We start from the raw sequence: 258,674 nt of genomic DNA, 5'->3' as shown, positions 1-258,674 counted from the left end.
GGTGCGGGGCAGGAGGGGATGTCCTGTGGGGAGCAGCCCAGGCCGAGGCCTTGGGGAAAGGGTTCAGGCATTTGGGGAACCCCCGGAGGCCAAGGCTCCGGGGCCAAGCACGGAGAAAGGAGCAGGGCTGCGGTGGGCAGGGCCGCCAAGGCCTCGGTCTGGGCAAGGACTGCCTTTGGCCCTAGGCTGGACACCACCGGGGCCCAGCGGGGGAGGCCGCCCAGGGAGCCCCGCTGCACCGCCCACCCGGCTGGAGGCCGCTGGATCGCTGGATCGCACGCGGGCGTCTCCTTTGGGATCAGACTTTCCCGCTCATCCTCACCCCTGTTGCTGTTTGGGGTGGGTCAGGAGGAGTGTGGGGGTGCAGTTGGGGTCGATGGGGGCGGGGCCACTTGGCCTGGGCCCCGGGGTGCACTGCCCCTGCGGCTCCCGCACCGGGTCCGCCCCGCTGGGTGCCCCCACCCACAGAGCCTCGCAGGGTGCCCCCCACTTCCCAGGGGAAGGGAGCCCCGGAGGCACCGCCGGCCGCAGGCCCGCCCAGCTCACCCTCGAGGGCGCCCCAGGTCAGCGCCTCCCCCGGGCCCCGGGACCCCCGCGCCGAGCAGATGGGGCGCCCTGGGTCGCCGGCGCGCTGGCCGGGAGGGGCGGGGCGGGGCGGGGGCGGGGGTCGCCCGGGCCCGGAGCCGCTGACCCCGCTGACCCCGCCCTGCCCGGGGCTCCCGCGGCGCGGGGGCGGCGCTGGGGGGGGGGGGGGGTGGGTGCGGCGCACCTTGCTCCCCGCGCCCCCGCCCCCGCGCGCCCGCCCGCCCCTCCCCGCCCCTCCCCGCCGTCCCGGCCCCTTCCGTCCGCGCCCGCCGCTGTCCTCCGCCGGCCCGCGAGGGAGGACGATGGGTCAGCGCGGGAGCAGCCGATGAGGGCGGCGGCCAGCGCCTGAGTCGGCCGGGCCGGGCCCGCGCCCCCCGCGCCCCCCGCGCCCCGCGCCCCCCCCGCCCCGCTCCATGGACGCGCCGCGCGCCTCGGCGGCCAAGCCCCCGCTCGGGTAAGTGGCGGGGACCCGGGGCGCTGCGCGGGGGCGCGGGGGGGGAGCCGGGGGGAGCCGGGGAGCGCGGGGGAGAGCAGGGGAGGGCCGGGGGGAGCAGGGGGGAGCCGGGGAGCGCTGGGGGAACCTGAGGGGCTCTGGGGGCCGCAGGGAGCTGGGGGGAGCCGAGGGGAGCCGGAGGGAGCAGGGGGGAGCAGGGGGGAGCCAGAGGGAGCAGAGGGGAGCAGGGGGGAGCAGGGGGAGCCGGAGGGAGCAGGGGGGCGCAGGGGGAGCAGGGGAGAGCCAGGGGGAGCAGGGGGGCGCAGGGGAAGCAGGGGGGCGCAGGGGAGCACGGGGGAGCAGGGGGAGCACGGGAGAGCCGGGGTGGGGGCGCAGGCGGAGCAGGGGGGAGCAGGGGGAGCCGGGGCTCCCCTCGCCGGCCGCCCGAGGGGCTGTGCACCTGGCGCGCCGGCCGGTCGCCCGGGTAACTGTGGGGCACTTTGCGCGCGGGGCCTCGTGCGCGCGCCCTTTATGGGGTCCCCGCGGGCGGGGCCTCCTCGGCCACCTGCGGGGGTCGCCCCGGGGCCTGGCTCGGCCACCTGGGTGGGGGCTCGGCGGTCATCGCTCTCCGGGCCCCGCAGTGCCGGCCCCGCACTTCCCCGCGGGCGCGAGCAGATCCCGGGACCTCACAGACGCCGGGGACCCGCGGTCTGGGGGGCTCCCTGTGCGGGGCGCCGTCCCCCCCTCCCCCGGGCATCCGCGCCCCCGTCCCGGCCTGCTTGCCCTGGACCCGACCCCGGGTGCAGACCCGGCTCCCCAGCCCAGGTCGGGCGTGCATTGGGCCACGGGTCCTGCGGGAGCGCGAGCAGCGCCGGGGTCTGCTTCCTGCACCTGGCGGCGGGGATCACCTGCCAGGTTCCCCTTTAACTCTCGGACCACCTTCCCCAGGAGAAGGGAAGCTCAGGCTCTTTCGACAGGACCCCAGGCAGCCGGGGAGTCCCGGGACAGTAGCGGGGCCCTGTGGCCGCGGACCAGCGCCCAGGCCTGCAGCAAGTGCTATGAGTCTTGCAAATGGAATGAGTAGTCGGGTGGGACCTGCACCTGCTTATCGAGTGGGGCCCACTTTCCGCTGTGGCAACTGGTCTCAAAGGAGGCAGCTTTGTGCACAACTAATCTCTTTGCACTTCTGTCCCACTGACTCACTCTGCCCTGGTGCCTGTAGGCCGCTCTGTTGCGGGGCCCGGGTCTGCATAAGATTTTCAAACTCACTCTTTAAAAAAAAAACAAAATCCTCTCTTTAATGCCAGGAAAAAGTGAGCCAGGTTAGCAAATCAAATAATCCTGAAACTGAGGAATGTTAAAACGAATTTTTTTTTTCTATGCACTTAGTAGTGGTTATGTAATTCCCAAACACATTTCCCAAAAAAGAAAATAAATGCGGGAAATCCCTCTTCATGGTAGTGGGCATCCCAGAATGAGCAGGACTCAGAATTGTGTTTCAGTCTGTCGCCTTGGGAGCCTGTTGAATAAGCCTACTTAAGAAGAGAGGGACTCCTTAACTCGCTGTCCCCTCCTTTGAAGGAAACATGAAGGGGAGGGCACTGAAGAGGCCAGAGAAACTGGGTTCAGAGATTATTTGTAAAGTCCTTGAGACGGAGCCTGGTGGTGGAGCTGAAACGGTGACTCCTGGGCCTGGGCCGGTGACTCCTGGGCCGGCTCTCCAGGCCCTGGCGCTCTAGCAGCGAGGGGCGAACGCTCAGCCCCGTGCTCCCCACGGCTTCTCTGGGCTCGGGTTGGACTTCCCATCTGAGTCTTCCCCGGGAGAAACCAAGGGAAGGGCTGTGGGTGTTACAAGGACACACGCAGTTGTTGCCACCCATACATTCAGTCTCTTCCCTCCAGTCTGCTTGCTTGCACCCCTTTGTTCAGGGAATGTACACACGTTGCTTTCAGCTTCTATTATTCCCAGTCGTTTTGTCATCTGTCATTTGTTTTCATACCCCCAGCGAGGAGATGTCAAGAAAACGGCAATGTGCCTACGTTTTCTAGATAGGAATTGCACGATTATTAAAACTATTCTGTGTTACATTTGAAGGAAAACTCTTAAAACTATTCTGTGTGTTAAAATTGGAGGAAAGAAACGGTCTTGAGCTTTTTGAATATTTTCTGTAATTCAGGGCCATTGCTTGCCTTCCAGAGAGGACAGACACAGACGTGAGATTTGTGGCTTTGGTGCCTTACCGGTGTTGATCCTTCTCCGGTCTGCTCTTCTGTTGCTTCAGAACAAGGCAGTGCTTTCCATGTGTCCTGGGGAAATTTGTTTTCTGTTGGTGCAAGGGATGGCTATCGAATCAAATTGGGAGCAAGCTATCGTCCAGTGTTGCAGAGACACGGGCTGGCCAGGGAGCAGAGAAGTAAGATTTCATGGTATAAAGCAAAGTCTGTAGAAGCCCTTCTTGAGAATTGCTGAACCGACAACTGTTAGTGGGCGAAGATGGTATATCCCCCTAAATCATGCATAGGTAGTTATTAGTTCTCTGCATTGGGTACACAAGCATACATTTCTCCTGGGATTGGCGTCGTTATGTTTTTGATAGCAATTTCATTAAAACGAGGGCTTTTGACCAACCTGTCTGGGAAAAGTATTCTTTTAAGGAAAAGAGGCAGAGACTGACAGGTCAACTCAATGTGACTTCTAAGGAATCTTAGAGCTCAGCTACAGTGTAATAATTGACAGATTATTCTGGAATGCAAGGGAAGACACAGTTCCTTTGGGTGGAGTTTTTAACTGTGCTTAAGTCCATGTAAGATAAACTTCCAGTTGATCTGTTTACTTTTAGTTTCTCTGTTGGAGCGTTTTTGAGATCCATGCCCCTGGTGGGTGGGAATGGAACACAGGGTTAAATTTCCCCCTGGGGACCTTCTTATGAATGAGACAGAGTGTTTGGATTTGGCAGGAGACTGGTTAATTTTTTTTTTTTTCTGCAGAGGAAACACATAGTTCCATAGAATAGAATGGTCTCCAGTGACACAAAATGTCAAAACCGCTGGGGCATTTGCTCAGTGGCTGCATTCAAGCACTGTCCTTATTTAAAATCAGCGAAATTAGCTCAAGTTCATGAGAATCTGAGCTTCATGAAGGCATAGCCGATGGTCATTTCTCTGCATCTATTTGTATGGCTTTAATGGAGTTACTAGAACAAGAAATGATTTTTTTTTTAATTAATAGAAGTGGATAACTTGAGCCTCTCCTGTCCTGTCACCACCCAACAAAATGTTACAGGAGCTGCTGTCTTGATAGTGATCATGGGCCGTCACAATGACATCTTCCATTTTAACTCTGACAAGCGTACAAATGTTAACGAAATATTAAGGCGTGTACACCATAAAAAGAAAGGAGTTTAGGTTTCTAGCTTTTTTTTTTTTTTAAGGTTTCTAGGCTTTGGGCTGACATGTTTACATTCTTTAAAATGGTAGCATGTGTATTTGTTACATCGAACTTTTCCCATTTAAAAGTTGTTACCTAAAAAAAAAAAAAAAAAAAAAAAAGTTGTTACCTCTGAGCTATCCTTTTGGGTGGCAAGAAGTTCAAGACTGTGTAAAAGTTAGGTGTGGTTTGAGCGTCGGCCTAGGAATCTTATTCTTTTGTGCTTAGTAATTTTTCTGAATAAGTTCGAGGAGTTGGACATGCCCCGGTGACAATATCAAATGACCCTAGGGCACTTTTAATGTTTCTGGCTGTCTAAGGACGAAGAAGCGAAGTTACGGTTTAAATTTGGCACACAGATATCTGTGCAATGTCGCCCCTCTCCTGCCTCCTGGACCTGCAGCCCGCTGCCCCTCCTCTGCTCCCCCTGTGGCCTTTCCCTGGCCAGCCAGAGCCGGTCAGCGCTGGAAAGGCACCGCCAGAGTGACAGCCCCGCACACGTGCAGGCCTGCGTTCCAGTGGCTGGGACCTGAAAAGTGAAGTCCTAACTTCACCCAACGGTGCTCCCGTAATTATTAAGGCAATGGTGATTGCAGGCTACGTGTACAGCCCCTAATAAGTTTGGCTTTCTAGGACTCTCGTGCTTTGTTATTAATCATTGAACTCAATTTTGTAATTGGTCGGAAGTTTTAAGCGGTGAGAAGCATTTGATCCCAAAGTCGCCTATGGATGGAGGTCGTGCAGATTTCAAATCTAGAAACACGTGGTTGTGATTCAGGCTTGAACTGAAGGGAAAACGTGTAGCTGAGAGTCAGTGTATTTATGATGTGACATTTCCTTACAGCCTTTTGATTTCTCTCCATCCACATTTAAATAGGGCTTCTTTAAAAAAAAACACACACACACACACATTTTATTTATTTATTCATGAGAGACACAGAGGGAGAGGCAGAGACACAGGCAGAGGGAGAAGCAGGCTCCCTGCGGGACTCGATCCCAAGACCCCGGGATCACAACCTGAGCCAAAGGCAGGCGCTCAACCCCTGAGCCACCCAGGCGTCCCTAATTACAGGTTCTGTGGCTTTTGTGTGTTGGTTTACTTTACCCAGTGTGTGTCGTTTTTGTTTTTTTTTTTTTTCCACATGCTTTGTACTTTCACAACAGATTTTCCCTATCTCTTCATCTTTGTACTTTTTTCTCTACTTGACATTTTTTAAATTATCAAATTACATCATTGACATACTGATGACGCCTTTTTACTGTTTTACGATGATGATGTCTTTTTACTGTTTTACGATTTTCATTTATTGAAGCAAATTCTTAAAGGTAGCCCCCCCCCCCCCCACTCCCATTTCATACCTTCGCTTTTTCATCTTACAGCGTCAGGAGAGTGTTTCTTGTTCGGGGCCACTTGCTGGCTTCCAGCGCTCGAGTTGGTGGCCGTGTCGATTCCTGTCACCTGCCGTTAGTGTTTCCACACGGCTCTATTTTGCACCTGTCTCTTCCGGTGCTAGTATTACACTTTTCTCCCAAGTATACTTTATTTGGTTTCATTTGCTTTATACAGACCCGATGGTGGCATTTGTTTTCAAGACCTGACGGTATTTATCTGAGACTGGATTTTGCCGTGTACTCTGGTGGGACAAAGTGACACTGGATCTCCAACAGCATCTGTGCTTCCCGCTGCCTGCGTACGGAGGTCCCCGTGCTTCCCGGCAGCCCCTCTGGGGACCGCTCACCTCCCCAGCTGGGAGATACTTCGCGGCCTCTGGGGTTTTTCACAGGCTTCCATCTGGTTTCCCTAATTAGGTGGTGAGCTGTTGCTTGCCAAGACCATACTTTCTACAGATCAAGTCCAATTAGGATGAATTCCACAGCCAAAAATATTTCTATTAAAAAAAAAAAGAAAAGGGGAAAAAAAGAAAAAGCTTTTCAAGTGACCATTAAAATGTATTTCATTTAGGTGCAGACCGCAAATGCTTCTGCACGGACACTTCTGTAAATTCATTCACCACCTCCACTAAAGCAAGCAATGCCTTTTTGGGAGACGTGGATTGGTTTAGGTCATCATTGAAGTCCTTGTCCCTTTGAAAAAAAAAAAAAAAAAGGACGCAAATCCCCCAAAATGAGCCTGATAGGTCAGGAGTCCTGGTTCATGGATCCCTCCCCACTGCACCCCGCCCTCCTCACTCTGTGGCCCAGGATCCCAGCGAGGGAACCATTGTCTTGAGGACACTGTCTTTCGGGACAACGAGCTGTCCTTGCTCCTGAGGACACACGTGGACATGCCTGTGCCCTCCGCGGCCAGGTGGCCCTAATTCGTGATGCCCCTGCCTGGTCAGGAGCCCTGTTGGACTTTCTCCTACTGAGCGACAGGCAGGCTTGCCGGGGAGGATGCTGGCCTGGGAACAGGGAGCCTCGGGCCCTGGGATCGCCCCGCAAGGTTGAGTGCACCCCCCTTAGGTCCCAGGGTGGCTCCTGTGTGCTCCCCGGCCCGGCGCTCATGAGCTGCACCCCGATGCTCCGCGTCTGGGCCGCAGCCCAGTGTTTGACATGAAACACTGACTTTTCCACTTTCTTTGATTTTTGTTAATTTGATGGGACTCCCAGGTGGCTCAGCGGTTTGGCACCTGCTTTGGGTCCAGGGCATGATCCCGGAGACCCGGGATCCAGTCCCACGTCGGGCTCCCTGCATGGAGGCTGCTTCTCCCTCTGCCTGTGTCTCTGTCTCTCTCTCTGTCTCTCATGAATAAATACATAAAATCTTTAAAAGACAAATTTGAATGTAAAGCGCCAAGTGTGTCCAGCGGGGGCCCTGCCTCCCCTCCCGTCTGCCAGTGGAAGGTGCTGGATAAGACGATCCCAAGACTCACGTGAGCTCAAGAGTCATATGATTCGAAGTGTTCCCAGAAGTTCTAAATCCCTTCTTGAAAAAAAAAGATAAACTTTTTTCTTAAGCTGCCACTTAATCTTGTTTTTGCCAGACTATATGACAGCAGGCGGATCAGTTGTCCCTGAAATATTCCAGGCCAATAGGCCGCCGACCCGGCTTGCCAGCTGTGCAGACCTGCCCTTTGCACACCCGGGAGGTGTTGGGTGTCTTATTTGGAGGAGCGTAAAGCAGTGGACGCCCGTCGCTGGTGGCTGGGAGACCGATGGCTTTCCCTCGCCCTGAGGTCAAAGTTCACCTTGGGGTTTCGGGGCTGGTGTCCGTCCGGAGGCCCGTGTCCTCCCAGGATTAATTTGCCGAAATGCTAACCTCCCAGGGGTGGTGCTGGGGAGCGGGGCTCGGGCCGTGGTGGGGAGCCCTCACGACCGGGCCGGCGAGAACCCCGCGAGATGTGCGCAGCCCAGAGGAGCGCGGCCCGGACCACGGGCTTCCAGCCTCCGGGATGCAGAGCAGCAAACATCTGTAGTTTACAGGTCACACGGTCTTGGGGCACCTGCGGGGGCTCAGCGGGTGAGCATCTGCCCTCGGCTCAGGGCGTGACCCCGGGGTCCTGGGATCGAGTCCCACGTTGGGCTCCCTGCAAGGAGCCTGCTTCTCCCTCTGCCTGGGTCTCTGACTCTCTGTCTGCGTCTCTCATGAATAAATGAATAAATAAATGCATAATCTTTAAAAAAGAAAAAAAGCCACCCAGTCTGGCGTCCTGTGGCAGCAGCCTGGACAGCCTGAGAGGAGGGGCCAAGTCATCATGGACCCACTTCTTTGCATCTAGTTGCTCTGCCCCGGCCGGGGCACGGCCTGCCTCTGCTACAGCCCGGCTCCGGGAGGGACGTGGAAGGAGGCCCTGCCCTGTGCTTTCAGGGTCCGACCTGAGTGTTACACACTCCCCTTCCCCCTCTCCACCGGCCCCGTCTGGTGGTGGTGGTGGTGGTGGTTGTAGTAAACTCTCCATAAGGTAGCGCTGACCGTTTGTAGCGTTCAAGGGCATTTAGTCAGTTCACATTGCTGTCCAGCCCTCCGTCCCCAGAACTCTGTCTTCCCAAACTGAAACTCTGTATTGTTGAACCCTGACCGCCCATCCCCTGTCCCCCACCCCCCAGCCTCCCGCTGCCACCTTCTACTTTCTGTGGCCCAGAGTGTGACTCCTCTAGGGACCTCGTATGGGGGGGTCACAGTGTCCTTTGGGGGCTGGCTTGTCTCACCCAGTGTCCTCACCGTTCATCATGTCACGGTGTGTGTCAGGACGGCCTTGCTTTCTAAGGCTGAGCGATACCCCAGAATGTGTGTCTCCCACACGTTTATCGCTTCAGATACTAGTAGACACCTTGGCTTCTGCCTTTTGGCCGCTGTGACCGGTGCTGCTGAGAACCTGGGCACCCAGGGGGCAGTCCCTGCTTTGGCTGCTTCTGTGTGCACAGCCGGAGGCGGGATTGAGGGACCGAATGGCAGCACTCTGTTTCATTTTTGGAGAGTCATCATGCGGTCACCTGCAGCGGCCGCACATCCCCACCAGCAGTGCATGAGGGTTCTAGGTTGTCCACTTCCTGGCTGTTGGCCCAGTGTCAGTCACCTGGTCATTTAAAGTCTTGGAGGAAGAGGGAACAGGAGCCAGGGAGCTTCCGGTCCTGTCTGCACCTCCCTGCACAGGCTGGGAGGAGCTCGGGCATAGGTGGGCAGACAGGGTGGGTGGCCAGGCCTGTCCTCTTTCCTCCAGGATCCTGGGAGGCCCCAGGCCTTCTCAGACGGGTGCCCCTGGCAGTTCCTTGGCCTGTGCTGGGAAACATGTCCTTCGTTTGCTCTGAGCATAAGGCACAGAAAATGGTGCAGGGCTCCGTACTGTGGCCGTGGGTCTCCTTGATGCAGGCCCGATGGGCAGCCATGTCCCTGCACGTGCTGCCCTGAGCACAGAGACGGTGGCAGCGCCTGCCCTGACCTCATCCAAGCACTCGGATGCGCAGGGCCAGGTGTCGACTGGGGCTTTTTGTCTGCAGTGCCGCAGGCCACCACATTTCTGCTTTCTCTGAGGTCTTGGTTCTTGCCATGCCCTCTTTTGCAGAGTGGCTGCCAGCCTATAAGGGTAGGAGGGTTTCGGAGCATGGGCCACCTCGCAGCCCTCGGGGTGACCCGGGCGGGAAAATCAGGGCTCCCCGCCTCCCTGCTGGCCCAGGAACTGGGGGGGTTGGAAAGAGCTTGTCTGAAGTCCAGCATTTGCCTCAGGGTCTGTGCCGTGTGGTCTTAGGGGTCAGAGGATGGAAGAGGAGAAAAAGCAGCTGTACCGGCTGTACAATCATGTGGAAAGAGCTTGATTGGTTTACACTTAAGTAGCAGATGGAGGTCCAGAGACTCACTGGGGAAACAGGCTGTGCACGGGTCAGTGTGTACACATGTGTGTATCTGTGTGTGTATTCACGTGAGTGTGGGGGTGTGTGCACTTGTGTATGTAATGCTGTGTGTGCATGTGTGTGTGCATGTGTGTGTGCCTGTGTGTGTGCATGTAATCGTGTGTGAGCATGCACTTGTGTGTGTAATCCTGTATGTGTCGGTATGTGTGTGTGCCTGTGTGTGTGCATGTAATCGTGTGTGGGTGTGTGCACTTGTGTATGTAATCCTGTGTGTGCTTGTGTGTGTGCATGTAATGTGTGAGTATGTGTGTGCACTTGTGTATGCTATCCTGCGTGTGCATGTGGGTATGTGTGCATGCATGTGTGTGTGCATGCAGTCATGTGTGAGTGTGTACTTGTGTATGTAATCCTGTGTGTGCGTGCGGGTATGTGTGTGTGCCTGTGTGTGTGCATGTAATTGTGTGTGTGTGCACTTGTGTGTGTAGTCCTGTGTGTGCATGTGTATGTGCATGTAACTGTGAGTGTGCACTTGTGTATGTAATCCTGTGTGTGTGTGGTGGATATGTGTGTGTGCATGTGTGTGTGTGCATGTAATCATGTGTGTGCACTTGTGTATGTAATCCTGTGCGTGCATGTGTGTGTGTGCATGTAATCGTGTGTGTGGGTGTGTGTGCTTGTATATGTAATGATGTGTGTGGTTGGTATGTGTGTGTGCATGTGTGTGTATTCATGTGTGATTGTGGGCGTGTGCACTTGTGCATGTACTCTGTGGGTGTGGGCACGTGTGTGCGTGCATTCATGTAGGTATGCGTGCGTGTGTATGTGCACGTGCGTGTGTGTGTGTGTGTGTGTGGAGGCCAGCGTCAAGTTTAAACTCACTTGCAGCACTTGGCCGAGGAGCAGATTCCCAAATCCGATCCTGGCAGGTTTTTCAAGCCTCATGTTTTGAGCGTCGAGTGTAAAAATAGCTCGGGTGGGAGTGATAATGCAGCAGGAGTGCACGCTTTTGTTCACGTGGCTACCTTCTGGACTCCAGTATGGCCTTGCTGTCTGGAGCCCCGTTGCTTATGAGCACGATCCACCAGTGTTCAGACCAACCGTCAGGTTGGAAGGAGACCGTCCTGGGGCCGGCAGCGAGGCCTCGCCCCGGGGGATCGGGGTGGCCCAGGGCCCCCGACTTCCCGCCGCGATCGCGGACACTCGGCTCGGGGGCGGACTGGAATCTTTCTCTCCCTCTGCGCACAAGGCACTTCTTGCACCAGACAGGTGGACGGCGTCCTCGGGGCGCCCGCGAGGAAGGAGCCGCGTGGCCCCGGCCCGTCCAGCCCCGTCGTCTTTCGAAGGCTCGGGAGGCCGGGAGGTCGGCCTTTCCCTGTCCGGTCCCCGTGGCCACGTCTCAGGCGGCCGCGGCTGTCACGAGGCCCCCCAGTTGAAGGACGTGTCCTCCGTGAGGTCAGCGCACCCCATTTCCAACGGTCACAGGGTCGCGAAAGCAAGTCTGGAAACTGGACTGATGTAAGTTGAGGAAGACTTCAGCTGGCACAGCCCTTCCTTAGTCATCAGTATTGTTTCTAACTTGCCGGAGTGTTTCGCGTTTCTGGAACGCGGAATTGGGTTACACGTTTCTCTAAAAGGAAGAAACGAAGACGCGCCACACAGCCACTTGCCTTATTTCAGCGCGTCGTCAGCTGTGACGGAGGTGGCACTTCCTGGCCGGCCGGAGGGTCCTCGCCTGTCGGGCCCTGGAGGTTGGACCCCCCCAACTCCGGGCTCTCCAGAGTCGGCAGCGATAGTTCACGGGTGCGGCTGTCACGTGGGCTCGTGCCCACCTGGCTTCTTCCCCGTGCAGGCGGCTCATGGCGTCACCCATTTGGCTGTCACAGTTGAATGCAGCTCTGGATGCATCACCCCTAGGAGTCTTGGATGGGATTTTGGGGTTTTGGCCGAGCTGCGTGGGGTGTGGTGGGTGAGGGCCCCGCCCAGCGGCGGCGTGTTTGTGAATCATTGTGTTACGCGGGTGCGGGCGCTTGTTCCTCCGCGGTTGGGTGGTCTACCTTGATCCCGGCTTTAGGAATTCACCGAAGCTTCAGGGCCTTCCCTTTTGTCCTGGAGGTTGACTCAGCTCACTGCGTGTTTTGCTCATAACCTAACGAAGCGTGGGGTTCTGCTTGGCCTCCTTCAGAGTCGGGGCTGCGCAGGCCCAACGCGCACCTTCGCTGGCTGTTTGCTCGTGGGCCGCGTTCACCAGGCCTCGGTCTGGGCTGTAGGCCTCACCGTGAGCAGGGCGCTCTTTCAGCATCGTGGGTCCTCGGGTCCTGTGGGTGAGTGGGCTCCTTGCACGGGGGCGTCTGAGGGGTGATCCCCCAGCAGGGACGGGACTGCAGGAAGGAGAGACCCCTGGGTGGCCCTTTGGGGGGGATCTTGGAGGGGACGTGATGGCCACCATCACCAGGTGGAGTGTATGAAATGCCTACCTGGGACCCAGCTGGGGGCTAACGGAGCGTCTAGAAGGCCCCACGTCCACACGTTCTTCGCTCGCCCAAGGCCTTCGCGAGCCCAACATCCCTCCATCTATTTTCTTCTTATATTTTTGAAACTTAAAATCTGAGTCTCTCTCACAAAAAGAATGGATCCCTCCTGATGACGCCTTACTTAACCCGTGCACAGCCCCCCCCCCCCCGGCCCCCCGTGACTTACCTCTGACTCAGAAATGGAGCCGCTGTCTCCGCGGGCCTGTGGGAAGCCTTACTCACGAGTCCGGGCGGCTGGGTGGGAACTCCACAGTGAAATTACATGTTTGAAATGTTTTCCTTCTGTTTACCTCTCGTGCTGTGTGTTTAAAATTATACAGGATTCTTATGTCGGGGTCGGGGTTTAACTATCAGGGTTCCTGGGAAGCGGCAACTGACCCGTCTTTAAATGGGACTGGCTTCGGGATTACACCCACGGGCGTGGGGATGGTGGCGCACGCTTCACTTCTGGAACATTTCCACTGTAACAGGGCAGCCTTTTGATGATGCTAAATATTCATGGACATTATTTTATCTGCTTTTATTTTATCTGCGTTTATTTTATCCATGCAGAAGTGTCATGTCAGTGGGGAAAAAAGCCACCAAGTTTCACTTGTGCTCCTCGGTCTGTTGTCAAAGTGAAGTAGAGGCCACCACGTGCTCCGCGTGAGGGTCCAGCATCACGGGGCTGGGGGGTCACACACGAGGACAGTTTACAGCTTCCTGGTCACTCTACGGTGAGGATGTTGGTGTAAAGAATGGCGGGTGGGGCCCTTGGGTGGCTCAGTCCATGGAGCCTCCTGATTCTTGGTTTCTGCTCAGGTTGTGATCTTAGGGTCATGAGATCGAGCCCCATGTTGGGCTCTGTGCTTAGCAGGGAATCAGCTTGAGATTCTCTCTTTTTGCCCCTCCACCAGGCACATGCGTGATCTCTCTCAAATATGTAAGTAAATTAAAAAAAAAAAAAAAGGAATGGCAGTGGAAGAGGAGGCCTTCAGGCCACCGTATGCCACGTGCAGCTCTGACCTCTGCATCCCTCGATCCCCTCCCGACTGGGGTGAAGGTGCGTGCAACAACCTGCAACTGGATTTTTTGGTCTCTGACTGTTGGACCAGCGAGGGGTTTTTGGAGAGGACTTCGTTCTGAGCCCAGGCTGTGTCCAACGTCGCTGCACGATGCCCGTCACCCCCTGCAGAGGGTACAAAGTGAGCGTCGCAGTTCTGCGCTGGACAGAGTGTGTCACGCGTGCTCCACCAGCCGCCCTGCGGGCGAGACTCAGCACAATCCCATCTTAGCATGATTTCCTTACAGCGTATGTTTGGGTATTAGATACAGAGCCCAGCAGGTCTGTGGATGCACTGGGGAGGCACCAGGGGAGGAGCGCTGGGCCAAACAGGGCCCTCAGAGGACACGTACATGTTGCCTGGCCAAGTCAGGTCGGCGACAGCCTCAAATCTGATGAGTTTGTGTTTGTCGTATGAAGGACCGTGGAGCTCCATCAGTCCTCCACCCCCAAGCACGTTAACTCGGTCGATACACGTGGGCGCTCGGTATTTGTTGCTTTGACAAACCGCCTCTTAAAATGACTCCTCTCTCGCTAAAGGAAAGCGATGATGATGGAGAGGCTGGGCCTGCTTCTGTTTCTGCTGCTCCTTCAGCCCAGGAGGCTCTGCGTCCCACCCACCACCTCCCACCCGCTACCGCACGTGTGCATCCTGACCTTGTTGCTGGATTGGGATGATGGGCTTTCCAGAAAGTCCATGTCAGACCTACATCCAGATTTTATAAAAGGGCAGGAAATGTTTCTACACCTTTGCTCCATGCAGGGGAACGTAGACGCACAGACCCAAAATTGTGGTCTGACCTATCAACTTTGTAACGACGCTTAGGAAATCTTTACTTGATGATGTAGCTTGGATTTTCTGATTTCCAGAGTTCAGGGCCCTCTTGCAGTGATGTCAACAGGAGCTCAGTTCAGGGAATGCAGCTGTGCCAGAGAGCATTGCCATGGAGGCAGCGTCGCTTTGGGAAGACCGAGCCCGTGCACAGGCTCATGCCACAAAATGCGTCACCACGACTGCCTGGTGGAGGTGGCGAGGATGTCTCGACGCCCTCCAGCAGCCGTGCTTTGTGCCCTGTATCGTGTAAAATGGTGGTACTCGTTCATTACCGGAGTGATGGCGAACGCAGGGCAAGTTCCCACGTAGTGAAAGCACTATTATCACCAGAATTGTGACTCTTCAGAAAATGAAATAGATGGTCTTCTCCTTTTACCGCAGCAGTGGAGTATCTCAGAGTGGAATTTCCTCTCCACGTGAGCTTCTAAGAAGCGATGGCACCCTTGCTCTGTTTATAGGGCCCCTCCTTGTAGGTTATGCCGGAGTGAGGCCAGATCTTCACCCTCGTTAGCCAGGCAGATGGTCCACGATTATGTTATAGGCACCCGCTAGCATGGGGAGGATTCATAGTGGGACCAGGAGAAGCCGAGACATAGAAGACCACTTAAAACCAACCAAAAGGGAAATCTTCCAGGTCCTGACGGTAGAGCAGGGGACGTCTCTGAAGGGAGATGAGGAAAAGCTTGTCAGGTTTTGAGCTGGGGTTGACACTTGGATACAATGTCTAGATAGGGACACGGAGACTGACATCTACAGGAGGGGACCACTGCAAGCAGAAGAAGTGTGAGGACGGAGGGAAGCCTCAGGCCCCTTCCCACCAGTGTGGGACCCACCAACAGGTCGACAGACCTCCAGCTGGCTGACAGGGGAGATTGAGGGACGGCACATGTTTAGATGTCCGATATGATGCCAAGAGTGAAGCACCGGCCTGGGAGCCTGGACTTTATCCCGAAAAACTAGGGGATCAGTTTTTAGCAGAAGAGTGCCATCCTCCTGGACAGAGTGTATTCATAGACAGCTAGACTGAAGCTAGAATGTGAGAGACCCAGAGAAGGGGGACAGGCCGGGGACCAGCAGGGACAGCCAGCATTAGTGGCCCAAGCCCTGTCCTTGCCTCCACCAGTGTGAGTGGAAAGGAAGGGACAGTGTTAGGGATGCTGTCTCTGCAGCCGTGGGAGCCACAGGTGACAGAGTGGTGAGGCTCTAAACTTGGGTAACTGGGGGAGGTCTGTGACCTGTAGGGATAGGATGGTGCAGGCTGGGTGGAAGGGAAGGGGGAAACGTGGAAGACGGTCATTCACTTACTCATACTAAATGTGAGGTGGGTGAGGAGATAATCAAGCAGGACTCCTATCCTCTAGGTGCTTAAATCCGGTGGAGGAGAGATGGACATAGCATGTTTGACACACCAGGCCAAGGAAGCTCAGGGGGGAAGCCCCCTGTCAGGGCCTTCTGGAGAGAGCCGTGGACAGCTCTGTGAGGATGTGGGTAGCGTGGGTCCCATCTCCTGCTCCGTTCCCGCACAGCAACCACAGCCCATGTCATTGAGTGCTCACCAAGCACTATTTAAAGTGCTTGTATGTGTCACCTGGTGTAATCCTTACAACAGTCTAGGAAGTGTGTGCCACTGTTTCTTCCATTTGTAAATGAGGAACATGGTACACGGAGAGGTTAATTGGTGAGACCAGGGTCAGCGAGGTGACATGGTTAACCCAGCACAGCTCTTAACCCCTCCATGTACTCTTCACATTTTTGTAGAGAGGTCACCAAGTATAGTCTGTGGACCTGTCCACAGTGAGCTAAGTACGTGGCTGAGATAGCTGACCAGAAGCTCTTAAAGCAAGCGGACGTGGCTGTGACATCCAGGTGCCCAGTCTGAGATGTAATGTGGCTGAACAGAGTATAGACAGCTCTGGTGTTGTAGAACTGGGGTGGGAGGGCCTGAAGATAGTTCTAGGTTGAAGTCTGAGACATGGGGAGGGTTTTCTAGGAGACATGAGCAGTGGGAGCAAAGTCAGGTCCTTGGGGAAGTGCAGATTTTGTTGGAGAACAGTAGGCATTCGTGGAGTATGGGGTAGAGCTCAAGGTAGGGCCCAGCTCCTAGTTTATTCTTCACTTTACTTCCAGCACTTCTGATGTGAAGTCCATTGATTTAGGAGGCAGTGGGCCTCAGCCGGATTCCTGCGTCAGGTATTGGCAGCAGGATGTAGGGTGCAGGGATTCAGGCCCGGGCCTGCCAAGTACACATTGTCTCACTCACCATGGGACACGTCCAGCACCAACCCTCAGGGTATCCTCACCAAGAATAACAACCTTCTGCACTTTAATAACCATGATTTGAGTCCGAAATCAAAGGCAAGCATTAACACTTGTAATAATAAAGTAAGAAAAAAAAGCAAAGAATTGGGTTTTGGGGGTCAAGGATCTGGAGTCTGTGTCTGCAGTGGGCCTGGGGGCCAGTGCTACTCAAAGTATAGTCTGTGGACCTGTCCACAGTGAGCTAAGTACGTGGCTGAGATAGCTGACCAGAAGCTCTTAAAGCAAGCGGACGTGGCTGTGACATCCAGGTGCCCAGTCTGAGATGTAATGTGGCTGAACAGAGTATAGACAGCTCTGGTGTTGTAGAACTGGGGTGGGAGGGCCTGTGCGTTGTGTCATTTATTCCCCTCAGTAGATCTGTATGTAGGTACCGTGATTGTCACCATTTGGGGATGAGGACACTGAATCCCAGAGAGGTAACCAACTTGCTCAGGTTACAGACCCCATACCTGTAGCCAGAAAGCAATGCCATGGCCCTTCTCATGTCCCTTTTCAATTGCTGGTATGTTCTGTCGTTTTCTGAGCAGGACTACCAGCCTCTTGCTTCTCTAGCGCCGTCATAGCACCATCGGTAGAGCCCAGGCACATGGCCTGAGGTGTTCAGTCCCCACTGGAACCTAGGCCCATGTGCTTGGGATTATTAATCTTGTAGCCAGTGTGAAACTTGTGACTCGAGGAAGAAAGAGACAGGCAGGAGAAGATACGCGAAATCTGAATTTCTGTCGTCTCCGCTGATTTCCTTCATTTCCGTTCCGCGGCACCGTTGGAGCTGGGGATTTGCAAAAGGTCTTTGGAATGTAGTAGTTTCTTGACAGGCAGCTCTGTAGCTCCCAGTCACTCAGGTAGTGGCGTATGGCTTCAGGGACACTTGCCAGCAGCTCACTGAGTGCCTCATGGTCTTCTCAGTGCCCAGTGCCCTGAGAGGAGTAGAGGCACATGTGTATATGGACCTTGGAGGTTGTCTGCTCATTTCGGGGGGGGGGGGGGGAAGTGCTGAAGGCTCCTCTCTGGCCTCAGAGCAGGACAGGAAGGCTCTAGATGCCCACCAGCAATACCTTCCTGCTCGGCTTTCCTGGCCTCGAAAGCTGCGGCTCAGGGAGCATCATTTGGGTGGTGCTGCTCCCTTTATCCTACAAGCTTGCATTGTCAGGCAGCCTGGGAGAGGCAGCAGGGGTGGTGGCTGGAGAGCCTTTGGCAGAGGAGGGGTGGGGAGGGAAGAGCCGCGACAAAGGAGTTACTGCCACAGGAGCGCCATCCTGGACAGGTGGGTTTGTCCCCAGAGCCTGGTGTCTTCTATACTCAGCTCAAAAGAGGCTGCTCCAGGCTTGTCTGTGTTTTTTTTTTTTTTTTTTTTTTTTTTTTAAGATTTTATTTATTCATAAGAGACACACAGAGAGAGAGGCAGAGACACAGGCAGAGGGAGAAGCAGGCTCCCTGCAGGGAGCCCGACATGGGACTCGATCCTGGGACCCCGGGGTCACGCCCTGAGCCACAGGCGAGACTCAACCTCTGAGCCCCCCGGGTGCCCCTTGGCTGTGGCTTTGAATGGTAGAGAGTCACAGCTGCTGCGCGGCTGCTCCATCCTGCTTGGCACAGGCAGTCCCTGTGACGCCTGGTGAGTTAGGCCGACGTTGCGGTGCATGAAGGGATGGGGTCTACTTAGCGGTGACTTAACCGGTGCCCCGGCGGGCAGCTTTCAGGGCACCAGCATCTGCATTTCATGAGCCTGCAGGGCAGGCAGTGCTTTCTCCGCTCTTCGGATGGAGGACGGGCCCGTGAACCCCTGAAGGCTGATGCAGAGGCCTCCGCCGTGCACAGCACCCCCCGCCGGCGCAGAGCCCGAGCGCTCAGGGGTGTCGGCCTGTGCTTGCGGGAGGGCAGCGCGGCCTGATCCCAAAGCTGACCCGGGTGAAGACCGTGGCCAGAGCAGTCGTCTATCGCTGAAAACAGGTGACCCCAAACTTAGCAGCTTGGAGCAGGGCTGGCTCTTCTGGGCGCCTGTGACACAGGCCGTGCCCTGAGGTGGCAGCCGGCCGTCCACAGTGCCTAGAAGCTGGCTCTTTCCATTTTTGCTCATTTTTGGCAGGACACCCCAGTTCTTTGCTCCACGGACCTCCTCTTCACGTGGCAGCCAGCTTCCTGTCGAGCCAGGACTTCGAGAAGGAATTCGAGGAAGCCGCAGTGCCTTTATGCCCGAGCCTTCGGAACCACACGCTGTCGCCTAGCGTCCCACTGCCTTCCTTAGAGCACGCCACCAAGTCGAGCCCGCTGTCGCGGGGGGCGGCGAGGCTCCTGCTTTCTGAGGGAACCAGTGTGAAACACGTGTGCCCGTATTTTGAAACTACCCACGGGGCACTCCGGGCTTGATTGCCTTTTGCCAAAGCAACTTGGTTAAACTGCTCGTGACGGCTGTTAAAAGCCCACACTCTCGGGGATCCCTGGGTGGCTCAGTGGTTTGGCCCCTGCCTTTGGCCCAGGGCGCGATCCTGAAGTTCTGGGATCGAGTCCCACATCGGGCTCCCGGTGCATGGAGCCTGCTCCTCCCTCCTCCTGTGTCTCTGCCTCTCTCTCTCTCTGTCTATCATGAATAAATAAATAAATAAATCTTAAAAAAAAAAAAGCCCACACTCTTGAGGGGCTCTGGAAGGGCTCCCATAACCACACCCCCCGCAGGCAGCCCTGCGACAAGGCCTGCTGAGGGCTGGCTTTTGCACAGAGCTGGACTGCACGTGGCAGTCTTTCTTTCTCCTTCTATGCACTGTTCTTATATAAAGGTCCTCAAAATGCTAAAAACTGAGCGTCGTCAAAAAGGAGAAAACACAACAGGCTCAGTTCCTGGAAGGTGGCCACATGTCTGAGTTTGTGACAGCCCCAGCCACTGGCCCTGGCTGACTTGGTAGGACCTCGGGGTCCTTGCTCACCCCCCAACCACCCCACTTGGACCCCGTGTGTTCTGATCACTCAGCCGGGTACAGAGTCAGCCTCAGCAGGCGGGGGGCTCAGTGCAGTCCCCGTGACTGTAAGCCAGGGCTCTGTGTCCGACTGCTTTGAAAATGCTGTCGGAATTTTGGTAGGGATCTCACGGAATCTTTGGGTAGTATGGACATTTTTTTTTTTTTAAAGTTCTATTTATTGGGCAGCCTGGGTGGCTCAGCGGTTTAGCACTTGCCTTAGGCTTAGGGCGTGATTCTGGAGGCTCGGGATCGAGTTCCGCGTCGGTCTCCCTGCATGGAGCCTGCTTCTCCCTCTGCCTGTGTCTCTGCCTCTCTCTCTCTCTTAGTGTCTCTCATGAATAAATAAATAAAATCTTAAAAGATTTTATTTATTTATTTGAGAGAGAGAAGGACCACATGAGAGAGAGTGAGAGACCGCACAAGCGGGGTGGGGGGCAGAGGGAGAAGCAGAGTCCCCACGGAGCAGGGAGCCCGACGCAGGACTCGATCCCAGCACCCTGAGACCATGACCTGAGCCGAAGGCAGACGCCTCACTGACCGAGCCACCCAGCGCCCTGTATGGACGTGTTATCAGTGTTAATTCTTCTAGTCGTCGAACACGGGATATCTTTCCATTTATTTGTGGCTTCTCCTGGGGCGGGGGGAGCTTTTGAATGAAGGCAGGCCTCGAGTTCTCCCTTGAGAGGTTCTAATTCTGCCGTCGTGGACGGGATCCAGTGGTGAGTGGTGCAGGAACTCCCGGGTGACTCAGGTGTCCCCTCCTGACGGACGATGATCCATTCACTTGCTCATCCACTCACCGAGTGCCTTACGTGAATTTGAATAAAAATACTGTCCCAGCTCTCACGAAGGCCAGGCAGGGAGCTCTGTTTAGTCTGAAAACTGTTTACGTAGCACACAATTGTTCCGTGTTACAAAAATTTCCTCTTCGGAGGCCCTTCTGTGTATGTTTTACACACTTCACGTGGTTTAGCCAGGTTGCTTTGGAAAAAAGACGGCCAGGCCCAGACTCAGCACCTAGCTCTGAGTAACCACCAACATCGAAGCGGTTGTAGAGCCTTCACAAGCCTCCACCGCGAAACAGACGCCGCTCTGTGAAAACGCTTGCGGGGACATTTATGTAACAGTTTCCCCGCAGGATTATTTGTCTGAAAATAAATTGTTGATCCAGAAAAAGACACGGAAGGTTTGATGTCGTGTAAAATAATGCATTGGTAAAACACGCACACAAAAACTAAAGGAAAGCCAAAATTAATTTCTAATTTGGGGATGTCCTCATTTTTTTTTTTTTTTTTTTTGGCCGTCATCATTTAATCAAACGCCTTCCAGTGTCTTTGGATACACTTCGAATTAGGATCGTACGTGTGACAGTCTGTATGTAAAATCCTTGTCACATTTCTCTCCACGTTACGGGTGTTTAAAAGCGACATGATCCATTTTTACTGATGTAGCGTTTGTGTAGAATGTATGCATGTGCTAGGCTGTGATTCTTTTTTAATTTATTTTATTTATTTTAATAATAAATTTATTTTTTATTGGTGTTCAATTTACAACATACAGAATAACACCCAGTGCTCATCCTGTCAAGTGCCCCCCTCAGTGCCCACCACCACTCACCCCCACCCCTCGCCCTCCTCCCCTTCCACCACCCCTAGTTGGTTTCCCAGAGTTAGGAGTCTTTATGTTCTGTCTCCCTTTCTGTTATTTCCCACACATTTCTTCTCCCTTCCCTTCTATGCCCTTTCACTATTATTTATATTCCCCAAATGAATGAGAACATATAATGTTTGTCCTTCTCCGATTGACTTACTTCACTCAGCATAATACCCTCCAGTTCCATCCACGTTGAAGCAAATGGTGGGTATTTGTCGTTTCTAATGGCTGAGGAATATTCCATTGTATACATAAACCATACATCTTCTTTATCCATTCATCTTTCGTTGGACACCGAGGCTCCTTCCACAGTTTGGCTATTGTGGACGTTGCTGCTAGAAACATCGGGGTGCAGGTGTCCCGGCGTTTCATTGCATCTGTATCTTTGGGGTAAATCCCCAGCAGTGCAATGGCTGGGTCATAGGGCAGGTCTATTTTTAACTCTTTGAGGAACCTCCACCAGTTTTCCAGAGTGGCTGCACCAGGTCACATTCCCACCAACAGTGTAAGAGGGTTCCCTTTTCTCCGCATCCTCTCCAACATTTGTGGTTTCCTGCCTTGTTAATTTGCCCCATTCTGACTGGTGTGAGGTGGTATCTCATTGTGGTTTGGATTTGTATTTCTCTGATGGCAAGTGATGCAGAGCATTTTCTCATATGCATGTTGGCCATGTCTATGTCTTCCTCTGTGAGATTTCTCTTCATGTCTTTTGCCCATTTCATGATTGGATTGTTTGTTTCTTTGGTGTTGAGTTTGATAAGTTCTTTATAGATCTTGGAAACTTGCCCTTTATCTGATACGTCATTTGCAAATATCTTCTCCCATTCTGTAGGTTGTCTTTGAGTTTTGTTGACTGTATCCTTTGCTGTGCAAAAGCTTCTTATCTGGATGAAGTCCCAATAGTTCATTTTTGCTTTTGTTTCTTTTGCCTTCGTGGATGTATCTTGCAAGAAGTTACTGTGGCCGAATTCAAAAAGGGCGTTGCTTGTGTTCTCCTTTAGGATTTTGATGGAATCTTGTCTCACAAGATTCCTTCTTTTTTTTAAAATAAGGATTAGTCAAAATTCATCCACATGCTGCGGTCTTGGGTGCAGGTCATTTGTCCCTGAGCTTACAGACCCACGGTATGGAAACGGACGGATCTCGGAGCGTGAACTGTGACACGTGCAGCAGGAGAGACGTGCAGGAAGTGGCCCCCCAACGCCCAGAAAAGAGGGTGCGGTTGGCCCTCCTGCAGGGTGGGGCTGCGGTAGGTCAGGTTTATTTTTATGAACGGCCTTCCCGTCCAGCCGCCGGCCGCAGGGCCTCATTTACGCTCCGGACAGACGCCGCCGAGCTGTAAATACCGCACCAAGATTAGCTCACGTAAATAGGTCGAGGCTTGTGCCACTTTTTTTTTTTTCCCCTCCTAATGCTCAAAAAGGAGAGTCAAGAGGTGTGGAGAAGTGCAGCCACCTGAGAGATTGTCAGGACTGGACACTTCTCAGGCCAGTGAAAGTCGAGACCAGGTTGTCCTGTGGATCCTCCAGCTTCGGTGGTGGTTTTTGGACACGTCGTCCGTCCAGACCTGCAGAAAGTGAACGGCACTGACGGTTAAGAGGAGTGTGATCGGATGCCCCGGAGAGTGTGTTGCATCCCGTCTTGTCACCGGGGCGTCCCGTTAGCTGGGCCGGGTGCCTGGAGGTTCCTGTCCGCCCAGGTCCTGATGACGTGCAAGGCCACGCGCTCACAGGACCCTGTCTTTGCATTTAATTAAATCATTAAAAGTCACCAAGAGCAGTTTTGATCACTTTGAGCGCTGATACAGGTGAAAAGTCTACATAAATCGAGCACAGGCAGCGTTCAAGGGCAACGCTAGATCTACTAGGGTCACAAAATTATGTGGATGTTCCTAGTGAGATGGTGACCAGTGAGATCGAGGAAAGGATGTTAAACTCTTATGTAGACAAAATTAGGACCAACGCAGCCTGCGACCGATGAAGCTCTTTGGCAAGTCCCTATAGTTGAGTACAGTGTCTGCGTGGAGGAAACCGTAGGGGATCCAGTGCCCTTCATGCGGGACAGAGTATCTAGTCTTTTATTTTTTTTAATATTTTATTTATTTATTTGAGTGAGAGCGGGTGTGCGAGCGAGAGGCAGGAGGAGGGAGAGAACCTCAGGCTGACTCCATGCTGAGCACAGAGCCCGATGGGGGGCTCGACCCCACAAGCACAAGATCGGGACCTGAGCCGCAATCAAGAGTCAGGTGCACAACCGACGGAGCCCCGCCAGGTGCCCCTGGGGTAACTAGTCTTGTAGCAACAGGTCTGCTGGTTCTCAGTCCCGAAGGGCCTCACTCATACAGCTGTTCTTTGCATTTTGGAGATTCCTTTGCCAGGAACTTATTCTTTTCCTCTGTGCAACGAGGAGGCTGCACTACATCTTGTCCCGACCGAGTCGGGTGTTTCTGTGCGAGCGACAGGCAGTTCACATCCTTGATGAAGCCATCGCCGCCGGCAAGCTGCAGGCCTTCCTGTCCCTGCCGAGGGTTTCCTTGTGCCTCTTTGCACCTCCGTCTTCCTGAACCAGCCCCCGGGCCGCCGGCCATGGGCTCCGTGTCACATAGCCTGTGTGTGCATCTCACAGAATCCTCCACGAGTGCCGCGCTCCAGCGCACCGCCTCCTTGGTCTAGCCTCCTCGCCCAGCGCCGTGACTCCCTGCTCATGCCCCGTGTTCCACGGGGTCGTTTCCAGTAAAGACCGAGGCGTGGAACGGCCAGGTCACTCTGCACTTGTCACTGGCCTGCCGTGTGTAGGGTTACTAGGCATTACGCGTGAATTTGTTGACCGGGTGATCAGATACGTGCCGGGACTTACCTCTGCGCTTCAGTAATTGAACTCGGGCAAGGGTGGGGCGTGGGGCCGGGGCTGCGGGGCACCTGCACGTGTGAGTGGGTGGGTGGTGCCTGGGCCTGGAGCACGGGGCCAGCTCCTCTAGAGCCCGGCCAGCACGGGAAAGGAGTGGGCCTCCAGCAAGCCCCAGGGTCCCCAGAGGGTGGCTGGACTTCTCCAGCTTCTGACTCAGCAAATAAATAAGTAAGTAAGTAAGTAAATAAATAAATAAGTAAATGAACAAATAAATGAATAAATGAATAAATAAATAAATAGCATCTGACTCAACTAAATGAATGAATGAATGAATGAATAAATAAAATTCAAATAAATTAAATATTTTCATCAGTAACTTTTAACTAGTATCTCTTAGGGATGGGGCGCCTGGGTGGCTCAGTGGGTGAAGCATCTGCCTTCAGCTCAGGTCGTGATCTCAGGGTCCTGGGATCGAGTCCTGCATCAGGCTCCCCATCCAGCAGGGGGTCTGCGTCTCCCTCTCTTTCTCTCCTCCCCCCTCTTGTGCTGTGCTCTTGCTCTCTCTCTCTCTCTCAAATCAATAAATAAAATCTTTTTTTTTTTTAAAAAGCAAACTAAAAAAAAAAAAGCAAACTAGAATCTCCCTAAAAAATAAAAAGAGATAATTTTGGAATAGGTCACTTTTGAAGAGACTTATTTAAATTTGGTAATAAACCACCGTTGATTTAAAGATTTGACTAACTCCCTCCAGCTGACGACTTTAAATGACAAAAATAGAATATTGTTCCTTGTAGAACATAGGCTGGAACACTTCAAACACTTGTGAAGTGGCGATCGTAGCGTGGGACCTGCCACGTGGCCGCTGTCAAGCAGAACATGTTCTTACGTCTCTCTGGCGTGGTTACTTTATGGGCAAAGTCCCCACGGGTTGCTTGGTTTGCAAATGCTCGCATCCACCAGCTCCCTTCCCTGGCTGCTGTGCTGTTGCCGCGGCCTCTCCTCCCCAGGAACCGAACACTGACCCCTTAGCAGTGCTGGCTTCCCCACACATACGGGGACTCCTGGGATTGGCTTCAAGGTCACCTCTCTTTTTTCTTTTTTAAAGATTTTATTTATTTATTCATGAGAGACCCACAGAGAGAAGCAGGGACACAGGCAGAGGGAGAAGCAGGCTCCATGCGGGAACCCCCATGCGGAACTCGATCCCAGGACCCTGGGGTCACGCCCTGAGCCAAAGGCAGATGCTCAACCGCGGAGCCACCCAGGCGCCCCTCGAGGTCACCTTTCAGGGTTGTCAGAATGATTCCCAAGCCAAAACCACTGGTGAGGACAACCAGTTAGACGAGGCATCTGATCTAAGTTTTCCTTCTGGCCAATGTCCCGCTGGTTCCTGTCACCTCGTTTCCTTCCTAAGTCTTGCTGTCACCCCAAGTCCCTGCATAGGTGTCAGCGTCTCGGCCTCGCTCATGTCTGTCTCGGGATCCTCAGCCTGTCATCGAGGGCTATGCTCAAGGGACACTGTGCCCTCCAGGTGGGGAGAGGGGCTGGCTCACCCCCAGGCAGTGCTGGGTGGTAGGGACCCCATCCCCAGGGCCCGGGGCAGGACCCCATAGGGGGGGACCCCAGGCCTGGGACAGAAGGTCAGGTGCTCCTGCAGACAGAGGAGTGTGCGCGAGGCCCGGCGGGGCTGTGGTTTGAGCAGCCTGACCTGCCCGCAGCGTGGGGTGGGAGGAGGCCGAGGTCCCCAGGGTGCTGGGGGCAGCAGCGGGGTGCCCAGGCCCGGGCAGTCGTGTCTGGGCCTCCTGCCGTTTTCTCCATCATCCTGCCAGACTCAGAAGCCAAGGTCATAAGACGGAGCCCCCAGCTGATGGGTTCCACGCTGCGCTTCGGTGCTGCCCTGGGCGTGGGCTGAGAGAGAGCCGGACCGGGCGGCGTGAGAGTCGGGCCAGAGAAGGTTCGTCGCTGAGTGTATCCCCGTGGGACACAGCCTCTCGCGTGCGCCGCAGTGCACCGTTTCCCTGGCTGAGTAGCAGCCCGGCGTGTGCACACGTGCAGTTGGTTATCCATCCACTGCCTGAGTGCAGCCGGATCGTTCCAGTGTTGATGCTTTGTGGGCTGATCTGCAGGAAATATTCCCTTACAGGTGTTTGTGCAGACTTACATTTTCGTTTTTCTGGGGTGAATACCCAGGAGTGGGGTTGCTTGGGTCATGCGGTGCACGGCTATAACCCTGCCCGGCCGCTTCCCAGAGTGGCTGCACCGTTTTCCATTCCCACCAGCAACGTCAGAGAGTTCCTAGTCCTTCGTACGCTCATCGGCACTTGGCGTGTTCAAGGGTTTTCCTTTCAGCCATTCTTACGGGTCTGAGAGATAGCGCCCCGTGGATTTTTTTTTTTAAGATTTTATTTATTTATTCACAAGAGACACAGAGAGAGGCAGAGACCCAGGCAGAGGGAGAAGCAGGCTCCATGCAGGGAGCCCGACGTGGGACTCGATCCCGGGACTCCAGGGCTGAAGGCTCAACCGCTGAGCCACCCGGGCTGCCTACGCCCCATGGTTTTTATTTGTATTTGCCTAATGGCTAAAAATGTTGAGCATTTTTCATATGTCCATCTGCCATCAGTGTATCTTCTTCAGAGAAAATCTCTTCAAGTCTTTTGCATATTTTTAATCAGATTATTTGTTTTCTTATGTTGTATTTTGGAGGTTCTTTATGTAATGTGGATACGACTCCTTGGTCATATATGGAATTTGCATATATGGGATTTTCTCCCAGTCTGTGCATTGTCTTTTTGTTTTTTTTTTTTTTTAACCGTTTTCTAAAAAGATTAGAATCCCATCCCCCCCGACCCCCCGCTTCGTGCCCTGGACATGCTTTGGGTGCCATGTCTGAGAACCCTTGCCTAACCAAGCCCCGGCCAGGAAGATTTTCTCCTGTGGTCTCACTTTTCCATTTACTTATGTAATTCATTTTGAGTTCATTTTTGTTCAAAGTGTGGGATTACATTAAAGTTCTTCTGTTCCTCCTCCTTCTTGTCTTCTGGCATCCAGTTGTTCCAACACCATTGTTGAAAATGCTGTCATTTGTGTGTCAAATTGTCTTTACACCTTCATCAAAAACCAGTTGATCATATTTATGTGGATCTATTTCTTGATTCTCTGGGTTTTTTTTAAACTGATCTGTTCCTTTACCACCATTTTGTGTTGTAGCTTTAGAGTTTTAGAGTAGCTGGATTCCTCCAAATTTCTTCTTTTTTACTGATATTGTTTTGGCTAGTCTCATTGTTTGCCTTCTCTTACAAGTTTTGGAATCAGTTTGTATCTTTTTTTTTTTTTTTAAGATTTTACTTATTTATTCATGACAGAGAGAGAGAGAGAGAGAGAGAGAGAGAGAGGCGCGGAGACACAGGCAGAGGGAGAAGCAGGCTCCATGCAGGGAGTCCAATGTGGGATTCGATCTCGGGGACCCAGGGTCACGACCTGAGCCGAAGCGAGGCATCCAACCACTGAGCCACCCAGGCGTCCCTCAGTGTGTATCTTTAGAAAAAAGTCATGCTGGAAATTCGGATTAAAGTTTTGTTGAATCTATAAATCAACTTGAGTCTTCCAGTCCATGAGCAGAATATATCTTTTCCTTTTTCTCAGTCTTCTTAAATTTCTTTTATTTAGTGTTTTGTCATTTATAGCATATAGATTCTCTTCATATTAGCTATATTTATAATTAAATATTTTACCCTTATAGAGCCATCATATATGGTATCTTGAAGTTTCGGTTTCCAGTTCATCATTGTACAGAAATATTATTGATTTGTGTGTTGACCATATCTCCTCTGAACTTGCAAAATTCATTCATTAATTCTATGAGGTTTTTATTTTGTTTTCTTGCAGATTATCTGGGACTATCTATCTATCTGTCTAGAAGATATGTATGGCTTTATTCCATTATTCTCAATATTTTATTTCTTTTTCTCTCTTTAATTGCGTCATGTAGGCTTCCAGTTTAAGGTTGAATAGGAAGAATGGAGGTTTCTTCTTTTAAAAAAGGATTTACTTATTATCTGGGAGAATGCACATGCATGGGGGGGAGGGACAGAAAGGGGGGAGAGGGAGTATCTCAAGCAGACTCTCTGTTGAGTGCAGAGTCCAACACAGGCTTCATCTCAGAGCCCTGAGGTCATGACTTGAGCCGAAATCAAGAGTCAGATGCTTAAGACTGAGCCACCCAGGTGCCCTTGGTGGTGAGGAATGAGGGTGTCTACATTCTTCCCTTGCTCATGATCTTAGGGAGAAAGCATTCAGCTTTTGGTCATTAGTATGAAATTAACCGGAGGTATTTTTTTTCTTTTTAAACTGGAGGTATTTTGTAGAGGAAACTCCCTTCTATTCTAGTTTGCTGAGAATTGTTGGTATTAAATTAGGCCAAATGCTTTTCTTTGTTTCAGTTGATGTGTTCATGTGTACACGGCCAATATGGTGAGTTTTATTTATTCATCTATTTATTTAAGAAGCAAACTGGCCTATTTCATATACTATAGTGATGGAAAAGACATCCTGTTTATCAGATTTTTATTTGTAAGGACAGATTTTGACTTAAATGTCCTATAACGTGTCCATCTTTTAAAAAATAAATTAATTTTTCAAATTGGAGCCTTGTTGACACACAATGTTATATTAGTTTCAAGTGCACAACATAGTGATTCAACACTCTGTACATTATGCTGTGCTCACCACTCACGTCTATCATCTGCCACCATACTCTGCTATTGCAGTGTCATTAATTGTGATCCCTGTGCTGTGTCTTTTATTCCCATGACTTACTCATTCCATAACTGGAAGTACATTTACTGATTTTTGAATATTGTACCAGCTTTGCATTCCTAAGATAAAACCCACTTGTCTGTGGTTTGTTCTTCTTCGATATCGTTGGATTCTATTTGCTAATTTTGGGGGGATTTTTGCATCTGTGTTCATGAGGGATAGTGGTATATAGTTTTCTTTTCTTCTGATATATTTGTCTGGTTTTGGCATCAGGATAATTTTGGCCTCATACAATGGTTTGGGAAGGGTTCCCTCCTCTTCCATTTTCTGGGAAAGATTATGTAGAATTGGTATAGTTTATTTTTCTTAAATGTTTTGTAGAATTTTCCAATGAAACCATATGGACCTGAAGATTCCTTTTTCATACAGTTCTTAATTACAAACTCAAATTTTTAAGGAAGTATACTTGGGTTCTTTATTTCATCTTCAGTGAATTTTGATAGTTTGTGATTTTGGGGGGGGGATAGGTAAGTAAGTTGTTGAATTTTGTGCACAGATTGGTGCAGAGCATTTCCTTATTATCCTAAACTCTGTAGTTTCTGTATCAATCTCTTCTTTTCCATTCTTCATGTCACTAATTGGTGTGTTCTCTCTTTTCTGTTATAAGTTTATCAGCTTTATCGATCTTTACAAAGAACCAAATTTTGTCTCTATTGTTTTTTGTTTTCTCTGCTCTCACCTTTATTACTGCCTGCCTTCTCATGGTTTAAGTTTTATTCTTTTTTCAAAATTGATTATGTGTAACTTAGATTATCGATTCAAGACATTTCTTTGCTAATATAAGCATTTGATGCTTCTAAGCACTTTATTATCATCTCACCAATGACCAATCTTGATTTTTTAAATTTATATATACAGTCAATGATTTCAAAGTATGTTATTTAATTTCCAAGTACTTATAAATTCTACGGTTTTCTCTGTTACTGATTTGTAGTCTAATTTCAGTGTGGTTAGAGAACATACTTTGTATGCCTTCAATTATTTTTACAGTTGGCAAGATTTGTTTTATGACCCAGGAGATATTCTATCTTGGTGAATGTTCTACATAACGCTAAAAAGCTATACCTAACCTACTGAACATCATAGCTTAGCCCAGCCTATGTTACGTGTGCTCAGAATGCTTACATTAGCCTGCTGTTAGGCAAAACCATCTAGCACAAAACCTATGCTGTAATAAGATATTGAAAATCTCATGTAGTTTATTGAATGCTATATTGAAAGTAAAAAACAGAATGGTCATATGGGTACAGAATAGTTGCAAGTGTACCGGTTATCTTCATGCCTTCATGCACAGTTCCCTGGCACTGGCTAGCATCAGGAGGGAGTATCATGCCACATATCACTAGCCCAGGAAAAAAGATCAAAATTCAAACCTCGAAATACAGTTTCTACTGCATGTGTATTCCTTTCACATCATCATAAAGTGGAAAAAATTCAACCACTGTAAATCGAACCATTGTAAGTCAGGCACTGTCTGTATTGGAATAATTTGTTTTTTAGCTGAAGTGTTTAGACCATTTACATTAAATCATTACATCAAAGCATTATATTTTATTAAATCATTAATATGAATGAAAAATATTGATTTATGGTTTTTATGATACTTGTGGCTTTAGGTCAATCATTTAATTATTTTTTTCTTTCTTTCTTGCCTATTTTACATTCCTGTCTCCCCTTTCTTGTCTTATTTTGAGTTATTTGATAATTTTTAATACTCATTTTAATTTTTCCCTTACAGTTTTTAGCATACTCTTTATTTTTATGGTTTTCCTAGGGATTAAAATCTTTAATTTTAATGCACACTTTTCATAGTCTCCTTAGAATCAACACTTGTCTCATTTCATGCGGGTTATAACTTACTGTCATATAGGTATCCTCCATGATTCTGTGTTACCTCTGTATATTAAAGAACTCAAAATGAAAACAGTGTATTATGTTTATTATTTCTCTTGTTTCTGTGTTCTAGGTCTCCCTCTCACATCATTTTCATTCTATCTGAAGAACTTACTTCGGCAATTTTATTAGACCAGATCCACTGGTAGGCAGTGAATTCCCTGTGCTTTAGATTGTCTTTATTTTACCTTCATACAAGAAAGATATATTTGATGGGTATAGAAATCTGGGCTTATGTTTCTTTTCCTTCCACTTCATTCTATTTATTAGTTTTTGTAGTCATTCAAATCATTTACATATAAGAAATGTAGATTTCCCTGGTTGCTCAAGATTTGTACCTTGTCCTTCCTTAGTTTTGAGTAGTTTCATAATGATATAGGAGTATGGGTTTCCTATATGGGATTTATCCTATATGAGATTTATTGAACTTCTCAAATCTGTAGGCTTACAAGTTTCACCAATTTAAGGAGTTTTCTACCATTATTTCTTGAAATGTTTGGGTTCCCCCCCCCCCGATACACATTATTTTTCTCTTCCTTCTAGGACTCTGTTGACATGCATTGTAGATCTTTTTGTATTGTCCCATAGGTTCCTTAGTCTGTGTTCATTTTTTATATGTACTCAAAATGGATGATTTTGCTATTGAGTCCATCCAATGAAGCTTTGTTTTATTTCAGTTACTGTATTTTCATATCTAAAATTGCCTTTTGGTTCTTGTTTATATCTTCTGTTTCTTTGCTGAAATGTCCCATGTTTCTATTTATTTCAAGTGAGTTAGCTCTTACTTCTTGGAGTACTTTTATAACAATTGTTTTAAAGTTTTTATCAGGCAACCAGAGTATATGGTCATCTTGTGGCTTCTGAGTTCTTTTTCCATGCAAGTTGAGATTTTCCTGGTTCTTCATATGATGAGTAAATTTGGATTTTCCTAAGTGTTTTGAATTTTATGTCATAATATCTTGGCTTTTATTTAAATCTTACAATGATATCGACACTGTCTTTTTGTTGTATCAGGCAGTTGACTCATTTGGGTGTGGGCTTATGTTTCCACTAAGCCTTATGTGATGGTTGTTTTGATGTTGGTTCTGTGTACAGAGCCTTCACAGTGCATTCACATCTTCACATGTTCCTGTTACTGGTGGCCGATCTGGGACCTGAGTGGTGATCTGTCTCATGGAGCAGTTTTCAAAGCCTCTGGCATGGTGGTAGGATCAGGTCCACATATGTGCAGTTCAAAGATGCCACCAGGAGTCTGTAAATGACTTTCTGGAGTGTCCTGAGCTTTCCTTCTCTAATATCTCTTCAGTATGGTCTGTGGCTCTAGGCCTTCCCTTTTGGTCTTTTGCCAGAAAACTGGCTTCTATTTAGCCTGCCTTTGGTTGCACTTCTATGAATACCTACTTCTGGAGAAGGGCAGCAAAAGAGAATGGGAAAAACAGTGGGGTTTACTCTGCTCTCATGGGACCTTAGCCCCTCTAGGGAGAGAGGATCCCACCTCAGAATTTCAGGCTCCACTGGGCACCCGCCACTGATACTGTTGCTGCCAGCACTTCTGCTACCACATTCTTAGGGCCTGGGCTCATAAGAAGAGAAGCAAGAATACATGAGAATCCCCCATTCTCTCTAAGCATCAAGGTACCCCTTTTTCCCTTGCACCCTGGCACAGAGGGTTTCTCCTGCAGTGCACTCTGCCCATGTCTGCCTTCAGTAGGGCTCAGGCTGCATTGAGTCCAGGACTGGAAAACAAAACAAAACAAAAAAAACAGCCACTTAGCACAAGTTTGGAGGTTTGGGAATCTTCTCTTCATCCCCAATGCACCTGTCAGAGTTTACTTTTCAGAGTCCTCTAGCAGCTATGCCATGCATCTGGCCAGTTTTTATAGCTGCAGTGAGTAAGAGACAGATAATTTTGTGTTTATCCCATTGGAACCACGTCATTTTTTTTTTTTTTAATTCGTGTGCTGGGTACATCCAGACAATGGATTATATTTAGCATTAAAAGGAAATGAGCTATCAAAACATGAAAAGACATAGAAGAACCCTAAATGCATATTACCCAATGAAAGAAGGCCATCTGTAAAGGCCACATACTGTATGATTCCAACTATATGACATTCTAGAAAAGGCAGAACTACGGATGTGGTAAAAAGGTCACTGGTTGCCCCAGGTTAGGGTGGAGGGCCAAGATGAGCAGGTGGGGCCATAAAGGATCAGTACACCGGGTGTGTGCGACTCTCTAATGGTGGACACATGTCATTATACACTTGTCCAAACCCGCAGAATGAACAACACCATGAGGGTTCAATCTTGTCATATTGTCCTGGGTGGCAATGATGTTACTGTAGGTTCATTATTTTTTATTATTTTTTTATTGTTTATTTTTTTAAAGATTTATTTATTTATTTATTCATGAGAGATACAGAGAGGGAGGCAGAGAAACAGGCAGAGGGAGAAGCAGACTCCAGGATCACGACTTGAGCCACCCAGGTGCCTGGGTTCATCAGTTTTAACACACACTACCTTATTGTGGGGTGTTCCTAGCTGAGGAGGCCATACCTGTGTGAGGGCAGGAAGTATATGGGAACTCTCAGTACCTTCTGAATTTTGCTATGAGATCTTGCTGTGAAATTTGGCTGTGAAACTGCTCAAAAAAAAATTTTTTTTTTAAATTTTTATTTATTTATGATAGTTACAGAGAGAGAGAGGGGCAGAGACACAGGCAGAGGGAGAAGCAGGCTCCATGCACCGGGAGCCCGATGTGGGATTCGATCCTGGGTCTCCAGGATCGCGCCCTGGGCCAAAGGCAGGCGCCAAACCGCTGCGCCACCCAGGGATCCCCCCAAAAAAAATTTTTTTAAAATGTATGTGCCAAAGGATCTCATTTTTCAAAACTTATATTTATTTATTTATTTATTTATTTATTTATTTATTTATTTACTTATTTGAGAGAGAGAGCCCAGCCAGGGGGAGAAGCAGAGAGAAAGGGAGAAGCAGGCTCCCTGCCGAGCCCAGAGCCTGATGAACAACTGAATCCCGGGACCCTGAGATCTTGACCTGAGCTGAAATCAAGAGTTGGATGCGTGACCTGCTGAACAACCCAGGCACCCCAAAGGGTCTCATATTAAAATAATTGTGCGGCTTGATAAATATAGTTGAAAGTTATAGGTACTTTATTTAAAAACAGGAAATAAAATGATCAAAAGCAGTTGTAACACACTTTCAGAAGCAGATGGAGTAAATGTGACCCGTTTCATTTTCTTTTTTGTAGTTAGGACGTGACTTCAGTTAGCTCGTTCTATACGTTTTCATTTTCTGGGCTATTCCCGTTATCGGAATGGCTGGCTTTCGGAAGATACTTGTCAAGACATAACTTCACTATTGAACTTAGAATTTAAAACGTGTACAGTGCCTTTCACAGAAACGTGTCATGTGGCCTGTCAATAAATCATTGAGTTTTTTTAAACGCTAAGCCCTGTGCTATTAGCTTGTAGGTGCTGGGCTGGTACACAGGGCAGGCCCTGCTGGTAACTTGAGAGGGGCGACAGCTGTGCCCCTCCTCATGAGGCCACAAGTGTCTGGGAGAGGAGTGTCCCCGCAGGCCGCTGTCGCCTGGGCGCAGGCTCTGGTCAGAAGGAAGCGGATGGAGGGTCAGCACGCTCGCGTGTGCGGCGGCTTGGCTGTTTGTCCTTGCCAGCGCTCCCCGGGTTGGACTCCTCTAGAAAAACACCTTGCGTGTTGAGGGGTTGTCTCCCCCCGCCCCCCCAGTTCCATAGATGATGCTGGTCATTTTATTATGGTTTCATTTTGGTATTTTTGTCATTTCTGCCTTTGGAAGAAGAGCACGTGGACGAGGCCTCCGCGGTTCACTGGCTTTGGCCTACGGAGTCAGACTTGCCTAAATATAGCGCCCTTGTCTCCTGGGGCGGCGGTGGGGGGGGGACGCAGGTGGCCTTAAAAGGGGCAGCTCTTCCTGCGTGCGCCTGCCCCGGGCCTGGTTCGCCTTCGGTTAATCCCCGGATCGAATTCACCCTGTTTGCTGTGCGTGCGCGTGGGAGTTTCTGTGACTGTGGAGCTTCTGAATTTGTTTACCATTCGATGCGGGTGCTTAAAGGTCGTAGCACTCGGGCCGCCCGGGGCTCGGCGGTGGAGCATCTGCCGTCGGTCAGGCCGTGACCCCGGGGTCCCGGGATCGAGCCCCGCATCGGGTCCCCGCAGGGAGCCTGCTTCTCCCTCAGCCTGTGTCCCTCTGTGTGTGTGTCTGTGTGTGTCATGAATAAATAAATAAAATCTTTAAAATAAGATAAAATAAAAGTTGTAGTATTTGTGGCGTTGGCCCTCAGCACAGAGATAACGCCTGTCCTCAGGCGTCGTCAGGGCCGCACTACCTACTCTGTGTCCGTGTGTCCCGTCCCACGTGGGCACGGAGAGCCGGGTAGGTGGCACGGAGCTCATCTGCTCTGCAACGTTGACAGGGGCGTCCCCTCTCCCCTCCTGGGCTCCTCAGAGGCGGCTTTGAAACCTGACGGGGGTTCCGAATGCCTTCGGGGAGCCGGGGTTCGGGGAGGTGATCTGTCCCCCCACCTGTGACTGTTCACTGATCGCTCTTTTGGGTCGGCCTGTGTTCCCGGGGGGTCGGGGACGGGCTTCCCGGAGCAACCCCGGCAGGGCAGGAAGAGCCGTGGAGAACAAGTGTCCATCCTTGCGTCTGGCCACCGGCCCATCCATCCATCCATCGTCCCGTCTGTCCGCGCCTGTTACTGGTTGCTGCTTACTTACCCGTGGGTCACCGAGCTCATTAGGGCCACAGAATCTGGATTTTATTTATTTATTTATTTATTTATTTATTTATTTATTTATTATTTTTTTATTTTTTTGAAAATACAAACTATTTTTTATTTTTTTAATAATAAATTTATTTTTTATTGGTGTTCAATTTGCCAACATACAGAATAACACCCAGTGCTCATCCTGTCAAGTGCCCCCCTCAGTGCCCATCACTGGATATTTTTTAAGGTAGGGATAACTTACCCACAGAAAGAGAAAAGGCCCTATTATTTTAAGTAAATAATAATAATAATAATAATATAATAATAGCAATAATAATTGTTTTTTTAAATCGAGAGAGAAAACAATTTTCTAAAAGCACTTTTCATTTATTAGACTTCTAAAAATAAAAAATGTAACCATGACTTTTATTTGGAAAAAAAAGTAACCAATAAAACCCAATTACCAATAAAATGGTTTCAAATAAAGTTTCTGAAATTCTTCTTAAATGTTTGTATCTTATACATGCTAAATACAGGGATTCCCAGGCCCGCTCCCCGGTTACTAACATGTACATTTGCTCTGTTCTCTGTCTCTGCCTCCTTAAGTCCGTGTGTGCAGCTTCACACCCACACACACCCACACACACGCGCACACACGCGCGCACACGCAAAGGCTCCTGCCTCCAAGCACGACTCATTCCCCGTCCACACCCGGGCTTCCCAGCAGGTGACCCTGCCTCCCTCCCCCCCCCCCCCACCCGGACTCCCAGGGTCCTCCATGTCCTGGCCTGTCACGTGGATCTCCTGCCTGTCACCAACCCCTTCACCCCATCATCCCCGTTGGCTAAGGCTGCACTTTTTCTAGAGAAGAAAAGCAAGGAGAGAAGAGTGTGCCTTTTAAAGAAGCAACGAAAGTTAGACCCATCAATGAAAGTTCAAGGCAGTTCTAGAAGTTTCCTTGGGACTCTGGAGTTTTAGTAGATTGAAAAGTTTACATTGACAATTTTATTTCCATAATTTGTAAAGATCAACAGCTTTATTTAGGTAGAATTCATACCAATGCTAGTTATCCATTTATTTCTTGAATTTCTTGTTAAGATTTTATTTATTTATTAGAGAGAGAAAGGGTCATGAGCAGGGGGAGAGGCAGCGGGAGAGGGAGGGAGAAGCAGACGCCCCCCTGAGCAGGGAGCCTGTTGTGGGGCTGAATCCCAGGACCCTGAGATCATGAGCTGAGCCGAAGGCAGACACTTCCCCGACTGAGCCTTCCAGGCGCCCCTCCTTGAATTGTTAAGATACAAGAAGCCTCTGAACAATTTCAGGCTAGAGATGTGCCATTATAATCAGCTTAGTTCCTGGCTCCCTTCCCTCCCCAGGTCCTTAGGAGGTGGGGGGGTGGTTACCAGTGTCAGTCTCCAGGGGAGTCCATGTGGAGGGTGCCAGGGAAGGGGCCTCGTGTGCGCCTCCAGGAGGGGTGGGCTGGGGGAGCCCCATCCTTGGAGCCCTGGGGAGGAGTCGGGCAGTTCACGGACAGAGCCTCACAGGTGCACACCTGGCAGGCTGGGGCTGCCCCCTACGTGTGCTAGGATCCCGGAGCATCCACGGACGTCCTGGCCTCAAAGGCGGCCTCAGCCCCTGGGACATCCACGACTGTCCCTGCTGCAGAGAAGGTCTCGGACCCTGGAGCATCCACGGCCGTCCTGGTTGCAGAGAAGGCCTCGGGTCCCGGGCATCCGTAGCCCCATGGATCCTGTCCTGGCTCGGCTTGTGGTCCAGCCCTGGCTGCTGCCCCTGCAGAGATCGCTGATGGCACCTCCCAGGAGCCAGGACTGGAGGGGCCCGGGTTGTGTCTGCCTCAGGCTTCAGCATGTGGGAGAAGTCGTGGGCCCTGCACGGGGTCGAGGCCGTGGTGCTGCCCCAGCCACGCAGCCTCCTCGTGCTCTCTGCTCCACTGTATGACTCCTCCCTGGCCACTTACTCTCTCCTTAAGAGTCTCCGATGACTCCTCCCCACTGGGAGGCCCAGACTACCTGGGGCTGGGGACCCCTCCCCGTGGCCGATTAGCACCAGGGTCCAGCTGCCTCTTTGTTCCAGCTTCCCAGAAGGTTCCTGCAAGAACAGGACCTGAGGGACAAACGCAGGACGCCACCTGCGGCCACTGCATGAGTCACCGCACGGGGCTGCCACTGACCTGTGACCCCTTCCCCCAGAGGGCAGCCACCCCGCCCTTGCCGGGAAGGAGCCCGGATTGCAGGCTCCCCAGCAGCCGCGGCAGGACCAACGGGCACTGCTTCCCCGTCCTGCCCGCAGAGGCTCCAGCCTCCTGTGTCGCTGGCTTGGGAGCAGTGGAGGGACATGGCCTCACAGGCTGGAAGCGGCCCGACGATGCGTGTTGTCCCCACAGCCCAGAGCCTGCGGCCCCTTGGTGACTGGCTTCCCGAGAATTCCTGTTTCCTCGTGACCAGAAGGAGGTGTGTGTCGTGGGTGCCCGAGTGCACATCTTCACCTGCGAGTTGCTGATGTTGCTGGATGTTAGTTTGTTCCAACCGCAGGCCCCAGCGTTTACAGCGGCAGCCCTTGTTTGGAGAAACCAGAGGGCGTCCCCCAGGAGCAAGAGGGGGTGCTACGGGCTTCCTCATCACAACAGGGCAACCCCGGCCTAGCCAGACTGATGCGAGGAAGCAGAGGAGAGACCGGGGAGGAGGGGGCTGCAAGTGTAGTCGCTCTTCAAAGACACGTGTCGGGAAAACGGAGACAGTTGCTTTGTATTTTCCACTGTGGGGAGCAGCTGGAATTTCTGACCTTCTGGAAGCTTCTTTGTTCTGGCCCGGTGGAGATGCCAGAGATCAGAGCTGCCCAGCGGATGCATGGCCTCGCCCTCCCCGGGCCCCAGGTCCTCCCGCCTCTGTGTGTTTTGCTCGTCGTCCAAGAGACTCCAGCAGTGGCAGGTGGTGGAGGCCACGGCATCTGCTAAGCCTCCACCTGCCGCCTGCTTTGGGGTGGCGGGGACCCCTGTTTCTGTTTTCCTCTGGGCATTTCCTGAAGCCTTTTCTCCAGCAGCCTCATCCCCTGCTTCTGGGTCCCCACGGACAGCCTCTGGCAAGTGGGGCGGCCACGGGCAGGACGGCGGCCGGAGCTCCAGCGTGGCCCAGTCCTGTGGACGCGGCTCCATGATGCAGGTCGGGAAGCGGGGTTCCCTGACACCCTGCAACAGCTCCTCCTTGTAAGGCTCCTCCTGAGCCTGGCCACGGAGCTTCCCTGGAGATTCCAGGGCACTTGTGCTTCGAGGTTTGGGCACAGATCCTGCTGGTGCATCTCCTATGTCACACCAGGCGGCTCCTGCAGCTGGGGGCGTCTCAGGCCTTGGGGCACACAGCTGTCCCCCTGCTCCCTCTGCTCCCTGTCCCTTGCCAGCTGGCCCTGGGCCTCCCTGTCACTCGCACCCCGACCCCCCCCATGCTTCCCGACTCTCCCGTCCTGGATCCTCACTGCCCTGTTGTTTGGGACCCTGGAGGCCTGGGCCGGAGAGGGCATAAGAACGCGGCCAGATCATTTTTACGTTAACATGATAATATCCGTATTTCCCACTTTGGCCAAAACCGCCGTATAGAAAATGCAGACCTGCACATGGACGCAGACTGTTTGCACCAAAGAATTCATTCTAATCAAAGATCTCAGAAGTCCCTTCAACACCTGCCCTTAGAGTGGCGGCAGTGACCATGGACCAGAAGGGGTGCATCGAGGTTCTTGCAGGGGTGTGGTCAGCGGGCTGTGGCCGGCTCGCCGACGACAACGTGGGGACAAGAGGAGTCATTGAAGCGGAGTGATGCTCTGTGCACAGCGGACAGCGAGGACGGCGGGGACGGCGCAGGGGGTGGCGTGCTTTTGGGGAGGGGGATGCAGGGACAAGCTGGCGTGAGTTGGAGGCCCCGGTGTGTGTGTGGTGAGTGTGGCAGCTGTGGACACACGGTGACGAGGTGACAAGGGGCTTCAGCCAGAGAGGAGGAGGGATGCCCCGGCCTGAGCCACAGGGAAGGAGGCAGGATCCGAGGCCGGGGGTGCAGGTGGGAGTCGAGAACACGGGTGACGGGGGGCCCACTGCTACAGGTGGAGCTCAAGAGACAGCTGGGCGGGTCCTTCAGTGGCCTTTGAGATACAAATACCTAAAATAAGTTTTACGAGGCGTCGGAATTCTAAATTCTCTAATTCTAGCAGCGTTTTAAGTATTTTTGGAATCGTGTGTGATCATTGAAGTATTTAGGAAAGTTAACCGTTTCCAGATCAGTAAAGTCAGTGTGGCTGGCTGGTGAAAACCACAGTTCGTTTTTAGAATCTTGACTTCAGAGGTCAGATGGGCCCCGTCCCTATAAATATGCTGGGAATGGGGCGGCCCGGGGCGCGTGGGAGGGGAGACCTGCCCATGGGGAGTCGTTCCCTTCCCCACCGCAGAAGCACATGTGGGAAGGTAAGTCAGCCTCGGCACCTGCTCTCACCTGCTCCTGCGGTAGTTTTTCCAGAAACCTCACTGCAAGTGTGGGTGTCTTTGCTTTTTTTTTTTTTTTTGGTCCCTGGGGAATGGTAAATAGAGGCGCCTGCTATATTGCCCCGACTGTGTTAGTGACAAGCTACAACGCCCAATAAAAATCCGCAGTGTGTACAGCTCTGTGTTTTGAGGTTGCTCTGCAGTCGAGGCGAGTCACCTTTCTGTCCTAGAAATAGGATGGAGGACATTTGTGGGGCTGTTGCTGCGTGTCCCAGGGACGGGTGCTCAGATGAGGACACGCGGAGGCTCAGGGCCGTGGGCCACCTGCTTGCTCCCGCCGGCTGTCGGGTCAGATGAGTGCGGTCCCGGAATGCAGGCTTTGGTGGGAAGGCTTCAGAAAAGCGCCCCGTGAGCGTGGGTGCCCTCGTGGGTGCCCCCGGCGGCCCTGCGCTTGGGCCTGCGCTCGTGTGCATGGCGAGGTGTCTGAGACCCTGGTGTCGAGGGCCTGGAGTGCAGCTCTGCTCAGTCTCCTTCCGGACTGTGTTTATTCTCAGTCAAATGGATTTTTCTTTTGAACGTTCCAAATGGAAATGAATCCCTTTTATCTTGCACAGGAGGGGGGGGGGGAGTGGAGTATTCAATAGCAAAACTGTCTATAGGCCTTGTCATTTTTATTTATTTTTATTTTTTTAATTAAAAAAATTTTTTTAAGATTTTATTTATTTATTCATGAGAGACACATAGAGAAGGGCAGAGACACAGGCAGAGGGAGACGCAGGCTCCGTGCGGGGAGCCTGATGTGGAACTCGATCCCGGGACCCAGGGGTCACGCCCTGAGCTGAAGGGAGGTGCTCAACCGCTGAGCCACCCGAGCGGCCCAGTCTTGTCATTGTAAATGTCGGTGTATTCCAGCTTCTCTGGAGTCCGAAGAGCAGACGATGGAGGAGGCTGCCTCAGAGGCGGGCTGAGCCCCGTCACCTGTGCCGTGGGGACACGGGTCCTATGCAGGCAGCGGGGAGTGTGGGGGAAGCAGGCCTAGGATGACAAACCATTCGTCTGACCCGAGCGGGATCAAGGATGGGTCATGGGATTAAATACAGTGGGCTAAAGGGCTGAGTGTTTTTACCAAATGCATTTATACCTTTTGCAGTCCTTGGATACCCACATACCCAGAAACCATCACCTGTGGCTTCCAGCTTTGGGTTCCCTAAAGTCAGCTTAAGAATTTCAAAACAATTTCTGTAAAGATCCGAGTGCGGACCCTTCCTGGTGCCGAGAACTTCGTTTTTCCCTCCTGTTCAGTGGCCTCTCTGGTGCCTCAGTAATAAGCGTCCATTCCTTCGTGCATCTATTATTTTTAACCTCCCACTTTGGGTTCCTTAAAGGTCTAACTGAGGGTCCCCGAAAACCGTCATACTGTTCCACTTTCCGCTCGTTACATCCCGTAACGTTCTATTTAAGTAACGTGATGACAGTCACGGACTGCGGGCGTAGACAGCTTGGGAAGCACACAGTGGCCTGTTGGGGAGGGATCCCCAGGGGCCCGGCGTACCGGCCGGCAGCCCCCCGGCAGCAGCGACCAGCCTGGGGAGTTTCCAGAAAGGATCAGCCAGAGGGAACGAGATGCTGAGGGTGACCGTGCAGGTGCCAGAGGATCTGTGCCCCCAGCCAGGCCCCAGCGCATACTGCCCGTTGTGAGTCCGCCCGCTTGGGGGTCAAGGGCCGGATTGGGGCTATTTCCAGCTCCGCCAGCCACTGGCTTCTGTGGGGAGCCCTCGGCTCTGCGGTCGTGGCAGGGAAGCAGCCTCAAACCATATGTTAAACGGATGCACAAGGCTGGGTTCCAGTAAAGCCTATTTATGGACCTTGAAATTCGAATTTCATGTAACTCCACGTGTCAGGAAATATCATTTCTCTACTGCGTACCCCGCCCCCCCCCAAATCGTTTCCTAGCGGGCTGGCCGTACACAAACCCAGCAGACGGGCGTTGGCTGACGTCTGCGATAGACCGTCCTTGCCTTCGATGCCACGCAGTTGAACCAGAGAAGTCGAGAGACAATCCACTGTTCACGCCTCCTGAGCTTACACTCACTCCTGGGCATCCTAATTTTAGTCTATCCCTTTTAAGTCCCGGGGCTAAATTTTCCAGAAAGTAGGCTGAGATCAATTGAATAGATTGGACCTATGATCGAGGGCTGTTTGTCTCCGTGGCACTCGCTTGCCCCTTGTCGGCTCACGCCCCGGTGGTTCTCAGAGGTGCCGAGCGTCACCCAGGATGCTTCTCAAACACTCAGGAATCAGAATCTCCCAGAGAACTGTCAGACGCGCTCTGGGTGGCTCTTTTCTATGTCAAAGCTCATGAAGTAGCGCCCTGACCCGCGCGTGCACCTGTCTGATGGGTCATCCATCCCGGGGCCTCCGTGCAGGCCACAGAGGACAAGCAGGATTGGGGTGGCCGCTGAGGAGGCCCATCCACATTCGTCTGCTAAGGAGCCTCACCCTGGAGAATCCGTAGAGAAAGAGGTTAAACTTGACCCCCCAAATCAGTACGCCCTCCGTACCGCATCCTGACACATGCTTGCGGGTTTCTGGAGTCCGACGTTGCTCGGTGTACATGTGCGTGCATGTCTTCAAGCTGCACAGTAAATGTGTCTGAGGCCCGTCGTGACTATGAGCACGTTGCCATCGAGTCACCGTGGAGGAGACGCCCTGTGGGTCTGTCCGGGCGGTCTCCACCTGTCCGTTTTGTTTTTGTTTTTGTTTTTGTTTTTGTTTTTGTTTTTTCTGTGTGGGAAGTGCTTAGGAACCTGAGGGTTTGAGCATTGTCAGTGCTTGATAGATACAGGTTTTTGTAATGGTGTAGATGGATATAATGATAAATTTATGGTTGTGTAATGTTAGCATAAGGTAATAGTCTCCTGTGTTAGGATTCTTGTGTGTATAAGGTATTGGGGGAGGCAGAAATCAACTCACAACAAAACCCTTTCTTCTCAGTAACTGCACAATCATTTGCTTCATTCCCAGCATAACATCACTGCCCTATGTCCACCACTGTGCCTGGGGCAGTGGGAGAAAAGCAGAAAATGCAAAGAAGGACAGACCCCAGATTCCACCCCCAACATCCATACTGTAGGCAGCTGGGGGGATGCTGCAGTTCAGCCAGGAAAATGATCAAAGCATTGGTTAGAGGACCTAGTAGGTAAAGCTCCTCTAGATGAGAAATTAGGAAGAACGTTCCACTGGGCGGGGTTTGTTAAGTCATTGTGAAAAGGCGTGGAATCTCTTTTTTGGAAGAGCATTCTTAGGACCAATCTTGCTCTGTAGGAGTGGTCTTTAAAAGGAGTTCTTGGCCCACTCTTGAAGGAGCCCTCGGTTCTGTGAAGGTCATTATCTCAACTAATTTGGTGAGCTGGAACCTCTAGCTTCCCAGGATGGCTTCTCCTAGAAGCAGGTGACCAGCTCTTGGCCAGGAGCACCCTTTTGGTGGGAGAGAAGACGGAACCTGTGTTCCAGGGGAGGAGGCAGCAGAACAGTGAGCTAACAAGGACTCCACTCTGACAGAGAGCCGGAATGTAGGCCCCTTCCCCAGAGATACTGTCGTCCTGAGCTCCAGCCTCCCTGAATCCCCGTCGGTGCGTTGACTTGTCCTGCGCGCGTCTGTGTTGGAGTGACCTCGGCTGAGCAGAGCAGTGTTCTCTGCAGGGAGTCACGGTCCGCGAGCCGGAGGCTCTCCTCCGCCGCCAGAATGCACCCTGCGTCCCCCCCGCCCCCCCGCCCCCCGAGCCTCGGGAGAACAGTGCCTGGCACACAGTAGGCACATAACGTGCGCATGAATGAGCGTATTGAGGAAGTTCAGGCGTCTAACCAAGAATCGGCGTCTTGGGAGGAAACCTTGTTTTGAGGTCTTTCTGGAAGGGAACTAGTGCTATTCACCGCATCCCAGCGGGCTCTGGGGTTGGGGCATCGGGGCGGCACAAAGGAGCCTTTCTGGGGCGCGTGGTTTCTCCCACCCTCTTCCTAAAGGGCCGCAGGCGCCCCGACGGGTGTCCGGGTTACGCTTGGCCAAGAGTGCTTCTGAGGCAGCAGGGTGCCTGCCACCTACACCCACTTCGGGGGCGAATAATAGGCCCGAGGTGGAAATGCACCTGTTGGTTCCCCTCCTTTTCCCTAATTCGCTGACCTGATGGCGGGGTGGGAAGCCGCGCCCACAGCACCTCTAAGGGAGCACGACCGTCCTCGGGGAGCACGACAATCAGTGGCCTTCGGACTTTCTTTGGTCCCGATCCTGCCCCATCTCCGGTCAGGGTGGCCAAGCGCACCTTGCTTCCCGACCAAAGCTTCTGCGACGGGGAGGAGCGCGATGGACCGGGAACATCTCGGTTTCGGGTTGAAACGTGAAACAAACGGTCCAGAACAAGAGCGCACAATACTCATTCCCTCCCCGGCTCCGCTGTCACCCGTCCTCGGAGGTTAGTCTGAGGAGCCAGGAGGACAATTGCATTCGCTTTGGTTTGAGCTAAGTGTTGGGTGGCCCCCTGGAGGGAACCGGGAAAGGGGAGAGCGGGGGAGCTCCCGGGAAGGGTGGGAGGCGCCCCCCAGCCTGAGGCCCCAAATTCACCAGCGGGCGTGCAGCTTCCGCAGGTTCTTTGTATTTTAAAGTTTTTATATATTTATTCACAAGAGACACAGAGAGAGACACAGAGACCCAGGCAGAGGGAGAAGCGGGCTCCCTGCGGGGGACCCAACGCGGGACTCGAATCCGGGACCCCGGGGTCACGCCTGAGTCCCCCTGGCGCCCCGCTGCCCCAGTCGAGCTCTGCGTGTGCTCTGCTCTCTGACGGCTCAGATGGGAGCCCCACGTGGCGGCTGCGGCTCGTCCCTTGGGTCACGTCCGACTACGGCCTGGCCACCCCTGGCCTCTGCCCAGCACCACCCCCCTCCTCTCTCCTCCCCTGAGAGCCCCGAAGTGCGACATGACTTAGGACCCACTTGCTGTGTGGATAAACCCACTTGAAAAGAGAGGATCAGCAGCAGCTGTGTGGGATGGGCCTGGAGTGTCGCGGCCACAGCTGCCGCCCCGGCCCGCGCCCGCCTGCCCCGGCTCCCCTCCCCCCGCCTCACCCTCGCTTCCCTGGGGTCGCACAGGCCCCAGAAGCCTCAGCGCTGACACTCAGGCTCTGTTTTCCGGGGCACCTGACTAGGCGCCATGTGTGTCATTCTTCATCTGCGAAAAGGGAGGAATTAGACACCTGCCTGTGGCGCTGCGGCGAGCGGGTTATTTAAGCGCCGTAACCCGTTGCATGGGGAACGCTCCAGAGCTTGGGGTATTAGTATGTGTCATCATCACGTGAAAGGGGGTGGCAAAGACCATCTTCGAGCAGGAGGGGGACCCCACACCTGTTCTGCTCCCGCGCAGAGCGATGAGGGTGCCCCCCCCCCACTGCAGCGTGCGCTTGCGGCCGTTTCCCTTGGACCCATTAGTGGGGTTGGGGCTGCTTTCTTCCACAGGCTCCGTGACACTTGTTCTGAGTAGAGTCCCCGTTGCGTGTTATTTGCCCTTTTGGAGGGAGGAGAGGAGAGCTTCCTTCTGGAGGATGGACAGGAATCACACCCCGGACGGCACGTGTGCCCGGAACGGCGACCGCATGTGGGCACCTGCCCGCCCCGGGGAGGGAGGGCGAGAGAGCTCACCCGGCCGGCGGCCTTCTACCCCAGCAAGTTTTAGCTGCCAGTTTCCCAGACGACTGGTCTCCAGAGGGGAGGCGAGCGTCCCAGTCTGCTTGCCTCCCACCCGCCGGGATCAGGGGAGAAAGTGATTGTTTTTGTCTTGCGTCCGTTGCAGAGTTTTTGTTTTTTTTTTTTTTTTTTTTTTTTTCCGTTGCAGAGTTTTACTTCTGGGTAACTTCCGTAACGTTCAGGTTGCCCTAGTCGTGTGTACGCAGTTGTAAATAAATACGCATCCAGAAGTGCAGGTAGGAGTCTTAAGGTGTTTCCGGGAGACGGTCGCGTGGCAGGGATGGTTCCACCGTGGGCCCCGCTCGCCAGCACCAGTGGCTGCCCTGGGTCGATGTGCCCCGGTGTTGCTTTGTCCCCCCGTCGTCCATGCACATCAGAGCAGCCTGGGCGGGTGCCTGCGCGGATGTGCCCGCAGGAGAGCTTCCGGGCAGTGATTTCCGTCCCAGCGGCTCTGGAAAATGTCCAGGGATTGGCATTGCAACGATGGAGAGAGAACAGTGGCCTCACATTTTATTTGCCGAAAAATCAAATTTAAGTGATGAGACCCATTTCCGTGCTGCGGGTTCTCTGTCGCGCGTGCGTCCTGTGCGTGGCCCCTGCGCTCGTGCAGAGGGAGAGCTGCGGCAGGTGGACAGAAGGACAGGTTTGAAAAGCCAGACAGGGGTCTTGGGAACCAGTCTGAGTTTATCACACGCCCTTCTGGGACTCCAGCCGCTGTGCAGTTGTCGCATGCTTTTTGTCTGTGATCTCGTTATGTTAGCTCCAAAATAAATCACAGGTTAAAAGTGAGCAGCACGGGCGTCTGGGCGCTGAGATGTGAGCTAAGGAGGAGGAGATGTGAGCCAGGAGGGGGCTCCCTGGGCGGATTTGCAGGAGATACTCCTCCGGGACCTGCTGAATGAAATTTTTTTTTATATACATTTATTTTTTATTGGTGTTCAATTTGCCAACATACAGAATAACACCCAGTGCTCATCCCGTCAAGTGCCCCCCTCAGTGCCCGTCTCTTGGGTTAATCTCTTCTTTCGTGTCTTTCGTTTTTCGTGGGAATGGGGCGTCCCCCGCCCCACACGTCCTCGTGTCATCATCCCATGTTATTTGTGGCGAAGGACTTGCAAGGAGCAGCTTCTCAGTTTCTCACGAAAAATCACGGCCTGTAGGTCTTTAAAGCAAAAGCAATGAACACAAACTACAAGAAGAAACAAAAGACCCATTTTCCACTGCATTTGGTTTCCATCCAGAAAAGGAAAATCATATATCGCTTTGTAATTCAGTCGCCTGTTAGGAAGTCCCGTCTCTCGAAATTAAGCCGCGGCAACAGGGCAAAGTCAAGATTGTGTTCGTGGCTAAGGGATATTAAATGTCGAGCCAGCGGATTCCCCAGGGCGTGTGGGGCGGGGGGATCCGCGCACATCATCCAGGTGGGACCCCGGAACGTGCACGGCCCAGGCGCCCAGCACGTCGGACTCCGTCCGCGATGTAAGCCCCGAGGTGTGTTCTCACACGGGGTACGCATCCCCCCGACAGCTGCTGCCTTGGGAGGTGGTGCCGGAGGGACAAGTTTCTCACCTGGGAAAACACCTGCGGGTCCCTATGCACCGCTGACCCACGTGACTTGCAACCTCTGGTGGGAAGTGCAAGGAGCCGGGCGTCGGGGGCCACAGGCTGGGGCAGAGGGAGGCTGCGGACTCCCCCCCATCCCTGGGGCTCCCAAGCCGGGTCTCTTCCAAGCCCCACCCTGCAGGGGGGTGGCTATGAAGGGGGCCTGAGTGCTTTCTGCCCACGCACCATCTCCCTCCCATCTGTCTGAGCTCCCGCCTTTGGGTCTTTGTCCTGAGATGAGTTTTGCTCCCTGGGCCGGAAAGCAAACTGCCTCCTGTCCGCACTCTCGGAGCACAGGGCTTGGTGCCTGGGCTGTACCTGTGCAGCCTGTGCCCGGTGATCAATCCCCCCACCCCGAGCCCCCAGCTGCCAGCCGTGTCTGCCGCCCGCCCTGGGCCCTGGGGGTTCCTCCTGCCGCGCTCTGGGGTTGGCCGCAGGGGGAGCAGGCCCTGCCCTGGGACCCTGTGCACCCGCTCCTTGGGGCTCCTGTTTGCAGAGCTGCTTGACCCTTGAGCCCTTTGCCCTTGACTTCAGAGGCAGAGTGCAAACACCCTGTGGAGCTGCAACAGGGGGCACGGGACTGTCCCCGGCCTGAGGACACAGGGGTAAGAGCCTCCAGAGTGCTTTGGGGACAGCCTGCGCCTGGATTCTGGAGCGGGGCCCTCCTGGTGGGCCGGGCAGCACGGGCCCCCGCCCTGCCTTCCCAGGAGGCCTTCACACCGGGAACACCGGCATCCTGGAACCCAAGGGAGGTGGACATGCCATCGTCATCCTTAAAAACATGGCATTTACCTATGGAAGACTTAATGTGAAATTCGTTTTGTGCATGAGTGCACATAGGTGGGTGCACACACACACACACGGTGCCCCATCTACTTACTCACCTGTGTGTCTGAGGGACGTTATAAGGGGCCCTCCGCACACCCACCGCCTCCCAGCCCACTGCAGAGCTTTGGATGAACCTACAGTTAACAGCATTTGGTTCCTCTTGCTTCAAGCTTTTGGAATGGCTTATTATTATTATTATTATTATTATTTAGCAGCAACTAAAACGGCTACCTTTGCACAGAGCAGCCTCACTCCTTCGTGTAGCTGGGCTGGCTCCCCCAGGGACTGCATCGTACTCAGCCCTCAGGACGCAGCGTCATCCTGTAGCCGCTGGACCATAGGCCTCTGCAGCCCTGGCCCGGGCCGCGGGCCTCTCCGTCCCTGTGGTTGGAGCCGGTGGTTCCGAGGATCTGGGGCGACGTCGTCCGGACCCGGAGCGCACCCCAGGGCAGGCAGGCGTGCCCCGACCTGGAAGGGGGTCCAGAAGTGCTGCCGTCACCTGGCCCTTCATCTCAGAGATGGACGGGATGGACGGGAGCTCGGGTGCCCCACGGGCGCTCCCTCGCGTCACCTGCCGTCACTTCTCCCTTATTTCAAATGAGGACAATGCTCCTGGCATCGAGCTGCTTTGTTCAGGGAATCATTACGAAATGCGCGGTTGCCAGGGTGGCAGGATTGTGTCACAGGCAACAATCGGGCCCGGCAGAGCCGGTCGGGCAGGTTCTCTCCCTCTGCAGCCTGCAAGTCCTTGAACCCGCAGGCCAGGCCACCGGAACCAACCGGAACCAACCGGAACCCGCCCCTTGGCCTGGGCGGCCACAGCTAGGCTCCCTTCAGCCTCCGAAGGCCCGGCGTCTGACCTGCAACACCAGCCACAGACTCGCCCTCCTCCATCCCTGCACCCCCAAGTAGTGGGGTCCCTTCAGGCTGGCCAGCTGGGCCAGTGTCGTGGGCTCAGGGCGCCACCGCCTGCGCGGATCTGCAGCAGGCAGGCATCCAAGCCGAGATCTTGGGGGGACCTCAAGATCTGCTCTGTCCCCCTTTCAACGTGTAGCCAGGCAGTAAACCGACTTCGTGGCCCGGCAGCTGGTCACAGCCACGGGTCGTGAGGCCCGGGTGGGGACGGGGTGCGGGCAGGGAAGCAGGTGCATCATGCGGAGCTCCCACGTGCCCTCCCTCACCGCCCCCCCCACGGCTCCACCCTCCGCAGCTTCTGGAGGCTGTGTAGACGCTGCCTGTGGTCTCTGTCCTCCCGGGGCAGCCCTGGTCCGCTCCGTCCGTCTCCGGGAACGCGGCTGCCAGGCTCAGGCTTCAGGCCTTTCTCCTCCCCTCCTCCCGCTGCTGCCAAAGGCCATCCTTGAAGTGCCTCCTGCGGGAGAAGCCACTTCACTGGGCCTTCTGGCTCCGGGATGGGGCGCCTGCAGGTCTCCCGGGGCAGGGCCACGTCCTTTGTCCTCTTCCCTGAGCACCTCTGTGCTGCTCTGAGTCCCTGGCCTTGGCTCGCGGGCAGGATGCGTGCCCCGCCGCCTGTGGCTGTGTTAGCACAACTATGCCTGAACCTACTTTGATCGCTCACTCTGTTTTGCCTGTTTGCTTTCCGTCTTCCGGGTGAGGTGAGTAGGACAGTAGGTGCACCTGCCGGGGATGGAGGCCCAGCCATGCTGTGTCCTGGCACAGGCACGGAGCCTGGCCCAGCCCTTTGCTCACTTGCCCTGGACACACTGCTCAGGCCCAGGAGTCCTTTCCCACAGCACCCCGCTGCCTGACATCCCCTCGGCCCTGATTCCCCGGCTCCGTCCTCCGCCACGAGACGACCGCCCCTTCCTGGCCTCCTGGGACCAGGGCCTGTTCATTCATCCCCTGCCCAGAAGCTTATTGTGGATGTAGGATTGCCCAGCGTCTTGTACCCAGGGACACAGCTGTTAGCATCCATGTGGCATATCCTAGAGACAGACGGGAACATGATTCCAGGAGTGGTAGGTGGTAGACAGAGTGTAAAGGGCTGGTGTTCTGGGTGAACTGTCCAGGGAGCTTCTTGGAGGAGGTTTCGTTCTGCACAGAGCTCTCGGAGGAGAGGAGTGGCCATGGCAGGGCATGGGCCAGTGTGTGCAAATGTCCTGGGGCAGGGCCGAGCTCTGGACTGCGAAGGCAGCCCGTGTGGCTGAAGTAGCCAGGTTGGGGAGAGCGGCAGGAGGGGCGGTCGGAGAGCAGCCCGGAAATGGGTGCTGATCTTTTCTAAAGTTTATGAGATGCTCTCAGAAAGCTCCGAGCCAAGGCAGGATGTGCTCTGAACCCGCTCCCCTCACCCCTGCAGGGGAGGCATGGTGAACGGCCAACGCTACCTTGTTCCTGCCCTTCCTGCAGCCCTCCATGGGTTTCCTGTCCCCGTGGGGATGAGGCCCGGCCCCTGCTCCCCGCCACTGCTGTCAGCGTCCAGCCGTCACCTCCCTGCAAAGTCCGTTCTTCACACGCCCCTGGCTTTCTGTGTCTTCGCCTCTTGGCGGCGTCCTCACACGATCCCTGCACGAAGCCCAGGCTCCTGGACGTTCCCTGCCCACCACCCTCTCCTGAGGCGACTGACCTCATTAATATCCCCACCCGGAGCCCTGATGCGTTTCCTGGAGGTCTCCGCGACGTCACCAGCGTGTGGTCTGCTGGGTGCTTGTGTCTGTCTTTTTTTTTTTTTTTTTTTTAATTTTTATTTATTTATGATAGTCACACACAGAGAGAGAGAGGGGCAGAGACACAGGCAGAGGAAGAAGCAGGCTCCACGCACCGGGAGCCTGATGTGGGATTCGATCCCGGGTCTCCAGGATCGCGCCCTGGGCCAAAGGCAGGCGCTAAACCGCTGCGCCACCCAGGGATCCCTTGTGTCTGTCTTCCCACCAGCCATGGACTCGCCCCAGGAGGGGGCGCGTGGGGGTGTCCAGCCTCCATCCCAAGGACGGACCCACAGGTGATAAGCAGCAAATGCCTTTAGCACAAATGAGGGGGTACAAAGCATGCAGTCTTCCTCCCATTAAGTGCTCAGTGCAAACAGGTGGTCCACAGTTCTGTAAATCAGGCATAGAGGAGCCGTTTCATGATTTGCCTTAGATGTTTATTTATTTACTTTTTAAAAAATATTTCACTTATTTATTCATGAGAGACACACAGAGAGAGGCAGAGACCCAGGCAGAGGGAGAAGCAGGCTCCATGCGGGGAGGCCGACGTAGGACTCGATCCCGGGACCCCCGGGGTCACGCCCTGGGCCGAAGGCGGCGCTAAACCCCTGAGCCCCCCAGGGAACCCCCAAGAATCGTACACTTAAAAATCACCTGCTCTCTCAATTTGCTTAGGACAGTAAACTGAAGCTTCCTTCATTAAGAGCAGTGACAAGTATTATTTCCAGTTATAACAACATACATTAGAAAAACAGCTATCTAATTTCCAGGAAAAGTAATTTCAAAATCAGAAAATTCGTATGTTAAATCACAGGTCAATAAATAATGTGTTTCTTTTGTTACAAGGAATTGCAGCGTCCTGGAAGCTGGGTGGCTCAGTGGTCGAGTGTCCCTCTTCGGCCCAGGGCGTGACCCCGGGGTCCCGGGATCGAGTCCCGTGTCAGGCTCCCTGCAGGGAGCCTGCTTCTCCGCCTATCTGGGTCTCTGCCACTCTCTGCGTCTCTCATGAATAAATAAATAAAGTCTTTAAAAAAATAAAGTTTGATTTGTTAAGCAAAAATATTCCTCATTGATTATTGATACCTGATTAAAGATCGTTTCTTATAGGAGGACAGAGGAGGGAGATTTAATCGAATCTGAGTGAATTTTTAGTACTTTCGTTAGTGTCTGTTTTTTTTCAGACCAAACAATTTTGTTGATCATTCAAATGGCCCCAGCTTCTTTGCTTTCATATTTCGTGTGACTGATGGCAAATACTAACCACCCTTTTGTTATTTTATTATTATTATTATTTTACTAACCGCCCTTTTAGAGAACAGTTGTGACTGTCTGATCTGTACGTTTTATAGACTTTTAGTCATCCTGGAACAAATTCACATGTTCTCCAGCAGAAGCATCTTCGACTGAAACAAGCCTATAAGCTTCCCTTGCTTATACAGAGTCAGCGTGTGTATACCTATGGCTTGGACGTGTTCTGGATCCACCAAATTAATTCCCTATTTTGCAAAATGCTGGAGGTGCTTCGTGCAGCAGGGCTGTGTCATGCGTCCGCTTCCTCTGGACATGCGTGCTTTGGGGGCGCCTGGGTAGCTCGGTTGGCTGGTGGAGCATCTGACCCTAGAGTTGGGCTCAGGTCTCAGGGTTGTGGGGTCAAGCCCCACCTTGGCCAACGTGCTGGACACTCCCTCTTCAGATCTTGTCCGAATTCTCTGCCACATACCGAGCGACCACCTGACCTCAGTAGAGGACGCGTGAGCTGCGCTATGATTTTCCACGTAAAGATCCCACACCTGTGACAAGCAAGACTTTTTTCATTGTAAACAGTAACGCAGGGAAACAGGATTCCGGACAGGAAATCCTTTTCAGTTCAACAACACAGAAAGGGAATAAAACTTCTCGTGACAACCCCGTCATCGCGCTGCCAGCTGGCGACCTCTGTCGAGCCTCAGAGGCTCTGTGAGCCTTCGGGTCCTCGCTGGCACGCGGGGGCGATGGTCCTGGCCGTCGCGGGACCGCCGGGGTGGCGTGGGGCGGAGAACCCACTCGAAACCACCTGCACGCGGCAGGACAGGACAGGGAGGGTCGGAGTGGCGGGGCCGCGCGCGTGTGATCCCAAGCAATGCTGTTGCGCGTGGCCGGAGGCTCCAGCCTTTTCCAAGGGGGCCCAACCTCCAAGGAAAACCGCGGAGCCCCAGCGGTGTGGCCACCGCCTTGCCGTCATGTTCTACAACCGTGCTGGCTGCCGGGCATCGTGTGCGCCCCGAGGCCCCCACCGGGCTTTCTGGGAGCACAAGGCTTGCGTGTGGGTGGCACTGCGAGGCAGCCTCCAGCGGTCCCCAGAGGAGTGTGCGGGGGCTCCCGCGGGGCTTCTCGGCCACACCTGTTGTGCTGGGCCTGGGCTCCCGCGAGGAGACGGAGACCGAGAGTGCTCACCTGCCGTCCGTCCTGTAAAGGGCCGGGGCCGTACTCAGTGGGAGGCCCTGGAGTGGGTGCCTTGGAGGGCGCTGCCCGGGGACACGCCGCCTTTGTGCGTGGGGCCGCCTGCACCGACGGCTGCCACCGCAGCGCCACCCGACAGCCGAGGCCCCGGCTGAGCCCACGGCTTCCCATTGCACGCGTCTGCTGCTTGAACCGCGGGCATGGCAGAGCAAGGGGTAAAATAGCCGCCGGACCTTGGGTGGAGGGGTGGCCACAGGCCCCCGGGCCCCCGGCCGTCTCCATACGGCTCCGTCTTCGCAGGGTGGGCTTCCCACATGGTGCAGGAGCTCGGAGGGCAGAGCCGGGGCTGGCCTGGAGCCAGGGCTGGGACCTTGGCTGACTGGGGTAGCCTGCTGGGGCGGACGCGTTCCTGAGTCGCTAATGGGGTCATCCGGCCTCCCTTCGTGGGTGATTATCAGAATTTCACCAGATTACATAGGCTGAGGGCCTGGCCCACAGCAGGCCAGGATTCACTGTGTGGCCCCTTCCAGCCCGCCCTGAGACCTGCGCACCCTGGGACCTGCACACCCTGGGACCTGTGCACCCCGGGACCTGTGCACCCCGGGACCTGCGCACCCCGGGACCTGTGCACCCCGAGGCCTGTGCACCCCAGGACCTGTGCACCCCGAGACCTGTGCACCCCGGGACCTGCACACCCCGAGGCCTGTGCACCCCGAGGCCTGTGCACCCCAGGACCTGTGCACCCCAGGACCTATGCACCCTGGGTCCTGCGCACCTCTCATGCCTGCCAGAGGACGGCGGTCTTGCCAGGGGCATCCCTGGTCAGGCCACAGCATGTTCCTAGAACATGCTCAGGCTTCTTGATTGAGCCCTCATCTGCCCAGACGTCCGGCCCTGAGACTCCAGCCTCGCAGAAGTGAAGATCTGCACGGGGGTCAACGCGCCCTGAGGTTGGAAGGCCACTAGCTCACCCACAAACAGGCGAGGCCCTGGGCGACGCGAGTTGTTCTTATTTCTTCAGCGTGGTTATCCGTTAACCAAGACAATAAAGAGGAGACGCGGGAAAGGGCCAGGGCGGCTGTTGGACTCTCTCCCCAGAGAGCGAGGTGCACTAGTCCACGTGAATCATTGGAATGTGCACCGTGCCCTCAGCAGGATCTCAGGCCCCTGTACGGACTTTCTGCAGGCGGTCCTCACAACCAAGGTACCAGGTGGCGGGGAGCATCCCTCTTCTCATTACGTACTGCACTTTAAACACGTCTTTTCAGGGGCTCCTGTGGGGGGGGCTCAGTTGCTTAAGCATCTAACACTTGAGTTCACTCAGGTCGTGGTCTCAGGGTCATGAGATCGAGCCCCACCAGGGCTCCATGCTGGGCGTGGGGTCTGCTTGGGCTTCTCCTCTCACCCTCTCCCTCTGCCCCTTCCCCCCCGCCAAAAAAAAAAACCCAAAATGAAACATAACCCTTACTTTAAGGCACAGGAGTCGGCCTCTTGTAAACAGCAGGATCAGAGATAGGACGCGGTGTTCAGACTGATTCTGGCATTACGGGGAGGCTGCACTTTAGTTTCTTAGGAGCCATTTTAGGAAAATGCATGTTTGGCCAACAGCTCGGACTATTCACAGAATACTTCTTAAAAAGTGCTAAGTTGGGGGGAGGGATAAAGATTGAAGTCAGTTATAGGAAATAACCTTTTAAATATACTTAGAGCGGGACGCCTGGGTGGCTCGGGTTGAGCATCTGCCCTCGGCTCAGGGCGTGACCCCGGGGTCCTGGGATCGAGTCCCCCGTTGGGCTCCCTGCATGGAGCCTGCTTCTCCCTCTGCCTCTGTCTCTGCCTCTCTCTCTGTCTCTCATGAATAAATAAATAAAATATTAAAAAAAAAACCCTTAGAGCTTTTAAATATTGCTCAAAGACGGAGATAATCATCCACATTTGCTGGCCCTGTGCTAAGTTCCGAGGATGATCATGAGGAGGAGGAAGAGGAAAACAGACTGAGTGCAGCCAGCCGGGGGTCGGTGTTCTCCTGCAGAGCCCCCATCTCCAGGCCATGGTGGTCACGACAGGGTCAGGGAGCGTGGAGATCACACCACACTGGCTGGCAGGCTCATGAGAACTTTCCAGAGAACTCTAGGTGGTCAACTCTAGTTGCAGAGTCGAATCCAGAAGAGCATTGGAGAAAAGAAGAGAGGAATTTTCCCCCCTGATGACCTCAAAGAAGATGGGATGAGGAGGACGGAGAGAACAACAGGTGTTCCAGGACCACACACGGGTCTCATTAGCGTCTTGTTTGAAGCTTGGACTATGAGTTTGTTTTGATTTGGCTTAGGTCAAGCCGGACTAGATGGAATAGATATTTTTTTTGTTTGAGTTTCCGTTTATTATGACTCAATAGCATATTTTCCCTTATTTACAGGTTCCCATTTAGTTCTCAATTTAACACAGATAATGCTCAGTTTTGTAATGGAAGGACCACAGATTAATCACCAAAAGTCGTATGCCTCCCATCCTGTCCTTTTGTACAGAAAATGTTAGTCACGGTCTTGCATTATCTCCTAAAATCACTTTGCATCAGCCGAACACGTGAGAGGGAAGCATCGTCAGCAGCTGACACACAGCGATTGCCGGGCCCGTTGTCGAAGGACAAAGCTCACATGGACGCGGTTGAGGAAAACTCCCTTTTGTGCAGGACAGAAGGGGAAATGAGAATTCACCTACATTTGCCTTCTTTTGCAAAAACATAACATCGAGAACAGGAAGGGCAGAGGTGTGTAAGGATGATGTGGCCGACGTAGAAATAGGACTGAGGTTTTTGGAGCGCGCCTTGTTCTGTGGCTTCGATTTTGAACCACAGCTTGTCTACCACGTTCAGAAAATCAACTGGCATCACAAAACCAGAGGGAGATGGAAATGTCGGCCACAAGCAGACGAGCGCGTGAACCTAACTGTATAAAGTTGGTGACACAGCCACACCCAGAAGAAAGACTTTTTTCCTGGCTAATTTGGAACAGAGTTGTCGTGACGATCGACCTTTAGGAACATATTTCAAGCACAAAGTAAATGGCAAAGAACATTCAAGGGTGGCCTGGTTCCATTATGGTTGATCGTGGGGTTGGCGTGGTAATCCCGAAATGATGTTGCCGAGGTTTCCGGGGAACACAAAAGAGAAAACTGCCCCCCCCCGACATTATTGGGCACTGAGTCATCGTGACTGGGAGAAGGGGGTCGCAAGTAGTATGAATTCTCTCTCTCGTCTACATACTTGCAAACAACAAGGCCATGGAGAAACCTTCGTGCTTTGCTGATAGGAACGTAACATGTCACAGCCACTTTGAGAAATGGCCTGGCCGTTCTTCAAAGCTACAGTCTTCGAGGGAGCATAGTACAGGCATCGGGATCGACTTAGAACAAGGGGCAGGATTCAGAGTCCAGAAATAAACCCTCATGTTTATGTTCAGTTGACTTTCTACAAGGGTGCCAAGTGTGTTCAACAAGAAGAGAATCCTCTTTTCAGCCGACAGTGCCGGAACGACTGGATGTTGACTTGCAGAGGGAGGAAGAGGAATCCCTTGCTTACACCACATGTAAGAACGAATTCTAAGTGATTCAAAACTACGTAAGCGGGATCCCTGGATGGCGCAGAGGTTTAGCGCCTGCCTTTGGCCCAGGGCGTGATTCTGGAGACCCGGGATCAAATCCCATGTCGGGCTCCCGGTACATGGAGCCTGCTTCACCTTCTGCCTATGTCTCTGCCTCTCTCTCTCTCTCTCTCTGTGTGTGTGACTATCATAAATAAATAAAAATTAAAAAAAAAAAAAAACTACGTAAGCCAAAACTATGAAGGTCTTAGAGGAAAGCAGAGGCGTGATCTGTGTGGCTGTAGGTTAGGCAAAGCCTTTGTAGAAATCACACCGAAAGTACGAATGACAAAAGCAGGCGGGTACATTGGATTTCACAGAAGTGAGAGACTTCTGTTCTTTAAAGAGCATCCTCAAAAAAGTGAAAGGATGACCCACAGAATAAAGGAAAATATGTCCAAATTGTATCTTTGGTAAAGACTTGTGTCCGGAATAGATGGAGAACTCCTAACCACTCAACAATCAAAAAGACAAATAAAATGGCCGCTGAAACGGCCGTTGAAAAATGGCTGAAGAATTTCTGCAGGTGTTTCTCAATGAAGGGATACCCAGGCCGACAGGCCCGAAACGATGCTCAGGACCATTAGCCATGAGGGACTTGCAAATCAAAGCATGATCGCTTCACATCCGCCAAACACGTGGTTTTTGACGCACCTCCACACTGTTGCCCCCCGTGGCTGCACCAGTTTGCTTTCCCAGCAATAGTGCGCGCAGGCTCCTTTCTCTCCACGCCCTCGCCAACACTTGTTATTTCTTGTGTTTTCTTGATAAAAGCCATTCTGGCAGGTGTGAAGCAGTATCACACTATGGTCTTGTTTCTGTATTTCCCTGAAGATCCGTGATGCTGAGGATCTTTTCATGTGTCTGTTGGCCATCTGTAGATCTTATTTGGAAAAACGTGTATTCATGTCTTCTGCCCAATTTTTAATCACATTGTTTGGGGTTTGTTTGTTTGTTTTTTTTTTTTTTGGTGTTACATTGTATAAATTCTTTCCATATCTTGATATTAATCTCTTATCAGATATATCATTTGCAAATATCTAATACAGATAAAGGCAGGTTGCCTTATTTATTTTATTTTTTAAAAAGATTTTGTTAATTTATACATGAGAGACACAGAGAGAGAGAGACAGAGGCAGAGACACAGGCGGAGGGAGAAGCAGGCTCCATGCAGGGAGCCCAATGCGGGACTCGAGCCCAGGACCCTGGGGTCACGCCCTGAGCCAAGGGCAGATGCTCAATCCCTGAGCCACTCAGGGATCCCTCCTTTTTTATTTTGTTGATGGTTTTCGTTGGCTGTGCCAAAGCTTTTTATTTTCGTATAGTCCCAATCATTGATTTTTACTTTTGTTTTCTTTGCCTACTGAAACATTTCTAGAAAAATGTTGGGCACCTGTGTGGCTCAGTGGGTTCAGCATCTGCCTTGGGCTCAGGTCATGATCCCAGTGTTCTGGGATCCAGCCCCGCTCCAGGCTCCCTGCTCAGGGGGGCGTCTGCTTTTCCATCTCCCTCTGCCCCCTCGCCCCTACTCATGCCCTCTCTCACTATCTCTCTCTCTCTCTCAAATAAATAAAATCTTTAAAAATAAAAAAAGATAAAGAAAATAAAGAAAAATGTTGCTTAGACTGATATCCAAGGGCTTACTGCCCGAGTTCTCTTCTAGGATTTTTATGGTTTCAGGCCTCACATGTAGGTCTTCCATCCATTTTGAATTTAATTTTGTGTATGGTGTAAGAAAGTGGTCCAGTTTCATTCTTTTGTATGGAGCTGCGTGGTCAGTTGTTTTAAAAAGTTTAGTAGGGAATCATAAATATGATACGTACCTGGACGGGTTGTTTTCATTCTGAGATGTGCCAGTGCTGTGTCTCCTTCTTGACGGCAGGGAGAGCTGCTGGACTCGTTTGTCATGGTGCCGGGGACGGCGGTGGTGGCCGGGGGGCTGTGATGCAGCCTGCCTGCACCCACCAAGCTGTGCCTCCAGGGCTGTGTCTGCATGGAGGCCCCCCCACCTTTCCTCAATATACATTTAGGCGCATCTGGCCTAGGCCTACAGGTCCAGCTTGTAACATTTGAAAGCATCTTTATGAACCATCTCATTAATGCATGAACTAGAAATGTCAGTCTCAGTTTCCCTAAAGTGCAAGATAATATGGAAGTGCTTGCACACACGCCCACGTGGCAGTCCTTCCTCATTTTTGACAGTTTCTCCTACTCTGTCTGTAAGATTTCCTTATCCACAACTAATTTGAGACAGCTTTTTTTTTTTTTAAGATTTATTTATTCATTTGAGGGAGAGAATGAGCTGGAGGGTCAGAGGGAGAGAGAATCTCAAGCAGATTCTGTGCGGAGCACAGAGCCTGATGTGGGTGGGGCTCGGTACCAAGAGCCTGAGACCATGACCCAAGCCGAAACCAAGACTCGGATGTTCTCCACTGTCTGCACCACCCAGCCACCCTGAGATCCCTTTAAAAAAAAAAAAAAAAAAAGGTAAATTAAAAAAAAAAAAAAGTTTTTTTTAAAGTAATTCATTCATTCATTTATTTATTTATTTAGAGATTGCAGGTTGAGGGAGGGGCAGAGGAAGAGGGAGAAAATTCAGACTCCGCACCAAACTTGGAGCCTGAAATGGGGCTCGATCTCAAGACCCTGAGATCATGACCGGAGTCAAAATCAAGAGTCAGAGCTTAACCAACTGAGCCACCAAGGTGTCCCCCCTGGAAGAAATTTTTTTCCGTAAGCTCTATGCCCACCGTGGGGATTGAACTCGGGCCCCCCAAGAATAGGAGTCGCATGCTCTACTAGCCGAACCAGCCAGGCACCCCTTGAGACCACTTTTTAAATAAAGATAATAGTCTTTATCAGATTGGTCCACAGTCTTTTACAAAGTTTTCATGAAAACATTAGTTTTTTTCATTTCCACTTTATGGAATATTTGACTAAATTATGTGATTGTAGTAACCCAGACACAACTGGCAGTGATAAATGTGTAGGCAAAACCTGCTTTGCTTGGGTCACTGTAAAAGCCACTGGGGGGAGGGGGGAATTCTCACGCGTGTCCCCATCCCTGCCACCTGCACACTCATCTAGCATGGGGCGGACGCTTGCCCTTGTCAGGCCACGGGTCATGGAGGTTGGTGAAGGGGGCGCTCTGCACTGCATTTGTTTCGTGCTTTGCTTTTTTATTTTATTTGGACTTTACTGTTTGGGATACAACTGGCATGTGATCCTGCATTCGTTTTTGGTGCACGACGTAATGACTTGAAATCTGTATTTATTGCTGAATGATTGCTCCCGTAAGTGAACATCCATCGCTCCACGCGATGACAGCTTGTGTGGTGAGAACTTTTAAGATCTAGTCTCTTAGCAGCTGTGATGCATTTTCTGTGCAGCTGGCAGCGGTGCCAGGAAGCCGTTGCTAACATTCTGATGAGTGGGGGCACCCGGGGGGCCCAGGGATTGAGCGTCTTCCTTTGGCCCAGGGCGTGACCCCGGGGTCCCAGGATCGAGTTCCGCATCGGGCTCCCTGCAGGGAGCCTGCTTCTCCCTCTGCCTGTGTCTCTGCCTCTTTCTCTCTCTGAGTATCTCATGAATAAATAAATAAATAAAATCTTTTAAAAAATAAATGAATAAAGTAAAAAGAGGGACGTGGAAATCTTTTAGGATATAACTCATATGATCTGTCACTGAAGGATCAATGAAAAATTCACTGGAGGATCCCTCGATCCACCCTCGGTTAAAACCTGATTCCTTGAGTGAAAAGTGGTTACATGGTCAGGTTTCCTGGCTTCTGTTCGCCCTGTGGCTGGTGGAGGAGGGATGACGGCGAGCGTTTGTGCCAGGGGGCTAGTTGTAGATTCTTGTCTGTTTGTTGCTTTCGATTCATGCCTTTCCGTAGCAAAGATGCTGCTTTTGGAGACACCGCTAAAACCCTGCTTTCAGGGTCACAGACCCTCCCATGTTCCCGTGGAGGTGTTTCCATGCAGGAGTCCCCGGAGGGACCTGTCCTTCCCTCCGCTCCGCCTCACCTGTCAGAAGCAGCCTGGCATCGTGAGTCTTTATCTGGATCTGCTTCAAGCCAGTCCCAAGGGGATAAGATATATTGGTTCAAAAGCTCCACCATTTAGATGTATTGGATAGGCATAAAAGCATAGTTGTATAAATAAATACTATATATTTCAGACAAGGACGCATTCAGAGTGAGTTTATTCCAGCATATCTTGCAGATCTTAGACCATTGGGGAGATTCCTGAAATCAGCCGGAAAAGTGAGTTATTTCCAAAGGTCGTAAAATCCCTATTAATTAAACTTTACTTTGAGATACTTCTGTAGGATTTGAAATGCGTTGAATAATTTTCTCCTGGAGATCTAGCCTCACCCCTTGGCAGCAATTTCGTGTCGAGGGCCATTATTCTTTGTGGGGCTTAAAAATACTTTTCTAGTTCTTCTAACTGTAAGCTCCTGTTTAGATATAGAGATGGGGGTAAGTGAAGGATAGATGGATACACACTCAAGTGAAGATATTTTGTGTCACCAGAAAATAATCTTTAAAGAACCACCTGTTCCCAATTTGTGAAACAGAACAATCGATCACATGTGTATTAAGTGTGCTTTCAAGGTACACATTTTTAGATTCCTGCCCTCCCATCTTGTGCGATGCATCCAGCAGAATGTGGGGGTGAATGAAAAGAACAGATGGTTGTCCCACAGGGTTTTGTGAGAGTCTGTGCCGACCAGGTCTTCTCCAGGCCCTGCTGGTGTCCGTGGAGGAACTGCAAAGCCCGTGGGTCACGGGCCCGCTGCTTTTATTTATTTAGTTAAGTATTTAATCTTTTTATTTTTAAAGATTTTATTTATTTATTCATGAGAGAGAGAGGCAGAGGGAGAAGCAGGCTCCCTGCAGGGAGCCCGACACAGGACTCGATCCTGGGTCTCCAGGATCACGCCCCGGGCTGAAGGCAAGTGCTAAACTGTTGAGCTACCCAGAGATCCCCCCCTGCCCGCTGCTTTTAGCATTCTTTATTCATGTGGGTGCCTATTCGGTTGTGTTTCCCCCATAAGATTAGGGGTCTTATTTTATTATACACATACACACACACACACACACACACACACACATATATGCATGGAATGCACTTATCCATGTTATAAACCCAGAGGGTAGAGCCTTATTGCTTTATATGTGTGTTTTGACAAACGTAACCATGTCATAAACGGAGGCTGTGCAGTAAAGCCTCTTCATTCTTTAGGTTAAATTCTTGTCTGTTTGTTTGCCTTAAGGTTATAGCGCTGTGTGCAAAGCCTTCAAAAACAACAGAAAAAACCCTCAAACACAAAAACCCTCTTGGTCTTATGTCAGTAGTAATTCAAAGGACCAGTCTGCCTTGCAGCAATTTCAGCCAACTCCATTACAGCCAGAACCGCCCTAGCCGGTTATTTGCCAGAGTGACTCAGAGCTTTAATAATCCACCACGAATGAGTCAAGGGGAAAGACACCCACGGCCTCAGAAATGCCCTAGTTTTGTTAGGAGACGGAATAGCCAGCCTCGTCCTCTATGGCCTACGTCGTGGACGTGCCTTGAGGCTGCCTGCCCCGGCCTGTCCAGCCATCCACCTGTGTGCACTTTTCTCCAAAAAAAAAAAAAAAAAAAAAAAAAAAAAAAAAAATATATATATATATATATATATATATATATATATATATATATATAGAAAAAGCCACCATTTCTTCCAACCAACCAACCAACCAACCAACCAACCAACCAGGTTTTGTTTCTCAAAGTTTAGAATCAAAAAAAAAAAAATTTAATTCCTATTTCCTTTTCGCTCCAGAGCTGTGCCTGGGGAGGTATAGTCTTATCTGTCATTTCTACTTTGCTAGAAAGATCCTGAAGGCGATCCCATGCGGAAGGCTGGTCTTGATAGTTGAGAGGGAGGAGAGAACATGATCCCGCCGGGTAAGAGGAAGAGACGGCGTCGCCGACGAGGCCGGGGCTCGGAAAGAGGCGGACGTCCCAGCTCCCCGGGGCCCCCGCGCAGTGTGGGGTGGGGTTGGAGGCTCGCCCCCGTGGCGGCCCGATGTCTGGGGTGCGGGCCCGTGACAGCGTGGCAGGCAGGAAGCAAAAGGGAGGGGATGCCCCCGCCTGACGAGTGGAGGGCGCGTGCGCTGCAGAACTCAGGAGGTGCTCGAAGGCACCAGCCGGCCGCAAGGCACCGCAAAGGCGCGATGCTGCCCGGGGTGTGGCCCCCGCCGAGGCGCCGGGGGAGCTGTGCTGGGCACAGGCTCGGGCCGCGCCGGGTTGATGAGCGCACTTGGATGGGCTGCCCCACGCGAGGCGAGGCGAGTCCTCGTCTCCCTTCTAGCGTCCGGCCTCCGTCTTGCTAGCTGCCACTTGTGCAGAGGCAGACGGCCACCAGCAAAACGTCCTGCGTGTCTGCCGGGTCCGCTTAGGCGTGAAGAGCAAAAGACTCTCCCCTGGGAGTGACTGGCCAGGAACTTGTCGCGCCAGCTAAGTCTCCAGGCGGCTTTCGTTTAGTGTCTGATTTCTGCAAATGTGTTGCCTTCAGCAGGTCCCCTGGTGGTCCCCACTGTGAGCGCCCCAGACAGGAACCGACCGTGCAGTAGAAGCCCGGGTTCTCAGGAGAGCAGCCCAGTGAGGTCCAGCGGGTTCTGTTTGTCGAGGGGGCGGGGTAGCATGTGGGTAGGGACCCTCCCCCGGGCTGGACCAGGGCAGCCAGCCCACCCTGACCCTGAGCAGGGGGCGGTGAAGGTGGGCTCCCCGGATCTCCGCCCCCTGCCGCGCTCTGGGGACATCTGAGCTGTCGCTCCTCCTCCCCCTGAGGCCGTCGTGGCGCTTTGCTGGCCTTGGGACTTGTGGCTCTCAGCTCTTGGCTTGTCCTGCTGCCCCTTCCACGCTTCACTCCCCGGTTGTGACCGTCCAGGGCTGGGGTCGGGTCGTCTCTGAGCGTCTGGTTTGGGGGCGTCCTGGTCCTCCGCTCTGGCTGGCGTCTGCATGCTCCTACCCTCCCTGTGGCCGCGGGGATGGGGCCCTGTCCCAGCGTCCTGTCCTCATGTGTCTGCCCCAGATGTTTGGACCTTCAGAGAGCTTCTCATTTTTGTCACACTCAGAGCCACCTTTTAATTCACAGCAGCCGAGAGGGGGAGGCCACATGAGTGTCCCCCAGACAAGTAAACTGTAAAATGTAAAATGCATGCAAGTAAAATGTGACATCTCCATGCAGGAGGAGGTTGCTTAGCTTGGAAAGGAGGGAAATTCTGACACATGCTCACATCACGGGTGAGCCTCGAGGACGTTGTGCTGAGTGACATACGCTGGTCACAAAAAGACAGATACGGAGTGATTCCAGGCGCCCGAGGTCCCTACTGCAGTCAGATTCCTAGAGACCCAAAGTGGGATGGAGGGTGCGGGGGCGGGGGGAGCGGGGGGGCTTAACCGTGCAGGTGACTACAGTTTAGCAACGGCAACAACAAAGAACCGTTAACAAAGCTCGACTGTCCCATCCTTGTTAAGTAATAGTGATCGTCGGCGTCAGTGGACGGCTCGCTCTGTGCCACGTGCTGTGGGCAGCGGCCCATTAGCATCTTGGCGTTGCAAGTGCTCCCACGAGCCTGTGCGGTTGGGACTCAGAACCCCACAGAACATCACGGGACCGCCTCGCTCGGCGCCCCCTACGCACTCGCGCCACCTCCTCTCCACGTGGCTGGAACCTCGCACTCTGCTCGACAGACCCACGGGCAGGACCCATGGATGCCTCCTCGGAAGTGAAGTCCCTCCTTCCCGCCGGCTCTTCACCTGCCCCAGGAGCAGGATCCGCAGGAGGAGGATCAGTGTCCTCCGTGGGATGCCTGCCGTCCTTTAGGACAAATGGGGGGCGGGGGCGGCGGCATGAGGGACATCCCTTTTGCCTTGAAATGGAGGAAAAGACCGTGTATGAAGGATGCACGAGCGTGTTTGCAGGAAATAAGTCTTTGTGAGGCTACGCACGGAGCAGAGGGGGGGACGTGGTTCTCTGTTTCCACATACCTGGCTCGTCCCGGTGGGTGGGAGGATTAGATGAGGTGCTGAGAAGGGAGTGCCCTGAGCGGCACCTGCACGGAGGGAATGCGAGGGGAGCTGGGTCCCAGCCCGGCCCTGCCCTCCAGGGTCACGGGCACGAAGAACTCCGGGGTGAAAATCTGGGTGATCCTCCGCCGGCTTCCCGGGGGGCTTCGGGGGGGCACAGCCGAATTGGCCTCGTAGCATTTCACAGTGTAGAGACATGTAAATAAGCCGCCTGCATAAAATAAGCCCTTTTGTCCCAAACCTCGGAAGAAGCCTGCAAGACGAGCTGTATGTAGGTAATGGAGACCGAGATGGGGTCGAGGACCTCGTGGAAGAGACGCCCCGAGACCTGACGGGCTTTTCCCTGGTGAGACTTTCCTAGTGAGCCCCGGACGCCGGTGATTGCGGCGATGCAACAGGCGGTGTGGCCGTGCTCTGACCCTTGCCCCGTCCTGCCCTCCCAGGGCAGCAGCTGAGCCACCGCAGGAGCTTTGGGGCGTGACCCAGGGGGGCAGGTGGCAGGGCAGGCCTGGCCAGCGGGTCCGGGGCAGCCAGAGGCGCTGGCCGGGAGGGGACTGCTTTGCCACCTGGGGCCTGCAGACAAGGAGCGACGTTTCTATTGGGCGTGGGGACGCCGCAGGGCTGGCCGGGGCCGCCGGGCTCCTGAGCGCCAGCACCGACACCCCCCCGGCCGGCGCCGAGGAAGGTGCTCTCCGGATAGCGCGCTCCTCCGGCTCCAGGCAGGAAATCTCGAGGCTTAACTTGCTTTTCTGCAAGAATAGAGGAAGGGAAGGAAGTTTGTTTATTTTTCTTCATTTTGAATGGACGGAGTGACGAAAAGAAGTGGGGAACATCTTCCAAATGCTGCTCCGGAGCACTTTTAGTCCTCTCCGCGTCAAGGCCAGTGACACAGAAGGGCCACGTGGTCTCCTTCATCGAGGTCTGATTTTGCGTCTGCACCGACCTTTGCCGCGTTGAAAATCGAGTCTTTAGAAGATGTGTTCCTTGGACTAAGGTAATCCCCTTGCAAAACTGTCAGGTGCCCCCCAGGCGGGCTTCGTCTCTTCCCTGACTTCGTTTTCCATAACCGCACAGCGTCGGTAATCACAGTTCAAAGTACCAACATTCGAGAAGTGCTTTATGGTTTTCGCCGGGGGCTCTTTATAGTTCACGTCACTTAACCACGTGCTCTCCTTCGCCGTATATCTGGTCACATCTACTGGACCGTTGGCTTGTTGATGGGACCATCGATGATGCGACGATGTATGTCACAGAGTCCCGGGAAGGTCGTACATTCTTTAAAAGATTTGATTGATTGATGATTGATTGAGAGCGTGTGTGCATGTGGGGGCAGGCACAGGGGGGAGACCCGTGGGACCTGAAGACTGGGGACCTGAAGCTGACCCCGCACTGAGGACCCCGAGACCACGACCCGAGCTGACCTCAGGACTCGGAGGCTTAACCAGCTGAGCCACCCAGCAAATTTCTAATACGTGTTGATGGAATGTGTGAAGTTGCATTTGAAATTTTATATTCTCTGTCTGTCTTTCCCTCTGTGGATGGCATCCGTTCCCTGGGCTTGAGCCCAGGTTTTCATCAGCACTAGCTGCCAGCAGCTCCTGGTGGCTCCAGAGTCTGTCTGGGGACAAAAGCATACACTGCCCGGGAGGGGATGAGATCAGCACAGGGACAAAGCATTCGGGACCCCCAAATTGGAATCGCCCTGGCGAGGTTGCAGGAATTACTTCTAAGTTTGGCAGGGGTGGGGGCTGGGGCACAGGGCTTAAGAAAGGCTATGAGATGGTTTGTAGGTGGAGCTGAGGTCTCCACTGGGCTTGCAGGGCACCTGCAGGCAGAGGAACGTGGTCCCTGAGAGCCCGGAGGTGTGGACGCTGGTCACGGTGAGGACAGAGGAGGACGGGCGGGAAGGGAGGCAGGGAGGCCCGTGGAAGCCGGTGGGGGCAGTTGGGGCCTGGAGGTGGAAGCTGGCTCTGGGGGCAGGGGTTCTGGTGGAGCCAGGGCAGTGAGTGACTGGCTGCTCTTTCGGGAAGCTTCCCCTTCCGGAGGGAGGAGTGTGGACAGAGAGGACAGGGCGGCCCCAGCCAGTGAGCCGGGGTAGGGCGAGGCCACACATGGGAAGCTGGGGAGGAAGGAGGCAAAGCCTCAGGGAGATGGAGCCTTGCCTCTTGGGTGGGGTTTGCGTGGCCCCTCCTGGCCTTCCCGGGGGGCATAGCGAGGGCTGACAGGCCCTGCTGGGCGGGAAGGCAGCCGCTGAGGGCTGCAGGGGTGGGGTCCTCGGGGGATGGAGCGCGAGTGGGCCGTCATCTGTGCCTGGCTCTGCAGCCGCGGGGAGGCCGTGGGACCGAGAGGTGCCGGTGGTGCCTCAGAGCAGGGTCCCCAGCACCAGGCCTGGGAGAAGCACCCACAAGGTTTTGCGGTCGCCAGGTTCAGGACGTGGGACACGGGAGTGGCTGTGTCAGTGGCTGTCACGGGGCCAAGTCCAGAAACCAGGAAGCGTTGGAAAGAACCAGAGTTACTGTGTCCATGGATGGTGCGAGGTGTGGAGGGCGGAGGGTGAGCGCGAACGGAGCCTCGGCCGTGGGCGCTGGGCGAAGCGGGCGTGTGGTCCGGGCCGCAGCTTCTCGGGTGTCAGCGGGGCTTGGCTTTCTGTTTCCTCCAGCGCCAGGGTCCTGTTTGAGGGGTGGGCATCCCGGACAGGCCCTCTTCCCAGGGCAGCCCCCACAGCGGGCGCAGCGCGGCCAGAGGTGCAGGGATGTAGCTCGCGGAGCACCTTGCGGGGCCGGGTGCACCGGGACCCCGTGGCCACCCCCTGAGAAAAGCGTTGCCCCAGTCGCCGCTGCCTCCCCTGGTCTGCTCTTTGTTGATTGAGAAGAGTTCCCGGCCAGTTTGGAAGAGCCCAGAGCGGTCCTGTGTGCCCTCCGCCCAGTTTTCCCAATGATCCCGTCGGGCGTGGAGTGTTTTCTTGCACTTGGCATGGAGCACGGTGTCTGTGTGCCGAACGTTGTTTGAAGAATACCCCAAACCTGACTTTTTAAAAATTCATTTAAATTTTATCTAATTAACATAGAGTGTATTATTAGTTTCAGGGGTAGAGGTCAGTGATCCATCAGTCGTATGTAATGTAACACCCAGGGCACATCACATCGCGTGCCCTCCTTAATGCCCGTCACTGGTGACCCCATCCTCCCACTCCCTCCTCTCCAGCGACCCTACTTGTTTCCTAGACTTTAGAGTCTCTTATGGTTTATCTCCCTCTCTGACTTCCTCCCATTCCTTTTATCCCTCTCTTCCCCTGTGATCCTCCGTGCTGCGTCTTATAGTCCTCATACGAGGGAGACCGTGTGATAATTGTCTTTCTCTGAGTGACTTATTTCAGTCAGCATCATACCCTCCAGTTCTGTCCATGTCCAGGTAAATGGTAAGATTTCATCCTTTTTGTTGGCTGAGGAATATTCCCGCCCTGACTTTGATGGTGTGTGCACACACCCAAGCTCTCTGTCCTGAATTCGAAGCCCAGGACTCTGTACCGTCGGCAGGAGGGAACAGGCAACCGAGATGGGACCCCGTGCCAAAGGGGACAAGCCCTGTGACGGCCTCAGCTCACGTCTGTGCGAGTCCGCAGCCCCATCAGGTGCCGGGCAGGTGAACAGGTGGGGGCGCAGGTGTGGGGTCACCGGGGCACAAGCCCGTGGTTGGAAAAGGGAGGGTCTCCTCTCCCTTACCCAGGGGCAGGCTTGGCCTTGGGCTGCTCTGCGGGACAAGGTGATGCCCGCAGAAACCAGCATTTCTTTTGGGAATCGAAGCAAAACTGTGCCCTAAACCATCTGGTGTGCTTTTCTTCAACGCTGGCAGATCCCAAGCACACAACCAGGTGTCTCTGGTCCCCTCTGGGGGGAGTCCACTGGCCACGGTCAGCTTCCCGGTGGGGTGAGGGTTGCTCTGCACCCCGCCTGGCAGCTCTGGAAGATTCTGTTCAGCGGCCCCCCTCGGGTGGTGGTTTTACTCCTGCACTTCCTGAGCAGAAGAATGCACGGGCGCTCCCACCCACACTCACGCGCACGTGCACACACACAGGCTCCCAGGGTGCGGGGAAAGCCTGGAAGCGCAGCCGTCCACACTGGGTATTTCTGCAGAAGTGGATGGAGCCCACTGAGCCCGGGGCCCTGCATGATGGTCTCTGCCGCGTCCTCCTGCCGGTCGTGGACGTCGTACGACGAGCCCCCGATTTAGCTTTCCAGCTCATCCCCGAGGACAGCTGACGTTCGTGGCCAGCGGCTTGCAGGCTTCGCCCGTGTCATGCTCACGACCCCAGGAGAGAGGCGGCGCCACTGTCACCCGGTGTGAGCGCTGGAGCCCCACGCGGGCAGCCCGGGAGCCCGAGCAGAGCCGTGAGCCCCAGGCCTGTGCCTGTCCCTCTGCCCCCACCAGCGTCCGTCCGACGGGGGGACGGGCCATTTCATGCTCAGGGCACAGCGTCTAGACAGACCCCGCCCCGCCGGGCCCGCTTCTGGGTCTTTATGTCGCTTGTGGCCGTCTTGCCCGCCTGTCCTCAGTAGGACGAGGGGAACCACCTGCCCGCCCGTGCGGCACACCCCAGGTCTGGCCCCGGTGCCCCCTGCGGGCCTTCACCCCGGCACCCGTGTGCTCTGGCCGCTTCCAGCAGCGCCTCCTGCGGGCAGGGCCTCCCTGACCCCCCGGACTTGGGCACCCGGAGGCGTTCGTGTCAGCGTCAGACAAGGCCTGCTGGACTGGAGGCGCCTGGGAAAGCCCTGGGATGGGGAGTCCGGGAGCGAGTTAGGGGCGCGGCCCCCTCCCTGGCTCGGGCCTGAGCGCAGGCGGCAAAGGTGTCAGCTCCATGTGCGTGTGGCATGGAGGGCAACCACCAGCACTTACAGGACACACCAGCTCAGGTCCTGCAAAGGTTTCTAGCTGTGTTCAGGTCCCAAATGCACTTTCTGTTTGTTTGTGGATCTTAGAACCTTAAGGTAATTAAGCGACAAGAGTAGGTGACCCTGACACAGGCACCGAGTGGTTTGACCGGTGAGGCATTGGAGGCGAAGAGCGTCAGCGGCCGGCCCAGTTTCCTACAGCTGCCCAGTGTAGAAAGCTCTGGAACTTTCTGGCATCTTCTTTACACTATTCAATGCGGAAACGAATCCAGCCAGGACAGCCTGTTGCATCCCACGTGAGGGAGTTAGTCCCTGAAGAACCGCGGGACGTTATAGGGTGGAACGCGGAGCGTGAGGCTTCTTAGTGCTGTTATCTTCCTAGAAACGTGTGGCACGAGGAAATATTTATACCTGGCAGCGTGACTGCCCGAGTCCTGGGCCGGAGCTTGCTCTGCTTTCCATACTTTTTAGTTCGTCTGTTAGGCGTGCAGACTTCCCTTTCCTAAAACTTCTCTTAATTGCGTATTTATTTTTACGTGGTATTATCATCGTTTTTGAAGATAGGACATTAGTTTATTTCTCTGCGCCTGGAGGGGGAGCCAGGTACTTATGATGCAAATAAGAAGCTGGGCAGCCCGGGTGGCTCAGCGGGTTTAGTGCCGCCTTCAGCCCAGGGCATGATCCTGGAGACACGGGATCGAGTCCCGCGTCGGGCTCCCTGCATGGAGCCTGCTTCTCCCTCTGCCGGTGTCTCTGCCTCTCTCTGTCTCTCTTTGTGTCTCTCGTGAATAAATAAATAAAATCTTAAAAAAAAAAAAAAAAAAGAAAAGAAAAGAAGTAATGGAAATGCCCCTGAGAGCGTGAGCTGCGTGTTTCTTGGTGGCTTGTGCTGTAATCGCAGGGGCTCCCGCGGGCCCAGGCGTTCGCACTCAGGTCCCAATGAGCTCAGACACGAGATCGCCCTGGGTCACACGCAGAAAACCTTACCGGTGGAATTATTTTTTGAACTTTGCGTGCAATGTACTCGCTTTTGTTATTGAACGGATGTGTTGAGAATTCACCGAAACTGTTGAAGCACCACATTCGCGACCGGGGTTTGGTTATCTCTTGATTATTCCTGAAAGATGAGAGGCTCAGTGTAGTTCCTGGAGGACAGGAGGACATTCGCTTGCTCATTCGTGTGCTCGTTTGCTGTGCAGCCTGGACACCAGGTGGACATTTATGGGGCACTTTTCTGGGGCAAGGGCACACTCAGCCCCCGTTCTCTGGAATGTGCTGGAAGGGGTGGGCAGCAAGCCCCCTTCACGTGAGCCAACAGTCAGGATCCTCTGGGGTGAGGCAGCAAGTCTCTGAAGAAGTGATAGTTTTATTACAAATTTTACTCCTATAACGGATGTTAGGGCTTCCCTCATAATGTGAATCGCATGAAGCCAGCCCATGATCACGGCTGCCCCCATTAACTCACGACCCCATGGACGCTCTGCAGTGGCCTCGATGGCAGGTGCAGGATTGGGTGAACATTGATGGATGTTTCAACAAGGAAGACAAAAGTATGGCTGGGGAAGTTGGAGCTTCCAGTTCTCTCGGAGGCGTAAGACCTCCTTGCGGAGCACAACACAGTGTATGAACCTCCCATCTCCTGGGTTTTTTATGCCGTTCACGATGTGGTGCCCACAGACACGACCCCCCTGCTAAGGCCAGTATATCATCCTGAAGGTGGTCTCCGTCACTCCTTGAGTCTGGACCAGGGGGATTGGCCAGCGGGCCAGCAGAGCAGATCCGGTTTGGGGACAGCGTGTCATCTAAGGATGACTTTCAATTTTCTTTGCTTTATTAAAAAAAAAACAAAAGAGCAATATTTCATAACATACGAAAAGTATATGAAAGTGCAAGTCCAGAGTCCATATCTGGGATTTTTATTGGAGCACAAGTGCACTCATTGGCGCGCCGTTCCCGGGCTAAGACGGCGAGCTCAGCTGTTGCAACAGAGACCGAATGGCCCACAAGGTGTAGGATGGTTACTGTCGCTGTTTATGGAAGATGTTTGCTGAGCCCTGATCCAGACAATCAACAAAGCGACGAAGTGAAAACAGGGTGGCCATTTCCCAGCTCCGGGCACGAGGTCGGAAGGCAGGGCTGGGAGGACTTCGTGCCAGTCCCTCGTGTAGGGTTGCTTCCCCCACAGACGCCGTAGCTGGAAGTTACCGCGAGGGCATAGACAACAGTGAAACAGTTAGGAAGTGGTCGGTGCTGAGTACGTGTTGCCTTCATTTCCAAGGCGGTTTATTTTTATTTTTTAAAGAGTTTATTAATTTATTTAAAGCATGAGTAGGGGGGAGGGACAGAGGGAGAGAGAGAGAGAACCTCCTGCAGACTCTGGGCTGAGTGTGAAACCCCACGCAGGGCTCAGTCTCGTGTCTCATGAGCGCATGACCTGAGCCCCAGCAGAGAGTCGGATGCTTAGCCGACTGAGCCACCCAGGTGTCCCCTCCAATGTAGTTTATTTAATCATAACATAACACGACTCTAATAATCTGCGTGTCACTAACATTCCTCAAGACATGAACGGTGGGGGGGGCAGGTCCAGGGCGTGCCTGGGTGGGGGTGCCCCCGGGGGGGAGGGGCGGCCAGGACGGGGCGAGGCGTCCTCTCCCTGGGGGACCGTTCCTGAAAGGAGGATTTCCCGAGCCGGGTGGTTAGGGAGGAGGCAAAGGGGCCAGGGAATGACAGGTGTCACCACAGCCTCACCGCAGAGGGAAGGGCAGGTTTCAGGACGCGGGTGAGCATCAGCAGCACAGAATCAGGGTGCTGGCCTGGTGCATGCTGGCTAGGGTGGGGGGGGCTGATGGTCGTTGGAGACACCCCCGAGCCGACGGGTTGTGTTGCAAATGCACACACAAAAAAAAAGATCGTGGCTGGTGCATACTCGACAGCAGCACGATTGTTCGTGTTTGTAAGGGGCTGTGGTGTGCGTGTAGCTGGGAGGGGGAGGGTGCACCTTGCAGCCCGGCCCAGTGACCGTCTTGGTGACAAGGGCCGTGCTTGCTAGCGTCCCACCGGCTGGCCATGCCCACGTGGCAGCCTCCAGGATCCACTCTGCTCCGCTTTTGTGAAAATTACAAGAAAAGGAGAATTTTTTTTTCTTCCCCCAAGGAGAAGAAAAGCTTCCAGAAGGCTGAGCTGGGGGCCTCTGCTTCGGTCAGAGCTGGCAGGTGAAGCATCACCTGGCATAGGTCGCCACTGGCCTGCCCCGGGGCTACCTTGAACCGCAGCAAAGGGGCTTTTACGGGGAAGATGACAAACCCGCGCACCTCTTGTGAGAGGGGCTTTCCTTGGCACTTGCGTTTGATCCAGCAGCGACAGGTGACCAAGCTGAACTCCGAGGGCCTCCGCACACTCCAAGCCGGCCGCTCATGACCGCATAGACGTCCCTGCTGGGGAAGCCTGCCCGCCGAGCTGGGCAGGGGGACGGGGCCCGGGGCCCTCCCTGTCACTGTCCCCGGTCAACTCGGTCATTCAGCTTGGGTGGCACGTCCTGCTCCGGCTGCATTCCCTGTGCTACCCGCGGGGACGGCCGTGTCCTCCCACACCGGAGGTGTCAACAAAGCCGCCTATGACATCAGCCCCCCTTCCTGGGCTGGGTCTCCAGGCCTCAGCTGACCAGTTGTCTTTGCAACAGAAGATGAACCTCGAAGCTGGGAGGACTTGCATCCTTCTTGGGGACCGGTGGCTCATTACCTGAAACGCCACGTAACTATCACCCTGTAATCCCCGAGTAACGCTCTATCCTAACACACCCTCCGTTCTCAGGACCAACATGCTGTGGTTCCTGACGTAGAGGCAGCTTCTGGAACAGCCCCCTCGAAAGGGCTCTTCTCCTGGAGAAAATAGGACAACACTGTATTTTTGAGTAATGCCACGTTTAAGATTTCAAAAGCCAGCGACCACCCTGTGCAGATGCGTGGCATGATTTCATATGAGAGCCTCTCCTGTTTCCAGGGGTTCGGAGACTCTAGGGCACGTGGTTTGCATGCACAGAGATGAGCAAAGCCCAACATGCCTTCAGCTGCTGGTCTTAGGGGAATTTATTTTTCAACATCCTCAGGCGAATTTATTTTTCGAAAATTATCAGGCTTGCAGGCTTTCAGCGGTTCTCGTGTCACTGTGGAAGGCCACGGGGAATGCCGTCGGTGGGTGGCTTGCCCTGACGACGACGGAGGGCGGTGCACCGCTTGGCTTAAAATGTGTGTTCCTTAGCCACAGGTTAGACCTAAGCTGAGGATCACGTCTTAACTTTCAAGGGCCGTGATAGGGCTGCAAGTCACTTTGCTGAGGCCCACGTGGAGGCCAGCCGGGCGGCCGGGGTCGGATGGGGCTTCCGGAGCCCGGGAAGGGGCGTGCTGAGGGGCATTCTGCACCATCCCTTGTGCTGTTTGATTTGAAAGAAGCAACCGGCCCGGCCGGAGTTGGTGGGAACTGCAGGGGGTTCGTCCGGGCCCGAGCCGCCCCGCTGCAGGCCCGGCTCAGGCGCTGGGCGAACAGCCTGCACAGACCAGGCCCCGAGACTGCAGCTCTGTCCTGGGGGTTCAGACTTCAAGAGGGAGCCCCCTCAGAGGGCGCTGGCTGCCCCTGGGATGGGAGCCGGGTGGGCGGGGAGCTTACAGAGCAAGCTGCTGGCCTCCCTGTGAACGCTGCTTGTTTCCCGGTGCGTCCACCTGCCCGGTCCTCACCTGGGAGTAGCACTCCCCTTTCGTTTTACAGGTACGGGCAGCCTTTTGTTTTGTTTTAAGATTTACTTATTTATTTGAGAGAGCAAGCGCGTGTGCGTGAGGGGCAGGGGGAGAGGGAGAGAATCCCTGGGCTGCAGACCTGGCTGTGTCGTCGTCTGCGCGGCTCCTGGGACCTCAGCTGGGCTGGGACTTGAGCTGTCCCACGACTCACTCCCCCCGATACTCGGTCACTCGTGAGCAGGAACGGCTTCCTTACTTTGAGGTCTTGCGCCCACCTGCTCCTCATCTGTCCGGGGGGTAATTCCCACCAGGTCAGAGTGAAAGGACTGGCGCTGGCCCCTCTGACTCTGTGAGGGTCGGCTTGCTCCTGCAAGGTGGGGGCTCTGACTGCGGGGGAGGGAGGTTCCTGCGGGTGGGGGTGGTGGGGGCTGGTGGGGCTAGGTGGGGGCTGGGTAGGGCCTGGTGGGACTGGGTGGGGGCCGGTGGGGCCAGGTGGGGGCTGGTGAATCCCAGTGGGGCTGGGTGGGGGCTGGTGGGTCCCGGTGGGGCCCAGTGGGGCCCGGTGAGGCCAGGTGGGTCCAGGTGGGGCCTGGTGGGGCCAGGTGGGGCCAGGTGGGGCCTGGTGGAGCCTGGTGGGTCCAGGTGGGGCCTAGTGGGGGCTGGTGGGGACAGGTGGGTCCAGGTGGGGGCTGGTGAATCCCGGTGAAGCCCAGTGGGGGCTGGTGGCCAGGATGAACTCAGAGCAGGGCCGGGGGCAGAGGCTTGCTGGGTGGAAAGGCCCACCTGCCCCTTCACCTTTTCTGCATTGAGGCTGCACCCTTCGGGCCACCTGTGTTGCTCCACATCTGCGTGTGACCTGCTTTGCTGCTCTTGAGTTCTTTCTCTTAAAGCGGGACGGACTGCAGGACCCATCCCAACCAGGCTCCACCCCTGGGGGCCAGCCATGCGGGTGCAGATGTCCTGGGCAAGCCTCCACCCACCACGAACAACCAGATAAAAGAGCTGTGGCAGGTGCCAGCCAAAGACAGGGCCCAAACTAGGTGCCCTTGCAGCAGGAAGAGAGTGGCCGGCAACTGGACCTGGGCCCGGACATGAGGGAAGACGGCTCTCCTCTCCCTCCCTGCCCCCCTTCTCCCTTGCACAGGGTTAGAGACCTAAGGCCTCCTGTCCTGGGAACCGCGGTGTGGATGGAGTAGTGACACCCAGTGTGGCCTTGGTTGCCCAGAGCCTTGTTTTCCCCTGTTCCTGCAGCCACCGTTCCTTGTTTACGCTCTCGATATCCTGGCGTTGGGGAAGTGGGCCTGGCTTGGCTCCTAGCTCCGCACCCTGGGTGGATGGCAGTAGGTCTGCAGGACGCGCTCCAGCAGGGCCGTGGAAGCACCCAGCTCAGATTTCGCCAGTCCAGGGATCCGCTGTGGGGCCCAGGCCCTATTTTGGGACACGGTTCCGAGGTTACGAGTGTCATATTTTCAGAGGAGAACTCAAGGCCCCCAGCGCCCCGCTCTCCGGCCTAGGAAATGTCCGTATGGACACGGACTGACACTTGGCCTCTGTTTCTGCGAGTGTTCTCATGCCTCCTTTCCCTTCTGCTATTTTTGCTGAAGGTATCTTTGGTCGCAGGTTAATGTCAACCTAAATAAAGTGCCATTTCCATGTATTTTAGGCAGTCCACGTCCTGTTTATTAATGGACAGAAGTAAGGCTCCAGGTGATGACGCTGGAGGCGGTGGACACACGGTTTGGCTGTTTTCACAGCGGGTCTGCAGGCCCAGAAGCCAGACCCGCCCGGGCAGACCTCGGGCGGCGGGGCATCGCCGGAGGGGCCGCGGCTGTGGCCTCAGGGGAAGGGCCTGGGGTCCGTTTCCCTGAGAAATGCCCCGAGCTCTGTTCTCTTCCAATCAGTCACGGGCTCTGCTGAGAGCCAGCTAGTCGGGTTTCACTGCTTTTCAGTTATTCAGAAAAGTAAATAGAAACAGGACCGGCTTATCAGCAGGCAGCGGGTGTGTTTCAGACTGTGTGGCATCCTTTCGAAATTCCTGTCCTGCCACCTTTATCTTAGAATTCCCATTTGGTTTCGTTCTTTTTTTTTTTTCCACACTTTGCTTGAAGGAACTTAATCTAGTCGTGGTCCTTCCCTCCCCACCCCCCAGCCCCCGAAGGAAAGAAACGACAACGAAAAACTCTCGTGTGCATCTTGTTGAGAACGAATCCATATCCCCGCGATTTCCTTAGGTCCCGGGTTTGATGTTCCCCAAAACACAAGAACAGATTTCTCTATTTTTTAATATTATATCAGATTTAGATGCACAACTACCTGTTGACCTGTTTCATAATTGCTACTGATTTAATAATAAAGTAATAAAGAATTGTTTTATTATGCTAATAATATTATATTATACTAATAATATACTAATAACTATAATAAAACTTATTTAATACAAGTATTTGTGGCATAAACCTGGATTGTTAATGCAGGAGCTTAGTAAGCTACTGCAATTAGATACAGAAAATGTGATTGGTAATGAACCAAGTACAGAAGAAAATAATATTATAACTTTTGTGCTTTGTTTTGGTGTCTTCCATATCCTGCTGCATCTTATTATGTCAAAATGAAAATTTCAGTGATAGCTGTCCAAATACTTTAGAACTAAAATTCTAAATCAAAAAAAAAAAAGAACTAAAATTCTCATCAGAAAATCCTTATTTTTATTGTTGTTAATATGCAAGTGATAAACTGATATTTGAAACAATAACAACAAAAATACAAAAACATCTCCCAGCTATGATCTTTCCTGTCCCTTGACAGTTCTGCTAGTGAATCCGGAGGAAAACTGTAGGATTTGCCACTGGCCTTGTGAGCTAAGAGTGGGCGCCCAGAGGCCAGCGTGGCTCCTTGGAGGGTGATGTGAAACAAAGGGTTTTCTATCACTGCAGATAGTTGGGTGTGTCTTATACCCCAAAATGTGCTTAGACCAGAAAAAGAAAACCTCACTTTAATTAATGTGTGCAGACTTTCATTCCGGCATATTTCATTCCAGAATTTCATTACCGTCTGTATCTATTTCGTCCAATGCCTCTTGTACGATAGAGGTATTTGTCATTTCCACAGTGGTAGGTTGAAATATATTCCTGGTGATTTCCATAATTATGTACCCTGGCCATTTCTGTAATTATGTATCCTGGTCATTTCTATAATGATCGATCTATCCTTGGAACATCTTTTTTTTTTTTCTTTTTTCTTTTTTTTTTTTTTTTTTTTTTATCCTTGGAACATCTTAATTGGTGAACTCACACACGAGTGCCCCAGTGGCTCCCTGGGATATGGTTACTAAGGGGGCCACATGGCCCAGGAAGAAATTCGTCAGGGTTGAGGAGAACATTCTACAAATCCCCGGTTGTTCTTTCCTTCGGGAATATGAATGGACCCTGTGTCCAGGTCCCAGTTTAGGGGTGCTCTGGGGGCGCCGGTCTTCTGCGTGGCTCGGTGTTCCTGCCTCTCGCTGTGGGGCTCCTACGCCAGCTCTCCCAGAACCACAGCCAGGTAGGGCCTGGGGAATCCCAAAGCCTGCCCTCCCTCGTGGTTTCCAGAGAAGGAGAAAAGGGAGGATGTAGGTTCTTCCCTACGCATCTCTCTTCTTCTCTCTTCCAGGCCATTTCCGTTTCTGAACCTTCTGGAGTGGCGGTGGGTTGGGGAAGCACAACGACTGTCGGGTCTCTGCTAGTTATGTCATCTGGGAGTCGAGGTCGGGCCCCACAGACCTCGGTCTTGCCTCCCATCAGACTGGTCCTGTTTCTCAGGTGTCGAGCAACAAGTGCAGTTTCACTGGCATGTGCAGCTGAAGCCCCCCGGCCGCCCCCGTTCCCACCCAGGCTCCACGCTTGGCCTCACCACTGCACCTGCGGGGGAGGCTGCTGTATCCACTCCACTCTTGGGTTCCTCCTTGGGGCGCCGGGGGGCCGTTTTCGTGGCCTGGGTGGGGCTGCTCACAGAGGAGAAGGAGCCAGCAATGTCCTTTGTGGGTGCTTTCTGTCCTTCCCTCTGGTGCAGCGGACGCCCCCACGCTGTGTCCTCTGGTGGGGTTCCTGGCTCATGGCACCCACAGCTCAGCGTGGTCCGGGCCCTGGCCCCGGTGCCAGCCCCCGCAGGCATCCCTCTCATTCGGATTTCCTCGAAGGGCTCTTGTGTCTGCTGAGTCCTGCAGTGTCCACTGGCCCGGGAACTCGACACTTCTGGGTTTTGACCAGAGGGGCTGTAGGGTGCCCACCGCTAACGCTCTCTGTCACCCACTAACGCGGGCAGTCCCAGCCAGCCTCCCTCCCAAACCACGTAGGCAACAAACACGTTGGTTTCCGCTCCTGAGCTTCCCACACCCCCAGGGAACCACGTCACGGTGCTTCCCCCACAGCCCCGGTCCCGTAGGTCTGCACCTCCGCCTCTGCCAGCCTCCAGCCCAGCCCCCCTGTGTGCGGTTCTCCGGGAGCCCCCTGGCTGGGTTGGGAGAGGACAGAGAAGCAGCAGGTGAGGGATAGGGCACCATGGTGTCCCACTAACCTGACACACTAGCCATGGAGACCTTAGTGTTCTTGTTAGTGTGCCAGGGAGGGGATGGGCAGCCGGCAGGGTTTCCCCCAGGCAAAGACTTGCAGGGGGCACTTCTGGCCTCTAGGGCACGGGATTCTCAGCTTTGTGGCTTCACAGATACGTGAGAATGGGAAGGTCCCATTTCACGCTGTGTCACACGGCTGCTAGCTGAAGGCTCAGATGCCAGGTGCTGTCCGTGGACCTGAGAAGAGGGAGATCACTTAACCTTGACATGGTCCTGTGGACAAGGCTCGGGTATTATCCCCGTTGCACGGAGGAGGAAGTGGAGGCTGCTGGCCTGGAGGTCGTGTCGGGTCTTTGCTGCTTGGCGGCGGTGGCTGAGATGTGATGAAGGGTTCACGGCAGAGGATTGACAGCTGGAGATGGTCTGGAGGGGAGGCAGGCCCTTCTGTGTGCACAGCGCCGAGGTCCTGGTCACCACAGCTGGGTAAGGGGGAGCATGGGGGAAACAGCCCTGGGGTAAGGCATCCCAGGCAGGGAGGTTTGGGATTCACACAGCAGGCAGTGGGAGCATCGAGGTGCTTGCCCGGGGAGCATGGTTGGATGGAGTTGTCCTTGTGGGAGAGTCATCCTAGGCCATGGAGATGGGCCTGGGGGCATGGTGGGGGCAGGGGGAGACTCTAAGAGGCTATTAGTCCAGCAGAGGGAAGACCACAGCCTCAACACGGGTGGAGCAGAGGCAGTGGGAAGAGGATAGAGGGAGGAGCCTGGCGGAGCTGGAACCAACGTGGCACAGATCCTGGAGGAGGGGAAGGGAGCGTAAAGGGAGGAGGGGAGGTAGGGGGAGATGAAGGCCCGGTGGAGGCCTTGGGGCACAGTGGAACCGCCGACTGAGAGGAGGCAGCAAGCAGCTTTGCACAGAGGAGCTCTTGGTTGGGCTCCTGATGGCCCACAGCCCTGCGGATTTACAGAATCTCTGGGGTTGTGGGAGGGAGGTGGTGGCCAGGTGTGGCTGTGGCCTCCGTGCGGTGACAGTGGCGTCTAACCAGCTGGGCGGGGGCGCAAAACGCTCCCTGGCTCCTCCAGGGGCCTGCGCTGGACCGGCCCTGCCTCCCAGCCCGAGAGGGAGGTTGACCAGACATCTGGGGGAAGCGGGTGACTCGGGTGACACAGAGCAGACCTAAGGGGGCAGAGTGTCGTCCTGGCCGCCAGATCCCCTCATCTTCAAGCTCGATTGAAGATGCTTTCACTGGGACCCCAAGCCCTTGGCTCCGCTGGGAACCGGAGCACGTCGGGCTCCTCGGCGTGTCTGCCTACACGCCTTATCCGTTTGGCAGCATCATCCGTGGTCCTGGGACAGTCGTATTTGGTGGAAACTGAATATGGGTTTCGAGCTTGAGAAAAACCACACCAGTGCAGGTCTGGCTGCAAGAAAACAATGAGCTGCTTGTCGCATAGCCGCTTCGGAGGGCAGGAAAGAAAAATAAACACTCTTCAGGAAAAGAAGCTGCTGAATCGTGCCTGTGGACGGCGAGAGCCGCTTCCTCCAAATTCAACAGACGCCGGGTTGCACGAGGTGGGCGGCGAAGTGAAAGGCCCGACTGGGCTCCCGAAGAATAATTAGGCTCGTCTCCCCCGAGGGAGCTCCCGCGTGGCCCACGTGGGTCCCGTCTGAGAAGCGAGAAGGCGGCGGGTGAGCTTTTCTCAGGAAGAAGCGGGTGGCGGCCAGGCATCCTGGTGAGGGAGGAGGAAGCTCGCTCCTCTTCCCCGTAGCTCCTCCTTTTTAACGATTTCATCTTCCAAGGTTAAAAGGCCCGTGACTTTGAACAAGCAGACGAGGGTGTCTCGTGAGGTTGTTCCCCGGGTGGGCAACGGCGGGAGCGGCTCGGCGAGCACAGTGCCCGGCGCGGCCTTGCTTGGGAAGGAGCCTGCATCGGGTGGCACCTTTATGAATAAGTCACTAGGCTGCGTCGGCTCCGAGGCCTGGCGCTGCTCCGCCTCCGGCCCGGGAAGCTCCGTCATCGCCGGCCTAGAGGGCCCTCCTCTCTGCTCGTGGGGGACAACGCAGGCGACTCCAGGCGGGGGCCGGGCCCGCTCGGGATGTGTGCCCACATGGCCAGGTGGCTCGGCAGCCAGTAAGTCTTCCCTGCCCCGTGTCATTCTGTTTGAGGTGCACGTTCCCGCCACGGGAAAGGAGCACTGTCCGTTCGACGTGGAGCGAGGGCTCCTTTCCCTGTAACGTCCGACGGCGCCGTGACTCTGGCTTTGTGGGATGGCCCGGGATCCGCGCGGCCCGAGCTGTCGTGGGGGTCGGGAGCTGGGGGACGCGGTGGGCGCGGCTCACCCGTGGCCCCGATGGGCGCCCCGATGCCAGCGTGCCCACGTACGCGGGCCCGAGGGTAGAGCTTGGTGAGGGGCACCATACCTTTGGTCATTACGGCTCTGAGAATCCTGCCACGAGAGCTAATCTCTTCGTGTTGGGTTACGGAAGCTCGCCAAGCCCGGTCCGAGCGGTGAGATGGTGTCGGGAGCAGGATTTCTCAGTCGGCCTTGAATGTGGACTTGAATGCATTTGCTGCATCAGTGAGCCTTTGGGGCGCACGCAGTCTACCCACTTGGAGGCTGGAGGCTGGCTTTTTAGTTATGTTTTATTTGTCGCCGACAGTAAGCCTGCTAATAGCGATAAAAATATTCGCGACCGAACCGTAGGTCCTTGAGCGGTGTGCGCCCAGCAGCACAACCCGAGAAACACCGAAACCTTGTGTAAACGCATCAGCCAGACGTGAAAAGTGCTGTCTGGTCAGCTCTGGGGGAAACTGAGACTGGCAAGGGATGGTAACCTGCCCACGCGAGCTCGTTTGCTGGAGCTCACGCAGCCAGTCAGCGCCTTTGCTGGATGTGACCTTAGGTCTCCCCGAGTGCGGAGGGTGTCGCGGGGGCTGTCGGCTGCCTCCCGGCCGCATGACGTGTTCTGGGGCGCGCTCCGAGACGGGGTGTCTGCGCTGCCCCCAAAAGGCAGCATTTTCCTGGGGCGGTCGTGGCACTTGGTTTGCCGGCCGGCGAGGCGTTACTGTCCTCACCTGCAGGCTGCAGCTTCGAGGTGGCCTCCTAGTTTGAGGGTTTCCTGAGTATCTAGCTTTCGGCATCTCTTGGCAAATGTTCCCCTGCGTTAGGTTTAGTTTTTAACGGCGGAGCTGGTAGGGGAAGCATCTGGGGCGGGGGGACTTCCCTTATGTCTCCTGCATTAGACGGAGTTGTCGTCTTAGAGTGAATGTGGCCCCAATCCTGGGAGGAGCCCAGCCCTGACACACAGTGCCACGGAGGGCCCAGCCCAGGGTCCCCGAGCGCCCCAGGTGTGCGAGGAGCTCATGTGCACACACAAGGGCATCCTGCCTGGAGAGAGGATGGATAGCCCTCATCAGATCCTCGACGGAGTCCCCGACCCTGCAGGCACCGAGAACACCGAGGACTGACCCGGGGGCTGCCCCAGCTCCTGACATCAGCCTTGGACAGGTCCCCACCTTTCCCCTTGACGCTGCCTCTTCCTCTGTTCCCCGAGGGCGCTGAACATGGTCCCTGTGATTCGTGGGATCCCTAAGGAACCTGGAGCCCTGAATGAAATTCTTGGGGGCTCTGACTCTACCTAGAAGCAAGGCTTGTTCAGACCCCACATCACAGCAGACAGCCTGTGTCTGTGGCTGCACCGGAAGCTTGACCTCCTGGCCTACCCCCTTCCATGGCTGCTGCCCCCCAGGGCGCCAGTGCTCCGGCACAGGGCACGGGGCCTGCACAGCGCAATACCAACCTGCCAGGTACCCCTGGGCTTTGGCTTTTGGGACGTAACTGAGGGGCCAGGGGCGCATCATGGCCTGAGCAGCGTCAGACTCAGCGGGCGTTGCAGTCTCTCCAGCGGTGGGGCCATGAGGAAGGTACTCACCTGGTGGCAGCCTCAGTCAGCCCATACAGGAAATGGGGGGCACATACCTGGTATGTGAGGAGCGAGCACACACGGTGCTTGACTGCTTCCTAAGTGTTCAGGAGCTGGGAGTTCAAAACTGGATGAATATTGTCCTTAGAGCCATGAGAGCTGGTTCCCAGCCGTTGGGTGCTTGGGGGCTCCCTAGCCAGACACGGGTGCCTTCAGCAGTGCTTGCTGTCCTCTGGGTGTCTGGACAGGGAGTAGGGACACCTCATCTTGGTTTATGGCAAACGTGGCCAGGGGCATGGCAGCTGAATCCCAGCGGAGAGAACTCGCTCGCTCAGCGAGGAGCAGCCGGGTGACCCTGTGAACGCAGATCCCGAGAGGCGCTGGCAAAGGAGCCAGCAACCCTGCTGGGGGGCCCTGTTAGGAATTAGGGGATGGCCTTGTGAGGAGTGCATGTGTCAGGTTGAGTCGTGGAGGGCGGAAAGCAGTCGAGGAGAGGGAGGAGCATGCCCAGCAGGGCCGCGGCATGTGCAAAGCCTCAACAGAGGCGAACTCGCTTATTCCAAGGATGGAGGAGGCCGTGCCGTGGGGATGTGGCAGGTGGCAGTACTGAGGCTGGCGGGGAGCCAAGGGGGCAGGCTCAGGCCTTCGAGGCGGCACCAAGGCATGTACTCTATTACAGGTACAAAGCAAAGTGCAGAAAGGACTTGTAGAATGAACACGAACGCAGAACCTCATAGCAGGAAGTGAGGGTGAGAGGTGGGCCTGTGGACCTCAGGGGGGGATGAGGGCATTAGGTCTAACAGGCAGTGTCCCACTCCTGCTGGGGATTCCATACAAGCCAGTGCAGAGCCCTCTGGAATAGCTCCGAGTCCCCGTTGAGAGGCGAGTCTGCCTGGCAGCACCCACCCTCCCTGACCCTTGCTGCTGCCTGGGTGGAACGGAAGGCGCAGCGCCCACTCTGCGCTCTGGCTACGTTACTGAGAAGGGTTGCGAAGACCACTTCCCCACCCTGTTGCCTCCACGAGGGCTCTCCCCCTCCCCCCGCCCTGTTTCTAACAACCAAATTAGTCCATTTCTAGCATCAGCGGTTGGGATCGGATGTCTTTGCTCCCCTTTGTTCTGGAGTTTGATTGTCCCCAGAAGGATAAATGGAAGGACCTGGCCAGTGCCAGCAGAAGGCCCTTCGTTCGCCTGGACTCCGCGTACCAAGCACTTGATATGCTTAAACTTTCATTAAATTTCCTTAGAAAATTGTAGATGTATCTTGCAAAAGGGAAACTCTACCCATTAGATAAAACACATTCACAAAAGAAAACTGGTTAATTTCTTCGGTTGTGCCAACCCTATTGAAGACTCTTACAGAGCATGACCCTGAAGTATAGGGTGACCTGCAGGCCCCATTCTGAAATCCAAATCTCAGGGCGTGGTTTCCCAGTGGATAGGGTGATAGGAGTCACAGGGGAGGGGACTGGCACACGGGGGCCTGGTGGACACTGTATGATGTGGTCGGCCACACAGGCCATGCTAGTGCCCCTCTACATAGGACGGGAGGGGAGAAGGAGAATCCTGAAGAGAGCTGAGCATCCGTCACTCACAAAAGATTCTAGAATGTTCTTGGAATCTCAGCTGTCACTGTGACCATGACCCAAGGACCAGGAGATCCTCTTCTTTTTTGAAGGTATAAATCTCTTCTTGAAGATAGACATGACCTGCCCTGAGGTCCGGTGGGTGGCCAGGAGTAGGGAGGAGGGTCTAGCAGGGCAGATACCACACACCCCTTCCTAGAAGGTGCTAGGTCGGGAAGGGCCTTCTCTCCAGTTTTGAGACTAAGTGTGGCCTGGTCACTCCTGGCCATTGGTGGAGTGCTGGCCCCCCTGCCCCCTCCTATTCAGCCCTTCTACTTAGAAATAATCTAAAATAGCCTGGATGAGCAGCGGCAAACACCCAGTGAACCCTGGGACTCCCATCTGACTGCCTGTCTCAGAGTTGATAGTGTAGGGACCCATTTTATTTTTAAATATTTTATTGTGTTTTATTTTTTTTACCGAAGTATAGTTGACATATGACATTATATTAGTTTCATCATACAACATAGTGATTAGACAGTTGTGTACGTTGCTCGGTGCTCACCACAATGAGTGGTCGCCATCTGTCACCTGACCATGTTGTAAAGTCCTGCTGACTGTAGACACTGTGCTCTACTTGCTGTCCCTCTGACTTCTTTTCTTTTTTTTTTTTTTTTAAGATTTTATTTATTCATGAGAGAGAGAGAGAGAAAGGCAGAGACACAGGCAGAGGGAGAAGCAGGCTCCATGCAGGGAGCCCAATCTGGGACTCGATCCCAGGACTCCAGGATCAGGCCCTGGGCGGAAGGCAGTGCTAAACCGCTGAGCAACCCGGGCTGCCCCTTAACTTATTTCCTAACTGGAAGTTTGTAGCTCTTACTGCACTTTACCTATTTTGCCCATCCCCCACCGTCCCCCACTCTGACATCCACCAGTTTGTTCTCTCCGTGTGTGAGTCTCCTGTTTCTCTTTGCTTATTTCTTTTGTTTGTTTAGATGCACATATAAGTGAAATCATCAGATATTTGTCTTTGTGTGACTTATTTCACTTAGCTTTATACCCTCTAGATCCATCCATGTTGTTGCAACTGGCAAGATCTTATTCTTTTCTTATGACTCAGTAATATTCTATTGTCTGTGTATATATAGATATTGATAGATGTATATGTGTGTGGGTGTATACATATATATATATGTATATATATTTATATATATATATGTATATAGGTACCTATATATAGGTGTGTGTGTGTACCTTCGTATATATGTATACCTTCTTTATCCATTCATCTATTAGCAGATAATTGGATTGTTTCCATAGCTTGGCTGTTGTAAATAATGCTGCAGTAAACATAGGGGTGCAGAAAGTTTTCCGAATTAGTATTTTCATTTCCTTTGGGTAAACACCAGCAATGGAATTACTAGATAGCACTATGGCACTTTTTATTTTTTAAAGTTGGAGGGCATATTTATCTTAGAAAGGAGAATGACTCCGTATAAAAAATACCGCTTAGCAGTAGGTGGAAAGACTCACAGAAAAATCATTCCCCATCCCCTGACCCTTGATACTCAATGCTGCATCTCCCACTGAGGCAAGGCTGTGCCTCTGTCCCATGGCCGAAATCAAACAACAACAAAAAACAAAATAAACCCAACACCAAACAATAAAAAAAAACTTCCATGAGAGGAAGACACAGCCCTGCATAACTCCCATCTGCGTAGTTTTAGGAGTCCCAGGGCTCTGCGGCATTGTTCAGAATCCTCCTTCTCCTTCACGGGTCTGAAGGTTGTGCTGAAGGGGAAGAGCCCCAACATCACGGGAAGGCACTGGCATGGGAGGGCTCGGCCCAGGGGCTGAAGCACTCATAGTGCGCGTGCTAGAGTGGCCTCGCAGACACCTTAGTGCAAGAGGCCAAGTGCGTGTAGCGTAGCCGCTTGTAATCCACTTAAACCAGAACGCTCCATACACGTTAGGCAACTTGACCTAGACCTATCTGCCTCCTAGGGCCTACTAGATGTCTCTAAAACTATTTCTATTCTTAATTTTTTGATGAACCTCCATACTGTTTTCCACAGTTTGCATCTCCCCCAACAGTGCATGAAGGTTTCTTTTTTTCCACGTCCTTGCCAACACCTGCTATTTCTTTTCTTCTTGATTTAGCCATCCTGACAGGTGTGAGGTGGTATCTCATTGGGGTTTTGAATCACATTTCCCTGATGAAGAGTGATGCTGAGCGTCTTCCCATGTGTCTGTTGGCCAACTGGATGTCTTCTTTGGAATAATACGTTTTCAGGTCCTCTGCCCAATTTTTAATGGATTGTTTGTGGGGTTTTTTGGCATTGAGTTATATAATTTCTGTATATGTTTTGAACATGAACCCCCTATTGGATGTATCATCTGCAGATATCTTCTCCCATCCCGTAGGTTGTCTTTTTTTTTTTTTTTTGGTGGTTTCCTTTGCTGTGGAAAACCTTTTTATTGTGATGAAGTCCCAATAGTTTATTTTTGCTTTTGTTTCCCTTGCCTGAGGAGATAGATGCAGAATAATATTCCTAGGGCCTAAGTCCAAAGGATTACTGCCTGGGTTTTCTTTTAGCAGTTTTATGGTTTCAGGTCTCACATTTAGGTCTTTAATCCATTTTGAGTTTATTTGTGTGTATGGTATAAGAATTGGTCTCGCGATTCCCCCAAAACAATGATCCCGACTCCTTTTGTTAAATTAAATGTATTACAGTTTTCTTAAGTACCTACAGGCATAAAGCTAGGTATGTAGGCTCTTTTAAATGAAAGTAGATTATAAAATTACCCAAGATAAAGCACAAAAGTCACAGTAATGAAAGTGTTAGTTGTTAATGTGAGGCTGTTGTCGCTAATACTTATTATGAACTTGAGGTCTCTGCATCATTATGTTGGATTATCATAGTGATCCTACAAGATCGTTCCAATTTTCCAGATATGGAAACTGAGGCACAGGCCTCTGTCAGTTGCTGAGAGCACACAGCTAGTAAGCAGCAGAGCCAGGCTTTGATCTGAGGCTGCCTGCCCAGTAGCCAAGTGGCTCTCACTCTGAATCACAACCCTCCACTCCCTTTACATGACAATGACACTTGACTGAGATCACCAGCATTCAATCTGACAGGTAAAAAGTTACGTCTATGTAGGTCAGTTTCTTACTGTGCACATTAATCTTTTGATTTTAAGATGATAATCATCATGGGACGCCTGGGTGGCTCCATGGTTGAGCATCTCCCTTCTGCTCAGAGCGTGACCCCGGGGTCCTGGGATCTAGTCCCACATCGGGCTCCCCGCAGGAAGCCTGCCTCTCCCTCTGCCTGTCTCTGCCCCTCTCTGTGTCTCTCATGAATAATAATAAAAAAAAATCTCTAAGACAATGATCACCATTTACATCAATGCCATCTGAATTATGTTTTTTTTTTTTTTTTAGGATTTATTTATTTGAAAAAGCATGAGCAGGAGAGGCAGAGGGAGATGGAGAGGGAGACTCTGAGCCCAACGTGGGGCCTGAGCTCACTACCCTGAGATCGCGACCTAAACTAAAATCAAGAGTCAGACGCTCAACCAACTGAGCCACCCAGACACGCCTATGGTTGCTTTTCAGTGTAGATAACAAGATCCCCCCCTCCCCCCCAAAAAAAACAAGATCCCGTTAATTTGACGGGTCTGTTTGGTAATGCATGCAAACACAACACTCAAAAGTAGTTAAATCAAATACTCCTCATTACCTATGTAACACTGTATGGCTGGTTAAAAGGCAGGACCTTCTCGTCACATTTTTGGGCAACAGAGAACAAGCATGTTCAGTTGTGAAGCAGCACAAGACTTTGGGTTTGAACTACGGGGGAGCCCTTGACCCTGGCAGTGCAGGGGGCATCCATCATTCAGTCTCTGCTGCCAACCCGGTCCCAACCCCACCCAACACTGGTACTGAACAAGTGTGGCTGTGAGTACAATGCAGATGATGAGTGTGGGAAGCTACTAATTAAATACACACACACACGTATATGTATATATGTATATGTATCTAGATCTGATTGCACCATTTAAAAAAATCTTTTACCCTTTAGGTTGTCAACAGATCCATTTGTAGATCTTTAGAGATTAATAAACCCCGATTCAAAGAAAAACGTGTTTTAGAGATGAGGTCTTTTCTGCACAAAAGTTTTCCTTAAGAATTTTATAATTATTTTGGAACATTGTTCTAAAGACATAAGCGGGTGCACCCAAGCGCATTGTAACCTGATGAAGTTTCCACACCCCCGAGGGGCACCTTTTTGCTGCAGATGGACTTCACATTGGACCGAGTCTGTTTTAGATTTCTCCTTGGGTCGGATACCCTCTTCGGGCCTAAGAGAGTTTGTAAAGACGGGGCCCCGAGCCTCCACTGCTGGCCGGGTCCTGCGCCATTCGTCTTGTATCTGTTACCTGCCTCGGTCTACACGGAAACTCAAGCTCTCAAGCCTGTGACCCGTTCTGGCCTTGTGGGCACAGAGCCCGGGGTGTTTGCAGGCCCATCACCATGCCCGCACCTTGTGAGTCCCTGGTGCCTTCGGTGGGGAAAGCCGCGCTGATGCAGCTAGCGCTTCCTGGCCTGCTGTGTGCACGGGTGGGCGGCTCCGAAACCATCTCCCTCAGTCACGAAGTTCAGTAGTTCCTGCTAGAACGCAGGGCAGAAGCGCCCTGGAGGCTCTTGACGGGTCCTCGAGTCCTCATCCTCGCGGGGTACCCACGGAGTCCCAGCCCAGTGCGGAGGGGGCTCCGGGGCCCTGCGCTCTTAGGACAGCACCTATCGCGTCTCCTCCGCCCCTGGACCCGCTCCACTCGGAAGCCCCATACCCCGCCAGCGTGGGCGACCTGGAAGTACGGGGTCCCCCCAGACCCCCAGAGGCTGGGGTACGGGGTGTGGGGGCAGCTGCCCAAGTGCCTGTCTCCCGGGGCCTGCCCAGGGCCTCCATCGGGAGGCCTGGCACCATCAGTGGGCTCCGTTCCCAGCAGCTTCCGTACCAGCCCGCCGCGCCTCCTCCCGTGCAGCACACGCTCCTCTGGAAGGTGCTGGTGCCCGGCCCGCGCGGGGAGCGCTCTGCTGAGTCTTTGGAACCCCCACCCTCTCTGCTGCACTGTGACCGGCTGTGGGGTCTCCGTTGGATTTGGTGCTCCGCCGCCTTGAGTTGCCCTGGCTTGTGGACGTGCCTCCCAGAGCTGTTCGGGTGCATGTGTGCGCGTGTGCGTGTGCCTCAGGAGCCAACGCCGTGTGGTTTGGTGTGGTTCCTTGGGAATGAAAAGGCCCTCCACGACCCAGTCCACGCTCAGCCCCCTCCCTCCATGACCCAGTCCACACTTATCAGCACCCCCTTCCATGACCCAGTCCACGCTCAGCCCCCCCACCTCCTTCCATGACCCAGTCCATGCTCATCCCCCCTCCATGACCCAGTCCATGCTCATCAGCACCATGACCCAGTCCATGCTCAGCCTCCCTACCTCCATGACCCAGTCCTCACTCATCAGCAGCCCCCTTCCATGACCCAGTCCACGCTCAGCCCCCCTACCTCCCTCCATGACCCAGTCCATGCTCAACCCCCCCCATGACCCAGTTCACGCTCAGCCCCCTCCATGACCCAGTCCATGCTCAGCCCCGCTCCCTCCTCGACCCAGTCCTCCCTCATCAGCACCCCCCTCCACAATCCAGTCCATGCTCAGCGCCCCCCCACCCGTTGCCCTTGCTGGGAACAGCCTCGTGCACCCCCCATCCTGACCACCTCGCGCTGACTTCATATCGCGGCTCGCAGGCTGCTTCCTGCACCCGCCCAGAACCCGGAGACCTTCCTAACCCTGAGCACAGCCTGTCTGGTGCAGTCGCCCGGTAATACCCACGTGCCCTCAGAGCCCGGAGCTTGTGGAGGGCCACTTAGAATAGTCGTCATCGCCTCGGAGAGGCTGGGGACATGATGGGCCAACTGTGTTTGTTTGGCAGATGGTTATCTTCGCAGACACACTTGGTTCCTGCCCATGGTTGCGGTCAGTAAGGGCGCAGAATATGGTCCCATGGCGTCGGGATTACATCCCTCCCAGCCAGGCCTGCTCCCAGGAGCCGCCTGCCCAGACCGGGGAGGTCGGGGGGCAAGAGGCCCGGGAGGCTGGGACCCTCCTGGGGCTCCCTGCATGCCTCCAGGCCGCTCCTCGGTGGGGCGGGGGGTGGGGGGGCTCGTCCACCTGCTGGCTGGAGAGACCAGGGTGACGCTGGCAGTGACGTGACCCCAAGCACGGGCGGCTCGTGTCTGACTTCCAGAATCTTCGAGGAGGAAAGCAGACTCCTTAATTTGGGAGACTCGAGGGCACAGAGCAGCAGCTCCCTTCTGCCCCAGGGGGAAAGCAGACCCACGTCGGGCGGGCGTGCCGGGCCGCTGAGCCGGTGGCCAGTGGCTCCAGCGGCTGCAGGTCTTGGGCACTGAGAAGGTGCCGGAGGCTCAGAAAAAGACCCGTAAGGCGGAGAGCCCTTTGGACTTCGCTCTGGGGAGGAAGAGTAGCGAGAGGTGGGGGTTGTCCTTCTCGCTGTGCAGGCCCCGCGTGCCCGGGGCTCCCCCAGGCTGGCGGGGCGCCCCACAGTTAGGCTTTCGTCCAGCTGCCTGGACTCTGGCCCTGGACTCTGCACTCTCGGGCCCAGGAGGCGCCAGCCGAGCAGGCCGCAGCCTCCCGAGGGCCCCCCCGGGAATCGCGGCCCCCGCTGCAGGTGGACGGCCCCGGCCCTGCCCATGGACACGAAACCCACGATGGTTTTAAGCTAAAGCCATGTGGAGCGCTCTGACTGATGACCTTGGAAAAGCCGGAGATGTTTCTGTAGATATTACTTTGTTTTCTAGCTTCTGTGGGGGCGCACCCAGTCCCACACCCGGAGGGAGCAGGGGTGGGGTGGGGGTGGGGTGCTTGCTGGCTGACTCAGTCTCGCAGGCACGTGGGACCGGCCCGGCCTCTCCTGACGGCGAGGGAGAGGCAGGCAGGGCGCCTGTGTCGGTGTGCCAGCTGGTCACCTGCCCAGGGCGCGCCCGGGAGGGGCCCTGCCCTTTCCACTGCCCAGGTGCTCCCCAGGCCCGGGGAGGCCCGACTGCACGGCACCTGCTGGGACCTTCCGGAAGGGAGCCGCCTGCTTGGCAGGGCAGTGGCTTCTGAGCGCGGAGCGAGGCAGAGCGGGTTTACGGGAACAGCCGCAGTGCGCCCCACGGAGACGAAGCCGGCGGCGCTGTGACCGCGTGGTGTGGAGACAGTGCTCAGCCTCGGAGGAGCTTGGGCTGTCTGTCCACCTGGGCGGCTTCTGCTTTCCACCTGGCACACGGTTACGTCCTCGAAAAGACAAGCCCGACCCCAGGTATTGTGGGTGCTCCTTGGATGGAGGAGGACTTCAGAGGCAGGCAGGGGAGACCCCATCGCCGTGCCCCCAGGCACAGCCAAGCCTAACCCAACACCAGCCCAGCCTGTGGCCCGGCTCCCGAAGGCGTCCTTCCCGGGGCGGGGGGGTACGCGGGGACAGCCTCACCCACCCTCTTCGCTCTAAGGGGGCCTCAGCCTCCCTCCACCCTGGGCAGGCTCTGCATCGCCTTCTTGTCCCCCAGGGTGCTCAGCAAAAAGAACTCCTTCTGTGCCAGGGAGCTGGGGGTGGGGGCTGAGGGGTCCCTGGGAGGGAGCCCTGTGAGGGGCTTAGAGGCCGGACGTGATAAACTCACCAGGATGAGCATCTCATTTTATTAGGATGAAATTTTGTGATTCAGTTGTAACCAAAGACAAGTAACGTGAAATTAAGTGTGCTAACCGTTGGCCAGCGTGTGGTCTGCATGGGGCCTTGGTCACACTATCAGGAGGCCAGTGTCCCAAACTCTCCATCTGGCACCACCGAAACTCTGTGAAACCCGCGACTCAAAACCTGTCAGTGCCCCCAGCTCCCCGCCCCCTGGCATCTCCCGGAGTCCGACTCTGTAGGAACCTCAAGTAATAGGAATCACAGCCTACTTGCTTGTCTGTCTCTGGCTTGTCCCCTTAGGATACGGTCTTCCAAGGTCATCTGTGTTGTAGCGAGCTTCAGAATGTGTCTCCTTTGGGGCTGGAGAATATTCCAGAATATGTACTTACCACATTTTGCTTTTCCATCCAGGGACGGGTGCTTGGGTCACTCCCACCTTTGGGCTGTTGTGAATAAGGCTGCTGTGGACAGAGGGGGGTACCTTTTCAGGTCTCTCAGTCCTTTGGGGTATGGACAGAGACATGTTATGGTGCTTTGCCTTATTGCACCAAACAGATGCATTTTTTTTTTTATGTAAATGTTAGGTTTACAAGAAACTGCATTTTTTTTTTAATGTAAATGTTAGGTTTACAAGAAAGTCTCTTGGCACCATTTTCCCAGCACTTTGGGTCTCTGTATCACATCTTGGTAATTCTCACAATATTTTAAAATTTTCCAGTATTATTGTATTTGTCCGGGTGCTCTGTGATCCACGATCTTTCATGTTGCTATTGTAATTATTTTGGGGCATCGCGAACCATGTCCATGAAAGACAGTGGACTTCGTTGAACTATTTTGTGAGTTCTGAGTGCCCTGCAGACCACGGTTCCCTCTCTCTTTCTCTCTCTCCCCCCCCTTGGGTGTCCCCATTCCCTGAGACAAAACAGGGCTGAAATGAGGCCACTTAATAACCCCACAATGCCCCGTGCGTTTGCAAGTGAAGGGAAGAGCCGCAGGTCTCTCAATTTTAATCAAAACCTACAAATGACCGAGCTCAGTGTGGAGGGCACGTTGAAAGCCAAGACAGGCTGAAAGCAAGATCTCCTGTGACGACCAAGCTGCGAACACAAAGGAGCAGCTCTCGAAGGAAATTCAAAGTGTTATTCCAGTGAACACACAAATGATAAGAACGGCCAACAGCCTTTATTGCTGATACGGAGGAAGTCTTCAAGGTCTGGAAAGAGGATCAAAGCGGCCACAACATTCCCTGAAGCCAAAGCCCGATCCCGAGCGAGGCCCCGACTCTTCAATTCTCTGAAGGCTGAGAGGTGGGGAAGCCGCCCGAGAAGAGTCTGAAGCTCGCAGAGGTTGATCTGTGAAGTGTAAGGGACGAAGCGGAGTCCGTAGCAGAGAAGGGTAAAGTGGAGCAGCAGGGGCTGATGGAGAAGCCGCAGCAAGTCATCCGGAGGGTCTGGCTCGGAGAATTCATGAAGGTTTCCAGTGTGGACGAACAGCCTTGTGTGGGGCCCTGATGCCATCCAGGACCTCCTAGCGGGGGAGAGGTCGGCGCCTGGCTTCCAAGGACAGCTGGCTCTCTCGCGAGGGGCTATTGCAGCTGGTAACATGAGGCCGAAGCCGATGCTCACCTGCCATCCTGAAAATCGTAAGGTTCTGAAAATTTGTGCAAAGTCTATGCTGCATGATAAGGTTCTGAAGATTTGTGCAAAGTCCACTCTGCCTGTTTTCCGTAAATAAAACAACAAGGCCTGATACATCAGTTTATGACATGTTTTTTTTTTTTTTAAGATTTTATTTATTTATTCATAGAGACAGAGAGAGAGAGGCAGAGACACAGGCAGAGGGAGAAGCAGGCACCATACAGAGAGCCTGATGTGGGACTCGATCTCGGGACTCTCGGATCACGCCCTGGGCTGCAAGCGGCGCTAAACCGCTGCGCCACCAGGGCTGCCCAGTTTATGACATGTTTTATGAGATATTTTAACCCCACTACTGAGACCCCCTGCAGAAAAAAAAGATTTCTTTCAAAATAGGACTGCTCGCCGGCAGCGTACCTGCCAAGGGCTCTGGTGGAGATGGACAATGAGATCAATGTCGTTTTCATGCCTGTGACACAACATCCATTCCACATCCCATGGATCGAGTTGTCGTCTTGACTTTCAAGTCTTCCTATTATTATTATTTTTAATAATAAATTTATTTTTTATTGGTGTTCAATTTACCAACATACAGAATAACACCCAGTGCTCATCTCGTCAAGTGCCCCCCTCAGTGCCCGTCACCCAGTCACCCCCACCCCCTGCCCACCTCCCCTTCCACCACCCCTAGTTCGTTTCCCAGAGTTAGCAGTCTTTACGTTCTGTCTCCCTTTCTGATATTTCCCACACATTTCTTCTCCCTTCCCTTATATTCCCTTTCACTATTATTTATATTCCCCAAATGAATGAGAACATATAATGTTTGTCCTTCTCCGACTGGCTTACTTCACTCAGCATCATACCCTCCAGTTCCATCCACGTTGAAGCAAATGGGTATTTGTCATTTCTAATGGCTGAGGAATATCCCACTGTATACATACAAGTCTTATTATTTAAGAAATACATTTCCTAAAGCTCTAGCTGCCCTAGACGACGATTCCCCTGATGCATCTGGGCAAAGTCCATTGCAAACGCTCTGGAAAGGATTCGCCGCTCTAGATACCATTGGGGACTCTCGTGATTCACGGGAAGGTGTCAAACTGTCCACGCGAGCAGGAGTTGGGAGGAAGCTGATGCCAGCCATCATGGATGACTTTGAGGGGTTCAAGACTGTCCCGGAGGACGGAACCGGAGGTGTCACAGAAATAGCAAGACGAGCACAACTAGCAGTCGAGCCTAAAGGTGGGATTGGTTTGCTGCATCTCCGGATCAAACTTTGATGGATGGAGGTTGCTTCTTACGGATGAGCGGAGGCGGTGGTCTCATGAGATGGAAACTACTCCTGGTGAGACTCTGTGAAGATTGTTGAAGTGACAGCAGAGGATTCAGAACATTACAGAAACATCGCCGATAAAGCGGTGGTGATGGAGTTGGGGAGCATTCGTTCCAACTTTGAAAGGAGTTCTGTGGGCGAAATGCTATCAGACAGCATCACCTGCTACGGAGAGAACATTCACGAAAGGAAGAGCCAATCCACGTAGCAAAGCTCATTGTTGTCTTAGTGTAAGAAATGGCCGTGGCCGCGCTGTCCTCAGCCACCAGCACCCTGAGCCAGCAGCGAGGTGGACCCTCCACCGGTGAAAACATTATGACTGTCTGAGACCTCAGATGACGCCTTTTTTAGCAGTAAAATATTTTTTTAAGATTTTATTTTATTTATTGAGAGAAAGAGACAGCAGCACCCATGAGCAGGAGAGAGGCAGAGGACAAGAGAGAGTCCCAGGCGGGCTGCACACTGAATGTCGAGCCTGATGGGGAGATCAATCTCGTGACCCTAAAACTGTGACCTGAGCTGAAATCAAGCCAGATGCTTAACCGACGGAGCCACCAAGGGGCCCTGCAGTAAAGTATTTCATTTTTTAATTTTTAAATTTTTTTTTAGTAAAGTATTTTTAAATTAAGGTTTGCACATTGTACTTTTAGGCGTGATGCTCTTGCATACTTAACACCACAGTTCGGTGTAAATGTGATTTTCATATGCACTGGGAAACCAAAAAAACCCCTCATTTGACTGGTTTTACTGTGACAGCGGCTGTGCTGCGGCGTTCTGGAAACAAACCTGTACTCTGACCAAGGTGTTCCTGGACTCAAAAGAGGAATTTTGGTCTCTCTAGTTTTAATTTTTTTTTTTTTTTGTAGGGGGAGCCTCCATACCAGTTCCCATAGTGGCTGCCCTACTTTGCATTCCCACCAGCAGAACCCAAGGGTCCCAACTTCTCCACATCTTTGCCAACATTTCCGATTTTTTTTTCTTGCGTAGCGACTGCCCTAATGCTAATCATAATGTAATAGTGGTAGTTTGGGGCTCATCATCTGTGAGTTAGTGTACTAGAATAGTGTCCTACGGCCCAGCCCCTGATGCCACCAGTGGAGCTGAGACCCAGAAAGAAGAGACCCACGCACAGAGGCTGAGGTCCTGCTGGCTTGCCTGGGACGTGGAGGGTGAGGTCCGAGGCTAAGAGCAGGCCGGGCTCAGGCCAAGTGGTGAGCACCATGCATCCGCTCAGCCCTCACCCCCTCCCCGCTGCAGACGTGCGCCCCCCAGGTGCAGGGGATCCCACTGGAGGGCATGTTGGCGGCTGGGGCTGCAGCCGTGCAGGCTCCAGGTGGGGACCTCGGTAGCTTTCGGGGAGTAGTTATCCTCAGTCCGTGCAGGTGCTCCCTCCCTTGCCTGCACTTGGCTCCGCTTGGTCACAGCCCTCCCAGAGCCAGGCCACCGAAAGCCACCTGGTCATCGCCTCCCAGAGCACGTCCTCTGTTTCCAGCCTTGCACTGGAGTCAGAGGCTAAGGACCCCAAACATTGCGGGGCCCTCCTCCTCCTCTCGGGGACCCACCAGGCTTCCTGCCACACACCCTCCCCACAGGCTGCCTCCCCTCTCATCCGGGCCGTTCATCCCCAGAACTGTGCTCAGCGGTCCGGCCGCCTCCAGCAGGGCTCCCCCCACCCCCGACCCTGGGTCCCACAGATCATCCGGGATCCCCAACTGGCTCTGGATCATGTAGCTCCTCGGCCCCGCTTCCCAATCAGACCCTATCTCCTACAGGAGCCGGGCCTCTCTTTCGAACAAAACAGACACGAAAACCACCTTCTGGTTCCTTCCCACTTTCTCAGTGACCTTGATGCAGATAATCCACAAATATTTGTGGGACGCTGTTATTCGGAACCACCTGAGCACGGTGCACCGAGGATCCAGCGAGACCCGGGAGGTGCAGAGCATCCGCGGCGCTCGGTGCACCGAGCAGATTCGGCCCACGAGGCCATCCTTTGCTTCATCTCTTCCCCAGCGCTTCCTGCCTCCCTTCTTGTCTTTCCCTCATGTCTCCAAATTCCGGCCTGTTGAAGGCACGCTGCACGGATGCCTTCAGGATCATTCCTGCCTCGAGAGCTGCTAAGTCGGCTCTGTCCCTGCAGGCTCGGCCCTGTGTGCCTTGCACCTTGGCCGGCACCACCATCAGGGGGGTCTGTAAATGCCTATAGATGTGCCGGGAGGTGTCTAAATATTGAGGGCTTAAACAGTCCTGATAAAGCATCTGCTGTCGGGGCGCCGGGTGCTCAGTCGGCGAAGCCTTCAGCTCAGGTCATGGTCTCAGGGTCCTGGGATCGAGTCCCGCGTCGGGCTCCCCGCTCAGTGGGGACTCTGCTTCTCCCCCTGCCTCATGCATGCTCTCTCTCTCTCTCTCTCTCTCAAATAAATAAATCTTTTAAAAATTCAAGCATCTGCTGTCTTCCAGAGATGTTACATGCAATCCAAGAAACGAGGCACCAGGATTGGCGTGTGGGGAAGGCAGGTCGACAGCGGGGGGCGGGTGGTGTGTCCAGTGTCTCGGCCAGCGGGGAGCAGCTTTCTTCCCCTGGGGCCTGTGCGCTCAGGGTCACGCACACGGCCTCTGACCTGGGGCCTCGACTCCATCTACACCTCGGGCACCGTGCTGGGTGTGGGCAAAGTGGCTCGTGTGCGCGCCTCAAAATATGCAGATATTGTTCCATGAAAAATGAAAATGCGAAGTCACAGATTCATCGATGTCTACATTTACAATCTGTCCGTTGCTTCCAGCAAATGATACAGAACTTGCGACTAAGACCACGTGCTGTCGTGATGGTAAGGGGGCTCCATCCTGGGGAAGCGGCGCGATCCATTATCCTCCCCAGCCCTCGGGTGACACGGAGCCCCCTGGTCCGTGTTGGGACTTGGGCATGTGGTAGGCTTCCCGCAGGCTTCCTCAGGGCAGCGGGGGGACCACCGGCCCCAGCCGTGTGTCCTTAGGCCGGGGCACCCAGAGGTTTCTGGGAAGATGTGGTTTGGAGCTGAGCAGAGCCTTCAAGGCAGGTGTGCCGGGGCAGAGGCAAGGGGGTGTGCTGTGGCTTTTCCAGGAGCTGGGATCATAAGACCCACTGCCAGGCGAGTGGGAAAGAGCGAGGGGGGCCAGAATTGAGGGCCAGGGAGGAGCCCCGGCTTTCGGGCTCCGCCGGGGAGCCTGGATGCAGCTGCAGCCCCAGGGGGGCGGGTGTGCGATGGCATCGGGTCTCGGAGTCCAAGTGGAAGCACACACCCGGCGTGTGCTCTGAAGCAGTTCAGGGCCTCTCTGGATCCTTTTGCTCTTCCCCAGTGTTTTCAACGTGGGCTGACTTCAGTGTGTACGTAACACGCTCAAACTTGCACGTGCACACATCCCACCGTGCTGGACGGGAAGCGTCCCCGGATCCCTGCGGCCTGCGGGGCTGCAGGTCTTGCACGGGGCTGGGGTCAGCGTGCAGCACGCGGGGTCAGCTCTGAGAAGACGCACAGCCCCCGGGGCGGGCGCTCGGCCTCTGGGTGTGGGATCCGGGAGTCCCAGGAGGCCGGAGGGCCCATGGGCAGGGGCCGGCGGCTAGGAGGACCTTGCATGCGTGCAGGCAACAGCAGCTGGGGACGTCCGTGGGGGAGAAGCTGGGGGACCTAGGGGTCTCTTCTGTCTCTCTCTGCCACTATTCCCATCGCGGCGCCAGCCGAGACACTAAAAAACGCATCAGGAGCTGCTTCCTTTTTGACTCAGAAGGAGTTCGGGAAGGCTTTATTAGTGCCGGAGAGCAACAGAGCGCTCCCTGGGCAGATGGACTTGTTTCCCCAGGATGGAAATTTTTTGTTTTGTTTTCCGCCATGAAAGCACTTTTGGGAGGAAACATGAATAGCAGGTGGCTTTGCTCAGAGCCCAAGCACCCAGCCCTAGGCCCGAGGCGCACTAATGAAGGACTCTGTGACCGGCCTTTGCGCCTCTCGACTTTCCTGTCTGTAAAATGGGGGGACATCTGCTCTTCCTAACGGGCTGCAGAGGGCAGCGCCCGAGACCGTCCGGGTTGATGCTAGCTCCCCGCGCGCCTCACCCGTGAAGGGGGGACAAGGCTGGTACCTCCCCGGAGCGTCATCGGGAGGGCGGATGAACCGATGAGACCCGGCCCTTCCACACGCTCAGTATGTGACGGCTACTTCACTTTTGTCATTCCTGTAAGTTGAAAGGAAGAAAGTATGTCAAGTGATAAAAAAAATTATGACCCAGATGTAAGGTTTTTACCAAGAAGGAAAGGGAATTAGTTTATGTCTCCCTGTCACCATAGAGGAGGAGACCGGAAGGTCACCCTGAATCCTGGCCTTAACCAGTGACATGAATGGCAGTGGCCTGTGCTCGGCTCTGAATCCCCTTTGCTGTCCCCCGTCCCCCCCCCCCCCCCCCCCCCCCCCGCCAAGTTTAAGCAACCTCTTTCGATTTACAAGTAATGTATATATAAGTGATTTTATAGAAAAAGTAGGAAATGCAGAAGAGTGAAAATATCAAAAAGTCATACACATAACCCGGAGATATTTTAGTGCGTCTTTCTAGGCTGTTGATGACCTATCGCTATAATGCATAGTTCTCTTAAAAATGAAATTTTGTAAAAAACTCTGTTTTCCTAAGGGAAAAAAAAAAAAACCTGTAGCCACTATTTGGGCAGATTACAAGCCGTTAGAGCGTATTTTCCGAGCACCAGTATAACATTGTCTTTAAAGCACCGTATTTTATTGAAATTGTCTCTTGTTGACCTGTGGCTCGATTACTTTGTTTGCCGTTGGAAATGATGTGGGACGGAGCGCCTTTGAGCCTCCCACGGGCCCTCTTGGGGGATTATTTCTTAGGACCACTTTCTAGGTGTGGAATTTCCACGCCTGATACGTTGGGCCCAAGCGTCCCCAAGAAGATCGTGCTGCGGGAGCATTTAAGCTCCTTAGCGCTTTGTGGATGAGCAGGAGAAGGCAGGGCGAGGCGGGCGGAGCGGCCCCCGGGACCAGGCACGTCTGCTTCCCATCCTCGTCCGACACCGAAGACCATGGGCCTTCAGGGAAGCCACCAATCTCTGGGACACGCTATTTTCTCAGCCGCCAGATATTTTGAGGGTTGAATGAGGTGACCTTCCTAAGGTTATTATTAGCATCAGCCCCGGTGCTGGGCGAATGCTGGCTCCTAGAAAATACCTGGGGAAACGTAAAGTGAGGCCCTCAGGTGCACATAATGTCTCTGCGTGCATCTCTACACACACGTAGACGTAGATGGCCCCGTGTATGGAACCAGCTACACGTATCAAGGAGGTCGTCCGCCTTCCTGAATAATCTAGCAGAGACGAGAATCCCTCAAAATGTTCATGTTGATCGCAGCGGGTGACTCGGTGTCACGTGTGCACACGTTGGCAGAGTGGACGGAGAGGCCCAAGCGTAGTGAGGAATAAGGTGACGACACGCTCACCCGTGTCCCTCGCGCCCTGGTCTGTGGGCGGGTGTTGGTTGGGTGGACTCCTGGGCTAATTGAGGACGTCCTCAGGCCATCCTAACGTGTCCCGGCGTCACGGGGCGGCGTTCCGGGCCCTCGGCTGGGCACGTCACGGATCCGGAGCGGGGCCAGGGGTGGAAGCCAGAGTGAGGCCGCCCACGGGTGGAGGCCCCTTTGTTAGTATCGAAGGATCCCGATATAACGATTTTAAAAAGGTCACATCCCTCGGGAGGCTTTTCCGAGGAGGGAGAAATACTCGTAAGGATGCTCTGGCGTGAGGGAAGGTCCCGCGAAGCCGCCGATGCTCACGGCGATTGTGTTCAGGGCACGCTCGCACGCCGTCGCCTCATGCGCTCCTTCTATGCTGTTTAAGGAGGAAGATGAAGGCTCGGGCTCCCCCGCCTCCTGGAAGGCCCGCGACGCCCAACGCGCACAGCGGACCGAAGCCGCGCCGGGACGCTTCCCCCGGGCCCCCGCCGCACCTGCTGCATATGAAGGAGAACCTGCGGAACAGCGCGGTGGCCGTCACCGTGGTTCTGCCCAGCGGCCTGGAGAAGAAGAGCGTGGTCAATGGCAGGTAAGGGTCGGTGCGCCTCGGGGCCGGGTCCCCGCCATCCAGGCCCGGGGCCGAGGAGACCTGGGACGCGGACCCTGCTGGGTTGCACTCGCTCCCATATCCGGTGGGACGTGGGGCCCGGGGTACAGATCTGGGCCTAGATGACAAGCCGAAGTGGCTCACCTGAAATGCCCTAGCATATATGCTAAGTGCCCCTCTGCATCCCTGGGCAGCACGGGCTGCCCGGCTCCGTCCTGGCGCAGGGGGTGCTCGGAGGAGGGCATCACAGGCCCGTGGGCATCTCCACGCAGGTGGCCAGCCCCCAGAGCCTGTGCCAGCACCCTGGGTGTCGAAGTTAGACAGTGGGGCAGCCTCCCGAGTTGACCCCTCCAGTGCCCACTGACAGGCTGGCCCGTAGAGGTGGAAATACAACCAGCGGTCGATTTTCCAAATGCATGTTTACACTGATGACCAAACCCCGACCCAACCAGCTTCCAGCCCCGAAATGTCCACCCGAGTCCTTTCTTAGATCTGACCTGCCTGGGAATGTGCCTGCGGTCAAGGTCACGGGCCCCTTCTTCTCGCACGCCAGCCACTGCAGGCACACCTGAAACATCGGCAAAGCCTCCTGCAATCATAGTATTAAGAATTTTATTACCAAAAGAATTCCTGATTTTTTTTTCTCCAAATGCATCATGTTGTTTGATCGATTTGGGGCTACGACCCTTGTTCCTGATAGCTCAGTGTATAAGAGCATGTTTTCACAAAGTCACAGGGAGCAAAGGATTAAATCTCAGTGTTCGTACAGTTTTTACGATAAGAGTATGATGGAGCGATCAACCGTGGCGTAAAGACATATTTGTCTAATTCTGAGGCAGGAGGGAATAGGCGTCGCGTTTCTCAGAAAATGAGAACAGAGAATGATCGGACATATCTTAATCTTAAAAAGCAGTTTGCTCAAATATTTTTTTTTAAAAATGGATAATGGTGGAGATCACATCACCATGGGTGTTTTTATTCTGGTGGATGTGCCGACAGAGCGATGGAAAACTTTATAAAATATCAGTATTTGGGGCAGCTCGAGTGGCCCAGTGGTTTAGTGTTGCCTTCGGCCCAGGGTGTGATCCCGGAGACCCGGGTTCGAGTCCTGTGTCGGGTTCCCTCCTGGGAGCCTGCTTCTCCCTCTGCCTGTGTCTGTGCCTCTCTCTCTCTCTCTCTCTCTCTCTCTCTCTCTGTGCTTCTCATGAAAAAAATAAAATATTTTAAAAATAAATAAATAAATAAATAAATAAATAAGAGAGAAAGAAAGAAGAAAGAGAAAGAAATAATAAAAAATAAATAAAATATCAGTATTTGGGTTCTTGATGAAATCTCACACTCTTCAGCTGTTTATGCTTTAGAATGAAAATCCTGGGTGGCATCTTAATGTGCAAATCGGTGCATACCTCTTAAAAATTATTCCACGGGATATTTGAACAGTGACCGGAGGAAGCTTGCTGCAGGCCTCCCCACTGAGCAGGGAGCCCGATGCAGGGCTCAGTCCCAGTACCCCGAGATCATGACCTGAGCTGAAGGCAGATGCCTAACCGACTGAGCCACCTGGGTGCCCCCAACCCAATTTTAAGTTACACTAAAAAAAATACTACTTTATCGAGGTATGATTAACATATAGAAACTCCACGTTTACTGCGTCCTCCTCGATGAGTCTGTCGATAGGCGAACACCCATGAGACCCCTGCCACTCTCAGCCTAGTTACATATTTCTTAGGAAATTGGCCTTGTGGGTCCTTGTCTCCAATACTCTCATCCGTGAGTCCCATTCTGCACACGCACGCAGAGAGATGGAACGCCTGCCTGACAAGCACGAATATTATTTTGAGGACCATTTTCAAACTTCAGTTCATTCTTCAATTTTATCTTCAAAAAAATTTTTTCTTTCCCCTTGCAGAGTAGAAACTACCATTTTGTAGCACGGCGGTGGCGCCGTGAGAACACGTGCAGCCTTAAAGGTTGAGTGTTAAAGTACCTCCCTCTTTTCCAGCAGTAGGTTGCAATCCCTTCTCTCAGGCTTCCTGCAGGATTAAGGGAGTTGGAGCAGCAGCCTGTGGGCTTCCTTAACTGGGTCCTTGGCATCATGACTGGCGCTGATTCAGCAGCTGCTCGCTTGGGGACGTGGTTTTAGGTGTCATCCTCTTTAATAATACCACAGTGGGTCGAGGTCCAGTTCCTGGCCCCTGCTTAAAATAGATCTACTAACTTAATCAATGTGCTTTTCCTCTTCTGCTCTGTTAGAGAGCATGCCTACCTTCCTGTGGGACCAGCAAGCACTTCCTAACGTATAATTGGCCCCTTCACCGGGCTTTTTCCTGACACGAAAGATTCTCCTAGAGAAATCATTAGTGATTGCAGTCTGGGGGTTGCATTCTGCATGTGACTGATTTGTTTTTTTCTTTTTTTAAAGCTTCCTTTGGATTTAGAAATTTAGATAAAAGTCCCAGTCTGTTCTTGTAGAGATTATGACATGAGAATCTGTGTTCTGGGCCATTCTTTTTTTTTTTTTTTTTTTAAGATTCATTTATCTTAGCCACAGAGAGAGAGAGCAGGGGGGGAGGGACAGAGGGAGAGAATCTCAAGCAGACTCCACGCTGAGCCCAACTCAGAGCTCGATCTCACAACCCTGGGATCATGACCTGAACCGAAATCAAGAGTCAGGCACTCAACCAACTGAGCCACCCAGGCACTCCCATGTTCCAGGCCATTCTAAGGGAAACGCTCCGGGGTATATTTAGGGATGGCGTTCCCCGCACTGCATATGGATGGCGGAAGGAGGCCACCAGCTCCATCACTTTTATTGGGGCACAGTTAAAAAAAGAAGATCCTTTGGAAGCCCAGGTGGCTCAGTGGTTGAGCATCCGCCTTTGGCTCGGGGCGTGATCCTGGAGTACCAGGATCAAGTCCCACATTGGGCTTCCTGCAGGGAGCCTGCTTCTCCCTCTGCCTATGTCTCTGCCTCTCTCTCTGTGCCTCTCATCAATGAATAAATAAAATCTTAAAAAGAGAGAGAGAGAGAGAGAAGATTCTTGAGGGATGTTTGGGTGGCTCAGCAGTTAAACATCTGCCTTTGGCTCAAGGTGTGATCCTGGAGTCCTGGGCTTGAGTCCTGCATCAGGCTTCCTGCATGGAGCCTGCTTCTCCCTCTGCTTGTGTTTCTGCTTCTCTCTGTGTGTGTCTCATGAAAAAATAAATAAAATCTTTTTTTTTTTTTAAAGAAGATTCTTGAGAAGACAATGCCCGTAGGCAAAAGAGTACACTGACGTAGGTACGCTTCATAACCTGCGTCAGCCTCTAGAGAGTTGGAGCTGCATTGATGTAAACAGCAGCCAGGTCCACGTTGGTACACGTGCCCAAGGGGCCGGGGCAGGAAAAGGCAAACATCTCCTTTGCAGAATCCAGGAAATCTCCCTCTGTGTTCATCCCTGTGATTCTTCCTCTAGAAGCCGTCAGACCCTCTTCACCGTGGATGTGCTTAGAGCTGTGCAAGAGTTTTTAGGTCTTGGAGCTTATCAAACAGCCCAGGCTCACAACATGGGTATTGGGTCTGCGTGTTCCTTCTGGATGGAGCACATCTGCTCCAGGACAGAGAGGAGGGAGGCTGGGAGCACCCGTCAGCTCTGGGTGTCCTGCATCCACCCTGCCCCTCGAGGCATTGGTAGGGCCTCTTGCTCCTGATGCCCAGAGCTGAAGGGGGAGCTTGCTCTTCTCTGGTGCCCAGTGAGTTAAGGAGGTTCTGGGGAGACGGCCGGGTGAAGACAGTTCTTGAAATAACTGGCTAACAGGTTGCTTTGGTTTAGTTTGATTTACATTTTTTTTTGAAGAATATCTTTTTTTTAGAAGACTTCAGGTTTTTTTAGAGCAGTCTTAGTTTCCTAGCAAAAGTAAGAGGAAAGTACAGAAATTTCCCACATACCTCCTGCCCCCGGATCAACATCCCCCAGGAGAGTGGGGTGCTCTTTGTGATCAGTAAACCTACACGGACATGTCCTCATCCAGACTCCATCGTCAGCATGAGACTCCACGCCCAGTATAGTATGAGCTGTGGGTTTGCACGCGTATCCACTGCACTGTACCTTATGGAGTGCTTTCACCGCCCTGAAATCTGCCCAGAAAAAATTCCTGGGACACGAAGCCTGCGGGGGTCACAGTGGCCAGACGTGAATGGTTAGACCATCTTTCCAATCAGCCGGGAGACCATGTTTGATCTTCCAGGCCCTGGTGCACTGTTCCTAGGGACCACCTCTCTGAAATGCTTCTGCCCTATGAAGGCTGCATTTTCCTGCTTGTTTGTGTGAGACCCAAGAGCAGCTGAACGATGACAGTGTCAGAATCGTTGATCCTCAGACACCAGGTTCTACCTGATTTTCTTCCCGAGCATCTTTGCTGGGGGGAGGAGGTAAGGTGGTGATGGGGCTGACCGGAGGTCATGAACTGCGCACTACTCCCATGACAAGGTGTATTCGTTGCTAAACCCGCTATTTAATGGCGCACAGTGAGTGCCGTTACTGGTCGGGTTTTGGTGTGATCCCAGTCATAGAGCGGGGAACTCTCACTTTGTGGGATCCTGATATATTAAAAGAGAGAGAGAAAGAGAGAAAGAAAATAATCATTTATTCATTGAGCGAAATGCATACGGAATACCTGACATTTCTGAAGAAACGGGGAGGAAGACATCCCAGTGAGCAGAAGGAAATAAAACTCATTTGCAAGATTTGCACCAATTTGTGCAAGAAATGGGGAATTCAGTACTGCTGGAACCTGGACTGAGGAGGGGAGATGCAGGAGCCTGGACGGGGTAGCGGCTGTGTGCTCATGAGTCTCCTGTGGGCCGTCGTGAGCCCCCGAGTCTCCATCAAACAAGAGTATGCAGGCCAGTGGGCACACAAGGCTCCATCCTAGCAGCAGGCAAGTCATAAGGAAACCTACGCATCAGAACATTGACTTTCCTCACGTGTAGGGCACACTGGCCTCCTCAAAACAGCGTCCAGGGGCACCGGGGTGGCTCAGTCGGTTAAGTGTCTGACTCAGGTCGTGATCCCAGGGTCATGAGATGGAGCCCCAAGAGAGTGCATTGATTCACAGGCCAAGACGGAAGCACACAGTGAAGGCCCACTTGTGGAAGACCTGGGCTCAGACTCCAAAGATACGGGTCAAAGAGTGTGAGGCCAGACTGAGAGAGAGAGCACAGGCCACCAAGGTGAGAACCTAACCAGCAGGCTCCTCGTGTTGAATCCACCTGTCCACACTCGTCCAGGGAACAGCTCGTGGAATCACATGTGACCACAAAAACCGTCAGGCTCCCAGCCTCTGCACGTGTCACTCTAGGTCAAGACACTCTGACTGGCATATTGAAAGGCTGAATTCCTTAGAGACGGCACGTCTCTCCAGTTGGCAACCCCCCCGCTCTCCCTGGTGCCACACACGGAGGCCTCTTGCAGACTGTGGGGGCTGTGTGGCCCCAAGAGGCATTTGGGGTCTGTGAGGGGGAGCCATCGTCCTGATGACTTGGCTTCTGACTTGCACGAGGTGAAGGCATCCCTCCCTGGCCGCGTTGCTGCTCTTGCGGCCCTCGGGGCTTCTTGCTGGGCCCAGGACCCTGGCTTCCCCAAGACCAGACTCTCGTCAGGGACCCTAGTCTCCAGCCTGGAGGCCAGCCTCTGACCCATGGACTTCTCTGGCTGTGGCTTCTTCTGCCTCCTGGCCTCCCTGTCGTCCTGCTGGATGTGCTGTCCGTGTGTTCCTTGGTACCTGACCTCATCCATGGGGACGGGTCTCCCATGGGCCCGCTTACATCTTGCCGTATCCTGCCTCTCCGATGCCACACAAAGCTGCTAGGCCGCGCGTTCTCGGCTTTGGCCTTACTCACGGCTCAGGGCCACCTGCTGTCCTTGGTTCCACGTAAGAAACTAAGCTGCATTCGACCAGTTTAGTCGAACTAAGTGCACGTTAAATGTGTTCGTTTAAACATCGTGTCCAGAGGTAGCTGCCTGAAAAAAAAAAAAAAAAAAAGATTTATTTATTCCAGAGAGAGGGAAAGAGAGGGTGAGGGAGGAGCAAGCAGACGGAGAAGCAGACTCTGCACTGAGCAGGGAGCCCAATGCGGGGCTGGATCCCACGATCCCAGGTCATGACCTGAGCCAAAACCGAGAGTCAGATGCTTGTTGTTTTTTTTTTTAAGATTTTTTATTTATTTATTCATGAGAGACCCAGAGAGAATGAGAGGCAGAGACCCAGGCAGAGGGAGAAGCAGGCTCCATGCAGGGAGCCCGATGCGGGACTCGGTCCTGGGTCTCCAGGATCACTCCCCAGGCTGAAGGTGGTGCTAAACCACTGAGCCACCCAGGCGCCCCCAGAAGTAGCTATCTCGATGTAACTTGTAAACTCAGCATTGAGGGGACCTTCTATCCAATTGGGGCATTTGTCCTAAATGCTCATTTCATGAGTTACTAGGAGTAAAGTAGTTTTCAAAGTGTGGGCCCCGACCAACCGTGGCTGCATCCCTGGGAACTTGGTAGAAATGCAGACCCGCAGACCAGTCCTAGAGGCTCAGAAACCCTGAGGGGAGGCCCAGCTCTCTTACCTTTAACCTGCCCGGACTTGCGGATTATGAGTTAAACTTCGGTGTCCCCTGAGGCCCCGTGGGTGTGCTTTGGGTTCTTAGCACTGATGATCTAGTTGACTTTATTAAAAAAAAAAAAAAAAATTATTTGAGAGAGAGCATGAGTTGTGGGGAGGGGAGAGGGAGAAGCAGGCTCCCCGCTGGGCAGGGAGCCCAACACGGGACTCGACCCCAGGACCCCAAGCTCATGACTGAGCTGAAGGCAGGTGCCTCACCGGCCGAGTCCCCTAGGCGCCCCTGCAGCCCCTGTTCTCAATACACCGGATTCTTCTTTCGGCATTCTGCGGGCGGCCGGTTGCCTTATTTTCCTTCTCCGGCAGACTGGGGAAAGCTGACTAAGCGGCGTCTCAAGGACGCTAGCTCCTGAGAGTCTTGGGCCACCGTGGTGCTTGCTGAGAGCCGAGCGCAGTCCAGCCACATGCAGGGATGCTCTGCTCCAGCCACAGAAGGCACCTCCACGCAGGAACCCAACGTAGAAAAGACGTGAACAAATGGACTCTTGCGTTTTGCAAAGCACATCACACGTACCACACGCCCGGCCCCGGGCTCGCGGCCTTACAAGCGTTCATTCATCTAAGTCTCTAACAGGTGCCCGCCTTCCGCACGCCTTCACCGGTGGGGAAACTGAGGCTCAGGGAGGCAGGTCTGAGAATGGGTGAGAGGCAGTGCCAGGACTCCTGCCCAGGCAGCTCTCTGCCGCGGAAGGATGCGCAACCTCCCGGAGCGGGCGTGGGGTGGGCAAAGCTGCCGGCCGGCGCGGGGCACCTGCGTGCGGGGCAGCGGCCGGGTGTGGAGGGCCAGGCTCCAGAGGCGTCGAGAATGCGTGTGAGTACGCAGGCCGCCTCTTCCAGGCTCAGGAAAGTTCTATCCTGTGGCAGCGGCATAGGGCCCAGCTGAGGCCCCGCGGGGGCGAGTGACACCGGTCAGGGAAGCCCAGGGCTGCAGACCCGCAACGGAAGGCCACGGGGACCGGGCAGAGCATCCCCGCCCGTCGGCAGGGGGGCGGTCGCTGCCGTTGTGCTCTGGCTCCCCCCGCCCCCGCCCCATCTTTCTGGGTAAATTTTTGCAGGGGCATCAAAGCAGCTTTGGAGGGATTGCATACTCTTGGGAGTTGGGCGCCTTAAATGCCAGCAGGGGCGGGTTAACCGGTGGGGTGGGAAATGGCAGAGAGGCCCCCCACTCCCGCCTGCACCTCATTTTATGCGGACATGATCCTAAGAAGCGTGTGGCCGAGAAGTGGTAAATCAGGTAGCGTCTGGACTGGGCCTGGGAAGGGTCACGCACACTGGAGGCCCTGCGGGCAGTGGCGCGAGGTGAGCTCAAGCAGTGGGTCGGGTCCCGCTGGGGCTGGTGCGCATCCCGCTTCCTAAGCGCAGCCCGCGTCTGGGCCTATCGGGGCGCCGCGTCCCCCCGGGAGTCACAGAGACGGAGCCCCGAGGAAGGAGGACGACGCGGCTCTCGGAACCTGAGCTCCCCTCCGATGCCCTGCGGGAGCCCCTCATCCTGTCCCGCGTTCTTGCCGCTGGAAGGACAGTCCGTGGCCCCGGCCCGGGTGCTTGGCAACGGCCTCGGCGATCCTCGCACGGGCACGCACGGTGGCCAGGCTTCAGGATCGTGCTCGGACAGTGTTTTATTTTGTTTCTGTTTTTTTGGTTTTTTTTTTAATTTTTTTTGCCTTTACCTCCCCCAACTTTATTTATTTATTTTTTAAGATGTTATTTATTTATTCACGAGAGACACAGAGAGAGGCAGAGACACAGGCAGAGGGAGAAGCAGGCTCCATGCAGGGAGCCTGACGTGGGACTCGATCCCGGGCCCCCGGGATCACACCCTGAGCCGAAGGCAGGTGCTCGACCTCTGAGCCCCCCAGACGTCCCGCCCCCGAATTTAGTAGTTAAGTGTGAGAAGACAACCCTCCCGCACACAGAATCTTCTGCTTGGGAACTCTTGCTTCATCCGCCTGCCCCCTGCCCCCCAAATGTTTTGTTGAGAAGCTGCTTCCCCAGGGTGACCCGGGTGACCCAGCGGTTGAGCACCTGCCTTCAGCCCGGGGCGTGATCCTGGAGACTCGGGGTCGAGTCCCACATCGGGCTCCCCGCATGGGAGGAGCGGGACAGGAAAGGAGCCCCCAACAGACTGAGGTCCGAGCCTGCCCCTTTCCCTGGAGACCCCACGTCCCAGACCTGGTGGCTGGGACGCCGTGTGAGCCCGGTTAGAAGCCTGTTTCCTGTACCGAGGCCTCTCCGCGCAGCCGCATCATGTTGCGGAGCATTTTGGCTGCATTGCATTAAGCCAGTTGTCGGAGTAAAGATGGTCTTAGCGCCGGAGCCCAAGGAATCAGTGTCAGGATGAGGAGCCAGCGTGGCTGGAGCACTTACGAGGCTGTGCTCGGCCTCGGCCCCACCAAGTACCCCCTCGGAGTCCAGGGACCCAGAGGAGGGCGCAGCAACCTTGTGCCAATCCGAGCAGGACTGATTAATCTTCTGTTGAGGCAGTTGGACAAGGAGTAGGGCACCTGGGGGAGCTGCTCTGGCCGGGGCCTTGCCCGGGGTTCTCCTGCCCGGAGCCGGGGCCCCCAGCAGCTCACGGCCCTCAGGGTGGGCGGCGGGTGCCTGGGCCGCCATCTGTGTGTCGCAGCCCCTGGTCTGCACACCCGGGCCCCCAGGTGCCTGCAAAAGCGTGATTGTGGCCTGAATTAATTGCCATGTCACTTCCTGATTAAGAACTAGATCCCGGGAAAGACCTGTGCCTTCTTCACAGGCGGCGTGATGCTCCACTGCCGGGGAGATTTAGGGGCAGGGGGACCAGCTTTAGGTATGAAAACCGTCTGCCAGGTGGATGTAAATGTGGCAAAGGAAATTCTTTGGGGTAATCTGGATTGTTACTCCCCTCCCTTCGTGAGTGATTCCCTGTGATGGGGACATTATGACCATCTTTGACATTCAAACAAGGTCATTTTCTTAGGGATTTTTTTTTTTTGTCTTTAAAAAGACATGATTCTTTTTAGCTATCATCTGCAGCTTAAAATTTTCAGTTTTGGGGCACTCCGTTGGTTGAGTAACCGACTTGTGGTTTCAGCTCAGGTCATGACTTCGGAGTCAGGAGACCCAGCCCCCCCCTCCGCCCCCGCGTTGGGCTCCGCACTTAGCGCCGAGTCTCCTTAGGACTCTCTCTCCCTCTCCTCCTCCCCCTAAAATAAGTCAATACAATCTTTTTTTAAATGTTCATTTTTTAAGGCACATTATACTTCTGGATCACAGAATATTCAGTGGTTAGCAGTATTGCTCTTGCTAATTAGCCTCTAGGATTCGAGTCCACGCATCCATGGACTTAACTGCAAATAGAACCCTCTTACAGCTGCTCTTTGGGTTGTGGTTTACCAGCGTTGGAGATGTGAGGATGGCGCTGCCCAGTCGGGCACCAGAATTCACGAGCTGTGGTTGCCCGTCCTATGCATGACCGATCTGCTCTCACCTACTGGTGTGTGGGTTTGACCCTTACTCAGCTGGACGGGAGGCAGGGTGCAAACTTGCCTAATCGGTGTGCTGTGTTCCCCTTTTCCAGCCATGCCATGATGGACCTACTGGTTGAACTTTGCCTTCAGAACCACCTGAATCCATCCCACCACGCCCTCGAGATCCGTTCTTCGGAAACCCAACAGCCTCTGAGTTTTAAGCCAAATACTTTAGTTGGGACCCTGAACGTTCACACTGTATTCCTCAAAGAGAAAGTTCCTGAAGAGAAGGTGAAGCCCGGCCCACCTAAGGCCCCTGAGGTCAGTGAGGCAGCGGAGGCAGGGGGAAGGGGTCCCCTCTGTTACCTGAGGGCCCATGACTTGAATAATACTCATCATGGTAACTGAGCTCCTTTGTTTATTATAGAAGAAGGATCAGTCTAGAGCAGAGCTAGCCGCTGGAACGCCCTGCGCAAGTGGAAATGGGCTATAATTCTGTACTTTCCACAGTGGTCACTCCTGGACACATGTGGCTGCTAAGCAGGTGCAAGGCAGCTCGTGTGATTGAGAAACGGAGCCTTTCGTTGTATTTAATCTTTGATCAATTTAAATTTAACCACAAGGGAATCCCTGGGTGGCTCAGCGGTTTAGCGCCTGCCTTCAGCCCGGGGCGTGACCCTGGAGTCCTGGGATCGAGTCCCACGTCAGGCTCCCTACATAGAGTCTGCTTCTCTCTCTGCCTGTGTCTCTGCCTCTCACTCTCTGTGTCTTTCATGAATAAATAAATAAAATCTTAAATAAATAAATAAATAAATAAATAAATAAATAAATAAATAAATTTAACCACAAGTACCCAGCCGCTGCCTTGTTGAGCTAGTCATAAAGATTCTCCTTTTCCATCCTGGAGGCCTTCCTGGCCCAGGAAGCCGAGGGGAAAAAAATGGGGGGAGATTTGAACTTCTTCCGAAAGAGATGGGAAAACCAGAAGCTTTCGCTTTTGGAGACACAGAGGTCAGAAATGTTTACTCCTGCACTTGGAGAGTATCTTACACGCAGATTTATTTCAGGCTTTCGCTTATTGATCACGGGGAAGTCCGGCTGCTTACGGCACTTCTTCATAAAGCTTTGCTTTGGGTCTTTTAGCTCCATTTAAAAGGTATTCGATTCTTGGAAATAGGTGCTAAATTTTTCTGCTTCTAAAAAATGGAGATTTGGCCAACAGTCCATCTTTTATAAATATTAGGTTTGGGGGCTTGGTAAATTGTAATTGGTGGGATCCGTACCCTGGAAAGGGACATGGACCCACCTAAGTCAGGTTTTATCCAACTCAACACTTACTGTGGCCACTTTCCAGCATTTTCAGACAATGTCACATCAGTAAAGGCCAACGACAAGCTGACTGCGTGAAACTTTGGTATATTTAATTCTTTTTTGATGGCCAGTTTATCAGTAGATGTTTAGAATCAGCTTTAGTCACGCTGATTTTTTTCTTCTGATTATGATGTCTGTCTTTATTAGACGTATATGTCCGTTGTGTATCAGTTATCCTTTTCTGGTTTAAATATGTGTGCAGAATCTATAAAAATATATGTTTGCACAGACACATATACACATTATATATATTTACATAGATATTAATATATTTACATGGGTCTTTTGGCTACTTAAATAAAAATGTGATATCTTGGTTTTTCTTAGGCTTTTATTTTTTTTAAAGATTTTATCTATTTATTCATGAGACACACAGAGAGAGGCAGAGACACAGGCAGAGGGAGAAGCAGGCTCCATGCGGGGAGCCCGATGCAGGACTTGATCCCAGGACCCCAGGGTCACGCCCTGAGCTGAAGGCGGATGCTCAATCCCTGAGCCACCCAGGGGCCCCAAGGGCTTTTCTTTAAATTGAATTGTTCATGACACTTTGAAACGATTTTCCTTTACAAAATACATGTAAGCGCCTCGTGTTTGGGTGTGTTTGGGATCCTTGAAAGACAGCGTAGGTGTTAGATCATAAATCCAGATCCCTCACAGTGCTCGTTCCCTAGTGAGAGATCCTAAGGTGAGTTTATCACTGCAGGTATTCCCTGTTCGCTTTTCAGCCCGTCGCTTCCCCCGTGAACCCCCCCCCCCCCCCCCCGCCTAGCTGGGGACAAAGGGCTGGGGCTGCTTGCCTTAGTCAGCCCCAGCACACAGGCAGAGGGTGGAAGCCGCGTGACAACACACACTTAACGGAGCTCCTTCGTCCGGGGTGTTCTTCCAGAAATCTGTGCGCTTGGTAGTGAATTACCTACGAACGCAAAAGGCCGTTGTGCGTGTGAGCCCCGAGGTGCCGCTCCAGAACATTCTCCCAGTCATCTGTGCAAAGTGCGAAGTCAGCCCGGAGCACGTGGTCCTCCTCAGGGACAACATTGCTGGGGAGGAGCTGGAGCTTTCCAAGTCTCTCAATGAGCTGGGGATAAAGGAACTCTACGCCTGGGACAATAAACGAGGTGAGGCCACCTGACGTCTCTAACACCTGCCAGGTAAGGGCATGTGTGGGAAGCACACGCCCACCGCCCCTGAGCACCCCAGGTGCCAGGTGGAGACCTGCACCTGAATGTTCAGGCGACCCCAATTTTCTCCAAAGCACAGCTGAAGTCACAGAAAATAAATTGGGTCTGTTCCTGTTCCCCTCAATTATAACTATGCCCCTTCCCACCGCCCTCATCCTGAGCATGGCCTGAGCATGGCCTGAGCATGACCCCATCTCCTGTGAGCTCCCTCGAGGTAAATAAAAAGTAGTTCTCTAACAGAACCACTCAGAAGGCGCACGTGAACCATCTCCTCTTGCATTTTATTCCATTACCAGTAAATGCCCCCAAGTCTCAAACATCGCTCATCATCAAAACCGGTGGCAAAGGGGGCACCTGGGTCACTTGGTCAGTGAAGCAACTGAGTTCTCTCTCTGTCTCAAATAAATAAAACCTTTTTTTTTTTTTAAGATTTTATGTATTTATTCATGAGAGAGGCAGAGTCACAGGCAGAGGGAGAAGCAGGCTCCACGCAGGGAGCCCGATGTGGGACTCGATCCCGGGACCCCAGGGTCACACCCTGAGCCAAAGGCAGACGCTCAACTGCTGAGCCACCCAGGTGCCCCAATAAGATCTTTATTTAAAACAAAACAAAACAAAAACCCCATGGCAAAACACACTTTGCAGTTTTTCTAAAACTGCTCGAAATTCGAGTTCGTGATGTGGTGAGTCCCTGAACCCAGCCCGCGATGCCACCTGGAGCTTCCTCACCATCACTGCCAGAGACATCTCACTCTTTGAGTTTGGTACTTGACCCGAGGGCCCAGAACCACCGGGCAGGGGTCGGTGTTGGCACAGAGGCGGATGCGCGTGTGAGCAGAGTTCCCTGATTAACACCCAGGGCGGACTGTATGCCAGCAGCTGTGAAGCCAAAATAAATAAATGAGTGAGTGAATGAAAAAAAAAAAAAAGACTGTTCCTTGACCTTAGCATTATTAAAATGAACTTCATAAAAGGGTCTTATGTTCATGAGGTTCATTCGGTATCTTTAGCCTTTTATTTATTCCAAAAATACTGAGTAAATTGGGTTGTGGAAATATATCCCATTCTTTCATGTTTTCCTACAGTTTGTTTCAGATTCTTCCAAGAAAATCTGTTTTCCTGATTACCGGTTTTATTGCAAAATCAATGATCATAATGGAACCTCTTCTCCTCCCTCAAATCTTCTAGATGCTTTGGACCCCAGGTCTCATTTGACATTCCAGAAAGGGTTTTATCTCAATCACGTAGAAAATGCATAGACCATCTATTCCTTAAAAAAAAAAAAAAAAAAAAAAATAGTGCTCTGACATTTGAGAGCAGGGCGTCTTGTGCTTTCTGCAGCATCTTTTTAAAACCCAGACGAGATTATTCCCAGCATCTGCTACACGGGCCTGGATATACTGGGTACGTCTATCTGGTTATATCAGCCCTATTTAAATTTGGTTTCTGTGCCTCTTTGGAAACACAGCTTTCATTTGGCAAGATAAAAAAAGAAAAGAAAAACTGTCCCACACAAGTATGCGGAGAAGTCTTACACAAACAGCTATTTCTGTTCTAGGTCGATAATCAGCTACATCTTGGAAGGTAGATGTAGAACCTATTATTACCTGGAGAGAGACCTAGAAAACTGGCCGCCCCGTGAAGGAGGGGATCCCAGCAAGCTCACACTGGTCCAGGACACGGAGCGAGGTGTTCAAGGGCGGGCACCTCTGTAGGCCTACGGCTCCCGCTTCCTGTCCCCATGCAGAGTCGGATTTGGAAGTCCTTCACTTGGGGGCATAGCTGTACCCAAGCCCTGAGTGCCCTTCTTCACTGCCTTGGGCGTCTTCTGAGGGCCCCTCCCCTCTGGGACCCCAGCATCTTCCCTGGAAAATAAAGGAGCAGCAGCCAGCTTGGTGGGTGAGCTGCTCCAGCCCGTGGCCAGCCCCCTTTTCCTCGGGATCATACTGTGCCATGTGCCGTGCTGGCTGCAAAGTATTTGATCATCATCCCTGCCAAAGGCCTTTAGCCAAATGCCTGTATCCCTACCGGCAGTCCAGCATTTGAGAAGAAAGGAGAACATTCCAGAAGATGCCTGTAGGGAGCCCTCTCCTTGGGTCCCCTCCCCAGCCAGCAGCTGCTCCGGTGGACAGGGGCCATGGGGGCCATGGCCGGGGGAGGCATGTTGCTAGGCAGGGGCTGGCCTCCTCTGGAATTCCTGGCCGTGGCAGCTTGAAATGACACAAGTCTCTGCTGCCACCTGCTTCCTCCGGAGGGCTTAGCAGCCTGGCAGCTGGCAGCTGGAGATCCCGGGCCTGCTTGGCTCCTGGCCTGTCCTGCAGGGACACAGACAACCGCCTTCCTTGCAAGGCTCCTGGGGGGGCCGCGGCCATGGCCAGGTGCTGCTGCAGGTGGGGAGCTGGGTCTCACTGTCTCGTTACCTGCTTCTTCCAGTTCTTCTGACCAAAACTCAGTCGGAGCCTTCCCTGAGCTGTCAAGGTACAGTGAGCCGGGTCCCACCCGGCCGGGCTTTGCATGGCTCTGACTAGGACAGTGCATGGAAGTGCCACTGGTGTGCCTTGCACCACGTCGGGGGCGTCTTATTGGCTGACATGAGGCTTTGGCTTGGTTTCTCGGCTCCCGGGTTGCCTGAGAGGAGAATGTCCCTTGCGTGCGGATTTGCAGTGTGGTTCCAATTGCTGGGAAATGAAGGAGGGTGTTGTAGAAAAGGAGCCCTTTGGGAGCACAGGACTTCAGGGCGGGGCCAAAGGGGCACATGCAGAGTACACGCGGTCTTCCTTTCTACCTGTGCTCACCTGTGCTCACCTGCCCTCGAGGTCCATTCCGTGTGCTGCAGAATCGGGGGCCGCACCGATTGTGAAACGTAATCTTCTCTGTCACAGACGAGTATGCCCATGATCAGTCCCGCTTTTGTATTTACTCCGACAGTATACCCTTTACATACATACATATGTGTGGTTACGTGTACACGTGCACATATGTGTGATATATACACTTACACATATATTGGAATTTATGGGAACTTTTTGGACTAAACACACACACAGCCTCCAAAAAGTTCATTAAAATCCCAGTGAGTATTTGTCTTTCACATAAAAAAGTTTCAAGAAACAGAACTGGGCACCGGCCTGGAACAGGAGACTGTGCATGTTGCATCTGACCGAGGTCCTCGTTGCTTACGGACCCCGTCATACCATCTGCTGCCAACAGAACGGCTGTCTTTTTTTTAATATATATATATATATAAGATTTTATTTATTTATTCTTGAGAGAGAGAGGCAGAGACACAGGCAGAGGGAGAAGCAGGCTCCATGAAGGGAGCCCGACGTGGGACTCAATCTCGAGTCTCCAGGATCGCGCCCTGGGCCAAAGGCAGGCGCCAAACCTCTGAGCCACCGGGGCTGCCCCAGAACGGCTGTCTTTTAAGAAGCACCATGAGTGGCATTTGTTAGGAGCAGAAAAGTCATATATATGAAGCCTTCTTCAGTTTGGATCGGTTTGATGTGGGGCAAGGAGCGGACGGAGAACAGCAGAGTCTGCCAAAGACCCCAATGTACCCGGGCTCAGGCTGGTCCCAGAGCTCAGCAGCTTGCCGTGGGGAGGAAGCCCACGTTGCACACTTGGAAAATGCAGGCCCGAGTCTGCTCCAGTGCTTCCTTGCTTGTGACCACGCTCGGGCCCCTGACCGGCTCTGACCTTCCACTGGCTCATCTGGAAAAGTGCACAGTTCGGATTAGCTGGTCTCCGGGGCCCCTGCCCCCCGTCCTGTGCCCCCTGTACTGTGCAGTTCTTTATTATTCTCCGAGTCACATTCGTCCTCAACACAGTGTGTGCATTTTCAGGGACGGAGCACGTCTGCCCCTAAACTCAGATGACTGTTGAACTTTCAGTAAATCAGGGTCAACTGAAAGAAAACAGGCTTCGTACTCAGGTGGTCATGTGTTTGGAGCCGTGGATTCTGGGCCTAGGCGTACGTCCGCCCCGCCTGGCTGTGTGTCCGTGGCCAGTGACTGCTCTGATGCATGGCAAGCACCTTGCTTGACGGCGACACTGAGGAACACTGGGTGCTCTTGCTCTGCCCTCAGGCCGGGCCTCCTGCAGCGTCTCCGAGTCCTCACGGGCGGCACCTGTCACTACAGAACCGCCAGTCCCTCGCCCCTCCGTGCAACACCTTCTGCTTGAGGCCCCTGCTGCCTCCAGAGAGCCGCAGCCTGCGGCCACACAGGGGGGTACCTCTCAGGCCCCGCAGGGTGGCTCTGGGGCCAGGCCTGCCCTTGGGCCTCCAGCCCCCTGGGCTTGGCGACCATCCTCTGTTGCTGTTCAGGGAGAGAAAGAGGCTCGATTCTGGGACAGTTTTCTGATCAGTCTGTCGTTTCTGTGGTTCATGTAACCGCCTGTGCGCCAGTGCCCCACCCTCTTGTCCACCTGGGGTGCTGTGATGACAGGCGTCTTACTACATCCATGTCACCCGTCCCTCCGTCCTGGAAACGTGACCGGTTATAAATACACACACTCGTGTATGCCGCCGTTCACCACATGCAACTTTACCCTGTGGCATAGTTTATATTAATCTTCGTGGCTTTGAGCCTCGCGTGCAGGATTTCAGCGTGATTGGCCTTGAAATCCGTGTGCACATGTGTGCGTGCAGGGATGCATGCTTCGTGATTGGAGCCTCCCCGCTCCCTGGCCTGGATGCCGCGTGATGTGGAGGGCGCCCTGGTCTGCGGGAGCCGCCTGCACGTAACCCGGAGCCCAGGCCCCCTGCTGAGAGCTGAGCCTTTGCCACTGACACGATGACTTGCGTGAATGGAGCTGTTTGGCTTTTACCTTGTTGGGGACACAGTAGCCATAGCAATGCCTTGACTGCTAACACGCTAACGTGTGTGTTCTCTAACTGGAGCCTGAAATCCTAGGCCAACAGATACGGAAGGTCACTGGTGGGCACATTGTCCGGGTTGGAAGTTGCGTGGTACAGTCCCAGTCCGGCTCCTTCCTCCTTCCACCGGTAGATTGGCGACCTGGCCCTGCAGCAGCTGGCGGTGGGCTGGGGAAGCTCGATGCTTGGACAATTCCCCTGTCGCCGTCCCTGTGTGCCCTGGAAGAGGAGAACCGGGGGCTGGAGTGGCCGTGGCGTGTCAGCAGGCCCGTGGTGTGCAGGACGGTGGGCACTTACCTGATTCAGCCCCACCGCCTGACGAGCGGGGGCTTCGGTGGCTCCAGCTGGGGCACCAGGGGGCTCCTTCCAGCTGGGAACGTCTCATGAGGATGAAACAGCAAGAGAGAGAGAGAAGAGTGATGCTCTGGAGCTCAAGAATCCCAGAACAAAAAAAAATTTAAATAAATAAAATAAAATAAAATAAAATAAAATAAAATAAAATAAAAGAATCCCAGAACAATCGATGAAGGAAGAATGGGCCCCCTTGAGAACGTGACCGAGGAGAACATTGCGGTTGAGCCCGAGGAAGGCGGATCTGGAAACGTGAATGTCGAGGGTCACGCGTGATTATTTCGACACCACCCGGGGGAACCCTCGCTGCCGTTCCATGTTCCGGAGATGAGTGGGGTTCCCCGAGCCGGAAAGCTGTGGGTTTATTTTATTTAGTCCGTGTTTCCGCCTCGCTCCTAATTCCTAAAGCAGATGTTTTACACAGACATCCGGGTCCCCAGGGCCACGTGTGGCTCCCGGGCACTGGGAATGTGGCCGGTCCAAGCCCAGTTGTGCTGCGTGACCTGCACCCTGCGTTTGGAAGACTCGGTTCCCAAACGAATTTAAAACATCTTGTCAATAATTTTCCCATGGGTTGTATGATGCGATGATCATATTTTAGGTCTGTTGGATTACGTGGAACACATGACGAAGGCTGCACCTGCAAGGAGTGTGAAGCCACATGTCTGGCTCACTTTCTTTTTCTGGGGGGTGGTACTGCCCCAGGACTTTGTGGTGTGACTGTTTTTTCATCACATACAGGGTTCCATCCCACCCAGAGAACGATGCCACCCAAATCCCTGGGCATCCTAAGAACTTGTAGTGATTTCACCAATGAGACCGGAGGCTTCGAGGTGGCTTGAAACGCTCCGAAAAAAAAAAAAAGAAAAGCTTGGTGTTTTCACTGCCTTATAAAAACTACAAGTTTAAGAGCAGAGCAATTTGTTGAGATTTTTAAGGAGCTCTTTAACCTCGTTTCAGATGCTGATAATAGACCTTTTTTTTTTTTTCCTTCCCCAGAAACCTTTAGAAAATCGTCACTTGGCAATGATGAGACAGATAAAGAAAAGAAAAAGTTTCTGGGATTCTTCAAAGTTAATAAGAGGAGCAGCAGTAAGGTAATGGATGAAACACACGTATGATTCTGCACGATGTCCACACAGATCCCTGGGGTGTTTTGGAATCTTCTAAATATTCTGGGGGGACATGAATTCCTTCGGGCAAAAAGCGCTTGTCCACGTGCACTAAGGAGGCCGACACGCCTCCTCGCTGGATCCCTAGGGCAGGGTGGCAGGGGTGTATTTGCCGGCGGGACCGAAGCCACGAGCTTCTCTGCCTGCGCGGGGCCCCTGGCGTGAAGCTGCGGCTTGGAACCCCGCGGTTTGGTGGACGAGTGGACGAGCGTGCGCGGGGCAGCTGTGAGTGCAGAGCACAGTCCATGTTCCTACCAGTGAAACACCCTCGGAGCTTGTCTGGCACCCGAAGCCCCGCGGAGGAGCTCTTGGGCCTCTCGGGGGAGAAGAGCGCACTTGTTGAACGGGTCCCCTGCTAGTAACGTTTAGGCGGCCTTTGGGGTCTCCAGTAGTTTGGAATGTGCTGTGTGATGAGTTGATTTTATTGATCGATCATCTTGGTCTTCGTTCAATAGGTCTTTTTTTTTAAGATTTTATTTATTTATTCATGAGAGACACAGAGAGAGAGAGAGGCAGAGACACAGGCGGAGGGAGAAGCAGGACTCGATCCCGGGACCCCAGGATCAGGCCCTGGGCTGAAGGCAGGTGCTAAACCGCTGAGCCACCAGGGATCCCCGAGACCAAGGGTTTTTACGGTCCCTTCTGACATCCCCAAACCATAAACGCCTTCCCACTACCAAGAAAAGAAATTGCTCCTGCACCGACTATATTTGGCCACAGGTATATTTTGCTAGTGTCGGGTATTTTCCCCTTCACTTGCAAAACGACTAAGCCTTCCCGGCCTGCGGAAGCTCCGATGCCGGCAGCTCGGTTTGGCGGGCCCACCTGTGCGCAGGTGAGAGCGGGAGGGAGCGCGGCCTGGCCTGGCCACGGCAGGGGGCACCTGAGCGCCTGTGCACCGGCCGCACCTCTCATCTCCCGGCCTCTCCGAGGCTGATGGGAGGACTCAGGCCCCTTTGCTGGGGAGGATGGGGAGTGCAAGGCAGTACAGCTCTTAGGGTCGGGGCTTAGATCCGGGGGTCAGACTGGAGCCCCGGGGTTTGCCCCCAGCCAAGGCTCATGGTGCGCCCCAGCCCTGGAAGCCAAGGTCCTGGCTTTCTCCACACGGCCTGATGCTGGGATTTTGGTTTGTGAATCTCCTTTTACTGTGATAGGTTATATCATCGCCTTTCCACGGGTCCTTTGAAAGTCTGCTCATCATGTTTCTCTTAAGATCCTTGGCATTGGGGATCCCTGGGCGGCTCAGCAGTTTAGCACCTGCCTTTGACCCGGGGCGTGATCCTGGAGTCTCGGGATCGAGTCCCACATCGGGCTCCCTGCATGGAGCCTGCTTCTCCCTCTGCCTGTGTCTCTGCCTCTCTCTCTCTCTCTCTCTCTGTGTGTGTGTGTGTGTGTGTGTCTCATGAATACATAAAATCTTAAAAAAAAAAAAATCCTTGGCATTTTCTTCTCCCCATCCTGGCTTCCCACCCCGTACTCTCCTCTCTCTCCTCTAGGTCCCCCTCTCTCTCCTCCCTCTTCCTCCTCCTCTCCCCTCCCTCCCTTCAAAGACAGATTCACTCTTTTGCATTTGAATCTCCCTTCACTCTATACATGTTGGGTTTCCTGGTTCCTGAGATTCGGGAGGTCCAGTTTGCAAGGACAGGTTCCCCGCTGTCTGCCTTGACCCCGAAGGTCCCAGTTGGTGGTGAAACCTACCATTTCCTCACCCCAAGATCACAAGAGTCCTCTTGTGTCTTCCTCTTTCTGGGACACAAAACTGCCAGCAAAGCCAGTTTATTAAAAAAAAAAAAATCAAGAAATATTTTTGTTTTAAGCAAAATAAGATTGCCTGTGGTGTGGGAGACTAGAGACTCTCTCCCTCCCCGAGGGTCCGTGAAGAGAGGCCACAGGTCCAACCACGGGAGGACCCTGGAAATGAATAGGCCACAGGCTGCAGGGACTCCCGTCTGGCTGCCCCAGCTCCCTCTCAGCCAGCGGGGCTGATTTTTCCTCCCTAATGCGTGTCCTCTCGTCCTCCCGCTTATTTTACGTTGCCTTAGACTTCTTTTCTTTGGGCAGATCCTCACCAGATTATTTGGCGTTTGGGGCACTGACTTCTTTATTCCCTGTTTCTTTTCCCTCCGTGGTGTGAAATGCCATGCTAAGTGCAGCTTCAGTTAGTCTTCTGGAAGCCTAGCCAGGGGCACTGCCCACCTCATTTTGCAGGTGAAGGAAGGAGGGCTGCACACCCCTGAGCTGCCGCGTCTTTTCCAGAACCCTGACTCTTCCTTGCGTGGTCACACCGTCCATGCCTGACTCGTCCAGGACGCCACTTTTCTTCATTAATACGGAGAGGGTTTGCAGGAAATCATCATTTCAATGGTTTCTAGAATGTCGTGAGGCCAGATAGTCTACAAATGTCTCAAGAGGACAAAACACTAATGGGGAAATAGCAAGGCAATCCAGCTAACGTGGGTCTTTATAACATCTCCTTAAAGCAAAAAAAATGTATTCATCTGTGTGTGTGTGTGTGTGTGTGTGTGTGTGTGTATAAAATCTCAACATAAGATACACTTAAGGAATATCATTTTGGCTGAGGTAGATGTCTTTCCTTCTTTTAAAACTTCCTATTTTACTGTTTTTAAAACATGATAATTCTGTACGATTTTAAGATTATTTATTCTGAAAAAGTGCCTAAGAATCACCCTAGGATGTAGCCTAACAATGGGATTCTTGGGTCATCTCCCCAAAGATGCTCATTTTGGTGGGGGGAGTCAGGTTGGCACCCCGGAGCCAGCGTACCTTTCTGTTGCACTGGTGGCCAGCTCGCTTGAATGATGAAGTGAGATGCCATTATCACTTATCGTCTGTGGACGGACAGCAAGACACTTGGTGAATTATTTCTGTACGTGCTCAGTCGATGAGCAGTGAGATGGTAAACTGAATGTAAAACTCAGAAGTCTCCCCACACCGGTTAGTTAGTTGGTTTTCCGAGCAAATTCCTTCCGCCCAGATCCACAAAAGTACTGTTTTTCATATCGCATGTTCTCTAAGCTTAAAGATGGACTTTTCTAGGCAAAAAAGACAAGAGACGGACATGCCCGTGGAGCATGGGTTCCCGGACTGGTTTTCAGTGAGCCCTTGGGTCACGGGCTTCTGGGTTCCTGCACCGAGGGCCGTGGCCGTGGCCTCCCACATCCAGGCCAGGGTCCGCGGTGACTCTTTGTCTGGACCGACCTCGCCGCGGAGCTGACGTGTGTGTCTGTGTTGCAGGCCGAGCGGACCGCGCAGGCCGGGGTGGACAGCGATGAGGACGCCTCGCAGTCCGCTTTGGGAAGGGGCTCGAACGTGAGTACTAACCCTGCAGGTGCTTCTTGCTAACCGGTGGGCTTCTCACTGCTTCACGGGCCTTCTAGAAAACGGGAGTGTAGATGCGTGTAGCTGTTTGGTTTTTGTATGTTCAGTCCAGACCGAGGCACGAGGCTGCGGAGGGCTGCCCGTTAACGCGCCCATGCTAGTTTGGAAGATGTGGGGTGTTCGATTTCCTGCTTATCTGTACCGTCTACGCGGTCAGGAGGTCCTTGGTTAGATGAACTGAATTTATGCCCTCTGGAATCGCCTCCCCACCTTCAGGAGCAGCTGATGGTTTGGGGGCCACACGGACCTCTTTTCCATCATGAATCTACCAGTTCCTGAACTCCCTAACTATACTTCGAAGGATCTTCCTTTCTCCTTTCCCTTCCCTTCCCTTCCCTTCCCTTCTCCTTCCTTCCTTCCTTCCTTCCTTCCTTCCTTCCTTCCTTCCTTCCTTCCTTCCTTCCTCCCCTTCCCTTTTCTTTCTACAGAGCATGGGTGTTTGAGCAGCAGGGGACGGGCAGAGGGAAAGGGAGAGAGAATCTTAAGCAGTCTCCATGCTTCGTACGGAGCCTGACACAGGCTCGATCCCACGACCCTGAGATCATGACCTGAGCTGAAATCAGGAGTCGGATGCTTAACAGACTGAGCCACCCAGGGACCCCATAAGGATTTTTTAAAACTACCTGTGTCCCATATTTCCAAGCTGGCATGTAAAACCTCTCTTCACAATTTTAAATATTTGAAGGAAAATAGTTCATAGCATCTTAAAAATATTGACATTTAAAGTGTAGCTAAAAAGTTTGAATATCATAACTTAAAAATTATATGGGTAGACTCTTCTGTAGCCATAAGAAATTTTGCATTATTATTCTTTTTCTTGATTTCACATTCCTACCAGTCATCAGGCACTGTTTTATTCTATTTAATATATATTTTATACTTAAAAGTCTTTTATAAATGTTTGATGTAAAATGTGATCTAAGATAAAAATGTCTATTTAAATTAGATTTTTAAAATTTCATGTGATCCTAAAGCTGTAAAGTAGGAAAACATTCTAGTAGATTAAGTTCTTATTACAGCTGCAAATACATAAAAATGGTATAAATATATGATGACCGCTGATACATACTTGTTGAGCATGAAAAATTAATTTTTGAAAAAGATACCACCTTTTAATAGGATGAAGGGTTTTTTTTTCATTTATTTCATAGATCCATTAATGACTATAATTTATGGATGAAACTAGATAAGCTTCCACATTAATTTTGTGACTCTTTTAATTTATACTAAGCTTGGAGAACATCTTATGTGAACAAGTTCATGAGGATGGGAAAGTTCTGTTACCTTTCAGGTCCCTGCATCCCTTCTGGTTACTCACAGAGTCCTGTACCATGAAAATGACTTGAATGCCCTTCTCTCTGTATCTGATTAGGTTCTCTTTCAAATCTATCAGTAGCGAAGATTTGAAAGCCATTTGTCTTGTAAGGGATTTGCCACTCATTCACACTGAAGTTACTTCTGGAAAGTTTAAGAAATAACTTAACCAACATTTAACAACAAATAACAGTTGTACTCTTGACTTAGAGACACTTTCTTTTTTAAAAGATTAATTTACTTATTTTAGAGAGAGAGAAAGAGAGCATGCCAGCAGGGGGAAGGGCAGAGGGAGAGAGAGACTCTCAAGCAGCCTCTCCGCTGAACCCAGAGCCTGGCATGGGGCTCAGCCCCAGGACATTGAGATCATGACCTGAGCAAAAATCCAGAGTCAAATGCTCAACCAACTGAGCCACCCAGGTGCCCTTTTTAAAAAAATAAAATAAAATCAAATAATAGTAATGTTTAAAACATCTTTCTTAAAGAAACAAGTACAATAGAAATGGATGTAGAAATCAAATATACGTGAAAGAATTTTTTAGCTTATGAAGCATTCTATATATATCCATAAATAAATATTACAATTTGATATAATTACTGAATTGTTTTCTAGTTAACATTTTAAAAAGTAAAAATGACTGATTGGACATCCTACTCTTGTTTTTATCCTTGTTATGTTTCTCAGTAGTCTCAACTTAGAATTCACAGCAACTAATTTTACTGGCATGCTGATGGGGGCTAAGGAATGGCAAAGCTGACCAGTTTTTTTTTTTTTTCTTCTGTTGAGATGTAATTGACATATGTAGCATGATATTATTTATAGGCGCCCAACATACTGATCTGATATAGGTGTATGTTGTAAAATGACCAGAATGTTCAGTTTAATGTCCTCACTCCCCAGGCACTTTCTAAGCCTAATATATTATCCGTAGGTTCGAGGAAGTTGAAATATTGTCAGCATTCACTCACATTGGCCAATATAGTGTTTTTTAATGAAATTAAAAACAAATCTTATCTCAAACTTTATTTTTTAATCTTTATTTACACATTTGACCAAATTTTATACAGATTTCTAAGTTTTTTTTTTTTTTTATTGGAGTTCAATTTGCCAACATATAGCATAACACCCAGTGCTCATCCCATCAGGTGCCCCCCTCAGGGCCCATCACCCAGTCCCCCCATTCCCCGCCCACCTCCCTTTCTACCACCCCTTGTTTGTTTCCAGAGTTAGGAGTCTCTCATGTTCTGTCTCCCTTTCTGATATTTCCCACTCATTTTTTCTCCTTTCCCCTTTATTCCCTTTCACTATTTTTTATATTTATCTCAAACTTTAAATCTCTTTTTCTTAAGGTCTTAGGATTATAGATTTAGCTAATTCAGTTTATGGAGAATGTCTGCCCTATAAACTCAATAGCAAAACAAGCCTTTTTTTTTTTTTAACAAGCCTTTTTTTAAAAGATTTTATTTATTCATTCATGAAAGACACAGAGAGAGAGGCAGAGACCCAGGCAGAGGGAGAAGCAGGCTCCATGCAGAGAATCCAATGTGGGACTCAATCCTGGGACCCCAGGATCATGCTCTGAGCTGAAGGCAGACGCTCAACCTCTGAGCCACTCAGGTGTCCCTCAAAATAAGCCATTATTGCCCAACTATAAAGCCAAATCAAATTTAATTTTGGTTAAAAAAGTCAAGTTATACTTTTAAATTTAAGTAAGTGTATTATTATGTGTCTGCATGACGGTTCTCTCACTTCTGAATCTAACAGGAGCTGTGTTGAGATGCTCCGATTCCTTACGCATCATTTTAAAAACATATGAGTTTAGGGGCACCTGGGTGGCTTAGTCAATGAAGCGTCTGACACTTGGTTCTTGCTCAGGTCATGATTTCAGGGTTGTAAGATCGAGCCCCATGTTGGGCTCCAGGCTCAGCGCGGAGTCTGCTTGAGGTTCTCTCTCCCCTGCCTTCTCCCCCACACATTCACTCTGCCTCTCTCAAATAAGTAAATAAAATCTTTTAAAAAATGAATTTAATGCCCCAAATTTAATGCTACATTTCCCTTTTAATGGCCACATTTTAATGCTCTGTGAAAAATCACCTCTCAACTGTCAAGACAACCAAATCTTATTGGTTCCCAATCTGAAGGATTTCACATGTGGTAGGAGCTAAGGTCGTACCTGACCCGGGTACAGCAGCTCATCCACAGAAATGTTTATAGTTCTTACCTCTTTTCAAATGACCCTGAGTAAAATTATTTAATGATTTTTTTTAAAAAAATCTCTTCTTTACTTGTATAATCTTAATCAAGTCTTTATGTGCCATGACCACATCCACTATGCCGTTTGCTTTGCTATAAAACAGACTGAAATCAACTGAGAATGATTTGAAATGTCCATTGACTCATTAGTCTGCAGTTGTAGTTTCAATTTGGGCCACAAATTATGGGAAAAATGCCTTTTCCTATTTCGTGTACTCTAGAGGCTACATGTGTGTTTGAGTGGGGAATCTATTTAATACACTAAAGGGCTTGGCTGCTCAGACCTCATTGTTTACTACAATGTGCCAGGTATTAATAACTTTTTCTACAGCAACGAATGGCAGCCTAAAATTTGTAGTGGGCATTGCTAATTGTGTGAATATTTTTGTCTCAATGCTGCATAAGAAAACATACCCATGACATAGGTAAATAGATATAGCCTAGGCAAAAACTTTATGGAAATATCCAGAGCATTTATAAGGAAAATTATGAAATACCACAAAGACACACAAAAGTAGAATTGTACATGTGGAAGACATGCCATGTTCTTAGATGTGAAGAGTCAACATTATTATGTGGACCGGGTTTTGCTGTAGAACTAAATACATTAGGTATAAAGTTTACTTGGAAAAACAAACAAGCAATAACTAGCCAGGAAAACTCTGAAAGACAAGGAGGATGGATAAACCTAAGTGGTTTTAAAATAGCTCCTAAAGCCTCTGTAATTCAGCCTCTGTTGTACTGACCACAAATAGCTCAATGGAACCGAATAGAAATCCCAGAGCCAGCTGAAGACTAAAACTGATATACAATGTAGGCTACACGTCAAATCGGTGGAAGGAAATAAACGTATTTATACAGGAATCGGAGATCATTGACTAGCCCTACAGAGAAAGATAAAATCATATACAATCATAAATACTAGGATAAAAAAATGAACAGAAATATGAATGTAAAAAATCAAAATCATGCAAGTACCAGCAGAAAACAGGAGTGAATTCATCCATAAATTGAGCATACGGCATACTTTGCAAAATTACTGGTGAATTTGACTTTGAGGGAAAAAAAAAATTCTTGAATGACAAAACAGAGATGGAGGGAGAGAATACGATAAGCAAAGTAAAAATCCAAGTGACAAATGTGGGAGGGGGGCTTTTGGAAATAGAAAAGCAATGACAACCATCAATAAGTGAGATCATAGGGCATTTGTCTTTCTCTGACTTTACCTTACTTAGTGCCATACCCTCTGGGGTCCATCCACATGGATGTGGATGTGGAAATCTTGCAAGATTTCCTTCTTTTTGATGACTAATATTCCATGTGTACGTATAGCACAGCTTTTCTATCCATTCAGTTATACGCCGAATCTAAAAAAGAAACAGAATCAAATAAAAGACCAACAGAAACAGACTCATAAATACAGAGAACAAAGTGGTGGTTGTCAGAGGGGAGGGGGCGGGGGGGATGGGTGAGGTAGGTGGAGGCGATTAAGACATACAGGCTTCTGGTCACAACGATGAAAAGTACAGCATTGTGGTAACAGTGAATACGACGCTACGCTTGTCGTGGTGAGCACTGAATAATATATAGAGTTGTCGACTCACAGCGTCGTAGACCTGACACTAATACAATATCGTGCATCTACTTTAATTAGAAAAAGGAAAGAAAAAAAGAAAGATGACATCCTGACCAATATAAAAATAGAAAGTTCACAGAAAAAGAAATGTAAGTGGTGCATAAATAAATGAAAAAGTACTCCAACTCGCTCATAATGAGACAGAGAAGTTAAACCCCCAGTGAGCTTCCACTTGTCGCTCATTCTGTGGTCTGTCTGCCTCTGTACCACGGAAGCTGTCAAAGGAGGAAGAGCACGATATACTGATATGGAGTGATTTCCAGGGTGAAATTTTTTTCATTTTTTAAATGAATGGTGATTTTTACTGGAAACCAAAGCTAATAGATGAAGCTGCCCTTGCAGCGGGTAGATTAATTACTGGCCTCCGGAGAAGAGTTGACTGGGCTTGAAGCCATAGGGCAGGACAGCACTTAATAAAATAATGGTGGCAGATGGAGACAGTGGCCAGCGCGTGCCAGCCTGTGCCAGGCCGGTGCTTCCTTCTGTGATCACATTCCGTCCTCCTCCACCTGCTGGCCTCCCGAGGCCAAATGGTTGACCAGATCGGGACACTTGCTTATGTTTGCTGAAGTATTTTACGTTCAGTTTTTTTTTTTTTTTAGAAGATTCTGTTTATTTATTAGAGACAGAGACAGAGCACGTGAGCAAGCGTGAGTAGAGGGCAGAGGCAGAGGAAGAAGCAGACACCCTGCTGAGCGGGGAGCCCGATGTGGGGCTCGACCCCAGGACCCCAAGATTATGACCTGAACCAAAGACACACGCTTCACTGACTGAGCCCCCCAGGTGCCCCTCATGTTCATATTTTTTATGTCCCTTATATCTTACTTATGTGTGATATTGTGCTCGCGCTCTCAAGCGCGTTGTGTTGGTGACGGAACTTTTCTCATGAGCCCTCTGCTCTTGTTTTGATGAATTTCCCCCAAGCCAGTGATGTGTAGCTGCGCACCCTGGCCTTGGGGTGTGAGAGCAAGACTTGCAGTCCCACACAGCAGAGGGGACCCTTCTGGCCCCACGTTTCCCGTCTGTATAGTGGGTACAACAGGACCTTACCCTGCAGAACCTGCAGTTACAGAGCTCACCTAACACGCTGGGAAGCGTTCCGAAATGTGAGTAAACTTGTTCAGAGCTTTGTTAGAAAGTCTGCAGATACTACTATTGCTTATTCTTTCCTTGAGAAAATAGGAGTGGTTCCCCATAAGAGTCTGAAGAGAATAGATGTGCATTAAAAAAAATATACCTTTTAAAAAAAAGATTTGTTTCTTTGAGAGAGCACGTGCACAAAGAGGGAGAGGCAGAGAATCTCCAGCAGCTCCGTGCTCAGCATGGTGCCCAGGGCAGGGTTTGACCCTATGACCCTGAGATCATGACCTGAGCTGAAATCAAGAGCTGGCCGCGCCACCCACTGAGCCCCCCAGGTGCCCCTAAAAGAAAATATCCTAATGGGGATGGCCAAGGATTTCAGATCTTCCCTGGAAAGGTAGTTAATTTGAGGTAAACGATAGTTTAGTCAAAGAATCATCTTCGTTTTCTTAATTGCAGCGTCCTTGAATCAGTAAATATAATCCAAATTTATATTGGATAAATATAACGTCAAGTGGTTTTCCTGGGATTTTGCATTTTTCTGGGAAACCCTCCCTTCCGTATCTAGGGAGCACACCCAGTCCCCTCATGTGTCACCTTTGGACCCGAGACACCACGAGGGGACGTTGTCCGCCACCACCGATGTGATTTATGGTGAAGGGACATGGCTCCCGGGGCTCTGTCTCCATCCCCTGTCCTGTCCCTAAGTCACGCAGCAGCGATGGGTCACGCTCATTGATGGAAGGAGGTTCCTGAGTTGATTTGTAGTTCCCTGCACAAAAACACCACATCGGTCCCGTAAAGTGAACAGTGCTCTGCGGAAGGAGAAAAGTGAGCCCAGTGCTCATCCTGGTTGTGTTTCCAGCTGTGGGCTGCTGGGCGAGTCATCAAACGAACAGTGGTAACTGACCTTTCATGAGCCCCTTGCCTTTGTTGAGAGAAAAGAAAGAAAGAAAGAAGAAAGAAAGAAAGAAAGAAAGAAAGAAAGAAAGAAAGAAAGAAAGAAAGAAAGAAAGAGGGCAGCCCCAGTGGCGCAGTGGTTTGGCGCCGCCTGCAGCCCAGGGCGTGATCCTGGAGACCCTGGATCGAGTCCCACATCAGGCTCTCTGCATGATGCCTGCTTCTTCCTCTGCCTGTGTCTCTGCCTCTCCTTCTCTCTGTCTCTATGAATAAATAAATAAAAATCTTTAAAAAAAAAAAAAGAAAGAAAGAAAGAAAGGAAGGAAGGAAGGAAGGAAGGAAGGAAGGAAAAGAAGGAAGGAAAGAAAGGAAGAGAAAAAAGAAAAAAACACCTGCCAGATTCCATAAATTTGACCAAGGTAGAGTCTATCCAGGTGAGCCACCTCAGATGCCATCGCACTGTGGGTGGTTACCAAGGAGTTAGAAAGTCTTTTAGTGGCTGATTTTTAAAAATCACTATCTCGATTTAAAAAAGCAAAACCAAATAAAAAACAAAGCTACAGCTACCTTGGGCCCTTTTCCCGCTTACTCCGTTACAAGGCAGGCAGGGAAATCCCATGTCCTGGTAGCGCTGGCTTCTCAGGGACGAAGTGGCTTCCACCTCAAAGCCCTGTGCAGTTTGGGGGGGTCCCCACGGAGCTGCCCCGCCCGACGGGTGCACTGCAGCAGCCAGGCCTGCCCTGGGAGCCCAGACATTCATGGGGACGCCCACCAGCACACCAGCTCTTTAGGACGTCACAAAAAACTAAGCTAAAAGCAAATTGCCTAATTTCAGCTGCCCTGAGTCCGGGTTCTCAGGGATGCGTCCTTGCAGGGCCCCCCCCCCCCCCGCCGCCCCCCTCCCCCCGTCCCATCCCTCTGGGGCAGGAAGACGGAGCGGACTCCGGGGAGGCTGTGCTGAGTCCCTGCCGCCACGAGGGGTCAGCGTCTCCCCGCGGGCTGGGCCTGCAGAAGCTCCCCTTCCCTGTGTTTGCAACGTCCCGGAGGAAGCTGTGTCCCGAGGAGGCCGAGGCACGCGTTTGTGACGTGGAGCCCCTGTGGGGTGGACGCCAGTGTGAGGAGCGGCCTGCGTGGCTGCGAGCCTCCCTACAGCCCTTTGTGTTCGGGATTAGGGGACACCCGGCATGGGGCGAGTTGTAGAAGTGGGATGGGGACTCCCCGCTCGGCTCCTTGGGACTTGGGGGGTTTCCTTGAGCCTTTCTTCCTTCTTTTTCTTCTTTCTTTAGTCTTTGCTTTCGCTTGTCGTTCTTTTTTCGTCTTCTCTTCGTCTTCTTCTTCGTTCTTCTTTTCCTTCGCTCCTTCGTCTTTCCTTCTTCTTCCTTCCTTCTTCTTTCTTCTTCTTCTTCTTTCTTTCTTTCTTTTCTTTCTTCTTAGATTTTATTTATTTGCAAGAGAGAGCGAGCATGCGTGGGTGTGCAGAGTGTGAGCGTGCTGGGGGGTCAGAGGGTGGGCGAGGGGGAGAGTGTTAAGCAGGTGCCACAGCCAGTGTGGAGCCCGACACAGGACCCTGAGGTCAGGACCTGAGCCGAAATCCAGCGTGGGGCCCTCCGCCGCCTGAGCCCCGGCCCCGAGCATGTGATTCTCAGAGGGGAAAGGGCACAGCTGAAGGTGACAGGCGGCGCCTGATGCCAGCCCTCGGTTCTCAGACTGAAAAGAAGAAACACAAGTTCCTCACCTTTCAGCTGCAGGTGTATTGCTTGTAGGGTGAGCGCTGGAAGATGTCCCCGTGTGCCTTCTGTGCCCAAGGAACATGGGGCTGCCCCCTGGCTCCTGTCTGCATCGTCCCCCGCGCTCCCTGCCCCCTGACGGCCCGGCGGCCTGCAGCGGGTGGCTCGCACATTGCTCCTGAAGCCCGGCCAGGCCAGTGCAGGTGCAGGGAAGGCGGCTCCCGGCCCTTGGCATCCGTCCCCTCCTGGCAGGTGGCAGCTCCGTGCTCAGGGGGCCGGGCCTGCGCCCTCCGTGACCCCGAGCCGTCCACAGGGACCCTGCACTCTGGGGCCACCAGGTCCCTGGTCACGGAGGAACAGACGCCACCTTCTGTTAAATGAGCTTCATTCCTGGGCCGCCCTTGGCCTCCGAGCTGCACGCCTTTCTCTTCCAGCTTGTTCGGGGCCTCGCTGGGCCTGTGGGCGGGGGCGGAGCCACCACGTGCCAGTCCCCCCCTCCTGCCACTGTCGGGGACCTGCCCCCCCCAGGCCCGCGCCTAGGACGTCTCTGCAGGGCCACCTTCTTGATTTTTCCATCATAACTTCCCCCACCTCTATCTGGGTTCCTTCCTTTTCTTCCCGGGAAGCTGTCCCTGCTGGCCTGGACTCACAGTGAGCAGGGCTACTGCCTGGCGCTGCCTTCCCCTGCCCTCCTCCGCCCTCCTCCGCCCTCCCTGCTCCCCAACCACTGGCCTCCCCCCTCCCCGTCCCTCCCCCTGTCCTCCCCTTTCTTCCCCCTCCCCCTCCCATGCAGTCCCCTCCCCATCCCTGGCCCCCCCAACCCCCTCCCTCCCCTCCCCTCCCCTCCTTGGGCTTGGGCTCTGATCCTTCAACAGGAAGCACACTGCGAGGGGCTCTCCTTTGGGAAATTTTTCAGCGTGGTCCCGATCTGTAGAGAGTCACAGCGTAGAGTCAGGTGCCGTCCGCCCACAGCTAACCACTGTTCACAGGGAGCCACGCTTGCTTCCTACCGTCCTGTGAACTGCTAAGAAGCACAACAAACACAGATGAAGCTGCCTCCGTAAGCGCCTGACATAGCCCGCGCCCTCCTTCCTTCCTTCCCGGAGGGTCGTCACCCCTCTGAGGGTTTTGTGTTTTAATGAAGGTAGCGAGTGGGTGTCTGTCCAGACACCACACATGGTAGTTTTACATTATTTAGCGCTCGACGGAATGATTTTTTTAAAGTCTGCATCTTGATTCACAGAATTAGCATAGTTTATGTTGAGAAAAAGTAGGGAAGGGGAGGGAGGAGAAAGGGGAGGAGGGAGGGAGGGAGGGAGGAGGGGGAGGGAGGAGGTCAAGAAGGCACAAGGAAGAGGAGAGGCCTCCCTGAACTAACCTCAAGGCGCCATCCTCTCCGCCCGCCCCAGGCCCCAGCCCCTTGCTGGGCAGATGGTGGTGGAGGCGCTGCCCTGGGAGATGGGACCACAGGACCACAGGACCCTGGGGGACAGAGGACAGCCAGCCCCGCCTTCCGGAAAGACCCAGGAGAGGGCCGAGGGCCCCCTGCCTGGCCTGCTCACACCCCCGGGGCAAGGACGTCCTTGCGGGGCCTGCGGCTTGGAGCCTTGTGAGCTAGCAGGGGCCAGGGCAGCTGAGGACCGAGACTCCCCCAGCCCGGGCCCAGGGGTGGAGTCCAAGAGCTGAGGGCCGCTGCTGTGGAACAGGTCACGGGACAGGCCTGACCCCCGGGGCCCAGGGCGGGTGTTCGCAGCCGTGACCGTGGAGGGGGCCTGCAGCGGGCCCGGGGTCCTGCCAGACACCCTTGAGGCCCAGCCAGGGAGCCAGGCTCTGACTTGGGGGGCGCTGGCGCCTGGGCTTAGGGGTTGGGGTGTGTTTCAGCATCTCCTCTAACGCCTCTTGCATCTTCGTGACCTGGTTGTAGTGTCTATGGATTAAAAATCATGACTGTTTAAGCTCGGGGGTGGTTTGTCACGTGATCGTGTGACGCGTGAGCAGAAGTGGCTCCTCTAAACCCAGCCGTTGAAAGCACCGAGCAGGTGGCAGAAGCACCGGCCGCGGGTGGGCCGTGGGTGAGCGAGCGGGAGGCCACCCCAGGCACACGCGCCCCGAGCGCCCCAGGACCCGCCGCGAGCCAAGTGCACGCCCGGCCCTTGGGTCTCTCTCTGCTCCTGAGGAAAGAAGCCCGGGCCCCGAGTCAGCTGGGACATTGCCCCACTAATTCATGGGGTATGATTGCTTGTCACTTTGGTGTAGGGCCTTCGGCGACCTCTCGACTGAGACATTTAGGGACGGCTGCACATGGCAGGTCACCTGCCACCGACCCCGACGGCCTGCCCTTTCCATCCTCACGTCGTCTCAACTGGTCATGGAAGGGACACTTGGAACTCTTGGGGCTTAAATCTCTTTTTTAGAAACTGGCATATTTACCCCGGCTTCTTTCCCGTCAGTAATCCCCCGACCCCGAGGAGGGCGGGGAGGACTCCAGAGGCGACAGGACTTCCTCCGCCGGGCACCTGGTTTCCAGCCTGCGGTGCCCAGAACAGAGGGGACCGTGGGCGTCCCGGGCACGGGAGCTCGGCCCCATTGCGGGCCTGTGCAGACGAAGACCTTCCCGACCAGAGGTGGCAAAAGCCTGGGCGGGAGGGCAGCCGACAAGCGACATCTGTAGAGATCTTGGTGGCCCGTCGCACAGGCCACAGACCTGGGACGTAAATGATGCATTTGGGTTGAAGACCGTTGCGATCAGAGTCCATGGTGGTCCACGTGGGGAGGCCCGGGGGGTCTTGTGGGCCGTGAGTCAGCAGCCCCACAGGGGTGGTGTTCCCGTGTGTGCACTGCAGGCCACATCCTTCCCAGACCTTGGGCTCTGCGGACGGATCGTCAGATGGGCGCTGGGAGGAGCCACTCCGCAGACCCAAGCCCGGCGCCAGGGCCTCTGGGCCCTGAGGCAGCAACACTCTTTCCCATGAAAAAGCTGTTGAGCCTCTGGCCCCGATGAAGGGGGGAGACTGGCGCCCTAACCTCTGCAGTTTCATGCTGGGGAAGATAGAGCGCGCTCCAGAAACTCAGTGCCCCTTGGCCTCTTGCCTGTGCCCCGGGTTTTGACCTGCAAAACAGGAATCCCCTGATGACCTACCTCTGAGACTTGTTAGAAGCATCTCCCGGGCTAATATGTGGAAAATTAATGCCTCCCCATGTTTGCTGCTACTGGGGACACCTGGAGTTTAGAGGGCCTCCTCCTCCGGGTTCCCTCCGCCCTCGGCAGGTGTCAGCTCTGATGCCCTTCCGGGGAGCGCAATGGTGCCGCTCTGTCGAGGACAGGCCTCATGTTCTTTGCAGTGTGGCGTTTTCCCTGGACCACTTGGATGATAATCGTATTTTGGATACTGATTTTTTTTTTTGGCAGCGTTCATGCACGCAATGGGGGAGGGATGGAGGGAGAGGGAGAGAGAGAATCCGAAGCAAACTCTGCGCCCGGTGCAGGGGCCCAAGTGGGGCTCGATCTCACAGCCTTGAGATCATGCCCATGATCTCATGATCTGACCCAAGGATCGTGAGATGGTAAGAGATGTGCATTGGATCATGAGCTGACGCAAGAGTCGGATGCTGAACCGACTGAGTCACCCAGGCGCCCCTTGGACCCTGAATTTTGTGGCCGCTCTCTTGTACAACACGGTAGCTGAAGACAGAAGTGATGATGAACGTGCAGATGAGGACTGAGTGCTTTTGAACAATGCTTTGGAGCGTTAGCTCAACCCAGAGAGCCGAGGTAGGACCACAGCTGTGCTTCCTGCTGCTGCTGCTTCTTCTTCTTTTTTTTTTTAAGATTTCATTTATTTATTCATGAGAGACACAGGCAGAGGGAGAAGCAGGCTCCCTGCAGGGGAGCCCGACGTGGTACTCGATCCCAGGTCTCCAAGATCAGGCCCTGGGCCCAAGACAGATGCTGGACCACTGAGCCACCTGAGCTGCCCTGTGCTTTCTGTTTCTTAAAAAAAAAAAAAAAAAAAAAATCGCCCGCTTTCCTCGAGGCTTCCTTCACCACAAGAGAAATGTCCTCAGTTTGATTTCCTCCACCCGGCGACTCAGTCACTTGCAGGTACAGAGGAGCCTCCCTGATGTGATACGAGTATAAAACACGGTCCGATGTCACGCACAGAGATTTGTTCTCACCTTGCCTCTGCGTCTGCATCACAGGGTGGCGTCGTCTCAGTCTGCCTTCAGATGAGCTCCCGGTGGGTGTGCGGCCCGGGTTCTCATTCCCTTGCCTCATGCAGCCCGTGGCATTAACCCTACGCTCGCCAGCCAGTCCCTGTGAGAGGCCCTATTTGGTTTGGGGGAATGCACTTGTCTTAAGTGCTCCACGTGTGAGATCTTACTCCTGACGAGCCACAGTTAAACTAACCGTCCCAGGTAGCTCAGAACACACCACCGTGGAGATGGTAAGAGATGTGCATGCATGTTTGAAAGGGGAACCCTTGCTTGCCTCGCCACTAGGGTTTCATGAATTATGTGACTAGCATTTCCGAAGGGATGCTTGAGTTTCCTGAGTTGAAATCACCCATCAGACCCCAGCAAGCATCTCACGCGTACACATCCTGCGGGTTTACGTCTTCCGCCCACAGTTCTCTGCTGGCGTCCTCCCCGGAGTCCTCCCCGTGAGCCTCCCATGTAGCAGGTCCCCTGGCTCTAGCCCTCCAAATGCGTTGTACGTATGGCTTACGTTTTGACTTTCCCTCTGCATAGCCCGCCAAGCCTCCATACCTGGCCTGTGTCTCCTCTCTGACACGGGGCTTGCTGGGCTCGGGGCTCATCTCCCAGATCCCTGAGCTGTGGCACGCTCTCCACCAGGATGGCGACCTCCTTGAGCATAGGCAGCGTGTATTAAACATCTTGATCTACACGGGCTTATTTCCTTTTCGTTCACGAGCTTTTCAGAAAGTTCTGGCTTCCTAAACTTGCCAGTATTAAAGCTGCCTGTCACAAGGAAGCAGCACGTTCCATGCGTTCTCGTGTCTGCAAACAGCCCTTGCTCCTGAGACGGTCCTACAGCAAAAGCCTCGGAGGACCACGGCTCACTCCCAGGGCCTTCGCTGAGCCTCATTAAGAGAAAATCGAATACGACCAGTGGGGGTGCTCATGGTTAGCTCCTTTTACGAAGACATCCTGCCTGCAGAGAAATGTCCCAGAATTGCTCTGATGCTTTTAACCGTCAGGCAGCTTAGGGGACCCAGTATTTTGCTGGCGGAAATATCGATCCCCACTAAATAGCTTCTGCAGCTTTTCCTCTAAAGAAGTGCCATCCCTCAGGCATTCACGGAGGACCGTGGCCAAGAGAATGGCCATTTCCCATCACCTCACATAACAGAAACTGGATCCATACGTTCCGACGCCCCGCCCTTCACGGGGATTGGTTGGGGTGAACTTGACACGCTTTGTCCCTCCTGGGGTCGTTTACTCCAGACGGACTCCAGAGTCCCAGGCACCCAACGCCCACCACCCTCTGCTCTGGCCGAGGGGTTCAGCTAAGGGCATGTCTGTTGGGGTGGCCGTGCCCCGAAGGTAAGAGAAAGACAGAGAGCACCGTCCTGGGAAGGGAACTTTGCCCCACCCGTTGCCCAGGATGGTGCTGGAATGGGAACACAAATATTCTCTCCTTTCTGGCCAGAGCGTAGGAGGAGCTCTGCCCTGAGTGTGGGCCGGCCAGCCAGGCGGATCCCCTGAGTGTGGCGGGACAGCGGGGTCTCTGTGCCCTTCTGCTGGCTGGGGTCAACCTCATACATGGTCCCGCTCTGGATTCTGCATGAGCCTGGAAGGAAAGACGACGGAGATAGCAGGTCTGGCTGCACCTTCTCTCTCCCTCATCCCTCGACACGGCGTTAACAACAGAAGGGTCATGGCAAAGCCTTTCCAAGGGGGCAGTCTGGTGTGCAGAGACGGGAGCCCGGCTGCTGGACCCCATTTAACTCCGCTGCCAGGCAGCAGGGCCATCCTGAGCAGCTCAGTTGTCTCCTCCCCATTAACACCCCAGGATCGCGCCATCCTAAGAGCATCTGCTCTAGCTCAGGAGAGGTGAGGCCGATAGGATTGCCAGCAGCTGTTTAACTACACCCACTGGAACTGAAATGCTCTCCTTAATCTTTGAGCAGGAACCGCGTCCAGATTCCTCACTAGCCACGTCAAAAGATCCGCTCACATTGTCGGGAGATGTGATCACTCGATTGTTCTCAGAGGGTAGAGTCGGTTTGCAAGAATGGATGGATTTGAGGAATGGGAACAAAAATGACTCCCCAGCCTTCCTTTTTTGAGGCGATCTCTCTTGAACAGGAAACTGGCAGTTACAGGTTGACCATGTGTGTCTCGCCTAGAAGCACCTGAGCAGAGTTCCCCGCGTTCTTTGCACGTGGATGAACGATCCCCCGTTGGGGGACACCACGCTGTGGTTGTAAAACTCTTCGTGCAGACGCACAGGAGATCGCACACAAAGGAAAACACAGCCATCTGGGCTTGCTTGAGAAGAACAGGACTTACCTTGAGTCTTGCTCAAGACTGACCTCTGGGTGAGTAGGTGCGGTGGACTCCACTGTCGCTGTGGGGAAGCCCAGCCCTCCCAGAGCCTGGGTCACGGTGCGTGGAGCCCTCAGGCTGGGACAGCTAGAGATGCCCTCGGCTATAGGGTGTGGACCCCACCCAGGGCCTCGTGCCCACATTCACATCCTGATGGGCGAGGGCGGAGCTCATTCTGGAGGCCAAGTCAAGGGCATCCACTGGCCACCTGGAAGCTCGGGGCTGCTCTGACACTGGAGCTCCCTGGTGAGCCCGGCAGTGGGGGTGTCCCTGCATCCCCCTCGGGGGAAGTCCTGGCGGCTGGTTGGAATGTGTGCAGATCCTACCGTCCCAGCCAACAGTGCAGCACCCTAGGGTCACAACGACAATCAGATACAAGGCGAATAGGCTGAGATGAGGAGGAGATCGCCAACAAACAGCTATTAATCTTACTTTACAATAATTAGAGATCAATAGCAGAATCACTCATCACAGCGTTGGTATTTATTTATTTATTTATTTTGGTATTATTTTTTCACAGCATTGGTTTTGAGTGGACACTCAGATCCTGAAATCATGAGTTTCCTTCTTGCTTTATTCTTCTCCCAGATGTGCGTGTGAGATAGGATTACATTATCCTTTTACATTGAATATAAGGAATGAGTGTCGGTGGTGTTGTGAATGCACAGGGTTTTAACATGGTCTCCGATCTGACCTCCTCGAGCTGACAGCCGCTGGTCTGGTGGAGCTTACACCCCACAGTATGAAGTCCCTGAAGGGTGCTTTTACTTTGTTCCTTTTCCTCTCCATTATCCATGGCCTTTTCCTTAATGGTTTATTGGGCTGAACTCACAGGAGAAAACTCCCTGAAAAATAAGATTGTAATAGCTAAGATATGGATTTCAGTGCCAACCATTAAGGAAGAGCATGACTCATTCCCCTACAAGAAAGGACTTGATACTTAAATATATATATATTGACCCATCTGGACCAGAACAGGAAACCAAATCCCTCTAGCAGGGAAGCCATGGTCTGCCCCTCATGGAACTTTACTTTGTAGCAGGAGAAAAGCCCCCAAACAGGAATAAGACATGCACCAGGTTATGTTGACTCTGAGCTGTATAGATTATCCTGGTTTTTCCATTTTATTTAATACAGATGAGAAAGCATTTTAAAGGATGTTTGACTTAATAGTGTTTTCTTCCCAAATGATTATTTGGATTGTTTTTTATATTCTATATACAAATTCCAGAAGTGGGGAAAGAAGGAAGGTAAGAGTTAACCCACTTGCCATATATGGCTTTTATTATGTTGAGGTACGTGCCCTTTGTACCCACTTTGTTGACAGTATTTATCATAAATGGGAGTTGACATTTGTGAAACGCCTTTTCTGGATCTACTGAAATGATCATATGACTTTTGTCCTTCATCTTGTTGATGTGGGGCATCATATAGACTGATTTGCCTTTTATCCCTGGAAGAAATCCCACCTGGTCATGGTGTGTGATCCTGTTAATGTGTTGTTGAATTCAGTTTGCTAATGTTTTGTTGAGGGTTTTTGCACCTGTGTTCATCATACTCAGTGGTGAAACAGCTGAAAGACTTTCCTCTAAGGTCAGGAATGAGATAAGGATGTCCCCCTCACCACTTTTATTCAACACAGTACTGGAAGTCCCAACCATAGCAATTTGGCAAGGAAGAGAGAGAAAAAGCATTCAAATTGGAAAGGAAGAAGTAAAACTGTCACTATTTGCAGATTACATGATTTTCTACGAAGACCCTAAAGATGCCATCAAAAAAGCTGTCAGGACTAATAAATCAATACAGTAAGGTTACAGGATACAAAATCAATATGCAGAAGTTGGTTGCATTTCCATACACTAATAAAAAACCATCAGGAGGAGAAATAAAGAAAACAGTCTCATTTGCAATTCCATCAAAAAGAATAAAATAGCTAGGAATACATTCAACCAAGGAGGTGAAAGACCTACATGTTGAAAATTGTAAGACATTAATAAAAGAAATTGAAGAAGACACAAATAGATGGACAGACATTCCATGCTCATGGACTGCAAGAATCAATATTGTTAAGTTGTCCATATGACTCAAAGCAATCTACAGATTCAGTGCAATCTCTGTCAAGATCACAATCACATGTTTCAGATAGATAGAGCAGATAATCATAAAATTTATAGAGGACCGTGGAAGACTCTGAACACCCAGAGCAATCTTGAGAAAAGAGAACAAAGCTGGAGGCATCATGGCCTTGGATTTCAAATTGTATTACAAAGTCGTAGTAATTAATACAGTATAAGACTGGCATAAAAAACAGATACATAGATTCATGACACAGAATAAAGAGCCCAGAAATAAACCTATGCATGTATGACAGAGGAGCCAAGAATGTGCAATGGGGAAAATATAGTCTCTTTAGTAAATGGTGTTGGGAAAACTGGACCACTGTTTTATACCATTACACAAAAATTAACTTAAAATGGGTTAAAGTCTTGCACTTTAGACCGGACGCCATAAAATGCCTAGAAGAAAACAAGCAGTAAGCTCCTTCACATCGGTCTCAGTGATGATTCTTTTTTTTTTAATCTGACGCCAAAAGCAAAATAAATCAGTGGGACTACATCTAGAGAGCGAAAAAGGTTCTGCAAAACAAAGGAATCACCAACAAAATGAAAGGCAGCCTACCAAAGGGGAGGGGATACTTGCACATCATGGGGTAAGGGGTTAATAGCCAAAATATATAAAGAACTCCTACAACTCAATAGCAAAAAGCCAAACATCCAATTAAATAGCAGGCAGAAGGTCTGAATAGACGTTTTTATAAAGACCACATACAGATGGCCAACGGAACATGCGCAGATGTTCAGCGTCACTCGTGGTCAGGGAAATGCGAATCCGAACCACATTGAGATGCCACCTCATGCTTGTGAGGATCGATATTGTCAAAAAGAGAGGAAATAACGAGTTTCCGTGTGGAAAAAAGGCAACCCTCGTGCACTGTTGGTGGGAACGTAAATTGGCATGACCACTAGGGAACACCGCTCCTCCCAAAGTTCCAACTGGAACCAGCAGATGATCTAGCAATTTCCCTTTTGAGTATTCATCCAGAGAAAATAAAAGCACAAGAAAAGATAAATATATTTCTATGTTCGTTGCAGTATTACTTACAATGGGGAAGGTAGAGAAACACCCAACAACCTACAGACAAATGTATAAAGAAACTGTACATATACACATAATGCACAAGCTTGTGTATGCATGTAAGTCTGTGTGTACGAATATATACATTGTGTATGTGCAGTAGGGGATTATTCGGCCATAAATAAGAATGAAGTCTTCTTGCCACTTGTGACAAAATGGATGGATCTCAAGGGCATCATGTTAAGTGAAATAATTCAGAGGGGGAAAGACAAAGACCGCATGATCTCCCTTCTATGTGGAATCTAAAAAGAAAAAAAAAAAAAAAAAGCTGGTGGTTGCCAGAGGTGGAGGGTGGGGAAGGTGAAGAAAGGAGTGAAGGGAGGAAAAGGGGAAAAAAGGGAAAATAAAAGTTGAGCCGTAGGTATCCTCTGGGCAGCCAAAATGTTTTGAATACTTTGGCCGCTCATGGGCTGAAGGTTGGGAAAGGCTGCTGAATAGCAGAGTCCTTGCGTGAGGCAGATGGGCCCCAGTCCAGAGAACCCGAAAACAGGCCTGTGGGTGGGAAGGGTGGGTGTTGGCACAGAGCCGCGTGGCGTCCGTGTGGAGCAAGCTGGGGATAATCAACCCTGTTGTGTCAAAATCGAGCGTTGTCCCCCCGACGCAGGTGAGGCCGGCGAGAAGCCCACCGTCCTGGGCCGCGGACCACACAGCCTGGGATGCGGGGTGCTCGGGGCCTCCGGCGCTGTCCCGTGTGAGGCCACCTTCCTTGGCCCTCACGAGGTCATTCCTCCCAAAACTACGTGTCAGAGAAGAAGGAAACCGCGTGTGATGTGACGGAGACATGCCGGTGTGGACGGCAATTGGAAGTCGCTGGGATTTCCGTCTTGGGGAGGTGGGCGCGCGTGGTGGCGCCAGGGTGGCAGGGTCGCTACACAGCGGACGGCCTGTGGCCCACCTCTCCGGGGGCCTCCGTGCCCGGGCGTCCGGCCGTCGGGCCCCGCAGCTGCGCGGCCGGCCGAGCGCAGAGGAATCGCAGCTCTGCGGCCCGACGGGGGCTGAACGGAGGGTGCCCCTCCGTCCCGCGCCACGGGCTTCCACGGTCCCCGGGTCCCTGCCTGCACCCCCGGCGCCGGGTCCCGGCGGCCAGCCGTGCTCCAGCCGCTCCAGACCCAGATGGGCCCCCCACTTGGCTTCATTCTCTCGCGTTAGCAGGTGCACCGTGCAGAAGCCACTGGGACTCGGGCCTCCGGGTCTTCCTGGCGGCCGCGGCGGCCGCGCTGAGGCCGGGAAGGGACCTCCGAGTTTCTGTGCGCGGCCCCAAGTGCGTGGTAACGAGCCCAGGGCCTGCAGAGTGCAAGGACCAGGACGCACTTACGCTCCCCTCCACACCGGCCGTGGCAGCAAGGGGCCGCCACAGATTCCCCAGCTGTCGGCCGTTCCCGCGGACCCGCTCCCCGTGGGAAGGCTGCTCACGGGGAAGGCTGCTCGGGATGGACAAGGCCCTGCAGCCCCGCTCGGCGTCTCGAAGGGAGGCAGGGACTGGCTTCAGAGCAACCTCCAGGGGTGGCTGTTTGCTTTGCCTTAACGTTTATGGGCAAGAAAACCCAAGTTTCAAGAATGTTCTCGAGGAACAGAAGAGGATTGGAGATGCAGCGCAGGTCATCCTGGGCGGTCACTGAATATGATGGATTTCCTTTACGTATTTTTATTTTTATTTTTTTAAGTCAGCTCTGCACCCAGCATGTGGCTCAAACTCTGAGCCTTGAGATCAAGGGTCACATGCTCCACCACCTGTGCCAGGCAGGCACCCTGCTGCATATTTATTTTATTTTTTATTTATTAAAAAAATTTTTTTGCATATTTATTTTAAATTCAGAAAACCCATCATTCAAATGAAAGCTTCCCCACAAGATGCTTTTGTAAAATGAGAGAGTGGAGTTGTCCAGAGGCTCAGCGGTTGAGCATCTGCCTTCAGCCCAGGGTGTGACCCCAGGGTCTTGGAATCGAGTCCTGCATCGGGCTCCCTGCACGGAGCCTCCTTCTCCCTCTGCCTGTCTCTCTCTCTCTCTCTCTCTCTCTCTCTCTCACTCTCTCTCTTTCTGGGTCTCTCGGGAATAAATAAACTAAATATTTTTTTTAAAAGTCGAAAAAAAATTGTGTCTGAGTTCATGCGGCTTCTAAGTGACAAAAGCAGGAATTGAACCCAGACACCGTGTCTCCATCATGCGTGCGCTACCTTCCCAGCTGCATGGGCCTCACTGTGGAATATGCCTCGGGCACGGGCACTGGAGGAGGAAGGCAGGTCAGGACAGGGAGAGGCTCCAGGGCAGAGGGTGGCTTCCATTTTGTTTTGCTTTAGATCTTCTCTTTTCTCTTTTCTTTTCTTTTCTTTTCTTTTCTTTTCTTTTCTTTTCTTTTCTTTTCTTTTCTTTTTTCTTTTCTTTTCTTTTCTTTTCTTTCTTTTCTTTTCTTTTTAGTGGGCTCCACGCTCAGTGTGGAGCCCAATGTGGGGCTTGACCTCATGACCCTGAGACCAAATCTGAGCTGAGATCAAGAGTCAGACGCTGCACCGACTGTGCCCCCCGGGGGGCCTCATCATTTTTTTTTTTTTTCATTTGAAATTGGAGTGTTGGTTCTCTAAACCCTCTTTCTGCACCAACTCTTGGATGATTTGATTAAGCAGAGCCTGGGAGGGGAGAGTCTGAAAACTGTGTGCCCTCCAGCGGGCCAGCCTCCCCTCCCACACCCAGGAGGAGCAACTGCTCCCTGCAAGCAGCTCATGAGCAGGTTGGCTGGCGTCGGTCTCCCGTGCATTAGGGACCCACCACACGGGACTGTGCTCCGCGCCCCTGCGGTCTTCGCGGTGTGCCGTTTGCTCAGTTCGTCCGTTCATCCACGACCTCTGACCGTGCAAAGAAACCTACGCCCCGCCTTGGCAGCAGGTGGCCTACTTCTCCAGACGGCAGGAGGTGTTGGAAGGTGGGGCGGAGGGGGCAGTCATGGTTCCCCCAAACGCGGGAGGCGCTTGGGGACGGGGCAGCTGAGCAGACGACTCCGCGGGGTGTACGCAGAGCTTTGTCCGGGGCAGCTGGCTGTTGGGGAGACGCGGGCGGAAGGTGACCCCGTGGCTTTGCAGTCACCCTCTGCAAAGTCCAGACACTGGGCCGCAGGATTTCCGGCGCGAGGGATGCACAGGGTGGGGGCGCACAGGGATGCACGAGATCAGGGGGTTCACAGGTACCTCGGCAACTCCACCTTTAATTGGACCGAAGCCTGTGTTTACCTGCAACAGATTCATGTCATCAGTGGGTGTTCCTAAAGGGGTGGTGGTCGGTGTCCTAGGGAACAGGTGCCGTGAGGGTCATCACCGGGCGGCCGGAGGTGCAGGCAGTGTCGTCAGCACCAGCGAAGACAGTCCTCTTCTCCGGGAGCAGTAGGCTTCTCGGCCCTTCCCCCTCTGGCACCCAGGGCGTCCTCAGATGGCAGGCTAACGTCTCAGCGAGGCTCCCTCATACCTTGGGCGGGAATGCCGGCTGATTCATGATCCCGAAAACAGACCTTGCGGCCGGAGGCCGTCGCGCAGCAGCATCTTCTCCTAAAAGGGAGAACCCGGGCCTTCGTGACAGGGCGAATGTGGGTTTTGCACAGCCACACAGGCCCATCGTGGTGGAGATGATGTCGGGGACCTGGGCGAGCGGCTTGGCGCTGTGTCCGGCCTGGAGCACCCGCCCGCACAGCAGTCGTGGGACACTGATGAGAGTATTCTGTTTGTCTGCCCCACAGGGCTGCCTGACAACGCCCAACTCCCCATCCGTGAACCCTCGTTCCGTTCCGTTGGGTCCATCGCTGTCGCTCAGCAACATCTCGGGGGTGTCTGTGAAGTCAGACCTGAAGAAGCGGCGGGCCCCTCCGCCCCCGACCTCGCCTGGCACGGGGCCACCGGTGCAGGACAAGGCCTCGGAAAAGGTAGGCTGGGGTAGTGGGGTGGCTCTCCGGGCCGGTGCATCCGCGATATGGACCGGGGGTTCCTTCTAGAAGCTCCCTGCAGGCCCTATGACCCTTCCAACGTGTGGCTTCACCCCTAGAGCATTTCAGGGGAATATTTAAGGTCTATGTGGAAGTCGAGGTGAGATCCCACGCCGAGCCCCTTCAGTTACGGAAGGTAGGAGGAGACCTTTTGTGCTTCTAGGCGTTAAGAGGCCTGGGCTTGCTATCCCTAGCATTGAAATTTAGGGCATCGTCACGATCGCTTCCCGAGAGAATTGCATGGGTCGGGTCCCCGGCAGGAACCTGGGCTTTGACTGGGAGAGGGACGACAGGTAATGTGCCACGAGATGCCCCAGAGACGTCAGGTTCACAGCAGAGAGCGGGGAGCGGTGTTTGCAGTAAGTCGCTCTCTGTGCGATACGACATTTGTGGAGACGGCGTACGCAGGAAGCCAGGAGTGTTAAGTTTGTCTTCAGAGCAACCAAATGGCTTTGCACGGTTGTCGTTACATGTGGACGGGAAAGAGCCTTTGTCCCCAGCAGCTGGGGTCTCGACCGGGCTTCTTTCCTGCTGCGGGTCTGCTGCCACCTTGAAGCACCCCTGGAAATCTCAGTCCCTCCACTCCTGGGGGCTCGGCTGCTCCTTGACGGTAGCTCCTCCTCTCGTGGGCTGGGATGGGACACGGTAAACCTGGGACGTGTGGTCTGTGCTCTTGAGATGCGTCCTTCCTCATTTGGGTGGGCAGCAGCAGGGACAGCCCCTAGGGTGGCCGGGAGGGGAACCAGCTTTGGAAGATGAGGTCCCGGAGGCAAACCACCCGAGCCCACAGCGGGGCCTACTCCATCCACATCGCAAGGCATGAGGTCAACCTGCAGAGTCAAGAAGGATGCGTTATTCTTCATGACGCTCAGAGGTTTCCCAGGGGCGGATGGCCCAGCTTCCTGAGCCAGGAGGTGGAGATGGGGGGCGGGGGCAAGGAGGACACTACACCAGGAACAGGGACTTGGTGGGGCACACAGTTATTCCCCCACGGGGCCTTCATGCTTTTCCTTCTGCCTCGGTCATAGCTGCACGATCCCGAGAGTCTTAGCTGGAACCCTTCTGTGCTTATTTGTAAAATCGCTTTTCCTTAAAATAAACTAGAAACCAAGTCCGTGCCTCCCAGGTGGGAGCCCTGTCTCGGGGTCATGCTTAGAAGTTCCCTGAGGGGGGATCCCTGGGTGGCTCAGCGGTTTGGCGCCTGCCTTTGGCCCAGGGCGTGATCCTGGAGACCCGGGATCCAGTCCCGCGTCGGGCTTCCGGCATGGAGCCTGCTTCTCCCTCCTCCTGTGTCTCTGCCCCTCTTTCCCTCTATGTCTATCATAAATAAATAAACAAATCTTTAAAAAAAAAAAAAAAAAAGAAGTTCCCTGAGGGTCTCTCTGGAGCAGCCGACTTCTTGCTTGGTTTCCTTTTGAGCCTGGTTGTCTATCAGTCTATCAGTTGTTTTTTTTTAATGTATTTATTTATTTTAGAGAGAGAGGGTGGGGGGGGCAGCATGCACAAGTGGGAAGGGTAGAGGGAGGAGGAGAATCCCAAGCAGACTCTGCGCTGAGCGTGGCGCCCGATGCAGGGCTCCATCCCACGACCCTGAGATCATGACCTGGGCCGAAACAGAGACGGACGTGCAACTGCCAGGCGCCCGTGTGTCCATCACGTTTCATAAATTTTACCGAATCCTCCTCTGTCCCTCCAGAGGGAATCTCTATCCCTGGAGACCACGCCGTTCCCATCTACAGACCTTCCCTGCTGTGCCCTTGCGCTCCGCTGGCAAAGCCTGCAGCACAACATATTTTAGAAGAGGGCATTTTGATTTTTGTGTTTCTTAAGCATTTCCTAATGCCTCGCAGTGGTTTTGGGTTCTCCGTGACATCTCAGCTACCTTTTGATGCGAGGAACTTCAGGCACTCGTGGAACCTCACTTGGTTGTACCCTTGCATGATTGAATGGTGCAAATCGAACACAAAGCTACTTCCTATGGGTGTGTATGGTGTGCCTCTTTATTTTCCTGGGGTTTATTTTTTAAGATTTTATTTATTTATTCATGAGAGACACAGAGAGAGAGGCAGAGATGCAGGCAGAGGGAGAAGCAGGCTCCCTGCAGGGAGCCTGACACGGGACTCGATCCCAGGACTCCAGGATCAGGCCCTGGGCCGAAGGCAGATGCTTTAAGCACTGAGCCACCCAGGTGTCCCTTTCCTGGGTTTAGAGTCTGAACTTTTTCATAACCCACAGACCATATTTCTAGTATTTAGCACTTTTTCAGCTGGCTCCCTCTGGGGACCTCTTTTTTGCTTTTGATTGGGACAGATATTTCTTTAGCAGTGACAGTCACGACGAATTCCAGGATCATCACGTACAAGTTTTTTGGTTTGTTTTTTGTTTTTTGTTTTTTTGCATTGAGAATTGCATTTCCCTAATGTTATAGAATGTAGATGCTAAACCACATCAGCATTTTAAAAATTTCTTCCGGGATCCCTGGGTGGCACAGTGGTTTGGCGCCTGCCTTTGGCCCAGGGCGTGATCCTGGAGACCCGGGATCGAATCCCACGTCGGGCTCCTGGTGCGTGGAGCCTGCTTCTCCCTCTGCCTATGTCTCTGCCTCTCTCTCTCTGTAATTATCATAAATAAATAAATAAAAATTTAAAAATTTCTTCCATCCGGAGAAGATGTTGTGTTTTTCAGACTTCACCGTGCTTCTCCAGAGTGGGTACAGTGTGCTGGAGTGCAAAAATGTATATAGTAAGTAGAGAACCGGGAATTCTGAATGAAAAATAAATAGTTCTCTATACCCCGAAGAATGAGCAGAGTTCCCTGTGAGGCGGTAAAAGCTTTTTACTGAAATCTGTTTTATTTGGCACGGAATGAGTGGAGAAATAGGCTCACAGAAACCCTCTCCTTTTGTAAGCATATGAGTGGCATATGGATTAGATTTAAGCATTTGCTATGACCTTTTTTTTTTTTATTTCCTTTTTAAATGAAAGGTATTTTGTTATTTACTAATTTCTGGGAAAGGAACCCAAAAATGTATTGTTGTCGTTGTTGGGGAAAAACGTCAATTCCTTCTTCATGAACTTCCTTCCATGTAAAGATAAGATGTTTGTTTGGAAAGCCTTATTTATATGCAACTGTTGCTAACACCAATATCCTGAATGAAAAGGAAAGGCTTATTCTCAAGGACATGACTGGTTTTGGAAAAGGAAAATGTGTAGATTTTCTTATTTTAGAAGTTTTTTGTTGTTGTTTGTTTTTCTTTTTTTCTTTTTTTTTCTTTTTTTTCTTATCATCAGGTCTGAAAACTTCAGTGCTTCCTTACTTCAGGTCTTAAAGAGGGAATCCTTTCAGCCATGTCCTGGCTCATGGGAAACATTCTCAAAAACGCAGTCTTTGTGTCCGCGTTTTTGTTACCTGATGATGTACGTACAGCGCGATCATCAGTCTTCACAATTTCTGGAAGTTCTTTTCAAAGAGAGTTTCCCAGGGGGTGTTGGAGCCCAAGGGAGAGACTCAGGGTGTCCTTGTGCAAGCCCATTAGCAGAGAAACTGGCAAGACGGGTGAAGACACACGCTATCTTTGCAGAAGAGGACGGCTCCCTGTGCCAGACGCCATCCCGCCTCCCGGTACCCGGAATGTAGCTCCGACCAAGCGCAACGTTCAGACGGGAACGATGCCTGTGTGAGGGCACCATATGCTAAGTCAGGATTTTCCAGACTTACGTGAGCATCAGAATCACCCCCAAAGGGCTTGTTAAAACACATTCGACTTGGCTCCATCCTGAGAGCTTCTGATTCAGTAGGTCTGAGGCAGGGCCTGAGAATTTGCGTTCCAGCACGTTCCCAGGCAAACCCCACTTTGAGAACCGCCGGGCCGCAGGATGCCACAGCCCCGATCCGCCCACTCAGACGCGGGGCTAGCACATGTCCGAGAGATCCACCCGGCGGCAATATTTTTAACAGACCTGGAGGGATTCTCCGGCAGGGCAGCTACCTGGAAGGGAGCGCATCTGCGAGGCCTGACGTTGGATGTCCCGATGAATAAATAGCTCTTGCATCTTGCTGGGACCCGCCGAGCGCTCGGGTCAGGGACAGAGGGATTGCCCATTCCGGACAGGGTGACGGGGTCTGTCTTCCTTTGGCCTTGGAGATCCCACAGGGTCCTCACTCCGCCCTGCTCTGTGCTGACCCCGACCGAGGGCCGAGCCCCCTCTATATGCTGGGTCTTAGCAGCTGTCCCCAAGGAGGCCAGGTGACCTGTCCCTCGGGCTGTGGGTCGGCATGGATCTCAGATCGTGAGTGGGGCTGCAGACACAGGTGCCCACGCCGGCACCTCTCCACCCACTCTCTGGCCCTTAGTTTTCCTCCTCCGCAAAACGGGAACACTAAAAGCAGCCTTCCCAGGTGCGTGACCTAGAGGTCAGAGCATGGGCCCTGGAGCGGCTTCCTGGGCCCAGATCCCAGCTCTTGTCACTCCTGGCAGTGTCGCCTTGCTGAGTCCCTGAACTACCCGGAGGTGTGCAACCTGCACGGCCAGGTGGAGCGAGAGCCACACCTCGGGGGCTGCAGGAGCCCGAGGCAGGGAGGGCCGGGCGGTGGGGGCGATGGCTCTATGCCGCGGCCAGCCTCCTGCATTAACCAGGTGCAGATCACATTTAAAAATCAAACTCTCCATTGCCGCAAACATCAGACGTAGAGCAAGGAGTTGCCCAGGCCCTGGGGCAGGTTCATTCTGTTAAACAGGGCCACACCCCGTGGAGGCATGTTGCCCGTCGCTCACACACGGTGCACGCCCTGTTCACTAGTCTGCGCTCCCAGAGATTTTCAGGACACAGGCGCTCGTCCCTTTGTGTCTCTGGAGCCTCGGAGAGTAACGAGAATAGAATCCCGTGAAGGAACCCGTACTTGGGTGACTCAGTTTACCTATTCAGGATCAAAGCAACCCAGTAAACCCCACGTGCTGACCTCTGCCACCGTACAGTGCTTCCCCGGGTACAGAGTAGCTTCTTTCGCTTTGGTCTCTGTCGATTGATTAGCAATAACGTGTGGAAGCTTACTAGAAAGCGCGGTGCTAACTGGAGTTACGATTTGCCGAATAAACAGCTCTTCGTTAATTTTTCAGCCGACACGCGGTTCTTCTACGCAGCTTTTGTGCCCGTAAGAGCTATAAATCCTTTTTTTATTGTAAGTACAAGTAATTCCGAAAGTATTTGAGCTATCCCGGCTTTCTTTTGTCCTATAGGACTTGAATCATCACATTCATTGCAGAAAGCCTTCAGCGCCATAAAATCCCGACGTGACAAGCACACTTCTGCACCATCTCAAGTTTGTTGCATTGGGATTAAAATAACCGGTGGTGTTGGCCATGCCAGTGAGCGATGGGGGAGGTTGGTGTTATGATCAGTTATTGGTACAACCCAAAATGGATTTTTCCATGAAAAATGGCTTATGCATTCAATAAATCTGTGTCGAACGGCTGCTGCTTGCAAGCCCTGCACTTGAGAGCATGAACTAATATTCATTCCTTGAATATCTTGGTGCAACGTGCACACAAACACGCAGTGTGCTTTGTTCAGTGTTGTAAATAATTAGGGTGATCTGCACGCGTTAGAAATCAGGGGCAAACATTCCCACCTGAGGTTCCATTTCTGGAAGCATCATGAGAACCAGGTGATTAGAGGATTACGGGGAATCGTAGAGCTTGGCTGAGCCCACCCCCAGTGAAACGTCTCATCCAGGATCGAAGTGCGTGTTTGAGCGCTCCTGCGACGGTGTTTCACCTCGTTCTGGAGTATTCCTGGCCTTGCTCTGCTTCCCGGCCCACAGAGAGAAGGCTCCCGGGAGGCAGCCGCGGGAGCCCTGGTGCCCCCCGAGCAGGGCCACGGGCCAGGCTGGGCCCCTGCTGCCTCCTCCCCTCTGCTGTGAGGACTCACGGCCGTGGCTTAGAGGCTGGAACGTCCGGGGTCCCTGTCCCCGCAGGGCCATGCCCACAGTCCTCCTCCTGGGGTGCAGGCTCCTGCCTCACGGTGGCAGTGACTGTTTCTGGCCAAGTGGATGATGCTTGGAGACTTCTAAAAAACTCTTCTTCGTAATAATCGAAGACCTGTGATGATCTGCGGCGTGCGGATGGCGCTCTCGTGAGAGCGACTGGGCGCTTTGGCTTCCCGAGCGCTCCGCTGACCAGATGGTACTCCAGGGGTGGCTCGGGAGAGGCCCCCGTGGACCGACCCCCTGTGTGCAACGGCGAGGGGAGACCTGCACACCCCCCGTGCCCCCAGCCCTCCGCCTGCCAGCCGGCTCCCCCGCACCCACCCCAGCAGGCTCCCCAGGGACGACCCCCCCTGCAGTGGCCTCCGGCTCCGTCTACAGACTCCTCCGGAGCCGCACTTGTCACTAGAGAAGCGGGGGCCTGTCTGCCCTTTGCACACATCGGAGGGTAACCCGAGTTCCCAGCCAGGCCTGTGGGCCTCCACGACCTCGCCGTGCTCCCGGGAGGCCCTGCCCTCGTCCTGTCCCCTTGCCCGTGCCCCGCTCGAAGGCCACTTGGCCAGTGCGGCCACCTCCTCCCTCTGTCCCGTTTCTCTTCCAGCTTCCGACACCGAAGCCCAGGGGCAGGGAACTCTGTCTCAGTGCCGCCGACATGTCTCAGGGCCTCAGGGCCGGTGCCACCACGGGGGTGAGCATCCGTGTGAATGCATTTCCTCCGCTCGCGATTCGTTTACCGGGTGCGTAGAGACAGCTCCCCTCTCCACCGGAGAACCACTGACCTCACAGTATGATGCAAGGAGGTGACAGCCGGCAGCACGTCGGGCAGCCCCGTCCCTAGGAAGCCACGGTGTAGGAGCCCTTCGCGTGCAGGTCCCGCCCTATGCCGGAGCTAGAAATGACCGTGTGGTGTAGACGGCGGGGCTGTGCGAGTGGTGCGTGGAGACAGGAGGGTGTGCGAAGTCTGCGCGCTGTGCGGCCGGGGCTGCCGTGGTGACCGGGCCTCCCAGGGAGGGGTTGGCCTCTGAAGACGGGACCCACGCATGCGCACCCCACCTCGTCTGTGCTCCATGAGGATGAGCAGGACGGGGCACCTGTAGCCCCAGGAAGGGGAAGGGGCCGCAGGAGTGGCCGGAGGCTGGATGCTGCCACTTAGTACAGTTCTCACGTGGGCTCCGGGGGTGCAGGAGCCTCACGCAGGCTGCAGATAGAATGGGAGGAGCCCCAGGGGAGCACCAGCAGGACGGGAAGCTCCCGTCCCTACCCACCCCCACCTCCTCTCTGTGTTTCGCTGATTTTCTCCTCCCAGGCTGTCCTGCCTGCGATCTGCGTATCCTGCTAAATGCCTTTATGTCGGTTTGGTCTTTTATTTTTTTTTAATTATTTTTTTATTCCTGAGAGACCCAGAGAGAGAGAGAGAGAGAGAGAGGCAGAGACCCAGGCAGAGGGAGAAGCAGGCTCCCTGTAGGGAGCCCGATGCAGGACTCGATCCCAGGACCCCGGGGTCATGGCCTGAGCCAAAGGGAGATGCTCAACCACTGAGCCCCCTGGGCACCCCTGGTTTGGTCTTTTACTGTTTCTTAACCACGTTTCTTCAGAATCACACTTGCACAGACGTGTGTGTGCCTGTGTGTTGCGCTTTTTTGCCACGGGTAAAAGACACGGCCACTTAAATCCTTGACGTGACCCTCCTTAAGATGGCGAGTTTGCCCATTACGATGGCTCTTGTTCCGTCGACTGGAGGAAACTGAGTCAGGCCAGGCTGCAGGTCAGAGACCACGCAGCCAAGGGCCCGGCCCTCCCTGCGCATCCTCCGCCATGCGTGGCGGCCCTTCTAAGCTGCAGAGGCCGGGGCCTGTCTCCGCAGGTGCACAGATGGAGCCGTGGAAGGAATGTGCCTCGAGCGGGCCACGTCCCTGCTGCGACTTCCTCAGAGACAAACAGACGTTGGAGAGGAAGAGGTGCCGGCCTCGAGGTGGGGGGTCCCGTGTGTCAGGGGTCACCGCAGGGTTTGCGTGGACATCGTAGGAGCCCAGAGCAGCCGCCAGGCTTCCTCCCGGGGGTGCCAGGGGGCTTTCCAGCTCCCCAGCCTTGGCTGCACGGCACTTTCATGTCCTGGACACCGTGGGAGCGTCGCGCTGGCGTTTCCTTCCCTTGTTGCAGGGCCCGGCCCTCTTTGAGGTCAAAAGCCGTGCAGGCAGCAGCCTTGTGATTCGGGGCTGCAGGCTGATGCCTCAGCAGAGCACCTCTGCCCCGGGTGGGGAGGGGGGGCAGGTGGAGAGGACCCAGGTGGCCCCTCTCACCCCCGATAACCCTGCAGGAAAGCCCCTCGGCCCCGGGGCAGACAGCAGGGGATGTTGAGGCCGGGGTGTCTCCTGTGGGTTTATTTCTGAGTCTGTCCAGGCACGTTTCTTTCCTCATGGGGACTCAGACGTCCTCAAGGAAAGGGCCCTGGGTGCCCCTCCCCCGCTTTTTTGTCCAAAGCAGGTGTGGCAGGTGAGGGTCTGCAGAGAGAAGCAGCACCTTCCTGCTGCGTCTTCCCCTCCGAGGAGCCTAAAGCCTGTGTGGGTGGCTTTGGGCTTTCCCTCGGGGTGAAAGCAGACTGACGCCCTCAGCACGTTTGCCTCCGACCGGCTTGGGGTCGCACCCTCCCGGCCCGCGGCGTGATGAGCTCTCCCCAGGCCCGGGACACGCAGGCCGCTGGTCAGCATCGGCGGGTGACGGCCCTGCCGTGACCTCTCGCCCCGAGCTCTCCCCAGGGCTGCGCAAGCAGGGGTCAGGAAGGAGCCGCTCTGTCTGTCGAGGGGACCACGGTGACAGGTTCAGGAGCCCCCCCCCCCCCCCCAGCACCTCTGGCCTCGAGGACACAGTATATGCTCGCCGTCCCCGTGACTGAATCCCGACTGGGGCCCAGTAGGTGCGTCCCAGCCCCATGCACAACGCTTGGCGGGCCGTGGCCCATCGGTGAGCGTTTTATCAACAATTGTGTGTGGGCCGAACGACCCGAGGGCCGGGGCGAGGCCTGCGAGACCCTGCGGCGTATGCTCAGCCCTGGACGTGAGCCGCGGCCCACCCGGAAGGCCCGGTGACACGGGAAGAACGGGCCTTGCGGCCCGAGACGTCGTACGTGGCAGGCGTATCCAGCCGGAGGCTCAGGTGTGAGGGGGCAGCTACACAGGGGTCCTGCCGGCATCAGGGGATCCTCAGTGAGCTGCCATTTGGGGGGAGAGGCCCCAGGGTCTCCGACGCCCCCACGCCCGTCGCTCCCGCGCCCCCCATGCTGTAGACCCTGCACAGGCATATCCCCAGGCCTGTGTCCCATCGAGGCTCCGGGATGTGCCTCAGTCCAAGGCCGACCCTGAGCCCCGCGATTCCCAGCGTGTAAGAGTGGCTGCAGCTGAGGAAAAGGCTCGGGTGCGTTGGACGTGCCGGCAGCCAGCTGGGAGGAGCTTACAGCAGCCTTCGCCCAAACCCACTGCAGTGCGGTGGTAGGGTGGCGAGGCCCTGTCCCACACTACTTGGTGCCTGGACAGACGGGGACGCACTGCATTTGGAGAGGAAAAAACTTAAAAAATGCCAAGAAGAGAACATTCTAGACATCGAAGAGTCCTAGAAGAAAGAGCAGAAATTAGAATAGTTAAGCCAAGAACTGTGAAGGTTCACTGGGACGGGACCAGTTCCCGTCCTGGGTGGGGGCTGTGCCCAGAGGACAGGACGGGGACCAGTGCCTGGGCCTGCTATTCTAGAAATGTCTGTTTTCATGGAATGTAGGAAAGAATCCCCTGTGATGTGGAGTTGGGGCGCCGACGTGACGAATCCGCAGAAGCACCCCGTGGTGGTTAGGTCGCGTGTTGGCTCGCGAGGTCTCCCAGCAAGGCCAGGCCATGCTTCCTTAGGCTTCTGTACCCGCCCTTGTAGGGGCTGTGTCCCCTCTGCACAGGAGATGGGTGCGCGGAGGGTGAGTGGCTTTCTCGAGGCCACGGCGGTCGAGGTGCTGTCTGTGCAAACTGTTGTTGGAACCCATGGTGGTTTGAACTGTTCCTGGGCCCAGGGGCCACCTGCCCCCTGAGGTGAAGGGCACCCAGTTTGCTGGGCTGTCACCACAAGACACCATGGACTCGAGGTCTTGAGTCACAGACATTTATTCTCACGGTCCCGAGGCTGTTAGTGCATGATCGGGGCGCTCCCGAGACACCCTGTGGCCGGCGGGGCCGTCCCTGCCAGCACGCACATCCCTAGTGTCTCTTCCTCTTCGACAAGGAACATGGGACTCGCCTCAGTGGCCTCATGTTGACTTAATCACCTCCTTAAAGACCCTCTCCCCAACTACAGTCACCACTGAGGTACCAGGAGTTGGGACGTCCAGGTGCAAACTTGGGGGCAGGAGCAGAATTTAACAACAAAGGGAAGCTGGGTTTCTGTTTATGCACAGTTTTCGTGACCGTTGGGAATTCAAGGACAAATAAGATTCAGTACTTTAAAGGTTCACGGTGTTTGATGGAGCATTTAGCATCTTCTGATCTTCTGTCCCCAAATCCCAGCAAATGGCCTCTGTCTGGGTGCATCGCGGCGTGTGGGCCCATCCAGGGCCGAGTCCAATCCATGGGAAATTCGCACTCGCAGCTTTGCTTTTTAGGATGTCCCGTAATCCGCATGCCAGGGACCAGAGACTAGACGGGGTGAAGGTGTCACCTCCAGATTCTTCCCCAGCAGTTTCCAGGGCAGCTGGACAGAGAAGGCTCGTCATCCAGTCCTCAGCCGACAGGTCCCAAGGTCAGCACTAAGAGTTACAATGACCCAAAGATGGCTCAGTCCCTGTTGCGTTTCAGCTCCTCTGCTGAGACTCAGGTACATCGTCGTCGCGTTTACCTTGATCAGTAGGACGTCCTTGTGAAGGAGGTACTGTTCCTGTCTTCATCGTGCCAGTGCGGACACAGGGTTTCCCAAGGCAGGTGGAGGTCACGGAGCCAGACCGGTAAGGGCCAAAACCCACACTTGCCACAAACACCTTTCCTGCTGGAAGTTTTCTCCCATGGGCGCTGACGGGGATCAGAGGGAAATGTGTGGCCATCAAGTGGCATCGTGCCTGAGTGGCAACAGGTGGGCTGGAATCCCAGCGCTGCACCTTCTGCAAGAGATGCCATGGGGGTGGGGGGTGGGCAGCAGGTGCTGGTGGGTCGTGCCACCGCTGCTGCCCTCATCTCGTGTGACGTAGAGATTCTCAAATGGATGGAAGATTTGGAACAGAGGAGCACACTCACTTCCTCATCGTTGACGGAGGAGGCGTGTGTTTGCTGGTGGAGAACGAAACACCCAGGATTAGGATCAATTCTAGGGCCCCTTGGGTGGCACAGTTGGTTAAGCATCAGACTCTTGGTTTGGGCTCACGTCGTGACCTCAGGGTCATGAGATCCCGCATCAGGCTCTGTGCTCATCGCAGAGTCCGCTAAAGTTGCTGTCTCTCTCCCTCTGCCTCTGCACCTCCTCATATGCTCTCTCTCACTCCATCTTTCTCTAAAATGAATAAATAAATCTTTAAAAAAACAAATAATTCTAAAGATCTCGGACGAAGAACATCTTCATGCTCCATTCTGCACAGCGAGTCCCCTGATTCTTCACAGAGCAAATCCCCGGTGCCCCGAGGCCATGGAGCTCTTTCTCAGCAGCCCACTCTGCTTTAAGGGGGGGGGGGGACCTTACAGCTGGAACATCTGGCAGAGTCATGACCCAATCCGTTCCCCTCCCTGTGTGCCGTTTGTCAAGGAAATGAAGCAAAATGGCAAACCAGTCATGAGGAATGCTCGCCTGCTGTTCCCTGGGTGAGACCAGCAGATCGGTGGAGTGGATTTCATCCCGTTTGCCAAAGATACGCAAGCTTGGCTAACCTGAAACCCATTGATACTGTTTATTATCTTTTTGGCTCTACCCAATTTGCAGAAATCTGTTCATCTGCTCATCCCGTGTGTTGCGGGGCTTCAGAAGTCTTCACGGGAATTAAGGATAAAACAAGTGGGACCGTGTAAGGGTCTTTCGGACCTAGCCTGACTCGGGCTGCTTTTTGAGTCAGCCCTTCTAAGAAATATTTCTGTCACTTAGTCTTCAAATGTTCTGCATATAAAGTATATCTGCCAGGTTAGCAAATGAACAAAACTAGTGCAGAATTAGACAACAGCTTTGCGTGAACTCCTTTTGAAAGAAACCACCACATACGGGTTTTGTTTAGATCCTAAAATATGGAAAAGCAAACACAAAATGTATTATGGTACAGAAAAAAATTTTTTTTTTCCTTAACTGCTGGAGGAAGTGGAAATGCTAGGAGGTTGCATATTTGGGACGCTTCCTTCTTCCGCGAGGAGGCCGAGATGCGGATCTGCATTGTGTTCAGAGGAAGTCTTATCCCTTCATCAAAACAAACATCCATGTGAACCTGCGGAGCCCCATCCCGTTGCAGAGCCTAGGAAAACAGTCGGGGCGCAGACGAACTTCCCTGGGCCGAGATAACAGGGCAGAGGATACGGAGGGTTCGCAGAGAGAGGAAGCGGGAGCTATTTTGGTGGTTTTACGTCTCTGTTTTGTTGCGGGTCCCTTCCTCCCTGACACGTCCAGCCACAGAAGCAAGCTTATTTGAAGAAGATTAGGTTCTCATGTATTTTTAGCTGTCGTTCGGGTGTGACATTTGTGGAGGCCCCTGAGATAAAAATCAAAATGAAGAGGGAGCTCGCCGCTTTCCTACACATTGACGCTGCGGCGACACAAAGGACGCGAAGTCGGGCTGTCCGTCATAACCTCACGTGGTTCAGATATTCACTAACTGTGTTGCTCTCCTGCTCGCTCATACACTGTCACCTCGGTCCCTTTGTGTTTGGCCGCCAACCCTGTTAACGAAGAGTCTGTGTTTCTTGCTATAAAAAAGAGAATCTGGTAAAATCATGATTTCGTTATTTTTCTGAAGGTTGCATTTTGCTTCTTTGTACGCAAATATTTTTAGGACTCTTTCCAACCACCCTGATATCCAGCAAGCTGAACAATGGGCTTTAGAATTCAAATAAGAATTCTGAATTTATCGTGCAAAAGGCCCTAATTCCTCTCTTTGAGGCACCATTGAGCTTTAGGAACTGAGAGCCAAGTGCGGAGCCACGCACAAGTCCTCTGCGGTCTTGACCTTCCGTTCCCAGCCTCCTCTGTCTGGCTTCGTTGTGGTTGCCTGCCCTTCGTGTTTAGAGACACTTGATTTCTTTCTCCGCCAACTTCACACAGTTTCCAGTCTCTGTGAAGCTGTACTTCTCTGCATCAAAGGACACAATCGACAGAGTGACAAGGAAACCTACAAAATGCAAGAAAATCTTTGCAAGTCGTATGTCTGAGAAAATGCGAGTATTCAAAATATATAAAGAACGCATATAACACGACAATAAAAAATAACTCAAAAGGGAGCAAAGGACTTGAATAGACATTTCCATAAAGAAAACATGCAGAGGGCCAGTTAGCACAGGTGAAGGTGCTCAGCACCTCTCGTTGTGAGGGAATTACGAACCAGAACCAGAATGAGATTCTACTTGATGCACATTAGGACGACTGCTATCAAAACCAAACCAAAACAGACAAAAAAAAAAACCCAGAAAATAACAAATGTGGTCAAGGCCATGGGGAAACCTTGTGCACTCTTGATGGGCATGTAAAATGGTGCAGCCGCTACAAAAAAGTGTGGCAGTTTTTGGAAAAATTAAAAGTGGGATTACCGTATGATCCAACAGGTCCACTTTGGGATCTATAAGCAAAATCATCGAAAACAGAGTCTCGAGATATTTGCACAACCAAGTTATTGGCAGCATTATTCACAGTAGCCGAGAGGCAGAAACCACCCAACGCCCATCCATTGATAAAGGGAAACAAAATGCTGTATATCCATGTGCATACAATGGAATGTTACTCAGCCTTGAAAAGGAAGGAAATTCTGACACCTGCTATAACACGGCTGACCCTTGATATTGCTCTAAGTGATGTAAGCCCATCACAAAAAGACAAATACCGTATGGCTTCACTTACAGGATGTGCCCACAGCAGTGAGAATCATAGGATCAGAAAGTACACTGGAGGCTGCAGGGGCTGGGGGAGTTGTTTTGTAAGTATAGGGTTTCCTGTTTGCAAGATGAAAAGAGGTCAGGAGCTGGTTATACACTTTTTTTTAAAGACTCTATTTATTTATTCATGATAGACACACACAGAGGCAGAGACACAGGCAGAGGGAGAAGCAGGCTCCATGTGTGGAGCCCAAGGCAGGACTCGATCCCAGGACCCCGGGGTCACACCCTGAGCCGAAGGTGGCGCTAAACCGCTGAGCCACCCGGGCGTCACAGGTTATACACTTTGAATGGACCTAACACTACTGACTTGTGTCCTTAGAGCTTATTTTCATATTGTGTGTATTTTACTGCAGTTAAAACTAAAGATTGTATAGTAAGTGATTCACCACAACGGTAGATGATTATTGATAAGTGATTTCACCATTTCCTTTAAAAAGCAAAATCTTAAATATCTTTTTATTTAGACATGGTAAATGCACTTTCCCCAAATGCCTCTCTTACAGTATATTTGTGAGTAAATTTTTTTTTGATGAATTTCATTTATTTTTTTATCTTAGAGAGAGAGCGTGAGAAAAGGAGCGGAGGGAGAAGGATAGAGAGGGAGAGGGAGAAGCAGACTCCCCACTGAGTGCAGAGCCCGATGCGGGACTTGATCCCAGGACCCTCAGATCATGATCTGAGCCAAAATCAAGAGTTGGATGCTCAGCCTACTGAGCCACCCAAGTGCCCCATTTAGGAAAATATTTTTAGTGAAGCTTCACTGATGTCTGAAACACTTTTCATGGGTAGATTTGTCCGTGAAATAACTTCTGCTTTAAGATCCTCCACCCTCCCTCTCCATGCACTTCGTTTCTCCCGTTCAGCACACCATCTTTACAACTTTGTCTTGTCCCTCTCCAGTCCACTCAGGCTGGAGTTATAAAGGGCTCTGGGGTTTTCTTTATTTTCCATTCTACTCTATTTACTACTTACTTCCTCCCGAATGTTAAAGGTCTCCAAAACAGGATTCCATCAGGAAGCATGAAAGTGTGTAGCGTGTCTTTGCTGCAGGAAATATACACCTATCATGAGATATACTCATTTAAATGAGATCTAGGGGATCCCTGGGTGGCTCAGCGGTTTAGCGCCTGCCTTCGACCCAGGGCCTGATCCTGGAGACCTGGGATTGAGTCCCACTTTGGGCTCCCGGCATGGAGCCTGCTTCTCCCTCTGCCTGTGTCTGTGCCTCTCTCTCTCTTGCTCTGTGTCTCTCATGAATAAATAAATAAAATCTTTAAAATACATAAATAAATAAATGAGATCTAGTCGTTTGGAGGTTGTAGGGTTTTTCTCTCCCATATGCTATCTGTATAACTTTGGACAAGTCGCTCAAAAGGACTCGTCAGTCAACTTTCCTGGGTTCCGTTTCCTCAAAAGTAAAATAAGAATAATACCCGTGCCTGTCTACATACCCAACGTGCTTTTGAAAGGCTAATGTATTAATAGGACTTATAACAGTGCTTACGAAATTAGCAAGAATTTTCAAATACATAAAGCCCTGCGTAGATGGACGTTGTTTTCAAGTGAACAGTCTTACCCTGGGAATAATTTGGGAAATCTAGATAACAACTATCAGCATCTGCCTGTTTGTGTGGGGGTCACATCGGTTTACTGCAAAGGCATTAGTTCAACACACAGCTGACCTATATTTGAGATACAAAATCTTATTTTTCCCCTTACGAACTTTTCTTAGTTTCCAATTTCTATATTAACATTGAGAGGCTTAAGGCACAGTTTCTAATTTTAGAGGTGAAAGGACCTTCTGCAGATCCAGAACACAGCTTAGCTCTCTCCTTCGTTTACTTTATAAACAAGGGCGCAAGGTTAATGGACTTGCCCACACAAGCCAGCTAGTAAGTTCCGGCTTCTGGAAAAGAACTTGGTTCTCAGATTGATGCTTCATAACTCTTATTTATGAAATTAATAACTCTGTTAGTATCGAACTAGTTCCTGATATGAACCATTAGAAACTGTGTTATCATACATATCATTAGGATTACAACCGACTCCAGAATATAGACCCTGACTACTTTGGTGACTTAAGAGAAATAATAAAAATCACCAGAGAAATTTGATTTATAACCACACTAAGATAATTTTCTTTGCCAGATAATGTTCCTATAATTTCGATAGATGTGTTTTAATATTTTGATTTTCCTGAATTAAAGCGTGTCATTTGTGGGACTCTCTGATATGATGAACTCTCTGGTGATTTTAAATACATGTGGGGAAATAAAAAGCTTTCAGGCAAGTCTGGGACTTTGGAAACTAATTTCATGTTGGAGAGTTATGAGCTGCAGACATTGATGAGGTGTCTCCCGTGACTCCCAGGAGATTGGAAAGCAGTGATTTGCAGATGTCATGCTTTTTTTTATTGCTGCTTCTCTGTGGCTGAATCCAGACTGTTCCCACAGTGTAGAGCATAGCTTTGTTTGTTCGGATGTACGTGGTATACCTGGAAAGATAAGGCTTTGCCTGGATTTGAATCTGAGGTGACATCAACACTAACCTTTATAACCATAGAGAAGTTATTTTACCTCTGAAAGCCCCAAAATATAAGACTATAAGTATACTTTTGGTTCTGGTGGCCAACATACCCTACTGTAGTCCCCAGTTATTCACATCTTTGTACAATCCCCTCTCTTTGGATACACTGGGACCTGTAACTCATCTCTGACCTGTGGAATATGGGATGTCCCTGACTTAATTAGATTCCATTATATGGTAAAGGTGATGGGATGTCACTTGATGACGTTGTGTTCCATAAGATTCCTGTGCCGACCTCAGACTGGCTACACTCATGACATGAACTGCCTTTGAATACCATGTGGTAGGGAAATGCATGTGGCCTCTAGCACCTGAAGATGACCCCCCAGCCCATAGTAAGAAGCCAGGTCTCTCAGTCAGACAGCTGCAAGGACAGAAACTCTTCCAACAATCAGTGAGCTTGCAAGTGGATATTCCAGATGGGAATGCAGCCTGGATAATACTTTAGAGGACCCAGCTTAGCCAGGCTCACACACTGCTGATCATTAGAAACTGTGAGATACAAATGGGTGTGTGTGTAAACTACCTAAGTTTATGTTAATGTGCTACACAGCAATAGAAAATTAATATATATTCAGTAGCTTATATGTAGACTCAAGAAAGTAATTCATGATCACCAGTTTTCCTGGTCTGGAAAACCAGGACCAGAATTCACGTGGCCACCAGCCTCTGGAAAGTGAGGGGAGAATACGTAAAAGGAGAAGGCCAGAGAGCCAGAAAGTCTCTGAGTAAATTCTGTTTAAAACCTTGAATGCACGCAAGCAGTGGGCACCACGCAGCCTCGTAGCCTCGCTAAGAGTAAAAGAACTGAACCAAGATGTGAATTGCCAGCCAAGGGGCAGAATTTTCATTGTGGGTCCATTTAGCGTATTGCCTCCTAAAACAAAAGCATACTTCTCATAAGAATATAAGAGAATGCAGCATCTCATAAGCATAACATTTGCAATGGGTAGGATATAAGCTAAAATTATTCAGCGTATAAAAAACCAGGAAAATGATTCATTCCCAAGAAAAAAGACAGTCAACAGAAACCAACCCGAGATGACCTAGGTGTTAGATTTAGCAGACAAAAAATTTGCTGCGGCTTACAAATATGCTTAATGGCAAAATGAAAAATAGGCTTATAATGAATGAAAAGAATGGAAAAATTTCAGGAGATAATAAGAACTATAAAAAAGAACCAAATCAAAACCCTAAAGTGGAAAAGCACAATATCTTAAATAAAAATATCACTGGATAACAGCAGAGTGAAAGTAACAAAAGAAAAAGGCAGTGAGGTTCAAGATAAGTCAATAGAAATTCTCTAATTTTAAGAAGAGAGAAAAAAAATTGAAGTAAAAATAGAACCTCAAAGATGTGTGAAACACACCAAAATGTCTGATGTTTTCAATAAAGTCCCAGAAAAAGAAAAAGAGAAAACTACATGTGAAGATACAAGGGCCAAAAGGTTTCCCCAATTTTTCCCCAATTGATAGACTTAAAATTTCAGCAAATCCAAACAAAATTTAAAAAAACAAACTATATTTATGTACATTATAAAGAAATGGCTTAAAAACAGACTTCAAGAGAAAAGTCTTATAAACAACTAGAGAAAAATAACATATTCTGAGAACTGCTGAATTTGTCATCAGAAACAATGGAAGCTACGCAATAGTGGAACATAATCTTCAAAGTGCTGAGAGACATTAACTACTGTCAGTGCATTTAGTATCCAGCAAAAATAGCCTTCAAGAAGGAAGACAAAAGAAAGACCTCTTCAGATAAAACAAAATAAAGAATGTATTGCCGTCAGACCTGCACAAAGGAAACGCTAAAGGAAAATTTCAGAGTGAAGGGAAATAATACCAAATGGAAACTTGGAATCTTGGAAGGGAATGAAGAATATAAATAATGGTAAAAATTTGAGTAAATGTGAAGGACTGGTTATTGCCTCTAGAAATTACAAGATATGTAAATGTTACAGAAATGCCAACTCTAACATAAAACATAGGACAGGATAAATACATCTATATGATTGCAAGGTATCTACATTTTATATAAAGCACTAATAATTAATCTAAATGGACTGTAGATGTTCAGGATACGTATAATCCTCACAGCACCCATTAAGAACAAATAATGCAGAGGGTATAGCTAAAAAGCCAGTGGATAAATTTTTCCCCTGCTGAGCTATGTTATCTTCCAATGTGACTATAGACTGGTGTGTTTCTCACTCTAATTCTGTTGATTTTTGCGTCTTGTATTTTGAAGCTGTAATTCGGCACATACACATGATTATTAAAACATCCTGATGCATCGATTCCTTTATAATCATGAAACATTCATCTTTAACTCCGGTGATACCCTTTCTTACCAGCCTTCTGTGTTTACTGCTGACAGGATATCTTTTTCTATCCATTCGATTGTAACCAATTCGTCTTTTTTACTTAAAATAATTTTCCTGTATACAGCATTTTATCTATTCTGAGAATTTAGAGATTGTCCTTTAACCGCAATGTTTAGTCTGCCAGTATTTAATGTAATTGTTGATATGATCAACAATTTGTTATACCAGTTTGTTATTTGTTTCCTGGTTGTCACTTCAATTTTTTTTTCTGGCTTTACTTTGGATTTTAAAAATGTCTCCACCCCAGTAATAAATAAGATTAAACTAATAATTAAAAACCTCCCAACAATGAAAAGCCCAGGACCAGATAGTTTAAAGGGTTGAATTCTACCAAATATTCAAATAAGAATTAATGCCAATTCTTCTTAAACCCTTTTAAAAAAAAGACAAGCTGGAATACATCCAAACTCATTTGATAAGGCTATGTCACCCAGATTCTAAAGTCAGAGACACTGCAAGAAAACTATAGGCCAATATCTTTGATAGACATAGGTCCCAAAATCCTTAATAGAATACTAGAAAATTAAATTTAACAGCACATTAAAAAGCTTATAAACCACAACCAAGTGAAATTTGTCCCTCGAGTACAAGGATGGTTCAATATATGCAAATCAATCAGTGTCATATACCCAGTAACAAAATGAAAGCAGTAAACACACATGATCATTTCCGTAGATGTAGAAAAAAGCATTCGACAAAGTTCAACATTCATTCATGATTAAAATTCTCAGCAAAATAGATATAGAAGGAACTTAATATAATAAAGGCCATATATGAAAAATGCATGTCTAACCCCAGAGTCAACACGGAAAATCTGAAAACTTTCCCTGTAAGTTCCAGTACAAGACAAGAATGCGCATTTGAACCACTTCTTTTCAACATAGAAGTCCTAGCCAGCAATTAGACAAGAAAAAGAAATAAAACCCAAATTGGAGAGGAAGAAGTAAAATTATCATTTTCCAGATGACATGATCATAGATATGTAATACTCTAAGGACAAAACAAAACAAAACAAAACAAACTGGCACAACTAATAAATTCATTAAAACTGCAGAATATAAAATCAACATATAAAATCAGCCACTTTTCTGTATGGAATAAACTATCCAAAATGAAAATTAAGGAATGATCCCATTCACAATAGCAACAAAAAGAATAAAATACTTGGGAATAAACTTAACCAAAGAAATGAAAGACCTGCACTATGAAAATTGTAACACTGATGAAGGAAATTAAAGAAGACACAGATAAATGGAAAGACACCCCATTTATATCAAACTAAAAAGAGGAAGTGGAATTATAAAAAGTGGAATTATATCAAACTAAAAAGCTTTTGTCCAGCAAAGGAAGCCCAATCAACAAAGTGAAATGGCAACTTATAGAATGAGAGGAAATACTTGCAAATCATATGTCTGATGAGTTAATATCTAAAATATATAAGGCATTCATACAACTCAATAGCAAAAAAATAAATAAAACAATCCAACTAAAAAATGGGCAAAGGACTTGAGCATTTTTTTTTCAAAGAAGACATAAGAATGGCAGCAGGTTTATGAACAGATGCTCAACATCACAAGTCATCACAAGGGAAATACAAGTGAAAATTACAATAAGGTATCACCTCACGCTTGTTAGGAATAGCTATTTTCGGGGCACCTGGCTGGCTCCATCAGGAGAGCATACAAATCTCAATCTCTCCATCTCAGGGTCACAGTCCCCGTGTTGGGCATGGAACTTACTTAAATTAAAAATGAAAATAATAATAATAATAATAATAATAATAATAAAAGGAATCTCATCAAAAAAATGACATAACAAATACTGGTAAAGATGTGGAGAAACCCTCACGCACTGTTGATGGGAATGCAAAGCAGAGCGGTTGCAGCCAGGCTGGGAAACAGTATGGCAGTTCCTTAAAAAGTTAAAAATGGAATACCCATATGATCTAGCAATCCCACTTAGGGGAATATATCTGGAAAAAAATGAAATCAGGTTTTTGAGAAGGTGTCTCAACCCCCGTGTTCAGTACAGCATTATTTACAATAGCTAAAACATGGAAACAACCAAAGTCTGTGGATGGATAAATGGATAAAATGCGTCACATATGTATGCAATGGAGTATTTTCTCCCCACAAAAAAATAAGGAGATCCCGCCATTTGCAACAACATGGGTGAACCTGGAGGGTATCATGATAAGTAAAGTGTCACACAGAGAGAGGCAAATACTGTTATTTCACTTATATGTGGAATCTCAAAACAAAAGTTGCATAGACATAGTAGATGGGTGGTTGCTGGGGGGTGGGAGGGGCAGGAGAGGGGACGAAGGTGGTCCAGGGGTACAGAGTTTCAGTTAGAAGAGTAAGTTCTGGGTTTGGAAGTACAGAAGGGTGGCTGTAGTTTAAAAGCTGTGTTGCAGGACGCCTGGGTGGCCCAGTCCGTGAAGCGTCTGACTCTTGACATCAGCTCAGGTCATCATGATCTCAAGGTTGTGACATCAAGCTCTGCATCAGACTCTGCTAGGCATGGAGTCTGCTTAAGATTCTCTCTCTCCCTCTCCCTCTGCCCTGCCCCACTGCTCGCTGTCTCTCTCTCTAAAAATAATAATAATAATAATAATAATAATAATAATATCATACATACTTGAAATTTGCTAAGATAGTAGAATTTAAATGTTCTCATAAAAAAAGACACATAAAATGAAGGATATGTTAACTCATTTCACTATATATATATATATCAAATCATCATGTCCTCCACCTTACATTGACACATTGTTTGTTAACTCAATCCCATTAAAGCTGGGGGAAAAAAAATAATGAATGATCTAATCCAAAGAAGAAACATCGGAAATTAGACAATACAGTTGACTCCGGGACGAGGCAGAGATTGGGGCACTGACCACACTGTGCAGTTGAAAGTGCACATATGACTTTTGACAACCCCAAAACGCACCTGTTAATAGCAAAGACCACAAGAGATTACGTTTTACTATTAATACTCAGTGTACCACAGACACAGACGGCTCGCCCAGGGCTGATTAGCGTCCCAGTGGCATTTTCCCGGTAACACGAGCTCCCCAAGGTAGCAGTAAGAGGTGGCTACAGGATTATCACAGCAGTACAGGAGGTACTGTAGTTTCTTTTATGCAGTTTTGACTAATACTGCATCTTGATGTTTGTTTACGTGTCTCAACTGAACCGTGTTCGGTGTGTGTGTGTGTGTGTGTGTGTGTGTTGGTTTTGACAAATGTTAACCTTTTTTAAAAAAAATTTATTTATTTATGATAGTCACACAGAGAGGGAGAGAGAGGCAGAGACACAGGCAGAGGGAGAAGCAGGCTCCATGAACCGGGAGCCCGACGTGGGATTCGATCCCGGGTCTCCAGAATCGCGCCCTGGGCCAAAGGCAGGCGCCAAACTGCTGCGCCACCCAGGGATCCCAAATGTTAACCTTTTATAATTGATCTGCGCATATCCTATAGCAGTAAACAAAAAATAGGCTAATATTTTCATATATTGTATTCATTTGTGACATATATGAGTTTTTCTCAATTTATTCAACATTTCTAGGCCATGTAGTTCATCTGTGACATTGTCCCAATTGTTCCAAATGTCCAAAAAATTTCCTAAGAATTTATTGAAATTATTGAAAAAAATATCTGCATAGACGCGGACCCCGGGCACTTTGAACTCATGTCACTCAGGGGCCAGTTGTGTCTTGGACTGAATAAAAATGAAAATACAGCATTAAAATTCGTGGGTTGCCACTAGAGCAATACTTACGGGGAAACCTCGTACTCTTAAAGGTTTATATGAGACAAGAAGGAGAGTCAAACATCGAAGACTTCACAGGTTCTAGCTTATGCAGCCAGAAAAGAAAAATAGAACAAGATAAATCCAAGGAAAATAGAAAATAAAGAGAAGTCAGTGAAGCCAAAAGTAAGGAGATAAGGGAAAATTGAACGAAGCCACCGCTGCTTCTTTGAAGTGATCAACCAAAGGCTCAGCTCCTCTCGACTGGTCTGGGAAAGGAAGGACATAAGTCTCCAGTGCGGAGAGAAAGGTGGCCTGTTAGTAGGACTCTATCAGCGTTGAAGGGATAACAAGGGCGTGGTGCGGAGTTGATAGGAACGGCCTGGATAGCTGCACTGCCTGGGCGTGCGCAGGTACCTGTGCTGTGTATCTGAGCTGACGTGGGCCACAGGGCAGTGCAGAAAGGTGCAGAGGGAGCGTCCTGGCCCTTGGTCGGACCCTGGTGCTCGGGGAGGCAACACATGGAGAGTCCCTGAAAGATCTGGTGAGCACAGTGGCTCTGCAACTCACCCCCACCCCCAGGGACCCCGGGGGCGAATGGGGACTTCACGGAGCTCCAGGGCTGCTTGCTTGTCTTGATGGCCTCAGGAGGTAATTTCATATTTATAGGTAATTTTTAGAGTTTATTTATGGCCCATGTGTTAGAAATTCTGCATACTTCTTGCTTCCAACTTTTCGTTGGGGACAAAACAAAAATCAGAAACAAAACACACACACACACAAACTAATCACAGAACTTTCAGGAGGGCAGTCCAAATTCCATCAATGAGAAATTGGAATAGAAATGCGTATTTAGGGGATCCCTGGGTGGCTCAGCGGGTTAGCGCCTGCCTTTGGTCCAGGGCGTGATTCTGGAGACCCGGGATCGAGTCCTGTGTCAGGCTCCCAGCATGGAGCCTGCTTCTTCCTCTGCCTGTGTCTCTGCTCCGCTCCCCCCGCCCCATGTCTATTATGGATGAATAAATAAAATATCAAAAAGAAAGAAAGAAAGAAAAGAAAGAAAGAAAAGAAAGAAAGAAAGAAAGAAAGAAAGAAAGAAAGAAAGAAAGAAAGAAAGAAAGAAAGAAAAGAAAGAAAGAAAAAAGAAATGCATATTTAGGGATGCCCGGGTAGCTCAGGTCCTGATCCCAGGATCAGAGATCGAGTCCTGCTTTGGGCTCCCTGCATGGAGCCTGCTTCTCCCTCTCCCTCTGCCTGTGTCTCTGCCTCTCTCTCTCTCTCTCTCTCATGAATAAATAAATAAAATCTTAAAAAAAAAGAAATACATATTTAGGGGCGCCTGGCTGGCAACTCTTGATCTCAGAGTTGTAGGTTTGAGTCCCACGACGGGTATAGAGATCACTTAAAAATGAAATTAAAGAGAAGAGAAATCTTTAAATACACACACACACACACACTTAAATTTTTAGGGGAACTTTAGGTTCACAGTAAAACTGTGTGGAAGCGACTGCCAATCCCCTAACATGCCGCCGGGACTCAGGCATGCCCCCCTCCCCATTTCAGGATCCCCCACCAGTGATATGTTCGTTCCAGCAGATAAACCCACATTGCCACATTATCACCCAAAGCCTGTAGTTTCAATTCTGTGTCGCCCTGGGTGTTACCTATCCCAGGACTTGGGACAAGCGTGTGCTGACATCTGTCCGCTGCTCGGACATCACACAGAGTACTTCCTCTGTCCTAAAAATCCTTTGTGCTTCGCCCAGTTTGTATCTCCTCCCCAACACCCGACCCTCCAACCCCCGGCAACCACTGACTTTTGTACTATCTCCATAGCGTTGCCTTTTCCAGAATGTCAGAGTTGACATCATACGGTACTTATTAGCCTTTTCCAACTGACTCCTCTCCTTATGAATATGCACTTAAGTGTCTCTCTCGTGGCCTAGCAGCTCATTTCTCCTGAGCACTAAAGAATACCCCACAGTCTGGATGTGCCGGTTTAGTGACCCGCTCTCTGACGAAGGGCATCCTGGTTGCGTCCAGGCTGTGGAGGGAGGAACAAAGCCGCTGCAGACGTCCACGTGCAGGCCTCTCGGCTCCTTCGGGTAAACATCAAGGGGCCCGATGGCTGGACCATCCCGTAAGAGTGTGATCAGTTTGGTAAGAAATCCCCGAACCGCCTTCCAGAGCCGCTGTGCCCTTTTCCTTCCCACCAGCGATGGACGGGGCCCTTGTCGCTCGGCGTCCTCGCCAGCGTTTGGCGGCGGCAGCGTTCCCGCTTTGGGCCGTGCTCGCAGGTGCGAGGTGCCCCTGACACCCTACCGCGCGGAGCACCTCTTCACGTGCTTGTTCGCCATCTGTGTGTTATCTCTGCTGAGCTCTTTGGCCCGGGTTTTTTTTTTTTTTTTTTTTTTTTTTTTTTTATTTATGATAGGTCACAGAGAGAGAGAGAGAGAGAGAGAGAGGCAGAGACACAGGCAGAGGGAGAAGCAGGCTCCACGCACCGGGAGCCTAACGTGGGACTTGATCCCGGGTCTCCAGGATCGCACCCTGGGCCGAAGGCAGGCGCCAAACCGCTGCGCCACCCAGGGATCCCCGCGGCCCGGGTTTTTAATCAATGTTTTTGTTTCCGACTTGTTGGGTGTTAAGGCCTCTCCGCACACGTTAGACAACAGTCCTTCCTCAGCTGCGTCTCTCACCAATATTTTCTCCTGACTCGTGGCTTCTCATTCTCCCAACTGTCCTTTGCAGAGCAGAGATTTTTGGCTATAATGAGGTCCACTCCATCAGTTATTTCTTACATGGATCGTGCTTTTGACGTGTCGTGTCTTATAAGTCGTCACCAAACCCACGCTCCTGTCGATTTTCTCTGATGGAACCTTCTAGAAGTCCTGTGTTTGCATTGTATATTTTTGGTCTAGAATCCATTTGGGTTAATTTTCGTGAAGGGCGTAAGATCTATGTCTAGATACGTCTGCGGTCATCACTTAAATTGTGTCCGGGCCCACACAGCTGTGTGCGTGAGACAGTATTTGGGGAAAAAGAGAATGGATGCCCACCTGAAAATCTCTGGGGGATGCAGGCTAATCCAGCTGAGCCTGTTCAAGATGGCCCCAGTGCCTGTCCTCACGCCTTCATGGGATGTGCTTTCCCCTGTGTCCCTGTGGATAAATCGGAAGACAGTAATATACGTAAATCACAGTACGTACCCAGGGTCTTTCTCGAGTTTCTTGCTCGGGAATACACGCACTGAATTTGCTATTGGTGCAGACGTATAATTGGGGGCGTTCCCGTCCTGGCCGGTACATGCTGGGTACTGAGCACACAGGTGGATAAGCTTTATCCCTGGCTCTGAGGAGGCCCTAGTCTAGGAAGAAGCTTTGCCTACATTCCCGTGACGCCGAAGGGTGTGCAGCCATCCTGGAGCACACGAGAGGTGGATATGCACTCTTGTGTGCGTGAGACCAGACGTCCTACGTGGGTCTTGAAGGGTGGCTAGTGGTTTGCTAGACGGAGGACAGGATGGCTTCGGTAAAGGGGCTGTGGCAGTGCTTGAGGCCAGGGTGTGGGAGGCCGGTGGGTCAGGTGAGGCGGGAGGGGGAGCCAGGGCCCCACCGAGGAGCTGGCTGCTGCAGACGTCACTTGGGGCTGATCCACTTGTTGCTTCATTTGGCTGAGCCCACAGAGAAGCTCCTCTCCGAGGCTGGCAACGGCGGGCTGAGGCTCCACGCGCTGGCCCTGGAGTAGCCCTGGAAACCATGCTTGCCCTGGAGTAGCTAGACCAGCGGCGCCTTCCCACCTTCTTCCTGCTCTCTGGAAAGGTCTCCGCATTCTCCCGCCCAGGGGGCTCCTTCGCATCATTCAAGGCAAATGCCGACCTCCTCGGAGAGGCCCTCCTCAGTCCTCTCACGGTAGCTGTCCCCAGCCCCACAGGTGCATCTCCCCACCACGTCTCTGATTTAATTCTCTGTCGCACCTTCGGTCACCAGGCTGGGAGCTCTGGGAGTAGGAGGAAGGCATCGGCCCTTTCTGAGGCTCTGCCCCCTTCATGGGGACCAGTGCCTGGCACTGCGCCTGGGGCAGGGCGGTGCGGCCACGTGGACACTTTGCCACCTGTCCCGCGTGGGAAATAGTTGGGAATATGGGAGTGGATCAGGAAAGGGAAAGAGGGGCACCTGGGTGGCCCAGCGGGGGAAGCATCCGCCTTGGGCTCAGGTCCTGGGGTCCAGTCCCGTGTGGGGCTCCCCACTCAGTGAGGGGTCTGCTTCTCCCTCGGCCTCTGACCCTCCCCTGCTTATCCCCCCCTCCCGTCCCATAAAGGAGAGCAATGGGGAGAAGCAGGAGAACCTGCGAGGATGGCACAGCTTGGGCCAGAGGAGGCTCCTCGCCTCCACCCTGAAGACACAGGTCACGGCTGGGCAGGCGGGCAGCGTGGGGGCAGTGGGACCGCTGGGCGGCTGCCGGCGGGACGGGCGTCCTCCTGGCCCCCAGCGCTCCGTGTCGCCGCTCGCCGGGTTTCGAGATCGCCCGCTGGCTTGGTGTCCCACGGCCTCTGGGCGTCCCTCTGCCTCTTCCAGCCCTCCTGACTGTCACAGCTGTGGGTGGGGGCTGGACAGGCCCCGGCCCGCTTCTCTGCCGGGGTCCCTGGGCTCTGCGGAGCGCGCAGCCAGCACCCCCGGACCCTGGGTGTGCTGGGCAGGGAGCCGCGCCTTTCCCGCCCACGTGCCTCTGACGCTTTGACAAAAAGGGCTTCCCTGCTGTTACCTGGGGTTCCTTGCCATTACCTGGGCTTCCCTGCCGTTACCTAGGGCTTCCCTGCTGTTACCTGGGCTTCCCTGCCATTACCTAGAGCTTCCCTGCCATTACCTGGGGGTCCCTGCCATTACCTGGGCTTCCCTGCTGTTACCTGGGGCTTCCCTGCCGTTACCTGAGGTTTCCCTGCCATTACCTGGGGCATCCCTGCCCTTACCTGGGCTTCCCTACCGTTACCTGAGGCTTCCTTGCCCTTACCTGGGCTTCCCTGCCATTACCTGGGGCATCCCTGCCCTTACCTGGGCTTCCCTGCCATTACCTGAGGCTTCCTTGCCCTTACCTGGGCTTCCCTGCCATTACCTGGGGCATCCCTGCCCTTACCTGGGCTTCCCTGCCATTACCTGAGGCTTCCTTGCCCTTACCTGGGCTTCCCTGCCATTACCTGGGGCATCCCTGCCCTTACCTGGGCTTCCCTGCCATTACCTGGGCTTCCCTGCTGTTACCTGGGCTTCCCTGCCATTACCTAGAGCTTCCCTGCCATTACCTGGGGGTCCCTACCATTACCTGGGCTTCCCTGCTGTTACCTGGGGCTTCCCTGCCGTTACCTGAGGTTTCCCTGCCATTACCTGGGGCATCCCTGCCCTTACCTGGGCTTCCCTACCGTTACCTGAGGCTTCCTTGCCCTTACCTGGGCTTCCCTGCCATTACCTGGGGCATCCCTGCCCTTACCTGGGCTTCCCTGCCATTACCTGAGGCTTCCTTGCCCTTACCTGGGCTTCCCTGCCGTTACCTAGGGCTTCCCTGCCGTTACCTGGGGCTTCCCTGCCATTACCTGGGCTTCCCTGCCGTTACCTAGGGCTTCCCTGCCATTACCTGGGGCATCCCTGCCCTTACCTGGGCTTCCCTGCCATTACCTGGAGCTTTCCTGCCCTTACCTGGGGCTTCCCTGCCGTTACCTGGAACCCTGATAACTGGCCATACGCCTATTTCTGGCTGGTGCGATTTTAGCAGAAAAATGAACACTTCATAAATATTCGTGGAAGTGGTCCCGGCGAGCTGGGCACACGGGGGGTGGGGGGGATGTGAGGGAAGCCAGACCTGAGAATTTCGGATTAAAACCTCCATTGAAACATCAGAAGCCCATAAAGCAAATGTTTTTTGGGCACTTTGTTCTCAGTGAGGTAGAAAGGAAGTCCTCAGACAACACTTTTGTTTCATAACTTTTTCATGACTTTCCGCGAAGCACGCGGGTGGTTTTCTTGCTGGACGGCCAACTGCCCAACTGCGGCGGGGATGGGCCCGCTTACCTGGCAGCAAGGAGGGCTGGCATTTTAGCTGATGGGAGGCAGGCAGCCGACGGGGTCGCGGGGTGACCCACGGCCTCGGAGTTTGGCTGGAATCTATTCATCCTCTCTTAGGAGCCTGAGGATAAGGCCCAATTGCGAGACATTTGAGGGACATTTGCAAGGGCCAAAAATAAGGACACCTTATGCTTATCTTGGGGCTCAGTCGGTTGAGCAGCTTAACCCAGGTAATGGCAGGGAAGCCCCAGGTAACTTGATCTCAAGTCAGGTCTTGATCTCAGAGCATGGAACTTACATAAGAAAAAAAAAAAAAATCCAACACCTTGGATGGTTCGGAAGGATTTATTTTATTTTGCTTTGTTTTGTTTTACTTTATCATTTTATTTTTATTTTGTTTTATTTTATTTTATTTTATTATTTTATTTTATTTTATCATTTTATTTTTATTTTGTTTTATTTTTTATTATTTTATTTTATTTTATCATTTTATTTTTATTTTGCTTTGTTTTATTTTATTTTATTTTATTTTGTTTTATTTTATTTTATTTTATTTTATTTTATTTTATTTTATTTTATAATTTAGGAGGGAAATGGCTGCAAATCATTTCAATCTGAATTTGTCCCATCCATTGACCCGGATGACACCCAGCCGGGTAGATGGGTGTCATCCTTACCTTAAGGATGCTGTTTGCTCACACAGGATCAATATCATTTTATTTATAGTGACCAAAATAAAATGGTGGCATATACCACTAGCCAGAAAGATTAACTTTTGAGATGAAGACTCTACCAGGAAATCTCAGTAAGACTCTGAGTCCCTGCATTTTATATGACCTTCCACTGGTGACCAGGGTGGACGTACTCCTTATGGTGGGATTTGGGGAACCTGGGGAGGTGCAGAGCATGCCCACATGCTGCCTACAAGCCCAAGGTGCAATGTCACCGTCTCCCTGAACCCCTCCCCAAATCCCCAGAAGGGAAGCGGAGCATTAGTATTAACCCCGAGCGCTGTTTCCACAGCCGCTCCCACCTGAAGAGGGGTGGAGGGAACAGGTGTCTCCACACCCTGGAGGGCTGGTTGGCCAGCAGCGGGGAGCTGTGCTGGAAGGAGAGCGCTCGAGAAAATCAAGGCTGCATAAATAAGTCACCTGTCAGGAGCCAGCAAGCACAAATAGAAATGTGCCCGCGGGGCGAGCCCAGGCCAGGCTGTGTCCCCACCTGGTCTTTACCCCAAAGCCCCCAACTTGGAACCCTGTTGCCTCCTTTACTTCCCTCTCACCTCCCTTCCCTGGAGGCACCTGTGGCAGCAGCATCACGGCCTGTGTGGCTTCTTGCACAGTGTCTCATGTGCCCAGAACAGAGCTGGGCCAGCCCCACAGTCCACATGCCGGGCTCCTGGTCACCTGCTGCTGCGGTTGGAGCTGCCCCAGTTGCAAACCCCAGTGCATCTATCTACCCGCAGGTCTGCCCACGGCCAGGTCACAGGGGGCAGAGCTCCCCCACTCCTCAGACCTCAGTCCACGTGGGCATCCTGCCTTCTATCTGCCGCTTCTGCCAGAGGCCTGGGGAGGAAGGATACCTCTGGTGTCTGAGGGCCCGGTCCTCCAGCATCTCCTAGAGCATTGTCTCCCTTTTCCCAGAGAACTTCCCACCCATCCCCTGACACCTCCTCCCCTGGATTCTCCAGCACTCACAGGCACTCATTCATTCATTCATTCATTTGCTCAGCCAGCATTTACAAAGCACCCACTCTGTGTTGCACGCTGTCACTCGTGTGGAGGTTCCACGCATGGGTAACAAACCTGCTGTTCTTATGGGGATTATATTCTAGAGCAGGAGCCCCTCAGCAGGTGTGCAGAAATGTAAGCGTGAGAAAGCAGGTGAGCGGGCAGGGATGACCGAGGGCAGGCAGCGTGGGGAGGGTCAGTGGGCTCCCTGGACGGGCAGCGGGGACAGAGCGCACTTCGGGGGGAGGGCAGCCGGGCACAGACAGGGACAGCCTGGAGGCAGAGAGCAGTACCTGGGGGGCTCCACGTGGGGGTCGGGTGACGCTGGCGTCGGCAGGACTCCTCATTGTCCTTTTCTAGTGTTGAAATGTATTTGACACACAGCACTGTATCGATTTAAGTCGTGCGGCACATCTGCGTTTGTGTCCTGCAATGATTGTCAGGGTAGCAGAAGCACTGCTACCACATCCCATGGCTGTCATTGCTTTTTCGGTGCCAGGAATAATAACAAACATCTGGTCTCTTAGCAGGTGTGATGGTTACGATAGATGCACCGTACGTTAGATGCATTAGCTCTCCAGGATTTATTGACGGCCGGTCCCAGGTTTGTCCCACATCATCTCTTGTTTCCTGCCTCCCAGGCCCTCATGACCATCACTCTGCTCTCTGTTTTTACAAGCTTGGCTCCCTTAGAGTCCACAGATACGTGATAGCATGCAGCATTCGTCTTTCTCTGACTTGCCCCCTGTACCTTAACGTCCTCAAGATGAATAGGTGTACCGTTGACCCTTGAACAACACGGGTTTGAACTGCTGTGGATTTTCTTTTACAAATACGGTACCGTAAATGTATTGTCTCTCCCTTAGGATTTTCTTGGTGACATTTTCTTTTCTCTAGCTTACTCTATGGTGAGAATGCACTGTACGATACACGTAACAGACAAAATACGTGTTCGTTGACTGTATATGCTATCAGTAAGGCTTCCTGTCAACAGTAGGTTGTTGGTAGCTAAGCTATAGGGAGTCAGAAGTTACACGCAGATTTGCAACAGTGCAGAGTTCAGAGAGCCTAACTCCCACATTATTCAAGGGTCAGCTGTACTTTTTTTTTTTTTAACCCAAGATTTAACATATTATATTATGTTCTTGTGATTGGCATCCACACGGCCGACAGACACATGAAAAGATGCTCAACATCACGCGTCATCGGGGAAGTGCGAATCAAAACCACAATGAGATAGCAGCTCACACCTGTCAGAATGGCTAAAATTAACAACCCAGGAGGCCGCAGAGAGAGGGGAACCCTTGTACATGGTTGATAGGAATACCAACTGGTGCAGCCACTGTGGCAAAGAGTATGGAGGTTCCTCGGAAAATTAGAAATAGAATCGCCGTACGGTGCAGCAATCCCTCTCCTGACTGTGTATCTGGAACCAGTGAAAATGGGACCACAGACCCTGCAGGGACGTCTGTGTCGCACCCCACCCCAGCGAGGTATACTGTGACATAGCCTATTTCTAGGCTATTCTGGTTCCTCATCATTGAGGCGGTCATCCTAAAAGTACCAATGGCCTCGAAGGAAAATTATGTGTAAATCATTATGTTAAAGAAGAAGAGGTTCAAGTGTGAGTTTAAGTTTCCATCTGGAACAACTCATTATACTAAAGAATTGCCGCCCCGATGTCCCAGGAAATGAGAACGCAGTAAAAAAATATCTACCTCGGATGGTGAAAGATGTATCTCTTTACAGATCAATCCCCTTTTTGGGAAATCATTTAAGCAGTTTAGAGGGAAGTCTCTGTAGAATGCATCACCAGCGACTCTGTATTCTTAGGCTTGGCACCGAGTCTCTGCAGGACAGGTCAGGTTTCCTGTTCAGTGGAGATGAGATCAGGTGCCCTCGGGGACAGGCAGGCAGGCCAGGGCGCCCTCCTGCACCCTGCCCTGGACATGACCCGGGACCGCGTGGTTCAGCCCTGGATTCCACGGAGGGAGATTTCCAGGAGGCCAGATCCTCCAGGGAAGAGGTGCTTCAGTTAGTACAGGAAACACAAGTCACCTCCTCATTCTGCGTGGATTATTGCTGGGTTTTGTCGTATGGTGATGGCGGGACCTACAGATTTATGGAAATAAGCATCACTTGTGTAGTAAGCCCATGTTTGCACTTGGAGGAAAAGTGGTGCACAGAGCAAAACTAAGTCCGGGTTGGTTAAAGGCAAAAAAAAAATAAAATATATATATATATATATATATATATATATATATATATATATATGTAAAATCAAGCCAGGAAAGTAGTTTAAGCAACAGGAATCTAAATTTGGAAGCAAGAATCCCTTTCTTGGTATGTATGACACAGGGTTAGGAACCACTGCCAACCCCAAAAAAGACAGAAGATACCCGACAGATTGAATCAGATAAATTTTTACTTTTTAAAAGAGTTAAAGGACAGAAAATTAGAACCCCGCAACGAACTAGGGACAATATTCACAGGGTATATGGGACTTGGGAGAGATCACTAGGAGGCGGCCAACACCACAGGCGCGAGAGGGAAGAAATAAAGCTTAGCCGACGCGAACGATGGTTCTTTCTCTCGCGCACCCAGATGGACAACCATCATTACAAATTGCTGATCCTAGAGTTCCAAGAACGTGATTTCAAAGGTGATCTGGATGCTTTTCGCCAACGTTTGTTGAGTGGGAGGAAGGGGCAGCTGGAGCAGGTTCAAGCTGGTGCAGCCTTGCTCAGGGCCTAGCAGGCGGCGCATGTCACGCTTCTGTTGCCATCGTACTTTATTGTGGCAAGAGGTCTTCCCGTAAGAGCTACGGTCCTAAGGGTTTGAGGGCACAATGTGCCACGTTGCCACCGGCACCAGGTGCACAGCACATCCCAGAGCCGCCTCACCCGGCTTGATTGAAACCTCAGGCCTGTCGAGTGGCAGGTGCCCCCCACCCCAACCTATAGCAACCACCACCCCTCTCTTTGGTTCCATGAGTTTGCCGGCTGTCGATGCCTCCTGTGAACGCAGTCATGCAGTCTTGGTCCTAATACCTGCCTTGTTTCCACTTGCATAACGTCCTGCAGGCCCTTCCATGTTGCCTCATCCTGCAGAAGTCCCGCCCTCTGGAAGGCTGAGTATGAATGAATACCTTATAGTCGCTTTACCTGTTCGTCTGTCAATAGACGTTTAAGGTTTTTGCACACCTAGGCTATTGTGAATGGCTGGGAACACGGAAGTATGGCTGTCTCTTCTAGATTCCAATTTCAGTTCATTTAAAAATCCTATTGCTTTTGTGAGCCGGCGAGTTTACAGAGCGGGATCATCAGGGAATAAACAAAGTGGGAAAAGAGAACTAGATGAGGACGCTCACTGCAATATAATTTGAAATGACAACAAATTGAGCACAACCGAAATGCCAAACCTGGAGCTCAGATAAACGTAGGTGGACCCTTCCCATTCTCGGGACATCAGGGAGATCTACACCCAGCAGTGGACAGCACCCCATAGGTGACAAAAGCCACTGTCGTTAAGAGAGAGTGCTCTCATTTTTATGAATCCTCAGGTACCTAGATATGCAGAGAGAAAGCCTGAGGAGACGCGCGTCCCGCTGTAATAGAGGTTACCTCTTGTGGGCAGAGGTAAGGAAGCTGTCCCTTAGCACTTGATATGTCCCTCTGTTATTCAAACTGTTTCCAGTGAGAATATGTGACTTTCATCTGGATCAGCATAAACACAATAGGGTATTTTCATTTCGAAGACGAGAGAAATGAGATTTGAGGCCAGGGCTCAGTTGCACCTGCCAGCTCCCATTGAAAATCAGTATTTATAAACTCCTTCCCCAGTGAGCTGCATGTATGTAGAGTGTCTGCTTCAGTCTTTCTTGTATTTGACACACATTTATTGATTCCTAAAATGCAGAAGTATGGGGCTCGTGACTGTGGACCTTCAGAGACTAATAAGACAGGCCCTTTCCTGTTCAGAGCTTAGAGGTCACAGGGGAGCAGGCCAGCAGCAGCCAGTAAGGTCGGTGCTCCAGGCAGGGCACTGCTCCTACGTCCGAGCCAAGTGCTGAAGTGTAGAGGACAGGCCATTAACACCCACCCAGAGGATTTCAGGGGGGCCTCCTGAAGAGTGAAGAAGATTTCAGCAGGGGCAGAGACTGACAGAAGCATTGGACAAGGATGGGCATTCTGGGAAAGGTGGGAAGCAGGGACTCAGGACAGCACTGCCAAGCACAATGAGGCAAGTTCAGTGCAGTGGGAAGAAATGCACCTGGTGTTCCTTCTCTCACTGGTGTGTGCCTGCATGGAGTACCCACGTGTCTGGATGGATGGATGGATGGATGGATGGGATGGATGGATGGGATGGATGGGTGGATGGATGGGATGGATGGATGGATGGATAGGTGGATGGATGACAGGATGGATGGATGGGTAGATATTGAGTGGATGGATGGATGAGTGGATGGATGGGTGGACGATAAGTAGATGGATAGGTAGAAGGATGACAAGATGGATGGATGGATGGATGGATGGATGGATGGATGGATGGGTAGATGATGAGTGGATGGATGGGATGGATGGATGGGTAGATGATGAATGAATAGATATATGAGAGGATGGATAGAAGGATGATAAGTGGATGGATAGGTAGAAGAATGACAGGATGGATGGATGGGTAGATGATGAATGGATAGGTGTATGAGAGGATGGATGGAAGGATGATGAGTGGATGGATGGATGATGAGTGGATGGATGGGTGGAGGCATGAAAGGATGAGAGGATGGACGCATGGGTGGGTGGGTGGATGGAAGGAAGAAGGAAGGAATGAACACATAAGTGACTACAAGGTGCTGAACCCTACTAATTTTATTTCATAACATAGACCCTCAGACCTACAGGTATCTCTGTCCTCTAGCTAAGTGCTTAAAATCTAGAGGAACATGTCCACTTCCCTGAAAAATAATGTGAACATCATATCCATATAGATAAAATCTGTGAAGAAATGTGGAAAACACATGTGCACACACGTGTGCACAGGCACACAGACATACATAGGTGTGGATACACACAGATACACACACGTGCATATTCACACATTTGCATGCACGCACACATGTACACACACACGAGTCATGAACTGCTTTTTCTGGCATCCTACAAAGTGCCACGCCCAGAGCAAGCTGCAGGAGCAAGGAGGCCGCAGGAGGCTCTGTGTCATGGTGCGAGTCCGACCCATTGTCTTTAAAGCAGAACCTCCCCTCCCCTAAACACTTTCTGACCTCTAGTCTGGCCTTACCCATAACTGTCACGAAGAGATTATGAGACCAAAGGAGCCACAGCAGAGGGATGCTTTCCAAAAAGACCAGACACCGCAGGATTCAGGTTCCACTATCGGGGACAGCTTCCTGCCACCGTGCACAGACACACAGACAGACGGCGCGTCAGAATCAGCCACGACCCACCCAGGGTGACCACGCTATGTCCCGATTCCAAGAAGGGGGAAATGATGGGCACAAGCTCCAGAGAGTGAGCAGACCCAGATCTCACGTGTTCCTCCAAGAATGAGTGGAAGATGTGCATCAGGTCTCAGAAACGTTTTCTAAAGCAACAGTCTCCAGCACAGAGTGGTCTCCAATCCACCCTGTGGACGGATATTTTGCCACCGGGGACCATGAGAACTCCATGGGCTTCCGTTGTTTACGGGCTCCCAGGGAGTGACATTTCCATTCAAAACCGCAGGGATTACTTTTTCCAAGGGACAGTTGGAGTCAGAGTAAGGCCAAGTACCGGCCCTGCCCACTCGGGAGCTGAGCGGCCTGGGCAAGCTATCTGCCGTAAGTTCCAAAGCTTCGGTGCTTTCTCCCTTTACCCACCAGACATAGGAAAAGTAGCTCTCTTTTTGAGGTAATCATATGGGATACAGTTGGCCCCCTAGTAAATGTTTACTCAATCTTAGCTGCTAATGTAATTAATATTCCTTTGAAGCCCATAAGCACACCTACTAGAACACTTCTGTTTAAACACGTTCCACTAACAAAAAGCTCCAGGGAAAGATGTCTTGCCCATTGGTACTCCTCTTGACTAGTGGCCTCAGAGCTTGCCGAATGCTTTTCAAACACGTTCTCTTAATTAATTGATCAGGAGTCGCTCTATATCTGGGAACGAGGTGGCCTTCGCCAAGCGTTTGTTGCAAGGTCCGACCTTATCTCTGTTGGCAGAGCTGGACCATCTCAGCAGAGCCCCAGAGATGCGATGCTTCTCCAAAATTTGTAACAAGCAGTGAGCTAGAACTTTCTTTTAGCAGGTGAATTGCTTTTCCAGACGGGCTAAGCCAGAACTGCTTCCCCGGCCCGGAGTTCCACGTATTTGCACCTTGATGTCGACCCTCAGCAGAATTCTGGAACATGTCCTAGTTTCACAGACGTCAGTGGGAGCTTCGCGGGCTCTGATCGACCACCATGAATTCCCAAAAGGCACCCGAGTAAACTCCAAGTTACAGCTTTGGGTGGCGTCTCCAGCCTAGGAGATTGTGTCAATGTTATAGGATTAGGTCTCCTTCATTAGGCTGTGAACAGCTTGAGGTCAGGAAGTTCTCATGTCTTTGAATCCACTGCAATTCTTGTCACAGGATAAGGAGCCAGCACCTGCTGGCTGGTTAATTAAAGGAGTAAATGAAGGCATGGCATTGAGGAGAGTCTCTCCTCTTTTAGAAATAAGGACCGTGAGAAATGTGAACTGGGAAATAATGCGTGGAGGCAAATCCATAGCCTGTGAACGATCATGATTAATTAATTCATTGATGTCAACCCCAAAGGGAGAAATCCAGGTACCAGAGCGAAGCTATATGCCTTCCCACATTGTCATCAATGAGAGGCAGGGCTGTGAGAGTGTAGGTGGCAGGGTAGGTGTCCCACCCCGTCCCCGGGTGCACGTGGCGACGGGCACGGCGAGACAGGGCCTCCTGAGAGCCCGGGTCCTTGCCCCACACCAGCACCCGGGCCTGAGTCACAACAGAGCAAAGTAATGTGTGGATATTAACAGAAACATGGAAGGGTTTGCTATCCATTTATTTGAAAGAGTCCAGGTGTGAGTTCATCACAAACTCAGGGTGAGCTAAGCACATGGCAAGGATTCTTAAAATTGAGAAAGCGATTTACAACCGGTGCGTCCCTCCAGTGTCACGTGTTCCTTATCTCAGAAGTGATAGTAAAGGGACTTTTAGAAGCTAAACAAGACAAAGACAAGAAAGAAGAAATGTGAGAAAAGATGAAACTGTAAGGGTCTTGTCAGTAGTCTCATTTTTACTGGGCAAAACCAAACAACCTTAATGGGCTGGACTGAATTCATTCTGGCTCATGGGTCCCCTGGCTTACCAGGCAGCCCTTTAAAAATACATAGGGAAATATGGCTGATGAAATGAGTTAGTGTCTTTGAAACCCCACTAAAATGAGTAAAAAGCCTTAGGCCACTACGACCCAGAGAAGGCGAGAGGAGCAGGATGTGGTTGGTAGGCGCCCGGGAGCCAGGGGGTGTGGACTGGGCCAAACCGGCAGCTGAAAGTGGGCCTCTGGCTGGAGAGACCCAGCAGCAGGGACGGAGCCTGGCGAGGGGGGCGGCGTGGGGCCCCGGTTCCTGCGCACAGCAGCGAGCAGAGGGAGCAGAGGACAGTGGGCTGGCCGACGTGTAGACATGAAGCTGTGAGACCCCTGGCCCTGGGGGGCCCACACGGCGGGAGGAGTGTCGGACTCCAGAAGGGGAAGAAGCGAGGGGCTGCCTCCAAGACCTGAGTCACTCTGAGAGGACCACGCACAGGGAGAAGGGAAAGGACGTGCCGATGGGCCCGGGGCTGCCCGCTGGGCTCCACTCTGCAAGACCAGCTCACACCGTCTGGCGGGAGGCTGGAAGGTGCCCCTGCGTGGAAGAAAACCCTGCACATACGGGCACTTGGGGCCCCCCAGTGAACTAACCGGGTTTCTGCCCAGGCACCTGTGCGGAATCCCATTGGTGTGTCTTGCAGGCTCTGTCCACGGAAACACAGTTATAAGCAATCGGCCAAGGATCCCCGGAAATTGAGGGAAGGCTGCAATGTTACAGAGGCCAAAGGGGGGGGGGAGGTGGTGGTGAAAGGAATTTGCAGGAGATAGCAATGCATCAAAAGGAAAAAATAAAAGCATCTTCAAAAACTATGAACGATGATGACCTCAGAGAGAAAAGAGAAGCTATTATATCCAGGAAAGAAGACATGATACTATTTTGAAAATACATAACGGGAAGGAGCTCTTGGAAATAAAAATATACATTTTAAATACAGATGTAAATCGTAAAAATACAAAATAAAAAACATAAACTTGAACAGTTCAAGAGTTGGACGGTGAAGTCTTTCAAGGAAATTTCCAAGAACGGGGAAAGCTTTTTTTATTTTTGTTTTCCCTTAACTAGGCAAGAATATTCCGGAAAACTTAGAACATTGATTTTGAAATCTCAGTATTCATTCGTCAGAACCCAGGGAGAGACAGAGAAAACGGGGGGGGGGGGGGGGGGGGGGGTAGAAGTCCGAAAGGAATGATGCTGGAGCATTTGCAGGATGAGAGGATTCCTAGATTTCAGAGCTCCACGGAGGCCCCGGAGCAGGGCGGAGAGCACCCGGGCCAAGGGCGCGCCAGCTCCGGGGGCCAGAGAGGGTCCTCAGAGCTGCGGAGGGGAAGCAGGCCACACGGAGAAGACGGGGCCCGCACCTGCTTTGAAAGGTGGTAGTGGAAGGGTGGAGAGTATATGAGGATGCTTGTTGGTCTTTTTCCGAGGCAGTTGGGCCCAACGGAATCGCAACAGTCTCGGATTTTCAAGGCCTCCTCGATTGCCCGCAGAGCCATCCTGCCTCGGAGCGCTGACGGAGACTGTGTCCCCCTCTAACGAGGAAGTCTGTTTTTTAAAATGCAGGGGAGGGGATCCCTGGTGGCTCAGCAGTTGAGCGCCTGCCATCACCCCAGGGCGTGACCCTGGAGACCTGGGATCGAGTCTCCCGCAGGGAGCCTGCTTCTCCCTCTGCCTGTGTCTCTGCCTCTCTCTCTCTCTGGGTCTCATGAATAAATAAATTTAAAAAAAAAATCTTTATTAAAAAAAAAAAGTGCAGTGGATTTGGGAAACGAGGGAGAAAAATAGCCAAGTCGCAGAAAAGTTGTTTCCAGGAAGCCCCAAAAGAAAGTTGGAAAACCAATCACATAACCAAGTTCAGAGACGTCAACACGATCCAGACATGTAGACATTTAACATCGCAGCGGGAGAGAAGATTCCTGTTTTCTGGAATTATATCTATCATAACACCACCCATAGAACGAGATAGGGTTCATTTAACCCCATGCCGTGATTTCTGGAAAGATCCAGGAGGAACCGTGTGTGCGTGCGTTTCTGGGTGTGCGTGCACGTGTGTGTCCCAGGGAGCTGACGTCTCATGTTCCGGAGCGGAAAGCCGGGATCTAACACGGGGAAGTCAAAAAACAGCAGAATAAGTTTATTATTTTTAAAAACAAGAGTAAATGTCAAGAGAGAAAGAGTTTGAGGCAGTTCCTCTGGGGTGGCGTCCGAGGACCAGGAGCTGCTGGTTAGACCCCGAGCCGTGTGGAGGGATGTGACGTTTCCTTCGGTTCATGTTTTGCATGAAATATATATATTACAGGTCATACCGGTGCAGGATGTGGTTTTGAATATTGTAGTAGAAGGATGGAAAGTATAGGAGGATGCTTGTCTTTTTTTTTTTTTTTTTTTTTTTTTGTGGAAGTATATGACTTTGAAAAGAAAAGGTAAAGCCTGGAAAAATATATGCCGACTGTTAGTAGTTAGAATCCGAGTGTTGACCAAGCGATTTTTTTCTTTCTCTGGTTTATATGACTTCTAAGTGCAAATTTATTTTGTGATACATACGTTATCACTGAGAAAAACTTAAAAGGCTTTTTTTACGCACGTACACGTGCACACGGAGGATGTTCGAGGCTCGGCCCAGAAGGAGGATTTGCCCCCCGTGGGAGCGGGGCGGGTGCCCGGTGGGGTCTGAGTTCCCACCCCGGGGAGCACCCGGGCCGAGGAGACGCAGCGGGGGGCAGGCTTGTGGGCAGCCGCCTGGGACCAGCAGCGCCGGTTTAGACTCTAGGCTGGGGCTCGGCCGTGGGCTCCCCGAGGGCAGGGACCGGCGTACTTGCACACACTCTGCACGCGCGGGTGGGTCGATGTCCATTGGCCAGAACGGCCGGAGGCTGCGACAAGGAGCAGGACATGCAGCCTTTGAGAGGCAGAGCGGGAGTCGGGACCAGCCCTGCCCACGGCCCTACCCACCCAGCCAAGCCTCTGCTCGACCGTCACACCTGCCCTGCCCCACAGCGGCCCTTCTGCGCCGTGACTCTGTCATTGGTACAAGTCGTTGGTGGGAATGGGGTTTCTGCGTGGGCGGGACTCTGCGTCCTGTCGGCGGGCACCATGAGCCCCGCGGAGACCCACGTCCCTGTCACCCGGCTGGTGGACGATTACTGGGCCAGGCTGCTGGGCAACGGTGGGCATGGGGCAGCAAGCAGAGCCGGGGCCCTCGCCCTCTCCCTCTGCGTGGCCACAACTCACCGAGGCCCTTGACCAAGTTTCCAGAAGGAGTAGTTCTCTTTTGCATTTATTTTTGTTTTTAAGATTTTATGTATTTATTCATGTGAGACACAGAGAGAGAAGCAGAGACACAGGCAGAGGGAGAAGCAGGCCCCATGCAGGGAGCCCGATGCGGGACTCGATCCCAGGACCCCGGAGTCACGCCCTGAGCCCAAGGCAGGCGCTCAACTGCTGAGCCACCCAGGCGTCCCCATCTTCTGCGTTTACTGAAGGGCTGAGGGGTCCCCACTGTCGTGTTTATGCTGAGGGCTAGTTACCAAGTCCCCTGAGTGGCTGGAGTCCCTTGGGCAGAGCGCAGTGCCCCTGCTCGGGGGGGTCTTGGGGTGTCTGTGAGCATCCTTGGGCCCCCTCAGGGCCACACAGCAAGCGGCCCCACTAGGGCATCCGCCACCTGGCCTGAGACCCCAGAAAGGAGCCCGGCGGTGTGCCTGGAGCAGCAGGTGGCCGGGGCCAGCCTCTCCGCGCATGCATGCCCCTCGCCACAGGGCCGCCCCGACACTGACGTGGCCTCCTCTGTGCTCCTCAGGTATCTCTGGGCTCACAGATTGACCTGCAGAAAAAGAAGAGGCGGGCGCCGGCCCCCCCGACGCCGCAGCCCCCGACGTCCAGCCCCCTGGTGCCGCCTCGCACTCAGGACAGGGAGGAAAACAGGAAGAGCGCCACGGGTGAGTGCGCCGCGTTGCCGTCTGCACGCCTCTGAGCCCTGCCTTGCGTGGAATGGTAGCACCGCTGTTAACTCCTGCAGCCGCCTCGCGGGGCCGTTCGCTCGGGCAGCATGTGCGCTAAGGAAAGAAAGTCTGGAAATAAACACTCGCGGGCTCCCTCGGTATCTTACAGGCATCTTTCCCGGGCATCGTGTAGGCAGGTCGCCGGGGAGGGGCTGGGGGGTGGTGAGGGTAGAGGATTGCTGAGGATGGTCAGGAGGGGGTGAGTGGCTCTGGACCACCGGACGGGTGAGCGTGAGTGTGCACGTGTGCGTGTGTGCACGTGTGAGTCTCCTGATGGAAGGATGCTTGGTCCTAGGATGACCTCCCTGGAGGCTGTTTTGAAAGACGTCTTGTCCCCAGCAGATCTAGAAGTCAGTCGACAGCAGTTGCATAATGTCTTGACTGCCCAGTTGGAGTCGACCTCCAACACCCTGATATTCTGGGGGAATAATGAAGCAAAAGGAAAGAGGATGGAATCGTGAGACCTGTGAGCAGGGAAACCTATTAGATCATGAGATGCCACCTCCTGGTGTCGCAGGTGGCGGACAGAGAAGTGGCAGGGGGTCTCTAGCTCCACAAGCCGGGGACCGTTAGTTTAATTTTAAGACCCTCCAGTGTTTGTTATTCCATTTGTGTGGGAACAACAGTGGAGCAGAGGCTGCCTGAGGTTGCAGGTGCATCTGCTCATCACAGAGGCCATTCGAGGGCCGGGCCCTGGGCCACCTACTCCACTGGGCATCCTCACCTTTTGCCCTTGACCCCATGGCTGTGGCCCCCAAAAGGAAGACTCCCAGGGATAAGCGCTTGCATTGCCAGTGTCTGAGACTCTAATAACGAGCTAGTTGGCCGTTTGTCAGCTTCTGTCCCCTGGTCGACACCTCCCTGTTGGCCCGCGTTTCATGCCAGTTGATCCCCTTTACCAGAGGGAAATACACCCAGATTTCCAGAACACACGGTCAGCAGCTGCTCAGAATAAACCTAGTCGTCTCCTCTGTGGTGATGAGACCCCGGCTCTCCCGAGCTCTCACCCACTCTCGTGGTAAAGGGGTGGCAGGCCTCGGAGCCTTCTCCTCTAATGGTTCTTCCGGGGACGAATAGACGATGCTCATCCAGACTGCCAGCCCGAGGCCCCTTTGCACTCTGAGATAACAGATGATGTCCGGCCATGGGGACGTCGGTATCTTCCCACGTCTACAAAACCCTAATCAAGAGAAGGAATACGTGGGTATGTCTCTCAATGAAGAAATTACTTGTTAATTTTTTTTATTGATAATCTGATGACGGGCCTGAAGCACAGAACCTATGAGTTACTGCACGACTCTAAACATAAAAGCCCGAAGAAGGGGTTTTTGAAAGAAATACTGGGAAGGATGACTTAAGACCCAAGTGATTTATGTGGCTTTGTTGTATTAAGTCATTGATCTTCAAAAATCTTATTAGCAGAAGATAGTCATTTTCATATAAAATGGCAGGCGGGTGCCCCACATGTCAGCAGAGCACCGAGGGCTGCCCCAAGGTTCCGGAGGCCGGATGGAGCAGGACACCGCCCTTAACTCTTTCTCCAAGAGTTAAATGGGCTTAAGGAGGCCAGCTCAATTAGTGGCCACAGGAGTTAGTAGATGAAGTAACAAGAGGAAGCTAAAAATACATATAAATAAATCCTAATCAAAAGTCATGGGTAAAAAAGGAGTTCCTCTTAAGGGGACAGAGCCACTGAGGGGGTTTTTTAAGAATGACTTCAAGCCTGGCGTTTGCGAGTAGGTGTGCCTGCCAGAAACAAATTGCAAACGAGTAGATATTTTCAAATTGGCCCAAGGAGAGGACGCGGTGTGTGTAAAATGTTCAAGTGTGAGTGAGGTGGGATTTGGTGTCGTGAGGTGGGATTTGATGCCTGGTGAGCTTGAATGTGGGGCTGGGCGTGGCTGGGTCTGTCGGCAGATGTGGTTGACTTCCCTGTGCAGCGAGGCCGATGCTGGTACCAGGTGTGGTTGCCTTTGGTGCCGTGAGCCTGGATTTGGTGCCTAGTGAGTGTGAATTTGGTACCACGCATGGCTGGATTTGACACTGGGTGTGGCTGGATTCTGTGGCAGGTGTGGTTGAATTTGATGCGTGGTGAGGGTGACTTTGGGGACTGACTGCCGTTGGATCTGGTACCCAGTGTGGTCAGATCTGGCGCTGGGTGTGGCTGGATTCGGTGCCACGGGACTGGATTCGGTGCTGGGTGTGGTTGGATTTGGTGCCACGAGATTGTTTTTGATGCCCGGGTGATGAAGGCCACGTGTCTCCCACTGGAGGGCAGAGAGTCTTTGGGCTTAACCTTCTGAAGTAACCCCCGTTGATTCCATGTAGGTGTTGGACGGCAGGTGCCACAAAAGCCTCCCAGAGGCACTGGCCGGGGGCCCCCCCAGCTAGTGCTACCCCCACCCCCACCCTACCCTCCTCCTGACACAGACGAAGCAGAGCCTCTCGGCTTTCCCGGGGAGAGTGCTGGCTCCGAGGCCTTGGACCCAAGACCCACACGTACGTGCCTCTTGTTTTCTTTCCCATACGTGTTGACCGCCCATCTCTCTGGTCACTGGTGTCAAGGCAGGGTTTCCAGACTTTCCATTCTTGCCTTGGTGGTGGGGGGGTCTGTGACTTCCCTCTCCAGCTTTTCTTTCTAAATGCTCGACGCAGTGTGTCCGACTTAACAGTGAATGCACCCGGAGGGCCATGCAGGGGCCTGGAAAGAGTGACTTAACCCATTAATCCTTCGCTCTGTGGTCAGACCCCCGCCAGCATCGCCTGGCGTGGGTGGGGACCGTCAGTCAGGGGCTGCTAACCGCAGTGTCCGCAGGGGGCAAGAGCCCACGCGATCCGGCTCAGCAATTACTACCAGGCGGTAGTAGCGGTTCCCCGCAGAAAGGGAAACTGAGGCAGCAGAAGGGGAAATAGCTTGAGTTCATGTAGCAGCGGCCAGGATTAAGAGTCTCGTTTTCTGCTTCTTGTCGCCCCCTGACTGAGACAAGGCTGCGTCTCCGATGTCTCCTGAGGTTGCTTCGGACGTTACTAAGTACCGTGTATAGCACTCCTGCCTCCCCCGGGGGCAGGGGGGTTAGATACTTAGCATATATATTCCGATGGCGCCACGGGCACGCGAGCCTGTGCTCACCCTTTGAGGCGGCTCAGCGTGGTGACGATGCTTCGTTATAAAGAGGCACGTTCTCGATACAGCGGCGTGCCACTCTGTGCCCCGTCCCACGAGCCGCCAGGGCCACCGGGGGTGCAGCCTCGGGCGGGGGGTCACACTTCTCTGCTGTCACGCCCCTGGGGGGCTTCTGTCCCCTTTGGGAGGGCTGACTAGCTCGCCGCCGGCTTCTGGGTAAAGAAAGCAACCGCCAGCTGCGTCCTCTGCCTCTGCGGGATCGGTCACCCCGACTCGGGCCTCGGGCCTGACAAATGCTGCCTCTCCGTCCTTTCCCGTCCAAATCCGTGCGATCATCTTGACGTCGGGCACCCTCCTGGAAGCGAACGAGGTCTACGGGGATTGAAAAGTGAAAGATTGGACATGACGGTCGGGAAGGTGACCGCCCAGGCGTCGACAGCCCCGGCTGCTCCATCGCAGCAGAAAGAGGGGCTCCAGCCCTCGTGCCAAGCCCGCGAGCTTCAGGGGCGCCGTGGCCGCGTCCTCCCTGGGGGACCCAGTGCGGGAGGAGGAGCCGAGGGAAATCAGCAGTCGGGGAAAAGTCCCGAGGCCGGGAGGTCGAGGCACCTTCCCGGGGTGGGGCGGCCAGGCCTCGCACACCTGCCCGCACCTGAACTGATGCCAACTCGCAGGTCCCCGCTCGCTCCCGCCCCCACCCACCCCGGGCCTGGGGGGCATCATCAGCGTGTGGTGTGTGCTGGGGAGACTGGCAGGCGAGATTTGGGAGGGCGACTTCCAAAGGCTCCCCCCGCGGTGTCTACGTGGCTGTGAAATCACTTCCCGGCCCTGCGCCTTCAGAGAACGGAACCAGGAACAGACACAGACTTCTTGCCTCGTGACTCTGCCCCTGTGACCCCAGACTTGGGCCCGGGGTGCTCTCCCCATGGGCTCCTTGCCCCAGATACGTGTCACCAGACTCCCCTTGGCCCTCTGGTTGTAATTCCCTCTCCTTCTCTCCCCTTCTCCATCCCTCTCGTGTGCCCACAAATGCCAGTAGCAGAGTGAAGAGGAGCAAGAAGAAATGGGGGGGGGGGCTGTGAGGTAGCAGCACCACTCTGCGCAGCTAGCTGGAGCTCCACCAACGCTTCTCCTCCTCCTCCTCCCTCCTTCCCTCCCTCCTCCTCCAGGCTCCTGGCTCCCAGGTGCTCCCACACCTGAGCTTGATGCATCCAACTCAGAGCTTTTCTTTTACCAAATGGGCAGGACTTTCCTGACCATTTTCTGCAGCATTTAAAACCGGGATCTCCCGGCCAGCCAGGCAGAGAGCGACCTGCCTTCTTTGACTCAGGACTTCAGAGCAGTGAAGGAAAACAAATCCTCTGTTGTCACCTGTGTCATTGTCCCACGAGGCGTTGGAATCAGAGGATGCCTTGCACCTGTCTCACGGGAGCTAACAGGCTGCTGGCACGTGGAGGCTGGGTGTGAAACCGGGCCCCTTCCTGGCACATGCATCTCACCTGCTCTTCCAAGTCAGACCTGTGGCTGTTTGTAGCTGCCTGGAAGGGAGCTCAGCAGAGATGTTTCTATGCCAGCCACCAGCTCTCGGACGTCTCCTGAGTTTGGTGTTAGGCCTGCGTTCCTTAGAAAAGAGGTGCTGTGCTCCTGGTGGAGACTGACCCCCAGGACCCGTGAGGGCCGGGCGGTCCCCACGGTGTCTCCCACGTGACCTCTCGCTCAGTCCCCACCGCAGCTCAGGGTGGAGGTTCTCTCCCTGGGAGAAACTGAGTCAAAAAGACGTAGGTCGCTGACCCGGGGTCTTACCAGGGTTTAGGTAGGGCAGGAGGTCTCCAGAGGGTATCTCGTCCCGCTGTCTCTGTCCTGTCCTCCTCCCTACAGTTTTCCCCACCGTGCCAGAAACTCCCACGAGGATGTCTTTGGCTGTGCGTACTCCTTGTTAGTTCTGCAACAGATGGTATAGTCCAGCCAGGTTATTAAAAAGGGGGAAAAAAGTGCATTTTGTTGAAAACTGTGAGCTCGGCCAACCTCACAGAGGAAAAGGATGAAAGAGCTGATAGATGCTGCTCTGTACACAGATGGAGGAAGATGCAAGAAGAGAAGTGGGTCTAACGCAGCACCACCCTCCATAATCCATAATCCCTGGAACTTCCTGTTCTGGCCTGACCCCATCTCCGTAGGATCTTGGTACAGCCCCTGCCCTCGTGCTTTGCTGGCAAACCCCCCTTTGCAGCTGCCAACGTTCCCTTCCACTGCCAGCCTCCCCTGGCTGACCGCAGGCTGGTACTGTGGGGAATCTGGGTGCCCTGTGCACCACATCCAGACACTGGAATTTTCAGAGGAGCAAGACAGACCATCTCTTCTAATGGTTTCACGGGAACATTTCCCAGGTGCCCCCAACTGCGGTTTCTGTTACGTCTCATCGACCACAGTTGGGTAAGACACTGCCCCAGTCTTTGGTGAGAATGGAATCACCCAAGGTGATGGAGGCCCATCCCGACAGCTGGGGACAGGGTCAGCTTCTCTGGTGTGTGGAAGTCACTGGTCAACGCCGGAGCTCTGTGACCTGGAAGTGTCGGGGATGCGTGCTGTGTAAACAGCCCACAGTGTCCACTATACTGGGGTTGCAACCCAGTTGCCATGTGGAGCATGTAGGGCATGTTGTGAGTGGGTGCAGAGAGAGGACCGTGTGCCAGTGGCGAGATGAAGTGGCCACGACACAGCCTTTGCCAAGTCAGCTGGTGGCCAGCGTGAGGCGCGAGTGCCCAGAGCTCTAGGCCGTGCTCTCGGCCATCTCCCGAGGCAGAATCAGGCGGCCTGTCCCCGGGTCCTGCTGTCAGCTCTTCCTGGCAGCTGTGGCTGGGATGGCCTGTGGAGTGTGAGACGGTCTATGCCTATTACACACATAGGAGGAAAATGTCTAAGCTGTGTCATGCCTCAGCCTCATGGCACAAAAGTCACCGTGAGTACAATTATAGTAATGGTGCAGTGGTGCTTCCCGGGGCTGTGTTATGCAATCGTGTGTTTCGTGTGAGTAAGCTTTCCTACTAACCTTTCCACATCTAATCATGTAAGTGCTTCAGGTGTATGTCTGAACCAGTGTAATTGTGCACGTGGATTTTTTTCTCCCCCCGTATCTTTCTAACCAGCTTGCTTTCTGATGACATTGGATTTTAGTGGAAGCTTTGTTGTGAGTGATGATGATGATGGAGCCTAGGCCATGAGCTGCATTGACTTGTGTGTTTGCAAGATTTGCAGAGCTGGTTTTGATTGGGCTGTTAACAAGGCATCTGTTACATAATTCCAGTGAGAAGACCCTGGAGATTTAAAGATCAATGCGTAGAGAATTCAAATTACAGATCCTCGATGTGCTTTGTATTTTTAAAATCAAACCATTCAATGACAGTCCTTCTATTAGACATTTTCCTATAATAGGTTTGAGTAAATCAGTCTTTCCTTGGCTATCCATCGCTGCGTAGTTGGCAAAGGATTTTAAAGCCATGCAGGAAAAAATGGGTCACTGTCCCCTGATCTAAATGACCTGTCAAGTCAAAGCACCACTGGTGACACCGTGGTGGTTTCTAGGAGGTTGGTTGTGATTAAGTATCCTGTCTAATGGATTTTAAGGAAAGTCTAAGACAGGGAAATAAAATGCAAGAAATCAGCTAGCCTTTTTCAATTAGAAATAGTAATTTGAGTTTGCTTCATGTAAAAATTCCTAATAATAATAATTCTTATGTTAGGCCGTGTGACTCAGCAGAAGAACTGAGAATCTAGGAGTACGTTGGGCACAGTTCAGTGGTTTACTGGCAAATGGCTGTAATCAAATCCCCACACTCTGGGCCAGATGCTCACTAAAGGCTCTGGCTCTGTGATCAGCCATGAGCTCGCCTGAGCACAGAGCATAAAGCAGGAGAAGAGAGGCAAGAGTTTTGCTGATGCCCCTCAGTTGAGACCCGTCCTCTTTTTAAAGTCACCTATCATCGTAGTCTAAAATCTGAACCAAAATTAAACCCTTGGCGTGTCTCAAAACAAAGCAGTTAATCTTCAAGCTTGTGACACAAAGACAATTCTGGGAGTCTTGCTCATGGTGGAAGCACCCTTGAAGCCTTGCAGGTGTGTGGACTTCACAGCGAGCCCAGGGAAGCACTCCTGCAATTGTCGGGTGTTTGTTTGCTGCTTTCCTTCCCGGGGCCAGAGAGCCAGCCACACAGCCTCTCCCACTGCCATGGGAAAGGGCGAGCATCCAGGAAAACAGGAAGTGGGTAGTGAGCAAATAGAAGGAAACTGGTGACTGTGAGAGCAGAGCCTGTCCCTCCTCAGCAGTGCATTGGAAAAAAAAAAAAAGTGCATTGGATCTTTAGCTTGTTGTTATTGTACCTTGAAAACCATGAGATCCACCCAACATGAACTAAATAAAGGCTGAATGCTACTTAGAAGCAAAGCAGTGAGACCCATGGTAGAGCTATGGATAGCATTTTTAAAACTACGTGAGCTTACTTCCCTTTGCTAATTATTTTCCAGTGCTTTATTTACAAGCTGCTATGTCCCTGACTTGAGAGAGAATTGAAAAATTTAGAGACGAGTCACATGCAGCATGTACGCACTGGCCCTGGCTCACGGCAGCTAGTGAGAACAGACTGTGGAAATCTCAGGAATTTTGCAAGCCAATCGCTGAGTGGGACCGTTATTAAAAGGTCAATTATGTAAGCCGACAATTAATATTTAAAAAAAAACATAGCAGATATTGAAAATTCATCACTCCCTAATGATTTTATGATGTTACTGTTTGTAGAGTTTTGAGGTTAAATACATACAGCGAGTCAATATGATTCAATAACTTTATGACAGTGAAAATATTATATAACACTGCACATCCTTTCCCAATGCCACATTCAGCGACTGGCATCCATAGTTGGAGATCAAGAATCATAGAGGGTTGAGAGAGCTGAGGGTTACGTAGAATCTACAACAAAGAGAGGTGCCTAGGTCACTCAGTTGATAGCATCTGACTCTTGATTTTGGTTCAGGTCATGATTTCAGGATCCTGAGATCGAGCCCCAGGTCAGGCTCAGCACTCAGCACAGAGTTTGCTCTCCCTCTGTAGTGCACTCTCTCTCTGTCTCTGTCTCTCATAAATAAATAAAATCTTTAAAATAAATAAATAACTTCTACTGTTTAAGAAAAATAATTAAAAATAAAAAATTATATTATCGCTTATAGATTTTGTGCTATCCATGCTCTAGATTTTTTTTTATTTTTATTTATTTATGATAGTCATCACAGAGAGAGAGAGAGGCAGAGACATAGGCAGAGGGAAAAGCAGGCTTCATGCACCAGGAGCCCAACGTGGGATTCGATCCCGGGTCTCCAGGATTGCGGCCTGGGCCAAAGGCAGGTGCCAAACTGCTGCGCCACCCAGGGATCCCCTATCCATGCTCTATATCAGTAAAACTTTATCAATCTACTGATCGATTCATCGATCTGTCCCTTTTACTTTTTCCAGGGAGCTGGTTCCTAATCATTCACCCTTTCTACTACTGCAAAAGAATAGTAAATAGAAGTAGGAATGCTGATAGCAAACTTATCTTTGGTTTTCATAAGCTGTTTGCCAAGCCCCACGTGACACCAAGAATCTCAACGGGTGTCTGTATCTCTTGAAGCTTCAACTTGTAACATGAAGTCAGGTTTAGGCACAAAAACGTTTTTTTATTTTTTTTTAAACCTCAAAAGATATAGGAACTTCTTTCTGAATTCGCGTAAATTTAAGTTCTTCATGGAAGTAAGGAATGGACAGCTTGAGTTTTCAGGATAGTTGTTAAATATCATGGCTTTATTAGTTCAAGAACAAACAGAATAGGAATGAAGCATTCTGTTGCTGACACTAGTCTTCTAGATTATTGTTTTAGGATTTGTCTAAGTAGCTTAGGCTACTCACATGGAATGGCCCTTTCTCAGATGGGTCAGTCTCCCACTGACCAGCCTCTCCAAAGGGTGTGCTACTTCAGAACAGTAGACCTCAACACGTATGTGCAGATGAGGTCTTTCTCCAACTAAGCAAATCAATCCGTGTTTTCTCAATTGATGCCTGAGCCCTGCTCAGGAACAACATTATCAAGGTCGGATGGATTGATCTGCCATTGAGGGTGTCATGAAATAATATTATCTGTTTTCCCCTGGAGCCCTGCAAGTAACTTGGACGTTTTGGCCAAACAGTAACAAATGGCTTTTGCCTACCAGCTGGCCATCTCCACCTGCAAGGTCTTTAAGGTTGTAGTAAATCTGATCGTTGTATTTGACAGGCTAAAAGACAGCAGTGAGTTCAGTGATGCTTATGATCTGGTTCTTCCAAGGGACAGAACTGTGTACGTTGGATCAGTAGACCTTTTTAACAACTGACATCCACAAAGAGTAGGAGGAAATAGAGGAAATGATCATCATATGACGGGGCCAATAACAACACCGTCTACGCAGTGTTAAATCTCCAGGGTCCGGAAAGTGGGTGAAGTTGATGATGTCTATTTTTATTTTTTTATTTTTTGCCAGGGTTTGTGTTCATATGTTGCAATTTATTTCCCTCCCACAGTGTATTGCTGTGCATCATTCCCTCCTCATGCCAAGCGCTTCTGATGGACGGCCCTTCCTGGAGCTCCTTACCTCTGACTTTCCCTGTGCCTCTGCTGTCCTGACTCTCCTTCTCCTGTTCTTCCACCTGTTGGCATAAAAGGGCTCATTTGTACCCCCTGCAGTGTACTTTCTCTAGAATTTACATATAAATGTGTAAACAACAGATTTGTGTGACCGACATTCTTATTTCCTCACGGGAGGTCAAGCCTTGTCTGTGCAGATTCTAGGTTGATGACCTTGACCTATCTGAAATGACCCTTTCATTGGTTCATAAGTATGTTTCTGTTAAGAACCTTGCTTTATTCTGATTCATTATCAATTCACATTTTTCTTACTTGATACTCGATTGCAGAATATCTTCTCCATTTAAAGTAGATTGTGGGGACGCTGGGTGGCTCAGCGGTTGAGCATCTGCCTTCAGCCCAGGCCGTGATCCTGGAGTCCCGGGATCGAGTCCCACGTCGGGCTCCCCGCATGGAGCCTGCTTCTCCCTCTGCCTGGGTCTCTGACTCTCTCTCTCTCTCTCTTTGTGTCTCTCATGAGCAAATAAATAAAATCTTTAAAATAAATAAATAAATAAAGTAGATTTGTCCACAAAGTGACCAGTGTAGTCAGTTTAGATACACCTGAAATATTGTCTACCTGGTAAAATTTAATTGCTTAAAATACATGAACTTTCTATATACAATCTGGAGGAAGTCACAACTCATACACACATATATATATGCATAGACACGTAGACACGCACACGTGCATATACACAGTACACATACACACACACACACACACACACACATACATTCACGGATACGTAGGACCCAGCTTTCTTTACTGTGTTCTCCACCATGTAGACAGTTTGCAAAAAGAAGACAGAGGAAGAAGGATGTGTCCCACTTCATCCGTTAATTATGCATTCAGTCATTCACCCATTTATTCACCAAACATTGAGAACTTGCTTGATGCTAGGCATTGTGCCAACTTTGGAGGCTAGTCCAGTGAAGAGCACGTGGCCTTCATCTGTGAAGTGACTCCCCATGTACGTGAAAAGAAGTAATGATGATTCCATTGGATAAACACTAGTCTGGAGGTTTGTCCAAGTTCTGAAGATGCTCAAGGGCATGACAGCCACGTTCGCACGGTAGTGTTGCCTTCTCTTTCTTTCTAGGAAAGTTCCCTTTCCTATCTTGAGGAAGCCCATCCAGTTATTGAGAACGAGTCACCTTGGCAGCCCTAAGGCAGACAGAGCAGGTGGAAATAATCATGTTAAGATTCAGGATTTATGAAGAAGCTGTGCTTGCTTTGATTAACTCTGATCGTCGTACAGAGACGCACTTGAACCCGAGAGGCTTATCATGTTTCTCTCCAAAAGATTTTTTAAGTGTTATTGCTCAAAGTAAGAAAGAAGAATCAGTAAGTGTTTTTTACTTGTATGACTGTTGTCCGGTTGATCACAATAAGAGTGTTAGTGATGATTAATGTAGGAATTGTCACAACTGATATTGGTATTAATAATTAAGAAATATAAGCTAGAGCTTACAGAAATATATAAGCTATATATGACCAATCTAGTGCCATGTGTTGGTGGAGAAAAGCCCAGAAAGTTACAGAAATCACTCACAAGGAAAGAGAACAAGTTAGTGTCTTTTTGTTTTGTTTGTTGCGTGTGTGTGTGTGCGTGCATGTTTTTTTTGTTTTGCATTGAAATAAAGAACTTTTGTCTGATAAGTAGCAATCACTTGACCTCAAATCATTAAGTGGGGAAAGTCTAAACAGGAAAAGATAATGTTTACCTGAATGTTGGGGAAAGCATCAAGATTTATGATCCAGACATTAAGATTGTGGAAGATTGTATATAATTACAGCAATGAGCATTTGTGTCAGAAGTAGCTATTACGCTGAAGAAAAAGAGTGGTCGAAAACCTTAAAGCAAAAAGGAGAACAGGGAAAGGTGATATTGTCCATAGAATTATTGGTTATGAAAACATAAAATACAGAGAAACCTAGCAAACTCTACTGAAAGCAAGAGGACATAGGTGTGTACGTGTGGATATGAGGAAGAAACTTGATGGAGCTGCACCAAGTCACATGATGAATAGACTCAGCCATGAAGTTAGCCAAAGACATGGATTTTTATTTTACCTCAGGGCTCTCTTTCACCGTGATGGCCTGATACAGAGCTGGGGGGAAAATCAGGGCAATTCAGTGACGGGATCTACATATAATCATGACACTGGACTGACCAGCGTTAGAATCGGTTTAGGTACCAGATTAACTCGGTGAAACATTTTGACTCAAAGCATTTGCATTTCAGAGAGGTTTTTCCTTTCTGGTTGACCCCAGACCCATCCCTCCTGGGGCTCAGTCACTCTCCCTGGAAGTCAGCAGGAGAAATGCTTCTTTGGTCTATAATGTGACACATGCTCTCAAGAGTTACAGTAAAAGAAAATAAATTCAAGGCCGTTCACATTTTCTAAGCAGAGACACAGATGAAGCAGACCTGGCGGCTGGCTCGTCCTCATGCCTGTCAACAAAGGAGCCCCTCAGGAATATGGGTTCTAAACCAAGTGCTAAGACGAAAGAAAAAATTAACTCTATGTTAGTTTTTCAACCGCAACTCACATAAATCCTTTTATCTTCACCATAGAGACAATATCAGCAGTGGATAATGGAGGTCGCTGTAATTTCATGCCGTCCTATTTATAAGGATTCTAAAATTATGTAGTTGTAAATAAATGCTCCTAGTTCTGCAGGTGAAACAGTTTGGAAAACTCCTAACACAGTTTATGCACCCGTGTCTTCTTATTTTAGTCCCCATTACAATCACTCACACATTGCACCTGCGTGCTGCTGGTGCCTATTACTGACTGTCCATCATCACAGTTCCCCTGTTGATTTGGGTCTGTAGCTTGGCCCTGTGTGTTCACAACTTCCGTATCTCATAAAATCTGATGCAAAACACGTCCATGCGTGGACTACCATTTTCTGTCGCAATCTACACCTTTCTGTGATAGAGACGATATTACCTCTTCCAAACGGAGGAGAAGAGGTGAGGGCCCACCCTCAAGGATGGAAGGTGTCTGGATCAGCACCAATTCTACGGCGTCCAGGAGTTCATCCATCCGCGGAGCGCTTCTGTCCTCTCTGAATAAGGCGTGTGTGCGTGTGTGTGCACGTGTGTACGTGTTTTAACTACTTCATCATTCATATCCAAGGAATGTGGAGCAGGAAAAAACTCAAAATAGTTTGGGCCCTTGTTAATCACCATGGTAAAACAACAACAAGCAAGCTTCAAACGCTTCACTGAAGATGAAGGTCCAAGTCTTAAATGAAGTGAGTCTCGCAGCTATCTGTGGCTTATTTGTGGTTTATTTTGTAGTCCCTTGCTTCACTAGTTACCCATAGAAACACAGAATCCGTAACCCTTCTACCAAAAGCTCTCTTCCCTGGAAACGGCAAGATTACATTTATCATCACGTTCTGTGTTTATTTTGCCCTTCAGTACTTTCTATAACCTTTCTCTTTCTTCTTAAGAAAATAATACATTTTTATTACTAGGGGCGAGGCTGTGTAAATGTCAGGAGGTTGTATCTTCCCATCTTCAGCAAAGAAAAAAAAAAAAAACTAAACGAGATGAAAGGCACTGAGATTATTCAGACCGGCTACGTTGTTTCCAGGGCGATATACATGTGCTGTCCAGCCTTTAGGGAGTATAGTGATGGGGGAGGAAACAGCCAAACATACCATCTAAGTCAGAATCCAGTGGCTTGTGGGCATCAGCCTTTTTTCTTCGGCTTGTGTGGAACTAGCATTGATGAGAGAGCATACCTTCCTATGTTTTGAGTGAATGAGAACTGGAAAATGAGGAATGTAAAGATTTACTCAATAGCGCAAATTCTGAATTAAAATGCGAAAGTGGACAGCAGGCTGTCATCTCTGGCCTACAGACACGCCCCCGTGGCTCAGCAGAGTTGCCAATATTAAGTTAGATTTGTCCCAAAACTCTGTTGCCTCTAGAATATGCAAAGAGCCTTCTTTCCGTGCTGTCTCTCCTCCCCCCGAGGCCGGGAGCTCACCCCACGCTCCGTGTGGCCCTGCCACCCTGGGGTTCCTTTGACTTATCGTTCGTCTCAGGCTGTTGTTTCATCCTCAGGGACTGAGTGGAAGGGAAAGTGCTTGTGTCTTGCAGTCGAGCTCCAGACTCTTCGTGGGGCGACGTCCAGACAGGAAGCACAAACCTACAGAGCTGCCATTTTAACAAAAATTAGAGAAAATGATGTTCTTGTGGAAGCAAAGGGCATTTGTACCTCTGACCTGTTCCACTCGTTGGCATTTCTGCCCGAATGTAGTGAGGGTCTCAGTGGTGCTCCCCTGCCCATCTTCCCTTGTGCGGGCAAGCCCTGGGTCCGTGTTGACAGAGCCAGCCGGGGACGGCGCTGGAAGGCAGCACTTGGCTCCCGGGTGCGCCAGCCCCTTTCCTGACCCTCTCCTCACTGTCATCACATGAGTAAGGACAAAATGGTACTCTGCTGGGGGCCAGGGGGCTCCCGAGGCAGTGACACATGCATTATATGTGAGGACAGAGCTCATTAAGTTGGGCGAATATAAAAGATCAGTAAATGGTTTTATTTATTTATTTATTATCTATCTATCTATCTATCTATTTATTTAAATATTTTACTTATTTATTCATGAAACACACACACACACACACACACAGAGAGGCAGAGACCCAGGCAGAGGGAGAAGCAGGCTCCATGCGGGGACCCCGGGATCACGCCCTTAGCCAAAGGCAGACGCTCAACCATGGAGCCACCCAAGCGTCCCAAGATCAATAAATGGTTTTAGATTGAGATTTTTATAGTCTCCAGGAGAGGAACAGTGAGTCTCCACGGAATCCTTCAAGTTGGTTGAGAGGAAGGAAACTGATGCAATTTTGTAGTTTCTACACGGTTTCACTGATGTATAATTGACGCACATGCCCGCACACACACACAGAAACTTGCAACACCAGTGAAACCACTGACCCCGTCAGGACTGTAAGCATCCAGCACCCACGCCAGCTTCCCCGTGTCCTCTGTGGTGGTTTTTAATCAGTACATTTGTATAAACACACAAATGAAACATCATACACTTAACTACACGGGTAACCTTCTGTAAACCTAATGGGAAAAGCTAACAAAATATGATTTTTAAAGGCCAAAATTCTATTGATTGAGAAGCAAAATTCCGCGATAACTGACTAGACGGAGGTTAAGATGTCGAATGTGGAAGTGTTCGGTGATTGTCTGTGATAGAGCAGGTGGTGTATTGATCCGACGAGAAGGAAAACTAGTCACAACCTTCTTAGTCGAGGCGGCAGGTGTGACGCATGACATGGGACCTGTCGATACACGTGATACACGTGCTCTTGGGCTCGCACCGGCCACTGAGCTTCCTCCTTGCTCCACATCTTGAAGAGGAAATAAAAAGATTGTTCTCCACTGCATAATTTTCTCCTGCTAAAGGGATGTGTGTGTGTGTGTGTGTGTGTGTGTGTGTGAACGAAGCTGCACAAGGGTGAATCCAGCCAGAGGAGCCCAGCCGCCCACCCCGGGGGAGGCAAGGGAGGCTGCGGCGGCTGCACTCCGGGGCTCACCTGCTGCCCCCAGCCCTGTCCCCCCGTGGGCGTGCAGCCAAGGGGCGGCTTCTGGTCCAGGAAGGAGCCTCCAGGGCCCTGCTTCTTTGGACCACCAAGGGGAGCCCGGCCATCCCATCATTGGACCCTTGCAAAGCTGCAAATGGCAAACATCAGGGCTTTAAGTTGTGCCCAGGCTTCTGTCGCAGAGTGGCCTTCAGAGACCCCGCTCCAAAGGGCTGAGTCCCCTCTGTTTACAAAGAGGGGAAGGTGAGGCCAGAAAAGCATGCTGACCTGCCTGGGCTGGGGCGGCTGAGGAGAGCCTGGGCCCCCAGGTGCAGAGCCTCACCCACTGCAGCTGCGGTGGAGTCGGGGTCCACACAGGACGCCCCCCACATCGGGGCAAGACCCACCCAAAGGGCCTCGTTTTAACAGAATCACTTCTTTAAAGACCCCATCCAAGTACAGCCACCTCCTTTGGTGCTGGGGGTTGGGACTCGGATGCGGGAGTTTGGAGGGAACAGGGAGCCACTCAGCCCAGCACAAGCAGCGCCTACGCGGACCGCTCGCCGGGGGTACGACACAGGCTGCGGCATCTGAGCTGTACCCACGGCAGGAGTGGAGGGTGGCCCCCAGGCTTGGCCTCGCCACCTTTCTGGCTGCGCCCATGTTGCCCCAAGTAGGCTGTGGCCTGGTCGTCCCGATGTCACCACTGGACTACCGTGGCATGCGTGTCCTGTCTCTGCCCCGACTGCGGCAGCCCATAGTTCCCACATAGAAGGTCCCTGATACTCCCCCTGCCCTGTCCCCACACACCCATTGGCCTTCACCTGGCTCTTACAGGCATTTGTGAGCATGTGTACACGTGCACACGCACAACATGCATACGCATACACACGCAAACATGCACGCACATGGGCACATGCATGCACGCACACATGCACACGCACACACACGCATACACACACGGACACATGCACACACATGCATAAATGCACGCACACATGCATGTACATGGGCGCGCACACGCATGCACACATGCATACATGCGCATCCACATGCATGTGCACACGCATGCACACACGCACACACATGCATGCACACACACACAAACCTGCCTTGTCTCTTAGCCGCCTTAGAAACCCTGGGGCTTTGGAGATAATTCGTAATAAGCACAACACACCCTCATTTTCCCTCCACCTTCCGCGTGTGTATTGTCGCCATGAAGATGTTTCACGGGTACCAACTTCTAAATGCTCCTCCCGAAATCAGAGATGTTGACACGGGTCTAACATAACCAATTGTATCTACAAAGTTACCATGTTGTCACTGGTTTCTCCCCACTGGGGGGACTTCTGAGGAAGTGGGGGCTGCACATGAACCAGGGCTGTCATGGGCTGGGTGGCGGACGGGTCGGGGACTCTGCTCCAGCCTCGGGCTGCGCTCAGCCCATGCAGGCCTTCCTCGGTCGTCTACGTGAGCTGCCGGGTCCACTAGTAGGCTTTTCCTCTTTTAGGTTGTGATTAAAAACAATATCTAGGGGCACCTGGGTGGCTCCGTGGATTAATCATCTGACTTTCGATTTCAGCTCAGGTCAAGATCTCAGGGTCCTGGGATCGAGTCCTGCATTGGGCTCCATGCTGAACACGGAGTCTGCTGGAGATTCTCTCCCTCTCCCTCCCTCTCTCCCCGCTGGAGTTCATTCTCTCTCTCTCTCTCTCTCTCTCTCTCAAATAAATAAATAAATAAAATCCTTGAAAACAACATATAACAGCATAACCATGTTTAGGTTCACAGTTTGGTGACGTTAAGTGCATTTATGGTGTCGTGAAGCAGATCTCCAGAATGGTGTCATGGGGCCAGTCCTTTATAACCATGAAACATTAGCTCCCCTTGGGGCCCCGGCACCCAGCATTCTACTTCGTGTTTCCGTGACTCTGACTACACTAGGAACCTCAGAAGGCCGAATGCTGCCATATTTGCCTTTCTGTGACTATCCTCTTCCACTCAGCACAACATCCTCAAGGGTCATCCCTGTTATTGCACGTGATACGACTTCCTATATATATATATGTATTTTTTTTAGGGCTGAGCACTATTCCATTTCTGCGTGCACCATGTTTTGTTCATCCATTATCTGTCAATAGGCATTGGGCTTGCATCCATGTCTTGGCTGCTGAGCCTGGTGCTTCAGCGAACACAGGGAGTAGCTAGGTCTTCAAGACCCAACTTTCAGTTCTGCTGGGTACATATACCCCCAAGGGCGTTGCTGGTCGAGCCAGCTGGTCAGTGCATTTGCTGGTACGCAGAGCAACTCCAGCTGCCTTAACCCACACGGGAATGTGTAGGTTGCTGCAAGTCTGGAGGACGGGCAGGCTCTTCACCCCAACACGGGCATGAGTGAGTGTTCAGAACCAATCACCGTGGCCCCAGGGGTGCTGTGCACCCATGGGCTGAGCTACAATGCACGGACCAGTTGCCCGTGTTTGACTGGATGGTCTGCGTCCACCTCCTAGGCCACCTGGGCCGGAAGAAGTCCAACCGCATCAGCTCAAGTCGAGCACAAGGGTTCGGAGGTCAGACTAGAGCCGTGTCGTTGGGCATCTTATCCACGTCTCTGCACCTGAGTTTTTACCTTGACGGCAAAGGTGGTTCAGAGGACGACACGTGTGGGTACCTGTTAAGTATCTAGAACAATGGCTAGGTCTCAACAAAGGTTAACTATTATGAATGAACGTGGGCAACGTTTCAAATGCAGGAGGAGATCATGCGTTGAAATCTTGATTTCTGCTCTTTCAAAAAAAAAAAATCAGATACGGCAACATCAAAACTGAGGAAACGAACTGCAGGATGCAGCATGAGCTGCTCATCGTAGATGGACGCGGAGTCTCCTCTGTGACCCATCACACACCCCGCCTCACGTCCGTCCCTCACAGATGGTTCCTGACCCCGTAGGCATGTCAGTTTGGGTCCCTGCTCTCATCAAATTGGAACGATAAAGTAATTCAAACCCTTATTTTAAAAAAACAGAAAAATGCAGGGGCGCCCGGGCCCTCAGTTGGTGAAGCGTCTGCCTTCAGCTCGGGTTGTGATCCTGGGGTCCCGGGAGCCCGCTTCTCCCTCTCCCTCTGCTGCTCCCCCTGCTCGTGCTCACTCTCCCTCAGATAAATAGAATCTTAAAAAAAAAAAAAATGGAAATGGGGCAACCCAGGTGGCTTAGCGCTGCCTTCAGCCCGGGGTGTGACCCTGGGGTCCCGGGATCAAGTCCCACGTCGGGCTCCCTGCAGGGAGCCTGCTTCTCCCTCTGCCTGTGTCTCTGCCTCTGTGTGTGTGTGTGTCTCTCATGAATAAATAAATAAAATCTTTTAAAAAAATGGAAATGTTGGACTGTGAAGTAAGGCCTGAGCAAAATGTTGACTCTTGCCCTTCATATGCTCCCAGCAAGGATGCGGCCTGCTTCTGTCTTCCTCCTGGAGCCCAGGATGTTAGGGGACACTTCATGTGGCCTTTGAAGAGACTCTTACCGTGTGCGTTTTTGCGGCTCACGAGGACAAAGTGCCCCGCACTCCCCAGCCCTCGCCCTGCCGTAGGGGCTGCAGGAGGGAGAGCGCGGCGGGGACACCCGCGTGTGCCCCGGGCTGCAGCGTTCCCAGGGGGCCAGGCCCACACGGGCCACCCGCCCCGCACCCGACAACATGGAGGCCTGGTGCCCGCTGGGCTCTGAGCTGCCCCCCCGGGACCTGGTGAATGGCCCGGGGTCCACGAGGAATCGCCGGTGGCCGGGCCGCTTGCAGGGCAGTGAATGCAGTGTGACCGCGTGACAGTGAAACCGAAGCAAGTGGGTGGCGGCGGCTGTGGGCTCCCCAGGCCGGGGGCTGCTCTCAAGCCCTCGGGGCTGCCCGTCGGCGTCCACCCCCTGTCTCCGGGTGTCAGCAGGCAGCCCAAGGGCCCACGCACCGGGCCCCCACCCATGCCGCTGACCGGCAGTGATGGAGGTGGCCCTGCGCCCTCCCGCGGGTGGCCTTGCGATCCCCCGCCAGGCCGCGGGTGTGCCCACCCAGGGGTGATTGTACGGACGGAAGTGAGGCATCCGCCTGTTGCAGACCGTGCTTTTACCTTTCGGAGCAATTTCAAAGCCTGAGAAACATAGTGGGTCCTTTTAATTGGGACCATTTTAATACTCTTGGGGCCTTCCATATGAGCTGTGGAAAATAATAATTTAAATAAAAAAATATTTTTTTAAATTTTTTTTTAGATTTTTTAATTTTTTTTAGACTTTACTTATTTATTCATTAGAGACACACAGAGAGAGGCAGAGACACAGGCAGAGGGAGAAGCAGGCTCCCTGCGGGGAGCCCCATGTAGGACTCGATCCCAGGACCCCGGGGTCACACCCTGGGCCAAAGGCAGACGCTCGACCCCTGAGCCCCCCGATGCCCCTCTGCTGCATGCTCTGACTAAAATAACCCACAGCGCTATCACGCTCTGGACTCAGCTGCCCCAGAAGGAGGCCGCACGTGGAAGGGGACAGCACGGGGCTGTTGGGACACCTCACCCCACGTGACCACGAGCAGCGTGACCTTTCCCAAGCCATCTCCTCCCTGGGCCTCACAGATACAGATCTGGACCAGAGCATCCACGTTCTTCCTCATTCTCTGAATACCGTGTGCTTCGGTTTCGGAGTCTGGGCCGAGAGAAGGTCCACGTGTGCTCGGCCTCCTGAAAGAGAACGTCTCGGGACAGCTAATCTTTAGTGCAAACTTGGGCTGTTGGTAGTGTCCGGGGACCCAAGGACCAGCATCTACTGCAGGAGAGTGAGGGAGAGACAGCAGGAAAACAGTAAAAAGCATTGCTCGTGAGTAATCCACCCACCTGTGCCCTCTACTCAGTGCAGCACAAACAGCAAAGTGTGTGTGTGTGTGTGTGTGTGTTGAATTTAAAGGTCCCTCAGCTCTCACGGAGCGTCTCATTTAAGAACACTATTTGTGGGCAGCCCGGGTGGCTCAGCGGTTAGCGCCGCCTTCAGCCCGGGGCATGATCCTGGAGACCCAGGATCGAGTCCCACGTCGGGCTCCCTGCATGGAGCCTGCTTCTCTCTCTGCCTGTCTCTTTCTCTCAAATAAATAAAAAAAAAAAAAAAACTTAAAAAAAAAAAAAAAAACACTGTTTGTGCTGGACCTGTGAACATGGGGAAGAAGTCATAAGAACTTGTGGTTTTTAATCATTGAGACGTTGTAGTCCAGAGAAGAGCAAATAACAGAAACATGAAGGGGGATTATGGCAAGTGCACTTCTATCAATTAGGCTCCACGGTCTTGTCTGTTGCGAGAAAGAGTCCAGGGAGATTTCAGGGAACGGGAAAATCGGGACAACGCGGTCTTTCCATGAACTAGTTCCCTGCGGGCGGACCCGTGGCTCTGGCCATCACGCGGGAGATCTGACCCATGTAGACACGTGACTGCCAGCCCCAGCGGCCTCGGGGACAGCGCTCAGGGCGCAGCAGGTGGCGTGGTGCCCAAGGGCCGTGCGATGCCCAAGCTGAGACAAGCATCCGGCTGAGTTGAGGCAGATGCCCATCAGGAAGGCGAGGCCCGGGGAGCATCTGTGCCATACAGATGGGGCTAACGCATCTCCGTTGACTCCAACAAGGACACGGGGGACCCAGGGTTCTCTCGTGCTCCCTCCGGGGGCAGGAGGGGACTTGTTGAGATGAAAAGTGCAAATAAAGGGCCACGAGGACCAGCGGGAAGGGAATCCATGTGAACCTCCAGAGGGGACATGGAGGAGAGGCCGTGGGGTCTCCCCAGAACTGGAAGAAATGGCAAGTAAGTGACTGTCATCTTGGGCTGTCCGTGGGGATGGATTTGATGCTTGAGGCAGAGCCGAAGCACACGGGGGCGGAGGCAGGAACTCCCACTTCTTCACCAGTGCCTCCTGCCTCCTGGGAACTTGCTCATACGTTGGACCATCAGGATGTCTCCGCATCCTCCGGCTGCCACGTGGGGTGACCCCCTGAGCAAAGTGAGTGCGGGGGGCAGGGCGTGTCCTGGACTGCAGGGTGGGCCTGGGGGCTGCGTGCAGGCCGAGCCTGGGGCAGGAACCACCCCAAGGGGGAGGCAAGACTGAGCCCCCCTCGGAGGACAGACACAGGCCCTCGGCTGCTGACCTTCCCGGCTCTGCGCACACATGTCTGCAAAGGTTCCCGGCCAGTGGCGTCGCCAAGTGTGTTTGCCTCCCAAGCCCTCCACCTGTCACCTCTCTGGGCCAGGGTCCTGCCCTCCGCGGTGGAACTGAGACACCAGGGCGAGCCGTCCCCATGGTCAGGTGGCTCAACGTAGACAGAGACTCTCAGTGGAGGCTGGGTCGGCCGGGGGCCCTCAGCCTGATGCTAGGGCACCTGTGACAGCGATGGCCCCGCTCCAGGGACCTCCTCCTGTGCTGGCCTCCCACACTCCTGGGCCTGGGGCTTGAACATGTGCCCTTCCCGTGGCAAGGAGGTGGGGGGGGGGGCGGTGCTTCTGAGCCTTCAGACTGCAGTTGCTGAAACCCCACGCATCAAGGTGGCTCTTGGATTTGGCATTTTGGGGAGACACTGAGCCCCGACAGTCACTGTAGACTGAGGGGTCAGAATAACTGCAGCCTCGTGGTGATGGAGGGAGCCTTCGGGATGTCTAGGCGCTGTCCTCATGTGTGCCTGTGCAGCGGCGTCTGGTCTCCACGGTGGGTCCTCAAATGAGGGGTTGTGATTCTTCTCATCTGCAGGTGACAGGGTCAGACAGCAGCACTAATTTGCTCGAGGCCACCTCTGAGTCGGCACCATAGTTGCTCGAAGGGACACCAAGGATGTAGGAGGGAAATAGGGATTGTGCGCAGTCAAGGCTGAATATAAACACGAATAGGGGGACATATCTGCTTTTCTTCACATATTGAAGAAGTTTCCCTACCCAGGGGCGTCTGGGTGGCTCAGTGGGTTAAGTGTCTAATTCTTGATTTTGGCTCAGGTCGTGATCTCAGGGTCCTGGGATCGAATCCTAAGTCAGGCCCCGCTGCATCTCTTTTCCCCTTTGCCTCTTCCCAACTCATGCGCTTGCTCTCTCTCGCGCTCACTCACTCCACCTCAAATAAGTAAATAAAAACCTTTTAAAAAAAGAAATTTAATAATAAATTTATCATAAAAACATCTTTAAAAATAAAGACCAGAAGGAGAGCACCCAAACTGTAATGTCATCCTGGGGATGAGTGGTTTTAGTTGTTGTTTTTTGTTTTTGTTTTTGTTTTTCCCCCAATTGTTTGAATACCACTGGGGAAAAAATAGAAATTTTAGCTTAAAACTCAAAAGAATTTTAATAGAAAAGGTCTGGTAAGGCGCAGTTGTAGGGGGAGCGTCACTAAGCCCAAGTGGGATGGAAGAGAGGGGGTGAACATAGGACGCATCCCTGGCTTCCCAAGGCGGCGGCGGCGTCCAAGTCGGAATCGGGGCAGCAGATCCTGACAACTGAGGCTGGAGCCTGGGTGTCTCCGGGGAGGTTATTTTTGGTGTTAGTGCGTTTTGGGGCAAAAAGGCCAAGGTACTTGGGGTCGCCGTCGTAGTGCGTGAGACGGGTGGTTTGCGTGTGACACGTTTAACTTTACTGACTGTGCAGCCTGGTGACCTAGGGCGAAGCTGAAAACAACCGTGTCTGTTTCCTAAGGGGACAGGAGGTGACCGCTCAAGTATCGCTGTTACAAGTCCTAAGTACGCGCTTTCGACGGCGGGTTAGCATTGTTTGAATCTCTAAAAGTATTTTAGGGACCCTCTCTTGAAACAAGCACCTGTTAGTGCTTGGGGTGGTCAACCCTGAGATCAGATACTCAGTGGCTTTGCCCGGTGGAACCTTCTGGAGCCAGTGCTTTGCAAGGGGGTCCTCTCTTGCTTTTCCATCTGCTTGCAGCCACTCTCCCAACCACACTTCTTGAGGCGTCTGCTCTGAAGGGAGGAAGGGTTTTGAGCCTGGATGATGGGGACACAGCTGAGACAAAGACTGTGGGTGGGAAACACACTCCAAGGTGATAAACTGAGGTTCCTCACGTCGCCAGCAGGACGGAGAGGAACACCCCCCAAACCCCTTCTGCTACAGAGCATCTCCAGGCGCTGGATCTTACATAATGATCATCATTTTAAAAGCATAGCTGAGCTGGCAGGAGAGTAAAGGAAATCTTGGGGGCTTGAAGTGAGGGCGAGTCACAGCATAGAAGGGCAAGAGGACCCAAAATTCAGAGAGCCTTTCTCCGTAGTCCAGGGTGGGGGGAAAGCATTACAGTAGCCTCTATTCAACCGAAACACCTTAGTCTCTTTTGTTTTTAAGATTTTATTTATTTATTTATTTGTTTCTTTATTTGAAAGACAGCGAGTGGGGGAAAAGCAGACTTGTCCCCCCATCGCCCCAGTGGGGAACATGCAGACTCCATGCTGAGCACAGAGCCCGATGCGGGACTTGATCCCATGGCCCTAAGATTATGACCCAAGTCTAAGCCAAGAGTCAGACACTCATCCGACTGAGCCACCCAGGAGCCCAAACCTTAGTCTCTCTTTATTTTTTTTAAGATGTATTTATTTATGTATTAGAGACACACAGAGAGAGAGAGAGAGACAGAGACACAGGCAGAGGGAGAAGCAGGCTCCATGCAGGGAGCCTGATGTGGGACTCGATCCCGGGCCTCCAGGATCAGCCCCTGGGCTGAAGGTGGCACTAAACTGCTAAGCCATCAGGGCTGCCCCAAATCTTAGTCCCTTGATGAACCAGCCAGGCCCCAGAGAGCAGCGAGGGCTACAGGAGTTCCTCAGGTCCCCAGGCCCGAGCACCAAGGCGGAGAGGAAAAATAGATATTCTCACGCCCATCAGCTGGACACGCTAATATACTTAGTAGATGTTACAGATGGTGGAACCTCAGAAGGCATCAGCAAGAAAGCAGTCACACTGACCAAGAAAGAACTTTGGGGGACGCCTGGGGGGCTCAGCAGTTGAGTGTCTGCCTTCGGCTCAGGTCATGACCCCGGGGTCCTGGGATCGAGTCCCGCATCCGGCTCCCCACAGGGAACCTGCTTCTCCCTCTGCCTGGGTCTCTGCCTCTCTCTCTCATGAATAAACAAATAAATCTTAAAAAAAAAAAAAAGAACTTTGTAATCTAACATACATTTCAGAAAGAATAAAACAAAAAATTTTCTTTTTCTGTTTGGTTTTTATTAAAAACACCCACTGAGATGTTTAATTGCAGTGACAACTTTGTGTGTACCCACCGATCTCCACGTCTTGGTACAACCAAGGGACGAGGGGCCAGGGGACAGGAAGAGGAGGGAAAACACTTGGTCCAATGGCACACATTGTTTTAATCAAAAGAGGGAAAAAGGAAGATCTAAATTTTAGGATAAATTAGAATAGTGACTTTGATGAAAGCCTGAGTACTCTAATGGATGGTAACAGCAGCTCTGTACATGACGGCGTATCCTTCATTCGATCACTTTGATGCCAACGTTAGGTCAGGAGCAGCGGCCGACGGGGTGTCCCAGGAAGCTAAGCAGAAGGAGACCACACATTTTGCTCCCTAGGGTTCTGACGGTAAGGGATAGAACGGGGAAGAAACTAGCAGAGAAGACGGGCAGAGTTTTTCTTAGATTGCCTATCTGAAACGCCAGATGACTCACCTTTGCTTCTGACTCATAGTCCATTCAAAATCGAGTCCCTTGGCAACTTGGAAAGTCCCTGAACATCAAGTTTTCTGAGGTGTTGATTAAATGCAATTCATGTGCTTTAATATTCTAGACTACCTGGAGACAGGGTTTCTGTTTTGATGATGAAAACCAAACCCTCAGCTTTATTCTTGCCAGCATGAAGTGTACACGTCCCTGGGAGGTAAGGCCCCAGAAATATGTATTTAAGAAAGGACTGAGCTTTTTTCCTCAAAAGTAGTTTAGACTATACTGAAATCCCGGGACAAAGGGAACCAAGATTTGTTCCTTAGAACGTGGAAGAAAATCTTTTCGCTTAGAAAAGTTTACAGGTAGGGAGTCTCTGTAAGATTCATTTCTTGGTGAAAGAACCTTAATTTGGCTCTTGGCTAACACGTGATTTTGTGCGGTTTTTGAATGGGCTTGCCCCTTTAACGGGCCTGGCACAGTAACTTTCTGCAACGTGTACCGTCAGGGGTAGATGAAATAATGTGTTGGCTGGGGCTTCTTTTGTAATTTGCAAAATAGGAGTAACGATATCCACACTGCAGAGGGCATTGGATTAAACTGGAGGGAGGTAGATATTATCCAGCTGAACAGAGCAGAGTGTCAACATCCAGCTACCATTATAGGACTTTCCTGTGTTTAAATGAGGGTGTCAGTCGTGATGTCCATGCGTGTGAAAGAAATCCACTCTCGTCTGCTACTGACACCCTCATTTTAACACATGAAAGCAGTCAGGAGGGGTGCCTGGGTGGCTCAGTTGGTTAAGTGTCTGACTCTTGGGTTTGGCTCAGGTCATGAGATCGAGCCCTGTGTCAGGCTCCACACTCGATGTGGAATCCACTTGAAATTCTTTATTCCCACCTCCTTTCCCTACCCCACTGCTTCTCCCGCTACTTGCATTCTCTCTCTCTCTCTTTCTGTCTCTCTAAAATAAATAGTCTTTAAAATAAAAAAGGAAAGCAGTCAAAAATCACTAAACAATGTTTTCCCTAATGCATGAAGGTGGGACAACAAACTGATCAGAAGCACTAACCCCAAGGGAAGTAGAGTTTTTTAGGAAACAGAATAGAACTTTGAATATATATATTTTTTGGTCATTGCTTCAGAGAATTGTAATAGAGTATCACATACGTAAAACAAGAGCAGGGTATTTCTGAAGGTATGTATCTGAAAAATAAATGAATAAAAGAACATCCAAAAGTTCTCAAAAATTAAATACAGACACATTTTGGTGAAATTTTTGACATTCACAGATAAAGAGAAAACTCTTACACGCTGGTAAGGTTATATATAGCTAGAAAGAACCATATATTCAAGTTCTCCTTTGCGAGGCAAGATGCCAGAAAAGTAGGAACCGAGAATACAGTCTTAAAGGAGGATTGTGACCTGAATCTTGCTTAGATTTAGCCATACTGATGGTCACGGATGCAGGTTAAATGAAGACAGCCTTCACACACAAGAGGGCTCAGTGAGTAAAGTGGATCCAAACTGGATTGTCCTGAAAATACAACTACTGAAATGTGTAATCCAAATAATGGAAAATAAATCTAGAAAAGAGAACCATGTGATGCGCAACCATCTCATTTCATACAAGATCCTGTAATGGAAACCCCATAATGCCAAATAGATGTGTATTTTAAATTTATATTTTATATTTACGTACTCTACTTATTATAATTAATTTGTATATGTTTGAGTTGTATATTTGCTCTTTCCAGTTAATATATTAATAAGCTTATTAATATAGCTAATGTTTATGGTAAATATAGTTGACATTACAATACTTACGTTTAATAAAAATGCAGGCATATTTATGAAAGCATCAGGACAACTTACACATTGATTAAACAGGATTCTTTAGTTCTTTTTTTTTTTTTAATTATTTATTTATTTATTATAGTCACAGAGAGAGAGAGAGGCAGAGACACAGGCAGAGGGAGAAGCAGGCTCCATGCACTGGGAGCCCGACGTGGGATTCGATCCCGGGTCTCCAGGATCGCGCCCTGGGCCAAAGGCAGGCGCTAAACCGCTGCGCCACCCAGGGATCCCAGGATTCTTTAGTTCTAAGAGACAGAAACATGACTTGAACTAGTCAAGAAAAATGAGTCTTTGTGGGAGTTTTTTGGCTCACATAACTGGGAATTCCAAGAGATGAATCCTCTTTATGGTCACGGCTGAGTCCCGGTACCCAATTACTGTCTTAGGACTGTGTTTTTCTCCCTTTTGTAGACAAACGCTCTCCGTGTGCTAATCCAAATGATTGCCATTCCTCCAGGACACCCCCATGCCACTGACTCCAGCCCAGTGAGACCACCTTCCCCAGGAGCTCTGGTGGGAAGGTCCAGAGGACAGGCCTTGATTTGTCTAGCCTAGGACACACACACTTCTTCTTGAGCCCTCCCATTGGGTGCACGGTTTAAATCGGCTAGATTTTGGTTCATCTCATGCCAACTCCTCATGGCCAGGGGTAGGTAGGGGCAGTTGTCAGATTCACCCAGATGTTGAGAAATAGGTTAGCCATAGGAAGACAGGATTCATTTGGCACCAACGGGGAGGGGGACAGAGCTGGAGACCCAAAAGCAGCATCTGTTGCCTGTGTCTGTCTTAGCAGAACAGTGATTGCGACATAGCCCTGCCTTACCGTGGTGGACGTGGAAATTTTCTCTGCTCAATTCTCTGGGCACGTCAGGATTCTAAGATTAGGCTCTAGAGAAATAGGGGTCGATTGATACTGAGAATATGTTACTTGAGTCTTAAGAGAATCCAGGTCTCTTTTAGATTCATAGGTACTTCCGAGTTCTTCGTTATCCTGCCTTCTTGAAGAAAAGTGTGTGTGAATGTGTGCGTGCGTGCGTGTGTGTGTGTGTGTGTGTAATAATGCCCTAGAGTGAGCTGGCCGTAGTATTGTCCGCATCCTGCAGTATCTTTGCGAGGCCTGGGTCTGTGGGGCGTTTGGACACGAATGCTAACTTCAATGTTAAATAATGTCCATCCAACTAAGGAAGGTGTCCTCTCGAAGAGGAATGAATGCCTGCACTTTGGAGCAAACTACCTACGGGATTAATGAGAGGAAAAGAAAGGAGGCAGGACTAGGGCCACCAGTCAGACCACGTGACGCAGGGTCTCCTCCACCCCCAGCCTCTCCCCTGTCCTCCCCCTGAACATTTGCACACGCGGGCCCACACAGGGACACGAGCCCACGCAGCACATGAGACACCCTAGCGCCCAACCACCTCCAGCAGAACCTGGCATTTCCTGTTCAGCCTCGGATGTCCGTGCTTCTGCACACTCATTTATCCTTCTGTCTTCCACCTGCCCACACCACGCTTGCTTCGAGACCCTGTTCGCTGGTCGCTTCCGCGTGCCCTCCAGCCAGAAGGAGCCACCCCATTTCTGTCCTCCTGCGACATTCTCCGTGTGCTCCCGCCTCTTGAACGACGGACTCGTATTGTGGGTGTCGGTGGGTTTCACCAGGGGGGAGGCATTTCCCTGGGAAGGCTTTCCAAGGAAATCCACTCCCAGGGGTCATGTCTCTGCATGTTTGTTCTTACAAGTGAGGTGCCTGAGAACTCACCAGGGGCAGCCCTAATGCCAGCATCCCCCGGACTGCACCTGTGGGAATGCCTTTCTCCCGCTTCTCAGAAGCCGGGCATAGCACGCAGCCATCGGGAATCCCCCCTGGGTGCAGTTCCCTGGGGTGTGCAGACCTATTCCCGACGACTGGCAAAAGGACAAAGGGAATTCTCGGTGGAGGGATAAGCAGGTAAGAAGTCAAAGGACTCGGCAGCGGATCCTTTTGAACATCAGCTGATTTCCAAGTCTCCTTTCCACCCAAACTGACAAAGAATCTACTGGAGTCATTGGATCATAGTTCATTAAGCATACATTTTGTGACACATCAAGCTTATCTATATATAGAGCTAGATAGCAGAGGAGAAGTTTAAAAGCTTAATTGACCTCTACTTATGTGAACAAGGCGGCTGTCCGGTGCTTCATATCAGTAAGAATGAAAAATAGGAGCTGCCACTTAGGCCAAACCTTCCCTTGTGCTCACGATAAATAATCCAGTCATTTTAAAGGAATTAATTGAAACAAGCCTCATCTACCTCACGGTGAGGTGCACTTTTGATGAAGTTTTATGCTTCTGTGTAATAAGTGTCAAAATTTCTAAAATATTTATGCGGTTTCTCTTGACTGTTCACTTTTCATTCTCACAGCGATGACCACCCAGCGTAGGAAAAGAATTTTAATGCTGCCCTGCTACAGTGAGAGGAAATAAAAATTAAATTTTAATTTATATACGTATTTTATACAAAGAAATCTGCATAAATAAAAACACTCTCAAGTGTGGAGTAGTTCAATTAGGATGAGAGGCTGTGGGGTCGTGGAACAGAAATTAGTTCAAGAAAAATGAGACACTCTAAAACACTGCCTGTTAGATTTTTTTTTTTTTTTTTAATTCATGAGAGACAGAGAGAGAGAGAGGCAGAGACGCGGGAGAGGGAGAAGCAGGCTCCATGCGGGGAGCCCGATGCGGGACTCGATCCCGGGACCCCCTGAGCCCAAGGCAGATGCTCAGCCGCTGAGCCCCCAGGGCCCCAAGACTGCCTGTTAAAGAAGAATTTGCTCACCGCTTTTTACATGGAGACTTCTGGGCATCAAAATACTGTCACATCGGATGCCTTTGATTACATTTAAAAATGACTACATTCTTGTGGCACCTGGGTGGCGCAGTCAGCTCTGAATTGTCTGACTCTATTCAGCTCGGGTCATGACCTCAGGGTCGTGAGATCGAGCCCCACGTTGAGGGCTCTGCTGTTCTCTCTGCCTGTCCCCAACTCCTCTCCCACTCATGCTCTCTCTCTCTCTCTCTAAAAAAAAAAAAAAAAAAATTATTTTTTGTTTTTTTAATTTTAAATATTAATATGTACAATGCAGTAGAAATTATATCCGTTGCAACCCATTGAATTCATGATGAAATTTTCAGGTGTTCATTAAAAATGTCAGGGGTTCAGAGTGGTTCAAAACTATTGGGGGATGTATATGGACAGAAATTATTGATATGCCCCTATCGGTTTGCCCCACTGGTCCGGGAGCACTTTGCCAGTCGCTCCCTTATTTTTCCCTTTATTCCCAGTACCTAGAACATAGGGAACCAAAAGCAGGTGGATACGAAGGGTGACCATCATTTATGGGCTGTGAATGGCAGGGTCGGAAACCTCAGGCTACAGCATGAGATGGGGAAGACTCATTTCTTTAAAAAAAAAAAAAAGATTTTATTTATTTATTCATGAGACACACAGAGAGAGAGGCAGAGACACAGGCAGAGGGAGAAGCAGGCTCCCTGCGGGGAGCCCGACGCGGGACTCGATCCCAGGACCCCAGGGTCACGCCCTGAGCTGAAGGGAGATGCTCAACCACTGAGCCCCCCAGGTACCCCGGAAGACTCCTTTCCATGAGACATTCTCTCGGGTCCTGTGAAAGCAGTGGGAGTGACCCTTGAGAAATCTCCCCTGGTAATGACCGACAGCCGAGCAATATCCTAGCAATATCGAGAGCTTTCATTTGCATTTAATAAAATCATTCAAAAACGAATCTATTACAAAAGTCCTTGGAAGATCCTTACACTTCTTGTTTGAAATCTTCTTCGGTGACTTTGGAAGAGACAAACCCCGTGAAACTGGAATTGAACGGAGCCTGATGGTGTTCACCTTGAGGAATGGGGGGGCACCTTAGGTTAGTGCTTCCTTCTTTATGTCTTGGCTACAGAAATTTCCTGAAGCTCTCATTTAGATTGGCTCTTGAACCATGAGATGATAAAATTCCGGTGGAAAAATCCTGCAATGATAACTTTTTGGCTCAAAAAGGCTGTTCATGCCTTAAGAGAAAAGCAAACTTTCCAACGGATTAATTCGCTCAAAAATCCTGATATCAGGATCCCTAGATGGCTCAGTGATTGAGCATCTGCCTTCCACTCAGGTCATGATCCCGGAGTCCCAGGATCGAGTCCTGCATCGGGCCCCTGCATGGAGCCTGCTTCTCCCTCTGCCTGCATCTCTGCCTCTCTTTGTGTGTCTCTCATGAATGAATGAATGAATGAATGAATAAATAAATAAATAAATAAATAAATAAATAATAAAATAAAAATTAAATTAAATTAAATTAAATTAAAAAATAAAAACATGAGCTACACTTTCAGGGCATACGGAAGGTGGCAGGAGGGACTTGGACAATGCTGCATTGCTGTTCTGCTTCCTAATTAGTCTCCAGTGAACTGTGCGAAGCAGCTTTGCACCGTGCACCTGACTTGCGATTCCGAGGACTGTAGTATTGGGAATCTAGTGGGGATCTCAGAACCGAGCAGGACCCCCGCGCTCATTTTACAGAAAGAGGAGAGGCTGTGCCCAGTTCCGGGGCAGAGCTTGGACCTGAATGTGAGATTCGGGCTCTGAATCCAGCCCTTTCTGTGCTGCCTCCAGGCTTCGGGCTGGGGTCCCCGGGCCCCTGGCTTCACGGAATCAGGGGCAAGCGAGGGACGTAAGGGGCTCCCAGAAGGATCTAGAGGGCCCCAGCCTCCTGCCGACCAAAGCAGGTCCGAGCTCTTAGGTTTGGGGCTCCTGTGTGTCAGGTAAAAAAAAAAAAAAAAAACAAGTCTCGTGCACCATTATCTTACTCAGAAATTGTCCAAACCCGTTCCAGCTCTCGGGGTTAAAGGCAGGAACCAGGCCAGCAGAGGGAGGACGTGAAGTCGGCGCAGGGCCAGGAGGTGGGGATGTCTGACTCCAAGCAGAGGTTGTCAGACTGACCCCGGCGGCTACAGACAGACGTGAGAACCACACTAAGCCAGGCTGGAGCCTCGTGGGAACGTCCCCTTCTACCTCCAAATCTGTGCGGCCCTTGACAGCTCCCCCAGAAGTGTGTCAGGAAGGTGCCCGCACGAGTCTGAGTCCTTGGTGCGCGGCTGTCTCGCCGGCCTGTCCCGGGGCTGGTGCGCACATCCCTGCGGCCCTTCTGGCCTCCTGTCCTGGCCGACGCGTCCCCACCACCTGCTGCGGGTGGCAGGGCTCCCATTCCTTCTCCCCGGGGCGTCTATGTGCTTGTCCTCCCGAGGCCTGCGTGATCACCCTCCTGAGAGTGGGGCCACGGCCACCTGCTCCTGCCCCTGCAAGTGCTGCGTGGGCCGGGCGGGGTGGGGGTGGGGGGAGGTGGGCTCAGAACACCTGCCGGGGGGTGGGGGGGGTGGGCTCAGAACACCTGCCCCGGGGGGCTCAAGGATGCAGTTGCTGAGGCCCCGGGAAGGCCACCTGTGGGAAGGGGAAGGCTCATGTGGGCAAGAGGGGGAGCTGGTAGCTGCAGACTTTCCCATACGTCGCTGAAGTGGCTTCGCACGTACACACTCAATATAGACTTCTCACACCTCATCAACCTCGGTTTGCAGTTGGCTTAATTTAGAGCAGTGACTTTTAACTTCCCCCCACCTCAAAACTTCTGAAGGATCCGAAGTCAGCCCAGACTGGCATTCTGGGTCTCATAACCGGGAAAAAAGGGGGTGGGGCAGGCTTGGGGTCCCCTGTCCTCGGCCAGGGGTGCCTTCGGAGTTTCCAGGGCATGCGTGCACCCGCAGAACCTCGGAGCTGCACGCGGTCCTGAAGGCCCCGTGAGGGGCTGGTTGAGAGGTGGGCTTCGGGGAGCAGGGGCTCTGCTCCCGCTTCACCTTCCAGCGGTGATGGCTGCGTTGGGAAGGGGGGCCTGGGGCTGGACTGAGCACCTGTCTGGTGCCTGCTGTGCGCTCACCTGCTTCTGAGCAGCCACCCGCGGGGCCCTGTGCAGGCACACCTGGGGTTGGCATTAGCATACGGCTGCCGGTCCTCCTGTCTGTCCCCTCCTAAGCTGGGTGTCACCAGATTGCCCGGACTCTTGGGCCGGAAATGTGTGTCCCACTTCCCATCACAGGGCCTTTCCAGGCTGGCACACGCCCCCCAGCCACCCAGCAGTGGAGACACACCGGGGCCTTGCGCTGCGGGTGGGCATCACAGTGCGGCCCCCGCCGCAGTCCTGCGGTGGCCCCTGAGCCCACCTCCCAGATGGAACTGAGACAGAGGGCTCCAGACCCCCGCCCTGGCTGCCGTTCAGCTGCTCTGCAGGGATTTGAACACAGGTCTCGGTGACCCGAAACCCTGATGCTCGTTCACTGCGGCCTATACCGTATAGAAGAAAGAGTGTGAATTTAATTGACCTACTTGTTCAGCGACAGTGACAAAAAGAAAGGCAGGAAACAAGGGTCTGGCCTGGCCATCTGGGCCGCCGTTGGTGGCTGCGCAGAGGAGCCCCTCCGAGTGGGGTCCCCGGCATGACCGCGCGGGGCAGAGTCACCGGCTGGGTGGGCAGGGCGGCCGTCGAGGTGTGACCGCTGGTCAGCAAAGCCCTGGCAGGAAGGGTCTGGTCGTATTAATCCCGGGCCAGTGTTTCTTCGTGTTTACCCTCATTAAGAGCCGCGCAACAAAAGCCAGGAAGGACGCGGCAGGAAGGCGGGTATCGCTGAAAGCATTCACTGCGTCCGGACACATTGCCTTGTGCATTCGAGCTTCTCCGAACAATTCCTCCTTTGTGCTCCCGTCTTTACTTACGAGCTCTGTTGTGAAATGTCTTCTACTTTTTTTTTTTTTTTAATTTTTGTTCTTTTGTTTATTTTATTGTTGGGGATCTCGAATAAGCCAGCCCCTGAAGGAACGTTCCCCTTGGCGCTCTTTTGGGTTCGCTAATTCTACGTTGCCAGTCGGCTGTCCGGTTAAAGCCCTGGTGACGTTGGGGACGGGGATGCACTTGACTCTCCGTGTGTGATTATGTGCAGGGAGCCCATGGACGTGTTCACGTGAGGCACCCAGCAGCTGTGTGCTGGAGGAAATGATTTTAAAATAAAATACCAAAAAAATAAAAATAAAAATAAATAAAAATACTAAATGCATGGATTAATTAATAAATAAAACAAAATACACTGAAACTGCAACACCGCATAGTCCTTCCTCCCTTCCACAGTCCGTATCTCACCAGGCAGGGCTGAGATACTGCAGTTTCAAATCTGCATCCACATTAAATTAAAAGAAAACAACCCTGCTACGGAGCCCGTCTGGAGTCGCGCACGCCTGTGTTCTCCAGGCTCCGGGAGCTCCGTGACCCCAGAGAACCTGGGAGCTCGCTCTACTCATAGACTTAATGCATCTTTGAAGAGCTTGCTTGGTAGGTGTGCCAGATGGCTCCACGCTCCCACCACTAGTGTTTCACTTTGGTGGAAGTCTGGCTCTGACAGTTGCAAACCTCTGCATCTCATTCTTTCTGCTGCAGGAACATAGTGCTCAGAGGGCAGAGAACCTCCACCAAAGACACTTCTGTGCTGGTTCTTTCTCATTTTTCTTATCCCTCCAAGATCACCTCTTCTTTGGGCCAGATCTGCCTGTCTCTCATGTCAAAATGAAGAGAGGAAGAGAGCAAATAAAAGAAATAAAATAAAAGTGAAGGCGGTGCCAGACAAAGCGTGCTGTTAAGACTTTTAGGCCAGATTTCAGATGTTCGTGTGGAACATTCTCAGTCTGTTTCTATTTGGAAATGATTTAAAAAAAAAAAAAAGAACTCATTTTATTTATTTTTTTATAAATTTATTTTTTATTCGTGTTCAATTTGCCAACATACAGAATAACATCCAGTGCTCATCTCATCAAGTACCCCCCTCAGTGCCCGTCACCTAGTCTCCCCACCCCCTGCCCACCTCCCCTTCCACCCACCCCCCCAGTTGGTTTCCCAGAGAAAACTCATTTTAAAACATCTTCAGTGAAACCCGGGGTCAGCTGGAAAGCCTTCACCGTTGTCGTTCACCAGTGTCACTAGTCCGAATTTTTAAATGTGCTTGCCCATAGTCCTGAGAATCTAAGAGGCTGATCCATAATGTGATTTTTGAGGGAAAGTTCTGCTCTGACCACATATATGGCTACGGCTTCCTCCAAGTTAAAATGTTTCTGGAGGGAGCTGGTGGGTCAGAACGGGTCTTGCTTAACTCCTAGCACCCGAATTCCAGCTTCCAGGTGAGTCAGGCAGGTTGACCTTGCTCTTGCTCAGCAGGGTAGGAATGTGCCATGCCGGCTGACTTGTCCTTGCATCTTGTCCAGTGAGCCTGCCCTCGGGGCCCAGCAGTCCCTGTGGCACGGACAGGGTCCTGCCCGCGCTGTCCGAGGCCGAGGAGACGGTGTCTGTCAGCAGCTGTTTCGCATCAGAAGATACAACCGAAGACTCCGGAGTGGTGAGCTCCCCCTCGGACATCATCTCCCTGGATTCCCAACACGACAGCATGAAATCCAAAGATAAGTGGGCCACAGACCAGGAGGACGGCAGTGACCAGGACCTGGCTGGAACCCCGGAACTGGGTCCCCACAAGAGCCCCACGTGGGAGTGGAGCAGCTCTGGGAACTGGCATCCCAGGTGAGTCTCGGGACAGCTGGAGAGGGAGAGCCCCTCCGAGGCTCAGGGAGGAAGGTCTTTTGTTCACGGTGACCCAACCAAGGCACGCCGGGTGCCCTCCAGAGCTGCCGCTCCTGATTTAGGGGCTCATTATCCATGCCCCTGTCTTCGTTCTCTTTCTAGACACGCAGATGTTTATAGGTAATACCTGAGATTGGCTTGTTTTTCCCGTTATGTAAATAGCATTATATGCTCAGTGTCCTTCTCACTCAACATCATATTTTTTAAGATCAATCCATGATGATATATGTCTTATGAGTTCATTTATTTTTCTACTTTTTAATTAATGGGCACTTAGGTCATTCTGGTTTTCCACACCACTGGAAACAATGAGGAAGTTGGGCCTATGTCTCAGTTTTCACATAGAGAGCTTCTTAGAAGAGAAATTCAGGAAAATTCATCCTCAGCCACAGACTATTGACCAATTGGTCTCCAAAATGATTGGCTTACAGCCCCTCCAGTGGGCTCTAACGGGCTGCCACTCCACACCAGCTTCAACACCTGTGATCAGTACACCTGTTCATTGCGCCTCGTACAGGTGTCTGATGACACTTCAGTGCTTCTTATTTTTTTATTTTTCAAAGATTTATTTATTTATCCATGAGAGACACAGAGAAAGAGAGAGGCAGAGACACAGGCAGAGGGAGAAGCAGGCTCCCTGCAGGGAGCCCGATGCAGGACTCGATCTCAGGACCCCAGGGTCACACCCTGAGCCGAAAGGCAGACGCTCAACCCCTGGGCCTCCCAGGTGCCCCTTCATGTGCTTTTTAAATTACAGTTTCCTGATTAGTAAGAATGAGCATTTTGCCATATGTTTATTAGCGCTTTGATTTTTTTCTTGCAGGAGTTGCCTTTCCACGGACTGCCCTTTTCTTAATTTTTTTTTAAATTTTTTATTTTGAGAGAGAGATTGAGAGTGTGCCCTGGAGTGGGGAGAGGGGTAGAGGGGTGGAGAGTGGATCACTCTCAGAGCCACACTCAGGGCTTGATCCCATGACCCTGAGATCATGATCTGTGCCAATATCAAAAGTCAGATGCTCAATGGGTTGAGGCACCCAGGCACCCCCATAGACTGCCCTTTGAAAAATAAACAACTGGAATTTTATTTTTTTTTTAATTTAAAAAAAAATTCATTGATTTCTTCTTAATCTGTAAATCAGTTCTCTACTACACACAGAGAGTCTTTAAGACTATGCCTTGAATGTAACTTATTTTCTCTTGTTGCTTAAAAATTGTTTTAATTTTAATATTCTTACATGTGTCCCTTTTTTCCTGAAAGTGTATGATCTTTGCATACGTAAGAGACCCATCTCATCCCCTGAGAGACTACAGATTATCTGAATTTCTTATGAAAGTTTAGTGTTGCTTTCTCACATCTGGGCTTCGCAACTACCTGGGTTTATTTTCGGGTTGATGTGAAGAAGGAGATCTATTTTTTTCCCACTGACTCCCAGCTCTGCTTTGGATCCCACGTATGCCCCCGGCGCTCTGTTCCTTAGCGCTGGTTCATCTGTCTGACATCGGCGCACAGCCCCCCACCGCCCTTGTTCCTTCCTTCCTTCCTTCTTCCTAGGAAAGGCAGGTTAATTCTCTGTGGCCCATCCATTTTTTTCACCCTTTAGATGTTTAACACAAACAACATTAGGGAAATATTAACAAAAATAAAGTGGAATAATAATTTCTAAAAAATTTCCTAAGTTGATCAACCAAAACAAATGCATGCCTTTGTATTTTTCATGCTTTGTTCCAGCGAAGTCCCTCTGGACACACAAATCTTGTACCTGGTTAATGTAATTGTAGTGTCAATAGTAATGTATTTTTTATTTATTTTTACCTAAGGATTTATCATGTGCATTTGCCCATTTGTTAATTGTACTGTCTAATAATTTTAACGTCCAGCTCGTCCGTCTTAAGGACCATTTCAAGGCCAAGTTTGTATTTCATTTGGCAGGAAATTAGAAGGTAGCAATTGCTTTCTTCCTCCCTGCCCACCCCCCGCCCCGCCCCCAACACAAGGTGTTGGCCTGTGCCGTTTGCATCTATGAGAGCAGAGAAAAATGATGGTATTTCCTTAGTCCAGTAAACACTTAAAAAAAAAAACAAACAAAAACAAAACTTAACTCCCTACGGTCATCTCCAGGTCTCTTCTGTGAGTTTGCCCGGGGATCGCGTACCCCGAGCTCTACATCTGAAGCTAATCAGACGTTTTTAATTCTGGCCCCTAGGGATGCTCGCGTTAGTCACCCTTTGCTTTGCTGGCATTGGCTCCTGATGTAAAATCCCCGCTGACTTCCATCCAAATCTGGGAGTTAATGTTGCCTGTGGCCGCAGCCAGGATAATCATGCCGTCTTTGGAACCTGACGCTTTGTACCAGCAGGGAGAAGGGCATGTTTTTCTGCCCCCCGTCTCTGGGGCGCCATGGAATTTGAGAGTAGCGTGGTGGGGAAGGGGGGGGGGGGCTCTGGGTCCCCCAGCACCAAGGAGCTGCCCGGTCTTTGCAAGCCCCCGACTTGGCATAGCCCTGTGGTCTGCGTCTGCAGGCGGGGCTAATGCCTCCCACCTCTCAGAGGTCTGGGAAGCCTATAAATGCCCAGTGTGCTTGGCTCAGTACACATGGCCCAGCTATCAAACAGGATGCATTGTCAAAATTACTACTGTTCGTTTAGGAGACGGGGCACCATGAATTTTCCTGGCAGGTCACTTTCCTAAGGGTGGATGAAGGAGGATGGAGATAGCCTCTGAGCCCCCCAGGTCTGTCTGTTCTGTTCCATTATCTGCCACGGGCTAGGGATCCACCCTCTGCCCCTGACTTCTCAGGGAATGACCATCGTCAGTGCGATATTGTGATTCATAAGAAATATCTGTCTGCTCATTCAAAGGACCAAACATAAGCCTCAAAAGTATTTGGTCTTCATCCACAGTAACCGGCTCACAGCTCCCAAAAGCCTTGGAATTTCCGGAGTGTTGAGGGTGATAAAGGTCTTTTGTTATGTTAATGGTGCCTTTTGGAATGCACCTTTGGGTGGGGGCTGGTTGCCAAGGGAGCCAACCTAATGACTAAAAGGTAGAACTTGCAGCCCCACTTCCTGACCTTCCTGGGAAGCAAAATCAGCCAATGGCCGTGGACTTAGTGATGCAATGAGGCCTCCTCCAAACCCAGAAAGGACCGCGTAGGAGAGCTGGGTTGGTAACCACCAACAGGTTGGCCAGAATGGGTCCTGGAGAAGCATGGAAGCTCCGTGCCCCTGCCCCCCACCTCTCCTTACGCATCTCTTCTTCTGGCTGTTGATTCATATCCTTTATGATATCCTTTAAGAAACTGGTCAACCTAATAAGCATTTCTCGGAGTTCTGTGAGTCGTCCTGGCCAATTAATTGAACCTAAGGAGGAGGGCGTTGGAAAGCCCCCAATCTGGTTGTGTTGGGGGGGGAGCTGGCGTCCCAACTGTGGGGCTGGGGAGCAGCCCAGTGGGACTGAGCCCTCCGCCTGTGGGGTCGGATGGTGTCTCCAGGTCCCTAGTGTCAGAAGTGAGTTGAATTCTTGGACAGCCTGCTGGTGTCAGAGGAGTGCTTGCCCTTGAATCTGGAAACACCTAAAAAGTTTATTTTACAGTTTTCTCCACTGACAAGTTAGACCCCCTCAGGGACCGCAGTGTGACCTATCACGTATTTGTTTCCAAATGTCTGATTTTCCATCGAGTTCGGGGTGCCTGAGAAGCGGGTACAAAGCTGGAATTGCCAGCTCAGAGGCTCATAGGGGCCAGGCCGGTGATGATGGGGGTAGGCAGCCCCGAAAGCTCAGTCTTCTCTCCAGAAAGCAGCCTCGCACCCTTCTTCCAGACTCACCAGGAGGGATCGCAGACCCAGCGAGGCCGGCTTTTGAAGAGAAGCCAGAAATGGAGATTTTTACGTGAGGTCTCCCAAGTTTTCAATATTGGCAACCAAGTCAGACGTTCAGAGCCAAACCAAACACATCTGCGTGCCGGGTGAGGTCGCTCCCAGATGCGCACCCCCCCCCACCCCCGTGTGGAGGGGCGCCCTGGCCCTTCCTCCTCTGCCCGCGGCTTTTCCAGAGCTGGAATACCTTTGGGGTTGCCTGGATGTCCCCTGTGGGACAGCTCTTGAGAAATATCCTCACAGATAGATACGTGCAGGGTGCAGGGCCTCCTTGCAGCCTCCTCTTCACGCAGTTCAGCCTTCTCCAAGTCCTGCAGGAAAGCAGCCTGTTTGAACAGCCCGCCTCTGTGCTGCTCACCCCCGCAGCTGAGGATGTTTGTGGGATGTTCATGGGATGAGGCTCTGATCAGCACTGTTTTTGAAATGCCTTCCGTCCGCACTGTCACACGGAAAGCCCGTGCAAGCCGCACACTTGCTTACGTGGATAGGGAAGGGTGCATCCCTCTGGGTGAGCGTAGCAGGTTCCAGAGGCGCGCTCTGTGGGCCCGTGTGCGCCAGGGGCGCCGAGAGCCTGAGCAGCAAGAAGCAGGGGGGCCCCAGGGGGCGGGAGCGCTGCGGCCAGACTCGGGTGGGGGCACGGGGCCTGGGCCCAGGGTCGAGTCTGCGGAACTCGGGCGAGCCAGGTGGGGCTCAGGGTGGTGGTGCGGTTCCGCGGGACAGGAACCCAGGCCGGGCACAGGCGGCTCCGGATCCCCCTGGAAGATCCCCGCTCTTCACGGGGCTGAGCTCGGCCACCGGGACAGAGACCTTGTCGGAACAGGCGCGAGTTCCTGACGCCTGTGCTCCCGGGCTGCAGCCGCGCGGGGACAGCAGGGCAAAGCCTGTCCTCGCGGCCCTGCCGGTCCCCGGTGCAGCCTCGGCTCCGGTGGCAGGTTGCGCAGGTGAGAAGGGCCGTTCCCATGTGGCCAGTGGCAGTGCCCAGGCGGTGTGGCGTCCGAGTGCCAGGCCCCGGGGGCACGCAGAGCACGGGGCACCCTCTGCGGTGCCGGGCAGGCTGAGCACCTGGGGCCTGTCCCCAGTGAGTGGGCGCGGTGAGGGGCCCCGTCCCTCGGGCGCCCCTTCGTCACCCGGGTGTCCCCGAGTACTGCTGGCTATGGTGCCAGACACCGCGAGGGAGTGACAAGACCCGAGTGCGGGGCCTCTGGAGCCAAGTCCCCGGGTGCTCGGGTTCTTCTCCTTTCTCCGCACCCTGCAGGCACGGGAGCCACGCGAACGCCTTCGGCTAGCATCGCCGCAGGCCCACGCCGACCACCTTGAGGCCAAGCGCGACTTCCTGAGGCCTCCTGTCGGGTTGGCCTCGGCTGGGCCTGGCCTTCCGCCACCATTCAGCCGGGTGGCACAGTCGCGGCCCCGTGCCCCCCGCGCTTGATTTGGAGGCTCCACTCTGGCTGCTGCAGCCGCCACCTCCGGCCGGGCCCCGCCTACGGCCCTTGGAGCCACGTTTTGAATGCGAGACTCTCAAGAATTAATACTGGTTTTCTAAAAAGAGCAGGTGTGAGTGCTTGGTAATAGCTGGCATGCGTTTTGTGCGCCGTGATCTGCAGATGACATGTTTTCCATCAAGTCGTTCGGTTGGATCCAGTTCTAATCTTTGGTGGCAAAATAAGTGTGCGCTCAACGCAAACTCGGGACGACACATTGCCGGCAGTTTCCGCTAGACTCGGCGCAGCCGGTAAAGAAGCCCAAGGTAGAAGTCAGCCCAGGAGCACAGGCGCAGCACAGATGCATGCGTGGGGACGCCCTTTATTCCAGGGACGCTGGGGGGTGGCCCCATGCACAGCTCCCCCCGGGGCTGGGGTCACCCCATGGGACCTAGCTGCATTTGCTGAGACATCTCCTCCCAGATGTGCTTTCCCTTTGCACGCGGCCTGGGCTAACACGAGGCCTAAAACGTAGGAGCAGCGAAAGGCCAGAGTCAGACTGCCTGCGTCACATCTGCTCCTTGAGGGCAACTGTGCCTTTGGGCCCGTGACTTCACCTCGCATGGATTTCCTTTGCACGTGGAGAGATGCAGGGGCCCCGACCCTGAGAACAGTGCCTGCCTCCCCTGCAGCCCTCAAAGCCAACAGCTGCTATTGTCCGTGGCCGTCGAGGTATCACAACTGCCCGAGGAAGAACAGAAATGGGATTTGCTGGTGTGTACACTCTGCATCTAGCTCCGATCATCTGCGTCTTCATCGCACCTGTGGAGGGAAGCGAAATGTGTCTCCGTGCGTTTGTGCGTGATGAGGGGAGAACACGGACAGGCTGTGCCTCCTACCTGCCTGGGGGACATCACAGTGAGCTTGTGTTACCTCTAAACCCTCAAATCCTAAAGGCAGTCTCGCTGTGAGCAATGTGTCTGTCGGGGTACCAGCGCTGTGGGACTCTAAAAGCTGGGGGTGCCTTTGGGGAACACCGGTTCAAGCAGCAGGGAGTAGATGAGAGGTTGTGGCTGTGTTCGTTAATGCTAGGACCCCACTGAAGGCAGGGATGGAGCCCCAGAGGACAGAAGGTGCAGCCCTTCTAGGAGTAGGGGCCCCCCTGCCTTACCTGCCATCCCCCGTGCCCCCATCCTCTGCCTGGAGCCCCACTTGACAGCGTGCCGTGGCACGAGGACGTTAGAAGTAGACCCTGCTAGGCCCTATAGGGCATGAGTTTCTGGGTCACGTCGAGGCACTGAGGGTGCTCAGGCCCACGGGGGGGCTGGAAGAGACTGGGTCCTGCCTTTCCAGCAGCTGGTCCCGGCCCGGGGCCCCAGGACCCTAAAGCCACAGGAACTCCGCGACCAGCAGCGCGTGCGAGCATCTCACATCTCTCGAACCCTAGAACCTCGCGACCGGAGAGCGCTTACAAACTGTCTCCTGGAACCCGGACACTTTGTAATTACGTTTGCAAAGGAGCATTTAAAGACCACTCCAAAAATAAATAAATGCCAACCACTCCAGATCTTGCACAACCTGTGCCTCTCAGTGTCGAATACACAGACTCGGGTGAAGGGAAGAACTCTTCATATTAATTACTTGATGATACGTAACGACGGTAATGATGTGGCTTAGGTATCGGGTTAAATCAAGTGTGCTAATTAAGGTGTTATAAAGGCGAAGTTAAAATGCTTAATTAAAATTAATCTCAGTTATTTCTCCTTACTGTTTTTAATGGGACTATGATTTGTGGTTTGGGGGTGGGTTGTTTTTTTTTTTTTCCAACCACAAGATTTTATTTTTTTTATTTTTATTTTTTTAAGATTTTATTTATTCATGAGAGACACAGAGAGAGAGAGGCAGAGACACAGGCCGAGGGAGAAGCAGGCTCCATGCAGGGACCCCGATATGGGACTCGATCCCGGGACCCCAGGATCACGCCCCGGGCTGAAGGCAGCGCTAAACCGCTGGTCCACCGGGGCTGCCCACAACCACAAGATTTTAAATGACACCTGTGGCTCCCATTCCACTTCTAGGGGACGCGGTAGGTCTAGAACTCAGAAGCTCCATAAATACAAGAGCGCTTGTAAATGGGAGGGGAATTCAAGTACATATGAGTGTCATCAACTGTATATTTCCCCAAGCCTCTTGCCTTTCATGTACCAAGTAATTGTTGTGAAAATGCATGAATCGGTTTGGTTATCATCAGCAAATTGAATCACTTCCTGAAAGGGACTTTTTTTTTTTTTTTTTTGATTCTATCATCAGATAAATTACTTAAAGAAACTCCTTTAGCTACATCAAAAAGAAAAATGACCACTCAGCCAGGTAAGCATCTGCCTTCTGCTCAGGTCATGATCCCAGGGTCCCGGGATCGAGTCCCGTGGTGGGCTCCCTGCTGTGGAAGCACCCCTTTTTCTCTCTCTTCGACACCCACTTGCACTCTCTCTCTCAAATAAATACATAAAATTTCTTAAAAAGGGAGAAATGACCTCACGTGACTGAATGGGTCAGAATCAGCCCATGCTCTTTTTTTATTCTTTCTCATATAAAATGACAACCAAAAAAACAAAAACAAAAAACACCTACGTACCGAGGTCTGATTTGACAGGACTGCTCCTCATCGTCCTTCTGCCCGAAGCCGGGGCTCGGCCACCCCGACGCCCTGACCCCCTGCCCTTCCTCGCTCGCAGTGGACGCAGCAGTGGCCCGCACACCGTGCTCACGGCAGTCACACTCCGTGTGAGAAAAGGCTGTTGGTGCTTTATTCAGCGTGTACAACTCAGTATCAGGGTGTCTGCGCCGGGTTTGTTTGCTCTTCATTTTTCTTGGTCTTGAGCCAAAACAGACTGTCAACATGAAGCCTAGCTGCAGACTGGGGTGTGTTGGGGGTGCGGACGGTGCCCAGGAGAGCAACATCTGTGCACGTTCACTTTCAGCTCCAGAGAGCGGACGCCCCTTGCCAGCTGTTGCCTCCGGGGACACACGTTCTTGGGTTCACCTGCTCAGCCCACAGAATGCCAGCCTCAGTCTCTGGGACGAACTGCCCTAGACCTGATTTTTGCAGGGACAGAGGAAGGGTTGCAATCCATGACTAACCCTTTGGGGGCAAGTAGACAGGGCTGGGTGAGGAAGGAAAAGCAGATAGCGCTGAATCCCTCCCTCGGGAAATTTCACATGAGCTGGCAACATAGGTGTGTTGACATTGGCTCCAGGTTTTGCCAAATAATCCATTTGCGAGAAGCACAGGGCCCAGAGCACAGGGACTTTGCATTGCATCAGAGAGGAGCCAAGTAGTCTCCAGGCCTAGAGATGCCAGGGGGTCTGCAGCCTCGGGAGCAATACCCGGCCAAGGACGGCGGGCAGACCCTCCCTCCCAGGCTGCTGGCTCCAATCACATGTCTACCCCGTCCCCTTGTGCAGGCAGGGCTCCAAGGAACCAGGCCTGGGTCGGAGGATCTGGTCACAGGACCATGTGAGGTCTGAGGCGGACAGAGGGGGATCAGACAGTGTCAGCAGAGCCAAAACTGAGCAACGGAACCTGGGGGAGTCTGTGCGGTGCCACTGAGGCCAACAGAGGTGAGGGGGTGCAAGGGAGCAGAGGCAGGCAGGAGGGAATAGGACTCGGCGCAGGGTCCCCAGACTTCAGCACAAAGGCTCGGACTGTGGCAGGGTGGGGAACAGCTGAGGAGCCCCAAACCCTGGAGTCTGGCTCCTCATGGCTTCTTAGGGGGCAGCCTCAGGCTTGGGTCTGGCTATGAGAAAGACAGAGAAGAGCTCGCACGAAGGCCTGGTCTCTGCCACCATTTATGGTTGTCAGGCTGACAGCTCCTCACTGGGATTGTTCCATACTGGTAACAAAATCAAACCGTAAGCACGATGTACCCTGCGTATTTCACAAAAATGTGAACTAGTTTGCAAAAAAGAGTTCTCATTCATGGTCAAGAAGGGCCCCAAAATATTTAAAACATTGCCAATGGGGCACCTGGGTGGCTCAGTTGGTTAAGTCCAACTCTTGATTTCAGATCGTGATCTCTGGGTCGTGGGATCAATCCCTGCATCAGGCTCTGCACTGAGTGCAGAATCTGCCTGAATGTTTCCCTCTCTCTTTCTCTAATCAATAAATATAGTCTTTAAAAATTTGCTAAGAAATTGCTTAGCATTCAAGCTATAGAATCCATGGCAAAAATGATAAAATAGTGTAGTTCCTCCATTTCAACAAATCACAGTGGTTAGTGGTGGTTGTCTGAATTTCTACCACCCTCGTCCACGGGCGTGTGCTATTTCTAGATCACCATGCTCCCCCGTGTGCATATATCTTGATTTTTTTTTCCCACGCAACCGCGCTGGCTTAAGCATTGATCTGTGTCTCCACATGGACTCCAGGCTCATCATATTCACAGATTTTAAAGCCCTTTCAAATCAACACGCAGTGTTGCTGGATATTCTGGAATTCCTCCCATAAACTCGACGAACATCATTCGTGTTTCCATTCCGCTTGCTATGGGATCATTTCCTTAAGGCAACTCACCAAAGGAGACTCGTGAACCAACTGTTCTTACCAACGTAACGCGATGTTTTGGTTTCTCAACGCGCATTTCCACGACTTTCCGGTAGCAACATGTGTGAGGGTCTCAGCTTTGCTGCATTTCGTCAGCTTGCAGTGACTTGTTTCTAGTTTAACGTTTATAACGTGATGGCATTAGTGGGATTTTTATCTTAAATGGGTTTCTAATTCATACCAATATTGCCCTGCTGTCTTAGAGCTCTGTGGCTTGACATACTTTGAAGCAAAAGCAAGTACTTTGAAGCAAAAACACTTGGAGGATTTTATTTAGCTGGGCCTTAAGCATCCCCAAACGTAGAGCAAGCATTTTAAAAAGCGCGGTTTTCGGTTTCAAATACAATCTAACGTAGCACCGTGCGTTAAAAAAAAAACCCTCTGCCCCGTACTTTGTTACCTATTTAAATTAAATGTATTTAAACCATCAGGTTCCATGAAAGAGAAAACCACAACTTTAACAAAATGCACTCAATTAGGGCCCCAGCAAGAGCGGTCGGCAAGCAGCCTTTGCTCCGTCCGATCCTTAGTAATTGGCCCACATGCCCACACATCCCCAACCAGCCCCTTTTGTCTGGCTTGTCAAAGGACATTAGCGGAGACTAATCTGGAAGCCGCTTCCTGGCTCCTGAAAGGACACAGCCACCAAGTAAGAAAGACTCATTTATCAGAACACAAACTCTGCTACGTAAGTGAGGATTGCGGAGAGCCCATGTGGTGCATCATTATCTGGCCCTGATTAGCAACGATGGAAATTGGTCCTCAATTTTAACAATCAGCGGAAAAGACCTCCGGCTTTCACGGAAGGGAGACAATGGCCCCCGACATGTCTCTGTTCTCTCGCCGCGGAGAGAACAGAGACGAGAGCCCTTGCAAAGGCTGCCCTGAAATTGTTTTGGCACCCGTCGCCCCGTGGACGGTACTGCCCCGGTGACGCAAGGCGAGATCCGGCTCTCCTCCGTGGGCGGCTTGACATCTTCCTAGATGTCCGGGTGGCGGGGGCCACATCGTGCCTCTGGACCCCAGACCTGGCCGGCTCCCCCTCCCCTGCCCCCCGCCCGGGGTCTGGAGCCCCGGTGACCTTGGGCGTGTATCTCCATCTCTGGGCACCTGGTTTCCTATCTGTAAACAACGAGAGCACTACCTGCCTTATACATGGCTTGTGGGGTTTATAACCAGATAATCCGTGCGACAGTCCCATCTGTGGCGGGTGCAGGCTGCCCTGGGCTCCCGGGAGGTGTTTCCTCCAGTCTCGAGGGGACGGTCATCACTGTCCCTGCTGTTGTCATTGTTGCTTCTGCGTGCACACACGTGTACACACACACACACACACACCTGGTCTGTGCCCCGGGGGCTGCAGGACCCCCACGAGCAAACATGACTGTGCCTTGTGCCTTCCTCACGTGTTTCCAGAAAATAGTAAAAAGGAGAATGAGAGAAATGAATGCCCTTCCTTTCTGTCTGGTCTTCCCTAGACCTGAAGCTGCCCTAACCTCCGACGGCAAGGAAGACCTGTCTATCACCGGGCGGTTCCAGAAAACCCTTGAGGAACTGGACGAGGAGCTGGCAGGTGAGGCCCCCCTCCCTCCTGCTGCAGTATTGCACCCTGTGGCCCTAGACCCTGGGGGTTGTTTTGTCCCATCAAGCTCCATGCAGCTGCAGGAGGGAAGGTTCTGGGTGGGTGAGCACAGCCCCAGAGGTCGCCTTCCATCGGGGCTGGTGCTGTGGGGACGTCTAACAGCTGCTCACATGCTCTCTGGACCATCCCGACTTTGCACATTAGGAGGGACTCCACACACGTCAGGAAAGCAAAGTTCTCCGGCCCCAAGTTGGTTTGGGAAACCCTGGATGACACAGGTGAGCAGCTTCCCTGACTGAGATGTCCACCCCGCTGCTTGCTGACCTATAGCACATTTCGAAGGGCGACTCCGTAGGCACCGCCTGGACCACCCACCCGCTGGTGGTGAAGCACCTGCTATTGTGCAGACAGGTTTTGGGAGGTGGGGAGATAGTGCTGCACGGCTGCAGCAGATGCAGAAGCTCCCAGGAGGCCACCAGGGAGCCTTCCAAACAAGAGCCCACAGCGACAGTGGTGCAGAAGTTAGATCCTGGCCGGGCCTTAAGGGAGAACAAAACAAAAGCCAGAAGGAAACAGATGGCAGAGCCGATGGGTAGTCCCCTCGTTGTCTGCCTTTTGTCCTCAGAAGACGTGGTAAACAGAGCTGAAACGCTAAGTGGGGCGTCCCGTGTCCCTGTGGCTCGGACCACGTGTGCTGCATCTCTCAGAGATGCCCGAGGTTCATCACCTACGTCTTAAAGGCGTGAGCACGTCGTCCCATGTGGCTCGCGGTGCTTCTGATGAACGAGAGCAAGCTGAAGGTCGAAACCCCAAAGTCCCCTTCAGGTTCCATGCGGAGGCTGTTTCCAGGTGCCCCAACCCACAGATCTTGTTCATAATTGAAGGATGTTGGCAAAAATGTGGTACTAATTGGCCCGGAACCGTTCCCAGCGATGCCAACCTGTGCTTGTTTGTCCCTCTTTGCAGAACGAGACGGGACCCCCCACCTGCCGACCGGGCCCGCGAGCGGCGTCTCCCACCACCGCATGCCGGACGCCACCGGCCCCGACGGAGAGGCCGACGTGATCCCGGTCACCTTCATCGGGGAGGTTTTGGATGACCCCGTGGACTCGGGGCTGTTTTCCAATAGAAACAACAACGCTGGTTCTTTTGACCTAGGGGGCGTGGCTGACAGGGGGGCGCCCCCCATGCCCCCCGCGCCCCCGCCGGAGGAGCACAGCCGGCCACTCGGAAGGAGGACACACGTGCCCCACTCACCCGCTCCTCCCCACGACATAGGGACAGAAAGCAAGCCTGCCTCGGCCAACCCCTGTGATGCTGAAAATCTGAATAAAACAGAGCCCGAGACGGGCTGTGCGGCGGCGCTGCACACGCACCCCCCAGACACGCAGGGGGGCGGAGAGGGGCCCGGCCCTGGCCTCGGCGGGAAGGCGCAGGCCCACGAGGCGGCGAGGCTGCAGCCCGCGAGGGGCAAGGAGGCCCAGGGGGCAGGTAGTGGCCCAGCTCCACCGCCCTGGTATCAACGGGACCCCAGCCCCGGGGGAAGCTACGGACTGAAATACGGCCTCACGACGTACAAAATCGTCCCCCCGAGGTCGGAGATGAGGTGTTACGACCGAGGAGTGTCGCTCTCAACGGGTGCCATCAAGATCGACGAGCTGGGGAATCTGGTGAGTCCCCACGCGCACGGGGGCAGGACCATAACCCCGTCGTCATCCACTCTCGACGTGGAAACCCAGCCCGTTGGAAAAGTCAAAGAATTCTGGAGGTCCGGCTCCACGGAGACACGCTCAGGCCAGGGGACCCCCGGCCCTATCACACCCCCGAAGCCGAAGCCTCGAGATGTGGGACGCGGGGCGGAACCGAGCTTCCCGGGCCCCGCAGCGCCGCGGCCCCCGCAGCAGCCCGCGCGCCCCGAGGAGGCCAGAAGCCGGCTGCCCGCCCCGGCCACTTGTCCCGTGAACGTGCCAGCAGCGAGCGCCACGGAAGTCTCATTTCTGAAGCCTCAGAGGAGGACCTCCAGTCAGTACGTGGCCTCTGCCATTGCCAAGCGCATCGGGCCCCAGGGCGCCCCGGCCGCTGCGGTGAGGATGCCCGGGAACGCACAGCAGGACGGGGAAGGCCGGGCGCCGGCCCTACAGCCTCCCGCCCGTGCTGACCCGGGGGCGGCGGCCGGGGGCGCCCAGGGCAGCAGCCTCGAGGGAGCGTCGTCCGCCCAGGCCCCTCCTGCTGGCCTCCGCAGGAGCCCCTGTGTCCCCCCGGTCACCGCGTCCCAGCACGATCGCGTCTGCACGGTGCAGAGCTGCAGCCTCCGGGGAAGGCAAAGCCCAGGCCGCCTCGGCACCAGCCCCGCGTCCGCCCCCCAGTGCAAGCTGGACAGTCCCCCCCGCCCCCGCTCAGGAGACGACCAGACCCCTGGCAGGACCCTGGCGAATGGGTCCAGGTGGGTCCCCCTCCACACCGAGCCCCCTCGCTCCCCGGGCGGGCTGGACACCAATGATGGCGCCAGGCAGGAGCCCCTGGAACAGGAGGAAAAACCGAGTGTGCCGTGCACAGGACACGAACCCGATGGCACCCTGCCCCCCAGCATCTTCGGGCCAAAGAAGAAATTCCGCCCAGTGGTCCAGAAGCCAGCTCCGAAAGACACGTCGCTGCACAGCGCCCTGATGGAGGCCATCCACTCGGCAGGAGGGAAGGACAGGCTGCGCAAGGTGAGCAGCGGGCCCACGTGAGGGCACAGGCGTGGGCGCAGGTGCCGGGGGGCACCGGAGGAGGGGAGGGGCGAGTGGGACAGCGGGGCGGGTGCCCGGGTTCCGGTTCCCCCCGGCTGCCTCACAGTATATAGAACCACGGGGGGGGACACAAACCAACAGCCTGGGGTCGACCCCCCTGCCTTTAAGCCCCCGACTCCCCTGGGGACCAACAATAACATGTCCACATCCGGGCCCAGGGGAGCGGCGGGGTGGGGGTCGGGGGTCGGGGCAGAGCATCCCCGAGCGGTCCTGGACCCAGGGGTGAGTCCATGAGGAGGCAGGCCAGGGCCCCTCGCACCTGACGCTCCTGCACTTCAGCAGCTCGGAGGGTCGCCGTTCAGTAACGATAGGGACGGTTTGTGACGCTGCCCCCACCCCCACCCCCAAACGTACTGGGGACTCGGCTCCGAAGGCCAAGACGGGGAGAGCCTTGCTGCATTTTGCAGATGGGAAACCGAGGCAGGGCACAGTCGAGGGCACGCCCTAGGTCACGCTGCCAGAAGGCAGGGACCAGGGTCCTCATTCAGGCCTGCGAGGCTTCAGGGCGCACACCGGCTGCATGAGTCCGTCGTGCCGAGCCTCACCCGCGCGCGGGCCCTTTGCTCCTTAGGCGCCTGGAGCCCAGTCTGCAGTGTTCCCTCCCCAGCGCCCCGTGACAGGTGTTCCTCCTCCGGGTGGGGGGGAGCTGTGCATCACCCCAGAGCCCTCCGGGCAGCTACTGCTTTTCCTGCGGGCCGCCCCCAGCCCGCATTCCCCTTCCGGGTGACCCGTGTTGACCCTGAGTATTCCAGGTTGCAGAACCCGGCTCCGAGGGCGGCCCGAGGAAGCCGTCCTCCGCAGAGCCAGCGGGCGAGCGCTCCGCGCTGCTGGCGGCCATCCGAGGGCACAGCGGGGCCTGCAGCCTGCGGAAGGTAAGAGGAGGCTGGCAGGGCGCGGTGGCACCGTCCCCCATCCCCACAGCCCCCTTGCGGCGCCACGCAGGCCGGGGCCGCCCCCTCCCCCCGGGTCGGGAGCATCTGCTAAGCCACCATGAGAGAGACAGCCCCTGCACGCGAGGCCTGGGTGACCCCAGAGCTGTGCACCTGCCAGGCTGGCTTGGGCTGCATCCTGCCCTCTCGGGGACCCGGTGTGGCTGCGGGGACGGGCAGCCCCTGCATGCGAGGCCTGGGCTTCGTGCATCTGCTGTGCACTGGAGCCGTGCACCTGCTGGGCTGGCTAGGGCTGTGTCCCGCCCCTTCGGGGACCCGGGGTGGCTGAGGCCTGGGCGCCCCCAGAGCCGTGCACCTGCCAGGTCGGCTGGGGCCATGTCGCACCTTCTTGGGGACCCGGCGTGGCTGCGGGGCTGCCTCACCTCCGGGCACAGGGGCTGCTGCCGGGATGCTCGCCTGGCCAGGCCTCAGGAGCCCAGGTGCTCGGGCTTGGGGGCAGGACACAGTTCTCCAGCATCCCGCTGCACAACCCGAGGCCCAGGGTGACAATGTGTTACTCCCCGAAAACCGGGCGGAGTGGGCAGGTGGCCTCCGGTGTGTGCTCACCCGCCGAGGCGCAGCAGGAGGGCAGGGTGGCTCAGGGAGGCGGCACTGCCACCCCGCTCCCTGCCCTCAGCGCTGGCTGGGGAACTGAGGCAGCGAGGCTGCACCCGCGGGGGCACTGCGGGCTGAGCGAGGCGGCGGGCGCCCCCCCCAGATGCCCTCTGGGACCTTATCGTGTACCACTGTCATTGCTAGGTGTCCTCCTTCGCCTCCGAGGAGCTGCGGAGCCTCCGGGACGCCGAGCTGTCACAGCAGGAATGCGGATCGCCGCTGGAGCCCCCAGCACTACCTGAGCTTGGCATCCCGGCCCCGCCAGCCCCACCGGCCCCGCGCCCTCCAGCCACCCAGGCTCCCCCTGCGCCCAGGACGGCATCCAGGTCCAGCTCAGGCAGCCCCGCCGAAGCCAGGCAGGCCCTGATGGACGCCATCCGCTCCGGCACAGGGGCCGCAAGATTGAGAAAGGTGACAGTGGGTGGCCGTGCGATCGTTCGTGGGGGGCCTGGGAGGTCACCCAGGAGCCACGTGGCAGTAAGTCCCTCGCCCCAGGGAGCAGAGGGAGAGCGCCTTCACCATGGGGTCGCCTGCAGACCAACTCCGGGGTCCCAGCAGGGTCCCCTCCGCACCTGCACCCCTAACTGCATCTGCACCACCCCCTCCGCTCTGGTCCAGGGGAGGCCGGCGGCCTGTTGTCACGCCAACCTCTTCGTCCTCCCTGGGGTGCCCAGCCTTTCTGGCAGGACCCTCAGAGATGCAGGACCATCGGGGTAAAACTCAGAAGCCCCCCCCCATATCATACAAGTTCTGCGTTGCCAGGGATGCTACTTACGGGAAAATGCAACAGGGTCGGTTTGACACAGAAGGAATCATCCTTAGACATGGCCGGCACCGGGGTGCGTACCTGGCTCAGTGAGTTGAGCACCTGACTCTTGGTCTCAGCTCAGGTCTTGATGGCAGGGTCCTGAGTTCCAGCCCCGCGCTGGAAGTGGAGCCTATTTAGAAAAAAAAAAAAGTCAAAAAACGACTGGCATTTTTCAAGGCAATTAAAAGTACATTTGCCTTCAGGGCGTGAACGAGATAATTTCTCGGCCTCCGTATCTGTGGGAGAAATTTCCAGCTCTGGTGAGAGCACTTGTGGGTCCTTCTTGAGTGGCACCTGCCCCTCCTGAATGCAGGGCCCGCTTGGACGGCCAGCACCCACTTCCTTCCCCGAGTCCATCCTGCGCTCACGGTAACGGGGAGCCTGCATGCACCTGACAGCCCTCATTGGTCTGTCGTAAGGGCGTAACTTGGGGAGCCTGGAACGCACCCCAGGCACCCGGTTAATCTGTGTTTACATATAAGACATTCACACGTCCAACCATCTAGGCTGCAAGCATTTCCCGAGGAGCCCCCGGGGTCCAGGGCTGTAGTCCTGCTCAGGACAGACCATGGGCGAGGCAGGGTCTGCGCCCTCGCCGGCTCTCAGCCACAAAGGGAGGGTGTGGAGCATGTCGCTGACCCTAGGGCCTTCTCACCAACTTAGGGACGTGATGAGAGGCCCAGAGATCCCTCCTCGTGTGTCGTAGCTTTCCTCCAGGTTTATGCTTTGTCACCCACTTGGGCATAAAGGCTGTGGCTTCTGTCCCCTGGACAGGCAGGCGGGGGGCAGACATGACGACTAACCCCAGGCCTTACCAGGGGGGACACTGCTGCTGAGGCTCCCTATGGGCCCAGCGCGGGCAGCCCAGTGGCTCTGGGGACCCCGCAAGGGGCCTTGCCCCCGTTCCCGCCTCTGCTGGGGCCTCGTGGGACTGCGGGAGGGGAGTGGTGCCGGCCACTCGTGCCTCATGATGCATGGTCTTGACCATGGACCCCAAGAGACGCCATCAGGCAGGTGACCCCATCTCCATCAATGCCCAGGAGACAAACCAATGGCAGAGGCAAACCTCTTGCTTCCAGGCCCGTGGGTGTCCTCCTGGGGGCAATCAGAGAAGCCACAAACGGTGACCTGTGTGGGAACATGCAAGTCACCCCGAGCCGTAATTGCGCCGCTCGCTCAGTTTGGGCCGCTCGTTATGTGAACCTCGATGACGTGTGGGTCAAAGTGGACAAGGTCAGAGTTCAGGCGGGTCAGTCCTGGCTGTGCTGCCCTGGGGCATGGGACCGTGTGGCCCGGTTCACATCTATCCGGTTACCTGTTTCCCTGGGAAGACACCGGTGCGGTGACCCCTTGCGGCCCTCCTGGCAGCCAGTCCCCCGTGGTTTCCCGGCCACCCCCGACACCCCACATGTTCCTGCGTTCAGCACACAGGGCCTCCGAAACGTCGCGTGGGTTCCCCTCTCATAGCATCACGCCAGCTCCCTTCGTGCCCAACCACAGCTCTAACTTCTAGAATGATCAGTGCCGCGGCTTGGTGCTCACCCCTCCTAGCGCACGGCAGCACCGTGCCCGGGCCTGGCGCACAGAGGGTGCTGGGTACCGGTTCCCAGGGACAAGGGACAGAGGGAACTAACTTACCCGTAGCCTGGTGGGGTTCCCGGCTCCCGCCTAGGAGCGCAGCACCCCCTGCGCCCGCACGCCCATCGCCCTCCTATTCCATCAGCCCTGTAACTCCGTGCCGAGAACCGGCTTCAAGCTGGAAAAAACTGTCCTCTTTTCCTTTGGAAAATTAGATGCGTTCTTTACCTCCCCCGTGTCCCCTTCTTCGTCCTGTTCCCATTCTTCCAAGTTGGCCAGTAGCTCAGCAGCGCCCCGGACGGAGCTAATCTGTCCGCAGCGGGAGCAGGGAGCTCGGTAGACAGTCCTGCTGCTCCCACACTTCCTTTCCTCCACTGGACACCATTGCCCTGTCACCACTGTCCCTTTTGCCTCTTTCCATCTTAACATCATTCCTCTTGGCAGGCAAGGAAACACCACGAGTCGTGGATATTTTTACGACTTTCTGGGTTGGCCTCAAACCCTAAGCTTTGTCCCTTCGTTGACTTTCTTCTTGTTCAACCAAAACAAAAGGGGGCCTGTCGGGAAGCCTGAAGCTGCTGGGACACAGGGGACCATCCCGATGCTCTTGGGCCATGCGGTGCTGTCGTCCGCACACCCTCTGCCTGGGTGGGCGCCCACCCCACTCTGTGCTCACCTTGGTTTGGTCACATCTGTGCTGGCGCTGGCCCACTCATCATGTCAGCAGGCGCTGTCCCTGCCTCAGCCCAGAGAGCAGTCACCTACCGACGTGGCTTAAATTTGGGTCAACGCCAGCGGCCATCCGTAGGGTTGACTCTGGTAAACTGCTTGGTTCACCAAGCTCCCTGCCGTTGAATTGTTGTGTGAGCCAGGTCTTCTTAGTGCTGTCCTCATGCATTTCCATTTTTATACAACACTAAGGAGTTTTTCCTTTCCCCTTCTCAATATTTTCTTAATTTACTGAGACCTTTTCAAATCTGGATCCAACCATCACATTGGTAATTGCAGTGGTGAGCACGCCTTCCAGGTCTCCAGCCCGGCCATCGATTCAAATACTCACCGGCCCAGGGTTCCCACGGTCTGACACTCGGGTGTCACGGGCCCGCCCGGAGCAGGCTCGCTGCCGGGGGAGGAGGTGATGGCCAGGCCATCCCGGCTTCACCAGCCTGCCCTCGACTGCCCAGCCACCCACACTCCCCTGGACCCTCTAGATCCTGAGAGACTGACCATAGCAGCACAGAACCGCTCTACAAAGGCAGCTTCTCCCCGTGTGCCCGACTTCAGGTGACAGAGGCACACCAAGCCACTCCTGCCCACTCCCAACCCTCATTCAGTTGTCACCCCAACTCATCCGCCGGAAAGCTCAGTGAAAGGAGACAGTGGGGGGCACCTGAGCAGCTCACCCAGCTGCCCCTAATTTTTTTCACTTTAATTGAGATATTATTGATTCAGAGCACTATGTAAGTTTGGGGTGTACAACAGAATGACCTGACTTAACATATGCTGTGAAACGATCACCATAGTAAGTTAACATTCCTCATCTTATGGAGATAGAAAAAGAAAAAGGTTTTTTGTTTTGTTTTGTTTTTTTGTTTGTTTTTTTGCTTTGTGATGAGAACTTTTAGGATTTACATTCTCAACAGCTTCCCTCCATGCCTTATGGCGGTATGAGCTGTAGTCCTCGTGCTGTGCATTACATCTCTGGTTCGTATGTATCTTATAACTGGAAGCTTGTACCATATGACCCCCTTCATCCAGTTTCCCCCTCTCACCTCTCCCTGCCTCTGGTAACCATAGGTCTGATCTCTTTTTCTATGCATTTGAATTTTTTTAAGATTACATATATAAGTGAGATCATACAGTAGTTTTCTTGTCTGACTTACTTTATTTAGCCTATCTATCGACTTATCCACCCCCTACCCACCCACACAAAGTCTTATTTTTTATGGATTTTTAAAGTAAATTACAAACACCAGTACACCTCCCTCCTAAATATTTTAATGTGCATATTATTAGAGGCTCATTTTTTTTTTTTTTTTTTTTTTTTTTGAGGCTCATATTTTTTAATTGTTTCTGAGACAAAATGTTTGTACAACGAAATGCACACACCTTAAGGGCACCATCTGGTGAGTTCAAAAACTTAAGAGGGTCAGAAGAAACAGCACCTAGAGCTCACACAGCCAGACTAGAAAACTTTGTGTGGCTCTCAGGCTGCACGGCACATCTTCAAAGCAACACCCAAAACCATCCAACTGTTTCCACGTAATTGCATCCCAGAATAAAGCTCAAGAATGTTTGTAGGAATCCAAAAATATGCAGCACCCAACAAGGTAAAATTGACAGTGTCCGGCACCCAACCAAAGATTACCCTTACCACAAAGAGTCAGGAGGATATGAAATACTGTATGCTGAAAATGAATCAATGAAAACCTCCCTAAAATAGACACAGATGTTAGAATTGGCAGAGGAGGATATGGAGACAGTTAATATAATTATTTTTAAAGAAACCAAATATTACCATTTATGTTCTGTGACCACAACAGAATTAAATTAGAAATCAATAACAAAATGATCCTGGAAAATCCCAAATGTTTAAAAACTAAATAACATGGCTCTTAATCACCCATGGGTCAAGAAAAAAATTAAAAGGGGAATTACAAAGTATTTTGAACCAAATGTAGGTTTAAACACAATATAAAGTACATTTGCTTCTATAAAGTCAGTAGTTGGGGGAGAATCCTATAGCACCATATAGCACCACATCACTGTCTAGAAAAGAAAGACCACAGATGAATGACCTCACTCCCATCTTTAAGAAACTAGAAAAAGAAGAGTAAAAATCAAGCCTAGAGTGAGCAGAAGAAGATAAATCATAAAAGAGCAGAAATCAATGAAAGAAAAAAGAAAAAATCATTTAAACTAATGGCTTATTCTTTTACAAGACCAATACAGGTGATCAACTTCTAGCCAGACTTATCAGGAACAAGAAAGAAGACAATTTGTCAAGATCAGCAAGGAAGGAGGTAACATCACTATAGATTCTAAAGATATTAAAAGGATAATAAGGTAACATTATGAACAACTTTATGAAATAGACAAATTCTTTGAAAGACACAAATCAAAGCTCACTCAAAAGGAAATAGATAACCCAAGTAGCCCCATATCTATTAAATTTAATTACAACTCAGAAGTCTTCCTCTACCCATACACACAACAAAAACAAAGCACTGACACCAACACCAGGTGACTTCACTAGGGAGTTCTGCTAAACACAGGACATTCACTGAGCAGCATATCCAAATTTTCTAGAAATTCTGTTCACAATTTCCTGAGGAAGAGAGATGACCCCCCAACTCATTCTACAAAGACAGTGTTACCGTGATACCAAAACTAGACAAAGATATCACAAGGAAAGAAAACTATAGAAGAATAGTCCTCAGGAACACAAATGCAAAAAAAAAATATATATATATATATATAAATTGAAGTTTAGCAAATCACATCCAACTATATGTAACAAGAGTATCATGTTCAAGTGAGGTTTAACTCAACAATGCAAGGTTGGGTTGATATTTGAGAATTCCTCATGTTCACAAACTAAAAAAGGACACGTTAAAGGAATTTGGCAATTCAACATTCATATCTGATTTTAAAAAAACTTATGTAAAGTAGGAAAAGAAATAACTGATGAAAGGGACACCTGGGTGGCTCAGCAGTTGAGCACCTGCCTTCGGCTCAGAGCATGATCCTGGGGTCCCAGGATCGAGTCCCCATCGGGCTCTCCGCAGGGAGCCTGCTTCCCCCTCTGCCTGTGTCTCTACTTCTTTCTCTGTGTCTCTCATGAATAAATAAAAAAGAACTGGTAAAAGGCATCAATAAAAAACCCACAGCTAACATCATAGATCATGATGGAAGAGCAAACACTTTCCCCTGGAATCAGAAAAAAAGCAAGAATGTCTGCTTTCACTGCTTCTATTCAGGAAGGAAGAGGGGAAAGAAATGCATCCTGATTGCAAAAAAAAAAGCCATATAATGGTCTATGTTAGAAAACCCAATGGGATCTACAGATAGATTCTAAGTTTAATAAATAAGCCTGACAATGTTAGAGGATACAGCAACATTACAAATACAGCTGTATTTTCTAGTATTAGCAACAATCAGAAATTCTATTTTTTTAAAATAATAATTTTCAAGAATTATTTTGACTCAAGAATCAAAAAAATATTAACACTTAGGGATGAATCTGATCAAAGGTGTACATAACCACAGAGCATCGCTGAGAGAATTTCAAGAAGACCTAAAGAAATAGGTGGGTATATCCTATTTTGCAAACTTAAGATGATTATGCTCCCCAAGTTGAACTGTAAATTCCATGTAAACCCAGTCAGTATCCCAACAGGCTTTTCATAGAAACTGACAAACTGCTTCTAAAATTGAGATAGAAATGCAAACACCTAGAATAGTCAGAACTACTTTGAAAAAGATTCAAGATGGTGGACTATTGCTTCTTCATTTCAACACTTATTATGCTGCCAAAGTAATTAAGACAATCTGGTGCTGACATCAGATAGGGCAATGAAACAGAGTAGAGCCCACAAATAGACCCACATATTTACATAAATTATTTTTGACAAAGGTAGAGAGGCAACTCTGAAGAAAGGACAGTTTTTTTTTTTTTTCAAAAATGGCATTGGCATTGCAATCATTGGATATTCTTATGCATGATAATTAACTTTGATCCATACCTCACATTATGAAACTCAGAATTAATCATGTATCTAAATCTGAAACTGAGAACTATAAAATTTCTAGAAGGACACATAGGAGAAAAATTCTTGTGACCTTGGCTTAAGCAAAAACATCTTGGGTTGGAAACCAAAAGCACAATCCATATAAAGAAGGATTGATAAATTGGATTTCATTGAAATTAAAACCTTCTGCCCTTCAGAAGAACATACCAGAAGAATGAGAATGCAAGCCTCAGACTATGACTACATATTGGCAAAACGTTTATTTGATAAAGGACATATATTTAGGATTCATAAAGAAACCATAAGAAAGCAAACAAGTCAGAGAGTGGGCCAGATATTGGAATAGGGATGATACACAGATGCAAACAGACACACAAAAAGATGCTCCACATCTTGATCATCATGAAAATGCAAGTTAAAAACCATAGGATACCCGCCTTCGTACCTACTAAAATGGCTGCAGTTCAATTTAAAAATGATAGCACAGAGTGTCGACAAGATGGGACTCCCAAGACCTGTGAGTGGGAATGTAAAATGACACAACTACTTTGAAATCTGGTTCAACCATTTCTTTTTTTTATATATATAAATTTATTTTTTATTGGTGTTCAATTTACCAACATACAGCATAACACCCAGTGCTCATCTCGTCAAGTGCCCCCCTCAGTGCCCGTCACCCAGTCACCCCCACCCCCCGCCCTCCTCCCCTTCCACCACCCCTAGTTCGTTTCCCAGAGTTAGGAACCTTTTCTTAAAGAGTTACACCTGCAACTACCATGTGGTCCAGCCATCCTGCTCCTTACCCAAGAGAAATGAAACCTATGTAAATACAGGGACCGTGTTCACATGCAGTATACGTAGCAGTTTTATCAGTAATTTCCTCAAACTGGAAACAACCCAATGTCCATCAACAGGTTAATGATAAGCGAACTGCGGTAAATCCATACAGTGAATCACTACATCGCCATGTAAGGAATGTGGGTACCTGCAACGGCATAGATGAACTTCAGAATACTTAGGCTGAGAGAAGCCAGACCGGAAATAGAAGTACATTATTTGTATAAAGTTCTAGAGGGGCGCCTGGGTGGCTCAGTCAGTTAAGCGCCCAACTCTTGGGTTTGGCGAAGGTCCTGATCTCAGGGTCATGAGGCTGTGCCCCATGTCAGGCTTCACGTTCAGCGGGGAGTCTGCTTGAGATTCTCTCTCCCTCTCCTCCTCCCCCTCTCTCGCACATGCTAGGTGTGCTGCTTTCTCTCAAAATAAAATAGAATCTTAAAAAAAAAATAATAAGGTTCTAGAAAATGCAGACTAAGCCATAGGGATAGGGTGTTAGAGATCATCAGCAGATGATTTGGAGGGAGGAGGGATTAAAAGGAGGATGAGGACACCCTTGGGTGTGGTAGATATGTTCACGATCTCGATTGTGCCGATGGCTTCATGGGCATTTGTGTCTATCAGAATGCATCACATTTCACACTTTAAACGTGCAGTTACACCGTGAAAACAGTAACAGTAAGTAAATATTTTCTAAGTCCCTCCCTCCGCCGTGTCCACCCGCCCCCGAGCGCCCAACTCTTGGTTTTAGCAAAGGTCATGAGTGGGTCAAAGTGGGTCACCTGTCCCGCTGTGTCCACCTTCACGGCTAGGCTCCCAGCCATACGGCACAGGCGCCCCCGTCCCTCCGCCACCACATTGTGCCCACCGCTCCCAGAACTGCCCTCGGCAAGGTCAGCGCTGCTGCTGTGTCCTTGGACACGTCTCCTTTGCTCCTTAGGTTTTGCAAGGTCAGGAGATGGAGCGACATTGTCAGCAGCATGCTGGCCGCACTGTTTCTCTTCAACCTGCACCCACACTGTCTGCCATATTTCTGGACCTCCTGGACGTTCTGCGAGGAACGTGTTGTGCTTTTTCAGATTAACACTCGCCTGCGAAGGTGTGTAGTGTTTGGAGAAGCTAACATACGCCTTTAAAGTGCGTTCATCCATGTGGTCCGCGTTCTGGGCTCTTCATATCGCCTGGCACTGCTTGCTGCTGATGTGCTTACTTACCCTCCTTGCGAGACTCTCCCTGCCTCTCAACAAGCAGGCTCCCAATGACCCCCACCTCTGGCCACGTGTTTGGAGTCTCCTTTGGGCGCCCCTTCCCCTGCCCAGGCCTGTCCTGGGCTCCATGCAGAGGCCCCTGGACTTAGCCCTACAACCTCTTCTCTTGCAAATGCCCTCGCTGCCCTGAGCAGACCCTTCATTGGGCCTCCGCAAGCCCCAGACTGTCCCCCTCCTGGGCCTACCGGCGACACTGACTCCAGCCCCCCCCCTTGACATGCACAGTGTGTTCCACAGGCTCGGCCTCAAGAGGCTCAGAACAGAGTCGTCTCCCTCAGTACCCCCCACGCCCCAATTCTTGTCCTATTTCATCTCTCAGCTGGGAATGGAGGCACCTGAAGCCAAGGGGAGGCTGAGGGAGCCAAGAGGCTGAGGGCTGGTGTGCTTGTCCAGATGACGCATGCAGAGCCACGTGGGTCCATGGTCTGGGGCCATGAGCGCTTGTCAGGTGAGCAGAGTCGGGTTTACAGCTTCCTGGTATTTGATCGGGAGCAGGTTACCTCGTCTAAACCACAGTGTCCTCATCTGTATAGTGGAGGCAGTACTTGCGATGATACTATGGCAGCGATGCATCACTGATTGGTTGAGCTCAAGTTTCAGTGAGAGACTTGCACACGGTTTGCACACGTGGTACCTGCACACGTGGTACCTGGCACATGGCACACACAGGAATATTCTGTGTGTGGTGGTGGTGGTGGCTGTTTGTGTTCAAGGCGATCTGTGGCGTGACCTCTGGGTGTTCACTTTGATGACACCCTGGAGAAGGTGGAGCAAGACGCCTGAGCTTCAGCGCAGTCGGATTTCAAATGCATGAACCCAGCGAAACAACATGGAGAAATCCATTGTCACTTTCACAGGACTTCACGTGAACCTGTTACTTGTCATCAAAACACCGCTTAACCTTAGCCTTTTTTTAGTTTTAAGATTTATTTATCTGAGAAATGGAGAGAGAAAGAGAGGGAGCTCAAATGGAGGGAGGGGCGGAGGGAAAGGGAGAGTCCCAAGCAGACTCTGTGCCCAGCGCAAAGCCCTACATGGGGCTCAGTCTCCCCACCCTGAGGTCATGATCGGAGCTGAGATCAAGCGTCGGATGCTTACCCCACTGAACCACCCGGACACCCTAACCTTAGCCCTTAAAGCCAGTGAAAGATCTCCTTTGGAATTCTACAAATCAGACTTTCTGCAGTTGGACAGGAGGGTGCAGGGCGGAGCTAAGAGTGGACGTTTGAGCTTGTGCGTCTAGTAGAATGGGGTCATGTGTGTGCATCCACTCGTTCATACCACAGTTACATACTGAGCACTCAGTAAGTTCTGCGCCCAGAGGAGGGAGTGAGAGTCCCACGGTTCCTCCTGGAGGAGCCGCTCTGAGGCAGTGAGGGAGCAGAGAGTCTGGGACACAGTAGTGAACTGGGGTAGCCCACAGCACCCCTGGGCATCGGGTTGGCCCTGACGAGGACTGGGGTCAGGAGAGCCTTTCTCTGGAGATAGCCCAAAGGAGTCATAGGTTTCCAGTCAGAAAGGGGCATCCCCAACAGAAAAGCACCCCCTGCAAAGCTGGTCCAGAGGACAGAAAGACCCCAGCAGATCCCAGAGGCCAGGAGGGGTTCAGGGAGGGCTGGAGCCTGGGGGCAGCCAACAGCTCCAGCCAAATGGCAGGTGACCTGTAGATCTCCAGTGGGTACACACTGTTTCCTGAGAAAGACTTGTGGTAGCAAGTCCCTGGAAGTGTTTAAGCACGTTTGTGGTTCAGAAATACTTTCCTTGGGGCTGCGAGTACAACAGGTATTGATGTAGAAGCTCACGCCGGGAACGTAATCGCAAGGGTGATCCTGCACTTGGCTCCTTAGTACACAAATCCGCGCGTCCTGGGCCAACCCCGTTGGCTCCTCCCGGTCCCCCGAGTAACTGTGGCTCTCTCTCCACCACAGGTGCCCTTGCTCGTGTAAATCATCAAGAACATCAGACCGTGGCGGAGACCCACCTGTGAGCCCTCCACGAGGATGCCACGTGGCGGGGGGAGTGGGGCGAGGACATCACAACTTGGTGGATCTTCTTGTCTACAGGCCAAACTCACACAATCGATTTCCAGTCCTGCAAAACGGTTCCAAGGGAGGGCGAGATGCTGCTCGGCTGCACGGCTGGTGTGCCAAGGAAACGTGTTTGCCTCTGAATATTTGAAGTTGCCAATAGCCTACTCTTGTTGGCAGGTTAATGGGGATACAAACGCTGGAGCCCAACACTACACTTACTTACGGTGACTACACTGATTCCGGACCTTTGACGCTTTACCGCATACAGATGGTTGAGACCACTTAGTGGTTTGACATCTTCTGAATTCCAAGGAAATACGCATAAATCAGAGGAAACGATCTGAGTGTAATACACTCTGACGTTTTAGGAGTACGAACAGCACTGGAAGATGACTGTTGAGTAATGAAACCTTTGGATGTTCATGCCTCAAAAATTTGGGGGTTACAGCCTAACGGGAGGTCACAGGCCACGATCTGACCAACTAAGCTTTGTAAAAAACCAATGATTATCAACCAGAATAAAATCACACTTGACGTCTGGCACTTCTGATCCTCCTAGGGCAGCGGTGACAAAGATCAGAGTGACCCGGGTGTGGACGGTCGGTGCCCCCCAGTGCCGGCGTCCCCGGTGGGCTGTGAAGTAGAATGAGCCTCCCCCACGGCGGCCGTGTACGGAGCCCAGTGACTTACTTACCGGAGAACCTTCTGAAACCCTGTGCACAGCCAAGAGCGGGGACGTTGGGTGTCCACGTGTCGCCACCGTTGAGTCAAGACCATGCTGGTATTTCACAGTTTGGGTTTGGTGCGGGCTCATTGGCCCAACAGATCGGTGGCTCCCCTGAGCCCTACGGAAGGCTCATCTTCACGCCCGGTGCTTAGCCACCGGTAGTTACGAGGAAACGTAGACCCAGCGCTACTTTCCACATCTCCATCTAAAGCCTCTTTATTTGAAAAGAGCTCTTAAAGAGACGAATGGAAATCAAGAGTCTGTGACATAAAATCTCTGTCCTGATGGAATGACAGACACGGGGAGATCACTTTAAGGTCTCACGACTGCTTCACGTCGAGGCATCACCCAGAGTGGAAGCTTTGCTCTGCACGGTCTGACAGCCGCGGCTCACCTCCCTGCTGTGGCTAGAATGTCAACCGGGGTCTCGTAAACCGCGCTGTCTCTACTCTGTGTCTTTTAGTGCCACAAATAAAAGAAAATGAAACTGTAGCTGTTGTGTGAATTCCATGACCTTATGCCACAGCTTGTGCGACTCATCCTGGGGGCTCCCGCCATCTTCACCCTGGTCCTCCCTCCACCTGGGGGGCTCCCGCTGTCTTTGCTCCCTCCTCCCCCCACCTGTTTCCCTGTTGCATCATTGCCCGATGCCCCCGGAGACCTCACGACCCACATCTCACTCCTTCACCTGCGATGCCCTCGCCAGTGATGCACCTGCCGCCGGGTGCCCTGGGCAGGTGACCTGCCCTGCACTCAGAGCCCTGCTTCTGATGCACACACAGGGTCTGCTCCCCTCCCCACTTCCCTGCAGGCTCTTCTGTCCCTGAGCACTACCCTCCCCGTGGTGAAGCCTGCCCCAGCCTTTGGGACCCCTGAGCCTTGGCCCTGGGGCAGGCGGCAGGTCTGCAGAGGCTCTTGGGCCCAGAGCACCTGCTGGACCCTGGGAAACACCTGCTGGTGTAGCCGGTAGAGCGTCGGGCTCCTGATCTGGGCTCAGGTCACGCTCTCAGGTCATGAAGTCCAGCCCTGCAGGGGCCTCACAAGGAGCACACAGCCTGCCTGAGACTCGGCGTCCCCTGCCCCCACACCCCCCACCCACGCATCAGTGCTTGCTCTCTCGCTCACTGTCTCTCTAAAAAAAAAAAAAAAAAAAGACATTGCTGGACTCTCAGGTCCTAGGCCCCCATGGGCGCAGACTCCGAGGAGCAGGGGGCAAAGTGGAAGGTGGGCGTCCACCTACTACCCCCCCACGGCCTGGGTCACATGATAGGGCCAGGGTGTCGAATCCCTCCCGCTGGTTGCAGAACCTGGAGACGCCTCCCCTGATGCCCACGTGCCCCCGCACCCCTCTGAGGCCACCCTGAGGCCCGGGCGCTGGGCCAGCCCTGATGGACACACTCAGCCCCAGAGGCCAAGGTGAAACCACAGCGCCGGCTGGTGCCTTCCCAGAGCCCACTGTGCTGTGGCTGCTGGTGCCGCCGGCCCGGGCCACCAGCCTTCCCAGCTGCAGACACTGGCCTGCTTGTGTGTCCCCAACACACCGCAGGGGCTCGCACTTCCACACCGGGTGCCAGAACTCCTATTCATCCTGCAAAACCCAGACAACCCCCACAGGGAACCTTCTCCGATGGCCATGCTGTCCTGCCCCGCAGAGAGAAGCAAATACCACCCAGATCGCACAGTCCCGATCTCTTGCTGCCTGGCACCTGCACACAGATCCACTGGCCTCTGCGGCAGGAGGGATCCACCTCGAACTCACCCAGGGTCTGCAGGTCCGGGAACCGAGCCCAGTGCCTCAGCTGCTGGTTGAACTGGAGCGGGCCTGCCCCAGGGGGCCCCCAGGGTCAGCTTGCCCAATGACCGGAGTCCAGGAGTGGCCTGCACTTCTGGGTCTGTGCTGCGCGGCCTGTGGCAGGAAAGCAGAGCACCCCAGGGAGAAAACTCCAGAAGGACTTTCTTCGTCAATGTCCACTGAGCAGGGCCAACTGTGGGGAGCAGGGGAGCCCGCTCAGGAGGCAGCTGGGAGTTCAGGGAAGGGGCAGCTGGGAAGGAGAGTCGGATTACTGCAACCACAGAGGGGGCATCTGGAGGCTTAGGACTCAGGGGGGCTGGGGGCTCCGGGGGGGGCAGCCACTGGGAGCCAGGCCAGGAGCGTGGGGACACAGCACGGAGGACAAGCACAGGACCAGGAAAGGTCAAAGTCCTCCCCTCAGATGGTGGAGGGGGATCCCAGCTCAGGGAGCTCCAGCCGCCACCCAAACGCTGACCACCCAAAACCCCCCGAGACCGCAGGACATCAAGGCTCAAGGCAAGCACAACGGGTCCGAAGCAGGTAGCTGTGCAAAAAGCAGGGGTGAGAGCAACATAGGAGCCGTGGTGTCACACAAGGACACCTGAATGCACGGGAGCTTTCTAAGCCACCAGCACGGACTGTGTCCTGTGGGGTGTGTAAGCAGATAGTGACACAATTCACTTACAAACCTGTCTCTGCCTACAACAGGGGCTGGATGGGCAGGGGTAGGCACTGAGGAGGGAGTGCAGGCTCCCACGCCAGGAAAGGGAGGCCTAGGAGTTGGCAGTTCGAGGGAACCCACGGAGGGGTTTCCTGGCTACCTGTGAGCCCGAGCTCAGGCGGGGCCCAGAAAATGTCAGCTGAAAGCAGGCACAGGGTCACCAAGATAAGCCACACGTGGCCAACAAGGGAATCCGGTGCAGGTACCCACAGACCTGGTGAACACAATGCGTCACGCCAAGGACCCACGGAGCTTCCCGTCATTCATATGAGATTAATGCAATTAACACAATTACAGGTTATGTTCTGTCTTCTATTATTGCAGGGTTTTCTTTTTTTTTTTTTTTTTTAATTATTACTACGGTAAGGGAGTTTTTCCTGCATTTCCAATATTCCAGAGGCAGTAGGCGCTAGGTAGGTCAACCACCCACATTACCTTTCGGCCACGCCATCCATCACATGAGCCAAAAACCCAGAAGGAATTCTCTCCCTCATCCCCTAGACCATCCACGGTGAAAATGCTCCATTTTGTTTCATAAAAACCAAGAATAATTTCATTCTGTCCTTTTTTCTCCTCTTCCACTGCCAACTCTCTAAATATCCGCATGCGATTGGGTATATGACCGGGTTTCCGCATCTGTTTTACTGTCTATCCATGCACAAAGACACGTTGTTTTTGCCACCATCTTACTAATTAGTATTGTGTTTGAATGTATGCAGGGGCTATCCCTCCCTGCAAAAATTGCTCATTTTCAGGATTTCCTGGCAAGTCTAGATCATTTATCCTTCCAAATCAATTTTAATATTTTTAAAATTGATTTATTTTAGAGAGAAAGAGAGACTGAAAGCAGGGGACAGACAGAGGGAGAGGGATAATCTCAAATAGACTCCACTCTGAGTCCAGAGCCCAGTGCGGGCTCCATCTCAGGACCCTGAGATCGTGACCTGAGCTGAGATTAAGAGTCAGATGCTTCACCAACCAGGTGCCCCCTAAATACATTTTAAAAACCCACTTGTTTAGCTTTAGGGGGAAAAAGGTATTTTGTTGAGATATCAATGAATTATAAATTAAATTTGAGAAAATAGGCCCATACACACACACAGATAAATATCCGTTTATCCATTTGTTCAAGTCTATTTTTCATTGTATAGTTTTCTTCATATGGGTTTTGCACATTTTTGCTAGATTTATCCCTAGTTCTTTTATAAGACTTTTGCTGTTGTAATTACATATATTTGCTGTATATGATAGCATCATCTCTGCTAAGAGATTTGTCTATATACCTGAAGATTGTTAGTGCTACCTTATAAATCATTTCATTATTTTTAGTAGTATTTTCCATCAATTCTTTTGGATTGGCAGATACCCAATGATGTCTTGTAAATAGACATCCTATTCCCATGCTTGGATTTGCGTTGCTTTGATTCCTCCAGTATGGTGGTAAGTAGCAGTGGTGATAGGAGGCCTCCATGTCCCCCAGGTTTTGGTGGAAAGGACTCTCCCGATTTCCCCACGGAGCGAGAACCTATCTTAGACTGAGAAGTTTCCTATCCTGAATGTGTTTGGGTGAGTTCCCTTCACGTCCTCTCTAGTTTCTGCTTTGTAAAATATACTGCCCCGATACTGAAGGCACAGGCATTCACAACTCTTCTATCTTCTTTACAAAATTTAACCATTAACACCGTTAATATTTGGATTTGTTGTGTTTGGGTTTGTTTGGGGACCTGCCTTCTGCCTTTTCTGATACCCTCTTCATTTGGGTCACCTTGCGATAGACTCTCAGATGGGGGATTCAAAAGCAAGTGGCTTATTTGGGAAGTGAAGAAACACTGGCAAAGTGTGGGAAGGGGTGTCCGGGAACTGTGGGCAGCCAGTAAACGGCACATCATAAAACCATGTGCCACAGTGCACTGGGGTTTCATCCCACTCGGCAATCCCAGCTTCCATGCCTCACAGTTATTCTATCCAAGGGGAGAAGGTGCCAGGGTGCACAAATACCAGCTCCCGTCACTGACTGATTGGGATGCTCCCAGAAGATGTGAATCGTCTGGCACTCTGGCCTGCCTCATGGTTAACAGGGACAGTGGGTGCCAGACAAAGCCATCATGGAAAGAAACAAGAGTTGGAAGGTGGAAGACAGAACGAGGGATGTGAGCACTGCCCTGATGTGTCCCTTCTCGCCACCAAGACCATAACTCTTATTTCCTTGCTATGTGTATTTGCCTGGCAAGACCTTGTCTCTAACTTTTATTTTGAACATTCTGAATCTCCTTCTTTTAGCCATAATCTTAGCCATATAAGCCAGAGTCTTGCAAAGAGCAGAGTTGGATTTTGCTCTGTTAGTTTATACAATAATCTTTTACTTTGTTGTGTGAGCTAAGCCAATTTACACTTATTAATTTAACCAATGTGTCTGGCTTGTAATACTGGTTATGTACTATTTTAATATGTATTTCATAACTAGTCAAAGTAGAGTTATCCAAGTAGATTTGCCCTCCTGCCTGAAACAACTGAAAACCGACAGAGAGTGAACGTCTGGCAATTAAGTGACCCTTAAAAGAAAGAAAACCAATAGGTGAGCCCTACAGTTCTCAGCTTCTTGCTTTGGGAGTGTTTCCAGGGAGAGGCGGGGAGCAGGAAGCCAGGCAGAGACTGTCCTGGAGTAGATGGAGCTGAGAGTCCAAGGACAGCGCGGCAACTGGAGTTCCCAGAAAGGAGTCCTAGGAAGCCCTGCTGCACAGAGGGAATTCCAGAGCCTGCACAGGGTCCCTCCCAGATACTCAGCTGAGTGTTAATGGGTAAATGCGCGTGAGGAAGCCACCAGAGGCAGGAGCAGGAACCATTCTACAGGACTAGAGGGACTCACGCAAGGCTGAGAAGGGTGCCTGTCCCGTAGGAGAGGCTGCAGAACCTTGTGTCTCATGAAGCACTGAGTAGCACATGCAGAAGGGTTTTGCGTGGCTTGTGCAGAACTAGTCTACAAATTTCAAACTTGTGGGATGCCTGGGTGGCTCAGCGGTTGAGCATCTGCCCTTGGCTCAGGTCATGATCCTGGGTCCCGGGACCAAGTCCCACATCAGTCTCCCCACAGGGAGCCTGCTTCTCCTTCTGCCTGTGTCTCTGCCTCTCTCTGTGTCTCTCATGAATAAATAAATTAAAACTCTTTAAAGAAAATTTAAAACTTGTCTATAGTGAAACGTTACCTTGAAGTGGATCATCAACCTAAATGGAAGATTCTTCTGGAAACTTTTACTTAGAAAATGACTTTGATAGTGGTGAACCCCAGAATTCAACTGAGTACATTTTAAGGATCTTACTGGCTTTATTCAACTATTTGTGAGCCAGGCAGCATCCCATGTAGCAGATGGAAAGGGGCTCCAAAGAACTGTATAAAATGAAGGATTTAGTCTTCATGAAAAGCAGGCAGTGGGACACGGAGGTTCCTAGCAATGAGCGGATTGTTTGTGGCAAAGTCAACTTCCTCTGGGGGACGCCGGGGTCCAGCAGGCAGGTTGCCTCTCTAGTGCTGACCAAGTGATTTCAGACTGAGTGGTTTAGATTTAGGATTCGGCCCTTTGAGAGATTGAACTGAGATTAAGATAAGGTATTAAGCCTCTGCTTGGTATGTGGGCTTAGCACAGGTGACTCCATTTTAGGCTTCTTGTCTTTTTCTTGTCTTTTCAACAATCCCTCCCCCACACCCCTTTGATCAGACTCTCAGCTTAACTGGAAGCTGTGATCAAAATTTAAGGCCTTAGCACCACCCCAGCTACTGCTCCGAGCTTCTTGCACCTTCTGCTAATCCTGTATGGTCTTCACAACTCACGATGTTTTTTGCTGAATCTCTGTGATATTGGCCTTAGGTTCACATTTGTTTAAGTTGGTCATTATCTTCATTCTTTTTCTGATATTCCAGTTTTAGAGAGATCATCTCCTTGGTGGTTAGCAGCTATAAACACACATTTGAAGCTCTGCAGAGAATACAGTGCACTAGGGCACTTACTGTGATTATATGAGCATGATAATTCCCAATGTCTGCAGTGCACTTCACAGCCTTCATCCCCAAGACCCAAACCAATCAAAATCCAATAAGTAAAAAAAAAAAAAGATACCCCACTGAAGGAGTCACTTTCCCAGGCCAACTGGGAAGTGTTGATCCTGGTACAGTAAGTGGTGCTGGCCACAGCACAAGACACCTCCGGGCTCAGCAGCTAAAGGACAACCAAGGGCTATCCTGTTATCACAGACAACCTTGGTCAGAGAGTCCAGGGATTTCTGTTGAGCAGCTATTGCTTTGGCAGTGGATTTCTCAACACTTTCAAGAGTTAAGGAGAGTTTCTGGATCGTAGTCTCATTTGTAGTCACACCTAGACAGGAAGTTAGGATCTGCCAAAGGAAG

The 258,674-nt window shown here is 52.0% G+C and overlaps 2 protein-coding genes and 1 long non-coding RNA gene across 3 annotated transcripts; all 3 read left to right on the top strand.

The window, feature by feature from the left end:
* Positions 1 to 54,271: 54,271 nt before the first annotated feature.
* COBL (cordon-bleu WH2 repeat protein) lies at positions 54,272 to 198,259 on the top strand. Its single transcript, XM_038562613.1, has 8 exons — positions 54,272 to 54,347; positions 101,109 to 101,312; positions 111,529 to 111,739; positions 113,676 to 113,904; positions 120,194 to 120,291; positions 146,165 to 146,347; positions 188,150 to 188,288; positions 198,056 to 198,259. The coding sequence occupies exons 1-8, from the start codon at positions 54,277 to 54,279 to the stop codon at positions 198,097 to 198,099; spliced, it is 1,179 nt and encodes a 392-aa protein (XP_038418541.1). The 5' UTR covers positions 54,272 to 54,276; the 3' UTR covers positions 198,100 to 198,259.
* Positions 198,260 to 226,954: 28,695 nt separating this feature from the next.
* Positions 226,955 to 252,254, top strand: LOC119864153 (protein cordon-bleu-like). Its single transcript, XM_038562612.1, has 7 exons — positions 226,955 to 226,995; positions 235,327 to 235,421; positions 236,397 to 238,141; positions 238,975 to 239,094; positions 239,911 to 240,177; positions 248,678 to 248,836; positions 250,934 to 252,254. The coding sequence occupies exons 1-6, from the start codon at positions 226,985 to 226,987 to the stop codon at positions 248,819 to 248,821; spliced, it is 2,382 nt and encodes a 793-aa protein (XP_038418540.1). The 5' UTR covers positions 226,955 to 226,984; the 3' UTR covers positions 248,822 to 248,836; positions 250,934 to 252,254.
* LOC111090858 lies at positions 228,491 to 231,005 on the top strand. Its single transcript, XR_005373031.1, has 2 exons — positions 228,491 to 229,574; positions 229,941 to 231,005. It is a non-coding gene; the product is annotated as an uncharacterized LOC111090858 (long non-coding RNA).
* Positions 252,255 to 258,674: the final 6,420 nt, after the last annotated feature.

The sequence above is a fragment of the Canis lupus genome, chromosome 18, assembly GCF_011100685.1.
Source record: "Canis lupus familiaris isolate Mischka breed German Shepherd chromosome 18, alternate assembly UU_Cfam_GSD_1.0, whole genome shotgun sequence".
NCBI lineage: Eukaryota > Metazoa > Chordata > Mammalia > Carnivora > Canidae > Canis > Canis lupus.
The sequence above is the reverse complement of the archived record's forward strand: the minus strand, read 5'-3'. Positions and strand labels throughout refer to the sequence as shown.

Bases quoted from the DNA above. Each gene is read 5' to 3' on its own strand.
- COBL (XM_038562613.1), top strand. From the start codon at position 54,277: ATGTGCACCGTGCCCTCAGCAGGATCTCAGGCCCCTGTACGGACTTTC. The intron at 54,348-101,108 runs GTACCAGGTGGC...ATGCTGTTTAAG, and splicing joins AGGCGGTCCTCACAACCAAG to GAGGAAGATGAAGGCTCGGG. The intron at 113,905-120,193 runs GTGAGGCCACCT...TTCCTTCCCCAG, and splicing joins CGCCTGGGACAATAAACGAG to AAACCTTTAGAAAATCGTCA.
- LOC119864153 (XM_038562612.1), top strand. The intron at 239,095-239,910 runs GTAAGAGGAGGC...TGTCATTGCTAG, and splicing joins GGGCCTGCAGCCTGCGGAAG to GTGTCCTCCTTCGCCTCCGA. The intron at 240,178-248,677 runs GTGACAGTGGGT...TTTGCTCCTTAG, and splicing joins GGGCCGCAAGATTGAGAAAG to GTTTTGCAAGGTCAGGAGAT.